The sequence below is a fragment of the Theobroma cacao genome, chromosome 2, assembly GCF_000208745.1.
Source record: "Theobroma cacao cultivar B97-61/B2 chromosome 2, Criollo_cocoa_genome_V2, whole genome shotgun sequence".
Taxonomy (NCBI): Eukaryota; Viridiplantae; Streptophyta; class Magnoliopsida; order Malvales; family Malvaceae; genus Theobroma; species Theobroma cacao.
The window spans coordinates 6,414,895-6,643,500 of NC_030851.1; the positions used below are offsets into that span (position 1 = coordinate 6,414,895).

General features: G+C 34.5%; 35 protein-coding genes, 1 long non-coding RNA gene and 1 pseudogene across 65 annotated transcripts; 23 read left to right on the forward strand and 14 right to left on the reverse strand.

Annotated features, from left to right (window-relative positions):
• Nucleotides 9,986-12,052, forward strand: LOC18608176 (L-type lectin-domain containing receptor kinase IX.1). Its single transcript, XM_018114789.1, has one exon. The coding sequence runs from the start codon at nt 10,040-10,042 to the stop codon at nt 11,909-11,911; it is 1,872 nt and encodes a 623-aa protein (XP_017970278.1). The 5' UTR covers nt 9,986-10,039; the 3' UTR covers nt 11,912-12,052.
• On the forward strand, nt 16,773-19,474 carry LOC18608178 (L-type lectin-domain containing receptor kinase IX.1). Its single transcript, XM_018114605.1, has one exon. The coding sequence runs from the start codon at nt 16,951-16,953 to the stop codon at nt 19,096-19,098; it is 2,148 nt and encodes a 715-aa protein (XP_017970094.1). The 5' UTR covers nt 16,773-16,950; the 3' UTR covers nt 19,099-19,474.
• Nucleotides 24,120-26,595, forward strand: LOC18608179 (L-type lectin-domain containing receptor kinase IX.1). The gene has a single exon (XM_007042734.2). The coding sequence runs from the start codon at nt 24,313-24,315 to the stop codon at nt 26,437-26,439; it is 2,127 nt and encodes a 708-aa protein (XP_007042796.2). The 5' UTR covers nt 24,120-24,312; the 3' UTR covers nt 26,440-26,595.
• On the forward strand, nt 29,214-31,676 carry LOC18608180 (L-type lectin-domain containing receptor kinase IX.1). The gene has a single exon (XM_007042735.2). The coding sequence runs from the start codon at nt 29,516-29,518 to the stop codon at nt 31,586-31,588; it is 2,073 nt and encodes a 690-aa protein (XP_007042797.2). The 5' UTR covers nt 29,214-29,515; the 3' UTR covers nt 31,589-31,676.
• On the forward strand, nt 37,744-40,883 carry LOC108660573. Of its 2 annotated transcripts, none has more exons than XR_001926337.1 (3): nt 37,744-37,943; nt 39,840-40,026; nt 40,474-40,883. It is a non-coding gene; the product is annotated as an uncharacterized LOC108660573 (long non-coding RNA). The 2 variants fall into 2 exon arrangements; XR_001926336.1 differs by having other exon boundaries at nt 39,885-40,026.
• Nucleotides 37,943-39,187, forward strand: LOC18608182. Its single transcript, XM_007042737.2, has one exon. The coding sequence runs from the start codon at nt 38,133-38,135 to the stop codon at nt 39,069-39,071; it is 939 nt and encodes a 312-aa protein (XP_007042799.1). The 5' UTR covers nt 37,943-38,132; the 3' UTR covers nt 39,072-39,187.
• Nucleotides 43,769-53,004, forward strand: LOC18608183 (methylmalonate-semialdehyde dehydrogenase [acylating], mitochondrial). The gene is made up of 20 exons (XM_007042738.2): nt 43,769-43,977; nt 44,461-45,167; nt 45,273-45,367; nt 45,561-45,632; nt 45,737-45,898; nt 45,981-46,059; nt 46,172-46,326; nt 46,670-46,733; nt 47,332-47,411; nt 47,706-47,771; nt 48,907-48,957; nt 49,103-49,254; nt 50,210-50,300; nt 50,524-50,604; nt 51,534-51,611; nt 51,734-51,769; nt 51,871-51,914; nt 52,002-52,080; nt 52,369-52,459; nt 52,592-53,004. The coding sequence occupies exons 2-20, from the start codon at nt 44,618-44,620 to the stop codon at nt 52,693-52,695; spliced, it is 2,130 nt and encodes a 709-aa protein (XP_007042800.2). The 5' UTR covers nt 43,769-43,977; nt 44,461-44,617; the 3' UTR covers nt 52,696-53,004.
• LOC18608184 (methylmalonate-semialdehyde dehydrogenase [acylating], mitochondrial) lies at nt 57,980-63,936 on the forward strand. Its single transcript, XM_018115573.1, has 19 exons — nt 57,980-58,354; nt 58,429-58,526; nt 58,707-58,778; nt 58,877-59,038; nt 59,134-59,212; nt 59,336-59,490; nt 59,872-59,935; nt 60,198-60,277; nt 60,406-60,471; nt 61,122-61,172; nt 61,408-61,559; nt 61,639-61,729; nt 62,139-62,219; nt 62,619-62,696; nt 62,830-62,865; nt 62,962-63,005; nt 63,097-63,175; nt 63,311-63,401; nt 63,506-63,936. Exons 1-19 carry the CDS (start codon nt 58,327-58,329, stop codon nt 63,616-63,618), a joined length of 1,620 nt encoding a protein of 539 aa, XP_017971062.1. The 5' UTR covers nt 57,980-58,326; the 3' UTR covers nt 63,619-63,936.
• LOC18608185 lies at nt 64,368-67,489 on the reverse strand. 3 transcript variants are annotated; one of them, XM_018115575.1, is made up of 7 exons: nt 67,283-67,489; nt 67,042-67,068; nt 66,731-66,853; nt 66,320-66,563; nt 65,899-65,985; nt 65,660-65,719; nt 64,368-65,418 (listed from the first exon to the last, which is right to left on the reverse strand). In XM_018115575.1, the coding sequence occupies exons 1-7, from the start codon at nt 67,336-67,338 to the stop codon at nt 64,663-64,665; spliced, it is 1,353 nt and encodes a 450-aa protein (XP_017971064.1). In that variant the 5' UTR covers nt 67,339-67,489; the 3' UTR covers nt 64,368-64,662. The 3 variants fall into 3 exon arrangements, with proteins under 3 accessions (XP_017971064.1, XP_017971063.1, XP_017971065.1); XM_018115574.1 differs by having other exon boundaries at nt 65,633-65,719; XM_018115576.1 differs by lacking the exon at nt 65,660-65,719.
• On the reverse strand, nt 69,817-71,254 carry LOC18608186 (anthocyanidin 3-O-glucosyltransferase 7). The gene has a single exon (XM_007042743.2). It carries the CDS (start codon nt 71,252-71,254, stop codon nt 69,857-69,859), a length of 1,398 nt encoding a protein of 465 aa, XP_007042805.2. The 3' UTR covers nt 69,817-69,856.
• LOC18608187 (phosphatidylinositol glycan anchor biosynthesis class U protein) lies at nt 71,640-77,553 on the forward strand. 2 transcript variants are annotated; one of them, XM_007042744.2, is made up of 14 exons: nt 71,640-71,935; nt 72,027-72,074; nt 72,188-72,248; nt 72,379-72,411; nt 72,609-72,745; nt 72,886-73,020; nt 73,992-74,068; nt 74,214-74,437; nt 74,885-74,941; nt 75,031-75,199; nt 76,042-76,099; nt 76,179-76,264; nt 76,347-76,403; nt 77,039-77,553. In XM_007042744.2, the coding sequence occupies exons 1-14, from the start codon at nt 71,773-71,775 to the stop codon at nt 77,132-77,134; spliced, it is 1,401 nt and encodes a 466-aa protein (XP_007042806.2). In that variant the 5' UTR covers nt 71,640-71,772; the 3' UTR covers nt 77,135-77,553. The 2 variants fall into 2 exon arrangements, with proteins under 2 accessions (XP_007042806.2, XP_007042808.2); XM_007042746.2 differs by having other exon boundaries at nt 72,609-72,733.
• On the forward strand, nt 77,727-80,566 carry LOC18608188 (probable glycosyltransferase At5g03795). The gene is made up of 6 exons (XM_007042748.2): nt 77,727-78,115; nt 78,210-78,485; nt 78,592-78,878; nt 79,114-79,334; nt 79,475-79,632; nt 79,746-80,566. Exons 1-6 carry the CDS (start codon nt 77,960-77,962, stop codon nt 79,842-79,844), a joined length of 1,197 nt encoding a protein of 398 aa, XP_007042810.2. The 5' UTR covers nt 77,727-77,959; the 3' UTR covers nt 79,845-80,566.
• Nucleotides 85,756-89,274, forward strand: LOC18608189 (gamma-glutamyl peptidase 5). 2 transcript variants are annotated; one of them, XM_018115425.1, is made up of 5 exons: nt 85,756-86,317; nt 86,620-86,682; nt 88,377-88,532; nt 88,629-88,796; nt 88,903-89,274. In XM_018115425.1, exons 1-5 carry the CDS (start codon nt 86,006-86,008, stop codon nt 89,002-89,004), a joined length of 801 nt encoding a protein of 266 aa, XP_017970914.1. In that variant the 5' UTR covers nt 85,756-86,005; the 3' UTR covers nt 89,005-89,274. The 2 variants fall into 2 exon arrangements, with proteins under 2 accessions (XP_017970914.1, XP_017970915.1); XM_018115426.1 differs by lacking the exon at nt 86,620-86,682.
• LOC18608190 (uncharacterized protein C6C3.02c) lies at nt 90,284-92,286 on the reverse strand. Its single transcript, XM_007042750.2, has 5 exons — nt 92,165-92,286; nt 91,653-91,715; nt 91,389-91,472; nt 91,088-91,269; nt 90,284-90,665 (listed from the first exon to the last, which is right to left on the reverse strand). Exons 1-5 carry the CDS (start codon nt 92,181-92,183, stop codon nt 90,567-90,569), a joined length of 447 nt encoding a protein of 148 aa, XP_007042812.1. The 5' UTR covers nt 92,184-92,286; the 3' UTR covers nt 90,284-90,566.
• LOC18608191 (dynamin-related protein 3A) lies at nt 93,623-101,683 on the forward strand. Its single transcript, XM_007042751.2, has 20 exons — nt 93,623-94,213; nt 94,759-95,041; nt 95,133-95,161; nt 95,266-95,367; nt 96,213-96,281; nt 96,368-96,427; nt 96,891-97,004; nt 97,087-97,135; nt 97,261-97,370; nt 97,898-97,990; nt 98,144-98,236; nt 98,325-98,462; nt 98,624-98,737; nt 98,842-98,937; nt 99,089-99,131; nt 99,383-99,531; nt 99,639-99,785; nt 100,417-100,469; nt 100,581-100,680; nt 100,921-101,683. The coding sequence occupies exons 1-20, from the start codon at nt 93,851-93,853 to the stop codon at nt 101,197-101,199; spliced, it is 2,484 nt and encodes an 827-aa protein (XP_007042813.1). The 5' UTR covers nt 93,623-93,850; the 3' UTR covers nt 101,200-101,683.
• Nucleotides 101,770-104,419, forward strand: LOC18608192 (probable glycosyltransferase At5g20260). The gene is made up of 6 exons (XM_007042753.2): nt 101,770-102,459; nt 102,554-102,820; nt 102,927-103,213; nt 103,450-103,667; nt 103,831-103,988; nt 104,102-104,419. The coding sequence occupies exons 1-6, from the start codon at nt 102,304-102,306 to the stop codon at nt 104,210-104,212; spliced, it is 1,197 nt and encodes a 398-aa protein (XP_007042815.2). The 5' UTR covers nt 101,770-102,303; the 3' UTR covers nt 104,213-104,419.
• On the reverse strand, nt 104,651-110,267 carry LOC18608193 (GATA transcription factor 19). 4 transcript variants are annotated; one of them, XM_018115488.1, is made up of 12 exons: nt 109,641-109,989; nt 108,959-109,054; nt 108,474-108,560; nt 108,252-108,385; nt 107,320-107,415; nt 107,108-107,222; nt 106,333-106,392; nt 106,103-106,171; nt 105,802-105,870; nt 105,361-105,429; nt 105,050-105,127; nt 104,651-104,931 (listed from the first exon to the last, which is right to left on the reverse strand). In XM_018115488.1, the coding sequence occupies exons 2-12, from the start codon at nt 108,983-108,985 to the stop codon at nt 104,884-104,886; spliced, it is 852 nt and encodes a 283-aa protein (XP_017970977.1). In that variant the 5' UTR covers nt 108,986-109,054; nt 109,641-109,989; the 3' UTR covers nt 104,651-104,883. The 4 variants fall into 4 exon arrangements, with proteins under 4 accessions (XP_017970977.1, XP_017970974.1, XP_007042819.1 ...); XM_018115485.1 differs by lacking the exon at nt 108,959-109,054 and having other exon boundaries at nt 109,641-110,265; XM_007042757.2 differs by lacking the exons at nt 106,333-106,392; nt 108,959-109,054 and having other exon boundaries at nt 109,641-110,266.
• On the reverse strand, nt 111,120-115,391 carry LOC18608194 (GATA transcription factor 28). Its single transcript, XM_007042758.2, has 7 exons — nt 114,640-115,391; nt 113,711-113,794; nt 113,482-113,615; nt 113,261-113,383; nt 112,974-113,079; nt 111,626-111,697; nt 111,120-111,502 (listed from the first exon to the last, which is right to left on the reverse strand). Exons 1-7 carry the CDS (start codon nt 114,961-114,963, stop codon nt 111,404-111,406), a joined length of 942 nt encoding a protein of 313 aa, XP_007042820.1. The 5' UTR covers nt 114,964-115,391; the 3' UTR covers nt 111,120-111,403.
• Nucleotides 115,699-118,161, forward strand: LOC18608195 (costars family protein). The gene is made up of 2 exons (XM_007042759.2): nt 115,699-115,955; nt 117,736-118,161. Exons 1-2 carry the CDS (start codon nt 115,875-115,877, stop codon nt 117,931-117,933), a joined length of 279 nt encoding a protein of 92 aa, XP_007042821.1. The 5' UTR covers nt 115,699-115,874; the 3' UTR covers nt 117,934-118,161.
• LOC18608196 (KH domain-containing protein HEN4) lies at nt 115,992-125,689 on the reverse strand. 4 transcript variants are annotated; one of them, XR_001926662.1, is made up of 8 exons: nt 124,836-125,689; nt 123,437-124,177; nt 123,075-123,350; nt 122,364-122,660; nt 122,142-122,224; nt 121,715-121,826; nt 116,199-116,483; nt 115,992-116,084 (listed from the first exon to the last, which is right to left on the reverse strand). XR_001926662.1 is itself a non-coding variant. In XM_018115415.1 (7 exons), exons 1-7 carry the CDS (start codon nt 125,439-125,441, stop codon nt 116,379-116,381), a joined length of 2,220 nt encoding a protein of 739 aa, XP_017970904.1. In that variant the 5' UTR covers nt 125,442-125,689; the 3' UTR covers nt 115,992-116,378. The 4 variants fall into 4 exon arrangements, 3 of the variants coding, with proteins under 3 accessions (XP_017970904.1, XP_017970903.1, XP_007042822.1); XM_018115415.1 differs by having other exon boundaries at nt 115,992-116,483; XM_018115414.1 differs by lacking the exons at nt 115,992-116,084; nt 116,199-116,483 and adding an exon at nt 120,518-120,917 and having other exon boundaries at nt 124,836-125,686.
• On the reverse strand, nt 126,216-128,710 carry LOC18608197 (fructose-1,6-bisphosphatase class 1). Its single transcript, XM_007042762.2, has 3 exons — nt 128,040-128,710; nt 127,200-127,596; nt 126,216-126,948 (listed from the first exon to the last, which is right to left on the reverse strand). The coding sequence occupies exons 1-3, from the start codon at nt 128,454-128,456 to the stop codon at nt 126,548-126,550; spliced, it is 1,215 nt and encodes a 404-aa protein (XP_007042824.2). The 5' UTR covers nt 128,457-128,710; the 3' UTR covers nt 126,216-126,547.
• On the forward strand, nt 129,617-131,266 carry LOC18608198 (nicotinamidase 1). The gene is made up of 5 exons (XM_007042763.2): nt 129,617-129,957; nt 130,030-130,213; nt 130,435-130,568; nt 130,708-130,893; nt 130,971-131,266. Exons 1-5 carry the CDS (start codon nt 129,817-129,819, stop codon nt 131,061-131,063), a joined length of 738 nt encoding a protein of 245 aa, XP_007042825.2. The 5' UTR covers nt 129,617-129,816; the 3' UTR covers nt 131,064-131,266.
• LOC18608199 (protein EXECUTER 1, chloroplastic) lies at nt 131,409-136,934 on the reverse strand. The gene is made up of 12 exons (XM_018115931.1): nt 136,258-136,934; nt 136,015-136,131; nt 135,857-135,922; nt 135,647-135,753; nt 135,295-135,376; nt 134,022-134,756; nt 133,796-133,919; nt 133,499-133,665; nt 133,172-133,246; nt 132,955-133,047; nt 132,714-132,858; nt 131,409-131,982 (listed from the first exon to the last, which is right to left on the reverse strand). The coding sequence occupies exons 1-11, from the start codon at nt 136,654-136,656 to the stop codon at nt 132,766-132,768; spliced, it is 2,058 nt and encodes a 685-aa protein (XP_017971420.1). The 5' UTR covers nt 136,657-136,934; the 3' UTR covers nt 131,409-131,982; nt 132,714-132,765.
• Nucleotides 141,121-142,149, forward strand: LOC18608201. Its single transcript, XM_018114859.1, has one exon. The coding sequence runs from the start codon at nt 141,316-141,318 to the stop codon at nt 142,147-142,149; it is 834 nt and encodes a 277-aa protein (XP_017970348.1). The 5' UTR covers nt 141,121-141,315.
• Nucleotides 145,679-146,434, forward strand: LOC18608203. Its single transcript, XM_007042772.2, has one exon. It carries the CDS (start codon nt 145,679-145,681, stop codon nt 146,432-146,434), a length of 756 nt encoding a protein of 251 aa, XP_007042834.2.
• Nucleotides 146,870-150,116, reverse strand: LOC18608204 (beta-ureidopropionase). The gene is made up of 6 exons (XM_007042773.2): nt 149,913-150,116; nt 149,347-149,454; nt 148,513-148,701; nt 148,207-148,434; nt 147,895-148,119; nt 146,870-147,544 (listed from the first exon to the last, which is right to left on the reverse strand). The coding sequence occupies exons 1-6, from the start codon at nt 150,045-150,047 to the stop codon at nt 147,179-147,181; spliced, it is 1,251 nt and encodes a 416-aa protein (XP_007042835.2). The 5' UTR covers nt 150,048-150,116; the 3' UTR covers nt 146,870-147,178.
• Nucleotides 151,432-153,840, forward strand: LOC18608205. The gene is made up of 6 exons (XM_007042774.2): nt 151,432-151,838; nt 151,939-152,034; nt 152,142-152,182; nt 152,392-152,509; nt 152,907-152,987; nt 153,458-153,840. Exons 1-6 carry the CDS (start codon nt 151,647-151,649, stop codon nt 153,512-153,514), a joined length of 585 nt encoding a protein of 194 aa, XP_007042836.1. The 5' UTR covers nt 151,432-151,646; the 3' UTR covers nt 153,515-153,840.
• On the reverse strand, nt 154,986-157,458 carry LOC18608206 (magnesium-dependent phosphatase 1). Of its 2 annotated transcripts, XM_007042775.2 has the most exons (5): nt 157,115-157,458; nt 156,363-156,534; nt 155,771-155,887; nt 155,351-155,546; nt 154,986-155,206 (listed from the first exon to the last, which is right to left on the reverse strand). In XM_007042775.2, the coding sequence occupies exons 1-4, from the start codon at nt 157,222-157,224 to the stop codon at nt 155,370-155,372; spliced, it is 576 nt and encodes a 191-aa protein (XP_007042837.1). In that variant the 5' UTR covers nt 157,225-157,458; the 3' UTR covers nt 154,986-155,206; nt 155,351-155,369. The 2 variants fall into 2 exon arrangements, with proteins under 2 accessions (XP_007042837.1, XP_017970938.1); XM_018115449.1 differs by having other exon boundaries at nt 154,988-155,546.
• Nucleotides 157,961-168,391, reverse strand: LOC18608207 (probable ubiquitin-like-specific protease 2A). Of its 3 annotated transcripts, XM_018115448.1 has the most exons (20): nt 168,123-168,391; nt 167,531-167,587; nt 167,351-167,425; nt 166,502-166,567; nt 166,259-166,431; nt 165,963-166,053; nt 165,816-165,865; nt 165,160-165,357; nt 164,986-165,061; nt 164,554-164,662; nt 164,167-164,205; nt 163,436-163,567; nt 162,678-162,878; nt 162,531-162,586; nt 162,352-162,445; nt 160,693-160,783; nt 160,262-160,381; nt 159,434-159,856; nt 158,668-158,742; nt 157,961-158,592 (listed from the first exon to the last, which is right to left on the reverse strand). In XM_018115448.1, the coding sequence occupies exons 1-20, from the start codon at nt 168,289-168,291 to the stop codon at nt 158,251-158,253; spliced, it is 2,637 nt and encodes an 878-aa protein (XP_017970937.1). In that variant the 5' UTR covers nt 168,292-168,391; the 3' UTR covers nt 157,961-158,250. The 3 variants fall into 3 exon arrangements, with proteins under 3 accessions (XP_017970937.1, XP_017970936.1, XP_017970935.1); XM_018115447.1 differs by having other exon boundaries at nt 157,961-158,742; nt 167,537-167,587; XM_018115446.1 differs by having other exon boundaries at nt 157,961-158,742.
• On the reverse strand, nt 169,250-174,275 carry LOC18608208 (guanosine nucleotide diphosphate dissociation inhibitor At5g09550). The gene is made up of 13 exons (XM_007042780.2): nt 174,087-174,275; nt 173,694-173,756; nt 173,485-173,568; nt 173,077-173,184; nt 172,813-172,985; nt 172,327-172,438; nt 172,022-172,102; nt 171,878-171,940; nt 170,849-170,950; nt 170,634-170,758; nt 169,977-170,187; nt 169,650-169,724; nt 169,250-169,527 (listed from the first exon to the last, which is right to left on the reverse strand). The coding sequence occupies exons 1-13, from the start codon at nt 174,171-174,173 to the stop codon at nt 169,477-169,479; spliced, it is 1,335 nt and encodes a 444-aa protein (XP_007042842.2). The 5' UTR covers nt 174,174-174,275; the 3' UTR covers nt 169,250-169,476.
• LOC18608209 (MADS-box protein SVP) lies at nt 174,910-191,060 on the reverse strand. Of its 2 annotated transcripts, none has more exons than XM_018114620.1 (10): nt 190,843-191,060; nt 190,518-190,603; nt 189,876-190,080; nt 177,667-177,748; nt 176,838-176,899; nt 176,658-176,757; nt 176,474-176,515; nt 175,981-176,022; nt 175,777-175,907; nt 174,910-175,522 (listed from the first exon to the last, which is right to left on the reverse strand). In XM_018114620.1, exons 3-10 carry the CDS (start codon nt 190,055-190,057, stop codon nt 175,504-175,506), a joined length of 660 nt encoding a protein of 219 aa, XP_017970109.1. In that variant the 5' UTR covers nt 190,058-190,080; nt 190,518-190,603; nt 190,843-191,060; the 3' UTR covers nt 174,910-175,503. The 2 variants fall into 2 exon arrangements, with proteins under 2 accessions (XP_017970109.1, XP_007042844.2); XM_007042782.2 differs by having other exon boundaries at nt 189,876-190,086.
• LOC18608210 lies at nt 201,595-206,601 on the forward strand. Of its 5 annotated transcripts, none has more exons than XR_001926771.1 (3): nt 201,596-203,708; nt 203,912-204,262; nt 205,345-206,601. XR_001926771.1 is itself a non-coding variant. In XM_007042787.2 (2 exons), the coding sequence occupies exon 1, from the start codon at nt 201,926-201,928 to the stop codon at nt 203,702-203,704; it is 1,779 nt and encodes a 592-aa protein (XP_007042849.2). In that variant the 5' UTR covers nt 201,595-201,925; the 3' UTR covers nt 203,705-203,708; nt 205,345-206,601. The 5 variants fall into 5 exon arrangements, 2 of the variants coding, with proteins under 2 accessions (XP_007042849.2, XP_017971656.1); XR_001926773.1 differs by having other exon boundaries at nt 203,912-204,001; XR_001926772.1 differs by lacking the exon at nt 205,345-206,601 and having other exon boundaries at nt 203,912-204,001; nt 204,186-205,338.
• On the forward strand, nt 207,680-210,709 carry LOC18608212 (beta carbonic anhydrase 5, chloroplastic). 5 transcript variants are annotated; one of them, XM_018115840.1, is made up of 10 exons: nt 207,682-207,961; nt 208,087-208,157; nt 208,695-208,754; nt 208,843-209,029; nt 209,113-209,161; nt 209,299-209,412; nt 209,506-209,559; nt 209,683-209,765; nt 209,884-209,989; nt 210,204-210,709. In XM_018115840.1, the coding sequence occupies exons 3-10, from the start codon at nt 208,727-208,729 to the stop codon at nt 210,402-210,404; spliced, it is 822 nt and encodes a 273-aa protein (XP_017971329.1). In that variant the 5' UTR covers nt 207,682-207,961; nt 208,087-208,157; nt 208,695-208,726; the 3' UTR covers nt 210,405-210,709. The 5 variants fall into 5 exon arrangements, with proteins under 5 accessions (XP_017971328.1, XP_017971329.1, XP_007042851.2 ...); XM_018115839.1 differs by lacking the exon at nt 208,695-208,754 and having other exon boundaries at nt 207,680-207,961; nt 208,868-209,029; nt 209,887-209,989; XM_007042789.2 differs by lacking the exon at nt 208,695-208,754 and having other exon boundaries at nt 208,868-209,029.
• LOC18608213 (phytolongin Phyl1.1) lies at nt 211,520-213,883 on the reverse strand. Of its 6 annotated transcripts, none has more exons than XM_018115845.1 (3): nt 213,812-213,883; nt 213,645-213,719; nt 211,520-213,014 (listed from the first exon to the last, which is right to left on the reverse strand). In XM_018115845.1, the coding sequence occupies exon 3, from the start codon at nt 212,828-212,830 to the stop codon at nt 211,994-211,996; it is 837 nt and encodes a 278-aa protein (XP_017971334.1). In that variant the 5' UTR covers nt 212,831-213,014; nt 213,645-213,719; nt 213,812-213,883; the 3' UTR covers nt 211,520-211,993. The 6 variants fall into 6 exon arrangements, with proteins under 6 accessions (XP_017971334.1, XP_017971333.1, XP_017971336.1 ...); XM_018115844.1 differs by having other exon boundaries at nt 211,520-213,121; XM_018115847.1 differs by having other exon boundaries at nt 211,520-212,862; nt 213,829-213,881.
• Nucleotides 214,025-216,066, forward strand: LOC18608214 (chromatin-remodeling complex subunit ies6). The gene is made up of 3 exons (XM_007042795.2): nt 214,025-214,403; nt 214,722-214,789; nt 215,588-216,066. The coding sequence occupies exons 1-3, from the start codon at nt 214,232-214,234 to the stop codon at nt 215,717-215,719; spliced, it is 372 nt and encodes a 123-aa protein (XP_007042857.1). The 5' UTR covers nt 214,025-214,231; the 3' UTR covers nt 215,720-216,066.
• Nucleotides 217,061-217,999, forward strand: LOC18608215 (periaxin). 2 transcript variants are annotated; one of them, XM_018114464.1, is made up of 2 exons: nt 217,061-217,589; nt 217,707-217,999. In XM_018114464.1, the coding sequence occupies exons 1-2, from the start codon at nt 217,128-217,130 to the stop codon at nt 217,854-217,856; spliced, it is 612 nt and encodes a 203-aa protein (XP_017969953.1). In that variant the 5' UTR covers nt 217,061-217,127; the 3' UTR covers nt 217,857-217,999. The 2 variants fall into 2 exon arrangements, with proteins under 2 accessions (XP_017969953.1, XP_017969951.1); XM_018114462.1 differs by having other exon boundaries at nt 217,061-217,999.
• LOC18608217 lies at nt 221,206-222,437 on the forward strand (annotated as a pseudogene).

The following is a 228,606-nucleotide window of genomic DNA, read 5'->3' on the forward strand; positions in this document are numbered from 1 at the left end:
TATCTATATATATTTATATATATATATATATATATATATATATTTATATATATTTTCTATAGCTCTCGGTCAGATTTGCATGAATACATAGATATAATAAAATGATATTTTTTAAGCACAAATATTAATAAGTTTATTATAAAACTTTAATCTTAATTTACATATATTAGCTAATTACAATTAAAACGTAAATAAAGTAATATATATTTTTTAATATGATTTTTATAACTTATCATGGTTTTTTATAAAATATAAATTTTACATAGTAATTTTTTTCAATTTTAGAATAATATAACATTACCCTAATTTGGTATTGTTAACCAATATTGTATGATTCATTAAAGTTAAAAAAATTATACAAAATTACTCAAAGAAAAACATATTTAAACAGAGCTCAAAATTTTACTTCAATAACTATGTATTTGCTTTTAGTAATATCTAATTCTTTTAAAATAATTCATAAAATTTTTAAAAAATTTAAATTTTATAATTTTTTAAAAATATGATTATTTCCAACGAAATTTTCCGTTTGAAAAAGTCATAAACACTTTGATGCACTAAAAAGTTACTTTTCAATGAAAAATTCCATTGGAAAGTTACATTTTTCAATATATCATTGACTCTTTATATGCTCCAAAGGAAAATTTCATTGGAAATTCCGTTGGAAACTGTAAAAGATTGAACATTTTTTTTAAAGTTTAATATTCCAACTAATTTTCAATGAAAATTTTTGTTAAAAATTCCGTTGGAAAAGATAAAGATAACATAGGAAAAGTTTAGGGTTCCAACGAAAATTTTCGTTGGAAATCTGTTGGAAATAATACAGTGTCTTGAAGATGAAATTTCCAACAGATTTCCAACGAAAATTTTCGTTGGAAATTTCGTTGAAAACTGTAAAGATTACACACGTTTTTTTTTAGTTTAAAGTTCCAACGGAGTTCCAACGAAATTTTTCGTTGAAAATTCCGTTGGAAAAAATAAAGGTAACATAGGAAAAGTTTAGGGTTCCAATGGAAATTTCTGTTGGAAATCCATTGGAAATAATATAGTGTCTTGAAGATAAAATTTCCAACGGATTTCCAACGAAAATTTTGGTTTGAAATTCCGTTGGAAACTGTAATGATTACACACGTTTTTTTTTAGTTTAAAGTTCCAACGGATTTTCAACGAAATTTTTCGCTGAAAATCCGTTGGAAATATTAAACAGTAATATGTGTGTGTTGTACAAGTCAAATTTCCAACGAAAAATTTCGTTGGAAAATTTTTAGTATAAATCCGTTGGAAATCCGTCGGAACAAGCATTTAAAAATTTTAATTAAACTCCGTTGGAAATCCATTGCAAATCCATTGGAAATTCAATGAATTTTTGTAGTGAGAAAAATACGAATTGCTACATATGTCCTTCATCAATCAATTATTCTCAATTCCAATGAGGCCTCCTCTAAATACAAGAGATCTTAAAACCTTTTAAGTTCTAAGTTCAAGTTTCATTATCATGTGTAGGTTTAATCTAATTTTATGTCGGATTTATCCATTTATATATACTAAGTTTGTTAATTGATTCATTAAATATTTAGTTTACATTATTTTAATTTCTTATATCAGATGTAATAGTTATATGTGTTTATGGTTTGATGCTGGCATGCAGTGCATGCTTTCTGTCTTGGTCTCGGCAGGAAGGTGTTACATGTCTTTCTGCCTATTAGCTTCATGGAGGATCCAAAGATTATGTGAAAGCACTAAATCACTAAGTAGAACTGAAAAAGCAATAAAAGGTTTGGGTGGTTGGGCTCGTGAGAAGGAAGGCGACTGGGAAAAAGAAATAAGCGTAAATGAGAAGTTAAGGACTGATGTGGCAATTTTATGCTTACATGGTAGAGAATTGAATATTCATCTCCAAAAATAAGAATAGAATTGAATTATTCTATTTTGAGAATAAAGATTTTTTAATGCCTATGAGAAAAATTTTCGTTTTATGTGGACGCAGCATATCTAGTTATTTTTTTAAAAGTAGTTTTTATTATCAAGTAACTGATCATAATCTAAAAGATAGTTTTATGACCTATTACATAATAAGAAGAAAGATGAACCTTAGAATACACTAGTGCTAGGGGATATCTAGAACTTAAAAATAGTACACTAATGCCCATCACTCGTCAAGACTTGGTTCTCCCCCCACAATCCAACATATATCATAATTTTCTTATTGCTGCGTTTGTTCGAATTGTTTGTTTGTGGATGTCTTTGTTCTATTTAGGTGAAGAATTTTGTTTTGCTTGGTATTTTATTCCCTGCTATGAGAATATAATTCTCATTTTAATTTGTGGTTCATTATTTTTTAAGACCATGGAGTTGTATTTTTATTAATGAATCTCTTGATGATTGAGAAAAGAAAAACTGATATCAATTAAAATTTCTCATATATTAAATCCCCTATCAACTTTTTTGTGGAAAAGAATGTCCTCGTCAAGCACGCTTTTGATTTTGAGGTTTAGGAGGAGCAATGGTCTACACACACCTCATTGGTAGCCTAAGATTTGTATGGAAAGGATAGGATTCTTGATGTAGCCAATAGGAAACTAAGGACTTTGATAGTAAACAGATGGCATGTTGTTAATGGTTAGATTGTCATGTGCCCATCCAAATCACAATTTAATAATAGGCAATTCATGCTTAAATGAGAAGTTAAGGACTGATGTGACAATTATATGCTTAGATGGAAGAGAATTGAATACCCATCTGCGGAAGAAGAATAGAATTGAATGACTTTATTTTGAGAATAAAGATTTTTTAGTGCCTTTAAGAAAAATTTTCGCTTTATATGGACGTAACATATTTAGTTATTTTTTAAAGGTCGTTTTTATTATCAAGTAACTGATCATAATCTAAAAGTAGTTTTATGACCTATTATATAATAAGAAGAATGATGAACCCAAAATACACTAGTGCTAAGACTGGGGGATATCTAGCACTTAAAAACAATACACTAACACCCTATCACTCGTCAAGACTTGGTTCTCCCCCCACAATCCTACGTATATCATGATTTTCTTATTATTGCGTCTGTTCGAATTGTTTGTTTGTGGATGTCTTTGTTTTATTTAGGTGGAAAATTTTGTTCTGTTGGGTGTTTTATTCCCTACTATGAGAATACAACTCTTATTTTAATCTGTGGTTCATTATTTTTTAAGACAACGGAGTTGCATTTCTATTAATGAATCTCTTGATGATTAAGAAAAGAAAAATTGACATTAATTAAAATTTCTCATATATGAAATTCCCTATCGACTTTTTTGTGAAAAAAATGTCCTCGTAACGCATGCTTTTGATTTTGAGGTTTAGGAGGAGCAATGGTCTACACGCACCTCATTGGTAGCCTAGGTGTGGGATTTGTATGGAAAGGATAGAATTCTTGATGTAGCCAATAAGAAACTTATTAAGGACTTTGATAGCAGATGGCATGTGGTTAATGGTTAGACTGTGGTGTGCCCATCCGAATCACAATTTAATAACATTTATAAGGAAAGCAATTCAAGCTTAAATGAGAAGTTAAGGACTGATGTGGCAATTATATACTGAGATGGAAGAGAATTGAATACCCATCTCCGGAATAAGAATAGAATAGAATGACCTTATTGGAGAATAAAGATTTTTTTTGCCCTTGAGAAAAATTTCCACTTTGGACGCAGCATATTTAGTTATTTTTTTAAAAGTAGTTTTTATTATCAAGTAACTGATCATAATCTAAAAGGTAGTTATATGACCTATTACATAATAAGAATGATGAACTCAAAATACACTAGTGCTAAGACTAGGGGATATCTAGCACTTAAAAACAATACACTAACACCCTATCACTCGTCAAGACTTGGTTCTCCCCCACAATCCAACGTATATCATGATTTTCTTATTACTGCGTCTGATCGGATTGTTTGTTTGTGGATGTCTTTCTTCTATTTAGGTGGGGAATTTTGTTCTGCTGGGTGTTTTATTCCCTACTATGAGAATACATTTCTTATTTTAATCCGTGGTTTATTATTTTTTAAGACCATGGAGTTGTATTTCTATTAATGAATCTATTGATGATTGAGAAAAGAAAAACTGACATCAATTAAAATGTCTCAAACATTAAATTCCCTACTGACTTTTTTGTGGAAAAAATATCCCCGTCATGTACACTTTTGATTTTGAGGTTTAGAAGGAGAAATGGTCTATACACACCTCATTGGTAGCCTGGGTATGAGATTTGTATGGAAAGGATAGAATTCTTGATGTAGCCAATAAGAAACTAAGTAACGACTTTGATAGTAAGTAGATGGCATCCAAATCACAATTTAATACCGTCAATAACGCAAGCAATTCATGCTTAAATGAGAAGTTAAGGATTGATGTGGCAATTATATACTTAGATGGAAGAGAATTGAATACCCATCTCCGAAATAAGAATAGAATTGAATGACCTTATTTGAGAATAAAGATTTTTAAGTGTCTTTGAGAAAAATTTCCACTTTATATGGACGCAGCATATCTAATTATTTTTTTAAAGGTAGTTTTTATTATCAAGTAACTGATTATAATCTAAAGACAATTTTATGACCTATTACATAATAAGAAGAAAGATGAACCCTAGAATATATTAGTGCTAAGACTGGGGGATATCTAACACTTGAAAACAATACACTAACGCCCCATCACTCGTCAAGACTTGGTTCTCCCCCCACAATCCAACGTATATCATGATTTTCTTATTGTTGCGTCTGTTCAAATTGTTTGTCTGTGGATGTCTTTGTTCTATTTAGGTGGAAATTTTGTTCTACTGAGTATTTTATTCCCTGCTATGTCCGTGGTTCATTATTTTTTAAGACAATGAAGTTGTATTTCTATTAATGAATCTCTTGATGATTGAGAAAAAAAAATTACATCTATTAAAATTTCTCATATATTAAATTCTCTACTGACATTTTAGTGGAAAAAATGTCCCCGTTACGCACGCTTTTGATTTTGAGGTTTAGGAAGAGCAATGGTCTACAAGCACATCATTGGTAGCCTGGGTGTGGGATTTGTATGGAAAGGATAGGATTCTTGATGTAGCCGATAAGAACAAAGTAAGGACTTTGATAGTAAGCAGATGGCATGTGGTTGATGGTTGGGTTGTGGTGTGCCCATCCAAATCACAATTTAATACCGTCAATAAGGTAGGTAATTTAGGCTTAAATGAGAAGTTAAGGACTAATGTGGCAATTATATGCTTATATGGAAGAGAATTGAATACCCATCTCTGGAATAAGAATAGAATTGAATGACCTTATTTTGAGAATAAAGATTTTTTAGTGCCCTTGAGAAAAATTTTTGCTTTATATGGACGCGGCATATCTAGTTATTTTTTTAAAGGTAGTTTTTATTATCAAGTAACTAATCATAATCTAAAAGATAGTTTTATGACCTATTACATAAAAGAAGAAAGATGAACCTCACAATACACTAGTGTTAAGATTGGGGATATCTAGCACTTAAAAACAATACACTAACGCCCTATCACTCGTCAAGACTTGGTTCTCCCCCACAATCCAACGTATATCATGATTTTCTTATTGTTGCGTCTGTGTCGTAATGTGTGGGTCCGGGAACCCAACCTCTAAACCCGAGTGAAAACTCTAAAACTAGGAATCACCACCAATCTTTTTTTTTTACTAGGTGCGATTGGTCATCTAATGACTCAATTCTAATAGACGAAGCCTTAAATTAATTTTAAGTCTGTCGAAGAGAACCTTAAACTGGTCTACGATTTTCTAGATCTAGGCTCGGGAGTACGGTTACACCCGGAGAATGATTAACACCCCTAGGACGCCCATTCCATGAACGGTAACATTCTTAGATTATCCTATTAGGCTTTAATTTTTAATTTCACTATATTTTCTTAGTTATTATTCTCTTATTTTATCTCCTATTTAACCTAAAATGGAATGCAAATGTGAGGTAAGATGAAATGCATGGTGTGGGATAAAAATGTGTCGGATGAATAACTTTTTATCGAGGATATTCTCCCGGATCCACCCATCATACTGGTGGGATCTGAGGTATTCTCTCACCTAGGGAATTATTCGAGAAATTCGCCTTCGCAAATTTGATGAATAAATCCCGTCATCGGGGTTATCGTACGTTTTTATTTAAAAATAATATTTTCATGAATATGAACCTATTACAAGCAAAAACCTTTTTATTAAAGATGTTTCCCGAGCCCTCCCATTATACTGGTGGGACTCAGGGACATCTTTTCACCTAGGAAACTTTTCGAGAAATACTCGTCTTTGCAAAATCTTGGAAAAATCCCATCATCGGGGCTTAAACTCGAAAACAAAAATATTTATATGCAATGATATGCATGATGCAACATATATATGTGCTATGCTAATGCAATTATCTATTTTATTATTTTTTTTGTCATTTTTTATTATTTAATTATTATTTTCATTTTATTTCATATTATCATATTTTTTATTTTTTTTATTCTCCTATATATATTTTTTATATTCTAAGTTTCTCCTATATATTCATTGATATTTCTTATCTTATTATTTTTACATAATATTTATTAATCTATACCTTATACCATTAGATATTTAATACTTGATTTTATTGTCTTGGATTTTCTTTATTAATAGTTTTTATTATTTGTCTATTTTATGTCATGGATATTACCTTTTCACAAATTTATTATATACATATTTGAATTATCATTATTATTATTTTTTCTTCTTTTTTTATTTATTATTTATTTATTATTTTTTTGAATGATTTTGTGTTGTTAAATTTTTACTTATAAAAATTTTGGAATCTCGAAATCGAAGCCCTCTCATCATGCTGGTGGAGCCTTAATTCGGATTCCGAACCTATGAAAAATTGGTCCGGGATTGCAACTTCTTGCGTCCCGACCAATCATCCCATCATCGGTATTAAATTAAACAATTTTGTTGATAATTCTTTATCTTATCCTAATTTCATTCTCTCTTCATCTATATCCCTCTCCATTTTATATAAAGCCCCCTTTTTTTAATATTTTCATATTTTTGTTTCATTACATTTTAATTCTAATTCTTCCTAATTTATTCTCATTCCTATGGTTTCTATATACATTGACATAACTATGTATCTTATGAATATATTCCACATTTCATCCTTTCCCACACTTATATTTTTTCTAAACAATATTCTAAATCCAAATATGTGCATATATTATTAATCTAAATAAATCTATTTCTACCATTCAATGTTTACTTTTCCTATACTTACTACTTAAATAAATCTATTAATCTTTTTAATAATTAAATGTTTATTTATTTCTCTATATATTTTATGCTTGGACCTATTTTTATAGTTAAATAACTATTTCACCAGATTTTATTATTATTTATTATATAATCAAATATATATACTCTTATATTTTTTTATCTACTCTCATTTTTTATCATCATTCATTCATTCATTTTTTTTGTATCATTAAACATCCTATTTTATCCTCATCTATTTTTTTAAAATTTTTATTTTCTAATATTTTTTTTTAATTTCCATTGCCAAGCACAACCACAAAATCAAAACATAAAAATAAGTGTATACCTTCAGTGGGTTAACAGTAGCCCAACACGATCGGCCTGGCCCAAGTGGTCTGCCTCTCAAAGCCCATTGTCCAACCCCTGGTCCAACAGCCCCCAAATGCCTAAAACGACATCATTTCACTCTAACCCTAACTATAAAATCCTTTTTTTCTTTCATCTCTCCCCATTTTCCCTTTTTTGTTTCTCTCTCTACCCGCCGGATTATCTCTTCTCTCTCTAAAAATCTCACCTTTCTCTCTCACACTAATCTTTCTTCACCGGCCACCGCCCAAGATCAGCATCACCGCCGACTACCCTGACTGGCCTTCCCTCCTTTCACCGATCAGCACTACGACCCAAGCTTCCTAACCCAAAATCCCTATATCTGTCCCCAAAACAACCACCGATCTGCTCTCCCTTCACTGTCGGCGGCTAACCCGAAGCAAACCTCCCTCCTTTCGCCGATCATCACTAAGACCCAAGCTTCCTAACCCAAAATCCCTATATCTTTCCCCAAAACAACCACTGATCTGCTTTCCCTTCACCGCCACCTTCCTTGCGCTGACGCCATTTCCTAATCGAACTCTTCTCTCTCATCCAACGAAGGCACAAAATCTGGGCTTCAAATCCCCCCACCGACAGCACAAAACCCCCAATATATATCCCCTCCAAATGTCCCTAAAACAAGCTAAAGAAAATCCCCCAAAAACAACTACTACTTACTCTCCTTGTGTATTTTTTTTATTTTTTTTGGTATTTCTTTAGTTGTGGATTGGTTGTTCTTGGTTGCTAGAAGGTCTAGGGTATTTTTTGATTGCGATTAGGTATTTTGGTTGTTGAAATCTTGGGTTTTTTTTTATTGCCTAGCTTGATTTTTGGTTTATTTTTCTCCCGGGTTGCTACAGTGCCCCCTTTATGCTGGGTTGAAGGGGGCACACTCCACTACTCTGCCAGACGTACTACTTTTTTTATAAAAAAATTTTATATTATAATTATTTTATGATTCTTAATTAATTAAAATTTTATTATTTATTATATATATTTTTCTTTGTTTTTTTTTTTCGATGTCTACAGTCTGTTCGGATTGTTTGTTTATGGATATCTTTATTCTATTTAGGTGAAGAATTTTATTCTATTGGGTGTTTTATTCCCTGCTATAAGAATACAATTCTCATTTTTATCTGTGGTTCATTAATTTTTAAGATAATGGAGTTGTATTTCTATTAATGAATCTCTTGATGATTGAGAAAAGAAAAACTGACATCAATTAAAATTTCTCATATATTAAATTCCTTCCTGATTGTAATATAGAAAAGAATGTCCCCTCAGACACGCTTTTGATTTTGAGGTTTAGGAGGAACCATGGTCCACACGCACTGGCAAATTACTAGTTGGCTCTTCAAACATGATGGGTCAGTGTGTCTATGTCTTTATGAGTTCTTTTTCGGTCTTTGACATGAAAATTTTCTTTTTACTTTTATAGGTTAAATTCGGTGGAGAAATTTAGGAAAGGTTCAAGGTTTGTGCAATTTTGTTAAAATCTAATAAATTAAAATTAAAATTAATACATAGATAAATTTATGAGAAGATCAATAATATATAAAATTTTAACTCCTCTAAGATTGGAGGGACGGGAACAGAGCAGTTCCTGATCGTAAAATTAAGAAATTAATGCTAACAAATCTGTTTATTTGTTTTTGGATAATAGGACGTGTAAACTTTTTTTTTTGCTCATTTACTATATTAACTATTAATTTCTCATATTTTTGTTTTTCATTGTTCCTTCAACCATGGATACATACTAAGACCATACGGAGCCATTTTTCCATTTTCTATATCTTAACTTGAGGAACTTCTATTTATTTCTTGACATTGGAAACTTCGTTTGGTTATTCTCTTCGAGGTTTGGTAGGTTTTACATTTATTCTCTTCATATTTTTTAACATGGGAAACTTCGAGTGTTTATTCTCTTCAGAGTTTGGTGGGTTTTACATTTATTCTCTTTCATATTTTTTTTTTTCTGATCAAGTTAATGGGAGAGATGAGCAAATATATTTTTTTTCAAAAAAATATTTATGTAATATCGGATCTCATTTTTGTTCTCATTCACCATATTAACTATTAATTTCTCATCATTTTTGTTTTCCATTGTTCCTTCAACAATCAATACATACTAAGGTCATATGGAGCTACTTTTCTATTTTTCATAACTTGACTTAAGAAACTTCTGTTGATTTCTTGACATGAGAAACTTTGTCGGATTACTCTCTTTGGGGTTTGGTGGGCTTTACATTTATTCTAGTCTTGAAATCGTGAGAACACCGTGACTTCCCCGCCAAGACCGATTAAGTTCAAACCGCGTAACATTGGAATTGGCGTAATTGCCACTCATATTACCAATAATTTAAGCAACCTTTGATGCTAGCTGCGAGCTAGTACACGATTAAATGGAAATGGAGTTAAGAAAGATTTCACTGACCTTTTGTTTGATCGGCTTAGCTCTATTCCCGCATACGGGTGCTAAAGATTCATTCCCAGAGAAAGTAAGTTATCATGAGAGGGTAGGTACTGTTATTGCAGTACTTGCACCAAGCCCCAATATTCAGTTATCTAGCAATGCAACTATCGTTGTTTTTCCAACTACAACAGCTGCGCATGCACCAAGTCCAACTCACTCGCAAGATTCACCACAAGCCTTCCTAAACGTTCACAACGCTGCTCGTGCGGCTGTTGGCGTTCAGCCCATGACTTGGGACAATAGCGTGGCAGTCTATGCGATAGACTATGCCAACCAGAGGAGTAATGACTGCAAGCTTTTGCATTCAGGAGGGCCTTATGGTGAGAATCTTGCAATGAGCACCGGTAACCTTTCTGCAACTGATGCTGTGGAAATGTGGATCGATGAGAAAACCGATTATGACTTGAAATCTAATACCTGTGCTTCAGGCCATACGTGTGGCCACTATACTCAAGTGATCTGGGCTACTTCAACTCGTCTTGGATGTGCAAAAGTAGGATGCGGTCATGGGGGTACTTTTGTTGTTTGTAACTATGATCCTCCGGGTAACTTTGTTGGCGAGCGTCCAACTGATTGGAATCAATCTATCATTGGAGTAGTCGCACCAAGCCCTGATTCTGCGCCACATTTCTTCCCTTCGAAAGAAAGAAAGGACATGAAAGGATTAGTGGTGGGGGTAGTCGTTGGAGCTTGGGCTTTGATTCTTGGCCTAGGTTTCATTTGGTTCATTTCGAGGAGAAAAAGACACAAGGACAACAAATTAGATGATCACATAAATGATGTCTTCTTTGCCGGTGGGTTTCAAACTGGAATTGGACCTAAGAAATTTTCCCTCGTAGAATTAGTTAAAGTGACAAGTAAGTTCAAAGATGAACTAAAACTAGGAGAGGGAGGGTTTGGTGCAGTTTATAGAGGGTATTTAAGGGAGTTGGATACCTATGTTGCTGTTAAGAGGGTTTCAAAGGCCTCTAAGCAAGGAATCAAGGAATATGCATCTGAAGTGACGATCATTAGCCGATTGAGGCACAAGAATCTGGTCAAGCTTATTGGTTGGTGTCATGAAAAAGGGGAACTGATACTGGTTTATGAGTTCATGGCCAATGGCAGCCTAGATGCTCATCTTTTCAAAGGCAAAAGCTTATTGACCTGGGAGGTGAGATTTAAAATTGTGCAGGGCTTAGCATCAGCTTTGTTCTATCTACATGAGGAAGGAGATCATTGTGTGCTACACAGGGATATAAAAACTAGCAACGTTATGTTAGATTCTAGTTTCAATGCTAAACTTGGGGATTTCGGGTTAGCTAGGTTAGTCGATCATGGAAAGGGGTCACGAACCACTCTGTTGGCCGGGACTATGGGCTATATGGCACCTGAATGTGTTTCTTCAGGAAAAGCTAGTAAGGAATCAGATATTTACAGCTTTGGAGTTGTCGCATTGGAAATTGCATGCGGTAGAAGATCAATAGAGCCCAAATATGAAGAGTCTCGGGCCGCATTGGTGGCCTGGGTGTGGGACTCTTATGGAAAGAAAAGGCTGCTTGATGTGGCAGACGAGAAATTGTGTCTGGACTTTGATACTAAACAGATGGAATGCCTGCTAATGATTGGACTGTGGTGTGTCCATCCAGACCACAATTTAAGACCTTCGATAAGGCAGGCAATTCAGGTCCTTAATTTTGAGGCTTCATTGCCAAATCTTCCAGGTACGAGGCCTACTCCCATGTATGATGTAGCTACGGCTACTGGACTTAGAGCAAGTGAACCATATTTTTCTACTTTGACTATAACAGTCCCGCGTTAAATTGATTAATTAGTTTGTGTAACCAAATTTACCTGTCACAAACTTTTCTCTTTTCTCTTTCTAAAATTAGATTTGGTGGTACAATTACGTGACAGCATTTTTCCATGGAAACTATGCCACATTATATTATTGGCGGATGAATTGATTGTTGCTTGAAATCTTTACATAGGAATTTCTTGTGCAGAAGAGATGAGGGACTTTTGTAAAGGAGAGTAAATTAACTTTCTTGTTGCTTGTCTAATTAATGCCCTCAACTTTAGAAAACTTTAAATCTAAAAATTTTAGTGCACATGCAAATGGAAAATATAAAACCATAAGCCATTGAGAATTTTTTTTGAAGATAGAATCTGAATATTGTTGAGAGTTTCTTGTGATAGCTAGGAAGAGTTAATCTTACTAATAAGTAAAAAGATTGTGTTGGAGGTGACTTGACAAAAAAACTAGAACAGTTCCTAAAATATTGAGTGATGTGATAAGTGATGATAAACAAAGAGTAGAGAATTAGTAGTAAAATGAGCCAAAGAAAATGTACAAAATAGATAAGGGTAGAGTAAGACAGGGAATAGGAAGGAAAAGAGTTAAGTAGAAGAAAGCTTAAATGTGAAAGTTTATTTACCTTTATCGAGGAAATCTTATTCCATCTTGAATAAATTAACAAAAATCTATATAGAGAGCAAGAAGAACTAATTACTCAATAATACGTTTTAATGCACATAATGAGTAATAGTTATTGAAAAGTGTTATATATATATTAAAATTTTTTTAAATTAATACTTTTGGGATCATAAAAATTTATTAATTAATTGAGATATTATTTAATCAATAAATTATTACTTTATTAATTTATACATTAATTATTAAAAAAATAATTTGTCAAAGTACCATAAAACTTCTATAAATTAGTATTCAATAAATTAATAACTTCGATTAAATAATTCATTTAGTATTAATTTATATAAGTCTTACTATATCTATTAAATAACACTTATAGGAAAGAGTTTTAATGTACATAATGAATAACAATTGAAACCCTATTATATAGCTATTGAAAATATTGAATTTTTTTAATAGATGGTCATGAAATATGTATCGAGTTTTGTTCTCGAGTAAAATGAAAGGGTAAAAAGCAAAAGACGAAAAATGTCCTTGAAGTTTAGGAAAATATTAAGAAAAACATTTTCTAATTACATTCATATTTGAATCATTAAATCAAACTCTCTAAATCATTCTAAAGTAAATTTAATCTATGAATTATACCACTTACTTCAAGTTATTTTTACCACTATTCACATGATATACGTTTCGTTGTTCCAATTACATTTTTGTATAGCATTATTGAAACCATTTATTTAAAACAAGATAAAGGGAATAAGTGTATAAGAATTAGATTGCATGGGCAATTAGTGATACCATATCCAACATGTATACATTAGTACTAAGACAATCAATCTCCAATGGCCGCCTTATGCTTTCCCTATTTTTTTTAACTATGCCAATTCTGATTAATTATAAGCAAAGTCTGACAACTTGGTCATAAACGATTTTACCAACAAATGCTACAAAGGAGAAAAACATAAAAACCTTTTAACGTGGGCCCGAAGATGCTCCCTATTTTTGACGGAGACCATTGGCTTGATAGAAAGTCTTTGCAAATTGCAACCACCCAGCACTCCTCCACATGTACTAGCGAGGATTGGCCGTTGGGCCAAAGACATTTGGCCTTGCCGTTTGCAAGTCAAGTTCGAAGACGAAGATCTTGTCTTCCCCGCGTCCATGTTCAACGCTTGCCAACATGATTAATTGTTATTATTAATATTCCGGTTTTCAATTAAATTTTTGTTTTAAAATATTTTGAAATAATGTTTATTTTTCCAAATTGGAGAACATCTTTTCAGTGTTATCTTTCCTTGGCTGATTTTAGTTGAAATCTTCTAACATATAATTTTAAAAGCGAAAATTACAAAATAAAGAACAAAATGTTACATTTTTAAAATTTCGTGTCATTTAAAAAAAGTATATTCAATTTAGAATGAAGAAAATATTTACTTTTTTTATAATTATTACTATTATTATTATGAAATAAAATGACGCTTTTCTTACACCTTGCTAGAAAACGTGTAATAAGTTGTGTCGAATGATGCTTTTATTGAATGGATCAACCAATGCTTTTAAGATTTTTACTAACAATCTTTTACTATTTTATTTTTCTTTAATCAAATTTATATATTAATAATAAAAATATATAATAGAAAATTAAATCAACCTTGATTAAAAATGAATAAATGCCTTTCTATAACCCTATATGACTTCAAATATTATATAATGTCCTACGTAAAAGTAACTTAAATCATGCTTATTGTTCTACAAAAAAGATTATATTTTTAAATTTTTTTACTTTTCAAAGATATTATTTATTTTTTATTTTAAAAAGAAAATAATAAATAGTGAGAATAACAATCAAATGATACTTTAAGTTTTTAATATTATAATAAATATCTATCTTGTAGACACTTAATTTTATGTGAATATAAAATAAATTTTACTTTAAAAAAAAAGGAGGCATGAAATAAGAGAGTGGGAAGATCGAGAAGAGTATTTAGTTAATTCAAGTTTCAAAATTTTTACATAAGGAAAATATTTAAATAACAAAATTTTAATCGGATGATGAATGGAGTAAACTTATTATTAGATGCTAAGGAAAGTGAGAAAATAAATAAGATAGGAACTCAATTAGTCAACCTCGCTTTTTATAAATCAGTATAAATGATATGTTTTTGTTTATATAATATAGCATTAGAATAAATAATATTAAGATTTTCAAAATTTCACTTACGTTCAAGGATGCCCATAAGAGTCGAAATAATATTAACAAGCAACGTTATGTTAGATTCTAGTTTCAATGCTAAACTTGGGGATTTCGGGTTAGCTAGGCTAGTCGATCATGGAACGGGGTCACAAACCACTCTGTTGGCCGGGACTATGGGCTATATGGCTCCTGAGTGTGTTTCTTCAGGAAAGCTAGTACGGGAATCAGATGTTTACAGCTTTGGAGTTTGTCGCATTGGAAATTGCATGCGGTAGAGAATCAACAGAGCCCAAATATGAAGGGTCTCGGGGCCGCAATGCTAGCCTGGGTGTGGGACTCATATGGGAAGAAAAGGCTGCTTGATGTAGCAGACGAGAAATTATGTATGGACTCTGCCACTACACAAATGGAATGCTTGCTGACCAAGTTATGTAGATCACCGCCAAGCAAATGCAGCTATGGCTTCTGGAGTTAGAGCAAGTGAGCCATATTTTTCTACTTTGACTATTACAGTCCCGCGTTAAATTGATTAATTAGTTTGCGTAACCAAATTTACCTCCCACAATCTTTGCTCTTTCTAAAAATAGATTTGGTGGTACAATTAAGTGACAGCATTTCTCTATGGAAATTATGCCACAATACATTAGTGGGCGCATAAATCGATTGTTGCTTGAAATCTTTACATAGGAATTAATTTCTTGTGCAGAAGAGACAAGGGACTTTTGTAGATGAGATTAAATCAACTTTCTTGTTGCTTGACTAATTAATGCCTTCAACTGTAGAAAACTTTAAAATTTTAAACTTGCTCATAAACGATTTTACCAAAATAAAAAAATGGTACATAGGAGAACAATAAAAAATACTTTCTAACGAGGGCCCAACTCTGCTCCCTAGTTTTGACGGGGACCCTTGACTTGATGCAAGACTAAAAAGGTCTTTGCAAATTGCGACCACTCTTTATAAAACACTTAGTTAAAGCAGCCATGATCGCTACTGGACCAAGACTTGGTCTTCACCGTGCAAGTCAAGTAGGAAGATCTATATTTTTAAATAATGTTTATTTTTTATTTAAAATGAAAAATAAAAATATTTAATTAAACATAATAAAAATTAAATTTTTTAAAAAATTTAATAATTAAAGAACTTTTTTGAATATTATACCAAATTAAATCAATCTTGATTAAAAATAAATAAATATTTATATATATATTTATATATATATATTATATATATATATAATTCACTTCAAATATAATCATTCTATGTAAAAGTATTATAATCATGCATTATTGTTCTCTAAAAGAGATTATATTTTTAAAATTTTTATATTTCAAAGATTTTATCTATTTTTATTCAAATAGATTTTTTTTTGCTTTCAAAAGCAAATAATAAATATTAACAATAGCAATCAAATGATAGTTAATTTAAGTTTTTAATATTCTAATATATATCCGTCTAGTAGACACTTAATCTTATGCAGATACAAAATAAATTTTACTTTAAAACAAATGAAGACCTGAAATAAGAGAGTGGGAAGATTGAGATGATTATTAATAAAGTTAATTAGAGTTTTAGAATTTCTACATCAGCAAAATTGAAATAATCAGATGATAAATAGAGTGAACTTAGTATTAGATGTTCAAGAATAGAGCAAAACAAAAAACAAAACAAACCAAAAGATGTTTAAGAAAGAGATAAAATAAATGAGATAGGAACACAATTACTCAACCTCCCTTTTTATATACGAGTATAAATGTTTTTTGTTTATGTAGTATAGTATTAGAATAGATAATTAATTAATGTACCTTCAAGGATGTTAATGAGAGTCGAAATCATGAACAGCTAAGTCTACTTCCATCATTCTGATTCCACGTTCAAATGCGTGGAAAAGATTACTTTTTTGTTGGTCTAGAGTCTTCCCATTTTTTTTTTTTTTGATTAAATGGGAATCTCATCGGAAAATGAATCAACAAGGTAATCCCATCATTCAAAACATATAGAGGTACATCCTTAAAGTTCAAGAAATAAAAGAAACCAGATTAAGTATTATTTGTCCGGTGCGTATGCTTTAGTCCATGACGTTACGTGTTTGAAATGTGAAACCACTCAAGTGGCCTTCCTCATTTCAAATGGAATAATACTATAGGAGTACTATATATTTATTGTTTTGAACAAGAAGACCCAACAATCACCACTTTGCAGCATCCTTCTTCAGTCCTCACCCTGGTAAATTATGGAAGCTCAAAATGCTGAGAGCTTTTATCTCAAATCTGGAAAACCTACATCTCTCTTCATATTCTGCATCCTTCTTTTCGGTTTACTTCCTCTCTCAAAGGCAACAACCTATGATAACACCAATTTCAATTTCACCGCCTTCGACCCAAATGTGCATGGAATAGTTTACGAAGGTGATGCATCCCCATCAGACAACGGAATCCAACTCACCTTTAACCTAAGGGACAAGGGTCTAAATGGAAGTTGTGGTCGGGCCACGTATTACAAACCAATGCACCTTTGGCACAATTCATCCGGGAAGGTCGTACTTGCAGACTTCACTACTCAATTTTCTTTTGTCATAGATTCCCTCAGGAATAGTTCAAAGGCTGATGGGTTTGCGTTTTTCCTTGCTCCTAATGGGTCAAAAATCCCACCTTATTCAGGAGGCGGCCTCTTCGGGCTCGAAAATATCGATCCGACCTACATTAACTATAGATTTGTTGCAGTGGAATTTGATACGTTTACCAATAATTGGGATAACGCGATGTCAGATCACGTGGCCATTGATCTCAACACTGTCCAGAAGTCTCTTACCTCTCGCCCATGGTGGTGGAGTGATACTGAAAATGGGGGAAAAGTTGATGCTTTCATCAGTTACAACTCGACGACAAAAAACCTGAGTGTTGTTTTGCTTGATACCGATGATTATACTCTTAAAAATTCAACTAGTCTTTCTACTATATTGGATTTTAGCATATATTTACCAGAATGGGTTACGTTTGGCTTCTCAGGAACCACTGGGGCTTTGTTTGAGATACATACTATTTATTCCTGGAATTTCAGCTCTAGCTTGCCAGTTGCTACAAATAAAAGCTATCAAACCAATCCTCCAACACCAGCACCTGCAGCAGCAACGAATTCAACAAGTCCTGCAGACAACCCCAGAAAAAAGAGCAGGACATGGCTATGGGTTATTTTGGGGGTTGCCGGTGGCATTTTTGCTTTGCTTTTAGTTTTGACTCTGGTTTGGTTTTTCTGCTGGAGGGAAAAGTACAGGGGCAAGGAAGTGGAAACGGAAATGGTGACAGCACCTAGGAAGTTTTCCTGCAAGGAATTGAGATTTGCAACCAGTAATTTTGCTGATGAAGGTCTGCTTGGGGAGGGAGGTTTTGGTAAGGTTTATTTAGGCTTTTTGAGGGACATGAATTGCAATATTGCTGTCAAAAAGACAACTCCACAATCTCAACAAGGGGTGAAAGAGTATGCATCAGAAGTGAAAACTATTAGCAGGTTGAGGCACAGGAATTTAGTCCAGCTCATCGGTTGGTGCCATGACAATCAGGAGTTCCTCATTGTCTATGAATTTCTTCCAAATAAGAGCCTTGACTACCACCTATTTAGAGAACCATGCTTGTTGACATGGGAGAAGAGATACAAAATTGCTATGGGCTTGGCCTCAGCATTGTTCTATCTACACGAAGAATGTGAACAATGTGTGCTACATCGAGACATCAAATCAAGTAATGTTCTCCTGGATTTAAGTTTCAATGCCAAGTTAGGTGACTTTGGCCTGGCTAGACTTGTTGAGCATGGACAAGGGTCACAAACAACGATTATGCTTGGGACTGATGGCTATGTAGCACCAGAATGTCTTGAGACATTCAAAGCCATTAAGGAATCAGATGTATACAGCTTCGGGGTTGTTGCGTTAGAAATAGCCACTGGAAAGCAGGCTATTGCTGTAATAGATAGAAATGGCAAGAGACTCAAAACTAAACTTGTGGAGTGGGTTTGGGAACTGTATGGGAGAGAGAGTATTTTTGATGCAGCAGACCCACGGTTGTCTGACAATTATGACAAGGAACAAATGGAACGCTTGATCTTAGTTGGGCTGGCTTGCGCTCATCCAAACTACTTTGCCCGCCCATCAATAACGCAGGTCGTTGATATCCTTGGTTTCAAAGCTCAAGTGCCCGTGCTGCCACTGGATATGCCAGTTCCAACTTACATTGCAGCACATCAAGCCACTATTGCTGGATCTTCTGCGTCGAGTTCATCCCAGATCAGTGCCTCCAACAGAAGCCAAGCCCAATTTTCAGGCACTAGTTCTACTAGTGATTCCTCGAAGGTTGGAACAGGTACTCCAGCTACAAATACAAAATGACCTTTGCATAAAATATTTAGGCTGAATGGCACATCAAGCCGCAAGGTAAAAGCCGGAAGTATTTGCTCTGTGAGTTCTTGGTAGTTAATTAAGTCTATGTATTTGTAGCGTTGATTCATATTTTCATTGATGCCTCGTTGCATCCAAGAATTCTCCGATTTGTGTATTGTTCTTTTCGTACTGATTCGTGCTGGATTAGGCATATGGTAAATGCTCTGTGCAGCTATTGACCAGCCCATTTAGAAAGGTAGTTGGTTCGTGTCCCAACCTTGAGGGAGAGAGTAGTGTTGTTCTTGTGTTTTGTAATGGTTTTCAGATTATAATGTTTACCTTGATGGTTAATAAAAGTTTAATCTACTTACTGATATGTCATAAATCGAACAGAGCAGCTGAGGGTCAACCGCCAAACTGTAACTAGTATTCAACCAGTTAGAACTTGGAAGAAGGACCAGGAGACAACAGCAAAAGCGGATTTAAGAATATTGGTTTTGCTTATTCATTAAAGACTGAATTGTTTTCAATTTTACAGTTAGAACAAGAATAAAAGCAGGGGCATTATTGAATTTCATGCAAACTAGAAATATAAAAGCGTATGGTAGCAATGAAAATGCATTTTAGAACAAAATTGTTTAAGCGGGTAAAAGTCAGATTTGGTGCTACATTATTTACAGTCTACGGAAACTATGCCGCAATACCTTATTGGCGCATGAATTGATTGTTGCTTGAAAATCTTTATATAGGAATTTCTTGTGCAGAAGAGACAAGGGACCTTTATAAAGGGGATTAAATTAACTTTCTTGTTGCTCAACGAATTAATGCCTTCAACTTTAGAAAACTTTTAAAATTTAATCCATTCGAAAAGACGTATCGAAAATTTAAAATCATAAGTAATTTAGGATTTTTCGAAGATAAATGTTAAATTTTGTCAAGGGGTTTTGTGATATGAAAAATGTAATATTGTAAATAAATAAAAAGATGTGTTCGAGATATAAGAGAAGAAAATTATAGCAGCTTTTGAAATATTAAGTATTGTAGCAGGTGATGATAAATATACTATAGAGAATAACTAAACAGGAAAGTAAGACAAAAAAATGTGAGGAAAATGTAAACAGCAGAGTAAGGCGGAAAATAGAGAGGAGTAAATTAAATAGAAGAAAATTTAAGAGGCAATATTTAGGAAGAATGAGAACTTAAATGTGAGTTTATTTGTCTCTATCAAAGAAATCTTATTCTATCTTTGAATGAATTGTAAAAAATTCTATGTGTAGAGTAGAACAAAACAATTATTGAAAAATAGACTTTAATACACATAGTAAATAACAATTATTGAGAAGAGTTTCAATATATAATAGGTCTATTGAAAGAAATTTTGAATGAAAACACCCTTAAACATTTTGTGAAATTATTATTTAAAATTATTAAAAATTATAAATATTTTAAATAAATTATAAAAATTATTAATATGTTAATTCTAAATTATAAAATATTATTAAATGATTAATGAATTATTATGAAAAATATTTTTAAATTAATAATAATTTATTACTAAAAATATAGTTAATTAATACACAAGATATACAATTTCTCACACTTTTGCATGCTTGCCACATTGAGCGATACAAGATGTTGAGCACAGTTGATACTCCAAAGGAATTATCAGATCTCGGCCAAAAAATGAAAAGAATCAAAGCTACTAATTCTTTGAAGAATTATATTGCATGGCCATGGCCCATGGGCAATTAGTGCTACCGACAGCGGCTTAGTGTCACTGTGAGAAATTAATGTCGAAGGCCAATCTTTGGCAGTGTCGTTACTATAATACGAAGATATGTTTTTCGTGACCCTGTTAATCTAAGTAGATCATACAATTCATATAAGTCCGAGATCTTGATTAAGCTCGTATTAAGTCAAAAAGACATGAAAAGATGCGAATCGATTACGACCTTATCATGATTATGTTTAATACTTTTGATATGAGTATTTGATTTTCTATATTTAGTGCTGTGGATTACGATTTCTTTGTGTGTGATTGATATGAGAGCCGTATCCAAGACAATCATTCGCCGATGGCTGCCTTATGCTTTCCCCCAATTCTGATTATCAAGCAACGTCTGACAACTTTGTCATTAACGATTCTACCAAAAATTGGTGGGGAAGGAAAACAAATAAAAAAACCTTTTAACGTCGGTCCAACTCAGCTCCCTATGTTTGGTGGAGACCATTGACCTGATACAAGACTGAAAAAGTCTTTGCAAATTGCAATTGGCCATTGGGACAAAGACTTGGTCTTGACCGTGTGCAAGACTCCAAGTCGAGTATGGGTTATTTTTTATAAGATATTAGAAATGTACTCGTACATTGCACACGAATATTAAATATAATAATAATTTTAATTGGTTATAATTTAATATGAATTTTATATATATTCAAATATGATAAAGTAATTGATGTATGATTTTTTTTATTTAAAAAGTAAAAATATTTAATTTTTTAAATAAAAAATAAATTTTGTATAAAATTAAAACTTCAAAAATGAAATTATGAATTTGGGTCATCCAAGTTTCAAATATCGAGATAAGCACCGATTGATCAGCAACAACAACAACCCCACAAGTAAACAAAAAACAACGCAAGTTGGCAGAAAGGAAAAAAGAACTAGAAAGCAAAAAGAGGTTGAAGAAAGAATGCAATATCAAAACACGAAAGCAATGATAGACAATGGTACAGAAGACAACATACCTCGAGCCAAATAAACAAAAGTCATTTGAAAGCACAGATTAGCAATGATGGAGAATGGTATAGAAGGCACCAAACCTCAAGCTAAATAAACAGATGTCAAAAGCCATTTCAAAGCATAGATTAGGTAAGCTGTACAGGGAGATGTGAGCTTATGACAGGCAATTCTTTGAGAGCAGTAAAATTTGTCTATGAACTTTAGCTTACGCCATTGAATTTCATTTTGTATGTTTTTAATTATTTTTTTATCTCAATTATTGTCTTTATTTTAATATTCGACTAAATGAATTTAATTGGTCATTTCAAAAAGGTCAAAGACCCACAACATTTTTTTTTATTATTTTAGTAACTCATCACGTGACAACCTAATAAAATCATAACGTGGCCAAATATGGATCTAGCTTTAGATTTTTTTTTATATATGTTATAGATATTAATGGATCAATTGATTTTTTTAAGATTTAGTTTGAGTTATACTAACAATTTTTTACTATTTTATTTTTCCTTAAAAAATATATATACTAATAATAGAAGTAAATAATAGAAAATTAAATCAACCTTGCGATTAAAAATGAATAAATGTCTATATTAACCCAATATCACTTAATGTTCTATGTAAAAGTAATTAAAATCATGCATATTGTTCTCCAAAAAAGATTAGACTTTTAATTTTTTTTTATTTTTCAAAGATATTATTAATTTTGATTCAATTGGGCTTTTTATTTTTTAAAAGAGGAAATAATAAATAACAAAAATAGAAATCAAATGATACTTTAGACTGTTAATATTATCATAAATATTCATCTTGTAGACACTTAAATTTATGCGAATATAAAATAATTTTTATTTTTAAAAAAAGGAAGGCATGAAATAAGAGAGGGGAAATTGAGATGAGTATTTAGTTAGTTAGAGTTGTAGAATTTCTATATCAAAAAAATATTTAAATATAAAAATTTGAATGGGATGATAAATAGAGTAAACTTAATATTATAAGCTTAAAAAGGAGGTAAAATAAATGAGATAGGAACTCAATTATACATCAGTATAAAATATATATTTGTGTTCATATAAGAGAGCATTAGAATAGATAATTAATATTAAGATATTCGAAATTTCACATAGTTCAAGGATGTTAATAAGAGTCGAAATCATGAATAACTAAGTCTACTTCAAATCCTTCCTATTCCACGCTGCAACGTGTGGAGAGGATTGTGTAGCTGTCTTCCAGCTCTTCCTGGGATTAAATGGGAATCCTAATGAAATTAATCTTCAACCACTCTAACGGAATAGTAATACTAGTAGTGTGATAATAGTATATATCTATTGTTTCGACTTAACAATCATCATTTTGCAGCCTCCTTCCTCATTCCTGGCCCCGAAAATTATGAAAGCTCAAAATGTCGAAAGCTTTGATCTCGAATCTGGAAAACCTACATCTCTCTTCATATTCTGCATCCTTCTTTTCCGTTGAGTTCCTCTTTCAAAGCAAAAATCAATCATAACAGCCATTTCCATTATGGGTTGATAATTTTCCATTTTGATACCAAATAACGTCAGCTTTGATAAAGTTATTAAATTGAAATTCTTAAATCTTGAAAAAGTGAAAATTTGAAATGCAACTGATATGTGATTTATGCTAATTTAATCAACTTATTAAAAAATTTTCATTTCACTATGGTGACAAGAATTTTGATGGGACAGACTCTATTTTTAAAAGTTACCACAAAATTTTGACATGATTTAATCACAATTATAAAATCTTAACTTTAATTAAATACATTTGAATTCAATTAAAAATTTGTGATTGTAATTACATTGCGTTAAGATTCTGTAAAAACTTCATGAAAAAAAGTCCATGGGATCAAATTGGATGTGAAAATATCTGCTTCAAAATTTCATACTTCTTTTTCAAATTTCCTTCCCAATCTTAATTAGATCTTTACCATTCACCAACCAACAACCATATAACATCCCTTTATCAAAATCCAAATTTATTGTTTCAAAGTCTACTAAATTTCGGATTATAGAACTCTACATTTTTGGGAAGTAATATGGGATACTGGATTTTATTTTGAAAATTTTGACCAATTAAACAGGAGAAAAACATTCAAACAATGATCATTCTACATATAATTGGACAAAAACACCAAGGTCGACGAATGGGAACACCCAATTTTTAAATCTTGCCTTCTAATTAATGGCAGCAAACCGTGATGGACCTTTGAACAATGAGGGTATCATCCACTTGCTGCAATGAAAATTAATCATATATTAAATAATTAAAATGACTTGTAATATATTGTAGACTAAATTAGACTTTCTAGAAGATGCACTAAACCTGAGAAGATATGAACTAAACTAGACATGGTATTCAAGAAATCACAATGTTGACAAATGAAAGAGACAAAGCACTCTGACCAATAACGACCTTTTTTAGGTGAAAATGAGAACTTAGTAACTACAACCTCCCTGCCAAGTATGGCCATCTGCAGCTTGAAAATGGTAAGTCCTCAGTTATTGATGAACTCTCTCCTCTGTAAGCTCTTGACAATCACCGTTCTCTTTTGCCTGATCACTCCATACACAAACACCTTATCCTTCAACTTCACAAGCTTCTATCCTAATGATAACAACATAACTTATGAGAGATCAGCTTACCCTGCAAACGAAGTCATTCAGCTTACAACAAACCAGAGGGACGTTCTAATGACCGCAAGCGTTGGTCGAGCCACATACTCCAAAACGTTGCACCTCTGGGACAAGGCTTCCGGAAATCTCACGGACTTCAGCACCAGTTTCACCTTTGTCATAGATTCGCAGAACAGATCTGCTTATGGAGATGGGATTGCATTCTTTCTTGCACCTGCAGGTTCAAAAATTCCTGATAATGTCACGAAAGGTGGTACTCTTGGCCTTGCAAGTGATGGGATGGAACTAAACACAACAGTCAACAGATTTGTCGCGGTGGAGTTCGATATTTATAAAAACCCTTGGGATCCAGAGCATGAACATGTAGGCATTAATATCAACTCTATGAAATCTATGACTAATATAACATGGTGGGGTGATATCATGGCAGGGAAAACGAATGAAGCTTGGATTAGTTACGATTCTAGTACGCAAAATTTAAGCGTTGCCTTCACCGGATCTAGAAATAATACTAAGGTGATGCAGCACCTGAACTCCATTATTGATTTGCGGCTTTACTTGCCTGAACGGGTTACTTTCGGATTCTCTGCAGCTACTGGAAATGCATCCTCTCTACATCAAATTCCTTCTTGGGCTTTCACTTCAAGCTTAGAAATTGATAATAATATAACTGATCCGGAACCCAATCTTAACCGCAATAGAAGAGGGAAAAACAGGACAGGTTTGGCAGTAGGGTTGGGAGTTACCGGTGCTTTGGTTGGTGGAATGGTTTTGGTTTGGCTCGCTAGTCTGTACAGAAAGAAACTTGGGAAGGATGAAGAAGAGGGTCATGTCATTGATGAGGATATAGAAGATGAATTTGAAAGGGGAACGGGACCGAGGAAGTTTTCATATAATGAATTAGCTCACGCTACTGACAATTTTAAGGATGTGGGGAAGCTAGGACAGGGAGGGTTTGGAGCGGTTTATAAAGGATTTTTGAGGGATTCAAGCTACTATGTTGCTATCAAGAGGGTCTCGAGCGGATCAAAACAGGGGATAAAGGAATACGCATCAGAGGTAAAGATCATCAGTCGATTGAGGCACAGGAATCTAGTGCAACTCATCGGCTGGTGCCATGACAAAAAGGAGCTCCTGCTTGTTTATGAGTTCATGCCCAATGGCAGCTTAGATTCTCACCTCTTTAATGAAAATAGCTTATTGACATGGGAGGTCAGGTACAAAATTGCTCAAGGATTGGCCTCCGGATTGCTATACTTGCACGAAGGGTGTGAACAATGTGTGGTTCATAGAGATATAAAATCAAGCAATGTTTTGCTGGATTCTGATTTCAATGCCAAGCTTGGAGATTTCGGGCTAGCAAGGCTTGTAGACCATGCCAAAGGATCACAAACTACTGTTTTGGCTGGGACAGTGGGCTATCTGGCTCCGGAATGCCACATAGCAGGTAAGGCCAGCAAACAATCAGATGTGTACAGTTTTGGTGTCGTAGCTTTGGAGATCGCCTGCGGAAGAAAACCGATCGACCCAAAGGCCGGAGAAGGTAAAGTAAATTTGGTGCAGAGGGTTTGGGAGCTGTATGGAACAGGAAACCTGCTTGAAGCATGTGACCCAAGGTTACGTGGGGAATTTGTTAAGCAGGAAATGGAGCAACTGCTGATTATCGGACTATGGTGCGCACACCCAGATGAAAATTCTAGGCCTTCGATACAGCAAGCCATTCACGTACTCAATTTCGAAGCTCCATTGCCTATTCTCCCATCCAAGATGCCTGTGCCTACATATTATGCTCCTCCATTGAACGTTCCTGCATTTCCATTGTCCTACAGTGGCACTGATTCTGGAGGACAGCAAAACCAATTTTCAAGCTATACTTGTAGTACCAATTCCTCACAATTTACCACATCTTCAAGTTCTTCTGCATCTACATCTCTTTTGTCAGCTCGCCAAGTTTAAATTCATTTTATTTATTTCTTGTTAATTTTTCAATTGCTTATGTTGTCTCTTCCTAAAATCAATCCCTTTGTACTCATGATTTCTGGGAAGCTGACAATGTCAATTGTACTGTATTTTTCACGATTAATCCTTGCAGCATTTATCGAATTTCCCAAATGCTCAAACTACAATATGGAAGCTGAACTTACCATCTACAAAAACTACACAGTTAAATGATTAGTGCAAAATCGAAACATTACATTAAAAAGAAAGTTCATTTTGAAACTCTTTTTTCCTTAATGTCATTAAACAAATATATTAGATCAAAACAATAAAGTATCTGACAGTTTAATACTAGTCATTTTTCTTTTTCCTTTCCTTTTTATGGAATTAAACCCACATCCTTCATAATTAAACACTTATCTTTCCTCATATAAAGCCTTGGGAACTTGTTTAAATTGCCGAGCTCCATGGCTTGGGCTTGTAATTCTGGGAATAAGAGGCTTATCCATTTGGACACCTTAAATCGGAACTAGAAGTAAAAAGGTTAGAGCTGGAGGGTTGGAAGCAATCCTAGAAACTAGTAAAAAGGCTCTTTAAGGGACTAGCTAAAGCCATTATTTCTGAGAATTGAGTAGGGTCATCTACTGGATCCGGCTTAAGAAGGGACTAGCTAGCTAAAAAGCTTCAACCCTTTGATTCTGAGAATTAAAGAGGCTCATCTACTGGATCGACTTAAGAAAAGGGAATAGCTAGCTAAGAAGCTTAGAGCCGGATAACTAGTAAAAAGGCCTAGAGCCGGAAGCGATCTTGAGAAACCACTAACACCCAGGTGACAATCTCAATTACCTATTACTGAACAAAAGTTACGGAGTATTTCGATTTGGTTCACAACATAAGCTGGCTTAACAGAGCAATGGCCGCTGAACACCCGGAAGTGTGGGTTGGAGTCGGTAGGCTTTGGTGAAACCAACCTTCACCCAGGCAAAGGGGTGGGGTAATAGTGAAAGTCGAGCTTCTGGTCAAAGTCGTACCTCGCAACTCAATGTCTACCGGGCTCACGACACGAGGAGGACTTTGTCCAAACGCTTAGACTTAGCAAACAAACCTCACTTCTGGGAAAAAAATGACCATCGTTTTTGCTTACAATATACGGAATTATTTAGCCAGGCATGAATCATAGTATACGCCAGGTTTGAACTTACTTGATCAATTTCGAGTTGAAGTTAGTCAATTCCGTTGTCCTTTGTTTCCAATTATTATCCACTTTTGGGAGGCAACCCGATGTATTAATTTGCCAATCACCAGAGACTAACAAGAATCATGGTGATACATACTGTGTATTATAGGTTATAATCATTATAATTGTTAAAGCTATGGTTAGATTATATATCTATAATATATACATAATTAAGATTAAAGATTCAACTCTTTTATTATAATTTTATTCGAATATATATACTACTTAATTATTACATTTTTGGAATTATGAAAATTGTAAAACAAATCGATCAGTATAATTTTTATTCCACACAAGAGGTTTGGGTTAACTTAACAACAAATTATATGTGAAGGAAGGTGTTCACTAATATTCAAGGTCCCTTTTATTGCTTTTGTTGCAAAAAGATAAAATTTAAGAGGAAGGTTTTCAATATTGAATATAAGGTTTCTATTGTTGATTATGGTTCTTTTACTAGATTTTATTACACATTAGAAAGAAAGGCAATGCAAATTAACAAGAAAATAATCGGCGTCCCACTACCTAAATTAATGGTGACAGTAGCCAATAGTTGTATATAGAGTACCAAGTTGGCTTGTAAGACCCCGCAGCCCCCACCCACCCCCAATAATTTTTTTTAGAGTCATTTTCGATAATTATCATAGTTCAATTCGTCTCATCCAACTAATAGGCCACGTTTACATGTTTCAAGTTGTATCTCATGATCATTTTTTCATACAATAACTTCTTTTGTCTACGAATTTGTTGGATGACATTCATTCAATAGCCAATAAAACTAAGTGTTTAATTTTTATAAAGCAAATATTCTTTATGAGATATTACTGTTACATCCTACTTTTAAGAAATCTTTTCTGATTTATTAGCACCATAATTTTGAACTTGAACCGGGAGGAGAAATTGGGAATTTTCTTATTTTGATTTTTAAATCCATATTTAGTACTAATAAAGAAAGAAAAATAAACGAAATAAAACTACAAGTGAAGTAATATGAAACCAAATTGTATAGGAAAATTAAAATGGAATTAGTAATGTAGGTTTGATGAGATACTCAATGTTAGTCATAATTAATAAACATGGCTAGTTAAACAGGACTTAGGAATATACTTAGCCCTTGACTTGAATAAATTAATTAGTATAAATATTTATATGCTACAAGTTAATTTACTATTGAATTGTCAGAATTAGATGCCCAAAGTTATGATCCATTCCCTTATACGATCATATTTTTTTTATATAAATGTTACTTTTTCTATCTTATTTAATTATTTTTTCAAGTGTGCATCTGACAGAAACCAAGTGAAAAATTAATTGTAAAATCGGAAAGTTAAATGTTTATTTACTCTCATGAATTAGTTTGTGAATAAAAGTTGTTTTATTTGGCTAAAAAAAAAGAGAGAATAGCAAGAGATAAATTCCAAATTAAGGAAGTGATAATTAAAACTTTAAAAATCAAACGGAGAAGAAATTTTTGTATAAAAATTAATACAAATTCAACCTAGATTTTGATTTCTAAAGGAAAATAAAAAAGGCAAACCAAATTTATCAGTAATAAAAAAATAATACAAATTGCTGCATCATCTAATGCACTGCAGTAGAATGGTATCTGTTTTTCAACTGCACGTGAGGAGTCTTCCAACCCTATCTGTATGTCGTCTAGCCTTCTAGCCATTTTGGCACAGTCAATTATCTTTTACAAAGTCATAACACCACTACGGAGTGGGAAAGGTCTCACACGCACAGAAACCCCATCCACAAATCAAAGCAAAATCGCCTTGTTTTAAGCTCTTCTGGACCAGTTCCTTTATTCATTTTGGTTCCCACCATGCTATTACCTTTTCTTTGATCTCCTTCGCCGTAATGGGTTATCAATCTTCCTGCTGCTTCTTTCTCTTCGTTTCTTCCATCTTTCTTTCCTTCTCCTTCACCAGTTGCCTGGAATTCTCTTATCCTCCTAGCAGCTTCGACCCAAACGACGCAAGCATTATTGTTAATGATGCGACTAGAGGTGACTCAGAATTTGGGGGCCGGGTGATTCGACTCATTGATCCCGATCCTGTTAAAGGGACAGCCCAAAATTCTGTTGGCCGAGTTCACTATGCCAAACCTTTTCAACTGTGGGATCCCAGAACAAATTTTGTCACGGATTTCACCACTAGTTTTGACTTCGCAATCTCGCTTCCAAAACAGCAGTATAATTCAAGTATCGGTTCCGGTGGTCTGGCCTTCTTTATAACTTCAGAGAAGTCGCTGGTTGCTCCAATAAATTCTTCTGGAGGATGGTTGGGGCTATTCAATGAGACGATTAATGGAAGTTCATCGAACCAGATGGTTGCAGTTGAATTTGATACGTTCAAAAACGAATGGGATCCTAGTAGCATCCATATTGGTTTAGATGTCAATTCTATAGTTTCCGTGAATAGCACAATTTGGAATGAGGGTATTTTCAGTAACAGTACCTACCACCACCGTGCCACTCTCTCTTACAATGGAACATCTAAGGCTTTTAGGGTCGCTGTCAAACTCGCGGATATTGTTGGTGAATCGGAAACGTTGAGTCTCACCTACAATGTGGATTTAAGTAAAGTGTTGCCACCCAAGGTGTATGTTGGCTTCTCAGCATCAAGCGGACAGGCAGCGCCAACTCAATTGATTATAAGTTGGAATTTTACTTCACCCGTGATTCCAAATGATGAAGGTTTGGAGATGTGGAAGGTGGGGTTAATCATAGCAGTGGTGGTCTTTTTTGTAGGGTTGGGGCTAATAGTTGGTACTTTTTGGAGAAATTCAAGAAGGAAAAAACCTGAAGAAGTTGATGATGACAGCATGGACATGGACTTCGAAAAGGGAACTGGACCGAAGAGATTCACCTTTAAGGCATTAGTTACTGCAACGGGAAACTTCTCGGAAGAGGGAAAACTTGGGCAGGGAGGTTTCGGAGGTGTCTATAAGGGTTACTTGGCAGACCAAAACATTGAAATTGCAGTCAAGAAAGTAGCTAGCAACTCTAATCAAGGGAAAAAGGAGTATGTTTCTGAGGTGAAGACCATAAGTCATTTGAGACACAGGAATTTAGTTCAACTTATTGGTTGGAGCCATGAAAATGGTAATTTCCTTCTAGTTTATGAGTACATGCCTAACGGTAGCCTAGACTCTCACCTTTACGGCAAGAGTAATCGTCTCACATGGCCAATAAGGTATAATGTTGTTAAAGGATTAGCTTCTGCCTTGCTCTATCTCCATGAGGAATGGGAGCAATGTGTGATTCACAGAGATGTCAAGCCTAGCAACGTAATGCTGGATAAGAACTTCAATGCCAAACTAGGTGATTTTGGTCTTGCTAAGTTTCTTGAACATGGCCTTGGCTCACAAACAACAGTTTTAGCTGGGACTATGGGCTATCTGGCCCCTGAGTACGTGATCAGATGCAAAGCTAGCAAGGAATCTGATGTGTTTAGCTTTGGAGTCGTGGCACTGGAGGTGGCTTGTGGGCGCAGAGCAGTGGAACATAAGGAACAGGAGGCCAAAGTGGTGTTGTCCACGTGGATTTGGCAGCTACATGTGAATGGAAAGCTTCTTGAAGCAGTAGATGAAACACTGAATGGAGAATTTGATGAAGACGAGATGAGATGTTTGCTGTCTGTTGGATTATGGTGCACTCATCCAGATTACAAGCTAAGGCCTTCTATAAGGCAGGCAATCCAACTTCTTAATTTCGAAATTCCTTTGCCCACTCTTCCATCCCAGATGCCAGAGGTTTTGTGTTTTCCTCCGGTTCCTTCCTATCGATTCAATTATACAAGCTCGAGTGAGGGCACATGCCAAACCACCACATCTGCAACAACCACTTCCTCAAATCAAAGCACCTCATTTGAATGTTTTCATCCAACTTCCTCAGGTGACGAGGTTTCAGCTTTGATTCACAGTTGTTAACATGTCAACATTTTTCGTTTCTTTCAATTATTTCACCACTGACTTCTTGTTTGATACTTGTCTGTAACATGTTCATTTTTAAAATTTTGTTAGATTTCTTCAATTTTATCTGTGATTCAATCTGGTTAGTTTTGATCATGATGAAGAAGAATGAAACAAAGAAAAATTCAATTTCTGGGAAATTAAAAGAAAATCAAAATTTAATTTCCCATAGAAAGGTCGTAAAACGTGTTTGGATCTTTTCCCTCACCCGGTCTCAAGGCTTACAATTCATTATGCGTCCATTTCTGTTTCAAAGAAAAAAAATTTTCCAGTCCAAAAAATTACAGCGCCCGCCATGATGGAATTCTTTTCAATAGGCAAATGGTGATGTATACTGGAGAGACCCGAAGCAAGAAAAATTCCCTGCCTTTGCGAGTGAAATGTTAAGCCACTTTCTAGGGGTGAGGGGAAAAGTCAAGCCAAAGTACCTGGTCGATCAAAACCATTGTCCGAGCATAATTAAGTTGTTGTTGGACTCAGTCCTAGGTATGGATGATTGAATTTTCCTAGAAGCAATTAAGTTTGGAATATGAAAAAATAAACATGAAACTTCTTTAATTAAAAAGAAAAGTGTTACTCATCTGTCATTACCAATCAAAAAACATATTGATAACTAGTAATTGGATTTAGAATTAGAGGAATATTTTTTCACCAAAAAAAGCAATTAATGGCTGCTCACCGTGACATAAAATTTCTCATTAAAGAAATTACACAACTGACGTAGCGTGTTGTAAGAAACACTGTCAGCGCAGTCATTCTTGCCTCCCTCGCTGGACTTTAGTTGTTATTGGCTTATCCAGACGGCACTGAGAGAAATTATCTCCAGATGACTACGCCATGGAGATTCCTACGCAATTGGTCACTAGTAATTTTGTACGTTACCAAAAGACGAAAGTTGAACAAAATTTCCATTTGAAGGTGGATGACCCAATCATCTTGATTCTCAGTTACTTCAGTTGCCTCAAGAGCTGGATTGGTTCTTTAAAAATTTTCAATTAATTCCATTTTTATCATAACATACCGTAAAGACCTTCTACTTTAACTTTACGTCCATTACAAAAAAATTAAATTGAAAAAATTTTGATTGCATGATGTATGATGGAACTACCTTGATTTTCAATTAATTTAGTTATTTTCAAGAGTTTGATCAATTAAATCCATTTTTAAAAATTTCAATTAATTTGATTTTCTATCATAACATGCTTAAAATATTGAACACACCATTTACTTTGACTTAATGTACAGTAGAAAAAGATAAAATTAAAAAAATTTCAATATTATGATATATGATCTCCATCTTTTATAAAATTTAAATTAATTTAATTTTTAATCATGATATGTCGAAGGGGTTATTCGCTCCCCGTCCAAGTTTTTTTTTATTTGATAAAAAAAACATTCAAACTCTACTCTAAGTAAAGAAATTATATATTAATTAATGAATCAAATGATTAAATACTTGACTTAAACCTTTTGAAAGCGGATAAATGTTTTTTTTTTCTCTTCCATCAAATAAATAACATGTAAGACGCGGTCATAGGAAAAAGGTCAAAGTCAAATCACAGGATAAAACATCTGTAACATATACATTTTCCATCCAAAGGTCGACAGTTTAATATATTGTTGGTGAATAAAATCATTCTTCTTGTATTGGTGCAGTCCAAACAGGAGACGTCGTGGCAGCATCACTCCAGCCTGGTGAAATGCAGCTCTTTTCCATGTCAAATACCCACCAACCATCAGCTGTGTGATAGGTAAAATAGACACAGTTGCTTCTACATCCTACTCTGCTTGCGGAGACTGACATACAACAATTAGTTCCCAAGAACAAGGCTCTATCCCCAAGGCTTGCCATCCTAACCCATGAGAGGTTTGCTGTATTAAGCTGGAAAACTTCTACATCATCCACAACTTTGATTGATCTTCTAGAGATGAGGAAAACCAATAAGATATTCCCCTCAGATTCGAGCAAATATTCTCTGAAATGCTTTGGCAACACAGAAGGAACAGCCCTTTCCGAACTTATAGTGGTGATTCTAGGATAAGAATCAGTGGCATCTATCACTGCAAGGGTTCCCTGCAAGCTCAGAACATAGAACCTTCCATTAAACCCAATCGCATTAGTAAATGTCATAAAATGCTTCCCTTCTGATTTCATCGAACAATGTGGTTCAGTCAGGGTGCAATCTTGCTTCACCCATTCCCTTCTTCCTTCTCCTCTTAGTTGATAAAATACAAACGCTGGATGACTGGTTCCTGTCAAGACCATCACAGTAGTACGATTCTTATTAGATAAATATCTGGCTGATGAGGATACCACCACACGGGTAAATGGAATCCTTTCATCCCATTCTGGGAGTCTAGAAAAGGAGTATCCATCAACTGGATACCAAAGATAAACAAGTTCTGAAGATTTGGGGTCTGAAAATGTGTTTCCTTTAGCCACTATAGCCTCATTTGAGAAACCAACATAATGTTTCCAATAGCTTCGGACCGGCGGCCTTGCCCACCTTGAAAAATACCAATACCAGAACCACCTTCGGTGAAACGAAACATTTAGATTAGGCTCGACGTAATTTTCGTCACTGTTGACATTTATCTCATCAAAGAGTTGAAGACATGGTGGTGTAAAATTATTAGGATTGCATTTGCTTGGCGGTGATCTACATAACTTGGTCAGCCCTCCATAACTTATGTCTTGCATCAGTGCCGGCTGCTTTGCGATTATGTCGACCAGTATTTGTGGAAGATCTGGCCATGTGACTGCCCCGTTCTTGGCTTTCTTGGGAGGAACTTGCTTCTTGTTCTTCTTGTTCTTCACTTTTTGAGCCATGGGTGTAGATTTGTGCGCTAGAGGGGTTTGAAGTTCAAGCTCAGAGAAAGAGCGTAAAATATACATGGATTGCGTGGCATCCAAGTTTTGAAACCTGTAATCATTCAAAATAGACACAATGAAACCAGAGAAAAAATTACTACCTCGAAAGAAGAAGGAAGAATCTCAACATAGGAGTCGACGTTTAGGCCTTGGGCAGCACGCTTCTTATTATTATTCTTTCTACTTTTTATGTCACCCATGTAATTTGAAACGTTAACCATATTAATATACATAAAAAATTATTTAAAAAATAAAAAATTCATTATAAATAAAACTATTATTAAAACCTTACAAAATATATAAATATCAATTATTAAATAAATAAATAACAAAATACCCTAAAATAACCCTTAAACTATTAAAAAATATAAATAAATTCTTATTCTTTTATCACGTTTAATCAAGTTCATATATTTTTATTTTAAACTAAATAAGTCTTTATAATTATTGAATAACTAATTATTATTAATCAAAATATCACTTATCATTTTATATCACGTAATATGATGACATGATTGTGTAACATTTTCACATTCTATGTTAACATCAAGTTAACACTATATAAATATAAAATAATAAGTGATATTTTAATTAATAATATTTAGTTAAAAATTAGTTATCAAGATTTATTTGACTTAAAATAAAAATATAAAAATTTGATTAAACTTAATAAATAAATAAATAAGAGCTTATTTAATCTTTTTTTAATAGTTTAAGAGTTTTTTCAAATATTATACCTCAATAAATTTATAAACTTTTGAGGAGATAGACTCTCCACTACAAATCTGTAAAGTACAAAAAATAACAATTTTAGATTTGAAGTAATAATCCACTTGCATAAGAAATTATTTTTATACTAATTGTTATTTATAATAGCAAAGTCATAAAATACTTAATAAAAACCTTTTAAGATTTTAACTTCTTAAAAAGAGTAAAATATGTGACTTACTTAAATAATTTAATTTGGTTAGAACTTTACTAACATAAATAGTACTTAATTTAAAGTCAGAATAGAATTAGACTTCTTATTTATAAATGGAATAAATCTTGAACAAAAAGGTTCATTTAGTCAATTAAAAAAATTTTCAATATCCATACTTTTATACATTTTTTTATGTATATATATATGAAGTCTGGATATTTTTCAATATCCATACTTTTATGTATAGTACATAGATTATTACACTCTCTAAGATAATAATTTGATTACAGTAAAATTGACTATGTAAATTTTTATAAAGTAAATACTTTTACTCATACAATCTTCATACAAATCATATAAAAGATTTTAACGTCATGTTATTTTAGAAACTTAATAATAATATTTATGAAACAAAAAAGAATAGGTATAAAAAGATATTATTTGAATTGAAAGTAATAGGAATAGGATTGAAAATTTAAAATTGTAATAACGTAAAAATACCCATTAATAAATTCCATAAAAAAAGAGAAAAATAAAATAGAAAGCAAAATGAGATAGAAGGGAGGTGGGGTGGTGCTTTTGGAATTTCTACTGTTCCCAGAACAGTGCTTCCATGAGAGGGGGCACTGTGTAAGGGACAGTCTGAGGATTTGGTTTTAGATAAAGATTAAATAATATAATGATAGTCCATCCTTTCAAGTTTCAAGGGCACAAATGAATCAGGTGGGAAGCCAACAAAATGTTTCCAGGGAAACAAACAAGTCCAACTGCCTTTTTGACTTCCTTTCAGCTTGAGGACAGCGCAACTGTGTTCAGTCCAATAAATTTTGTGGATACTAAATTCCATGGAGGATTAGTATAGGTTGGGATCTAGCCTGAAAAGAATTCCATTCTACAGCATTTCCATGGCACTGAATTTCTTGCTCTTAGACCGATTGCCATTACCATTTGTAAACAAAAAATGGATAAAATAGAGCAAAAATCGAGGTCTGGCTCGATTGGCATGTAAATTATGCATTATCACACTGCTTATTGTTGTTGGTAGAATACAAAGGGTGGGTATTTGATCCAATTCTTTTTTCCGGTTTCAACCAAGCTCTATATAAGAAAAACCAACATTGGTAATTGAAGGGCAAGTTGTCCTCGTTAAGGGCTTTCAGTTCTGATTTTGATCAAGGAAATGAATAGTTTGAAACGTGTGACACCTGACCAATCCCGACGATTAATATCTTTCATGTCGCACTCTATAAAATGAATTAAACACTTAGAATCAAACAATGAATAACATTGCCTACACCACCATGCATGCATGTGACCTGAAACTTTTGAGGTATATAAATGCTAAATAAGTCATTCCACTTGCATGTCTGATAATTAGTTGCATTACCTAAACATAGATCATGCTTTCGGGATGTCTAAGACCTTGATTTGATGCGTTTAGTGTGCTCAGCCATTAAAAGGTAAGAGCGGCGAAAGCTAAGTAGTAATTTCATTTAATATATAGTTTCTTAATACCATAGCATCATAGAAGAAAAAAACACTTTCTAAATTATATATGGGTATGATGTTTGAAAAAATTCTTAAATTTATTTAATTCATTCCTTTATTATATTTTATATTTTTATTTTGGATCAAATAGATTTTTATAATTAATGGTTGATTAATTATTATTAATTAAAATATCGTTTGTTATTTTATTATCACGTAACATTGACATAAATGGTAAAATGTCACATAATCATATCATTATATCATATCAACATGTCGCATTATCATCTATTATAATATATTAACATGTCATGTTAGCATCAAGTGATATAAAATAACAAATAATATTTTAATTAATAATAATTAATTAATTATTAATTATAAGAACTTATTTATTTTAAACTAAAAATATAAAGACTTGATTGATCTTAATAAAAAAATAATATTTTATTTGAATTTTTTTAAATAATTTATAAATTTTTTAAGTATTATGCTTATAAATGTCATTATTTCAAATATATCTAGTAAAAATGTTATATTCATCTTATATTTTGTCCATTTTATTTTTTTTAATAGGACAAGTTTTTATTGAATAATTTAAAAGTAAATTTTATCAATTTATGACCAATACACTTATATATAAATATAATATTTAAAATTAAACCAATAATGTAGTTAAAACTTAAAACAATTCAACTAATGAGTTTGTATGACTGGAAAGAAAACAAATAATAATACAATGAAAAAGTATAGAGTCAAAAAAATAATAATAAAGAATAGTTAGTAACAGTAAGATACTTATCCACACCGGATTCTCATTAAACATCAAAATTTGGCCGACTCTTCTGAATATGTGAATATCCTACTCGAAGGCCCCTTGTTTTCTTCGCTTCTTTCTTCTCGTGTCCCAATAAAACCCACGCTGTCAGGATACTCTACAACTGCCACCACTCTCTCTCCATGAATAAATCCCCATCTGCTGTTTTCTCTAACAATTAACAATGCTCGCGGGGTCTTCTCTGTTGTAGAAGGTCAGTGGTGAACAAAATTTCAGCACTCTGTTTTTCACTTTTATGAGTTCTAATCGAAGGAAAGAAAAAGAATATGAAAACTCAATGAAATCTTAATGCCTGTTTCTTGCTTATGTTACAAGTTTTTGAGCCTTTCAAGATTTTGTTAAAAGGATATAGATAAGAGTGGCACGAAGTCATAGTACCCACATGCAGATTCTGGGTCAGTTTATTTTGTTGGTGATTGTGTGCTCAGTTCTTGAGTTGCACAGGATTTTACAGGTTTTCTTGGGGGCTTTCATGATGGACTGTGCTTCATGCTTGAAGTTTTTGACTCAAGGAAATGAATTTTTTGGATGTGGGTTTTTTGTGTTTGGTCGCTTCTCACATGTTTTCAATGTCTTGGGGCTGTTTTTGGTGTTTGGTTTGGGGTTAAAATTTTTGCAATTTGGTTTGACTAATATAGGTATAATGCAATTCTTATGTGATGTTAGAGAGAAATCAAATTATTTGAGAGGTAGGATTTGTTTAAAACACGACCTGGATGAAGTTTATGATCCAAAGATTAGGTCTTGTCTCTCTGGTTCATTAAAACCATTAGAAAATTGCAAAGATTTTGTCAAGGAAGATACTGATGGTAAAGCAAAATATGTTGTAGAAGAGGATAGTGATGATAAAGAGAAAGAATGTTGTCCTGAAGATGAAGAATTTGATGTAATGGCTTTGAGGAAATTGGTTAAACTTGAAAGGAGAAGAGCAAAGGCTGCTTGTCAAGAGCTTGAAAAGGAGAGAATAGCAGCTGCTTCAGCGGCTGATGAGGCAATGGCCATGATTTTGCGCCTTCAAAATGAGAAGAGTTCAATGGAAATCGATGCTAATCAGTACAAGCGAATGGCAGGGCAGAAGCAGGAATATGATCAACAAGTTATTGAATCATTGCAATGGATTGTAATGAAACATGAGTCAGAGAGGAGTTTACTGGAAAATCAATTGCAGTTGTGCAAGCAGCAGTTGAAGCATTATGTGAAAGATGATGAATTAGGTCAATTTGAAGTTGATGTAGGCTTCAGCTTTTTGCATGCTACCCAGGAAGATGGCATGGAGAATGAGTCAGTTAGCTCTCATGAAACTGAAACTTTGGTATTGTAAGATGTTGATTGTATTTTACTTTAGGTTGAGTTGACTGGAATTAGGTGCTCATCTTTTAAAGTTTGGAAATTGATTATTAAACAATACAGTGCAGCTAATATCTGCTCTTTCATTTCTTTCTTCTCCAAAATTTGATTTCCTTAGTTGATTTGTTCTCATAAAAAATGTAGCTTTATGTCCACTTATGTAGCTCTGTAAATGAATTTTATCTAGGGAGCATTTAACCAAAGGATTTATGAAGGAAGTTCGATATTGCATTTTTTTTTCTCTCCTCCATTATCACTCTCTTGAGCTTTATAAGTAGTTTAGTACAGACTACATTATTGATGGTTGAAGCCTTTTCACTCCCATCATTTTAACGGCGATGGAAAGTTTAGATGTTAGTGATGTATCTTTGTTGGCATTCCAGAAGATATTCGCTGCTATAGTTCCATTTCTGAGCAACGTAGAATGACTTATTCACCAAGAAAGACTTATATTCTGTTACAAACACGATATTATGAGCAAATTTTTCTGGATTCCTCTTCTGTACTTACTCATGTTTGTAATTAAATTCTGACAGTTTTTGATGAAACGACATATTTAAAAAAGATATAAATACAATTATTTCTGCCATCTTTAAAGTTTGATTTTCTCTATTTATAGGCAATCATAGATCATACAGTTATGCAGACTATAAATAGTCACCTAATATTCCAGTTAGAAGAAATGGAAACTAGAATCTATTGTTTCTAATGTTGTGATTTTGTTGTTATTTTAAATGAAAAGGGCACATCAGAGTAGAAGTCCTATGAGAGATTTTTTGTTGGACAGATGAGTTCCAGCCGTACATGGCAACTCGAACAATCTTTCCTTCAACCTCTCCCAGTGGAACCATAGAGGAAGTTGAACTTTTGGGTTCATCATAAAGCATAGCATTTATTAATGAATGCTTTATGTCACATTGTTTCTGCAGGTGAGTATTGGCAAATGAGGACAAATTTACTGGTTCCATTTATTTACAAGGTTACAGTGTCTCTCAACACTTATTTCAACCTTAGTTTATTATTAGATTTATCATCTCCGTTTTATTTTCAATTCATTAAGCTATCTGACTATTTAGTGATTACAACATTTTCTTCAATTTTAGGAAGATTTGTGCTTTCTATTTAGATTGTTTATCATTTCATACTTTGATATGTCTGGAAAAGTTTTCGTTTCTGCTCAGTTCTTGAACTATCATCCTCATCAAACTGTTGTTTGGGAGAATGGGAGTTATACACTGTGTTTGAGTGGGTGTTAGAACATGTTCTTATCCAGATTAATTTCATTGTAGAAAGCAATCTATCTGCAACTAGTTTTTTTCTCATTCTTTTCATCAAATTGACTAATCGAGTTATCCTAATGCCATTTACATCTACAGATAATACTAATGCAGTCAATATCATGTTGTTTATTTCCTATGGGGCTTCACTTGAGTCTTAATAATATTTAAAGGAGGGATGAGGAAAAACCGAAACACTGGAGATGTCCCGGTGAGTGAAAAATATTTAGGCAAAAGCTTTTAAAGGAAAAGAATTGAGGACATTGAATAGATTGCACTAAGCAGATACATGAACAGATTACTGGTTTCACAGGTTTCTGTACATATTGTCATCTACATTTCTTTAAATCAAATGCCAAGCCATGGATTATTCTCTTTACTTAGCAAACAAGCAGTTCTCTATTTACCTTCCAGAGCAAGATTGATGAAGTTAGGCCTAGCCTCATTACTAAATATGCTGGTTGGTATCATCGTATGTAACATATATATCTATGATTTGTTGTGGATTCAAGCAGATGTTGCAAATAAGGATATATTTCATGGGCAAGTGCTGGAATTATTAGCTGTATAACATGTAAGCCTAATAATGAGTTGATGACTGTCTTGTTTTAAGAGGTAATGAGAACAGACCTTAAGAGTTAATGGCTGAGTGGTTTTCCTGCTGGAACATTTAAACTGTTTCCAATGTTTACCAACTTGTCCAAGATGGAAGACTTTCTCTGTTGGGAAAACCAAGTAACAACCTCAGAGCCAGGTAGGGTATCTGTTCTTAGAATCAGCTGGCTAATTAATAGGTGTGCTGTTATATTCCACTCTCATTAGTATTAGTGTTTCCATTTCTTTCCTTTTCCTTCTTTAACCAGATTGGGTTCATCTGTTTTTGACTATTTTATTTATTGCAGAGCAAAAATGAGCAATATAAGTGGTATATACTATACATGAGTAAACAAATGAAAGAAAAAAAGAAAATTTCTTTAGCATCCCCAGAAAAAGTCCAAATATTATTTGATCATGCCAACTTTATTGGAGCTTGGAATTTGATCCTGTGAAGTTTCTAATTAAATATTCATCAACTATTCTATTTGTGTCATTTTCACGCTTATAGTGTAATTAATAATTTCCATCGAGGTATTAAAATATTTTTAAAAAAAGATAATTACCATGAAAATTTGCTGAAAATTAGTATTATTATTAGATTTATAATCACAATTTATCATCTCTGTTTCTCTGACTTGTTTTCCCAATTTCTTTATAATGAAATTTACATCCACAACTCCACATTGAGGAATAACAAGCTAATTTCTACACACTTTTCAGAAAAAAAAAAAAGTCAACTCAAAACATATAAAACTAAATTCTATCTTTTCTTTGATAAAATTTGATTAATTACTAGTATATTTTTTTTCACTTGTAAATTTAGGGATATCAATGGATAACTTATAATCAAATGTCTTGCATTGCTTGACCTGATTAGGTAAGGTTTTGTACTCCATAATCCAATTCCGTTAGTAAAATTTCTACCCGTCACAAGTTTGGGTAATGATTGTAGATACCCACTACCCAATCTAATTATAAATAATCATTTTTAATATTTAATTTTAATTTTTAATATTTTTATTTATAAATTTTTATAATTAATATAATATTTATTAAAATTCATTAATTGTTTTAAATATGATTTAAAATTTTAATTTATTTTTTTGAACTAACTTAAATTTATTAATTTAATTTTTATTAATAATATACATAAAAAATTAATTTTAATTTATTTTAATCAAGTTTTAACAAGTATAGATATATAACATGTAGTGTCTAAAATGTTAACAGAATGTTTGGTTGGGGAATGGCTTTATCCCAAAAATTTTCTCCTTTTGTTTGGTTTGTTTATAGAGGAAGGAATAGCCATTCCTCTTCAAAATCTTGCAAAACTTTGGAATAACTAATACTACCTCTCTCATGGTATTAGCTATTTCACACCCATGAGAATAGAATCTAAAATATTTTGGATTGAAATGTTCCTACATTCTTTCAAAAATAAAAAATCTAAATTTATAAAATTAATATTTTAAATTAAAAATATTAATATTGTAATATTTTAATTATAATAATATTTTAATTATAAAATAAAAATATTAATATTTTAAAAAATATTAATTTTTAAATCATTAAGTGCAAAGATAAATTAAAAAATAAAAAAAAGAGAAAAAATAAAAAAATTTATACTAATACTTAATAATAAATTATTAAATTATTAAAATTTTAAACTTTTAATGAAAATAAAAATTAAAAGATTAAAATGAAAAATTTTATTTAAATTATAGTAAAAGGTAATTTTTTCTTTTGGTATAAATTTTAGTAAATTATATAAAAGGTAATTTTGTTTTTGATGAAAATAAATCTTATTATAATAAAGAATAATTTTATCATTTTATTATTTACTCCTTATTTATTCCAAAATTATTTTTACCAATTAAACTACATAATAACAATTCTTACCCTATTTTATTCNATATATTAATATTTTATAATGTTAATGATTAAATTATAAATAAAATATTAATGTTTAAAAAATAAAATAAAAATAAATTATATTTATAGTATAATATATTTTTATCTTCTATTCTTTTTTTTTTCTAAAATTATTTTTACCAACTAATAAGTAATAATACTATTTCTACTTTATTTCATTGTCATATCAAATTAAATAATAACTATCTTATTTTATTTTCACTATATTCTTTTTTCACAAAATTATTATTCTATTCCTTAAACCAAACGTGTAGTTAAAGTCTAAGATATAACTTGTTGACATCTTTAGTTGTAATAAAAAGGTATAATGCTCAAAAAAAGTCTCAAATTATTTAAAAAAATATAAATAAATTTCTATAATTAATAATTAATTAATTATCATTAATTGATTAATTATTTTTAATCAAAATATAATTTGTAATTTTATATGTAGACATTAACGTAGAAGGTGAAAAATGCTACAAAATTATATTATCATACTATATCAACATACCACATTATTATCCATTATGATATATTAACTTATTATTTTAACATCACATAATATAAAATGATAAATAATATTTTAATTAAATTAAATATTAATAATAAAAACTTATTTAGTTCAAAATAAAAATATAAAAATTTATTTAATTTAAAATAAATATAAAAATTAATTAAATAAAATAAAATAATAAAAATTTATTTATTTACTTTAATAATTTAAGATTTTTTTAGATGTTATATCTAATAAATTTTGCAGAATATAAAATCCGAATAAAAGGCCGAAAGAAAGAAATTACATTCACTTAGAGCCAAACATGCCGCAAAGTCGTGTTTGTTTGAAATGCATTATAACTGGTTTAAACAACGCGATCAACCCTCCGCCATTTTGGCTACGGCAAACACATACTACTTTTCTTGATTCGGACCCATCAAGAAACACCTTCGACTCTCCCTCAATTGAGCAAAATTCACCCAGCGAGAAAAAGCATATTAAAAAAAACCCCAAAAAAAAGAAAAATAAAAAAGGAGAATTCCTTTTTTATCCTTTGGACGTCCGGCGCCGTCGATTCGCGTCCGATTCTCGTGATGGTAAGCCTCCGCAACTGCTCTCCCTCTTGGGCTCTTTTTGTCTATCTCTAACTGAAATTGTATTTTCCGTTTGGTTCCCGAGAGAATGAAAGAAAATTGAAGTGCCGAGTCTAATTTACTAGTAGAGAATTCGTTGCAATAGGGTAGCTAATCACTAGAATTTGGTTAGGGTCATTTCATCATTATCAACAGAGGCCATAAAAGATTCCGGTGCATTAATTGAAGTATATGGATATCTTGGCATTTTGATCGTGTGACATTCCAATTCAATATTCATTTGAATCATATACGAAGTTTAATTTCCGAAACAAGAAAAAGTGCTTTTGAGCTATTTATATATAAGGTTATGAACTAAAAACATTTCGGATGAGACATATAATTTCATAAATGTCCATGTCTATGTTTCATGCAGAGCACAAGTACATGTGTTTTTATATAATTATTATAAAGTTTTTTGCACTTAATTGAGTTTTGTTTTTACAGCTTGGAGAATGTAGGTATTGTAATCCACTTTGTCTCAATGGAGAGTGAAGTCCTAGAGGAGGATGATCAAATAAATAACTGCTGATTGGTTGTGTTGAGGATCTTCCAAGTCTGACACTTATTATGCTTTATTCTAGGTGATCTCTTTCATTTACTTATGATGGATATAGGTAGCACAGAGTCGAATGAACAGCCACAGATGCTTCCTCCTCCACCTGGAACCTTTGTAGATCGTGAAGAACTTATCCAGCATGTTGGTGAATTTTCTGTATCACAAGGGTACGTGGTAACTATTAAGCAATCAAAGAGAGAAAAAGTGGTAGTCCTTGGCTGTGACAGAGGAGGTGTCTATCGTAACAGGAGGAAAACTGTTGATGAGTCCTCTGTTGAATGTATTCGCCGAAGAAAGACTGGTTCTCGGCTTACAAATTGTCCCTTTGAAGTTGTGGGTAAAAAGGATGATGGTTTGTGGGTACTTACTGTTAAAAATGGAACCCACAACCATGAGCCCTTGAAGGACATTGCAGAACATCCTTCTGCTCGTCGATTTTCAGAGAAAGAAGTCTTGTTAATTAAAGAAATGACAGAGGCTGGATTAAAACCTCGGCAAATACTAAAGAGACTGAGGCAAAGCAATCCTGATCTTTTATCGACACCAAAGCATGTCTATAATGTCAAAGCCAAGCTCCGGCAAGGAAATATGTCAGGTAGTTTTTTTTTGCATCACTGTCAATCACTCTCTGATTTGTTTGCTTTTCCTAGTTTCTTTACAGTATTTTGTTATGCTGAGTGATTTCATGTTTGTGTTCTAGTGAGAAACTACAAGTCATTGAGACCTCAGAAATCTGCTGTAAGAAACAATTATTTGTCAGTTATGGAACCACCCTGGAGGCAACGGAACCCTCCGGTAAGCTTTAGATGTTATCCAACATGATCAGCTCACAAAGTTGTAGCCCAACTACTTGGGATGAGGGAGATTTTTAGTGCTTAAGTGAATTATTCTTTGCTGTCTCACTCTTTTCTCTTTATCTCCCTCCCTCCTTGTTGGGTTTTTCTCTGAAGTTACATTGGAATTAAATTCTCTTGGTGCTACATGTCAGAGGGTTCCCAATCTCATTGGGGGCAGATTTGTTGATTCACAGTCATTTGCATCTATTGATGTTATAAACCCTGTAAGTATCACCTTAAAAATTTCTGTTTTGGTTACTCTTGACTATCAAGTCAGCAATCGATGATTGAATTTTCCTTTTTATAATAAATTTACAATATTTGATAGGCAACACAGGAAGTGGTTTCTCAAGTTCCTATGACTACAAATGAGGAGTTCAGAGCTGCAGTATTTGCAGCTAAACGGGCTTTTCCGTCATGGCGTAACACTCCCATTACCACCCGACAGCGTATAATGTTCAAGTTTCAAGAGCTCATTCGGAGAGACATTGTAAATCTCTAGAATTCTATTGTTCTATTCTTGATTAATATCAATCTTTTATTGATGGGAATAATCACTACTGGCGCCCTAGGATAAGCTTGCTATGAACATTACCAATGAACATGGGAAGGCATTGAAGGATGCATATGATGATGTCTTGTGTGGATTAGGTCAGCATCTTTTTTTTTCCTTTTGAGTTATATTTTTCTTTCTCATTTAGTGTTTTCTGTGCATCTTTTTGGTAATGGTTTGCTCTATAAAGTCTTTCATTTTCCCTCGTAGAGGTGGTTGAACATGCTTGTGGATTGGCCACTTTGCAAACTGGGGAATTTGTTTCCAATGTACCAAATGGAGTCGATACTTATGCCATTAGAGAGCCACTTGGTGTTTGTGCTGGTATTTGTCCCTTCGACTTTCCAGCTATGATTCCCTTATTGGTAAGTTTAGTTTGCTAATAGCCCAAGTTCACAGTGTGGCTATCTAATATCACTTTCCTTACTTATTATGGTGCTTAGTAATAGGATTACATGTATTAGTTATGGTCTGATGTTGCTTATCAAAAAAAAAAGAAGTTATGATCTCGTGTTAAAAGAGTGAAACTGAGATCAGAATTGGATATACCTGGATGATTGAATTGGCTGTCTGCTTTGTTCTTTAGTTTTGTTAATCTGTTACAAGAACAGTAGGATACTGGCCTCCCTTGGTTTTACATGCAAAACATTTTAGTCTAGTTGTTTTGGTATGATCCTCTCATTTTTCCCTCAATTTTTCTACATGCAGATGTTATCTATTGCAGTTACTTGTGGCAATACTTTTATAGTGAAGCCATCAGAGAAGGATCCAGGTGATAGTTATTTCATACCATTTACCACCATGAAATTGTAGCAACTTTAACTTCTTCCTAATATTACGAAAATCATATCTCAGACATCTGAAACATGCTTGCCAAGTAAGGAATGCTGTTAAACATGTATTTTTATGGATATACATGTCACACACATAGCAGGAGTGATTTGTTTTAAGCATGGGTAAAAGTCTTGAGTCACACATGGTGGATTGTTTTGAGAAAACTTCTATGCATGTTTGAATGCATTAAATGGTGAGTTGACTCATTAACATATGGCCATATTAAAAAAAAAAAAGAATTGACTTGTTGCTATGAACTTGGAAAAAGGTATTCCAGCCACCTCATATTTAGATGTTGAAAATGTTATGAGCTTTGAAATGCATTTGGAGTGTAGGAGTAAATTTGATGGAGCTTTAAATGAGCTATTCTTAATCTAAACTCAAGCAATTTGGACTATTCTACATCTTTTGTTAAAGGTTTATAAATGAGAATATAAAGCCTGTATATTAAGCAATTCTGACTTGATGGCTCTTGGTGCTTACATAAGGCAGTTATGCTCCGTGTATAACTGATATGTTATTTGGTGGTCTTTCAGGGGCTGCTGTGATGCTTGCTGAGCTAGCAGTGGAGGCTGGTTTGCCTAATGGTGTTTTGAATATTGTTCATGGCACCAATGTAAGTTTGGAGTTTGGACTTAACAGTTGTTCATTGGTTCTTGTCCATTCTCAGTATCCTTCCATTAAATGATTCAGAGGATAAACATGTGACCTTATTTTGTTACCTACAATTTTTTCGACTTAATATATTACAAAAGAAGCTGTTTTTCTGTTGGGTCTATGGAGTTAAATTTGCCATCATATTAATCACTGCCACAATCAAGTTTGTATTTTGATTATTACTATATGCAATATATCTGATTTCTGTTTCCTTTTTCCTGGTCGTGTTTTGTTTTTCTGTGGTTTTGGACAGGAAATCATTAATGATATGTGTGATGATGATGACATCAAAGCTATATCTTTTGTTGGCCCATATACAGTAAGTTATTTCTCAGTCCTGAGTTGCTTTTACAATCACTGTATGCTGGTCCACAACCTTTTTCTATTTACATTTATGATCATCGTTTCTTGACACTTCTGTACTTTTAAGACATTATTTTTACAGTGCATGGTAGGTTAAACATAATTGATTGAGGATTTACTTGTAAATTTGTGAAGCAGACAGAGCTCTGTATCATTTGTAGGTTGAAAGATTGTGTTAATTTGAAGAGGCAGCTTGCTGAGATTAGAGTTTTGCTTTTGGACAGTCTGAACAGTAGCAACATGAATTCTTTTGAATATGTTGGAATACCTAAGGATAAAAAAGGGTGTTAGATCATGAAAGAATGGTTTTAATGTTTAGAACAATGGAAAATTTCAGGTTTCATTTTATAGAGTTGGTGAACATGGCAAAAGTAATAGGCTCAATCCAGCCATATTTAATGTGGAAATCAAACTGCCAAGATATATTTGGAAATGATGCAATCAAAATTGGAACCAACCCTGGTTCATTGACTTTAAATTTGTTGGGAAGGAGATTGAAATGCTTCAGTTGTTGCAACTAATGTGAATGAGTTGCTTTGTCTAGGGAAGCTAACAGCTTTTCTCCACATTTACCCATGCGTAGCTTTTGTGAAATGATATTTAATTTTCCCAACAAGGTAGGGATCCTATCAAAGACCAGGCTAAGTACAGTAGTGCAAGCATAACTGAAATAGAAGGTAGAAAAACCATATTATCGGCTTGCCCTGCTCAGTTAAACACCTGAAAACAGTAAACAGCTGCAACTTTTATACCAATATAGAGTGGCCAAACAGTCATGCTTGAACTTGTGTTTAAAATCATGCAAGTATTTCTGCTGAAACATTGTTCTCTCACATCTCTCACATGAACGTGCTATTAAAATCTGTTCTGGTATTATGTTTGCTTTGTCATGCTTCAATTTTCATATTTTGAAAGGACGAGATGACTTTTAACTTGTAATGACAGGACCAAACATGGTTGTTTGTCTGTTGCTACCTTAGTTTCTGTTTACAATTATTGATCTCGAGCTTTTGGCTTTTTGTATTAGTGTGGGACTTCCTGGAGGATATTTTACTAATGTTACTTTTTTGCATGTTTTTAACTTTTACAAGGTGGGTGCTTATGTGTATTCTAGAGCTTCAGCCAAAGGAAAACGTGTTCAGGTATGTTTTGGAAACTTATCTTGTTTTTTTTTTTTTTTGGCTCAGTACAAATCTGCTGTTTGTACTATAAAAAATCTGGTTGCTGTCTTGTCCTAGCAATAATTTGAGTTCCATGTAAATTTTGCTGGTTGATTGTTGTCCTTAGTGCAACATTGGAGCCAAAAACCATGCAGTTGTAATGCCTGATGCAAGCATGGAGACTACGCTGAATGCTCTGGTTACAGCTGGCTTTGGTGGGGCAGGACAGAAGTGCATGGCACTCAGTACAGTTGTTTTTGTTGGAGGCATGACTCCATGGTAACACTGTTTCTCTTGCTTATATTTGTATCGTTTAGTCAGTTTTTGTTGAACTATTGTTGTTGATTTTAGTTTATGGGTCTTACACAGCATTTTCATACAGCTATTGATTTATGATCGAGTTAGTTCTTTCCCTGGAATGAGCCATATTGAGTTATATCTTGTAGTTGCTCTTAATATATGTCTCCCAATATGTTATCTGATTGTTATGGATTTGATTACTGCATCATCAGTGCCCTTATATTCTTTTACATTTGTAAGTTAACTCATATTCATAGCAAGTGGAGGTTTTCAATCTTTCATATTTCTGTTTATTTCATTTATTTGTCACATGGACCATTGCTCGTAAAACCAGTTTTTATTGATGAGTGAATAAATGGTCATGGATGTAAGGGTTTTTTCTTTTTCTTCCTATATAAATTAGTGCTTTTAATCTGAAAAGACCCAGTCCTTAACTCTGGTCTATACTGAGTATTAATGTGGACATGATCTTTTAATTTTTATAAGAGGCCTCATTCTAAAACTAATTTAGGCTGTTCTCTAAAAAAAAAAGGGAAAATAGCCTACACCATTCAGAGTTGTATTTTCTAGTATCCACAGCCAAGAATCCTACTTCTGACCGCCCTGAATAAAGTATGCTTGGAGTAAGCGATTCAAGTTCTGTAATTGGAAATGCTGAAATTACTTAATTGGCCCCTGTGTTTAAAGTTTAAATCTCATTCAGGCTAATGTGGTTTCATGGTTGGGTGAAAGCTATAGCAGGAGCTTTCCATTGGGCAAGACTTATGGATTTATCAAGAAAAGAAGCATCTAAACGTTCCTTTGACATGTCATTTTCATTTTTTTTAGAACTGTCAACCTATCTCCCTTCCCTTGTTGTTCTTTCTTCCTTGTTAAATTGATGTTACTTGGATTTGTGTGATTGACTTCAGATGTTTGCATGAACTTTTGCTAGGGAAGATAAACTGGTGGAGCGTTGCAAAGCACTTAAGGTACAACCTGGAACAAAACCTGATACAGACCTTGGTCCACTGATTAGCAAGCAGGTACAAGATGATTCAGAGTCTACTAAATTATTCATAATCTACATTAAATTGGGATGGTGAATTGGAAGTCAATTCCTTGGCATATTTTATGCTGTCTGAGGTGATACAATTTACAAATTTTTTGTTAGGATGCATGTAAGGCTTGCTTGTTAAACACCATGTTTTTTTGCCCATCCTTCTCAATTATGAAATCACATTCTTTAACAGTTGTTATGGTTGGCAGGCAAAGGAACTCCTATGTAGATTGATCCAATCAAGTGTTGAAAGTGGTGCGAAACTAGTAGTTGATGGGAGAAATATTGTGGTACTTTATTTGATTATGAGTTCTATCTATTAATTTATGATCTGCTTAAAGTAATTATTATTTATTTTTTTCTTGGCTCAGTAGCTTTCATTGAAAAAGGAAATATTCTGTCCTTGATATCAATGATCCTATTGGTTGAAGTTTTCTGGTGCTTTCTTGTATTTATAAGATGTTATTCATGACACAGAGTTCAAATACCTGAAGACAGATAGCCTGCTTGTTTTGGAGTTTGGACTATGGCTATTAGGGATATTATGAAAATGTCACTGGGATCATCAAGTTTTATTTTTTCTTTTTGGTAGGAGACCCATCAAGCCTTGGTACACAAGGGAAGGTAGCCTTCTTCTTTGCTACTGACCCCCCATCCGCTGCCCCTTTCCCCAAGTACTTAACGTAAGAAAGCGGCATTTAGTTACAGTTCAATGTAGTCACCCAGCTTAAGACCCTGGCCATGCCATTGGAAAAAATAAATTAGGGCATTCCTCCCTTCCATCTCATGTCTGCATGTGTGTCAAAATTAGTTCTGAATGATGGTTCTTGACATCACCATGGCTGAAGTTGGATGTCTTTGCACCTACAACCAGTCAAAGTTACAATCAAGTTGAAAAAACTGAACATCAGAGGATGAAGTGTTAACTCATTAAAATTGCCATCCTGGAGTCTCATATTTTTTCTTAGAATGTTTTACCTCTGAAGTGTGTGAAATTATGCTACAAAAGAATGGCCCCCGATACTGCCAATGTCAGTTGTCTCGGTAAATAACACACTGGAATCTGCTGAGAAACATGCCACATGGCACACCTTCAACGTAGTGTGTTTATGGTGATTTTGGTTTTGAGGAGCATATATTGAAATGCAGTTTTACTTTGAAGTTTGAGAAAGTGTTCAAACAACCCTCATTCATATGGTTACCTTTTGAGTGGCTGTAGGTTCCTGGGTATGAGCATGGGAACTTCATTGGCCCCACAATCTTATCTGATGTCAAGGCCAGCATGGAATGTTATAAGGTATATTGCATTCCTCACAAAAGATGGTCCTTTTGTAAGATATGGTTGCTCTCATGGAAGTAGGGCCTCGAACTCTAGAACCAATCAAAGTACTTAATGACACAATTTCTTGGTTTATACAGGATGAAATTTCTGGCCCAGTTCTCCTGTGTATGGAGGTTTGCTACTTTTTGGACTTTTTCTGTTTGTCTAATTCTCCAATTGGAAGTTTGTTGTGTACTTAAAAACATGCTAAAATGTGTGTTTTATTGTTTCTCAGGCTGATAGCATAGAAGAGGCTATAGATATTGTTAACAGGACTAAGTAATGCCAATTCCAACTTCCCTGGACTCCTTTGTCTTACTAACGTTTGCGGCTTAATATTTTGCCTTATACATGTTACTCTTGCAGGTATGGCAATGGAGCTTCTATATTCACTACATCAGGTATAGCAGCAAGGAAATTTCAAACAGAGGTTGATGTCGGGCAGGTAATGCAGCTCCTTGCAGTGTTTCCCTCTTATACATTTGACAGCACGAAGAAGGCCTAATTTATTTAATTGTGTTTGTTTATTATGTTGATCCTGTCAATTGTTCCCATTTGCCCATTGTTGAAACTGATATTCCTTTTTTTGCTTGAAAATTCTATTTCAGGTTAACATAATGTTTTATTCATTTCTGAAATTGCCTAGCCCTAGCCCCAGCCCCAGCCCCAGCCCCTATGATTTTGCTGCTTGATATGGAAATGTGTTGATTTTCTAATGGGTTTTTTGAATCAGGTTGGCATCAATGTTCCAATCTCAGTCCCACTGCCGTTTTCTTCATTTATCAGCTCCAAGCCGTACATTGCTGGTGATCTTAATTTTGATGGTATATATACGTAGATCCCTTTCAGAAGTTTATTACATTTCATTTGTCTTTCCCAACAAAAATAACTAGAATTGATCTGGTGATATAAATTATCGAAGTTTATAAACTAGTGCGTTATCATGTGAACTTCAGGCAAGGCAGGAATTCAGTTCTACACCCAGATTAAAACAGTTACTCAACAATGGAAGGATCTAGAAGGCAGTGATGTAGCAACTTTGCAAGTGCCAAGTTCGTAGAGTTGATAATAGACTAACACCATATTATTCTAACTTTTTCCCCTTATAATCCCTAGTTGTGTTAATAAAGAAATAAGATCGCAATTTGTATTTACTCCTAGTCCTGCCCCTTGGCTTAATTCCATTTTCTTTGTCATTAATTTTTTATTAATTTCTGCTGTCACGAAGATGATAAAATGGAAATTGAATTGCCCCATTTTGCTTTAATATTAATTATCATAATAGATAAGTGGCTGTGCAAACTGGAATTTGTCAAAAGGAAATAAGCATTGGGTAGATGAACCAAAAGCAATGTTTGGTTTAATTGAATTGTTTTGTTTCTACTAGTATTTGATTAGCTTGTATGTTCTTTGATCTATCTATAAACAATGAAACAGATAGTCTGATTAAGTTTGTGAAATAAAGATTAAGGAGAGACGTCTATTACTTAAAAAGTTGTTATGAATATGTGTGAATGTACATTATGTTACGATTGAATGGTTTAGATTAAATTAAGCAGTTGAGATAGTTCAAAAACTCTGCAGGTTTGACTCGTAAGTATAATTTGATGTGAATTTTTATATTTGATTATATATATAAATTTAAATGTAGATTAAATTGGATTAGATTAGGATTTACTCTATCCAAATTAAATCTCTTAAGTATTATTATCTTATAAATTTTATCTAAATAAGGAGTTATTAGTTTATAAATAGATCTCACATTTCATTTGTAAACACTCTCAAATAACATATTATTACTCCCTCTAAATACTCTTCATAGTTATTCTTTCGAATTATATTTCGTGATATGTTACTGGCACGATTTTTTAATTTTTGAAATTTTGATATTATTTAATTTTCATCATCTTTAGGTTTCAAAAAAAACTTTGTCCATTCATTAAAGTGAATGTGACATAATTTGATAATTATGGTCATGAACGTAAAAAAAATGGTCATGAAAATACGAATAATTTAATAATTATAGTCATGGATGTGGAAGAAGTCACAATCATGATTTCATAATTATACTAATTACGAAGTTGATGAATACTTTTATTGATCAAAAGTAGATTATCGAAAGATACTTTTAACCATTAGAAATTGATGGATACCTTTATTCATAAGAAGTAGATAGATACCTTTACTCACAAAAAGTGAATGGATATCTTTATTCACAAAAAGTGAATGGATATCTTTATTCACAAAAAGTGAATGGATACATTTACCCACTAGAAGTGGATAAGCATTAGAAGTAGATGAATAGTAAAAATATATAAGAAAAAGACATAAATGGATAAAATAAAAGGGATATAGAAAATATCTGTCATTGATATGGCATGAAAGATGTTGATTATACATTATTGAAAGCTTAAAAAAAAATATCGAAACAAATTTTGTTCAAAATGATTTTAACCATATAGTCAAGTGGATATAACACATTTAAATGTTGTTTTTCTTATGCAATGTGATTGGTGATTAAAATATATATGAATGAAATTTCTTAATAATTTATTAGTATATTTTAGTATAATTTTATCATGAATATATTTTTATATATTTTCATTATATTTAAATAATATGTTTTTATTATGTGTTTTAATAGTAAATTATATATCTAATGTTATCTTATATTAATTTGTAAGTTTCTTACTATATATGCATCTTATTTTATTAAAGAAAAAATATGAATATTCATTTAGATTGTACTACGCAAAGAATAGAATGATAGAAATTAATGCTACAATAAATCAGAAGCTTTTCTAATGATTTTAATGTTTGGCGTAATCACTTAGGTCATCCCGAATCAATAATGATAACAAAAATTATTAAAAATTCATGTGATCATCCATCGAAAACCTAAAAAAAATTTCAATCTAATGAATTCTCATGTGTTGCTTGCTCTCAAAGTAAATTATTATAAGACTATCATCAACTAAACTTGGGACTGATCTTTTACATTTTTTAAACGTATTCAGGGTGATATATGTGGACCCATACATCCACCATGTGGACTATCTAGATATTTTATGATTTTTATTGATACATCGACTAGATGTTTATATGTGTGCTTATTATTACCTTGCAATTTGTTATTTGCAAGATTACTCGTTTATATAATTTATTTGCGAGTGCATTTTCTTAGTTATACAATAAAGACTATTCGTTTGAACGATGTTGGTAAATTTGTATCTCAAGCCTTTAGTGAATATTGTATATCAGTTGAAATAACTATTGAATAACTTATTGCTCATGTTTATACACAACATGGTCCAGTAGAAACGTTTATTGAACATTTCCAACTAATTGCAAAGCCATTACTTATAAAAACTAAACTCCTCATTTTTGCTTAGAGGCATGCCATTTTACATGTAGCAGCAATTGTATGCGTCACGTCAATGAGTTATCATAAATTCTCTTTTATATAATTAGTTTATGGTTAAAAACCAAATATTTGCTATCTAAAAATTTTTAGATATGCAGTATATGTCCCAATTACTCCACCACAATATACAAAAATGGATCCTCAAAAGAGATTAGGAATATATGTTTGATACAAATATCCATCTATAATTAAACATCTAGAACCATTAAAAAAAGATTTATTCACGATATATTTGTCGATTATCATTTTGATGAAATAGATTTTTCAACATTAGAGGGAGAAAATAAGCAATTGGAAAAATAAATTTCTTTGAATGCATTATCATTATTTAGTTTTGATCCTCACACAAATTAATGTGAATTTAAAGTTCAAAAGATAATTCATTTGTAAAATATAGTTAATCAGTTGTCAGACGTATTTACTAACCTAAAAAGAATAACTAAATCTTATATACCAATTGCAAATACTCTTATTAGAATTGATGTTTCTGTAAGACAAGGTATGCCAAAAGCATGGAAAACCAATCAGTTCTAAAGATAAATCATTGAAAAAGAAAATGAACAAATATACAATATGGTTAAAAAGAGGAAACAAAAACTTTAAAAGAGACTTTTGACATAATTGATAAAATTTCAAAAGAAATTCAAGTATTTGAAATTATTGAAAATGAAGATATTTCAATAAATTAAGTCATGATGAGAAAAAATGAGACCAGAATAAAATAAACGTCAACAATATTTTACATATAATATAGCGCTCAATATTATGAAAAAAAATGAATGAAGATCTTAAATCTACATCTATTGAAAAATATAAACATAGAAATGATTAGTCAACGTGGAAAGATATAATCAAAGTGGAATTGACTTCACTTGCAAAATGTGAAATTTTTAGACCTGTAGTCCATACAACAAATGGTGTAATACCAATGAGATCTAAATGAGTATTTGTGTGCAAACGAAATAAAAAAATGAGATTGTGAAATATAAAGCATGGCTTGTCTCATAATATTTTACTTCAACACCCGATACTAATTATGAATAAACATATTCTCTTGTGATAGATGCTATTAAATTTCTATATTTAGTTAATCTAGGAATACATAAGAAGATTAAAATACGTTTAATGAATGTAATTGAGCTTATTTATATGGCTTATTTGATATCAATATCTATATGAAAATTGCTAAAGGATTTAAGTTGCCAGAAGTGCACAATTTGATCGAAAAATTTATTCAATCAAATTGAATAAATATGTATATAAATTAAAACAATTCGAACACATGTGGTATAATCGTTATAGTGAATATTTGTTAAAAAAAGGCTATAAAAATGATCTTATATGCCCAAGTGTTTTTATAAAAAATTTTAGATTTTAATTTGTGATAATTGCTATTTATATTAGTAACCTAAACATTATTAGAACTATTGAAGAATTCTAAAATAAAATTACTTAAAGAATAAAATTGTTGTTTATAAAAAGTCATAGATTATTTAAAGAAAGAATTTGAGATGAAAGACTTTAGAAAAATAAAGTTTTGTTTAGGTCTTCAAATTGAATACTTGATAAATAAAATTTTTATCTATCAATCAAATTATATAGTAAAAGTGTTAAAATGATTCTATATTGACAAACAAACCATTGAGTTTACTAATGATTGTAAGGTCAATAAATGCGAAAAATGACTTTTTTTGACATCATGAGGATAACAAAGAACTTCTTGATCCTGAAATATCATATCTTAGTGCAATCAGAACACTAGTGTATTTGGCTAGCAATACACGACTTAATGTATTATTTGTTGTAAATTTGTTAATAAGATATAGTTATTCTTCAACTCAATGACATTGGAATGGAAATAAACATTTACTTCAATATCTCCAAGGAACAATGGATATGGATGTATATTACTCAAATGTATCAAAATTAAATTTAATTAGTTATGCAGATGCAAGATATTTATATGATCTATACAAAGCTTGATCTACACAAAGCTCGATCTTAGACAAATTACTTATTCACATATAGGTACGACTATTTCATGACGTTTTGTAAAACAAATTATAGTTGCTATTTCTTTTAATCATGCAAAAATTTTAACAATTCATGAGGCTAGTCGTAAATGTATCTGATTAAGATCTATAACTCAATATATTTGAAAAACGTATGGGTTGTCAATCAAGAAAAAAATTTCAACGTTATATGAAGATAATACCGCTTGCATAGCATGTCTAAGAAAAATGTGATAATAATGTTTAGCAAATTCGTTTAAGTGATAATGTAACAGATTTATTCACCAAAGCTCTTTTTATTGCAACATTTGAAAAGTTGAAACAAAATATTAGAATGTGTTGTTTTAAAGATATTACATAATGCAGTCATAAGAAGAAGTAAAATACACACTATATTCTTTTCCTTCATCAAGATTTTTCTCATTAAATTTTTTTTTAGTGAGGTAGTATTTTAAAAATATATTTTTTAAAAAAATTATGTATTTTTTTCCTTCACTGAGTTTTTTTCTATGAGATTTTTTTCTAATAAAATTTTAACTAGACATATTCTTAATACAATGAACATTTAAAAGAAAGATTATTAGCCAATAAATAAGTCATTCACTTCAATTGTAAATACATTTTCTGAAATAAGATGTTGTTACTCTTTTTAAATATTTTCTTAATAATTATTTTTTTAATTTATATTTCAAAACAGCTGTTAGATAATTAATTTTTTAAAAAATTAAAAAAAAATCAGAAAAAGGATGAAAGGTAAGGTGAATGATGTGGTACCGCACATGATTTGATTATGGCAAGTAAGTGGAAGACGCGACATTCTGCGTTGGCAATTTCATTACTTTTACTTTATCATTTATCATAAACAATGAAACAAACAAGATTCCTTCTCATACGTTTCTTTCTAAAATATTAGTAAATAAATTTTATCGATTATTATCCTCTTACCAAAATATCACGTTTTGTTGTTTTTTTTTAATTAATTTTGTCAATATTTCCTTTAAATATTGAATGAGCTTTTCTTTTTTTAATTTTTTGGGCTGCCTTGAACTGATCTGATACTGAAGCAAGCAAGCAAACAAAGCAAGAAATTATTGCTTTCATATCGTGGCAATCGTTTCATATCATGGCAATCTTAACATACCCGACTACCGAAGGATGACATCAACTTTTGTCAGAGTGTATTGACTTTATATTATTACTTGCAGAAGAACGCCATCATCAAATTCAGTGAACTCATCTCACGAAGGAAAAGAAAATGTTGATGCGATTCTCCCTTCAAAGAGGTAAACAGAAAGTTAAAACAAAACCTATTTTTAAAAAATGGGTTTTCATTTCTTTCGCGGTTTCTTTGTTGCAGTGAAGAACTTAAGGGCTTTAAGGCCTCAGGTTTTGGCTTCTGCGACCTCTCGTTTCTCTACTGCGACTGAACCCACTTTCAATCACCGTAATCCTCCGGTAAGGTGTCGGTGCTTGTCGTTTTATGCAATTATATGCATATTCTCATGAACTTAAAAAAAAAAAACGAAATTAATCTTTTTGATGCAACTAAAAGAAGACTTTGGGATTGGTATTTATTGAATCTAAAAACTGACTTTTTATTCTTCTGATTTTTATTGATTGATTGTATTTGTACAGAGGGTTCCTAATCTTATTGGAGGTGCTTTTGTTGATTCAAAATCTACAGCAACTATTGATGTTTTAAACCCTGTGAGTGTCTCATCATCTTCATATGTGTGTGTGTGTGTGTATTCAAATCTGAATGTTTATGGGATTAATTGGAAATATTTGTTATTTTGAATAAAAAGGCAACACAACAAGTTGTTTCACAAGTTCCTTTAACTACAAATGAAGAGTTTAAAGCTGCACTGGCTGCAGCAAAGCAAGCTTTCCCGTCATGGCGCAATACCCCAGTTACAACTCGTCAGCGTATCATGTTCAAACTCCAAGAGCTTATTCGGAGGGACATGGTAAGCATGGGATTAATTCAGGTCTTTATGTGTATAGTAAATTTTTAAACTGAGGCTTGTAGCTAATGATTTTATTTAATCTTTGATTTCTAAAGGATAAACTTGCAAAGAATATTACAACTGAACAGGGCAAGACATTGAAGGATGCTCATGGAGATGTCTTCCGGGGCCTTGGTTGGTGTCTATATTCTTCAACATATTAAATTTGAGTTGATCGCAAAAATATCAGCCTTCTCAATTGCAACTATTAGTATATTTTTCCTTTTTCTTTTTTATTTTCTGGACTTTTTCATATAGAGGTGGTGGAACATTCTTGTGGAATGGCAACTCTGCAAATGGGAGAGTATGTCCCCAATGTATCTAGTGGAATTGATACGTACAGTGTTAGAGAGCCACTTGGCGTTTGTGCAGGGATTTGTGCCTTCAACTTTCCAGCAATGATTCCTTTATGGGTAAGTCCTCTTTTTAGCCCTTTCACAGTATACTAATTGTGTATTGGAATGCTTGCATATCACTAGCATCCTCTGCTAATTGTTGTAAGGGCTTGAGGGTTACGGTAAATTTGCTAGATTAACTTGTATCTATTTCTTAATGTTGTTTGTCCCCTTATCAAACTGCAGGCTAATGAACTTCAAATTGCTCATAATCAGCAGTGCAATCCAACTAAATTTCTAATTTCAGGAACTCATACAGTTTGGGTTTTAGATTTGTTAATATTGATTCTATAGTCAGTTAGCTATAGTTTTTGTTGTTACTACCGAGTTCTGGTAGTAAAACCCAATTTTTTTAAGCCCCCAAGAGCAAAAGTTACATATTTTTATGATTTACTGCAGATGTTCCCTATTGCAGTTACATGTGGTAATACCTTTATTTTAAAGCCATCGGAAAAGGATCCTGGTGAGTGCAACCTTCTAAATGTTATGATGTAGAATCTGGGAGCATTGTTTTCCTCATTGTGCCTTGATGTGTTAGTTTTTAGAGCATTGTTTTCCTTGTTGTAGGCTGAGTTTTCCTTGTAATTACTATTGTTTACTACCTTATTTTTTCAGTGAGCATGGAAGAGACAACTTGGTTTTCATTCCCTTGTTCTTACATGACGACTTCTTCTTTTCTCTATCTATCACTTATTTTTAAAAATTTTATTTTTATACTTTTCCAGGGGCATCCATAATACTGGCTGAATTAGCAATGGAAGCTGGTTTGCCTCATGGTGTCCTAAATATTGTTCATGGCACCAATGTATGTTCTTCAGCAACATGATTTTATGAATTCCACTGTCTTCTTTCACCTTTTTCTAATAAATACATCTATTTGCAGTGTCAGTGAATTAATACTATTAAATATATCCTGATATGTTGTTGTGGCAGGACATTGTTAATGCTATTTGCGATGATGATGATATCAAAGCTATATCATTTGTTGGTTCAAATACTGTAAGTATGCCTCTTGTATCCAAAGCACATAGATGGCTATTTATGTGTTCTCTCTTCTCGGCTTTCATAATCAATTGGGAATATAGTTTACCTGCTAATTATCTTGGTTTTTGCTGCTAATATCAGTGGTATTAACCTGATAATATAAATCTTTAAATTGGTAATCCACAATTTTGTCAAAGACCAAAGTTTCTTTGGCCAATGCAGCACATAATTTGAAAACCTTCTTCTTTTTTTTTCATTTTATCTGTTTACATTTCTTGGCTTCTCTCCTTTACCATTTTTGGATGTCTTCAATTAAGTTGTCTTGGGGTTCGGCCTCTCATCCTTTATTATTGTTTTCTTTTTTTCTAAGAAAGAACCTCAGAATATTGGGAGTTGCAGCCTGTCAATCTCTCTCTACTGATCTCCCTAGTTTTTGTTCCTTTAAGGTTTTTATTTTGTTCGGTACCATACATCTGCCCCTGCCTAATTTTTATGTTTGTGTTTTGTAGGAAAACTATTTCTGTTGTGATATGACTGTCTATGAAATATAGTTTCTGTCCTAAACTTCTTATTGTGATCCATTAAAGGTTCATCTATGTTTTGCAAAGAGGTCCAATATCTTTGGTTATATTCTAACTTGATGTTCTTATTTATATTTTTCAAAGGCTGGCACGCACATATATGGAAGAGCTTCTGCTAAAGGAAAACGTGTTCAGGTTAGTGCAGTTAATTTACATTTTTGGTAATCGATATGCAATTTATCTCTTAGTTATAAGGTCTCTTCTGTTAAGGGGTTCTATCTCACATCTTCAAGTTTAAAGTTTGCTATGTCCTTTTATTTTTGGTTGGTTCTCTCCAGCTTTTGCCAATTTCTTTTAAGTTGGATGCCTAACAACTCCTATGACTTCTGAAGTAGACTAAATTTTCTACCTGATTAACTATTCTGCTCAGTCCAACATGGGGGCCAAAAATCATGGCATTGTCATGCCTGATGCAAACAAGGATGCTACTTTAAATGCTCTAGTTGCTGCTGGTTTTGGTGCAGCTGGACAAAGGTGCATGGCACTTAGTACAATAGTGTTTGTTGGTGACTCAGAATCATGGTATTGTGTTTTTCCTCCTCTGTCTAATTGATATCTTGTGAACCTATGATTAAGAGGGATCAGTTTTGACCTTTTTCAGGGAGAATGAACTGATAGAACGTGCTAAAGCACTTAATGTGAATGCTGGAACAGAACCTGATGCAGACCTTGGTCCAGTAATTAGCAAACAGGTATACATACTTAAAATAATCTTCCACCTTTTCCATACTACTGCTAGCATGCTACCAATGCTCATGATAAAGATAGTAAAAACAATTCTGAGTTCCTTTTCTTGAATATTTGAAATGCCTGCCCATTGACCCATTCTCTGGTAGGACTGGGTAAAATCTATTATTTATCCTAGGCCTACCCTTATGAAGGTGTCAGGTCAATTGCAGGGCTGTGTAATGGGACTTGGAGCTAGGCCTCCAAGCAAAATGCTGGTAGCCTGAGCCAAATGGACCCATCCTGGGGGATGGAGGCTAACTACCTCATATTCTATAACTAATGATGCCCCTTTTAATGTTTCTGATTAATTCATCCCATCTGTTTGGATCCTCGATGTTTTTATTTTTAATTTGAATTCTTCTGAATTCACAGGCTAAGGAGCGAATATGCAGATTAATTCAATCTGGGGTTGAGAGTGGTGCCAAACTACTGCTTGATGGGCGAAATATAGTGGTATTTACTATATTTAAAGGTTCTACCATATTCATTTATTGGATTGTTTTATTGCATCATATAGTGAAGAGCATAAAATCATTGGAAATTTTGGAACCACTTAAAAATCTATTTTTCTTGGGCATATTGGCAGTTGAGATTGAAGTAAATTTTGCAGCATATAATATGATCTGGAAGGAATGAATTATTACTACAATCCAAATGATTTTGCTGGTCTACCTAAGCTCCCTCCTCCTCTGTAACCCCCCTTCTCCATCTTCTTTCCTGGTTGGTTTGATGATAGCCTTCTGAAGTGGATTAGTATGGTCCTTGATTGGGTCCTTGTTTCCCTGTTACCAACTAGATTTTCAAACTTTTCAACAGAAAACTGATATTAAATATTTATGCGTGACAAAATAGGTTCCAGGATATGAGCAAGGCAATTTTATTGGTCCTACAATTTTATCTGGTGTCACTGCTGACATGGAGTGCTATAAGGTATTAGTTTTTTGTTTATGACTCGTGATACATTATTTTAGACTGTAATCTGGAAAATACCAGGATCTAGTAGATGAAATGACTCTTGAACCTGGATAGAAAATACCTCACTACTCTATTTTGGCCTCTGCAGGAGGAAATCTTTGGCCCAGTTCTCATTTGCATGAAGGTGAGTTACTTGCCTTCATGTTTCTAAACTAATCAAATTTCTTATTGGTTGGAATTGCAAAGTTTTAACTGCTCTTCTTTCACACCAAACATTCAGGCTGACAGCTTGGAAGAGGCTATAAACATTGTTAATCGAAACAAGTACATCCTGAAATTCCAGCCTCCCTCTTTTTTGCTCCACCTAAGTTATATATTTATGTTTGTTTTACATGTGACTTGTGCGCTGTATCAGGTATGGCAATGGTGCTTCTGTATTCACTACATCTGGTGCGGCTGCGAGGAAATTCCAGACAGAGATTGAGGCTGGGCAGGTAAAACTGTGGATGATATATAGTAGGATATATTGAGAATTGCTCAGAGGTGCAATTGCAAAACCGTTATAAGTACCTTGGACATGATTAACTGCTAGGTAATTTTTTTATCAGTAACATGTTTTGCTTGTATAGGTTGGCATCAATGTTCCCATACCAGTTCCCTTGCCGTTTTTCTCATTTACTGGTTCTAAGGCATCTTTTGCAGGGGATCTCAATTTTAACGGTAATATGCATTATCACTTAACATGGTTCTTCATCTTGCCATCCACTAATATCCCCCATTTTCAAGTATGACTTTCTGAGTTGGAAGCTTTTCCTCAACTGCAGGCAAGGCTGGAGTAAATTTTTACACCCAGATCAAAACAGTGACACAACAATGGAAGGATTTACCAAGCGGCAGTGGAGTTTCCTTAGCAATGCCAACATCACAGAAGTTGTAATCCACTGTGACATTGTTGTTCATTCAGCAGTAGTATGTACTCTGCCATAAACTAATGTCAAGGCCTTTCCTACTTTGTATCTTTCAACTGGTTCCCTACCAATTGTCAAGTAAATAAGACGGGAAAAAGGCAGAAAAAACTAATAAAAATGTTTTTAATTTTAGGTGGAAAAAAAGATCATTTACATATGATTTTCTTCGTGTTGAAGTCAAAGAGTTTAGAACTTTCTACTGAGCAACAATAGTTTGCCGAGAAGTGAGGACTATTTTGGAAAACTCAACTGTGCTTGACACTCCCAAGCGGGGTTTAGTTGGTTCACCATGGATGTTCCACTGGAAGTCTCAGCGCTAGCTGGGCACCTAATCACTCCATAAGAAATGGCTTGCTTCATAGCATTGTAGCTGTGTGGCAAAACATGGTCCCACTGTATGTAACTGAAGCTTCAGATTCAAACCGCTCGTCCTTTATGCTTTACTTCCATTTCCAACTTCCCTGAAAGATGCATCTCTTTTCCGTAAGAGACATCATTTCGCAACTCTACATATTGTTGCAAACAGCAGCAGTCTTTCACATTGAACAATGGAGATTTATACCTCATGGTCTAACATCGTGGACGATTTAATGTCTTAAGACTAATTTGTTTATTATGTTATTAGCATGATTAATTAATTATTCGCAAAATGTGATGAAACAGATCAATTAGGTGGCAGAAGGATGATATGGGTGACAAGAAAACTTGAAACTATAGATTATCAAGCTAACCTTTAAACTTTCTTGACCCAGTAATTCTGGTCTTTCTCTGGCCTTTGCTCTTTGCTGCTTCAGTAAAATTTCTGAAGAACATCAAATCTTATGGAAATGTAAGAATATATATGGCAAGTGATCTTTTAGGTATGATAATTTTCCCCATTACATGCTGAAAAACTAAGAACCCCCTGGGATGAAGAAAAACTCTTTAGATAAAGAAATCATGTTCATTTTTCTTAGTTTTCTCAACCTATACATCTGCGAAGATTTCAGCATCAATTGCAGAAACTATCCAACTCAAGCAAGCTCGCTTTGTCCGAGTCTATTCAGTTCTTGAATCCGGGCCAAGTGCTTCCTTCCCCAGAGGTGACAGTTCAAGTCCTCTGAACGACCGCAGCTTATGTTACAGATGGTGCACCGAAATTGAGGATTATTAATCTTAGCATGTTTCTTCCCACTCTGTTGCTGTCCTTGTACCTTTTCTCTTGATTTTTGTTGATTTCCTGCCTTATTTTTTGGTAACGAGTTCTTTGGTTCCTCTTTGGGCAGATCAGGTTTGCTTCCATTGCTTATCCCTGTTTTAGGATTCACGGCTTTGCTGGATGTGGGTGTACCATTGCTGGTTGCACATTTCTCAGGTTCATTTTTGAGAAGATCAGAGTTCTTAGCCACTGAAGCAGCAGAGACTTGGCCGTTGGAAGGTTGCTGCATCTTTTGGCTGGCCTGAGTACTACTGCTGGAAGCACGTTTCTCAGGTTCCTTTTTGGAGTCCTTAACCGCTGAAGCAGGAGCAACTTTGCCTTTGGAAGGCTGGTTCTTTGCCTTCATTAGCCCCTCACAAGCAGCCCTGTGTCGTCTTCCTTGGAGATGCATATTCAAGTTTTTCTCACAGGAGGTTGTTACTTGACACATGGCACAGGTCCACTCCTTCTGAACTTGCTTATCTGAAGGTAACTCAGGAAGATCCCAACCTGTTGCTTCCTTTATCTCCGGACGGGCAACTGCCAACATCTTGACCTGTGTCTGAGCAGCACTGGGCTCTGTTTCAGGAATCTGAAAAACTGATGAATTAGCAATCAAAGATAACGACTATTCTTTTATCCTTTATGATCTATTAGGAGAGGCATAAAACTCAAACTCGAGTTTCCAAAAGGAAATGAGAAATCATACACATTCCTATTTTCATGTTATCAAAAATTTTGCTTTCCCTTCAGAAAAGTTGTACACCATGATTTAACTCAAACCGAAAATCAGTATAAAACTTTACCAGGTTCACTGCAGCAGTTTCCTTTACCTCTGCTACTCGTACAGGTTTTATTTCTTTCTGCAGCGTGCTAGGCTCTCTGTCCTTTGACTACATTGCGAAGCAGAAGGATTAGATCTTAGGAAGATTTATAAACTTGTAATTTTACACTATAACAACCTTTTCTTCATACGCATTCCTATTTTCATGTTATCAAAAATTTTGCTTTCCCTTCAGAAAAGTTGTACATCACGATTTAACTCAAACCGAAAATCAGTATAAAACTTTACCAGGTTCACTGCAGCAGTTTCCTTTTCCTGTGTTACTCGTACAGGTTTTATTTCTTTCTGCAGCATGCTAGGCTCTCTGTCCTTTGACTACATTGTGAAGCAGAAGGATTAGATCTTAGGAAGATTTATAAACTTGTAATTTTACACTACGACAACCTTTTCTTCGATAGTCATTAGATATTTATGTTGTTTTATCTAGAAAAATTTGTAAGGACCATCAAGCAATTCCAATAACTGCTCATTGCCTTTCGATAAGAAGCAAACCTGCCCTGAGAATGTCGGTATTTTGTCAGCTTCCTCAGAGAAACTGATATAAATTGCAATTAATTGATTGAGAAAACAAAACATCCATTTACAAAGAAGAAACCCCATCAGTGACAAGCCAAAATATCTAACATATACTATATTATATACAGCATACCTCGGTAGGAATAAGTTTCTCCAAAGCTTCAGGTCCATTTGCCTTCACATATTTATCTGCCTCAGCAAGAAAATTGTCGTTCAAAAAGAACTCCTGCTGCTTCCTGAACCAGTTAATGACAGTTTGCATGTCCACATAGAGACATGGGTGAACAAAGTTGTCATAGACATATAAAGCACCATCAAAGCGAGGTATCATCAACCAGCCGACGAGGGTTAGCTTCATGTATGGCCAGAATGGTAGCCTGGCAATTGGCATGTAGGGAATAGGGATAGAAAATAAGTCAATTAAATATATCCAAAAAGTTACTTTCAACATTTTTCCTTGATTTCTTTTTTCTTTTCTGTGTGCTAAGGAAACATTTTAGGAACACGAAACAGACTTATAAGCACTGCTGAGTAGCGAGATTACCATTGAAGCAGCCCCATGAAAGCATGCTCAAATAGGGAAATCAATGAAAAGATAACCCAATAGGTAACCAATTTCTTGGAGTCAGAGCTCGAATCAGCCTCAATTGCCTGAATGGAAGCTCTTCTGTTAAGAACAAAGAAACATCATCATCCATCTCAAAATAAAACCCCCCAGTTATGTTGTATAAATGATCATAAAGCTATAATATCACCAATATGAAGTGATGAAAGAGTAAAGTTTCCGGAATGAAAGTAGAAAAACAAAAAGCAAATTCCTAAATATTTTTATAAAATATGATAAGAGAGACTCACAGAGGATAACCCAAAGCAAAGAGAGGCCTGCCAACAACAGAAAATATATGAGAAAAAAGACACCATGTTCACCACATAAATGAAAAATGTTCATCAAAACAATCATCATAATAATAATAATAATGTACTTAAAAATAAAACATCTAGAACTGATCGACTTCCTAAGAGCAATAAAATGCAAAATAAAAAGAAAAGACAAAATCTTTTAGCATGTTAAAAAAGGAAAAAAAATTTAAAATACCATGCAAGAGCATCCAAGCGTATCAATGCAAACTTGACAAAAGCCAAGCAACCCATCTCGAAATTCAACCTCTTTCAGTTATCTTCTGAAACTGGCACAAAATTGTGGAGGTGAACCTGAGGAAACCTCCTGCTCTAAGCAAAGGCTGGGATAGAGGATGATAACGAAAGCCGAATGAAGTTCCACCAAAAAGTCAATCTACTAGCCACTTTAACGACTTTATGACGCTGGAATTTATAAAAACTTTCATAATCGCTTAATGTGGCGAGTACTCGTCACGCGTAGTACCCACTGTTCTATGTGTGTTTGACGTCAGCGAGTACAGAACCCAGATACGCGCTTAGGTACGCTATAGATTTCCTCGTACGGATAAAAAACATGTTGGTCGGCAAGTTGAAAGGTTTCCTAGAAACGGGGCAGATTTGCCCTAGGGTATCTTCTGGCTTTCCATTTCAATTCTTAATAGTGGAAACGTATTTCTTGTAAAATAATCCGGTAATTATATATGTTAAATATATATTCATACTATTGGTTTTTTTTTGAAGAAGGGGATTCCAATTTGCTTTTTAAAGAGAGAAATTATGTAACTATTAATAAGTTAAATATTCTATTGTCACTCTAGTAATTTTAATCTAATATAAAATAAATTTGATCAAAATACCCATCAAGTTTTTTATCGATTATTTTATTTAATTTAATCTCAATACTCAAAATTCAAATAATTTAGTCTCTTAATTTTAAAAATTATTTTAATTTAATCATTCTCACTAACGACATCTAATTTTATCGTCAAAAAAATGTCATCAACGTTAACATCAATACTGACATAGCATATTTTGATGATGTGGCACCTACACGATGACATGACATGTCACATAGCGTCAATTTGATGACGTGACAGTGTCACATGATCTTAATATGTTAGTGCCACGTGGAAATAAAAAATTTCAAAAATATTTTTTGTACCACATTACAAGAATTAAATTAAACAAAAATATATAATACATGGATTAAATTGAACAAAATTGAGATGTTGATGGACTAAATTGAAAAAATATTTAAAAAATATAAATTTTTAAGTAGATGATAAATATACTTATTAATATGCCAAATTTATAAGTGCAAAAGATTTATGGTATTAAAAACTATATATAAATATTTGATTATTTGATTCTAAAATATGTACATTAATTTATTTTCTCTGCAAAAGTTAAGTTTGAATTCTCTTGTTATTAAAAAAATTTTGAAAAAATTCATACATAAAATTAAATTTAAATAAATAACTTGTATTATGTTAGAATAAAATAATATAAAAATAGTAAATAAATTTTTCTTTTTATTTATAATAGTATAAAAATTTAAAATTTATTTGATTTAGTTTTTAACTTAAGCTGAACTCAAATAAGCAAAATAAGTTGATTTAGTTACAACTTTCACAATTTACAATCATCCATTCATTTTAAATTATTTAGCCCTTATCCAATTTATCTTTTATTTAAATTTACTTAAATTTTTTTATAAAATAATTTTATTTAAATTCAAATACCACAATCAAATTCTGTCAAATTTAAATTTACATTATTAATTTGGATATACAAAAAATTTGTGAATACAAAATAAAATTGTATAAGTATTTATAATTATATTTAACTCTATCAACCATAAATGCTGTCTTTAATCCAAAAAATTTCAACTTAAAGAATATAACGTGAAATATTAAACAAAATAAAAATATAAAAAATAAATAAATAATTGAAGGGGTAGAGTAACTCAGGTTCTATGGTTATAATAAGAGGTTTGTCATACTCAAATTAAACAAGTCAAAATGAAAAATTATTTTTATAATCATCACTAACTTCGTATCTCCTTTCTTCTTTTAATATAATATAAATTATTTATCTAAATTTGATTATAGGTATAAAAAATTTTTAATTTTTTTTATAGAAAGAGAATTCAAACTTAATTTTTACGAAGAAAATAAATTAATGTACATATTTTATAATCAAATAATTACGTATGAAAATATTTATCTATATTTTTTAACACCATAAATCTTTTACACTTAAATATTTAACTTATTAATAAATATATCCACTATCTACTTAAAAATTTATATTTTTAAATTTTTTTTCAATTTAATCCTTCAACATCTCAATTTTATTCAATTTAATCCTTATATTATATATTTTTGTTCAATTTAATCCCATAATGTGACATAAATTTTTTTAGAAATTTTTTTATCTGTCACATGGCACTAACATGTTACCATGTCAATGCCATGTCAGCATTGTCACGTCATCATATTAGTACCACATGATACTACCATATCATCAAGTTGGTGTCACGTAGTATGCCACGTCATCGTGTGACTGTTGACATCATCTTTTTAATGGCCAAATTAAATGTCATTAGTGAAAAAGATTAAATTGAAGTAATTTTTAAAATTAAAAAATTAAATTATTTTTATTTTAAGTATTGGGATTAAATTAAATAAAATGCATGAGTATAGAGACTTGACGAGTATTTTGATAAAATAAATTTAGCATAGTAATATAGTAGCGTGAGATTACAGCATTAAGAATTTAAAATTGTTTCAACTAAAGTTTTGAAGTCTTGCGAAGCACTTCCACTGGGTCCTGCGGCTTTCAGGACAAGCTCTCTAAGTCTTCTAATCCTTTCTCTCATTTTCCTCCCTTGTTCATGTCCCAAAATGATCTCTAAGCTCTTGAGTACTCCACTCTTTGTGAAGACAAGCCCCTCAACTCTGACACCAATTCCCCATACTTCCTCGACCATACGTCCGTTCATCCAATGATCCCCAAACATTGGTCTGCAGATCATTGGCACTTGATTTGCAACGCTTTCAAACACAGAATTTGCTCCACAATGTGTCACAAACACGCCTGTTGAAGCATGTCCTAAGACCTGAGTTTGGGGTGCCCACGAAACGATTTTCCCATACATGCTTGTCCTTTGAAGAAATCCAGTCGGTAAACGGTGCTTACAATTGTCGTTAAGAGACCAAAGAAATGGAATGTGACTTTCTTCAAGTGCCTCTGCCAATGCTACTAACTCATCACCTGGTGGGGTAGCCACAGTTCCAAAGCCAATATACACGACAGACTTGGATTTTTGCTTGTCTAACCATGATAAACACTCTGTCGAATCTGAATCTGATGGAGGTAATGGTGGCGGCGGTAGTTCTTGCGTTAGGAAACCAACGTTGAGCAAATTTGGGAACATGGACTTGAGATCATCTAGGAGTGGGGCAATATAAAGTTCTTGGCAAAAATTCATGACAATAGCAGTAGCTTGAGGCAAAACATATCCAATTCTACTCAGCATGTAAGAAAATAACGTTTCTTTCGAATCTCTAGGCAATATTTCATCAGATAAATCTGTAACGTACATTGCAGATAACCCTGGAATAACATCCAGATTTTGGTGTTGGAAATTTGCGCCATTCACTTCACCGCCATCTTGATTGTAAAGCCTGCGAATGAGATCAGTGTATACATGGGCTGACAGATTGTATGGGACCGCAACACAAAGAGGGATCCAAGAAGCTTGCATACCCTTAGCCATATCCGCAGCAAACGTCAAGAAGACATCCGTGACTAAGCAACTAACTTTCCTACCAGTTTCCAACACTGCAACATCTAAGCCCTTTATAAAGTTTCCAGGAGTTGCCTTAAGGAAGAGCTCCAATCTCTTCGCTGGGTTTCCACGTAAAACATGATTAATAGGTACACCGTCCTCCACATTATAGGTTCTCATATTTTCAGGGACATCAAGCTTAAAAGCTGAAAACATAGAGTCATTAGATTTTGCTGTACTTAGAAAAGAAAACTGCACATTTGGCGCTGCACGAGCCAACCTGCGCGTTAGGCTTAGGATGGTTAGATCGTGACTGCCAAATGGGAATGCCAAGACGGCAACATGTTGCTCTTTTAAGCTTTGGGTTGGTGGCATCTAGGAATTGGATGACCACTTTTATTGCTGGAGGAGATCAGCTAGGCAGGAGGTAAACGTTATGTATAACTAAGAATTGCTTGGTGATTGAATTGCAAAAATCTCAGAAAAATGATGAGGAAATGGCTTGTTTCTTTCATTTATACTCGTCCCTTTTCACTCTTTGGGGTCAATTTATTGAAACGGAGGATTTCAATGTCAATTACAGTTCATTCAAGGTCTGTGAGAGCGTTTACGAATAAATTAAATGAAGAATTAACGGTGGTTTTAATGAGTGCCAATTTCTTTTCTTGTGATTCAGGAAGAGTGGGCCACATGGGCCCCATGTTTTGGCCCAATATCATAACCCAAGATCAAGCTTAAAATAAAATTCGCTTGGGCGGCGGCGACGTCGTTTCAAAACCACGGATCACGAGATCGGGCGAATTCTCATCTCTGTTGTAACTTGTAACTTCCCTTCCAGCTTCGAGCCAGTTCTGTCTGCAAACTGAAAAGAAATCAATCCTCGAGAAAGAAAAATGCAGAAAATGGGGAAGCAGAAGAATAAAACGGCATCGTTTTCATTTTGGAATTGGGTGATAGCATCTATCATCTTCAGACTGATTCTAATTTACTTCCCCAAAAACCTGAACCTAGCTTCTCGCCCCGAAGTCTCCACTCCTCTAACCAGCTTCCGTCGCCGTACTCTCCCTTTCCCTCTCCATCTAATCTATTTGCCTCTTCCTTCATTTTTTTTTAACTTAAATTTTTTTTGGTAATTTTTTGGGTGCAGTCGCTGAAGGTTACTGGCTAAAGCAGTTATCCATGTCCCCTTACGCAGGTTTTTCCTTCTGTTTTTTTTTTTCCCTTTGCCCGACATTTTTGAATTTTTTTTCATATTAATTCGGCAAAAAAAAGAAATGTATTTGATTTTTCTGGTTTTTGGTTATTCAGGATCTATGTACCACGGTTCCCCTTTGTTATTGTCACTTCTCGGACCGCTTACCGTTAAGAGGTGCCACGTCAGCTTATTATTAACTTTTAAACATAATGATTAGGCTGTAATTTGTAATGATTTTTTCCTGATTAATTTACAGACTTTAATGACTTAGTAATTTGTATTTTTTATTTTTGGGCTGGTACAGAATTGAAGGACAGCCTAATCATCTCTTGTACAGGTAGGATCTTTTTCTTATATATATGAATACGTTTTAGCGATAATTTTAATGTGTTTGAAGATCTATTTAAGGCACAATATGTTGATCTTTTTTTTTTTGTGGATTTTTCTGTTTCTTCGAGTATGGCTAATTTTTTTTATATAAAAATGAGTATTTGTTTGCTCATGTAGTTAATATTAACACATTTTTGGATACAGTTTGGTTTCTGTGATTGCAGATGTTGTTAGTGCAATTCTTATTCGTGCTACTGGAAAGAATCTTCGGCTTGCTTATCTTCGTAGTTTGGAATCATTAGACATTGTTAAACAAACCAAAGCTTCAGGTGAATTCTTTAGTAAGCATTTCTATTTTATAATTTTTTGTTTAGGGAAAAAAACGCACACTCAAGTATGCATTCTTCTTGTAAGTGTAGTCAAATGCATGTCGTATTCCTTTCTTTCCCTGTCGATGAACTTAATTATTGATTGTAACCAGAGATCCTTTCTCCCGGAGATGCTGCTGCTCTTATCTACTTATGGAATCCTTTCACGATAGTTGCATGTGTGGGCTTGTCAACATCGCCAATTGAAAATATGGCTGTCATATTGTGCCTTTATGGAGCATGTTCACGTAAGAGATTGTTAAAAGCTGCAAGCTGCAATATCCCTTTCTGATATTAGATTCTTGCTTGTGTGTGTGTCTATTCTTTGAACACTATTATACTTCTTCTGATTCTTGGTGAAAATTTTCAATTTGTTATGGAGAAATGCATTCCTCTCTCAGAATCTCATGAATGCTTATAAACCAATGAATTCTGTATCACGCTTCTAATGCCTGAAACCTTTTAACTCTGTTCCTGATAATTATTTGTCAATGTTTTTGTCTCATATTCTGCAACAACATTTATGCACATTTCATTAAATTATGCTACTTATTGACGATGGGGCTTCAATTTAGAGTTAAAAAGGGCGTGGATATCAAGTATCTACATAGATGTGGAGTGTCAGATACAAGTATCCTTGAAATTTTAGCGTAAGGGATAGATACTCACACATCATGCAACTTCCAATTTTTTATGATAACCTGACTTTAACGAACAAGAGTTTCAAATACTCAGAGTTTTTTAGTGTAACTATTGAAGTAAATTAAGGTACCTAAGGCTTCCACCCAGGTCCCTAAAAATGCTCAAATTTGGCAGGGTTGACAGATATCTCATTTGTAATATGTTACTTGAGAGGCAGAGAACAGGATTTTTATTCTCTTATATCCGAAACCTGAGCAATATTTTGTTTTTAGAACTAAGGGGTGTTTTGGATATATTCCTAGCCTGTAGCTATTTGTTGAAAAAGTTTTTACACGTGCTGATACTAAATTTTACTTTTTTTATAGTTTCTACACAATTTGAAGAGTGTATAAATGGAAATTATACAGATTTGTTGTTATATACTATAACGTTTGGGTCATAATTTGATGAATTTTTTCTTAGAGTTGTTATCTGGGATTAGCAACAATCAACATGTATATTGATTAGTGTATATTTGGCACCATTCTTGCATATATAAGCATTTGCTATTGAATGATGATCTTTCTGTGGATTGTAGGACTAGTTCCCTTGGCCGCTTTTGGATGGGTCATCGCAACTCATTTGTCTCTTTACCCTGCTATTCTGATTATTCCGGTACACCTTTCTCTTGTGTTATCTTTTTGTTTCCATAGAGCAAGTGCTTATAATGCTCGCGAGATAATTTTCAAATTTCTTTGTTCAGTTTTCTCAACATAAGTCAATCTCCAAGAAGTATAATCATTGTTCAGTTTTCTCACAGGTGATCTTTTTATTAGGATGCGGTCCAGATGCCCCTCCTAGGAAATTGTTTTTGCAAAAGAATGATAAAGAGGAAGTGTTGAACAAGTCAAAGCTCCCTCTTGGCTTCTCATGGAGGCCAATCACTCATTTTGCATTTTGGGCTCTTCTGTGGTCAGCCTATGTGTTGGTTCTGTGTGGCATTTCTTTGAAACAGTTTGGTGGCCTATGGGAAATGTTTAAAAGGTAGCAATTGAATGCCATATCATTCTGCAGTTTTTTGCTTCTTTCCATTTTATCTGCATTGTGCTAGTGTAATACTTTGGGGAGGAACCCACAGATGTTTTTGCTTGAGTTGTATTTTTTTTTCTTTTTTTCAATATGTAAAATCTCTCAGGAATAGTTGACTCTTCATTTGCTAGGCCTAGTTCTGGTGGTTTACTTTGTATGAAATAGGGGGTGCAGCATACTATGAATTCTGGTAATAAGCTTTTAATACCAAATTAAGAAGTCTTGTTGAGGTTGATGATTTTATCTTTAATGATTTTCCTGAATTTAAGAGCAGGTATTGTTGTTGTTTAATTAAGTCATCGAGCATTATATTGCTTTTGAGAAAGTCCATACTTTACTTTGTCTTGTAAGATTGTTATATCAAAGATTTTGACTGTTCATTCTGTGTGGCTGGTTTTGTAGTACATATGGGTTCATCCTCACTGTGGAAGATTTGTCTCCTAATATAGGCGTTTTATGGTGAGTTTAAAATTATCTTTATTTCATGTGTGAAGCAGCTTAAGTTGATTATCACTCAAAAGTCTCATGTTACTAAAATGTTGACGCAGGTACTTCTTTGCTGAAGTTTTTGACTTCTTCAGGAACTTCTTTTTAATAGTTTTCCATGTGAATATTCTATTTATGATAATGCCATTAGCCATACGGCTTAACCACCGGCCCTGCTTCCTGGCTTTTGTATACATTGCCATATTTTCCATGCTGAAGTCTTACCCATCAGTAAGTTCTCACTATTTCATTTTTGCTGTTCTATTGTTACCTTTTTCTTTTTAGGAAGATTTCTGAAAAGTTGTGCAACACCCTTAGCTTGTGATTTTAGGTAAGTCTTATCTATGTATGTGATATGAGCTAGATAATCACATACATGCAGAGTACCATAATCTACTTGGCACAATTAATTAGGTCCTCAAAATAGGGTAGATGATGACAATCTCACAAAAATTTTTTTTTTTGCTAGATAATTGTAATGCACCTGGTTTAATGATGATGTTTACTGTATTAGATAACAGCCCTGGATAAAATCCCCACATGAAGTGGTGTATGTAACTTGTGCCAAGCTGATTGTGAATATTGGATATGAGAACATTGACTGCCTGTGCCTCTCTCCTTGAGCACTAAGATTCTCTGAATATCCCATAGTGTCTTTTAATGATGCTTAATGAATTATTTATCCAGTTGCCCAACTGGGTTCTATATAGGAGTCCATTGTGTTTTCCTGCCTATGCTTTCTTTTCTCATTGTGTGCTTACATTAGTGATATCATGAGTTTATTGTCATTATCTTCTGGTTTGAATACATTATTATGCACTAGCTTCAATGAACATATGTTGATGTAAGTTCTAAATTTTGCACGTCTTGGTGCGCATTGCTTCTCATAGGCATGTAACTAACTGTGGCTAGATCATGGCTCTTACGCTATCATTATTTTTGTTTCTGGACCCTTTTTTTCTATACTTGAGAAATTGTTAATCTGTCTTGCTGTTGCAGAGGTTTTTCTGGACTTATTTTAAATTAATCTGATTGGTTATTCCCCTCACCATTTGTTGCTTAATTTTGTTTAGGTTGGAGATTCAGCACTGTACTTGGGTTTATTGGGTTGGTTTGTCAACGAATTAGCAGGCAAGTTAATAGGTTTTCTTTTGATACTGAATGGAATTTATCATGGTTTCATATTTTAAGCCGCATCTCTTCCATGCAGATATACAATTCTCTTTCTTCCTCTTCTGTGGATATGTTGGAGTTTCTCTTCTTAGCCCTGTCATGCACACCCTATGGATATGGAGGGTATGCCTCTTGCTTTTTCATGGCCAAATGAGTAGAAGTACATAGTTCTTTAGTTCTGTGATTGACTGGCTGAAATTTACAGGGCACTGGCAATGCAAACTTCTACTTTGCAACTGCTATGGTTTATGCTTGCTTGCAGGTGAGTTATATCTTTTTTCTGATTCTTGGTTTTTTCATTTATAATTTGATATCAGGTTTGTCCGAAATGAAATTCAAGGAGGCAAATTAGCTTCTTGCCATTTGTGGTTGATATTGCGAATGTAATTCAAAGTAGCATAGAGTAGTAACAACAGAAAATAATACTATGAAAAGAGACTCGTCTTTTCTCTGGTTCCTGCCCAAATTTTCGTAGTTCGGTCTTTTTTTTTAAAAGGAATGTATGGTCATTTTTATTTTTCAACTAAATGTCTTTCATGGACTGCTTCAACTTATTCCATGTTTGAATTCCTCCTCACCTTGACATGAGTTTAGGGTTTAGATTTTATTCTATTTCAATTGTATATGATTAACTGATCATGGATTAATCTGTAGCCAAAGCAGTCGATGTTGGGAAAACAGCATAAATTGATATATTTCCTCGTTAATTAAAATCTGCTCAATCTAAATGGAAATTTGTGCTTGAAGTTATGGATTTGAGGAGCTTTCAATCTATTTAACAGAATATTCTTGTTTCAACTTATCATTTTGAATATATGAAGACTTGCTTAGTCAAAAGAAAATTGAACCTAATCTGATGATTGAATTTTTTCCCCCCACACTGGCCTTCTTTTGCAGATTATCTTGGTTGTCGAGGGTGTAAGTGCCATGCTAAACCATGACAGAAAGTTGAGAAACCTAACCACCAGCAAGCCCCAAGATGCCAAATCTTAGAGTTGTTTTAACCGTGCCACACATATTTCTGGTTCCTTAGCTTCTCTTGACATTATGGAGATCCTCAGCCGCGGACTGGTGCCATATCTTTGCCTGTCAGCATTTTTGTATCAAAATCATGCTTACCTCCAGTTGCAATGTCTTTTTTCCCAGCAATTGAGAGGTTACCACATGCATTGAGCTACATGATCTGTTGTTCCCAATTGCTTTTAATGCAACACCGAGGAGAATTGCTGCGATTACTTCACGGTTTATCAGGCTGTATACGAAATTGAAATTTGTTATATATATATATATATATATATATATTTAATTTTAACATGGAACCGTGTTCATCTTATCTTTTTATTCTTTATTAAAGTTTTTGTAGCTGCATTTTGATTTCTAATGTTGAAGAACCCAAAACTTTATGATAGTCATCATAAATTTGTTATAAATGCATGTTTGTTTGGTTGCATCAGTTAGACCAATGGTAGTTCCCTGCTGTCAGTATCATTTTTTATACCTAAGCATTGAATTTCCATCACCATTGAAGTATCGAAATCTTTCCAATTGTTCTTACCTTCAATTTTCCTAGTAGAAATAGGCGCATTTCAATTTTCAACTATAAGGCCGTATAGAAAGACTCGTACGAAGTTTGGTTTTTTGATTTGACGTGGCAAAAGTTGTAACTGCAATTAACGAACTCCACCAACCGTCAAAACTAAAAGCGCGAAGTAACTCACACTCTGTCTTTCTAAACCCTTTCCCTCCTCTGCTCTGCTAATCAACCAAGTCCCAAGAAAACACATCTTCTTCACAAAAGTTTCAACTTTTCTCAAGAAAATGACGAGAAATATCTGCCCTTCTCCTCAAATTTCAGTCTGCTGTGTGCTTCTTTGCTTTGTCTTCTTCGATATAATCTGTCTTGGATTCCTGATCTATTGCAGGGATTCTTTCTGCAGTTTCTTCCAACGCCCGTCTCCCCGGGCCTTTTTTCCGGTACTCATTACCGTTTCCCTTCGTCACTTTCTTCTACTTTGTTTGCATATTTTCTTTTAATTAATTTTTTGATCAACTTTACGCGGTTTTGAAGTTGGAGCCACTCCAAGAGACTTCAACTTCTTCGATCTTTCACTCTCCCGAGGTTTTCAAGCTGGATTATGCAGAGATGGAGAGACGTTTCAAGATCTTCCTGTACCCGGATGGAGACCCTAATATGTATTATCATACACCAAGGAGTCTTTCCGGCAAGTATACCAGTGAAGGGTATTTCTTTAAGAACATCAGAGAAAGTCGGTTTTTGACAAATGACCCTGAAAGTGCTCATCTCTTCTTCATTCCCATTTCCTGTCATAAAATGAGAGGCAAGGTAATTTTGATGTCTCTTTTGCGCTATTAGTTCCGATTCAAGAAAAGAATGCTTTCTTTTACATCTCTTTCTTTGGGCCTCACTCCTCACTGATGTCAATGTGCAGGGACTCTCGTATGAGAACATGACCAGAACCGTCCAGGAATATGTGGAAAGCTTGATGGTCAAGTACCCTTTCTGGAATAGAACTTTAGGTGCTGATCACTTTTTCGTGACTTGCCATGACATTGGCTTCAAGGCTACTGTAGGAGTTGCCCATCTTGTTAAGAATTCAATTCGAGTTGCGTGCACAAGTGGAGATGATGATGGATATATCCCACACAAGGACTTCCCTCTTCCTCAAATAGTGCAGCCATTTTCTCTTCCCGCTGCAAGATTTGACCCTGAGAATAGGTAACTCCAACTTTGCTATTACATATGCTCTTGAAATTTGATTCTTCTGGAACATTCATTGACAATTGAACCGAAATATTTAGTGCCTGGGGATTTCTTTTATTTAAGTGCTCTTGCATGGATAGAATCTGCTATAACTAACTTCTCCAGTAGAACAAGGCTGTGACTTGCACACCACCATATCAATTTACCTCTAAAATTACATGAATACACTGGCTTATGGCTTATGTTGCAGGTATGCATTAGGATTCTGGGCTGGCAGCCTCAAGTCTGAGCTAAGACGTGAACTGGTTAGTGCTTGGCAGAATGACACAGAGCTTGACATTCAGAGCAATTATATGATTAATGTCCCACACCTAGAGAAGTTCAACACAGCTAAATTTTGCATATGTCCTGGCTGGTCTCACGTCCACGGCTCACGTATAGCACTCTCCATTCACCATGGATGTGTCCCTGGTAAGATCCTTAATTTTCTAACATGTTTCTTTATAAATGCTTCTTTCTCATTTTTTGCCTCCTTTCCTTAGCTTTTCGATATATAAACCTTTCCTATTGTGATTGGCTTGGTAAGCTGTTTAATTCTCTTCTTCGTCCAGTTATCATGTCAGACCACCATGATTTGCCATTCAATGATATTCTTGATTGGAGCAAGTTTTCAATAATAATCAAGGAAGATGAGGTTCAACAGATTAAGCACATTCTTGAGAGAATATCCTATGACAGATTCAAATCTCTGCATTACAATACTGTGCAGGTAACAAATGCGAATATCATAGAAAACTCTAATTATTTATTTTTTAAAATTTCAATGTGCTTGAAATTATAAAACGATGATTTACTAATTATTTTGGTGTGGCTGCAACTCAGGTGCAGAGGCATCTACAGTGGAACTCACCTCCCATCAAATATGATGCATTTCATATGGTCATGTATCAGCTATGGCGGCGCCGTCATGTTACCAAGTAGTGAATGTATTGAATTACTAGACGATGTGCCTGGTATACTCACGCTAGTGCCTTCAAAGCCTTTTATTTTCGGATGATAATACAATCCAAATTTTGGTCTTCTCCTTGTAAGGAGTAATCCTCCTACGTTTGAAAATCATGACAAAGGTATAGCTGGATATGTCTCTCAAGTAATTGAGCCCGTGGGCCTGATTCAACAAGTTTGTCTTCCATTTTTCACTGCAATTAGATCAACCAAACCCTGCCCCTTATGCAACGATCCACCTCATATTTTTAGCCTTATATCAAGTACCTAACTGGTGTCTGGTATCTGTTTTTTGATAAGCTGTCTGGTGTCTGTGTCTGGTATAATGCATCAAAAGTGGAAATCAGATAAGCAAGACAATAATATTAGGTTCAAGCTCTTTATAATTTGTTGAGTGGTTGGAGGCAAAGCATGTGAAAGAGAATTGAAGGTTACAACTGGTTCACGGAACTGCGTTTGGTATGTGACCAAACCTATCTAGCCCATGGCTTTCTATAATAGCCTTTGATGACAAATAAAAAAAATTACATAGTCAATGGGATTTCGGTGTAGGGGCAAATTTCCTCTTTATGTAGTGCGCAAGGATGTTTCAGCAGAAATGGTACAAGAATTGATTACAATCCCATTGGCTTTTTCTTCTTCTTTTTTTGTTTCTTAATTTTTGAAAAATATTGAATCCTGTTTGTTTGGATTTTCCATTCGGGTGTCTCGCTTAGTCTCTTTCTTGCTTAGTCTTTGCTGTTTTCATGGATGAAGTCAGAATTCCTAGTGCATTATTTCTACTCATCATTGTTGGCCTGGTCATGACAGCACAACATTAGAGAATTTAGCATTTTTACGTGACACATAATGGACGGATTCAGACACCCCTTTCCCTTTCCCTCCACCCTTTCTATCGCCATATATTCCTTAACAGTAGTAATACAGATTGTTGATTGGTGCATGACAAGACTTTCGACTCAATGACAGTTTCCCAGAAATTTGGATGACATTTGGAAATCCTCATAACCCTGATTTCATTTGAATTTTTTAGAATATCCAAAACCATGGACTTGGCAGTGTTGAGAAAGTTGACAACGTTGCCAGTGCTCTTAGACTGAAATTAACTTTAACCAAAGCCTTCTTTTTTTGACCCTTGACGCCCAGCCAAAGAACTTTTAAAAAACAGAAAAATCCATCCTTTTTGACCATATTTCTTAGCTTCTCATCTTCCTGTGGCTTTTCAATTAACAACTTAAAATTCATTTACCAGGATGATATAGATTTTTAAATTTCCATTGACCTGGAGCTGGCCAATCTGGCATCTTACAAGTTTCTTGTGGCCGTACACCAAGACATTTTTACTATGACACCATTTTTTAATTAATCTTTTGATGGTTTTGTTTAGGTTATTTGATTATTTTCTTAAGACCAAAGTTATTACATTAGCTAGCCAACACGTCGACGCACGCATGCATGCATGCATGTAAAGTCAACAAACAACTGTCCATATATAAAATGACTTGCCCAATTAACAATACGTCAATAACTCTTTTTTCTCAATTTTTTTAAAATAGCTACCTGATATGTCGATGACAGCTTGATTCCACCTCTTTCCATTGATATATTTATAGTTAAATCTTATTGTTTTTTTCTCTTTGTCGAATGGAAATTAACAGTCCACTACCACTATCACGAGAAAATTTATTTGAAAAAATAAATAACATTTAGAGATCTCAACAGTTAAGGTTTTTCGTATTTTTTAGATATTTGATCTCAAGTTCTATTAACTAATAAGATACACTAATTTTATAGCTACTCAAATAAAATTTAAAAATACAATCAATATTCTGAACACTACTCGTTAAATACTTAAACTCGTTAATTACCTGATTAATCAAGTTAAAGTTTTTCTATACGTTCATAGGTATTCGATTAAGTAACCCGAATTTGAATCTAAAATATTCAATTTACTGATAATTTAATTATCAATTATATTTATGATATATAAAATTGAATTAAAGTATTGGATACTTGATGTTATCCAAATATTTATATAATCAAATTTAAATATTAAATATTCAAGAAGTGATACTTATATCTTATTTGAACTCAAAACAAGTATTAAAATTTTTATTCGAACTCATCTTAAATTTGAATAAAAAAATTAAAATTTTATTTACATAAATAAATAACTATAAATATTCGGCTAAAGCATAACCGCTAACATCCCTAATCCCTAACAATATTAAAGCATTGCGAAGAGGTAGTGACGCGAATTCTTCCAAAACCCAACAAGAAACTCATGGTGCAAACGAGAAGAAGAGGAAACCCCAAATAATTCTGCTTTTCCAAAGCTTGAGTGATAACAAAGATCAATCATTATTGAAAGTGTACTATTTGTTGAGCACTGTTAGCGATGTTAAAGCTTACGCATCATTCCTGATGCGGCCTTGAATACAATGGGGCATATAAAAGGTTCCCCACCCCCCCCCCCCCTACAGTACTGTTATTCAAAAAGCACTAAAGTCATGTCGGTCACGTAATTGTCATCCTACACATAACCACATTGTTTCTCTTAACTTTACTTGTAACTATTATTTATGGAAACATAAAGCAGCAAGTGCCCAGCGCACGCTAATAACGTGACTAGCAATACACCGTTTGTTGGTTCGCCCTTCCACTGATATATATCTCCATGCTTTTTTTTCAAACATATTAATTCTTGCTTGAACAAACATAAATTAATGGTTGACACATAATAAAGCTTGCATTAACTAAATTGGCATTGCGTGTGCTGCACTCGTATTAACTTGCTTAAAGATTGATTATGGAATTTCTTGTGAGCAAAATATACGTTAAGAATGTATAGTTTTCCATTTATATATATCATGCGAAATTGAATAATCATATATATTTATGCAACGCTAGGTAATATATATAGTTGCTTGTGGGTCATGTATGAGAGTTTGAGGGCATAAAAAATGTTGAAGTTGTCGGATGTAGAGTGCAATTTTGGCTCTTCACATTGGCCATAAGACTTGCCAAAAATGTATTAAATCAATATTAAGGAATGGAACAAGTAAAAGGAATATAATAATCACGTATATATATAAACTTCTTGCCTGGTGTGCTTGGGTTCATGCATTCCACGGTCATCTCAACAAACAAGTTTAGGTATGAAAATGCGTAGCCTAAAATTCCTGGCCGCCTGCTATAAGAGAAAACTAAAAATTTTTTCTTGCAAAAAAAAAAAAAAAAAAACTACTGTGTCTGTAGGTTCCCAATCCATACATAAATTTCATTTCCTAGTATGTTATACTTTGTTGGACAGTAAGCATTAATTAATGAGCTTCTTTGTTCAGATGGAGAAATGGTCATCACAATTAACACGTCACTTCCCCTCTCTCCATTTTTTTTCTTCAAAGCTTTAATCTCTTTAACTACAATTATATATGAATATGACTAAGCAATCAAATTTAAAAATATAAATAATAAATGCCAACTATGTCTATGACTCTACAGTTTAATATCCTAGATTTCATATATATATATATACTTTTGTGATTATTAATTAAGGAGGAGAGAGGACTTTGCATCTACAAATTTCTCAAAATGCATATTTTAATTTATTACAAACAAATCTCCGTCTTTCAAAAAAAAACTAACAAACAAAATTCTTATTAAATAAAAAAAGAAAAAAACATTGTTCTTTTATATATCGGAGAAACTGGACTTGACTCTTGACTCTAGAGAATGGAGTCGCAGGTCAGGTGTTGAAAAACCCTTTTGAATCCTTATTAATTACCCGGTGAGAGATGTCATCGGTACACGTGCAATGATCGCATTCGGTAAGTTGTACACGTGAGTCTTTGTCAGACGATAGAACATCACGTGATAGCCTCCCTATCCCACGTACGAATCCCGCAGGTAAATTAATCACAGGCGTAATCAGACTGACTGTCCAGTCAAAAGTAAATAAAAACAATAAAAAAAGGAGAGAATTACCAATATATTTCCCCAGATTAAGTTACACCACATTTTGTTTTTTTGATAATTACATAAATACCAAATTTTGTCACACAAGGGAAAAAGAAAAAAAAAATAATGAACCGAAACTTTAGATGGTTATTGGGTAAGTTGTTAACATGTCAAATCATTTGAAGCCAAAGCCTTAATTACGTATTGCTCACTTAAATTCCGAATGTTGTGAGCTGTCACAGAAGAAGATCCCCAGATATTTAAGATGGTATATCACCAAAGGCCATTCAAATCAAGTCACAGAATATTATTCTTTAAAAACTTTGGTGTAATTAAATATATAACCGAATCAAAATTAATCCGATAATTGAATGCAATTACTTTAAATATAGACTATATCTTTAATGGAGGTTTCAACTGACAATAAAGTTGGTGTGTGATGTATAAAACTTGCGTTTTAAGATTTGAAATGCGGTAAAGTAATTAATTCTCTGACCGAGTAAATAATGGAGATTAATTAGCCATCAAAGAATTTAGCTCATTTTTGCTGTCTCCAACCACTTGCAAATTATTGTTAGTATAAAAGACACATTAATTATGATTTATGAATTATCATGCTGAACGAGAATACATGATTTAATCTTCCAACTTATAAGGCAACATACCAAGCAGGACTACATACTGAAATTGGAAAAATCAAATCGATAAAATAAAAAACTTTGTTGCGCAAATAAAGGATAAAATAAAATATAAAACTTTTTAAATCATTTTAATATTTTTATTATAAATTTAAATAAAACTTTCATGGTTCAAAAAATATCAATTTTCTTTATTAATTTTTTTTACATAGTATAGATCTTTCATTAAACTCTATTAACCATTCCAATTTAATATAAAAATCTAAATTCTCTCCTCACTCTTTCGTTTATTATTGTTTTGTTTCTGAACGACCCACTACCTTTTTCTTAAAACATTTATTTGAGAAATGTCCAATTTGATTTGGAAGGTATTCGTATAAACACAAGGTATCTATCTTTTCCGAAAATTTTTTTTTTATCAAATCTTTCACCGTTAATCAATCTCCTTGTTTGTTTCTCGCTTGCAAGGACAAAAACGTGATAAATTAGGTCAGATCTTTATTATGGTTCATTTGTTTTGGACCACTATATATAGTGTCTTGATGGGAGCATATATAATTTGGTGAAATGAGTCAGATTTTGATTAAAATACATTATCTTTTCACTATAAAATAGAAAAGTAAGTTACCAAAAGCAATTTCAGTTATTCCATTTCAATATATACTTCCTTAATTTACAGCCCATCGTCGAAAGTAGTTCTATTCTTTTATGAAAAAACAATTAATGTGGGATTGTACCTTCCTTATCCAGATTTCTTACTTATAATCACGTGGAAGTATGAAGCTTAGCAAAATAAATTATAAGGTTGAAAAGGAAAAGAGAAAAATGAAGAAATAATTTTTTTGTTCCCATTTCTCACCCCATTTTTAAATGGAGCAGAAGGATTACATACTTTTCTCCTATGGGATGATATAGTATTATAAAAATTGAGAAAACAAGTAATTGGGTTGTTAAATTGTTGAACAAAATAGTGTTATTTAAAAATAAAAAGTAAAAATTTTAAAAGGAAAAAAAGAATAAAAAGGAAAGGAAATTAATGGAAAAGACTTAAATCGGAAGGAAAAGGAAACAGATGGACAGTTTGTTTGACACAAGAGTTGAAAAATGGTTTAAAAGTTGTGGGCAATTAAATTAAAGCTGGTAGATTCACAAAACGAACAAGTTAATGAATACAGCCAGGAAAAAGGGCAAATTCGGGAAGCCACCTCATTGAGGCTATATTTGTAATTTAGGTATGTCCGCCTCTTTAACCATGCCACTTTATATGCGCCTCGAAACAGGACTTGGAAACTCGCCTTTAACATCCCCACAGCAACTACAAGAGAAGACAGAAGAACAGTAAACCTCCAATCCCCCCATCTACTCTCTCTCTCCTCTCTCTCTCTCCCTCTCTAATAGCCCACACTCTGCAGAATAGAGGGAGAAAAGTTTGATCACTTTCTCTCTCTAAAGGGTCTAGGAGAGAGAGAGATTATTTATATATATATTATATATAAATATATAAGTTTTTGTTCGAAACAAACGGAAGATATTTTGATCATGGGTGGTGGGAAGAGATTTGCTGTTCTTCTGTGTGCTGAGGATTCTGATTATGTTAAAAAGAGGTACGGAGGGTATTATGGGGTTTTCGTGGAAATGCTGGCGGAGGAAGGGGAGACTTGGGATGTTTTCAGGGTGGCCAGCGGTCACTTTCCCGATGAAGATAAGATCGGTGACTACGATGGCTTTGTTATAACTGGGAGTTGCAATGATGCGCATGGGAATGACGTTTGGATCTGTAAGTTGATTGCTCTCTTGAAGAAGTTGGATTCCCTCAAGAAAAAAGTTCTCGGGATTTGCTTTGGTCACCAGGTAATTAAATTTAATGACTCGGTTTTCTACTACTACTGCTACAGGGTTCTTTCTCAGTAATTCGTTTTAAACGTTTCAGAAGGTGGAAAAGTCCTTTGCTTTTCTGAATGAGAGGGATGTATTTGGTTTCTGTTGTGGGAAAAAAATAAAAGTTTTTCTCCAGTTTTTTTAATATATGATTTAACCAGAAACTCCCAACTAAAATCTTTAAACGGCATTTGGTGAATGGTGAAAGTCAATAATGGAGGAAAAGATTACAATTAAAAAGCTGATGGGATTCTTTTAATACATTAAATTTGCAGTTGAGAAACTCTCAGCTGGAAATCAGTTATGTGATCAATCTGAACCTTTTCCTTGCTAATTCTGTAAGTCCACAATAGGGATAAAAGTTTCTTCTTCTATTTTTCCCTATTTTGATGGCAGAAATAGATGGAAAGCCTCCATGTTTTTGATGTAACATGATTATCTCATTTTATACTTAACTCAAAGTTTAGGGTATGTGGTCCCTCGGCTCGTATAGAAACTAAGATGTGAGTGGTCCATTATTAATTAACCGTGGTTCTGTGAACTGTGATGTGATTAAGTGAAGTACACTTATAGATGTTTTTTTTATGTTTATTATTGGAGGCAGTCACAGTTGCACGGCTTTAATTTGGATCTGAGATCAAAATCCAACCTCTGATTTTGGTCCGGCATGTTTCCCCTCCTGCTACTTCATTTCTGCATACGGCTTACTATTCTTTGACGATCAACGTTTTGGACCCTCTTCATCTTTTATAGTACATGCGATCTGCTGCTCTTGTTTTAAATAAGTTTTAAATTTCTTTTCTATCAAAAGGTGAATTCATGACTAGAGATGTATGTGTCTTTGAGTCTTGACTCATGGTGGTTTAAGGGTGAAATTGTATGGTGAGTTTGGGAAGTTATTACTTTTGTTGTTCACATGCAAAATGCCATTTTCAATATCGTCGGCTTCTAATTTTACAAGGGACCAAAGCTTAGCTGTGGAGGCAAATGTGTTAGCATGCATTTTACTGTGCTATGAGCCATTTATTGCACATGGGTTAAGTTTGTTTTCCCCTTTTGTGTTATTCTTTCCCTTTTTCTGGATGCAATTTGTGTTGTTCCTTATGACATATAGTTGAAAGTATTCTTGATAATGCTGACAACTCAGATGCTGGTTGGGCATTCTCAGCCTCTAGTTTTCATCTTTTTAATATCTACTGGCTATTATTTCTTTAATGATGAATTACTACTAGGCTGGCGGAATTGATGGTGTGGGGTTTTTGGATTTTCTGTTTGGATGAAATTGGATTTGCTTGCTTCGCACCAGTTGCACAGTTGCACACTCCTTGTATATTTTCTAGAATGTGGTGTCAATCAATAACTTGTATTTTATATGTTTGAGAACTTTGTAATAATATAATTGTATGATGTTCAATGTCCATGGTCGTGGACAAATAGACTCCCTGCTATATATGCGTGGCAGATGAAAATGTAAGCTGTCGGCAAAGTCAAGTTCCACCTTATGCAAAAGCACGTGGTTGCCACTTCACTTTGTTTTTTTTTTTTTTGGGTTGCCGGGTCATGGAATTGTGTATCCTGTGGTCCTTCATTCTTAATTCTTGTAGTACGATTCTGGTAAGGTCACAAAATTGCTTGCATTGCCATGTTTGTCCCATTTGTGCATTATGGTACCTAGTTCGATCCCGAAAAGTGAAATAAACGGCTCATATTGCCCCCCATTTTGGGCGTAGGATAAGGCTGGGAAACACCTTCCTCTTACGCTAAAGCAGCTTATTTGTTCATGCGAAGTGACTATAAGGGGTTGATCTCCATTGGATGTTCTGTTATGGGAAAAAGAAGAATTCAAATCCACAAAAATATTCAATGTTATGTTCATGTCACGTAATTTGATTGTGCTCATTGTCATCTAGCTTTAATGAAAAGAAGAAAACTTTATTTAAATTGCTGGGTTTTTTTTCTTTTTTCAAAGACGAAAAGCTAAAGTAAAGTGTTTGCTTGTTCCATAAAAAATAATTTGTTTTGGTTTGATCAGATACTTGGTCGTGCACTAGGCGGAAAGACGGGACGTGCCATCTCAGGTTGGGACATTGGAGTGACAACCATTCATTTGTCATCATCCTCGTCAAAGCTCTTCTCATCTCTGAAAATCCCAGCCACTCTTTCCGTGATCGAGTGCCACCGAGATGAGGTTGGCCTATATCAAAAATGGACTTGGTAAACAATTCATACAAAAGAAAGATATCGATAATTTTTTTTTCTTTTCATTTGGTTTTGAATATGCTAGGTTCGAGAACTTCCATTAAAAGCAGAAGTGATGGCATGGTCTGAGAAGACTGGGGTGGAGATGTTTAGGTATGGGGATCATATGATGGGCATCCAAGGCCACCCGGAGTACACCAAAGACATTTTGCTTCACCTGATCGACCGTCTTCTGCAGCGCAGTTTTATTGCGGTACGTCTATACCATCTGATCAGTTACAAGCTCTTTCTGTAATCATACTGATGATTTAATGGTTTAGATTGAGAATATTATTGACACGTTTCATATCAAATTGTAGGACTCTTATGCTGATGAGTTGAAGGCCAACCTGGGGAAAGTGGAGCCTGATAAGGATGCTTGGAAGAAACTGTGCACCAGCTTCCTCAAGGGTAGATTATGATGAAATCTTTTCTTTTTAAGAAGTTCAGGAAAATTTCAAAAAGAAAAAAAAAAACAGAAAAGAAATTGTAAATATGGACTCTTTTTTGAGAAGCAAGTTGAAGTTGAAGGAAGTTTAGGGAGGTTGTGGTAGCACAGAGAAATGCCAAGAAACACAGCTGCATTAAGCATGTAAAAGCTGTGCATAGGTTGGAATTTGATGCGGTCTTCTTCTCCGGGTTAATAAAATTTGCGGGGTTTAACAATTCCGTACTTCAGTTTCAACTTTAAATTTAATCCCACCAAAAGCGTCAAAAGGCAGGCACCAGCTGTGACCTGTCTCAAATTCTTGACCTTGAAAAAGCCTGCGAAATTAAAATACTACCAGTATTTTTATTATTTAAAGAAGTGCACACGGAACAAACAAGGATCCGTGTTGCAGCGGTTGCTCGCACCTTACTCAATGTAAAGCAAAAGCTCGAATTAAAAAAGTAAAAAGAAAATCCTCAAAGATGGAAAGTACACACGCAAGTAACAGCCAATTGCTAAAGTGGAGAGGATGGGTTACCCCAAGAAATGGAATTGAAGAATTCATGTGACCATTCTGGTAGACCTCTCATTCCTCCTTTGGATAGTAATGTACAGTGTTTTGACTTTTTATTGCTATTTTATTTTTCATTTATGCGATTAATAGATCTCCTAGTCGAAAGCCATTTACGCATTTGACCAAAATTGGGGCAAATACAGGCAAAACTTCCATCACTTTTCTTTCGGCATATGTTCACCCGGCCCAATTACGTACAGTTTGTTCCCATACATGAGCTAGGCAGTGCGACACCTTGGAACCTATAGAAACAGCGACAAACATTCGCTTCTACTTCTCCAGCAACATAATCTTTCTGCTCTGCTCAAATCACCTTGTGCTATGATTTTTACTAGTGAAATTCTAAGCATTTTCAGATTGCTCTAAGCCCTAAAACCACTTCTTCCCACTTTAACAACCATGATAATTTTACCAACCAAGCAGGAGAACGCAATATCCCACTCATCTGTCTCCTAAACCTATGAATCCAGATCGAATCGTAAGAATCAAATCAACTCTTTCTGAGCACAATGGTTAGTCATAACACATATCCGTGTCTATGGAAGATGCCGAATTCCACATGGACTAGGCAAACTCAATTTCCCAACTGTATAAAACAAACAAAAAAATTTGAAAAAGGGGCATCAAGGACTAAGGAGGGTAGGTAGTGTGTGGGAGAGTAGGATAGCATTTGAACTAGAAGGCATCCTCTCAAGAATTCCAACAGTAAACCATCATCAAATTTCAATTGCATTTAATTTGATCCAATACCACCTCTCATCAAAAGTATAAATGAAAGGATAGTAGTCGAGATTCAACAACAATATCAAGGTTCAAACATTGAGAACAATATCACTGAGTCTTTGAGGATTTTATAGAGATTATTGAACCAGGAACAGAGTTCAGCTTCATCATCATCATTACAAGAAGAGAAACAAAGATGAATAATAATGAAGTCAAAAGCTGACATTCCACTGCATGGCAACAAATAAAGAATGCGCCTAGGCACCCATCATGGATCCTGAGTTCTTCCTGCACTCAGACAACATATCCATGTAGAACTGACACTTGTTGATTTCGGTTCCATAGCTATTCAGGCACTACAAGAAACACAAGAATGGAATATCATTAGAGTAATGTTGCTACATATTCCACATGAGTTCTGCATCATACGTACCAACATGATGAATGGGTACTCAGGGAGAAACACCAGCAACTAACATACTAAGGTACTAAAGGCATCTACCTCAAGTGTAACAACTCAGGATAAATAAATTAAAAGAAAACCCAGATTTTAACTACTTAATGAAGAAACCAGGGCCATATGTGAAATTCATTCCAAATCAGGCAAAAGATATTAGGTAAACTGCAAATCCAGAATGGATGATTAAGCTGCTAGAATCTAGGAATCATGCTTTCCATACAAAGCTTCAGTCAGCCATAGCATGAAAAATATTATCAACATTTTCACAAACTACTACACCATCAAGTAATTGAATAACAGAAACTGAAGTCCACATACGTCTTGGAATGCCTTGTAGTGGATGCTGCATGCATCAGAGCCAGCAAGACTATTAGTGGTGGCTGCTGGTGCAGGGGCAGCTGCAGCCTCAGTAACCACAGTTTCATGTTGAATAGTACGAGGACCCAGCACAGCATCAACAGCCCTGTGAGCCACAGCACTTCCAGTGCCAAAAGCCATGCCTACAATAAGGAGATAAAGAAAAAAATTAGCTAAAATCAGAAAAATGCATCATGATAAAGCAACCAGTTACATATAACGTAAATAGTCCACCATCTCAGAAGGATATCCATTCACATACCCTGAGCTATGGTAGAGCCTATGCCTCCAAGCATGGATCCACCACTTCCGCTCTGAGCAGGAGGGGGAGGAGGAGCACGTTGAGCTGCAGCGAAAAATTAAATAAAATTAAAAATGACACTCAATCAAAGAAATATCTACTGACTAAATACAGTTTTAAACCAACAATCCTCTTATCAAAAAAGGCATATATCAAGGTTAATCAATCGTGAAACTCTCATCTATAAGCTACATAACCATATACAAAATAAAAAGGGTGAGTTACCTGGTGGAGGTGGTGGGCTGCGTGCAGAAGCAGCACGAGGGGCTGGGCGAGAAGCAGACCTTCCTGCAAAATAGTAAGAATAACAAAAGGGGAAACATAAGTGAACAGAACAGAAATTCCATAAACACCCAAATAATGGAAAATGGCACAGCTCTAGTTAAAACATAGACTAACATACAAAGATCCATACTTTGCACCGCCTTACAAGGTACTTACTGATATGACAATTGAATGTTCCAATAACAAGGTAAAATAATCACAGGAGATAATAAATACCATATCCAGCCCAATTTTTAAAAACCAAAGAGAATCATGCAAAGCACCAAAACTAAAAAAAAAAAATCCCCAATAAATCATACAGGCCAGATAAGCCTAAATCCAGGAATTAAGATTAACCCTAGAAAACAGGTGAAGCTGGGTGCGGGTAAATATATACAAATAAACATGGGCAAAGATGCAAATAAATAGTTTGGGAAAGATTAGATCTGAAAGAAATGAGATGAGAAACTAACCAGAGCTTCGGCGAGGCATGTTGATGTTTTGGAATAGAAGCGGCGTTAAGTTTCAGAGGTTTATGTAGAGAGAGGGTTTAGACTACGAAGGGAACTATAGATTTCCCCCAAATCCCTGGAAATGTTCATTTATATAGAGGGGTAAAGGCGGTACGTGGGTGAGAACAAGATTAGTTTATATCAAACACGTGGCAGAATTCGACTGGACTCGCATTTTTTTACTGTACATTAACTAATATTAAATCCTAAGGCAGGTGTCAACTTTGGACCTTATGCCAAAAGCCCAAAACAGAAACCCACAATCTGCTCGATTTGTTCATGGACTGAGAAGCCTAACTAGTTCGGGTCAACCCTACATTAACAATTTGAGTTCCATCCGGTTCGAAGTGACGCACATCTTGTAATTGTTTATTCCTTTTTATCTTATTATCACTAAAAATGTTAAAGCTTATCATATTTAAAATAAAAATGTACAACAAGGCACATGAATTGGTCCTTTTATTTTTAGGCTGAAATCCAATATTTTATTTCTTTATTTCTTTCGTTTTACTTTAATTTAAAAAATTAATTTTTATTTATACTTTTTTACGTTTTTTATTTTTTTCACATAATATTTTAACTTTTTTTTAATTAACACATTGTATATAAGTTTTATCTCTAGAAGAGTTGCATGATTTGCTCAATAAATTATGACAGAATTAATGATTTAATCTCTTGTGAGAATAAAATTTATTCATAAAGTATTGATTGAAATAAAAGAATCACAACAAAACATTGTGTGAAAAATTTTGTTAATTATATTAAAAAAATTAAAAATATTTTTGAAAAAGTTAAGTTCATGCATATTAAGTTGAGACATTTTATGGTAGGAAATTACAATCCATAAATTAAAGCCGAAAATTGAAAAATTGGAAGTAGTTAACATCAAGAATTGATGAATGTTTTAAAATATCAAATGGAAGATATCAGGTCATATGTTTTTTAGACAAAAATAGTGTGATATTTAGCTTTAAAAGTCCGATTAATTTTAGGTTCATAATTCATTATATGAAATGGGGTATCCATAATTAATTTTCATTTAGAGAGGGAACTAAGTTGAGCTAATTTGTTTAATTTGTTTTTTTATTAATTACTTTTTATATGGATATTTGAGTATTTGATTTATTGATTTATGTATGATTTTCTGTTTAAAAAGTAAGATTCGATTTTTTAATTTAAAAATTATTTTTATAAATTTATCTATTAAATACTTAGAAAGACATTTTCAAGTTTCAAAACTTATTATTTTTAACAAATAATCTTTCGTTAATTTTTTTTTTTGCAAAATAATGGTCTATTATTATCTCATTTTCAAAACTTGATCTAACCTTAGCCACATTCTGCTGATTAGAGATTAGTAGTAGTTTTAAATATGAACACTAACTCGCATAAAAATTGTATAAATAAAAGAATGCTACAGTAATAAAAAAAATCCCCAAAAAGAATTTCAAAATCCTTAATCACACAATCAAAGATTCAAGATCTCTCTTTTTCTTTCTAGTAACCACATAACACACCCACCAAAAACAAAAAAAAAAACCAAGGTTCTCTGCTTTGAAAAAAAAAATCCAAAACCCTAGGGTTTCTTCAGATTTTTCGTTTCTAAATCTCTGATCTTTTTCATCGATTGATTAACCAGTGAAGCCAATGGCTGAAGAAGCAGCAGCATCGACGCCTCCATCATCTGCGGCTCCATTGGGATCTTCCGTCATACCGATAGTAAACAAGCTACAGGACATCTTTGCTCAGCTTGGGAGCCAGTCCACGATAGAGTTGCCGCAGGTGGCGGTGGTTGGAAGCCAGAGCAGTGGCAAGTCCAGCGTGCTTGAGTCACTCGTTGGCCGAGACTTCTTGCCTCGCGGTTCCGATATCTGCACGCGCCGCCCTCTCGTCCTTCAGCTACTTCAGACCAAATGTAAACCTGATGGCTCTGAGGAGGAGTATGGCGAGTTTCTTCACTTGCCTGGAAAGCGCTTCTATGATTTCTCTGAGATTCGCAGGGAGATTCAGGTTCTTTATTGCTTGCTTTTTATGATTGAGAAGCTCAAAAGTTAGGCATTTTGATTATTCAATTTGAAAAGGTTTTTATTATGGGGTTTTTATGAAGTTAGGCATTTTTGAATTTTCTTTTGCTGACTGGTTGCTTAAGGACTATTAAAATTGTGAGATAAATTTTGAAGCAAGAAACAGATTAATTAGATGATACGTGAAAGAATTAAGATGCACAATAAGTTGTGATTAGGGAAATTGAAAGCTTGCCAAAAGGAATAATTAGGCTTTAGGTGATAATGACGCTGAAATTCACTACAGTGAAGCTTTTAGGGTTTAGGTAGATAGTTACTTAACTAGTAAAGAGAATCACTTAATTTAGATGTTATTGGCTAAGGATCTCAGATATATTTCTTCTCTCTCCCCCAAGCTCTTTGACAAACTCTAGCCTTTTATTGCTTGCAAGTTATAATAGTTTTTATGAGATCAAGAAAGCATGTTTGTAATTTGTGGAGTTAAAAGAAATGAAAATGTCCTTACATTAAGAAAATCTCAATTGACTGCAGGCTGAGACAGATAGGGAGGCTGGAGGAAACAAAGGTGTGTCAGACAAGCAGATTCGACTTAAGATTTTCTCACCAAATGTTCTAGATATCACTCTTGTGGATCTTCCTGGAATCACAAAGGTTCCTGTGGGTGACCAGCCCTCTGACATTGAAGCTCGAATTAGAACAATGATCATGTCTTACATTAAACAGCCAAGCTGTCTGATTCTAGCTGTAACTCCAGCAAATTCAGACTTAGCAAATTCTGATGCACTTCAAATTGCAGGAAATGCTGATCCTGATGGTAATTTTGACTATCAAAATGCCAATTTCTGTATTGAGTTGCTGTTTGATATTTATTTAATTGAATCATTTTGCTAATTTTATGCTGGCAGGTTATAGAACCATTGGCATAATCACAAAGGTGCAAATTTTAACTTGAAATTCTCTTTTTCAGATTATGATACAACTTCTATGTAAGCTGTTCTAAATTTCTGATTAGTTTTGGCTTATTTGTATGTGAACCAGTTGGATATAATGGATCGAGGTACTGATGCTCGTAACCTATTGCTTGGGAAAGTGATTCCCCTTCGACTTGGTTACATAGGTGTTGTGAATCGTAGTCAGGAGGTAACCATGTAACCTTTCAGGAATGGCAATATTAATTCATCAGTTTGTATTTTGTTACTCTTTTTAAATAAATTATTTCTGAATGCATTGTTGATGTGGATGATGGGTCATTTTTAGAGTTGTTTTTCTTAACAATTATGCTGTAGTCATTACTTTGAGATGCTCTAATGGCATTTTGGTCTTCTGTGATATTGCTCTATTGAATTAGAACATATATTAACTTTTTTCATGTCATTTTGCATGGTGAGATCTTCCTGTCCGTGTACATGTCCTGTCATTTTTTTATTGTGTGCCGTATGCTATTGTCGCTTCACTGTCAGTTTCAAAAATGGTGTGTCAGGTCCTCAAAACTTTTATGTTCTTAGGCAACCTGAAGTATATGCAGCACATGGTATAATGGAGCCTGAATTTGATAAGCCTAGATAATTAGTCAAAGGAATCAAAATAGAATTACTAAAACGAAGGGGTGTGAAAGTCAAGAACATGGCTGCTTTTTACAGCATAACATTTAAACATTTGAAAATTGCTGGTCATTAGAGCAGGAATGGAGTGTAAAAAACCATGTATGCAAGAGCTTTAATATGGGTAACTCTACTGCCCCAAAAACGTTTTATTTCTTTCCATCCACAAAAGCAAATAAAAGCTATTTTAATTGTTAGTAAATTATGATAGTTTTGCTTCTACTATGCTACTATACTTGTTTATTTAGGAAATTGTTTTGTAACTAGTGGCCTTGGGTGATTTCTTTTTTGCTCTTACTTCTATATAATATACTGCTTAACAGGAATCCTATTTTCCTAGTGGGCTGAGATTTTGATTGGACTTTTATGTTGTCCTCTAAACAGGATATTTTACTCAACCGGAGTATCAAGGATGCCCTTATAGCTGAGGAAAAGTTCTTCCGCAGTCGTCCGGTATGGCTGTACCAACCTTTAGCAATTGTACATGGTTTGATGCATTTTCCATCATCAATTTGCTAATATTTTTTGCTGGTACATAGGTATATAATGGTCTAGCTGATCGTTGTGGTGTACCTCAGTTGGCAAAGAAGCTGAACCAGGTAAAATATTTGCAAGATGAGGTTTCCAAAACTTTTATGGAGTATAATTTAAATTTTCGAATTTGGATGCTTCATTCTAATGCCTACACTTCCTAAAAAATTCAATCTGTTTCTCCCCCTGTTTATGCTACTCATTTGGAGCAGAAAAAAAAAAAAACCTCCCTTTTACTTCCAACCAGATTGAACATGGACTGCATTGTATGCTCTATCTGGGGAAATTTCCATAGGCTTAGCTATATCTTGAACATTCCTGCTTTTCTTTGTCCTTTTACCTGAATCAAGTCACCCTCGTGCTTATAGGATCTGTAGAAGGCTTTATGCTGGTTGAGAACTTATTGCAATCCTCTAAGTTCAGCCCTGTGACCCAGCTGTGCATGACAGAGACATGTACAGTTGGCATAGGGGGAATTTCTGTGTTTCTTTTATCTTGTTGTTGAGTCTTTCTATGCTGTTTCCATTGCAGATTTTAGTACAACATATCAAGGCAATACTTCCTGGGCTGAAATCACGCATTAGTTCTGCACTGGTTTCTGTAGCAAAGGAGCATGCAAGCTATGGAGAAATCACAGAATCAAAGGCATGTATATTTGTTTGTTTACCAGAACTTGGTTGAGAAATGATTGGTTCTTATGACAAGATTATGGTTTTGTAACCTATAGGCTGGTCAGGGAGCTCTTCTGCTGAATATTCTTTCAAAGTACTGTGAAGGTAAATATTTTGTTTCACTGTCTGTAAATTGTCCTTTTTCTCTTACTAATATTCTGAAGTACACCTTTATATACATTCTACTAAATTGGTAATGATACTGTTAATTAATGCTTTGTTGGAAACAGCATTCTCATCTATGGTAGAGGGTAAAAATGAAGAAATGTCTACATCTGAGCTGTCTGGTGGAGCACGGATTCATTATATTTTCCAATCAATCTTTGTTAAGAGCTTGGAGGTGGGTAGGCAGATATTTGTGTCTGGGATATTTGCATACCTTTCATTCTAAGGAATTTTTTGCTAGCTGGATTTCTTTTCCATTTTTCGTTAGAGTTTCATTATATTATACATCTCCTTATCTTTAGTTTCTTCACATCATTGTAAAAAAGTTGATCATTAATTACTATAAACATCATTACCACCTATCATCATTAACATTTCTGTTGATTCCAGTAATGTGTGAATTTCACTCCCTGTGGGTGATTTTGTGCTTGGTCTCTGCAAGGACAGGATAAAAAATAAATAAATATGACAACCTTATTGGTGGTTATCTGGTTTCATATTGTTAATTTTTGACCTCTCTTTTTTCTAAAATATAAAACTTTCTTATTTGTTCTCAGAGCTACTGCTTCATGTAAGACACAGGCATTACAAGTCTTACTTTGCAACTATTGAATTTATTGATGTACAGCCGTGCCACTGATGAGTGCCTTTATGTAATCTGGTCCTGATTTTGAGTTTGCTGTTTACTGGTTTGTTATACAGGAGGTTGATCCATGTGAAGACTTGACTGACGATGACATTCGAACTGCCATTCAGAATGCAACTGGTCCTCGATCTGCACTATTTGTACCAGAAGTAGGTTCTGGTGGCTTCTACTTTGAATGTTTTATTTAAGAAATTTTTTGTATATTTTTACAGATCTAAATTGCTGTATTCCAAATGGTTGCTTGGAATTATTTTATGTTAAACCCAGAGCATAGTGTTATAATTCAATTTTCTTATATATAGGTCCCATTTGAAGTACTTGTTCGAAGGCAAATAGCTCGTTTGCTAGATCCAAGCCTTCAATGCGCCCGGTTCATATATGATGAATTAATAAAGGTGATTTTATCTTCCAGATTTTCATTGTAGTTTCACAGCTCTGTTGCTTGAGAATCAAGATTTTCTAATAGAATTATTCTCTTTCCAGATTAGCCATCGCTGTATGGTGAATGAACTTCAGCGCTTTCCTGTTTTAAGAAAGCATATGGATCAAGTTATCGGGAATTTTCTGCGAGAAGGCCTTGAACCATCTGAAACAATGATAGGGCATATTATTGAAATGGAGGTATTCTTGTGTTTCTTCTATGTTATATTGTTTTATGTCCCTATTCCGAATCCTGTTGTAAATTATGAACTCGGTGCAGTTGACGTGCAATACATGTTATATTCTTATGTTCTTTTCAAAGATGTTTAGTTTTTTGTGATATAAGCCATTCAATCTTGCAGATGGATTACATAAATACTTCCCACCCAAATTTTGTGGGTGGGAGCAAGGCTGTAGAGCTTGCTAATCAGCAGATCAAGAATTCACGGGTTCCTTTGCCTATATCTAGATCAAAGGTAGGTCCTCTACTAGTAGTCATTTCTATGGTAGTATTGCTATTATTCAATCCTAATGACCCTTGATTTTCATTTTTTCTCCGTTTCTTTGTTGACTTAATCAGGATAGCTTAGAGCCTGATAAGGCACCTGCTTCTGAAAGGAGTATTAAATCTCGGGCTATTCTTGCAAGACAAGTTAATGGAATTGTGGCTGATCAGGCAAGAAATTTTGTGTTTCTGATTGGCCAAAATCTGCTCTCTTTCCCTTGCCTGTTCTCTTCTTGCTTTTCTAATCTTCTCTCCCTTGCCAGTTTTTTTTTTTTTTTTTTATGATAATTAACTTTTAATGTTATACTCCATTTGCTTGCAGGGTGTCCGTCCTGTTGCAGATGTTGAGAAAGTTCCATCTGCTGGTAACGTGTTTTTAGGATGACATTTTTTGAATTTGTGGAATATGTTGCTTTAATATCTGTGGTTCTCCTTTTATAATTGTTTTACAAGAAAGCCAAATATTGAGGGTTTTCTCTCCCTTTTTTTCCCCTGAAGGGGGTCTCAGAATTGCACAATATGAATTTTTGGGTTTTTGATATTTCTTGCCCTATTTTTTATATTATTATCAAGCAGCATAGGAGTAAATTGATGTTCTACACCTCGGTTTTATCAGGAAGCACAAGTGGTTCAACTTGGGGCATTTCTTCTATTTTTGGTGGTAGTGATAACCGTTCATTAGTTAAGGAGAGCTCAACCAACAAGCAATATAGTGAACCTGTTCATAACATGGAACAGGCCTTTTCCATGATCCATTTGAGAGAGGTATACACATCAGATTATCCATCAAGGTCCTAGTGCTAACTTAAATAATATGTTACTATTTAAATTATTAATTCAATCTTGACAAGCATGTTTTTTATTCTTTCCAGCCTCCACCTGTCTTGAGGCCTTCAGAAGACCGTTCAGAGAATGAAGCTATTGAAATTGCCATCACAAAATTACTCTTAAGATCATACTATGACATTGTTAGGAAGAATATTGACGACTCTGTACCTAAAGCAATTATGCATTTCTTGGTAAGTTTGAAACTGAGTAGATTTGCTAATTACATTTCCTTGTGCTTTTTTAATATTTAATCCATGTTCATGGCCAAGTTCCTGATAACTATAATATAATGGAAAGTGTTATTGTGTTCGAGTTAGGATTTTCTAGTTCTTACCAGCCAAATTAATTTCTATTTTTCACCTTACATTGGTTAAGCAATTATATGGCTTGACATAAACAAGATTGGTGCTAAGTATGTTGATTACCATCCTCCACTATTTTAATCTGGAGAGAAGCATATATTATTGTACAAGGCTACAGGTTATTTAAGTATGAGGTGTTTTAAGTTATAGTGGAATAGTGATGGATTACATGATTGTTTAAATGTTATATCTTGTTTACTTGTCCAATTATGATGTGGGGCATGCCAGTTGGTCTACAAGTTTTTGCTTGAGCTTGATGAGGTTATGTTTGCTATATATTTCTTATCTTGGAACCTGAAACTGTTGTAATTCTTGTATGCTAATTGCTGTTTTATCAATAATATATCTCTCCATAGGCTATAGTAAGAGCTGTGTTATCCTAACAATTGTGCAATATTGCATTGTTAAGCTGAAGCATCATACTAATAAATCTCTGTCTGTTGATGATATCTATATTCAGGTAAACCATACGAAACGTGAACTTCACAATGTCTTTATCAAAAAGCTCTACAGGTAGAGCTTTGTGACATTTGACTTGATTTCAATTTCTTTCAATTATTTATCCTTTTGATAATCTCCTTGTTGACTGTTGAGTACCCCTGTTTGTCTTATGATCCAAAACAGAGAAAACCTGTTTGAAGAAATGTTACAGGAACCTGATGAGATTGCTACAAAGAGAAAGCGTACTCGAGAAACACTCCGAGTTCTTCAACAGGCATTCAGGGTGGGTTTTCTTGACCTCATATCAAAATGTCAACATATCATAAGAATTTTTATCTGTTTGTTAAGAAGTAAAACGTCAAATGTTTTTTTCCATGTTTACATGCACAATTGTCATCATATCCCTGATGCTCTACATTCATTACTTTTTATTTTCTTGGGTAAATTGCAATAAGTACAAAGTTGCAGTCAGATTTATTGGTTTGTCTTCTTTTCGTTTTCCTTTTCAAATCCTTTTAAGTAGACTTTGGACGAATTGCCATTGGAAGCGGAAACAGTTGAGAGGGGATACAGTTTGGGTTCTGATCCAACAGGGCTGCCAAAGATCCATGGATTGCCAACATCATCGATGTATTCTACAAGTAGTGGGTCTAATGATTCCTATGCAGTGTCTCCTAAAAACACAAAATCTCGCAAGTCTTCTCACTCAGGGGAACTACAGTCACACTTATATGGTAATGCAGATTCGAATGGAAGTGGACGCAGTTTCATGCCAGGTCTTTATCCTACAGTTGATCTGTGAGCCGCTTGAATGTGCAATTGTGCATGTCGGTCCAAGTTTTTGTCAATGTGGAGGCATCCATCATATTCATTTGATTGCTTAGTCTAATTTCTCACTCAAGATCTTTGGAATTCCTCCAACCAAAGCTGGCGTGTTGTTTAACTGGTGTTATCTTCCAACTAGATATCTTCAAGTCAGCTATTGTGCATTTGCATTTTGCTCGATATATTTCCCCATGTTCTCCTAGCATGATATAGGGTTATAATTGCATTGGTTTATCACTCCAGGAAGAATAATGGGAGTGAAAACTTGCTATTTTGGTCGGGAACAATAGATTTTTCGTTCTATAATTATTCTTTCAACAATCTCCTTGCCCCCGTATTTGTTTGACATCAGGCAGTAAACATGGCCTAACTGTTTGGGTGATAATGTACTTAGATCAAGAATGTTAGCCATGGTGTTTGTATCCAATGCTTTTCCATATATTGATGTGAAATTTGAATTCCATCGTTTTTGGTTTTGGTGGAAAGAAACGTGTAATATCTGTTTGCATCTGCTATTTTGATAAGATCTTGCTCACCAAAAAAAAAACAACGATCAAAACTGTTCTTTCAGTTGTAAAATATGTAGGCACAGGTGCCATCCATCTCGTGCATAATTTAAGGCTCTGGAATTCCTACGCTTCTAATGGTTGTGGGAGGGTCTCTTATATGAATACGAATGGGTTTCCCCTTAGGTTTAAACGTCAGAGCACAAAATACGAATATGGTAGAAGCAGAACTTACCAAAGCTTATGCCTATTGGCCAAAAAAAAAAGAGAAGTTTCACTCCAGAGAAAATAAAGCATAATTAATTTAATTTCTCTAAGTTACAATATTTTTTTACCAGAGAAACCAAAAAAAAGAAAAGAGAAAGAAAAAGAAAAAGAAAGGTAAGCCTGCGTGAAAAGAAACACGTGGCAAAAGTAGAGACTATAACTAACGAACTCCGCCAACCGTCAAAACTAGAAGCACGAAATAGCTCACGCTGTGTCTTTCTAAACCCTTTCCCTCCTCTGCCCTGCTAATCAACCAAGTCCCAAGAAAACACATTTTCCTCACAAAAGTCCCATCTTTCCCCGGGAAAATGACGAGAAATATCAGCCTTCGTCCTTTACGTTCAGTCCGCAGTGCGTTTCTTTACGGTGTTTCCGCCCATATAATCTTTCTTGGCCTCCTCATCTGTTTCGGAAATTTTGTCTGCAGTTTCATCCAACGCCTGTCTCCCCAGCCCTTTCTGCCGGTACTCATTGCCTTCTCTTTTCGTCACTTTCTTCTACTTTATTTGCATATTTTCTTTCAACTAATTTTTTGATTAACTTTGCGCTGTTTTGAAGCTGGAGCCACTCCCAGAGACTGCAATCTTTCACTCTCCCGAGGTTTTCAAGCTGGATTATGCAGAGATGGAGAGACGTTTCAAGATCTTCCTGTACCCGGATGGAGACCCTAATATGTACTATCATACACCAAGGAGTCTTTCCGGCAAGTATACCAGTGAAGGGTATTTCTTTAAGAACATTAGAGAAAGTCGGTTTTTGACAAATGACCCTGAAAGTGCTCATCTCTTCTTCATTCCCATTTCCTGTCATAAAATGAGAGGCAAGGTAATTTTGATGTCTCTTTTGCGCTATTAGTTCCGATTCAAGAAAAGAATGCTTTCTTTTACATCTCTTTCTTTGGGCCTCACTCCTCACTGATGTCAATGTGCAGGGACTCTCTTATGAGAACATGACCAGAACCGTCCAGGAATATGTGGAAAGCTTGATGGTCAAGTACCCTTTCTGGAATAGAACTTTAGGTGCTGATCACTTTTTCGTGACTTGCCATGACATTGGCTTGAAGGCTACTGTAGGAGTTGCCCATCTTGTCAAGAATTCAATTCGAGTTGCGTGCACAAGTGGAGATGATGATGGATATATCCCACACAAGGACTTCCCTCTTCCTCAAATAGTGCAGCCATTTTCTCTTCCCGCTGCAAGATTTGACCCTGAGAATAGGTAACTCCAACTTTGCTATTACACGTGCTCTTGAAATTTGATTCTTCTGGAACATTCATTGACAATTGAAACCGAAATATTTAGTGCCTGGGGATTTCTTTTATTTAAGTGCTCTTGCATGGATAGAATCTGCTTTAACTAACTTCTCCAGTAGAACAAGGCTGTGACTTGCACACCACCATATCAATTTACCTCTAAAATTACATGAATACACTGGCTTATGGCTTATGTTGCAGGTATACATCAGGATTCTGGGCTGGCAGCAAGTCTGAGCTAAGACGTGAACTGGTTAGTGCTTGGCAGAATGACACAGAGCTTGACATTCAGAGCAATTATATGATTAATGTCTCACACCTAGAGAAGTTCAACACAGCTAAATTTTGCATGTGTCCTGGTTGGTCTGACGTCCATGGCTCACGTATAGCGCTCTCCATTCACCATGGATGTGTCCCTGGTAAGATCCTTAATTTTCTAACATGTTTCTTTATAAATGCTCCTTTCTCATTTTTTGCCTCCTTTCCTTAAATTTTCTATACATAGACCTTTCCTGGTTGATTTATTTTGCTTCATCTATTGTGATTGGCTTCCTAAGCTGTTTAATTCTCTTCTTCCTCCAGCTATTATGTCAGGTCACCATGATTTGCCATTCAATGATATTCTTGATTGGAGCAAGTTCTCAATAATAATCAAGGAAGATGAGGTTCAACAGATTAAGCACATTCTTGAGAGAATATCCTATGACAGATTCAAATCTCTGCATTACAATACTGTGCAGGTAACAAATGCGAATATCATAGAAAACTCTAATTATTTATTTTTTAAAATTTCAATGTGTTTGAAATTATAAAACGATGATTTACTAATTATTTTGGTATGGCTGCAAATCAGGTGCAGAGGCATCTACAGTGGAACTCACCTCCCATCAAATATGATGCATTTCATATGGTCATGTATCAGCTGTGGCAGCGCCGTCATGTTACCAAGTACCGAACGTATTGAATTACTAGACGATGTGCCTGGTACACTCACTCTAGTGCCTTCGAAGCCTTTTATTTTCGGATGATTGTACAATCCAAATTTTGGTCTTCTCCTTGTAAGGAGTAATCCTCCCATGTTCGAAAAATCATGACAAAGGCATAGCTGGATATGTCTGTCAAGTAATTGTGCCCCTGGGCCTGATTCAACAAGCTTGTCTTCCATTTTTCACCGCAACGATCCACCTCAAACTTTTAGCCTTACCATATCAAGTACCTAAATATCATAGGTTCCCTGCTGCCACTATGCACGTAACCATGAACTTCCGAAACAAGTAAAACTCCGGTGACATTGCCCTTGTACATCTCCGATTGAGTAATTGATGGCTCATCCTGCATTTTGTACCATTTACTTAATGCACATGAAATGCCTGTTGGATTTAAAACTTACAATTACATTCGCTTAACATGGAAGAGGCAGCAATGAGCAAGGCACAAAATATTATTCACATTATATGAAATAACAAAAAGCCCGCGTTAAGTCCAGCAGCTCACGTACAGGGGAATTCTATGTCTATAAACAAAACATCTCTGGAAATCTATTGTTAGTCAATACCAGTTCTGCTCGATCAAACATGTCATAAAAGAAACCTCCTCCACCTGGAAGATTGAACTTCACATACATATCGCAACATCTTAAGTCCCAGGCCACTCGGTCCCAATGTTGGTATCATCAATGTCCACCTGTAAGTTTTGTATTCATGAACTTGCAGAAGTAATAACATTTTTGGCTATTAAGCCCATCTGAAGTATATGGTTAGTCTCCTATATGGTTGATGCCAGGTTGCTAAAAAACCACTACCTGCTCATCAAAATGCGAAGGAATCTCAAAATCTGACCCAGAGGCATCGGCAAGCTCTTCCAGTGTTTCCTGCATGTCCTATTGCATGTAGACAAGCTTTCTTAGAGAGTAAAATATGCCTTTGAGAGCTACTCTTAAATGTTCTGCACCTAAGACTTTGAACCAAAAGAAGAAATAATAACTCTCCCTTACGCAATTACTTAAGAGAACACTATTATTAGTTAAACACCAGAGCTTCTTAAACAAATACTGGAATAAATTGTTTCTATCAAACCCAGTTCAATTTAATTGCTTGTGAACCAACAGAATACCTCATCATCAAGGTTGACTGAGGAATTCACCACTTGGATGGGAAAAGGATGTGAGTTTTCTGCAAATTCCTGCATATCAGTAGACAACATTTGGTAAATCAACAAAAGACAATCACTTGCAGACTGTAATTCTAGCTAATGAACTTGTGCAGCAAGAAGACAACATTACTATTGAGAAGTTCAATACACTAGGAGACACTTCTGTTATATTTGATAAAGGCTCATTATACAGAAGTGACTTCTTAAGCATCTCTATACAACAAGGTTCAAACAAGACCACATCTTTGCCAGCATGGCATATAATGAACTCAATTTGATTGTCACTACCCCAAAAATTCTTGGTACATCGACTTTGAAATATCATATGCCATTCAGAATCTGGCTTATAATTGGAAAATCACGAGATGAATCCCTCCCATCCATCCATTAATTGAATCTCACCTGCTCGTTTGATCTTATCAAATGATTTACAGAATCCAAATGCACTGGCTTGGTCTCTTCTGGGCTTCCCTGATGATAGAAAATGGAAAATTCCAAAAAGTCATGCCAGGATGAAGCATCAGTAGTCTGGGTTTCACAGTTAACATTGCTTCTATATATGAAAAAAGGTACATTAATGGCACAACAAAAATAAAACCTAACTAAAAAAAGTGCATAATGCTTAGTGTAAAAACAAACTCAGCACTTGCAAATTATCATGTTACATTCATGTTTGCCTAAACTGATCCAAGGAAATTGATACCTCCTCATCATCGTTGGCAAATGAATTTTCGGGTTCCATGGTTGAAGGCTTAGTATCAGTTGGAGTTTCCTGTGAGATAAAAAGACTTATTTCTGAAGTGAATAAAATGCTTTCCTGGTTCACAACTAGAGAAAAAAAAGCACTAATAACAACTGAGAATGAGATTGCTATAATTAAGTAAACACCCAATGGTAGTGAATAAAAACACATCAGCATCTCCATATACATACCGGCTCATTTGAATCAAAGTGAGCATTCCTCCCTCCTTTTCTAAGATCTTTAAGTGTTCCCTAGCAATCAAAAGACATAGTGAACAATATGGTATTATTATTATAGATACTAAAGCATCTACTGCCCTAGTAGGAATCTCAACATCAAGGAAGAACCAGGTTGATTACAAAATGAAGTTATCACGCCAAAGAGATTCAACAAGAAATTTGTCCAAATGCATATATTCCCCATTTTCTTCCATTATCAAAACTACCAATCAGCATCATGTAATTGCATATCAAGCGCACTCTCAGAGCCAAGATTAATCTCATAACCTTGGCCATACTTTTATCAGCCTGCTATTTCTATAAGACAATGTCATAATCCAATTAACCATGTTCAATCAATGGTAGGCATAGAGGTAGGCTAGCTTGTATTTAAAATAATCTAAATGAATGTTGTGTGCATTATAGATGTGAAGAAGGTAATAAAGCTGACTCCCAATAGAAAGGAAAACCAACCCCCAAATAATTCAAAATCTGATAATGACATTACCGTAGAAGGTTTTCAAGTAAGATTTGTCATAGAAGGTTGTCAAAGCTTGTAGCTACAAGTGTTACAACAGACTATAACCTAAACAACCAACAAAACTGGCAAAAGCCAGTAAACTTTAATAACAAAATTAAATTCAAGTTTGAATTTTCAACCATGCATAACTATGTCATCAAAAATTAATAATAAGCAACTGAAAAGTAAAGCTTCATACATAGCAATTTATGACTATTCTACACCTACCTTGTTTGCCCACATAAGGCCACAAGCATTGCAAAGTGTTCTAGGACCAGCTGGCCCCCTACGCATTGCTGGAGTTAGCTTCTCACTGATCCCACAATGATGACATCGACGCAAACTGAAAAGAAACGCAAAAACGCAGAACAAAAACCATACATGCCACCGTTAACACAATTCACATCAACAAGAAAGAAACAAGTAAGCTTCAAACTCACGCAGATTCAGGAGTGCCATCACTTTGATCCCAGCTTCCATCAGCTGAGTTGTAGCACTCCTTCAACGATGCAAACTGTCCATTCTTACGATGCATCCTAACAGACAAAAGCAAATTTGAAGTGCACTTACAAAACTGGGGAACAAACAATAAAAGTGCATTGGAGATGAGATAGTTCCTAATTTACCGGCTTAAGGAAAGCTTGCACACTTGTTGAATGCTACTGTAATCTTTATTTATTTATCTTCTTAGTACCTCATCTCCAGGGCATACAATTAACTATTTTAAGACAAAAGCAAATTTGAAGTGCGCTTACAAAACTGGGGAACAAACAATAGAAGTGCATTGGAGATGAGATAGTTCCTAATTTACCAGCTCAAGGAAAGCTTGCACACTTGTAGAATGCTACTATAATCTTTATTTATTTATCTTCTTAGTACCTCATCTCCAGAGCATACAATTAACTATTTAAGACCCTGAATCGAATTATTGGAAAAGCTTATCCCTACAGAATCCAACCTATCTGCTAAACCTATCAAAATAGAAGGTAACAAAACCTAAATGAATGTTCATGACAAATTCCCATTTTTAACTTATAAGTTTCCAAAGAGGCTTCAAAGAAAAAAATTCCAAAGAGGAAAAAAATATGGAAAATGTGTACCAATGATATCCTTAATAAAAATATATCAAGCATCAATGAGACCCGAAAGTTGAGATGTCAAGAGCAGCTTGATGAAGGATCATGAAGCTATTTTCTAACAGATAACAAGCATAACCAAGACTTGAAAGAAGAGACCTTGTCAATATGTCTTATAATTAAAGAGCAACAGCAGTAAGCTTTATCACATGAACAAGCTAAATTAGCTTATTTAATTTCTGATGACTAAAATCCCAGTTGAGTCTAAGAGCTACTTATCAACAAACACAACATACCTCTGAGCAACCTCTTTTCGGCAAGTATAACGAATTTTCTTTTCAAAGCATCTCTCATTCCTCTTTTCACGAAATCTTACTAGTGAGGCAATTCTTCGTGAAAGCTTTGAGTCTTGTGAAGAACCACCTACAACCTTGAACATATTGTAAGGAAATATTAACAACTGAAGGCATAGATTCAAATAAAAATTCACAGAGAGATGTTGTATGCATATAGGATACCTTGACCTTTTCTTGTAGTAGAAACTCAGAGCTGGGCACATTAGTTGATGCACCACGTCCTCCCAATAGTAACAAAACTGCTTGCACCTGGGAAAACAATGCCAGCAAATCAGTATATAAAGACCCAATTATTCAAGAGGGTTAAACTTATTTCCTTATGCTATTTCTAGTTGAAACAATGGTGGAAATCGTTTTGCATCATCTAATATATCCCCTTCCCCAACTAACAGGAAAAAAAAAAACAAAAGAAAATGGACAAAAGCTTAAAGCCTCATATAATATAACTAGCCAGTTGGGCTGAGGTGAGCTGAGAAGTGAACATAAAAGTTAAAACGAAAATTCCCTTTTTATATGTTCAAAGTCAGGATAACCTATGAGGCACACAACACTGCCCTTAACACCAGTAAGAATTTTAATTACTGCTTATCCACAATTGTCATCCCCACCTCAGTAAGAAACAGATGATGTCAATCTCATTTACCCACCCCATTGCCATTAGTGGAATAGCGCATTTATATGCCATAAGTCCACCCAATGGAATGAAACCTTTTCCCTTCAAAACTGCAAGAAGTCCTGAACGTCTGATGAAAAAACAAAAACATGTAAACAATGACCAATAAAAGGCATGTACAACTAACCCTATATATATTATGTACATTCCAAGACTTTTGAAAGCAATCCCAAATCATTGCAAAGTCAGATATAGGATCTCCGTAAAAATTATTTAGATTGTGAACAATTAATCTTAAGCCTATAACCTCAGAAAAGGGGGCAATGTACATCATTACTGATTGGCATCATCTTAAGTGTAGTATAAATCATCAAAGCGATCACCAAAGACAAATACAAAACAAGCTCTCATGGTAAAATACAAAATCTCATCAGTTAATATGTAAAATGGCAATACCTAAACAAAAAAAAAAAAAAAAAAAACTAATCTCAACAGCAAAATTCCTACAGTTTGGCTGTATTTTATAACTCATACTAATTCACAATTCTCAACAGCTATCCTCCTCTACTTATAGTCAGGCAAGAGTAACAACACAAAGGTACTTATCAGCCTACCGTTTAACACTCCACATTTCCAAATAAAACAGTTGAATAAAAAAAAAAGTCCACATGCAACCAAACGATCAAAAGCCAGAAAAAAAAAAAAAAACTCAAAACCTTTTCCGGAGTAACAGCAGGGAATACATAGACCTCGCCCTCGAATGCTATGGTTAGTTCACTGGTTCGAGTCGCTTGAACAAAGCCTCCAACTCCATTCCCATGGCTCACTGAACTCGCTACACCATTCATGACCAGCCTGTGAGGTCCGCTAAATTCTTCGCCCTCAAGTCCCCCATCATCATATTCATCTCCAAACGGTCTCGCTAGCAGTCCCCGCTGGTTCACCGTATCCATTGCTAGACCATCACACAACTAAAACCCCCACCCCCTCCTTCTCTTCTAGAACTTGCTAAAAAAAAAATCCTAAAACCCTAACCCTAAAAAATTGGATGAAAAAAATGGTAGGGAATTAAAAGAAGAAAGAGAGACGGAAGCAGCTTTGTTGAAGTGTAAATTTGGTTATTTGAATTAAACCCTAACAAATAATATAGAAAGAGAGTTTGTTTAAGTAGTAAGATACTGTAAGAAGCCAAAAACGGATAGAACAGCAAAGTATTAACAAATAAATAAGTATTTTAAATATCTGATCTGACGCTTGCACTACAGTTTTAATTACACGCATCAAAACTATGTGTTTCCTACAAGAGACTCCATTGAACTGCTTAATTAGGAAACTTGGAAAATTTCCACATTTCTCCTTTTCTTTTGTAATGTTGGTCCTGAGAGAAGAATAGATCGGGGCCGTTGGATGGTGGGGCTAGAAAGCGAAGAAATCTCACAGGAGCAGTGGGATTGGCGGGCGAGTCTTAGCCGTCGGAATGAGATCTGACGGTTGAAAGAGGTCGGTGATTTTGAAATATTGCACGTGAGGTTTCGTGGGGAATTGGGGATGGTTACTGTACCAAACCGTAAAGTGGAGTAACTGCACGAGAGTCGAGAGTGGAGAGAGAGCGGCCTTTTAATAAAATTATCCAAGAATTATGAGTGAAGGCATCAAATCCTTGGATTTTAACTTCCAACAAAGAAAGTTGTTTTCTTAGCAGCTGTACCATTTATGATAGCCGCCGAGACTATGATGCGAGGCAATGCAACCAATTTTTGGCCGGCCAAGGCAAGGTCGACACTAGATCCGTAGCCATTGTTATAATCATTTGCTAATGTCTTAAGGATTAATTATACGTGTTGTTGATTGTTAGTAGTACTAATTTATAACAATCAATGCTTCATAGTGTTCATTTAGGTTGTTAAAAAACACAATTAGAGAAGTGATTGTTAATAATCAAAGACCATGTTGAGTGAGAAAGTAACATTTCTCTTTCTTCAGTTAGGCAATTATGACACTCATAGCAACACCCACAATGCTCAGGTCCACCCAATTCTAATGTCAATTAATCAAACCCAAGTTGTTGCCCTGTGGGCTGAGCATCCATCATTGGGCAGAATTGAGAGGACACCAAAAAGGAAGAGCACCTAAAGCAGCCATTCTTTGGAATTGGGGCATTCAATGATGCAACTTTTGTATGAGAAGATAGGAAATTGTCAAAACATGCTGCTACTTTCAACTTTCAACATATATGGAAGGTAGGAACAACAATTGCTAATGTTAAAAGTGACACTTAAGTTTTGTTCTTCGTACTCCTAAGCTACACAAACTAATTAGGCTGCATCTAGCAATTTCACAATTATTTACATGATGATCCAAGGCAATGAGCCCATATATACACGTGTCAAACGAACTCAATTATTACAACAAAGTTTGACATCTGCCTTGAAACAGCAAGGAGCATAGCACTCACCAAAATGGAAGGAGCCTTTTTTACTCATCTTTCAGCAGAAACAGAGGAGTTATCTCCATTAGATGAAGATACAACATCTGTAGTCACAGTTACTGCCTCCGAGTCATTAGCTTCAGCATCGCTCTGATAAATAAACACCCATGAAGTATCAATGTAATCAGATACACACAAAACTCAGCAAATAACTCAAGGAAAACAATTAGTAAACCCACTATAATCAAAATTGTTTTATGAAGTCTGCAATACCTGCTCAGTAGGCTTTGCAGATGCATCCTGGATTGGTATAGTGGAAACCTTTGAAAGGTCTCTCAAAACACCCTGCAAACCAAAACTTCCCAAGTGAATGACCAAAAGATCACATGTGATTATTGAAGATTATAATTTTCTAAGAGCTAAGAATTATCCTCTGCAAGTTAATAAACTTCAGAAGACATGGTTTATTGCTATATCCTCTTCTGAATCTCATTAATCAAATTAAGATATGGTGGTGCCAGAAACATATTGACTGCAAGCAGAAAACTGATCTCAAGGTTATATCTTGTAAATTTTGATTTTATGCTTGTCCATTCCCATATGGAGCTTATGGAATCATTTTATTAGACTTCTATATTAAAGCATCAAACAAGATAAGGCTAAGGGTTAGTCTTGGGCTTTTGAAGAACTTTAAAGTTTGCTTGATTATGCACCCAAAAAGAGGATTTTTCATAAACTCCCATCTAAGAAACTGAAGACATGATGGCAAATCAAAATGTTGCATCTGTTGCTATAAGGGCAGGGATGGTCCATGGCTTTCCATCACAATAAGTTGTCAAGGAAGCAGCAACTCAATTATTCTCACCAACTCGATTATCTATAAGACTGTAAAAGGAAGTCTTTGATCTTTAGAAACATCAAAAGGTGATCATGGACAAAGGTAACTCAAACAAGATAGCACCTTATTTTGGTACTCAAGCTTATTTATGATGTTGTTTCCATATTTTGAATTCACCATCAATTCAAAGCCTAAGAATGAAGAAACTACTATTTTCACATCTGATCAAGTAACTGATTCATGAAGTAACAAATACCCACCATGTCTTTATTGAATGTCCATGAAATAACAAGTATAATTCTGGCTGATTTCCTGACCAATAAGTTTTCTTATATTTCTTACATACAAAGAATAAGTAATCCAAGACTTTAGTTTGCAGCACACAAGTAATTAATTTTGATAAAACTTAAAAGACTTGGAAAGAGCTAATTTGTCAAAATTTTAAAATTTGAAGGGTGAAACTACATTTGCTTGTAGCAGAAGGTTTCATCCACCTCAACTTTCAATTTTAAAATTTTTATAATCATAATTTCACATGTGGATTAAATATCTTCTGGACTAATTGAAAATAAGCTTCACATGATGATTATGGGTCATACTCATTGGGATATGCCTTAGCACTCAATCATAATCTTGTGTGATTAAATATCATTTTAATACAAAGAACACATATTTAACAAAAAGTAAGAGGACTGTCAATCATCTCACAGTATGCTCTCTTGAGTCTGCATGCAATTAAACGAGGAACAGACTTATGAACAACTCTTTCCTAGTTTCACGAACCTTATTTGCCCACTTGAGTCCGCATGCATTGCAGAGCGTCCTTGGACCGGTGGGTCCACGACGCATCATGGGAGTGGACTTAGAACTGATTCCACAGTGTGTACATCTACACAGAAAATTTATGTGAAATAATGACAAAAAAAGTAATGAAGAAAATAAACAGAAGGCCCTTTCAACGGTGAATGACAAACAAAATTATAGTAAAAACTTGAAACTAACATCTTAAAGTAAGGTGTAATGCCAATACAATGATAAATGAAAAGAAAGTTATTTGAAAAGCTACTCACGAAGTCTCTTCCATGCTCTCATCTTGTCCAGAACCTGGTGTCACACTCCAGCCTGAAGAGGCTGAGGCAACTTCATCAGAAATTGCCTTGGATGATGTGAACTGGCCCTTCTTACGCTGCATCCTGACAAACCACACCTAGCATGTTAAAAAGTGGCTAGAAGAACAAGCTCCAATTAAAGAATAATGAGGAAAAAGTGGAGGAACTGATCATTGGAATACCTGAGAGCCACTTCTTTCCGCACGGTATAGCGGATTTTCTTATCAAAGCACCGCTCTTTTCTCTTCTCTCGGAACCGGTTTAAAGAAGCAGCTCTCTGTGGTTGAATTGCCCTCCCAGGAAAGTCACCCAGACCCTAGGGAAATGCAATAAAAGAAGTTAAAATACAAAACAGAAGCTCCTTAGAAAATGTAGTAACAAGATAACTTGCATGTTTGATCTAACGCATACCCTTTGAGTAACAGGAACTGTCCCCAATGCAGGAATACCTGACGGAATTTCATATCCACCTAGAAGTAATAACACAGCCTGTACCTGTAAAAATCAAGCACAAAAAAACTCTGAAGTTCCTCTTGTTACTTCTTCATATCTGAAATTGCAAGTTCTAATAGCACTCACTTCAATTCTTCTATTACAGTTTAACATTCAAATACATCATTATTTTTACACAACGAATTAAAAGTCCAGGACAGTCTTACATCATAATCACCTAACATTGAACTGTACACTTGAATTTACATAACCAACCCATGACAAGTGAGAAAATGAGAGAGGTCCATGACTGGTGTAACTCTAATTAAGAATGTTACAATAAAACAGCCACAAGGCAACATCAAAATAAATGTAACTACCTGATCAACAAAACAAACAAAGCCAGATTCAATAACGATGATGACTAATACCGTAACACAGCCGTCTTCAATAAGCAGAACCCTTTTTGCACAAACCGGGGGCAAATTAAAAGCAATTGAAAAAAATTAATGGGAGCCCAGATAGTAAGTCTATTCTCTTCAACACGAAACATCTTTAATAAACAAATGCACAGCATACCAACCAGTTATGACTAAACCTGACTAGGAAAAAGAAACTTTATGTAAATTGGGGGGGAAAGAGGAAGACTTTTCTTCATTTGAGTGAAAAGAAATAATGCATAACCCACCACATTACTCTAAAGAAAATTGAGCAATTCACCATATAAACCAGGCATAGATGCAAAAACCAATCCTTTTCAGCTAAATTAGCATTTAAACACAAAAGGCCGCTACATAATTCGCCAAATTAACAAATAAACTCAGTAATTCACCAAATCAACCTATACCCAGATGCAAAAAGTAAAAACTTCAAAGAAAATTTAGCATTAAAAAAAAAAAAACCCGAACCTTATCAGGAGAAACAGAATCAAACACATAAACCTCTCCTTGAAACGAGAGGGTGAGCTGATCAGAGCCGCCATTACCGGGAACGACGGTCAAATCGGATCCTTGACCATAAATATTGGCATGAGAAGCTTCTTCCATGCCATTATTCATAACCGTAACAACGCCGCCTGTCTCTTGGTATCCAATCTGGGGGTTATCAACAGACTCTTCCCCTCCTCCACCGGTTCCGCCTGGAACGTCGTCGTCTTCTTCTTCAAGGTTTTGTTGCATGTTCATGGCACCTGAACCGTACATTGATGTTGGCTGGTGATTCGAATTTGCCATTTCTTTTGCATCGAATTTACCACAAATTACAACCAGAATATCTCCAAAAAGAAACGCAAGGGAACAAATTCTCAGAAAGGGAACAAAACTGTAGTTAAGAAAATTAATAATAACTTACTAATTAAAATTTTATAATGAAAAGAAATGTCTTAAAGTATTATTATTCTGGGTTAAGGAAATTATTATTTTATGTGAAGAATTCGGAGAAGGGATGGAATCAATGGAAGAAAGATTGGAGGAAGGAGGAGATGAGAGGGTCAAGAAAAGGCCCCTAGCAAATGAAGATATTTACGGTTGATGCCACTGCGAGTGGAAAGGCCACTCGCTAGATAAACGTTGGGGATTTTTAATTTTCCCAAAAAAAAAAAAAAGGTTGGGGATAGTGGGCTGACTGGGCTAAGGACACATTGACGTGAAATGCATACCCATTTTACGGTTTGGGACAAAATAGAAGGAAGCTTGAAAGGGTTTTGATAGAACAACCGACCGGTGTATGAAGGCTTTAAAAAGCGACACATGGCTCTATCATGACTTTTTTTTATAATAATTTCTTAAAAGCAATTGGGACCTTTTCAGCACAACTGGTCGTTAACGATGGGTCTAAATTGGGCTGAGATGAGAAAGAATCATTTGATCTGGTGGGATGTCTTTAGTTGTAGCGTAAGAGAGACTCCAGTCCACTTTCGACACGTGCAGTGTCGGGCACACGGGATGGACCCTCTGTGCACTAACCAAATCCTATCCAAAAGGAAACAAACCAAAATCAAATACAACAAAATTCATACCCTTGGTTATTGTATACAAAATTGACTTACAAAAGCATGGATACCTGAAAGACGTAAGCTCGTATAAGAGAACCACACACCAGACAGATAGCTGCTACTATTGTTTGGAAGAAACAAGTGAAGACAATGAACGTAGAAGAAGAGGTCGGGCGACTCAAGGAAGAAATCACAAGACTTGGCAAGATCCAACCTGATGGTTCCTACAAGGTTTCCTATCTGACTTTCTCCTTTTTCATTTCTGGGTTTTTTTTTTTTTTTTGCTATTTCGACATCACATTCTTCTTTGATCTGGATCTTCAATGCTTTCCACCTCTTAGTTTGATTGATCCGTCTTTCCTGTATAGCTACGAAAATGAGATCTGTTTTTCGTTTTTCCATTCTAAGCTCTACGGTAGAGGGTATGACAGACTTATATAGAAAGTTCAAATTTAGATCAAAGATAGTATGTACCGGGGTGAATGTTACTGTTCATTTCCGGATGAACCATGGGAAGGAAAAGAAGGAGAAGCGTCTATTTACGTGATTAATACTGCAAAAGTTTTTGGGGGCCGAAAAACTGCTAAAGCATTTATTTGCCATATATGATGATGAAAATTCCAAGTAACAACTCTGTCTAGCTTATTACAAATTTCACTGTCCAGTCGTATCCTCCAAAGAATCACTACTCGGATCTTGAAACGCTTCTCCCTTGGCTGTTGTAGAATCAGTAGCAATCTTTGTTCTATTCAATCCCTTCTGCAAAGCCAATTAAATATAAATTTTTGTAGTTCATCTGGCTAAAAGGAATCTATACAACAACACATTGAAGAGAGCAAACCTGATTTCAATCAGCACTGGGGATCAATCTTCAGACAGCCTGTGCTAATGCATGAGTCGAATTTCTAACCCACTAAAATTTACATTCCCCACTTACCAGTTTCTTCTAAATTCAAGCAGATGTGCTTTGAAAATCGTATAGTAGGTAGTTTAACTTTATAAATATATAATATTCTTCTATTTACCTCCTGCTGAACATGATAAATGGCTGCTGCAAGACACCTCCATAGATTCACGGGCCCAGTCATATCAAATTTGCATTCTGAGTTTTCTTCGAAATTAGCAAATTTGGAGAAATCTTTGGGTTGGGTAGAGATTAGGTTACGGTAAATTCTTATGAATATCTTTGTGGTGACATTAACACAAGTTTCGTTTTCCTCCATTTTGCCTGGCAAATGCTAGTATTGTCTATTTTGTTCTTAACTGGCTATTTTAAAGCACGTTGTATAAGAAAAATTGTGCCTTGCGATTTTGGGATTATCTTTTTCATGAATAAGAGTGGATGCTTTTATGTGAATTATGTGAAAGCTAGAAGGCATTAGCTTTAACACCAATGCCTTAATTCAATGATAATTTAAGCTTTTTTTAATTATTGTTTTTGCTAATTGAATCTTATGATTTGCTTTTTGATTCTTACAACTGTTAAAGAATAAAACAATTGTGAATGTAAAAAAACCAAAATTATATTTGAGAAGTAAATGACTAAAAAAGTAACACACATTCAAAATCATATAGAATATCAAGAGTTTTCTTGTCCTTGAAATTTCCAATTACCACTTTGCAGTTTGTACTTTCTCCTTTTTAAGCATCTCATAGATCCGCATGGTTTTCCAGAATTACATACTAGATTATAGGGTAGGTTTTTTTTTTCCCTTTTTGAGTAATAGAACCAATATTATATCATCGTACTTGAAATTAATTATCAAATGCAAGTGAATAGAAGTTATAGCTAATATGAAACATGCTAATACAAAAAGTGGTAGAAGGTACCCTTTCAATTTGTATACTCAGTATGGAGCAAATGCATATTGTAAATCATATGAAACTGCACTTACAATATTGGATTGTCCTTGATAGTACTTTGTCATTCCATATTTTGTGCACCCACGTTGCTATAATCTACTTTTGCAGTATAACCATATCAAAACTTTTGTTGTTTCATGTGTTAAAGGTCACGTTTGGAGTGCTATTTAATGATGATAGGTGTGCAAACATCTTTGAAGCATTAGTTGGGACACTAAGAGCAGCAAAGAAACGTAAAGTTCTTACATATGATGGTGAACTACTGCTCCAAGGAGTTCATGACAATGTGGAAATCACACTCAAAGCAATACCACCACCAGCAACTGCAGCCAGCAGCGGCAACTGATGCAGTTCTAAAGAAATAAATGAACTTATAATTCCAGCAAAGTTGCTATTCAATATACTATTTCAATGTTAATTGAGCTTTAAATCTTGGTTAAGTATAACACTACTTTTGGAAACTCTTTGCATGATAAATTTTCCCAGAGTGAGCCAACGGGTATACTACACCCAGAGATGTATATGTTCTCTTACAATATATTGAAACCGGATACAGGGTTGTCTTCATATATTAGCTTTCATTGGCATACACTACATGCATTTATTGGATAATTATAAACTATAAAGAAAGAAGAAAAAGAACAAGATGAGACAAAAAAAAAAAAAAAAGAGCAAAGAAATGAAATTGCTTTGAGTAAATATTCTAGAAGGGTTAAATGTCAAAACTTAGACTTCTAATTCAGGAATATCATATTCAAACCTTAGGAAAAAGTGTGAGGGTTGACATGAAAATAAACAACCTCTGAAGAACCTCTGAATTAGGTAATCAACTCTTTTTTTTCTGGGCCAAGTAGCTCAAGACTCGGTGAAGTTGCATATATAACAAAAAGAAAAGTTAAAAAGCATTATAAAATAGACAAAAGACAATTGTGATATGTATGATAAAAAGATGAAAGGAGTTGACGGCCGCTTAACATACAATTGAATTATTTTAAGACAAAGAACACATTGGAGTGAGGTTACTTAGAAGACCAACATAATTTGTTGGTACAGTCGACTAAAGCCACAGAGAGGGGAGTTTGAATCTTGAATTTCAATCCTCTACTAGAGAGAAGTGCCATTCTATAAAGTATAGATGCTCCTTTTTTTAGCATGGCATTTCAAATTCAGCCTGGAAGCATATCTTCCCAACTAAAGTTGTACAAGCAAATCTTCATACATCTGAACAGAGCTCTCAACTTAGAGATGAAATTTAACTTACCAAAAACTTGGAAATATCAGCCATAAAGCATGCTCAAAGACTGCACCCGAACACTTGGCTCATTGGTTGGTGCATAATCCCCCTGCCTAAAATGCAAGGTTCGAATCCCCCCTTCCCCAATTATAAAAGAAAAAAAAAAAAAAACATGCTCAAAGAGTAGAAAATCTCTACTCTGAATATTTTCTGCTTGAGTCTTTTTTAAAATTTAAATAAAGAAAAAACATTCCGGCTGATACTATATTAATGTAGGATTAATATGTGCATCTATTTTCGACTATACAGTTTTATGACAAACTTACATGAGGAAAATCTAAGAACGTGTATGAGTTCTCTTCCTTTAGTCTTGTTTTTTGATTATCCCCATCCCCACACCCAAACTGCAAGAGCCATATGTTCATTTGAATTGTTTTAGTGACGCCTACCTTTAGGCTGACTAGATGCTATAGGGTGGCAAGAGCCATGCCCAAGATAAGGAAAGTCACTGAAAGTGACACAGAGCTGTCCCATATCCCTCAACACCAGCCCAACTAACCATAAAACCCATAGCTTCTTATGAAGGGCTAGATGAATAGAACTAGTCTACACTGTCTGGAATACAAATAACCAATGAAGAAATAGGCAATGGTTTCAAGTTTTCTTCTCCTTTTGTGGAAAATATTAGGTTTAAATGGAAGATATCATCGTGATTGGCAAGTGAGGATGAATTGCTCAGGGGAATATCATAACTGTCAAAACTAGTAACTTTCAATTTGATGGTTCTGGGTTCAAATCTTGGAAAAGAAGAGTGGGTTTGTGGGAGAGAGTTACCACTAATTGTGTAAATACAAAGCTTAGTGAACCTCCACAGCTACCGAAATGAACATTAAAAAGTGTTATAAGAGAGACAGATAATTCTAATTGTAATATATTTTAAAAAAGTAAATAGGCAAAGAGAAGAAAAATAGGAGTTACAACTTTCAGCAAAAATTTGAATTACTTGAAAACAGAGAGAGGGGGCGAGAGAGAGAAGGAATAATAGATATTAAATTACCTGAGCACCAACTTATTGTTTTAGTACAATTGGACAACTTCATCGGGTATGGGGAATTTGAACCTCCACTAGAAAGGATGTGCCATTCTATGATATATGAACATAGATGTTCACTTACACATACATTCTGAATTCTGCCTCATCTTCTAGACTAAAATTGTACTAATGATGGATAAATTTTCCATATATATCTTCGCCAATCTCTAAACTTAGAGCAGAATATTATTTTATCAAAAACTTGAAAGAATTAATTGTAGAACAAATTGTTCAAAAACATTTACTCTGAATATTCTCTGCTAAAGTTATATATATTCCAGCTGGTTCTTTATTGAGAATTGGTGAAAGAATTTATTTTCAACTAAAAAATTTCATATCAAACTTACAAGAGTACAATCTAAGAATGTGCCAGTTCTCTCCTTCAGAGGGGTTATATCATACATATCCATCTTGCACCAAATTGTTAGTGAAGATCCATTTGGAGTGTACTTGTGATGCTGAATTTAGGCTCACTAAGATGCCATAAGGTAGCAAGAACCAGGCAATAAGGACTAAGAGAATGAAAATAACAACAGAGGCCCATGACCTCATCACTAGCCCAACTAACCATAATAAAATAATTTATTATCAATGGTTAAAAAATAAACCCAAAACCAGGCAAGAAAATAAGTAAAAAACTCAAAACATTGACGTCCATAAGGCATTTACTACAAAACATTTGGTAAATGATTAGAGCCTAAATTATTGTTGCCAAAGAACAGGGCTTGCATAGATGGCTAGACTAGTGTACACTGTTTGAAAAAGAATAAAAAAAAAAAAGACGAAGAAAAGCAACTAAATAGGCAACAGCTTCAAGTTTTACTTCTCCTTTTGTGAAAACATTAGGTTTAAATGAAAGATTTCAACGTGATGGACCAGTGAGGATGAAAGCTTGAAGGAGGCTCTGAGCCGCCTGGGTTTGATCAGGTGTCCCAGATATGACAACAATCCTGTCACTTGTTCCTATTTGAGGTTCATGCACTATGACCTTGGCACCAGAGATCTGATTGAAGAACACCAGAGGAAAAGTTGATGTTGATTTAAGATCAGATATCTCATAAATATTATATGTTGACAGCAATATGGTATCATAGTTTTTGTTACGAAATATTTATTCATTCTCTCTTATTAATTTTTAGGTGTGAACAAACTGCTAACTCAAGAAGGTGTAAGAAATTCAGTGAAAGCTTTCAAACAAATTGAGATCAGATATTCCAAAATATTTAGTTGTAAAATTTCAAGGCAAAAGGCTTGTTGCCAACTGTTATACAAGAGGCTTTTGAACAGATTATTTTCAGTAATGATGTCAGAGTATGTTCTTCAATAGTGGCATGGTTGCAACATCAGTAATGATATTCAAAAAGGGTTTTAACTTTTTCAATTGTTAAAGCAGGATGGATTTGTGAAAAACACACTTTAAGGAATGACTTTTAGGACTTTCATTACTTTCTTTAAGCAATGACTTTTAGGACTTTCTTTACAGTTGACTTGAAGATATATGTCCACCTAGGAATTTTATCAAATGGATGTGGTGATGTCATTTTAATTTCGATTGCCTTTTCAGTCTCAGATTCTTGTGGTTTGATTTATGGTTTTTAGGTAGTGTTATCTAGGTTCTTCATTAAGTTCTATTGAGAATTGAGTTGTCTAAATGGTGCTTGTATAATGCTCTGTAAAATAGGAGCAGCCACACACTCCCAGAACTGCTCTAACCTACTAAATATAATTCCAAACATTTTTTTTAAAGCAACGCCAATAAAAGAATACACCAAGAATATAATAAAAAAATTTGCATGTTACCTCTCTCAACCGAGACAGATTGCGACCATTCTCCCCATAAACAGAGTCAATAACATTCTCAGGAACTCTAATCTCTACAGTTGTATTTGTCACAATAGCAGATCTGTTTCCACTGCAAAAATGAGATGAAAGGGTCATTAACTATGATAATATCATTTAAAATGTTTTCCTGCTACACATTCCCCTCTCCCAATTTTATTTGGCCCATATAACACCATTAAGTAAAGCATTAAAAAACTACACCAATCATCAAAATCAATCACTTTTAAGTTCAAACTTCTAAGTAAAAAAAAAAAGGGGGGGACGGGGAAGATTACTTAGCAGTTAACATGTTAAATCATGATTTCAATAAATTATGCTTTATGAACACTCATTGCAGGGTGCATTTGTATATGTTAAAACACAAATTTTGTAGTATGCTACCAACCTGCCAAGTTCAAATCCACCTCTAAGAGAAGTCAATCCTCTGCCGATATCTGTGGTGCTCCTTGGATTCAGTACATTACCTGTCTGCAATTAAACCCAGCCACAGGTAAGTAAAAAGGTGCAACAATTTGATTCCAGTGTGTATTTTTTCTGTTCCTGAGTGAGACTAAGGTGCATGCATGTACATGTCCTATCTGAGAGAAAAAGAGAGTAAAGAAGGTACCTCTGATGTCCATAACCCTGGTGAATGAGGGCAATCTAAACTACGGGAAAGTCCAAAGGAATCCGTACTATTCGGTGCCAATGTCGTATGCCGACTAAGATTATAAGAAACACCACTTGATACTTGCAGCCCAAGAGGGGCAGTGTCCATCAATCTTTCATAAGGACTGGTCTCAGTTAAAACAGCAGAACTACTTTTTGCTCCAGCATTCTTCAGTGTGCTAGAAAATAGGTTATCTCGTAGTCTACCAGTAACATGATATATAGCATCTTTCACATTCAAATACCCTCCTGAAATCTGTGAAACAAAAACTAACAATAAGCAAATCATGCCTTACGAAAAACCAGGCTGATATAACTTTTGGAAAATCACTCATAATCAAGCATGATAATAGATTAAGCTACAATGTATCTGCAGAAAGAAATATACGCAGATCTTTCCTCAGCCAGAATCAGCATATGATGGAACAGCTGGGAATTATATTAGCTGAACTCAAAACAGTCATATCATGGAACAGTAATGGTGGGGCAACCTAAGGTATAAAAAGATCATAATGTCATAATTTTGTTTGAACTTTAACCTCTGAAATATTAGAATCATTTGTCCATATTTCTAGGAGATAACTCTTTGATTGAAAATCAGGGATGTTTACTACTTCTCCACAACACTGTAAGATTTTTACAAACATAATCAAAGAAAGTTCCAGCGCACCTGCACCACTTGGTCATTTTCAGTGACACACTTAGGGACCTGGTCAGATCCCAAAATTCGAATGCCGGTACCAGTCACTTTACGCATTTCAGAAATTATTGCACCTCCTTTTCCCAACAGACAGCCAACTTGGCCTGATGGAACTACAAGCCGAGCTGTGACATTTGAACCCTTACCTGAGCCTGAATCTAGCCCTTTTTCAATTGACGCCTCCAAAGCTCTTACAAAAACAAGCACAACAGCCTTTTGTGCTGGAGAATACTGTGATTCTGGGTTCTACAGGACATCAAGTCAATAAATGTCTATCAAGAACACAAACACCACAATCTAAATACAAGAAAAATGTCATAAAAGATAACAACCTGACTGACCTCTGATGCAGTAACAGTTACCAACCGTTCATCACAATCAGTGAGTGTAGGTCCAATGGTAATAGTAGTTCCTGTATCACTTTGAAGAGCCTTAATGATTGCACCTCCCTTTCCAATAACACCCCCAACCCTATCACTGGAGCAAAGAATTTTAAAAACCACTTCATGCTGCAATGTTTTTGTATCCAATGGAGAAGCATTCTCGGACTCTAGAGACAAAGGATGAACTCTGGTGGCATAACTGATGGAGCTACTGGATATAGTAGGCATCAGGGAACTACGCTGTGAAAGATGATCTATATTCAGATCAGGTAAAGCCTCCTGAGAAACAACATCAATAGGTCTACGCAAGGAGCCCTGTGGAACAACATCAATATGTCTACGCAAGGAGCCCTGTGGAACAACATCAATAGGTCTGTGCAATGGCTCCTGTGGAACAACCTCAATAGGTCTGTGCAAAGTCTCCTGGGGAAGTACCTCAATAGCTCTGCGCAAAGTCTCCTGAGGAAGTAAGTCAATAGGCCTGTACAAAGTGTCCTGGGGAAATAAGTCAATAGGCCTTCGCAAAGTCTCCTGAGGAAGTAACTCAATAGGTTTATGCCAAGCCTCTGAAGGAACTGATTCAATGATCCTGTTTTCAGTTATCCTTGTTTTATTGACAGGAGGGCAATCTTGGAGGCGATGTGAGACAGCAACAAGCGCTTTCTTTACAGCTAAAACACCTCCTTCAATCTGCAGAATACTCACAAGGGAAGAAGAAATAATGTTTCCACTTAAGTATAACAAAAAGAATAAACTTTCAAAAACAAAAAAGTATAACAAAAAGGAAAAAGGAAAGCTTTACGAAAATGAGAAGGTTTGGCGACACTAGTTACACTATATAGAAACTTTCAACCAAAATTCCAATTTCAACAATAATTCTATGTCCCATTTACATGAGGAAAATCAATTTCCCCTACAGAATTTGCACCAAATTTTCTTCCCTTATTGTTTGCTAACAACCACCCTTACTGGGCACTTATTAAGGTGCTGTTTATGGAAATATTTTGATATTAAATGCCACTGGTTGATCGTTAACTAGTGGCAGGAGCTACTTATGGAAATACATTATTATTAACGCTGGGTGATTGTTAATGCAATGATTTTCCATACATTGACGGAAGAGAATTCCTTAAAAAATAACCATAACCAAATAAACTAAAACCGCCTAAAAGCAGTTAACAACTATACATTCCAAGTTTGCCAAGTTAGAAATTTGTTCATTAGCCACTTAATCAAGAATCTAATTGCCACAATGGACAAAAAAAAAAGCAACTTTTCAAACATAAAATGTAAAAAATTCCTAAGACCAGAAACCCTAATTTAAGAACTCCCAACACAAACCTCTTACCTCCACAATCTCCTCCGTGGGGCTGGCACAAGCCGGTAGCTTATCCGTCAAAACCCTAATTTTGGTCCCAGTATCTTCCCTTATCTTCTCCACTACCTTACCTCCTTTCCCTATCACGCTCCCAACGTGCTTAACCTCCGCCAATAACCGACAAGAAACCATCACCAAGGCCACTCCATCGCTCTCCGCCGCCACCTCCAGAATCCTCTCGAACACTCTCACTAACGCCTCCTGCGCCTTGGACACATCGATTTCCTCAACGCTACTACCGTAACCATTGCCAAGGCTACCATAATTCAGTACAATCTTGGTATTAACAGCATTCGGGCCTATGACGGTAATAACCCGGTCCGGGCTTTCAGCCGGGGCATCCTCAATTCGGATCTTGGAACCGGTAGCCTGTTGCAGTTGCTTGATGACACTGCCTGACTTGCCGATGACGCCACCGACACGGGACACGTGGCAGAGGAGACGGAAGGCAACGTGACCAGGGGGGACAGGGAGAGGAGTAGCCGGAGGCTTGGAACGCTTGGAGGGGCCGTTCGAAGAAGGGGTCGCGTCGGGCATGGCTCGCTTTGTTGGTATAGAGAGGAAGGTGCTGCCCATAGCAAATTCAGTTGAAGCGATTAAAACTCAAGAAAGTCAAAAACGCTCTCTCCCTTTATACATATAATGGGTTAATTAATTAATCAATTGTTTGATTGATTTGTGAACAAATCAATACTAGCATCCGCGTTTTGCCTCTCTGAGAAGAAGTTGAAGAGAAAAAAAGGAGAGAGAGAGGGTTTTGGAGCTTGTTCCTATAGTACACTGAAAATTGAGATTTTTGAAAGCAAGGAGGCAGCCTTGGCCCAGGGGCCAGCTGAGAAAACTCAGTTATACGCTGTCGTTTTAAGGTGACATGTTTGGTTTCATGGGAATGGATCCAACGGTGAATATGAGCTGAAGAGGTTTTCCAATTCCAACGCGTTTTTCTTTTCCATTTTTCCTCGTCGTGCTTTTGTGGTACTAGCAGATTTTTACCATGTATTTGCGTGCTCCTACCTGTACAGTATTTTATACCCTTGTTGAAGGATTTATACCTTTCCTATCTGTGCGTCACACGTGAGAATAAATAAATACATTATTATTATTATTATTATAAACATATAGGAATTATGCAAATAGTACTTTTTTTACCGAAAAATAAAAAAAAATAATTTTATTATTTTAATTAAGAATAATATCATCTATAAAAACTCCAGAGCCAATATAAATTTCAATATAAAAATGAAAATATCAACATAAAATTTATTCATATAAAAACTAAGGCCCAACTGGTCCACAACAATTAAAGCCCAAGAAACCTACTAAAACAATAATTTTTTAATTAAACCTATATAGAATAATGTACCAGTTGATAAGAGTTTAAAAAATCAGAATACAACTAAGATTACAAGATAAATACAATAAGTATGTCTTTTTTCCTTGTACTGCTGGATTGGTTCTTACAACAACCAAACTCAAAACTTGTAAAAAGTGTGATGCTTTCACATTCGACTTTGTAATAATAGCATTACATTTTGGTCTTCGTGACTCACATACAACTCTTGATTATTGAAAAAACAGAGAAAAAAGTATGAACAGTGGAGAGGAAGAGCTGTCATGTGAACTTATAGAAAAGCAGAGCAACAGAGCAGTATACATCACATCTGCTGGAAAGAACAAAGTCATTAGACTGCATACCCAGGGTTTACTTTCTGTTGAACATCTTCATAGCTTTCCAACTCATCTATATCCTCCAAACTCCCCAAAAAGAGAGGCAGTCTTTGATGCAGTTTGACTGGTTGGATGGAAAGAATCCTACTTTTACCATCCGACCCCTTGCCTCCAGCTTGCTCTGCAAGAAAACTGAGAGGGTTTGCCTCGTACACCAGGCGTAGATGGTCCCTTGGATTCATTGCCAGTCCACCATACAAGAGAGTCCTATGGAAATCAGCAACCAAAGAGCATATATAACGTGCTGAATATTTCTTAGGGTATTTGCCTTTGCCTTGTCTCACTGTGTTGATATATTGCCTTAGACCTTCAGGCCAGTCAAAATACCGTGCATCATTAACAGAATATATTTGACCTGAAATCATTGGGTAGCCAGCCCATCATTAATTGAATTGAAAGATATCAACGTCAGTTTCATACCTTCTCTTGTTTACAAACAATAAAGGGTTACCATTTGATCAAACTGGTAACACGGAGACCATCATCAGTAATAAAATCCAAATAGAATTCCCTTGAATTTGTGAAATCAAGAAGTAAAAATCAGATTAATCTAGTTTAAATGAATTCATGAGCATAACATTTCACCATCAAGATTCTGCATGTTACCTCGAGCAGGAATTCTGATGCTTGGATGTGTGAGAATAAAGTCTCCCGTTGAATGATCTAGTGTAAATGCATGCGTTCCAGAGCCGAAGCTAGCACAGAGAATTGTGGCGGATGAATAGAGAACATAGCCAGCAGCTAGGAGCCTGGTTCCACTCTGTAGCGAATTCAGTGATGCCTTCTCCTCTGTAGGTAGATGATCTAGCTCCACAAGTCGCTTATATATCCCAAAAATTGTTCCAGTGGGAATGGAAGCATCTATATTTCGAGAACCATCAAGAGGATCCAATACCACCACAAAAGGGCCATCGTCATTGATCCAAATAGGAGCGTCATCTTCTTCTGAAGCCATGACTGAAACCTTTCCTGAATTTCTAAGAGAGGACAATATGACTTCATTCTACAGAACAAGAAATATTGGCAGGTCAGAAATGTCTGTTAACTTTCTGATACTTTTCACTATTTCATGAACAAGTCCTAGTTACTCTAGAATACATTTTGACAGGGAACATCCCAAACCAAAAATTCATTCAATTACATATTTACATCTTTAATATCAATCAGTTTCTGGATCAACTCAACTTCTCAACCTGAAATTTCCTGCTGTAGACAATTCATCAAATCATTTACAATGATATCATCACTCATCAGAAGACTAGGAATTCATGTCAACTATTATCATATATGAGCCACATTTGATACAAATACCTAGAATCAGAATAACAGACAAACTATTTAAGAAAATATACCCAATACTAGCACTACCAAAATACTACTAAAAGGGGCAAAAAGAAGCAATGCTCCTAAAATTCAATCATGAAAAATTAGCATAGCAAAACATACTGCCACAATATCAAGCGGCTTTGGTTTATCCCTGTCTAAACCACCAGACCCGGATGTGCCAGCAGAAAGACCTGAATGTTTCCCGAGAGCAGAATTAAAAGGAGAAGCCACGAGAGCAGCAATTCTCTTGCAAGCATATTGCATATGATAAAGCAAAACCACTAACTCATCTCCCACGTCTAGTCCTCCTTTGCCAACATACTCCATCAGCGTAGAAAACCCATTTGCATCACCACCATCAGCAGTCGTTTGCATCTGGGACTTAGCTACAAACCCAGAAAAGGAAGCCATTTTTGGTGGGGCGTACAAGCTCAAGCCGTCTCTTAGACAAAATTGCTGCTTTCGAGGGAAAGGATGAGACTTCAGAGGGAAAAGTGGAGGCGGGAACGAGGTGGTGGGTAACAATAACTGTTGCATATTAGTAAATGGAAATTATAGAGGTTGTTTCACATGTTAGAAGAGTGAAGTGGAGATGGCAAATGTAAACATGGGATCAGAGACTGGAGACTGAATTCTTCAAAGGAATTTAACGTGGATTTTGGTTTTGGATTTTTTGTATCAGTGTCGAAACGAGGTTGGGAAAATAGGTAGAAGGAAGGGATAACGGATAGAAATACCTCAGTTGAGGAGCTCAGGTCTGTTGTCTTAGCTGCGTTATATTAAGGCCAAATATCTTTGTCTTTTTCTTTTTCTATTTTTACCAAAATTATTCTAAGAAAAAAAAAGGGCTCAGGGAAGGCTTGTTTATGTTTTTGTAATTTTATGGAATTTAGAACCTGAGCTAGATAGGTAAAATGAAGCATTTAGAACAGTTTTTGTTATGATTGAGGCAGAATGAAGAATATTACTTTGGCACCATGGTCCTTACCCTTCATGAGTATTTAGGAAGTTTTTGGATACTGTTCAAGAATTCTTAGTAAGAAAACAATTTTAATGGTTCCTTAGGAAGGATTGTCAAACATCAATCATATTTTTTTGTTTTTTCTTAAGCAACGAGGAAAGAAAAAAGAAGAAGAATAGTTAACATATTGCTGTCTCAGTATATCTCTCTTTTCAATCTTCTTTGTTGGGGCATCTTTTTTACTAATTTTTTTCCCTCTCTGTTTACCAGAAAAGAACAATAAAGCTCATTTCAGGTTTTACCTTTGCCTTTTGCCTTACAAGTTCCCCATCCAAAGCCATCAAAAGGTTTTTTTCTTTTCTTTTTTGATAGTCAAATCAGAAACTCTTAATGAGCATTCTTAACATTTAGATGTCAATCATGTGTGATTTATGTTGAATCCACTCTATGAACACTACTCAAGATCTTCAAAATATTTGTTGGAAAAGGAAAACTGAAATATGTAGAACATATCCTTTTGGAAATCCCAGAAGGCAAGATCTGTAGCCCTTATCATCGACAGGAAAATGTGTCACATCCAAAACTTCTGATGTACCCTGCCTCATAGCTGATATTTAGACTGATATAATCGAGGAAAGTTGAAAATGAAGCTCTTTACATAAAAAATGAAAGAAAATTATGTTGGATGGATCCGCACGTTCTTATCCTCTTATGGAATCTTTTTGACTTGTCCACGAGACAACAATAATTGATTCATTCAAGCCTTTGGAGTTTAGCATGGAGGCTGTTCCATGAAAGTCTATGATTTTGTTCTCTGAAAACTCAGTATATCTACCTGTGCACATAACACTATACTTCATTAATTGGGAATATATACAGCCCCTCATTTAGGATTGTGTTTTCAAGCGAAGTGCTGAAGTGCTAGCAATTGGAAAAATGGTGTCTCAAACAATTGATCTTTTGAAGAACGAGCTGCCTCTTGAGCAGGAGTCTGTGGTTTTGCCAGAAGAAGTTGTGACTGGTCTTGTTCTTGTGGATATCATCAATGGCTTCTGCACTGTCGGTGCTGGAAATCTGGTAACATGATTCGTAACTGGAAATATTTTTTGCATTCAATCAGGAACTTTATATTACTTTTTATGGTCGTAGGCCCCAAGAGAACCCAACAGACAGATTTCGGGGATGATCAATGAATCGGCAAGGCTGGCAAGACTTTTCTGCGAAAAGAAACTGCCTGTTATGGCGTTTCTTGATTCTCATCATGCTGACAAGCCCGAGGATCCCTATCCTCCTCATTGTATTGCTGGCACCGATGAATCAAATTTGGTTCCTGGTATATATTTACTTCTCCTAGTCAATTTCTACATCAAATTCAAATGCTGTGTTTTGATTTCTGTATATCATTGTCTTAAGGTTCAGTATTGAATGAACTTTTTTTGCCTCTCAAGTGCTGTTAAATTAGAGATGACAGAACAATTAAACGCACCATATGGTCAACTATATGCTCTCTCTCTCTCTCTCTCTCTCACCTTTGGTTAATTCTACAAAATGTAGCTTTGCAATGGATAGAAAAGGAAACGAACGTGACAATCAGGCGCAAAGATTGCTACGATGGATATTTGGGTTCGATTGAAGCTGATGGTTCGAATGTTTTTGTGGACTGGGTGAAGAACAATCAGATCAGTACTGTAAGTAATCAATACAAAAATTTCAGAAGCAGATATCGAGTTAAGCTTGTTTATGTTTTTCTTATTTTCCCAAATAGTTGGACTGGAGTTACTTACACCATGATTTTAGTTACTTAAACCATGATTTTGGTGGTCACAGTTACTAGTAATAGGGGTATGCACAGATATCTGTGTGCTGGATTTTGTGTGTTCAACGTTATCAGCAAGGAATCGTGGTTTTTTGAGTCCTCTCCAAGATGTTATGGTGTATTCACGTGCCTGTGCAACTTTTGATGTTCCTCTTCACGTTGCCAAAAACATCAAAGGAGCTTTACCTCATCCACAGGTTTGTGTTCGAAGGGTAAGATTAACTCAATGTAAACTGAAAAATCGTTTTGACTTGCACTTATCTTATCTGTGCAGGAGTTGATGCATCACGTAGGCCTTTACATGGCAAAAGAAAGAGGAGCCATAATAACAAATGAAGTCTCATTCGGTGCTCCAAATAAGCCATAAGCCGGTAGGTGTGAGATGTGTCCCATCTGAAGCTTGGCTATCTTGACTGTAGCAGCCTCAGGTTTCTTCTGAATAAAGATTTTAAGTCATGTAAACTATTAAGTTGAACAATTACTAGGCCTTTATGCGAATGGAAAACAAATATAAAAGCATGTACTAAAACCCATAGTATATGCCAAGTTTGGACCTTATGCGTTTCTACACTTCTTGACCAATGCCAAAATAAAAGCATATAATATACCCAAACATTTAGCACAATGATTTATATATCTCCCAATCAAAATTAAAGATTAAAAACACATATCGAGTAATACCTTCACTCTTCCGACTAATGTTTCCAAGGCCTACACAGGAAACAATACAGCAAGCTTAACAATACGATGAAATAAATTCAAATAACATTGCTAAATATCTGGTAAAATCTGCCCTAATATTGATTATCATTGCGCAAAGAAAATTAAAATGAATATAATTACAGACAAATTAACTTTGAAGCTTATTCCGCTTGCCGTTATCACAAAATAAGGTCACCCAAAAACCTTCCATATTCTGATTTAAGTTCAGCTATTTCACTAATCCTAAGTCCAAACTCCATCTACAGCCTGGATTTAGTTAGAATTGTAAAATTTACAGTAATTCAAGCTATAAAGATTATGGCTATGATGATTCAGGTAAGCCTGTCGTTTGGGAATTGAATGGAAGCACAATAAAATTACTAATTCATTTAAGGAAAGCACATGCCAAGAATCCAGGCAGCAGAAATACTGAACTTTTTTGGTCAATCTTGAAGTTCCATGGTCACTTCCAGAGTCAATATGTTCACTGCACAACCAACAAGTCAAGTGGGCTTTCAACTTGTGAGCTAAAACCTCTTCCCTTCTTTGCTGCTCTGCTATTCAGTGACAAGTATCATGTGTAACTGCAAAACAAACACAATAAAGGATGTTTCCATTATTGAATATTTACTTTAAATAGAGAAGAAATCTAACAAACACTACTGTTACATTTTATGTTTCGGCAACATATTTTAATGAAAAGATCCCATAGTGATGACTTTTAATTGCACAAACCAATACCACTACCAACCTTAATGAATAACAGTTATTCTAAAAAAGCATACAAATCCAGTTTCCTCTGGGGATTGGATTACCTAGTTACATAGACAATGTCATTTATGTGGTCACACACTCACACGCACACATATACATACATGTATGTATGTATGTATGTATGTATATGTTTGTATATATAATGATGCAAAGTTTGAAACCACTTGTCAAGACTCAAGGCAACATTAATGAAAACTTCAATGATCTCAAACTTTCAGAAATAGTGAATAGCAAGCATGACTGGACCCGTGCACATGAGAGAGAGAGCAAAACCAAGATAATCAATCAATCACCATGATCTGTACACGGTAAATAGTTCAAACAATGTGCCACCTGATCACTTTTGCAGACTATAATTGATGCCACACGCTAATGTAGTATACACCCAACAAGGTATTAGAGCATTAAGAAAAATTTTTCCTAATGAAAGCATCATTGATAGGCTTACTTGTCACAGAGAATAAACCCAAAACAATCACAAGCCAATGAAATTAATTTACACACACTTCCTACATCTACTTTATGGTGAGGAAGTACATACCCCATGTCATCTGAACAAATAATAAACATGCTCAACCATTATGTACAACAGACTATGGTTGAAGCCTTAGTCGGTTGAAGAACACCAAGAAGTGATATTCAGGGGCCCAATATACAAATCCAACAACAGGCCCTCCTTTGATGTACTGCATGAATTAGCAAGTTAGAACATCAAATAATCAGTATCCATTTGACAAATAAAGACACCAAATCAAATACACTATCAGACAAAGGAGATAAACCTTTCCATCGAGAATAACAAGCTCGCCATCAACCCATCGAGGATTTCGAAAGCCTGGCTCAGCAAGCCTCCCTTGTCCTTTATATCGAGCAACCTGAGTTGGAAACAAGACCACAAAAACTCATTAACTTTTGAGGAGGTGATCAAAGAGAAAATTTCAAACAAAGGCCAACAACAAATTCAAATTTTTACAGCTAACAATGTACACTAAAATGTACCACTCCAAATTCTTCAGGAATTATCCCTTTATGTGGGAGCTGATAACTTTTTCCAACTCTGGCTCGAAATGCCACCTGCAGAAATTCCAAGGTATTAGGAGACAAAACAAATAAAAGTAGATAATCATTTCAACAAATAACATACAAGCACTAGGAGTGGGGAAAGCAGGGAGTAGGAACTACTAATTAAAAGACAATAATGAGATATTCAGCTACATTTGACATGCATAACTAATTGGGCAATTCAAAATTAAATGATCCTCTTTTATAACTCCATCAAAGCTACCTCCAATCATAACAAATAGTCAAATTAAATAATGAAATCACCTGGCCTGCTGGTACATAAGGATCTCCAGTTAATTTTACAGCTTCCACATATTCATAAAATTCAAGATCTGAAGGCTCCTTAGTCCCACTATCTTGCCACTGACCAAATTTGCGTCTAAGATGAATGACTTCTGAAGTGTAAAGCCCATGTGCACCAATATATAAACCTGATCAAACAAACATGTCGTAAATACAACATGAAGAACTATCATGACAAAACTGGCAGAGAGAGAGAGAGAGAGAGAGATCATTTCATGAAAACATTAACGAACATGAACAGATGGTGTTACAAATCACCGTTTAGAGGATCTGGTGATGCTGCGATCTCTATGCGGTGGAAAGTTGTTGATCCAGATAGTGGTTGGTGATTTTGAGCCTGACTGAGAGTGAGATTTATTAATTCACCAACATCTTTGAGCACCTGCTTGGTTGAAATTAGTTAGCAAACCAAGCATTCTACTTAAATAGAAAATGGTTCTACAAAAACCATTCATCAAATATTTATTTAATATATTGAACCTACCTTCAAAGGTATCTTCTCTTTGCCAACGAATTTAGCAAGATCAAACATTATGTTATCGATGCTGCGCTGATTTTGAATCTTTTCTTTTCTATCCATAGAACCCCTCGTCCCGGGACTAGAATCTTGTAGGTTTATGTCATTTTCTATAGAAAAGGAAAATGTTAGGCGCCCCTTTTTCACAAGCTTAGCAGGCACTCTAAGTGACTCTGTTGCAGGCACACTGCCAGAGAGTTTTTGGGCAAGACCACCAACAACAACTTTAACCGCAATTTCACCTCGCATGTCATTATCAATAACTCCACTATCGGCATTTATCTCAATCTGATCTCTCTCTTGGTCACTTTCACTCTTAATTTCATCATCCAATTCTACACTTTCTATCTCGGCATCTTTTTCTTCATCTTCGTCCTCTATTATCTGCTCAATCACCTTAGATATAAAATCTCGGTCTACTTTCCCAGGCATAGTGACTTTCATGACCTTGACCTTTACACCAGGAATCATATCCCGCAAAATATTCTGAAAACCCGTTAGTCCCTCGCCCACATCAGATCCATCATCTGCATCATCATCATCTTCATCATCACCATCTTCATCATCTTCAGTACTCACGACAAAAATATCATTGTTATCTTCACTGGAGCCTGATGGACCTGAGCGGCTGGTGGCTCCTGATGTTTTGGAAGACACCATTGAAGAATCTTGGAAAACACTCCTCCTTTTCAAGTACACAGCCTAAAAAACACCAAATATAATTGCAATCATAAAACATTAAAATGCTACTACAAAAAAATATGACTGCTGCAGTGTCCCTCAGCTGGATTCTTGGAACACAAAGGTATTATTAAATGCATTTGCTAGAACACAAACATTTTTTATTCTTTCTAAGCTTTCTACAAACATGTAGACATATGCTTACAGCTCACCGAACCAGGCACACACAAAGATATTCTCGTATGATGTAAAAATCATTGGCAATTCAATTGATGACAAACTGTCATCAAGCTAAATACAACAGTTGATAAATTTTCATTGCTCCAACAAAAATCAAGACACAGAAAAACAAAGGAATTGTCAGCTCAAGAATTATAGTCATCAGATCCCTGCATACAAATATAAGCACCCAGGTGGCTTCCTAAAGCAACACTTAGTAGTGCTGTAAGCCAGGTTTTCTGTCAACTTATCAGAAAATATTTCTATCTAACTAAAATAGTTTCAATTAAAACAACAAAAAACTATGCAGCAACCCAGAAAGGACTGAAACAAAAGATACCTGCTGTTTGTATTCACCTTTCTTATTTACAGTAAGAAAGATCTCAAACAGGGGTACGCCAACTGATGCAGAAGCAAGCTGCCTGAAAGAAATGAATCAGTCTAACAAGAACTCAGAAATAATATTTGAAACTACAAATAAATAAGTACAAGCAAGAAGCATAAGAATTGGGAGCCAATTCAAAATATCTACACAATAAATGCTCCACGCGTTAACTATATTCTTACCATTACTAGAGCTTATATACGTGAACAGAAACAAACAAATCCATTTATATATACTGTCTTAAAAAATAAAACACACACACACACACATATATATATATATATATATGAAACAGGGGAGTGATTACCTTGGACTAAAACTCCTAGCCACATATCTGCCATGCTCAGCAGTTACACGTATAATTAGACCATAAGGATCTTTGGTATCATCCGAGAGACCAGCCCACCATCCAACCTGGAACCCAAAACCATGAAACCAAACGAATATTTACTTAACCACTATAAAAAGATTCTTCTTTTTTTTTTTTCATTTTGAAAGTACAAAAAGGTTAACTTACCAGTCCAGCACCGGCATTGTCTCGTAAAAATGCTGCATCGTGGAAACGTTCTTCCACTACTGCTCTCTGCAGTGACAAGAAATCAGGTCAGCGACATGAATAGAAATTTCTCCTCTTTCTAACAATAAATAACTAAACAAAAGAAATAGATTTCGTACATTTAAATGGGATATGACTCTGCCAACAGTGTCATTCGTAGCTGCAGCTGCAATTGCAACCTTTAACCTAGCAGCATCCTCGTAATCTTCTCTACTTACAGCTTCATTTAACTGCGACTGTTAAAAGATAAAAAAAGAAACGAATGCTACATTAAAGCTTGTAATTAAAGGTATTCCATTCAATTTCTCCCTTTCAGCGAAAAAAAAAAAAGAACCAATTAAGAAGCATAGATTTGGAAATACCTTTAAAAGGGAGAGGAGGCGTTCTTGTTCATCAACTTGTTCGAAATGCTTTTTCCAGCGATCCCAATCCCAATCGTCCTCTTGGCCTCTTTGACGGCGTCTTTCATCAGAGACGCCGTCGTTTAGCGCACCTTTGGTGCTGCTAGAGTCTTTCCGGAAAGGATTCATGTAGGATTCGAATCGCTTGATGGCATTCTTGATAACGTCTTGAATGGCGGAGTCCCATCGCCAGTTAATGGAAGAGGAAGAATTGCTATCGGAGGGATTATTGGAGCAGCGACAGAGAGTGGAGTCGGGGAACCTCGATGGAGGGTAAAAGGGTCTTTTGAGGGAAGGAAATCGGGGGCTTGGGAAAGTAAGATTATGACGAGGCGTCGGGGTTGGAATTGAAGCCATCATTCAGAAACGAAGTAAGTCTGTTTTCCTTTCTAGCACAGTGGTTGAGAAAATTTGCTAGAAATTTCTAAAGAGAGAAATTTGTGTGGGTAATATGTGAGGAGAAGAGAGTGAGACGAGAGAGTGGCAAAGGACGAGACCTGTGTGTTGCAAGAGAGAGAAAGGGCGTGGGTGTTGGTGGTGAGCGTGGAAGGCGGAGGCAATTTGGAGATAAAGCAATGTTTTCAGCTTTCAGGTTTCAATCGCGTTAGCCGCTTTGACACTTCACGCCCATCCTCTTCCATAAAATACAGTATTTATCATTTTACGGGTCAACAAAAATAGCCTTAAAAAATAGAACAGTGGGCGAAGTGAAAACAGAAGACATATTGGAGGTTACTTCCAATAAAAAATAAATGGATAACTGCGATATTAAATATGTAAAAGAATAAACATTAATCAAAATTGTCGTTATCTTCGCAACATTCGTCAGCAATGATTTAGAACATTGGGGAAAAAAACCAAACATTTGTGCGGCTAAAAATGTTGTCATCAATTCTATAATATGTGTCCCGACTCCCTTCCCTTGTGCCCTGTTTTCTCCTCTTGCCTTTGGATCCGGTTACAAACTTACAATTCGCAACACGTGCGGTGCAGTAGAGGAAAACTTATTTGTTGTGGCAAAAAGCCTCTTAATTTAACACAACTCACAGTTAGTTACAAATGCTACATTTGATGTTTGGAAATCCTAACCAACAAAAAGTTAGAACAGCATTAAACTGGTTTTTCAGATTGAAAAACCAACAGTTCAGAGATGTCAAATTATATATACATCCATGAATTTCATTCACCAACATTGAAGATTTTCATAAATTTCTCCTTGGCTTCAGGGCATATGCCTTCTCAAGCTATGACTTTAGCAAAAGCTGCATGTGATGAAAACCCATGTGCATATTCACCCCTGCCCCAGGATGCCTCTCAGGTCCCCTTTGAGACTCTACTCCTCGGAAGGAGATCATGAATCTGAAAGCCTTGGGACTGTGTTTGCTTATTTCATGTTCATCACGTTTATCTCCATAATGGCCATTATACCAATATTATTTATGATGATGGATTCTAATTTTTGCTGTACAAGGACCTGAACTACAACCTGATTCATTTTCTGTATCGAAATTCAATGTCTCAAACTCGAAGTTGGCAGCCACCTGGGATATGGACTTGGCCTTTGTGAGCCAAGATGATGCCTATGAAATTCTCTTTAATGGCATTGAAGGTACCATTTTCAACAAGGAGGATATCGCGTTGGCAATGCATGGCAGCCCTTTTGTCTGGGAAGAAAGGAGCACAAAAACGTGCATTCGAAGTTTGTGACCTCAGGAGGGGAAGGTGATCAACCTATAGTAGAACATAATGTCTTAAAGGAGATAAAAGAAGAACAAGAAAAGGGAATGCTTCATTTCCACATGAGAATCAATACAAAGGTTACATACCAAAGATGGGGCTTGTTATGGAGAGGTTCACAACCTGGAGTAAATTCATATTGTTGGGACTTGATGGTAGAGTTTGCACATGAAACTGGGGCTGGGAGGTTGTTAGATGAGGGGCAAAAGGAACGCCGGGCCCAGGGTCAGTGATGACCCGCTGCTTTTTGTTTTCTTTTCTTTGATCATGAATGGAGATTTGGTTTAAATCAGGGGTGCTGTAGATGCATTTTCTGCCTAGTTATATTGGTAAAAGAAACTACCTTGTTGCTTGTATGCATATTTTTTGTTTCCTCTTGAATGCTTTTGTTTAAAAGGTTCCCTAATATGTGAAAAACTGACGAATGAAATTGTGGAGCCTGCAATAAGTATACGTAGATTAGATAGGCTCTGATGATTAAGGGTATTCAGGCCTATATCTTGACGCTTTCTGTATAAAATGAATGTATGGAATGACTTAAAGAGTCTCTATACGAGCAAGTTTTGGTGGAAAACAGCTAGAATTTGCGCATATCACCTTGTTGAAGTACAATGCAGCTGAATCAACTGAAAGTGTTAGGATAATCTTAAATTGTGATTTAATTAGGATTGTTTAATTTTAATTAAATTAATATACCTTATAAAATAATATTTAAATCTAGTTAGACTAGGATAAGATTCCTAATTATATTAGGATAAGATTCCTAATTATATTAGGATAAGGTTATTGTATTTGACACTATAAAAGGACCCTATGGGTTAAAGAATAATAATCACCTAGATTTAGAGAGAGTGATTTAGGTGTACGTGATATAAGGGTTATGAGTTTGAAACTGTTTTTGTAATCTCCTGATTTTTCTCTTAGTGGATTTTTCTCTGTTGCTGTGCCCGTGGACGTAGGTCATCAAAAGACCAAACCACGTAAATTCTTGTGTTCTTGTGAGTGTGTTTGATTTTTTTCTTTCTTTATTTTATTGATTGGGTTAGATCTTGGGCAATTCTTTAGAGATAATTTCGTAATTTCCCAACAGAAAGGCTGAAACGTATAGGCTCTAAATTTATAATCGGAACAACAGTTTGTGAAAATGTATAAAGGGAGCTTAAAAGATTGAAAAGACAAAGAGGAAAAAGAAAACGAAGTTGCAAGTTCCTTTAGCATATTCCACCAATTGGTCCTACAATTTGAAAGAGAACGCTTTTACCACTTATAAGGGTGGAATCACTATATCAGCACTAGGCCAGCTTCGCAAATAACTTTGGTTCCCACTTTCCTTTAACCAAATCACAGAAAGATGGGTCTATATGTATGTAACCTTGTATGGGTCTATATTTCCTTTAATCAAAATAATTTTTACAAAAATCGTAAATTAATAACCCAAATCAAATATCTACTACATATATACCCACATGAATGCTTCCATACTTATATATGGGTCTATATGTATGTGACCTTGTATGGAATCCCAAGCAGAGAACTATATATACTTCCAAATTTCTCACCTACAGATTTTTTTTTATCCTTTTCTATTTTACAAATATTAAAAAAGAAAAAACACACTGAATCACTTGAATGTAGATGCAATGGAGTCAACATATCAAAAAGAAATCATGACAGTCCTTTGGTGAACAAGAAAAACGGCAGAACTACTCAAATATCTACATGCATTTGAAAGGACACTGCTCCTACATGATATGCTGACCACCTTATCTGAAGCAACATTAGCTACATGCTCTCCAAAAAAAAAAAAAAAAAAGAACTACAAAAAGGGGAAGAAAATTAAGTTATTTTCCAGTAAAGGAGTTTGTAACGCTATATTATAAGAAGATTGTTAGGTTATTGCATATGCATTTTCCCTAAATTTCAGTGACTGGATGACTTGTGTAACCATGAACGGTTATACTTACCCTTTTGTTGGGTATGATAAAGCATGCTTTTCGTAAAACTAACAGTTCAAACAACTTCTGTTCATTGCAACAACAATAGTAGTGTTTGGAGTTGGGACATCCCCGAGGATAAACATCTAATTACCAAGTGCCATAGAATCCTGTGCATACCATCAGAATATGGCAGTGCATGCCATCATATCCAGCACAGTTTCAATTAAATTTGAAAAAGATCATCTCCCCTATGGCTTTATGATGTGTATAATGAGAATCATACAATTAGTTTGTTAATTAAGCAGAAGTTTGATGTTAATCCGATACATCCATAGGCACTGTTCTTCAATCAATGAAAACCAGTTTCATTAGCTAATGAAATCTGCACCTTGTGTTCTGAATTTATGATTCTAACAGCATGGTGTATCATCAAATTCAGAATGTCTGCAACTCATTAACAGAAGTTTGCAACCATTGCATTTAACATTTCTCAATTTATTAAAATGAAGAAGAGGAAGATATGAAGATTGCTTTTCATATGATAACAATGCAACAGTCCTGTTCTTCTCTCTTTTGCTTTCTAAATGAAAATCATTGATACAGCAGAAAATTGATCACTAAAGAACAAAGAAAGTTTGATTAAAGCCCCATTTTTTACATATTCACCAGTTTGAGATGAATACTTATCTAATCATTACATTATTTTGCTATGATTTCTTCATGAAGTTGCAAAAGGGTTGTTAATTTGTTCTCTCAGTTTCCCATTTTGATCCACTGTTTTTTCTTGTTTTCCATTTTCTTGTTGCTAGATTGTATGCATTATAAGCTGATTTTAAAATAATTTTCAAAAAAAAAATTCATATTGATGGTATAGACTCCCTCAAGCCATTTTATAAAATTACACTGTTCTCCTATGCAAATTTGTTGATTGATCATAAAGCTTTCCATGTTTCATGTTTAGCTTAGCACTGTTTGTATTGGTAAATCTTTGTCGTTTGGAACATACACATCTTTATCTTACACAGTTAAGTTGAGACATATCATCCACCAAACATATTGAACTAAATTGTGAGTGCTAAAATCACTTGGTTCGGGTGTAGGACGGACACTTTTCTGTTTGAACGTTGAGACAGTTGTGGGATAAGAAGAATTTATGGGTTTAACATTAATCAGTTCAAACACTATTTCTGTTACCAAACAACGTTTGGCAGAAGAGAAATGGTTAGAAGTTGAAAATAAATGAAACAAACGTCATTAGACTCATTACTATATATTAGAATCAAGAACAAGTTTTGTCATCTAAAATTTTCTCTCTTAAGGAAGAAGTAGAGAGTAAAAGCAACAAATGCCTTCTCCAGCCGACGTTCAATCAAAAACTGCAAAGGATGACCACCTTTATGCCTTTTCACCCCTGCCCCAGGAAGATTCTGAGTCCTCCCTTCCAATAAACATGCCTCCTACAGAAGGTGGCTACCCTTATTCTTTCTCTCCTCCAGGGCTCCACCTTGCCGATGAAATCTCCTCCGAGTTTTATCCTTCACCAGCCAATGAACCCGAGAACATCTACGCTAAATACGCGAAACTCGCATTCCTTACATTAGTCATTTCGTACATAATCTTAACGTTTAGCCTTCCTCCACCTGCTGTAGTGCTCCATCCAAACTCATTTTCCATATCAAACTTCACCATCTTCAACTCAAGACTGGCGGCCAATTGGGAAGCAGATTTCACATTCGGATGCCAAAACTGCGTCTCCAACTTGACATCCGGGAACGATCGAGAATGTAACACAAGGATTTACTATGATTACATTAAGGGTTACATCTTTTATAATGAGAAAGAGGATGTGCTTTCGACAGTTTCCATTGAGCCTTTTAGCTTGGGAGCCATGGAACACAAAAGGGTGCATGTGAAATTTGGGAATACCGGCTGGGAAGGCAACCAACCAATTGTAAGAAAGGAAGTTGTTGATGCGATTGGTAAGAAGGTCGAACGTGGAATGTTGCATTTAAGTATGAGGTTAGATGTATGGGTTACATACAAGAAATGGGGATCATTCTGGAAAAATAATCTTTTGGGAATGCCGGATTCATATTGTTGGAATTTACTGGTTGGGGTGATTCCTGAGACAGGAATGGGGAAATTGATTCTTAGTAGGCCTATGAAATGCTATCAATGAAATTAACTATGAATGAATGGTTCGATTGCTTTTTCCCAGTCAATAATACTTTGATTGCTTAAGGTGAAAACCACATGTTTCCCAAAATTTGGATAATTCCGTGGATGTCCCAATCTAGTCAGCTAGAAATTGCCACTGCCAATAAGTAATATTCCAGCAAAGAAACCAAAACCCCAAGTTCATATTTGAATTTCTAAATTTTAATATAAGAGTTAACTAACAATTAAAATGATTTATTTATGAGAAAATTGAGGACAAACATTGGACTTTATTTGCGTGATGGAAACAGAATAAAAGACTTGAGAATTTTACATTAATTAAACTCTCTATAAATTAAAAGATGTTTTCTTTTTATTGAAGTCTTCCAAATCATTTCTGATTTGGTTTATCGTAATCAATGCTTGAAAGAAAACACATTTTGAATGAATATTTGGTCGACTTTGTAGAAAATTGCCAATGATATTAAGATTATCATTAATAATAGACTTCTGTTTTTTTTTTTTTTGTTGGTTTTCTCGAGTTTCAATTTATTTCTTGAACAAACTTAATTGGAATTTTTTTGATAGATCGAAGAATTCTTTTTAAGAAGAAAAAGAAAGATTGATAGCGTTAATTCTTCTAAACTTTGAAAATCAATAAAGGAAGAAAATTTCAAATATTAATCATTTAAAACTTAATCAAAACTAAAATCACATAAGCATTTCAAGTTTTGTCTAGACTTAATCTCTTTACAAAAGCTTTTTTTAATAATACGGTTTTAAGTATTTCTAATTTTGTTTGGATTTAATCTCCTTTTTGAATGATTTTAATGGCGGACATCCCCACATTGCTATGGTACATTCAAAACTTTCCTTGTGAAAAGCTCTTCACAATGACTGAATCCTAGATGACAAGGAAATGAACTCTTACATTTATTACTTGAACAAACCCGTTTAAATATTTATAACCAAAATCCAAAACCCTAATAAATTGCAAAATACCTGATATAAACTTCATTAAAAGTAAACCTAATAAAATAAAACGCCTAAACGATTCTCCTTCAAGTCCTTTTGATTTCTTGTAATGCTGAATATAGTTAGAAGATTCTAACCAAAAGGGAATTCATTGAAAGAGAAAGATAAGTGCATGCGCTATTTGGTGCGAAAATGTAACAATTTGGGTAGAACAGAGGAGAGATTAAGAAATAAAGTTGTTAGAAATCTGTGACAAAGGCAGCATAAATTAAAAGTTCAGAAGAGGGTGAAATCTTATTCATATATTTTCAAAACTTTTTCTACAGTATATAATAATCCATTTGATGAAGGTTTTATACAGTTACAAGGTTGAAAAGCTGGTATAACACATCAATGCATTTAAAAAAGGGAAAATGACATTGTTTATAGCATAATTAGTTTCCAAACTAGTTTTAGTTTGAACTGATTTGAACAGTTTACTGTTTTGGCTTCTAAATGGTTAATGCTGTGCAAAGATTAGATAATTTTGTTTCAGTATGGTTACCTTTTCGGGTCCATTATATACATGGTTTTGTGCTGTTCTACATTTCTTAATCCCTCTTCTCTGTTCTGTTTCTGGCTCAGCTGCTCTGGGAAATTCTTGTTTGCTTGAAAGGAAAATGTTTTCATCAGCTGAGAAGCAGTTCAATCTAGCAAAAGGTGACCTCCCTTATGCTTTTTCACTGTTACCCCAGGAATCTTGTGCAGTTAGTATACAAGGCGAACCCATTTCTTCACAAGCTGAAGAAAATTCCCCCCAGCCCAATCCTCCACACGTGAATGGATCATCAGCAACCAGGTTATTCAAGGAGATCATCCGTTATGCGGGACTGCTAGCCTGTATGGGAATTCTTTTTTACGGGGGATACCGGCGAGCCGTTGACATTAGTTTTACATATCCATCTCCTGTTCTGGATACCAACTCATTAACTATATCTAACCTTAATATCCTGAACTCCAAGTTGGTAGGTGTTTGGGATGTTAACATCACGTTTGGGCATTCCTTCGGGGATGATGCAGAGGTTACTTTCTACGATCTCTTCGCGGGTTCCATCTATTATAAGCAAGTCAATGATACGTGTGCAGGCAATTTGCTTGCAAATGTTAATGCGATGACAATTTACGTGCAGCAGAAGGAACGCACAAGGGTGCACTTGAAGTTTGCAAATACAGGATGGGAAGCTGACCAACCGGTTATGGAAGAGCAAGTCATTCAGGAAATAGGTAAGGAACTAGAAAACGGAGTACTGCATTTCTCCTTGGAGATAGACTTTCAGGCTACATTTCAGAAATGGGGAGAATTGTGGTCAGGTGCGGATCATAATAGAATTAATAGGTACTGTTGGGATTTAATGGCCGGGATTGACAGGCCCACAGGGAAAGGGAGGTTAATTGATGCCAAGGCTGTAAATTGCGATTGAATGTACTATATATTTTTCATTTGCTTTTTAGTGGATGTTTTTGTTATTATAATTATTAATGGAATGTCGATGGTAATTGTCAAATACATCATTGAACATTCTCATGTAAAAATTTTTAAAATGTGACAAATGATCAAGCAAATAGCATTTTCGTTTACATTCGGACCAAATGCAGCAGCAAATACATTTGCTTCTCCATTTCTAAAGCACCCAACCCAACATATATCTTACTTCAAGCGGACACTTAAATCTTAATGCACCAAAAAAGAAAAAGATGAAGAAAGAAAGAAAGAAATAAGACAGGACTCTTGGTTCGGTTCCACAAGCAGCACCTCCCCTGCCATAAGTTCAGCAGTTTGTGATTCATAACAATCAGTAAAGCCTATAATTAAGTCAGCTATGCTATATTCAAAAACTCATTAAAAAATTTGGCTTCCCAAAGAGAAGAAAAAATTGCACATGATTATTTTTTAGCAGCTTTGCTGCTTCTTTGGACGATAAAATCCTACTTATCCCAATAAACAAAGGACGTGATCAAGCCCTAAAAAAGCTTCATTCGATAGTTGATTGAACTACTTCAGGTAGTTCTGAAAGAACCTTTGCATTCCTCATTTCATGGGCTGTAAACTACTACCATTAAGGAGTTGAATATTTGCTCAACTAACTTCCTAGCATAAAACTACACAAAGCCTTACTCCATCACATAAACAATTGGGTTTATACAGAGCGTCGAAAAAAGACAAGGCGCATTCTATTGCCTTTTGGCCATTCGGGAAAAGGGGGTATGGTGGTACTTGCGGTTTGCTTTATTTCCTGTTTTAGCACATTAACAAGTTTTTTAAGAACATGGAAAATTGTCATTTGGTTAATTGGTTAATTAGGTTTTTTTTTGTTAAAAACATTTGTGATGTTAATTAAGAAACAGATTATGACAAGTCGTTGAGACTGCTTCTTAATATATATATTATTAGCCTAAAGCTTGTGAAGAACAACACATTATGGTTATTTGAGCTTAATTTTCTGTCACATCCTGTATTTATTATGTTAATGTGTTGTCTATAGCCCTTAGGTTCATTATCATCACCAAATCACTCTTTCTCCTTTCTTTCTCTGAGAATGTCTTCTCTAAGTTGGGTTCAATCAGACGCTGAAAAGGGTTTTGGCTCCTCGAAGAACTACCCTTGCGAATTTTCTCCCCTGCCCCAGGATGCCTCCGAACCAGACTCCGATTCCAATCCCCTAGAGGCTGATGAACCTAAAAGGCTTGGCCCCAAAGACTTTTTCTTTGGCTTCCTGTTAGTAATGCTCACGCTGCCGAATCTGCTTATCATTACCCATATGCTTAGCACTCCTCCAGGGGGACCCATGCTAAATCCTGACACATTCTCGGTGTCAAACTTCAGCATCTCCGACTCAAAACTGGCAGCCACATGGAATGCTGACTTTGCATTTCGGAGCTCCCTACATCACCATGAATACGATTACTCTAGTGTTACAGGTACCATCTACTTCAAGGATATTAAGGCGCTTAATGTGCTTTCTGTGGCTTCTGCGAAGCCTTTCGTCTTAGGATTTAAGGAGAGGAAGACTGTGCACATGAAGTTTGCAACCATAGGAGAGGAAATTGAGCAGCAAAAGATTGAATATTCTGCTCTTGATGAGCTGAGCAAGGATCGGGAAACTGGAACGGCTCGTTTCAGTTTGAAGGTTGATGTGAGGTATAAATCCAAAGTTTGGGGAACATATTTTCCAAATGTTTTACCCTATACGGATCATTATTGCTGGAATCTAGTTGTCCGATTTGAGGCTGATACAGGAAATGGTAGGTTGATCGATGGGGGACATAAATATTGTCCTTTTTCTCCTTGGTAAAAATTTTGGCTATGGATCCTATTACAGTCCTTCATATAGCTTGAGCTAGAGCCACCGTTGGAGTTTAGGACTTCTTGCGTCGTCTATATCGGGTGTTCTTTCCGCTTTCTCCTTCTGAGGCACAAGGACTAGTCTCTGCCCCTCATTTGATGTAAATTTTTCAAGTTAATTTTACCAAAAAAAAAAAATCATGTTAAACTGTAAAATTGATTCTTTGACTGTGTGCACTGTGTCCTAGCTAAGATAGTTGAATCAAAGTTGCTGTGCATTATTCGTACCACATGCACGCCAAGATTATTTCTCAGAATCATCTCCTCAGAAGCCATACAAAGCAAGAACAAGAATAATGGTGGTGAGAAGGAAATGGGAACAAGACACTGGAAAGAAAAGAACAACCCTTAAAATGAATGCCAAGGTCTATCACTCACTTAATCATAGCATGGTCTTGCCAATAGCAATTGGAATGCACTCCTCTTCTGATTAGTGTTGTTTCCACTTCATCCTTATATTTCTCACCAAATGTGGAGACCCAGATTCCTTTTTCTTCATCTTAACAAAAAGGAAGCTAATCGAGTGGTCATAAATTGCTAAATCCACTGAAGACACAAAATAGCACAAGTAATTACAAACACAAACACGAAGAACTTATTCTGCACTGATGATTACATATGTTGTTTGAATACAGTTTCCATTTTCACCTCCATTTATTCCCTTCAGATCGGAGCTGAAACTAGTACCTAGAACTTAAGAAGACTTCTTATGTAATAAGGGATCAGGGATGACTTGCGGTTCAAAGTCTGGTTTCAGATAACGGGCAAGTATGTCTGCATATAACTCATATCGCGCAGTCATTCTGAACCCCCATTTGTCTTTCAATTGCCTACAGAGGTTAAGATCCATGTCTGAGATCAGCAGCCCGTCCTTATAACGGGAGAGTGATGGTGTGCAGGAAGCATCTGGTGCTGAAAAATGACTAGATCCATAGAAATGCCCAAAATCTGGATGTTCTGGCTTCCCATCCCCTGAAGTGAAGGGGTTAGGGAATATCTCAGTCCCTACACGATTGATTGACCCAACAAAGTAACTATTTGCTATTGCCGCATTACGTGCCTGTCCAAAATGAATAACACGTCAAATGACTTGTAGAAGACAGTGTAGTGGTAGGTATTAACTAAAATAAGGCTAACATCTAGGTTAATACGTCACATGCAATTAACAATATTATATAAATGATCGTCTACTAGATCAGTATCACATGAAATCTTTTGATAACTTAGCATTCTATAAATTATGGCTCTTATTTATAAAAAATTCATAATTAAATAAACAGTCTCATGGTGGATTTTAATCTCAATGGAAGACTAATCTAAATCTGTAAAAGAACCAGAACGCATATCCAAGAATTTGATAAGAGAGACACATTGCGTGGGAATGAAATATGAAATGGGGTAACGAATAACCTCTATGGGCCACATCGGTTCACTAAGTTCACCAACTGTGGCTGATGGGTTGAAAACAATCTCTGCACCATTCAAACCAAAAGCTAGCCAATTTAAAGGATGGTGCCTTCCATAACATATATTAACAGCAATCTTCCCATAAGCAGTCTCAAACACAGGATGCCCGGTATTTCCTTCCATATAATACGTGCTCTCATTAAAGTCCCCAACTCTAGGAATATGGTTCTGCATGAAGCCACAGTCATTTATGCAAAATCAACAAAAACTCAACAATAATGTAAAACTTAAACACAGATAAACAACTACATTTACCTTACGATGTTTGCCTATTATGTTGCCATGATTTCCAATTATAATAGCAGTATTCCAGAGAGTCTCCCCATGATTTACATCCCTCTCAAGAATTGGGTTTATAATGACCATGTTGTACTTGCATGCAAATTCCTGAAGAAATTGTGTAGATTCCCCATTGTCAGGCTCTGCAAATTCACACCACCTCTTTTCCCGAGTACAGAAGGCAAATGGCATCATCCATGCTTCCTGAACTTATATCATATGAGAAGTTGACCGGGACTTTCAGAATAATTAAGCATCAATCAAATTTTTTTTTTACCATACCTGCAAGCATAGTATGTTGACACCTGAAGCACCTGCAGCATCAATTATTGGTCTCAATTTCTTGAAGATAGCTTTTTTCTGGTCCAAAAAGGGAGCACTAGTTGGAAGAGCTATAGAGTTCTGAATAAGACCAACCCTTACTACCCGAGGTTCTCTCAACAACTCTTTATCAGCAGAAAAGCTGAAAGCCTGAAATGATTTGAAATGGTATAATTGAAAACAATTCACAAGAAAAAGCAACTAGCTAATGATTAAGTCATATAAGAAAAGGAAGCACATATAACTGTCTTCTTAGAATAAATTCTCTTCTACAATATACTTTTATTGAATGATAAAAGACAACAATCATAACAACTACAAGTCTGCTCAGATCAGGTCTGTATAAGATTAACTTCGCAATGAGAAAAAGAATGATTTTTAAAATTTGAATGAAAATCAACATATTTTCAAGGAAATCAATAGGCTGTCTACAAGACAGTCCTGGTAGTAGTAAGGTTAGATGTTGAAACTATTCTAATCACATTTTCAAAATGTATTAATTAGAAATTGAAAAGAAAAAGAAAAGGAGGAAATAAATTTAATATAAAATTCAGCATAATCTACGACATAGAACAAATAACCCTGTTAAAGACTGATTAACACATTCTTCACTTCCCTTCAAAATGTGTGGTAGTGCCTTGTATATCTGAAGTGTTTAAAACATAAATTGTTCCTTCACTTTGGTTTTAGTCAGGCCAACCTTATGGTTATTAATTTCTGGTACTGATGACCTAGATGATGAATCTCTGTACTGACCAATCCATTATGACACAGTAACACCGTATAAATATGCACCTGGAGGTCAAAATCATGTTTTGAAGAGAGAGCTATAGCTGATTCGGGGGGAACAATAGTTTCGAGGGGTCTTCCACAATTCAGGCCCAGAAGCAACCGGCTGACTTCCTGCAAATAAATCATATAAACACAAAATTCCAATGATTGTTACTTTTATCAGCATTAATATCAGTATATTTTAACTTTTGATTGGCAAAAGACATGTTATTTGTTAATCAGGTAAAAAGTCTACAACTTCAGAGCATCAATTCGGATTGATCGTTTCAGCAGCAGAGTGATCAATCAAAATTACAATAATCAATCTAATCAAAGTTGACAATTTGCATCGGATTTCCTAATACTCAACAAATATTGATCCAATCAAAACCACAATTCATCCTCTTTGTTAACCAACTTTACAATAATTAAATTATAAAAGGTATAAGCTACTAAAATAACTGGCAAGATTGGATTTTGTCCTCTGTAAGTCAGAAAACTGTATTGTCAAACCAGATTGAAACACCCCCATTGAATTCAACAAAATCATTTACAGCCCAGAAACGAAAAAGAGTTGAAAAAGGAAAGACCTGAAAGATTTGAGGTTTGAGATTTGCGCTCAAGAGGCGTTGAAGGGAGTCATACCCACAAATTGATCCATCTTTAAAGCTTTGCTTCTCTTCTACAGTTCCATTTTCTTTCTCAATTCCTTCACTTTTCTCCATGCCTGAATTATTACTACTCTGATTGTTTCTTTCTCTTCCTTAATCCTTATTTATCTGCTTTGGACAAATGAGAATTTATTGAGTGTATAACTCCAAAACATAACATAAAAAGAAGGGTATTTTAAAAAGTAGTCTTTAAAAATAAAATATTTTAAAAAATTGACCCTCTTTATAGTTTTAATTAATTTTAATTAAGTTGGATAAAATTATCTTTAATGAAATTACACGCTATGATGTTACACGTAATGTACAAAAATCTGTAACAAGTTATGGTTAGCGTGTTATATTCTATGTATAAAAATCTGTGACACACCATATATAAAAACCTGTGATAAATCATAATTAGCGTGTGACATGTCATGTATAAAAATATGTGACACGTCATCTACAAAAATCTGTGACAAGTCATGGTTAGTGTGTAATATGTCATGTACAAAAACATATGACATACCATGTACAAAAACCTGTGACAAGTCATGGTTAGGGTGTGACACGGCATGTACAAAAGCTTGTGACAAGTCATGGTTAGCGTGTTATACGTCATGTACAAAAGCCTATGACAAGTCATGGTTAACGTGTGACACGCCATATACAAAAGGCTGTGACAAACTATGTATAAAAACTTGTGAAACTTTAAATCCTCTCAACTTTTTTCTTTTTTAACCCACTTTGACTAAAAATAAAATTTTTTTTTTGAAAACCTAGATTTATAAATTTTAGAATTGATTCAATTAAAAGCTATTTCATACATTTGTGATTATTTCTACAATTTTAGTTTTATTCAAAATACCTAAAAATCGAATTTTCTAAACAACCACTCATCCAGATATATCAAAACTATTGTTTGGTGTCTTGAAAACGTAAGAAATAGAAATTTGAAAACGTGAAAGAGAGAAATCACAAGTATAGCAGACAAATATCGAATAGAAAAATCGATAAAATTTGAGAAATTCGGATGATGAGAGAGAAATCCGAAGTACAAATGAAGAGAAATAAGAAAAAATTGTGATGAATAATTTAATTTATTTAAAATAATTTAAAAAATATTTTTATCAAGTCATAATTAAATATAATTAAAATAATTAAATTTATTTTGATAATTATTTTTAAAATATTTTTATCAATAAAAGTCCTTTCTCATAATTTTCCTTAAAAAGAAAGTTGATCTTCATCCTCAACAAAAAAATTGCTAGCTTAACGTATGACTCTTGACTCACTCACTGATAATGGACAGCAAGGTAAGGTTTCAGTTTAACTATGAACCGTCAAATTACTGACCGTTGATCAGAATAAATCTGGCGGCTAGAGAACTGTTTTTAGTATGTGGGCCCCTTTTTAAACGAGAAAACAATAATATGACGGTATAACCGACACATGTCGGTCCACTCCAATTCGACAACGGACACGTCGCGATGGAAGCTGATTGCCTTTTGCTTTGAATAGCAGGTGAAAGAATCCCGCTTTCGCCAACGAACAAGAAAAAGAAAAAGGAAAAAGGAAAAAGAGTTCCCCGTAGTCGTATTAGTTAGAGATGCCAAATGTTTCAGTGGCTTCTTAGGGTTTTCTCTGATCAAAGAGAAAGATAAACTGAAAACAAAAATGGCGAGAAATGGAGATCCAGAGGGCGAGGGAGTACTGCCGAGAGCGTCTTCGAGCACGAGAGTGAGAGCGAGGCCCGACCCGTTCCTGCTGGTTTGCCGGTGCTTTAGCCTTATAACCTCTCTTACTGCGATTCTTTGCATTGCCGTCAACGTTCTCTCTGCTGTTCGCTCTTTCAAGAATGGATCTGATGTATGTATATCTATCTCATCTCCCTCTTTTCCTTTGTCATTTCTTTCTATTTAATAAATTTTGACCTCTTTATTTTCTTTCTTATAATGAAAAAAAAAAGGTTTTTGATGGGATATTCCGGTGTTACGCGGTTGTAATTGCCTTCTTTGTGGTTGTCGCGGAGACAGAATGGGCCTTTATAATCAAGTTTTGGAAGGTTCGTTTTTCCTTTTTGGTAATTTATATCCTCAAAGATGTAATGTAACGATAATTCCACATAAATCATCAAGCGTTGAACTTGTTTTAAATCTAAAAATTATGCAGGTTTTGGAGTACTGGGCTGGTAGGGGTATGCTGCAAATCTTGTATGTCTTATATTGCAGTAAGATTTTTCTTTTTTTTTTTTTCTATATTTTCCAAAATATTACTAAGACAGAAAACAGGATTGCACTTAGAGTAGAGAATAACTGTTGTTATGCCCAAAATTTGAGTGTGTAATATATAGTGTTACTATCTTTTGTTGAATAATCTCTCTCTGTTTCTTCTTTCTAAAATCGTTATTGTTTCTCCTCAGTGTTGCAGTAATGACAAGAGCTTTTCCTGATTATTCGGAAAGCCAAAAGGACCTTGTTCTTCTTCAGAACATAGCAAGCTACATGCTCCTTGCCTGTGGTTTAGTCTATGTTATTTCGGTGAGATAATGGACTTAACGTTTATGTTGCTCTGAGAATTTCTATGCTAAATCAATTAAGTGCTTGTGATTCTGTGAGGCTAGTATAACTTAAAAGGATTGTTCTAGGAAGGTCGAAGGAGATACTGACCAAGACTCTGATTCATAATTCGAACAATTCTTGATTCAATTCATTACTGAATTGCAAATTTATCATTTCCTTGTTTCTTTGATCTTGTGCTCTAGTGAGAGTTGACTTTCATGATGCTTATCTATGGGCTGACTGATTTAACATTGTATTATAGATTAGGTTTGGTTTTCCCTTTCACCTGTTGATGACTATAGTTGTGTTGAAATTGTGGCAGAGCTGTGACTAGAGTTGAGTTTCTGTTTAATCCTTATTGTATCAACAATTTCAGGGACTCTTATGCATTGGCTTTCTCAAACGTTCACGCCAGCAAAAGGAAATTACAAGGGAACAAGCAGTTAAGGATCTGGAGGTAAGCTATGAGAGTTTAAATCAGGCCTTTGGTCTACATCTTGCCTTCATGATTGGTTTTATTTATTGTTTTATCCAATGCTAAGCCTTATTATCAATGTACAGAGGTCTAGTCATACAGTGAATGCATCTTTTGAGATTCAAATCTTCTTGAGTTGACATATGAACAGTAAGAGCATGTGGTACATTGCAAGTGATTGTCAATATGAAATTTATCAGTAAACACCTTTGCATAATGAGTAAGGGAGGATCATATCAATCCATTTATTCTGTGATTAGGTGAGGTCTGTAGCTCCGTCAGGTCAACTTGGTTAGTTGGAGATTAGTAATTTAGTATTGAATTTGTATGCATCACAGGTCCATAGTATGAAAGTATCATGGTTGTCAATTAATTTTATCATCAAATATGTTGTTTTTCAAAATAAAGAAAAGAAAAAGAAAATACCATAATCTCATCGACTTTATTCGCAGGAATTGGAGAGGCGTAGAGAGGAACTTGAACAATTGCTCTTGGCAGAAAGGGTTTGAGACGATTTGTTTCATTAGTTCAAGGGGCATATTGTTACGTGAGTTGCCAGAGGCCAGGGCCCCAATTCCTAGAACGGCTCTACTTTATGATGTTTGTACTCTTCTCTTTTTTTATGCTTTCTCTCTGTTTTGCTTTCTTGACGTTGGATACTAAGCAACAGCATATATTGTGTAAAGTTGTATAGTTCATGTCAAAAAGCAATTCTTAATTCTTTCGGAGTGCTATATTAAGTGATTTACAAACATTGCGGATTTAGAGCCTCCATTTGTCTGGCTTATGTACTTGTTCTTTGTTTGCTGACTATGACCTTGCATGTTAAACATAATATCTGATGCTCCCATATGCATTTTGGCTGATGGGTGAGAATAGCAGTTACCATACTGGCTTTGGCTTGCGCTCTGGTTCCTACTTTCTCTTCCTGCACGTTTCCAACTCCACCCATCTGAAAAAAGAATTGTCACGTGAAACTCATTGGTTGACGAGTTGCATGCATGCGCAAAGTGGACAAGTATGTAATGCGTTTCTGTGTTCTCAGGTGAGTATGCTAAATACTCCTTGAAGAAAGGGTCGTTTTTAGGTGCAACCTAAATTGAAGTAGTTTGTTAAGGATCAACGTTGGAAGCTGGTAAATCGGTTAGAACAATAAATTGCAGAATGTGAATGAAAATGTGTTTCCAATTTGCTGCTGCTATCCAGTTACTAAAAGATGTTGCTGAAAATGGTGGGTCAATCACTGTCCTGGAATCTATGGCTCCTGAGGGAATGGGAATCTGAATCTACTGGAATGATTTATCGATGTTTCTCGACATAGCATTCAAGCGCAGAATCGAAGTTCAAGTGTAAAAACCTCCAACTCCACGCTTTGAATTTCATCTTCAATCTTTTTGAAAGGAAAACCATGCTTTGCTGGCGGATAATGTTGAAGCTGAACAGCTTCTACAAGATCTTATGGAAACTATGCTTTTGGAAGTTTCCATGGTAAATCTTTCCTCCGTGGGTGAACGTTAATCAATGACTGCAATTTAATCTTATAGGTCAGATGGTCTTTATTAATTGACCTTACAACAAGGTCAAAAATGATGACCTTACTGCATAATTTGCCTTCCTCCAAGCTTTTCAAAATCTTAAAAATTATTACAATGTTTATAAATTTTGACAAATATCACAAAATTGCACTCCAAAAGAAATGAAACTGATAAAACAGATCACCTCATAAGGTAATACGCATATATTAGATTTTAGAATTTGCTCACAAAGCGCAATGTTCCATGTAGGTGCAAAATCATTGGAATCCGTATACAAACATTTCTTTCTGACAAAGCTCATCATTTCGTAATATCTTCACATACAGAGACATATCTGGCACTGAATTTCATATGAATTTCAAATGCATTCATTATATAGTTGCATGCTCATTTTTCACTGTCAAGCCCCTTCAAGTTTAATGCTTGAATATGGGAAAACACTCCAAATAGAAAATATCCTCATTTATTTGGTAATACTAGCAAAGTAGCACGCTCAACACGCACACGAAAAAAAAAAAAACAAACAGAAGCATTAACTTTCATCCCCTGACTATAACAATGGCAGAAAGGCTCCACAAATGGTTACTGAGTTCAAAACTGCTTCCACACAACATCTGTGTGGGGTATTCTCTGAAATTTCTGATAAAATTGATACATTCCTGATTCCTGAATCATACGATACAAGTGCTCCAGAAGGCAACACAAGTACACAACATATCTTAATTTATAAACTGGATGTGGTTTCAAATAATATCCAGATAATTTTTTAAAATAATCTTGATTTTCTGATACTGTAGTCCAAGGACTAACATATAAGAATTAAGAACACTCATTTCTGGTTGTTCTTATCTGATGAATTTGAATTTTGAGAGTATTTTTTGAGCCATTTCTGCTTGTTCTTCTCAGATGCATTCTGATTTTCAGTGAATTCTGTTAGCCCTTGTCGCAATGCTCCGAGATTAACTCCATTGCTGACATATATGCTTGTCACACCCATCTTAGAGACCTGCCATTGTCATTAAAAATTCTGTTAAGTACGTGAAATAAGCACAATCCTAATCTAGCCCTTTCCAATAACCGTAAAAAAGAAAGGGTAGTTAAGGTTTTTACAACCACACAGCACAAAGTACAAGATCCAAATATCCAACTCAATGAAAGACCATTGACAGGCAAGCAACCATGTAATAAAAGACTTAAGGTAAAGGAGGAGGTATGAAAGGCCATACTTACAGCTTGTATGTTCCTGTTCTCATCATCAAAAAAGAGCATCGAGTTGAAGGGAATCCCCGTCCGTGAATGAATTCTCTGGAAATGATCCGTCTTGTGTGTCCAGCTAGAAAAAATCTCCTGAATCATCCAAAGAAGAATAATTGAATGTGGTAGCAACAGAAAGGATGATTTACTGTTCATTATTACAGGTCTTTGCTATAAAAAATGTGTTCACAAAACCCCAAACCAAGTTATTAATAGGCAAGAAAAACTCAACTTGAGTATGACCAACTGATTCTAAATAAGCTCCATTCTAGACCCATTAATATCACAGAGAAAGTACATTATAAGAAAGGACACCATGAATATTGAGTAGGTTAGCTTATGAGGTGTAATGACCACTACTAAAGGAAAAATCTGCTGAAAGAAATAATTCTTATATTATTATTAAATAGAAGTAGACAAATAGAATAATCTTTTAGCTACATCACGTCATTCTACATGCTTGTAAATACTGCTGCTCAAAACCCTAGCTGTTTCTAAAGAATTAAACCTGCAAGATTCTTCAAGAAAGAAAATATACTAGCAGTAAAAGGGATTCTAACTGGCTCACCTTGGTAACAAACATAGGCTTGATGCTCAATTTGTCAAGAAATGTGTTTGCGATATCTGCAGTAGGAGACCTTGAGGCAATAGCTAGATCAATCCCCTTTTCCTTGAGTGCAGATAATATGCCTTTAGCATGGGGGTACAAAGATGGCATTTCACGTTTGGAGCGACATTCACTGAAAATTAACCACATGAACTAAGCATTAGCAGGAAAATATGATGAGCCAAACTACTACACAAAAAAACAAAATGGCATTTCATGCCTGGGTAAGAAAGATACAAAGCCAGGCACAGATACTAAGGTCACTGCTCCAGGCAGTCATACTAGTTATAGAAATACTACGTAAAAGATGAAATCTCAAGATTATTCTATGTTCTAAGAATTGGTAAATAGTGATAAAGTGTGGTATATATTTTGCAACATGACAATGTCAACTATTTGTCGATTTCAACCAAAAGAAATGTGAAAAAAGACTTTTTTTTAACAACCAGTAAATGCAGGAAGATACAAATATAGAATTCCTTTGTCAGCTCAACATGTATAACCATTATCAACCCTGATCAAGTGATTATAATACATAACAATTAAAATTAAAGTCAAAGAAAGCATAATTACTAGTAAAATGGAAAAAATTTCATTTGAATATTTGTGGATATTCATTTGAACACGTTAATTCTTACAAATTGCTCACAAATTTATAACAAAAAGAAGAAAGAAAGAAATTCCAGAGTGTAAAAAAGTAGAAAGAAAGAAACCAGTAGAAAGGCCAAAGAGTGTAATCAAGATCGAAAACGACCAAACGAGGAAGGACTTGGAACATCCCAATAATCCGCATGGCCTCCTCTTTCACTTTCTCTTCTCCCATCCTTTGGCTTCTCTCTGTCTCTCCGTGTTCTGAAATTATGGCAAACGAAGACAAGAGAGAGAGACCTTGGAGAGTCGAGAGCGGCTGGCTGGCTGGGGGTTGAATTGATAAATGTTCCTTTTTACTCGTCTGTCCGATGAGGAATGAAAGGCCGCCCTTTTGTAAAATTTGGCGCTGGAGATTTTTGGCCACTTTTTTGGATAATTGGACTTTTTTCCCCTCTTTTAAGAAAAAAAAAAAACTCACAATGCAGGTGGCTTCTGTTCCTTTTCTTTCGATTAGTGACCATTGCAATTTCTGATGTAGTAACTTTGTGGGGGTAATTTTGCATTTGTGACTATTGTTTTCATATCCTAAAGTAATTTCTTAAAAGTCATTACACATAAAAATCATGTTTCAGATGATTATTACGAAAAGAGTTAAAAGATTTTATGTTTATTTTATTTTATAAATTTTAAGTTTATATTTTTATAATTAAAAAAAATATATTTGAATTTTACTTTTTAAACAAAAAAATCATACATTAGTCAATAAATTAAATACTCGACTGTAATTTTAAATTTACAAGTCATGGTTTTTACTTTTTAATTGTTCACCCCTAAACCAAACCTAAATGGCATATAACCGTAGAACAACTGATTTTGCAACTTGCCGGAAAATCTAGAATTTTCAACATACGGAAACAAGTAGCCTGCCTTTGAAGTTGGAACCTGCGGTCTGAAACTTACGTCGCAAGTTGCAGCCATAACAAAGGTAATCGGATAACAATTTCTCAAGGGTTTCCACTTGCCAAAAACTAGTATACCTTTTTACAATTTCCAATAAGTTGGCACTGGAAACATTCTAAAGTTTAAAACCCTCCCCTTTCCTTTTTTACATCTGGACAGAAAGTTTAATTGCCCTTCCAACCACATTTATGCTTCTAATAACACTATTCACAATGCAACTCTTTCGACAGGCTTCATGTCAGTGCCTTCCTAGGCCGAGAAGTACATACCTACCTTCAAAACTTTTGTGATTGGCGGCTCATCCCCTTCCTGTACATGATCTCTTTCGCATGTTACTTGCTTTAAGATCAGCTTTTCCAGTCAAATCTGCTTCTTGATGGGATAGAGCAGAAATGTCCCTCTGAAAGGATGAAGGGGAACATGTACTCTCAATGTCATCGTGCATACCACTTGACCCTAGTGAATCTTCAACAATACAATCAGAGTAACCTTCATTTGGGGTTGAGGGAGATTCAGGTTCATCAGTTTTCCTATGTTGGGAAGATACCTCAAACTCTGGAAGATGTTGATCATCTTCTAGCCTTATCTCTGATGAATCACTATGCTTGTCAAAAGCGGAATCCTCGATATGCAATGGCATCTGTTGGTTCCATGATGTCCTCAATACTCTAATATCTTTGCAAGGATATCGCATGAATAAGCGAGGTTCACTTACCAGTCCAGCAACTTGCTGACCATCTAGATCTGAGGGTGAATCAGCAACAATTTCTTCACTCGTCTCCTCTATTTCCTGTTTCAAGCAGAAAAAGTGAAACTATTTCAGACCAAAATTCTCAATAAACAAGAAAATTATACTACTTTCTTTATACATGTCACGACTCATGTGCGCCAACCAAAATTCAACCTCCCTCCCACTCACTCTCCTTGCTAATAGAATCTCGTTGGCAATGTCGATGTAAACTCACATAATCTTATTTAGTAAAATTTAACGATGTGAAACCAACAGAAGTAAATAGAATGAAGTGAGGGAAAGTCAAGACCTCTATTTCCAGCACAAGCAGCCCCACCAGAAAGGAGCTGCAGGACTTGACACAATTCAAATGAACCCAAAGGAATGAGAGGATACCTCACATATACCTAATCTTTGTTTAGGTAAGTACACATTGAGGTTTACAAAGGCAACATTGTTATTTATTTGGCCAGAAATATAATAGCATTAGAATGACCACTAACTTAATGGATATTGGATAAGTCCGAGAATGCTCAATCTCGTTGGAAACATTCCTTTCATTTGGTGGAAGAAAACATGGTTACATAACAATGACAAACAGTTAGAGAATCAACTTATATTTTCTACTGTAAAATTTCCACAGATGCATCAAAGAGAGAGACAAGGTGATTCACACCTTACCTATATTTCATTAGCAAATTGATCTTATATCATGCTTTAAGCTTATTGGCATAAAGAAACAAAAGATTACCTCTATAGCTGACATGGCATTTCTTTGACTAAGTGTATTGATCTGTTGATAATTTCCATGGGAGAGCAATCCCCCAGAAATTCCAACCTCATAACACTCAAGAATTTCCAATCCTGAATCTTTACAGCCTTGTATTGGAAGAGATGCAGCAGAGAATGAAAAATTCTCAGACCCTTGCTTAATATCGGAATTTAAGGAATGGCCATGGCCATGACATGTTTTTCTTGAACTGCCAATCTGCTCAAAAAATTGTACTCCAGTTTCTTGCTTCCTTCCACTGGGTAAGAGGGAGGAAGCACACTTAAAAATGCTATCAGCTGACGTGGAACTACAAGATTGCTCATCCAGGATTTCATAAATTAATTTCTGGATATGAGAGCGTTTCGAAGAAGCATCGGCAGGTGGAAACCATTTCATATTAAGCTGAATAAAGGTCAGAGATAATATCAGAAAAGGTGAAAAATACATTTGTAAATCTGATCTACATTTTTCATATTAAAAAGAAAAATGTTCCTTTTTTTTGGAAGTTTAAGTTCCACATGATAAACAGGTGACCTACAAGTAAGATAGGACAGAAAATAGGCTAAGTAAGAGGATCATATTCTCAAGTTCATACTAGAAACCAAGTTACCAGTCGATCAATAACCAACAACCATTAATTATTTTCCAAGTCATTCGCAATAGAAGTACTAGATGACCAGCAAGTTGAGACTACCAAGCAGTAATAACAAGTAAAATGGTAACATCACAAACAACACTATACTTCTTGCCACAAGAATAACCTTATACAAATTTTGAGTCTTTTAGAAAGCAATAACAGTTACTTACAAAGTTGGAGAATCTCGTTATCTTAAAAGGGTTAAAGTTACTTGGTGCTTGCAGAAGAAAGAGTTCCACATAATGCAGCAAGAAAAGGCCACAGTCAAATGAATTTTCCTGTTGTGGCAGCTGAATTGTACAAAAGAAGAGTTAAAAAATACCCATCAATCAGTTTTGTGAATATGAACGGATGCTTCCTAATAATACCAGCTGACACAACATACCAATTGACACTACAGAATAAACAAGGCTATGCTCCAACAAATTCTTTATGTGCTTTTCCTCAGCCTCAATTCCCCAATAAAACTAAGCCATGTGCTGAAATTTTTTAAAATTGGCCCCGAAACAACTTTCTATCGATGAGTCAGCAATTCAAACACATGGATTCCTTTTTTTTTTGGTGGGGAACTTAATGAAAGGGAGATAAAGAGGAGCAATACCTCTAGGGGAACAAACTGTATATGTAAAAATTTTGAAGGAACATCATCTGTTGCCTCTCTATGCCTCTCCTTCCACTCTTCAGATAAGTAACTGTCATCTCATAACAATGAAGTGAGGGAAACAATAAACAAGAGTAGGATCTTTTAAAAGCTGAGAAATGACTATTTCAAACAGAGCAGAGAATTTTAAGATAGACAGCTCCTTCTTAAAATAACATATGCCAAATCATTTATCAACAATTTCAGCTCTTTCTGTATTTCTTTATTCTAATACTTTAACTGATAGACAAACAGTTATTGGGTAATGTATAACAGTTAAGGGTATCCCCATTAGGCCAAATCTGCAGAAGGCCAGAATTCGAAGCTATATGGTTCCTGTCTTTATAGGTTTAAAACCCAGCATAATCCTCACACCTTCAGCTCTACCATAATTAGCAACAATCTTTTGCAAATTTAATACTAAAATCATAAATTTCATAAAATGTTATGCAAGGATTTTTTCTTTTCTCATTTCTTTTTTCTTCTACTTATAACTTATGTCAGGACCTCAAAACCAAGACCAATTCTCATCCTACTTTCCGCAAGAGATTGTGGGAAAAAGGCCATTGGTGTAAGAGGTGGCATCTGAAAAACTAGATTAAAGGACATGAGGATAAACATTCCAATGGTCATCTGAGGTATAAAGAAAATGGGCTTCGACTCTTTGAAGACAAAGGAATGGTATAGTAAGGAATTTTGGGAACATACATCATGGCTAGGTAAGTTTAATGGTGCCTAGAGAAACTTGTCCACTAGAGCAGCCTTGCAACAAACTGGGGAGAAAGGTAGTAAAAAAAATAACACCTAAGTAACTATAACTTTGAGTATCGTGTTTAGTCAGGCTTCACTAAAGGATTGTTCCTAATGCCACTAACATTGCTTCCTCTACCCAACTTAGAAGGAGCAGCAAACTTAAAGCAGCTATAGTGTGCCTTTAATGACAACACCAATTATTTGCTGACCATCACAAACTTATCCTTTGGTTAATTCAGAGCATCTAATTTTCCAATATTTGTGCAGTAAATAATTAAAGCCATCATGAGGAGAATACATGGTAATTTGTATATCAGACCAACTTCCAGTGTATTTAGAATACAACAGAATAAAATATAATTTCCTCACGAACTCCTTTTCATAGTCACAAGGTAATTAAAAATTAAAAGTCAATGGGGTAATTCTGGATTGGAGCAATAGTTGTCATTCATCAATCATATGTTTTAGACCTTAACAACTGTCTAATAAGTTAATGACAGAATGATAGGTGTGCTATTCTTTTCCTTTCAGACAATTAGAGAAAGAGAGGAGGAAAAAGGTATTTAAATTGCACATTGGAAGAATGCACGCTCAAAGAAATTCAAAGAGGTTGACCAGGTATGGACGTAGTTGTAAAAGTTCATAATTATTTTCCAATATTGTAATTCATGATGTTTCACTTACAATCCTGTGAACATATTTAGCTCAAATAAGCAAGAAAGATCAGAAAATAAGCATAAAACTCGGATGAACATACAGAAAAGACAAGAAAGCCCCCAAAAGGTTTTCTCTGTCTTAAATTGCAAAAAGGAAAAAAATAATAATAATAGCATAGTAACTACTTATGAGTGTAATCACAAAAATTACCTCTGAAAAAGATTTTTGAGGCCTCTATGACTTCCTCTAATTGAATCCATGTGCAATATGCAAGGGACTTTAAGTAATTTTTCAGTTTCATCATCTGCAAGACAACTGAAAGAAAAAGGTAAATGTGGAGATAATCATGGTTGCCACAATAAGCTTAAACCACTCCATTAAGATCTTGCCTTTGAAATTGGCCACTTCACCAGGATGACAGATGACAATCAAACTCCAATGAAAACTGTCATGAAGATATGTTCATAACTCATATCAGAGAGCTATACAAAAGATTGCTCTCTGCTGCCACAGGAAAAACAGACAGAGTTTATCACCTGTAGTTTACAGGAATGAAAATGTAATCCTTCTCAAAGATATCCACCTTCCTTGTCCATTTACGAACACGTTGAAATGCTGCCTTGGCTTGACAAGCACGAGATAAACATTTATCCAGATCAGCAAGCTTGCGAATGAAGAAACTATTAAAAAAGTGAAACCTCTGTTGTTCCTCAGGTTGAATTTTATTCTTCAAATAGCTGTCAATGAATCAGAACCGCACATCAGCTCTTTTAAATCAGGAAATAGGACCACCCCAGAAAATAATGCAACAGTTTGGGATTATAAACTGAACCTAGGGAAAGTTTGTCAACAACTCCCACAAGGCACTTAGATATTTATCATGATTATGGTGCTTTATCAGAGACTAAAATTTCCATCCTTAATTTAATCTATTGTATAAGCCCAGATCACCATTTTGAAATGCCAAAGTTCTTGAGATGAAAGACATATGAATGCTGCTCCAAAAATGTCAAAGAACTACATAGGGTGCATCAAGAAGACATGATGATCATTACAACAAGAGATTCCTAGATATATACACTACATATGACAATGCAACTTTTAGAATAGCTATAAAGATGTTTCTAATCCCATCACTGTATTTCCTATAAGTATTATCATATATTAATTCTTAAGGTTAAACTAAAACTAGAATGAACAAGATCTAAAAAAAAATGAAAAAAAAAAAAGGCTAACATTCAGGGAATGAAGAAGAAAACAAAGAACAAGGAATATATATTTCAAGCTCACTTACTTAATATAGAAGTCAATGATGGTATCATTGATGAAAGTCTCTGGCTGTAGAAGTTCAACATCTCTCTTGCTAATTGAAACAGCATCAGGATCACCTTTTGGATAGATAACTTCTTTAAAACATTCATGAAAACTGAACAAAAAATCAGTTAGATGTATCAATTGTAGATTGACAAAAAAAAAGTGATTAATAAAAAAAATCACAATGAAAGGTTTAAGATACTAAAACTAAATTCGAGCCATGTGTGTGCGTGTGTGCAAGAAGAAGAAGGTCTTATAAAAGAATGACCTGCATCACATGCAATTACCAATAATGATACTAGAAGGTTACCTCCCACTACATTCTACGCTCAAACCATATTAAAATTTTGGAAATAGCACTTTCAAATGGGAATATATCTTGATGCTTCTTGAAATTGCATAAAAATAAGCAGGGCTGCAACATACCATAGCCATAGTCTAGCGAAAAGAAAAACAATGGTAAAGGCATTTACTGAGGTATTGTGCTTCTGATATAAAGCTTCTATCTTTATATTTTTTTGGTTTCAGGAAGGAGGGGAGGTTCAAAAACCCAAATCTATTCAACAAAAAATTAAATGGAGCTTGTACCCCAAAAAGGCAAATGATAAAGGGCATTCATTAATCATCAAACAATAATGAAACAATTAGTATCAGAGATTCTGTATTAACTGGCAACAAATATGAAAATAACATAAGGCTTTGAAAAAGAACCTGCTATGCTGTCCCATGAAGACATTTTCTGCATTGTCACTGCAGGGAATGGTTAAATCTACTCAATTAAACCAAAAAAAAAAAAATTCCCTTATCTATTCAAACATTAATAGGAAGTCACACTAGGACAAAGGACTAATACACAAAGCCAAAAGACACTGACAAGAGCAACAATCCAACAAAAAAGTATATGCAAACCAAATAATATATACAAGGTCACCATTTTCCTCATTAAAAGGGAAGAGAAAGAGAAAGAGAGAGAAAATACATATGTAATTGGAAAAAGTTCCTTTATATCCCAACACAAGATAACCCCATCTCTTTGTACATCTACATTGAAAAAACTGATAATAACTTGATAAGAAACTAAGTCAGTAGAAAACTTACTCTGAAATAGTGTTCCACATATCCTTGTATTTCAGACTCAATGATTTGATTGCTTCCTGCCTTTCAGACCAACATGGATCATAAACTACAAACTCCAACAACTCAATGGCTGCAGCAATTAAGAATATCTTAGTTCAAAAGTATTATTTGATGCGAAAGAACAATCAATAAATGAGATCAGAGCTTCCCCTAAAACAATTCCTATTGGAAACAAAGAAACTGATGGCAAACAATTTCTTAGAGATGGCACGCAAAAAGATTAGTGCAGGTACAAGGTTATAAGGCAAGCAGACACAGGGTGATACTTTGAAAGTGGTCATATTTCTGCCCATATATTTTGATCAGAGTTCATATACTCTCTCTAAGAACATGAAACTTCATGCTACACCAAACACATAGCTCAATGCAAGTAATTTTTAAAAATTCACAAACCTGAAGTTTCATTTGCATTTGCAACCCTTTTAGAACTCTTTGATTGTAGAACAAGATTAATAATGGCTGTTTGAACCTAGATCCAGCAGTATAAGAAGCTCAAAGATTATCTCTTCAGAGTATATCTTCAAAAAGTTTAAAGGAAAAATAAAAAGAACAGCTCACACAACTCACCGTCTCATACCATTTTGCATCAATACTGATGATATCACCAACAGTCCGTTCAAAACTAAATTTTTTCCTGGTCCCATTTACAGTCAAGCCCTCAAACTTGAGGGAGGTTTCTGAAAAAGTTAACTGACACCCTGTGCAATTTGTACCTCTATACAGCATTAAATCAGGGGAAATGACAACTTTCACATTTTCTGTTTCCTGCAAGTTAAAAATAAATAAAAGGGCCTATTAGCATAAAAAATAAGCACAATGTGTGAATAAGACTTTTAAAAAAAAAAACAACTGAATCTAGTAAACAAATATAAACTAATACAATCTTAATCCAAAACATAAAAAAGAAGAAAATAATAGCCATATTAACGATTGAGTTAACTACATGCATCCATGTATCGAATAAATTTCTGAGGCATTCTGAAGCCCAAAAATTAAAAAAATTTCAATGCAGGAGATACCATAGTAGCCTAAAAAATGCTATCTGTATGTGTACATATACGTACATAATTGCTACATATTTTCCAAATATTTTTACTAAACAACTAACCTTATGCACATGAACCAATCAACAATTGGTTAGATTAGTTTCATAACATCCCTCTAAACAGCCATCAAAAGCAAAATTCCTTAGTTAATGATACAAAGGAGGGTACTATACGTACAATTGCATGTCCATCAGAACCATGAACTGAAAGTTGCTCCTCTGGAGAATCTGAGAAAAGCAGAATGCTGTATATATCACAAGCCCATACTTCACACTTGAGGCATCATAACTTACGAAGCAAAATTTAAAAGGATAAGGAAAAAACCTTCACACTCTACATGAGAAGAAGCAAAAGCTGATGAAGAACTCATTTCTATCCTGCCATCATCATCCGAAATTATAGCAACTTGCCCATTCTGCAGTCATTTTTATTGAACAATTACTGGGAGGGTTCAAAACCTAAATATGGTTTTCTTGCAAGCATATCAGTATGAGAAAAATAGCTTCATAAATCACATAGAGAATAAACCAGAGTGCTGTTTAAATATCTGCTGCAGTCTGAAGCATATTACACAATTGATTTTTTTGTTCTCAAGATTTTAGGGATAGACACCAGTATACCTCATAGTTTGTAGAAAAAGACTGCAAAGAAGTATCCAAGTCAAAAATCTCCTCGTGCCTCATGTTCACAGGATAGTACGCAGGAATTATGCATTGCTGACCTGTAACAATAGCACTAGTGTCTCCAAATTTATATCTACTGCCCTTTTGTGCAGTCTTGCTCACTTGCACTTCTACAAAGTTACATGAAGGACATTAAAAACTTTAAAACTGATAACGAAGATGTACAGTGATGCCATATACCTTTAACATCAACGTCAATTGGTCCATCGATATTTTTCATTTCCTGAGTCTTGCGACATTGCAAAACTATAAATGGAGACGAAAGAAAGATAATGTTACAAATACAGTATTGCACGAGTAATTCAACGATGAATAATAACTCTATTTTTTTTCATTCACACCTTTCTAAATATACCATATATTTCTCTTACTCTCATATATTTGAATTCCATGTACCTTATCACTTATAATTCACCTATGCCTAAACAGCATCAATAAGGACTAAATGTATAAAAGCTAACAAAAGAAAAAATTATGAAAACCTAAAGTAATTACTAAATATGTCATGATAATGCACATAAGCATTGTCATGGCAGTCACAGTGAAAACAGCGAATGGAAGAACAACAACAAAATATGGCCATAGCATAAGTCTCTAAAGATCCACAATTCAACCCTCAATAACCGGGAAATAGATGCCCAATGCAAACAAGCAAGAAAAGCATCAAAAGTGATGGAAGTTGCCATTAATAAAATATAAAATGCAAAATAGGGAAACTACAAATGTGCAGATATCAACAAGAGGTCATAATAATTAGAGAAAAATAGCTTCTGCATTCGAAGAACCATGATTGAACATTTACATATCATAAAATAAGCCATGGATACATGTAAAAAAAACTCTAAGCCATAAAACAAGGATCTAAGAAGGAAAGAAACACTGAGAAAAAGGAATGTCACCAAAATGTTGTGTGATAATACGTGTGCCCAAAAACCAACTCAACATCAAATATAGGGCAAAAAAATGATGCAAAGGCATAAAGAAACAAAGGAAATGAAAAAAAAAATAGCACTAACAATAACAACCCACATTGATGTTCTGTAACTTCAGCGTCGAGTTCAATTGGTCCAGTGTTGATTTCCTTTTGCTTAGTCCTGCTGCCATCTGCAAGTAGAGAACAAGAAGATAGAAAATGATTCACCAGCAGTATATTACACAAGAAAGCATGGATAAAAGTGCAAAATGACGCTTGAGCCTAATTAAACCTACTCATACATTCCACGTCAAGATCAATTGCTCTGTTGCTAATTTCATTTTGCTGGGGAACTGCAAAGGAAAGAAAAAATTTATTAAATAAACATACACGTAAAGATTACATAGAACAGCATAAATACACAATTTAAAGGCAGTTAACAAAGAAGTGAACAGGAGACCCATACAAATGAAATGGATCCGTAGAGTATAAGCTAAATGAATGCATTAGTTTATAGTGTGTTTGTTAACCAGGAAATGTAAAAGGAAAAATTATGGGTCAAATGTTTCTTTTCCCCTTTCATATGCCACAGTTTCTTTTCCACCTATTTTCATCAAACAATAAGAATCACATTAAACAACATAGAAACAAAATAACTAAAAAAAAAGAAACCAAAGAAGTTAAGACATTCAATAGGGGAAAAAGAGATCAAAGTAGAATAAAGCAAACGACCACATTTTTTTCACTTCTTCTAACTTCCCTAGCACGTAGATATATCAGAATTCATATACATTACATTTTCGCGCCCTTTCTCGGCCACCAAACAGGGTAATCACCAATGATTGAAATCGACGGATAAAAGAGAGAGGAAGAGAGATAGAGAGTTACAGCACTGAAGAAATGTGTATACGTTGACAGGAGAAGGTGCGTTGCGGCATTTTTTAGGGTTCTTAAACCTGCCGAGAATCTCCGCGGACTCCCTCTCAAGTCTCTCGTCCTCGTCGGCGAAGTCAAACACATCAAACCGGCTGCTCCTTTTACTCGCCCCTCGACTCATCGTCACTCCGCTCTTCAACTTAAAAAATCAAATCACTTGGAAACGGAAAATGATGTTTTTGGGAAAATGATACTTCGTATTACACTACTACGACTCTTACTATTCCTGTATGGGGTGTAATAACTCCCTTCCACGAGAAGGAACAAACCAAAGGGTCGAAACGAGAAGAATTTCGAAAAGACCGGTTTAGTGGGACCCATTCGTCGGACGTAGACGCTAACGTTCTCTTTCGCACGTGTACTCTGCTTGCGTCCAGGGCCCTTTTAAATCATCCCGGGCTTGGCTCCTGAGTCTTTAATTCTTAGCCCAGTGGAATCCACAACTTCTTCTTCCTTTGGCCCAGATAAGTTTATGATCATGGGACTGGTTTTGTTATTAGTAGAATTTGATTTGACAAGTTTTACTAATTACGGCTTAGCACCTATACATGTTATCAGTAATGTCTGTTCAAAATTAAATCTCGTAACTGTTTTTTTGTTTATAATTTTATGTTAAAAATTTGACCATTTCATTTGACTTGTAATACTTTTTTATTGATATGTTTACATGATACTGTCTGAAAAGTTTATTGAAATTTTTTTTATATAAAGTTATAAATTATTATTATTTTAAAAATTATGGGAAAAAATATACTCTCCATTTCTATGGGTGTTTCTAAGCCTTAATTTTCTTCCATGTGCCCCCATTGGTCTGTAGCAAATGATTCTATACTTTAGCATTAGGTTTCTCAAGGATTCTACTAATATCAGTGGAGGGCTTCTCTCCCCCAGCTTCCACCAAATTGAATGTATAAGATCAACTCATGGCAAGAATTCTCAATATGCAAGATACATCAAGGCGTATCCTTACTCCTGTCAAGAAAGTCTTTTATCTTCATGCAATTCCATGCAACATTATAGAGGCAAAAACAATATTCAGAGACTAGGATGCCTGCCCGACAAAAGTTAGAATTCAGATGTGGAGAAGAAGCATGCGAAATTTCATGATTTGCAATAAGAAAAATGTTATAGACATATCTTGCGGACCTATCATTATTCAGGTCAATAACGAAAATGTTAAAGCAGCTAGAACAAAGAAAATTATATGGAAATGTAGTTCAAGTTCTTCATCTAAAACATCTGATCAGACATAAAGAAAGGAAAGTTAAGTCCTCTGCTGATGAGAGCAACAGGTTTGAAACAAAATTTATTCTTCAGCCGCACTGGCAGCGCTGAGGTCCACAGATAAATCAAGAGCCTGTTACAACATGGAAAAATGACAAGTGAATCAACCATTTTGCAAAAGAGATTGAAGAGGAGATATGGTGCTACAAAATGCAATAAGATGAAAGTCAAAAACATTGCATAATGAACTGCTACCTTCCCAGTAATCTTGCTGTACATCTCGATCACATCAGTCACGGTGGTTTCAAAGTGCGTTGTTGGATCATAACTCTGCAAGAAATTCAAAACTTTAATCGGGAGCATTGAGTTCTGAGGATAAAGGTATGAATCCAACGTAGTGAAAGCAATGATTCATTTGATAAAGATGCTACGATCGGAGAAAGAAATTGATGTCTGAGCTGGTTAACTCGGAAGTCTGATTCATTCCTACAATATCAGTAGGAAAAGTTGCCTTGGATACTTTCAATTCAATTTTTTCTCCAAAGAATATGTAGAGTATTAGAGATGCAGAAGTGTCCTTACAGCAGATATGAAGCAGTTGTCGGCTCCATGGTTGTTAGTGGGGACATATCTGTCGTAAGTGTCATAGAATATTTCATCTACTGGTCCCAGTAGGTCAATGCCAGGCTTCAACTCTACCTCAGGGTTGTCTGTCTCTGCTTCTGTTGAAACAAAAGCAATGAATTTTCCCTTGGGAGCTACATTATGAGCATATGAACAACAAAAGAGGTACCTGCAGTTCCAACAATAAACCCTAGAAGTTATCAGAGATCCAGGAATTATAACACTTGTTTGTTTGTTGAACTTCTATTTTTCCATACAGTCTTATGAACCTAAAAGTGAATGATTAACTTAAAAAAATTAAATTATTCTTGATCACTCAGTACTGAGTTTTTCTTGCCGTAAGTATCATTCTCTCATTACCACTAGAAGTCATTGAAGAGCATTACTTCCCACTGAAGCACAAAAAACATCTCGCCAACATTCCCATAATGCTTTGCCTTTTACTTTGGCTATCAAGATTCCAAGAAGGCTTCAATAAAATTTCTTAGAAGAAACTGAAGCTAAGGAATATCTTTACAATGAACAAAAAGACGCAATGGGTAAAGGTAAAACTGTGACAACAGCATATGTTCAAAGGAAAACATAATAATGTAGCAAAGAAAGTTAGCAGCATACATGTCTGATTTACGACCAAGTTGCTTCTGAGGCAGAATAACCTGGGCTGAGTGGGAATCATTGGTATCAGGAATAGGATGGCTCATTATGCATATAGCACGGGCAACTTTTCCAACCTTCTGAACCTGTTCCATTGAAAAAGAGTCAATATAATTAGTATTATGAGGATGCATATTTGTCCATAGAAGGAGAGGCATGGTTTCTTCGGAGGTTACCTTATCAGGCAAATAAGATGGATCACAAACAACTTTCTTGCACTTAGCAGTCTCTCCTTCAGAAGTCACACCAATAGCTTTCCCATCACCATCAAACTCTACCTGCAATCCAAATACAAAACCTTTATAAAAAATTCACAAGAGAAACACAAAGACACCCCCTTATTCAGTTCCCTTTGTACGTGCCAATTTATGACCTAGTAAAAGGCATTAAGCACTTTGATGTCCCCAAAAATTCGGATCCCAACGTGTCCAGATGGAAGCAGAGAAACAAAATAATTCAATTTATGCTGTACAGAAGCTCATTTGTTTACTTTGATTCTTTATATACATATATAAGTAATCGAAATGGCAAGAATTAGTGTTGATAATTAATCCCTGTAAGTCCCTTTCTTAGATATTTGCTACCACTGCCAATTTGGTATTACCACTAATTTGCTGGAAAAATGCTACTAGGTATAACAAGTTTTACAAATGTGATGTGGTAACCAAAGTGAAAATTAAACAAAATACAAATGCAAAAGGCACATGTCACATTCGAGTTTAATTTGCATTTGTGTGCTTCAGGCACGGAGCAAAGCACTAACAAGTTCTAAGGTTTACAGTTAAGCAAGCAAAAGAACATAAACCCAACCCAAAACAAAGCAGAATTAGTTCTAAAACCAGTTTGAAGAACCAATCATCAGATATTACACTACAAGCTAGCTATCTTTGAAGTATGTTCAAAATGACAAAGGGATGCACGAGGGGGAAATGAAGGATTAAATTTCAAAAAGCATCAAGTATAATGGAGAATATGATGTCAAGCCTCAAATTATAAGGATAATCACCATATAGGGTTATAGGGTTATCAATTAAGGTTGATACCTGATATATGAGCATCTGAACACTAAAAGACTCAATGGCAAGCTTCAATACATTATTCTCAAGCATTCACCAAGTTGAGGACTAAGCATGAATTGTTTACTCATACTTTTCAGGAAACAAAGCAAATACATTCTGGCTCTCAAAATGTTCTGAGAGATTTACCTTACATTCTGGCTTGTTGAGCATGTACGTACCACCATAAACTGCACTTAATCGAGCAAATGCCTGCCAATAGAGACAAAATAAGATTTCAAACCAACAAAGGTTTCTATTCAATTAGAAACAAAAGTTCAGATAAAGACAAACCTGTGGCAATTCTCCTAGACCATACAATGGATATATATAAGGAGATCCTCCTTGAAACCGTGCCAAAGATTCTGCATAGAGCTTTACAAAACAAAAGCAGAAATACTATGAAAAAAAATTATAAAAAAGGTATGTGAGGCCACTGAAGAGAAAGATCAAGGAGAATATATTTAAAAAAGAGAAAAAAAAAATGCCCAAGCAAAAACTTTAATTGTTTCTTCCAACCAGTGTCACCCAACGTGCAGCTTAAGAATCAACCATTGCCTGTATAACAACGAAGAATATGATAGAAAACAAGATGGTACCTTCATTCTCTTAACAAAATCCAAAGCTGGCTGATCCAAGTAACTATCATCAATGTGGAGTGCCAAGGCATGACCAATAAAGTCAATTGTATCATCTTCCAGCCCATACTTTCTATATTGCAAAAACTAGCAAGCATTAACACCAGTAAACAGTAACTAATACAAGCTAAGGGATAGGAAAATCAGAGTAATTAATGATCATGAGCTTCTAGAAAGTAAACACCCTTTCTCAAAAGGGAAAAGAAAATCCTAATCACAAACTTCCTTGCAAAAAACAGTGAAAAGAAACCAAAGGTCACAAAAAAATCAAAACTAAAATATTTTCCCTTTTCGTGTAAGAGACAAGCTGGTGAATCCGGTAAATGTTCTTAGCATTTATGAAGAAAGTTTAATCTACAAGTCTAAATGCATATATTTTTATTCATTTTATAGTCAATGTAAGTGCTAGAGCAAGCTTTAGAGAGATAAAAGGGATGAGATACAGACGAGATAAGTTCTCTCGCTGTTACTTTATTCAGGTCAAGTCCTTCATGAGATTTTGGATCATTGTCTTCATAGTCTTGGACATAAATGAAGAACTTTCTAGCACGGCGCTTCTCAAACAGTCCCATCAATGGTGATTTCAGTGCTTCAACATCAGTTGCTGGAACTTTGTAGATCTAAAGGTAATGATAATTGCTTTAAGTTGTTGTAGGTGATCATAGAACAATGTTTAGAAACAAATTATAAGAAAAACCACAACATTCTTACTTTTCCCTTGTTGTACACAAAACTACCATCCACAGCCTTGAAGTTAAGATACTTGGTAACATCTGTATGGATGAGAATACGGACCAGACCACCATTGGCCATCATGAACTGTGAAAACAAATTATGTAAGCATTCATCATAAAAATGACTAGCACAAAGATGGCATGTTCATTGGTAAATAGTTTGTCACTGCACATTTTAAACACAACATGTCCAAAACAAAGAAAAAGAAATTGCTGAATTTGTAACTAATCCATATATATAACATAGTCGTAACCTTAGAAACCTAAGTGCAACCTAAAACCAAGCATCCAACAGATAATTAAGTACTGAAAACTAGAAAATAACATAGCTCAATTCGGTTACTCGTTAGTAATAAAGAGTTCAGAAGAAAAGGTTGTTGCATGCCTTGGGAATCATGTCAACATTAAATTCCCTGCTTGCGCCCAGCTGTTCTGGAGGCTTATCATCTCCCCTGAAACGTTTCCAAAGCTAAACAGCAGAAAGACAAAATTTAGAAAATGGCCAAGGAAAATGTCAGATATATTGCAAATAGGAATGTTTCTATAGAAAGATTGAAAAGCAAAAAGTCCATCATTTTATCAAAGAAGACTAACCTGCATAAGATTAAGTGAAGTCGACTCTCCACCGTAGTAGTCGTTTCTGTCCATGTGCAACACCTGTTTTAGATGCAGATTTACAGAATAGGTAATTAATACAGAATTGATAAGATTTTAACCTAACATCGAAAGCCACTTCCTCTACCACCTTAACCAACAGTCAAAAACTAATCCCCCTCAATCAATATTATTTCCCATATATCTAAATATTGAAGTACTGCTTCCAAAAGAGAAAAAGAAAAAATAAAAGCAAAAAATGCTGAGTCCTACGATGCCGATAAAGAAAACCCAGAAATGAAAAAACTCCCAAAGCCCACATTTCACGTTGGTTTGAAACATCAAAACATGGAAATTAAACAAAGAAACAACAGGGATGAACAAGGGACGTACTTTGAGTCCATCAACGGAGAGAAGACCGCTGAGAATGCATTCCTTAAGGCCGGTCCCTAGGACTATCACATCGTACTCTTCATCCATGGCTGATCCTCACGAGTCTTTTCTAAGATTTCAATCTTACTTTTTTATGTTTTTCTTTCTTTTTCCCGTGAGAGAAAGAGAGAACGAATGGGAAGTGAACTGAAAAGAAGAGAGAGAGAGCTTGGGTTTTTGTGTGCTTTCAGTTTGGAACCGGTCCTTAGCGGGAAGTAACGAGACTAACGCTTTCGGAAAGTACTAAATTCACGCTATTTCATGCGCGTGGGATCCATGGAGCAGTTCTAGAATGACACGTGGATGGGCATCCCCAGGTTTTGTGTAGGCGTTCAAAGTTGGAGAGAGTGGACCTCGCTCCGAGCTTTTCCCCCCGTATGACCAGTGAGTGAGTAGTGACCCTTTCGATCTGGAATCTCTCTTTCCCTATTTTCCCAGTTTAGACTTTGTTTTCTTTTCCTTTTTATTTTCACGTTTTATTCTTTCACTTTTAAATTAACAACACAGTGCAGGGAAAAGGAAGAGAAAGGAGTAAGCAATGTGATCCACCTTCAAGCAATGGAGTAACCTTTCTTGTAGTGATTTCTATGAAAAGAAAAGTACATAATTACATTGAAACATAAAATGTTGCAAAGAACAAAAAATTTAATTATATGAACTCATAATTATTTTTTTATTTAATAAAAAAATTTACATAAATTTCGTGCAAGTTCAAACACTTAACCATAAAATAATATTTATAAATTATTCTATCCACAGAAAATGGATTATCAGAATCGAAAACTAAGATATAAATAATTTGATCATAAAGAAAAATATGATGTTCCATGCATTCCAGATGAATGTCGAGATCTAACTCTACTAACCTTTGCTAGGTAGTCAAATATGTCCCTCAAAGGCCGTTGACTAAATTACAGAATAATTTGCACTTTCCTACTACTACAGACATGGTAAGAGATTTGGAATACTTTACAACCAAATCCTTTGCGGTGACTGGGAAGGGTACGTAATTCCATTCTCCTGCAGGAATAAGGCTCAGAGAGTTCCATTCAGCTACAGAGTGCTAGTTTTGCCGATATGCAAAACAAACTCAACGGATGTACGTGTTCCAAACCCTAGCTTTAATTTATGTGTACACTTTTGACTCTGTTTACATCTATTTATAAACTTAACTAAGCATTCAAAACTCAGTTTATGGTAATCGACTTTGTCCAGGAACAAATTACTTTTGACTCAATAAACTTGGCCTCTACAAATATATTAATACGTTGTGCAAACACGAGGCAGGTCGTGTATATCTATATTTACTGGGACACGCTTTTAATGATAAGATTATCCAAGACCACTTCTTCTCAAGATCCTCTCTAACCTTCAACGGTCAGTTAGGGAAAGGTAACCTGCAAGCAAGGCATTCCAATAGATACAGTCAGGCAAGGTGGCAGAAACTGAAGCAAGTCTTTGCAGTAGAAGCAAACAATGTTGTAAAGCAACTCAAATCCTTCAACTTTATGCAAAATTGGATAGCATAGTGCTAAGTGCAGGGAACTGACTAGAGTGATAAATGGATTTTCCATTGATTGTTCTATTGCTAGTGATAGCATGCACTAGGTAACAATATGCCATTTGTGTTTATGAGTATTACATGACTTACCCCAATCTGAGAGAAATGTCAGAGTTATTATAGCCTTGAGGAGGATCTGCGGAAATCCAGACACGGGCAGCTGACTCTGATGGTTGGCCTTGCTGAGGTACAATTGCTTGGTCCATTGATGAGTTCCCGATCTACCAAAATCAACTTTGCTGTCAATTGAAAGCAGGAAACAAGGAATTAAGTTATGGAAATGGGTACACTCACTTGCTGTTTCAATTGCTGGTTTGCTTCCATCAGTTCTGCTCCCTTCAATTCAACAAGGATAAAGAATTAAGCACCAGATCATATGTCCAGCAGAAAGAGAGAAATAGAGAGAATAATTAAGATACAGTAAATCTTTTTGCTGTTAAAATCTTCGCATACAGAACCAGTTTCTGGGCACTTTAAAGTTTCATACCACTTCCATTGAAACTTTCCACCATTGCCCAAGCTATCAACAGTACTTAGTTTAAATCTTGCTTCACATGTAGATTTTCTAAACATTTCTTTTTCTATACAGATGCGAATCAAGTTATATTATAGATCAAGCAAGCTAGAAATGAAAACAAACAAGATAACAAAAGAAATCTTCAATTGGGAAATTAAGCAGCAAAATTGTCATGTTTTATATTTGATATCATTCAATACTAACTCATTCCTTTTAACTATGGAAATTATACAAATCCTATCAACTGTTGCAAGTTAGTTAGTATGTCACCTTCCTCTTGAGGTTGCTGATTTCTTTCAAAAATCGCTCATCCTGAAACACAGAAGTTTCATCACTAGTTAGACAATGAACAAAATCTACAACATGACAATATAACATCCACAAACTGAGGGCGAAAATAAAACTTTGTAAGGGAGGATGAGGGATGAGTTGGGGGAGATGGGACTTCAAAAACCTTTGTTTCTGTAACTCGACTCAGGCCTGCCTCTAGTAATTTCTCTAGGTGTTTTAGTTCTTCTAAGTTTAACCCTTGGAGCTCCTCTCCCCTCAGATGTCTATCAATGAAAGGATCACACAACATCATTATAATAAGCTCATATCTTGCAATAACAAAATGGCAAATATTCAGATTTACCTCAGTTCCCGGTTCTTTTCTGCTATTTCCTTCCCCAACATGGCATGCGTGCTACTCTCAATCTAAAATGAAACAGAAGAGCAGCTTCTTCAGCATAAGATGGTTTTCACTTTCGAAGCAAATGTGGATCAAAGAATGTGGTTTTATTGCAGGCATTTCGAAGGAACATAAATTTAAAATTGGAATGTGCTGCAGGAAGTTATATTTTCAAGGACTAAAGTTCTTAGTCACTCTAATTGTTCAGAGAGTACAGTACTATTTAATCAAGAAGTTCAAAGCCAAAACGTTAGCATGCTAGTTTCACACAATATTGAATACTCTCATCAAGATTCAAAGACAGCAATTTCTCGTGATAATTGTTCATTTGGATCGTATACATGGTTGAAACTTGCAACAAGGTCAATTTCCCCAGGTACCCCAACTGAGTATCATGGTAAAATGGCTTAATACCAATGTGTATGTCTAGATGGACCACTCACTGGCATGCAAAATCAAAAATCAAAGTTCTTGGACAAAGAAAGTTATCGTTACTGAACAGACTTATGTTGTTTACTGCATTTGATTAATATCAATAATAATATAGAATTGCGGCAATGACAGATGAGGTTCTGAAGAGAAAGGGGCTTCTTACATGAGCTTAATATAATAGTGAATCCACCTAAGTGATCATTGAAATACATTTACCATCTAATATTATTTTATTTTATATAATTAATGATAAACAAGATAGCATTGTTGTCAATCTTCCATAATTTACCATGCTACAATCTTCAATTCATTTCATGTGTAATACAAACAACAAGAAAAGAATAGAAGTTCTTGTAATTACCTGCATCTCAAGAGATGGAACGCGGTCCAATCCGTTAGTCCTTTCTGACTGCAGGTTGCGCCTTTCAATCACCTGCCCCGTACTTGGGATAAAAACAGAATGGCACAGAGAGTCACTACTAGAACTACCTTAACTTAAGACAAACTAAAAGCAGATGATATTTGGTTTACAATAAAGTTGAAGGATCATAACTAGATTCATGCTTGTACACGCCCACCCTTTGGGACTTTGGGATGAGCCCTTAAAATAATTGCAATCAAAATAAAGTCTCTAAGACACCTGAACATTTGGTTCATCGATTAATGTATGACTTGTTTGTTTAAAGAGCTGGTTTCAAATTCTTTTTCCCAATTCAAAAAAAAAAAAAATTAAGTATCTAAGGAGCAACTTCACAGTATTCTTCTATCCATAGCCCAGCCCAGTCTGAATGTTTGTAATCTCTTGCTCTAGTTCTAGGGTTCCTTGCCCTTTAACAAATATAAGTGTAATAGTAGTCATCTTAAACAAGTGGGGACTTTTGAAATAGAATCTAAATGATCCAATTCAACCGTTACACAACTTACAGGTGCTATGTAGAATCTAGTGTAATTTTAATATTTGGAACACAATAAATACTTGTATCTTTTACTTTATAAACCTTTAATTTCTCTCATTCTTTAAATAACATAATTTTATTTTAACTAAATATAGAAATGTGTCAACAGGAATTCAATCTGTAGACTGCAATTTTGTATCCAAATAGGTGTTTCCAAAATGATACCAAATCTACATAGTTCAATTTATCTTAATATGCTTCTCTTTTCATTTGTCTTTTGTGGTAGAATTAATTCATTATGGAGCTCAGAAGCTTCCTCCTGAACTCAATTCTTTTATCAAATACATTAGAATATACAGTGGAGTCAAAAGAAATTAAAATGTTAAAAAGTTAAACCTTTGTTTCAAACTAGTTTGCAATTGCACCTCCTTCTAAGATTCGGCTGCATATCCTTATCATTGCTAGAAAAAAGCTCCCTCTTCAGGTCATCTTGATTAATTCTTATCTATATACTTATCAACTCACTCCCCAATCATCTAAATAATCCACCCAACTTGAACCTGCCCAAATATTTATCCTTAAATTTGTAGAAAACTATGTGATTGGTGAAAAATGAAGGACCTTTAATGTATGAACTTTAAATTGCCAATCTGTAGGCCAACAATAAACCTAGGTCAATGGTGAATATTAAACAATGAATTACTCAATTTAGCTAGATCTACCTTTCACTCAAAACCCAAGTGTCCTACAACTTGTTTCATTTTCCACTTTACCTCTTATAAATTGAAAATCTTATGTCCCCATCTTTAATCCTTGAGCTGTTGAATCTATTGTACAATCTTCTAAAATGACATTATTCTTATTGCTCATTAAGTATATGGACAGTGTAGACGTCATAAGTCGTAAGTGTACTCATGAAGATTGTTAAGCTAAAGAATGAAAAAAAAAATGTATTGGTATTGCAATTAGCAAATAAATAGTTTCTAAAATATTCCTAATTAAGCATAAATTGTTAGATCATCTTGAATAATTTTAATTTCAACTTACATTATTTAATTTATTTTTTACGTTGTATCAAAATCAAGTTGAGCTAATTTAGTATTGATAAAAAGATAATATTATAGTCCATAATATGATCCAATAAAGTGGGCGAAACTTCAATATTATATGTGAACTTAAAAGGGTGTGTCTATGTATGAAATCTTATATTCTATGTAGACCAGGCAATTCGTGTGAACGTGTCATAATCGTGTCGACATGATTAGACACGAAACACGTTAAGGCTAAACATGAACACGACACGTTTAATATTCATGTCTTAAATTTAAAACATGTACACGTACACGTTTAATACACGTGTAACACGACACAACACGATTAACATGTTTATTAAACGTGTCAATATATGACACGACATGATTAATAACATGTTTAACACGATTAACACATTTAACACAATTAAACAAAAATATTTACAATTAAATATAATTTTATTATCTAAATTTAAAATCTATAATTATAAAAATAATTATAATAAAACAAAATTAATAATAACATCAAATAATCATCAAAAGTTAAAAATTAGGACTGAGCATATATAATTACATTATATCTTTTATAAAATAAAAAAAAACTTATTAAAATAATTATTTAAAATTATTTATATAAAGTTAAAATAGTTTTTAACTATTAATTTTTAATAGGTTAATAAATGTGTCACATATACACGTTTAAATACGATAACACGATTAAGTAAACGTGTTTAAACATGTTTTAAACGTGTTTGTCGTGTCAGAAACGTTAAGACACGAAAATTTTTGTGTCTTAACGTGTCAGACACGATTAGACATGAAACACGTTAAGACTAAACCCAAAACCTATTTAACCCGTGTCTTCTCGTGTCATGTTCAAATTGCCAAGTCTAATCCTATGATGAGTGAGACTAAGGATTCATTGTATCAAGGTAAGGCTAAGTCTCCTCTCTTATTTATAGAAAACATTAAGACCCATTGGAAAGTTGTAAATTGAGGAGGAAGAAGATGTTAGTGCACCGAATCAGATGATTTCAAAAAAAAAAAAGATAGTGTTGTTTCCATTGTCAAATTATAGATCAAGAATAAAGTATGTTTTTATGTTCTAAATTCCTGTTATGGTAAAATTTAAGTTAAATATAATGTATTATACCTAAAGTACAATTCATATCAGAGTAATCATGGTTAGGATTTAAAATCCTAGAAAATTATGTATTAGTTACATAAATCATGATTGCATGTTAAGATCTTTCGTGGTTTTAGAATTTGTGCAAATACACCATTAAAATTCATGATATGATAAATTTATTATCGATAAGCATAAGCATAACAACTAAACCATAAGCATGCTCAATTGATGATTTATTATTGATGATATGATAAATTTTTCAAAATTAAATCAGTTTAATTGATTGAAATCATGTTTGAAAAATTAAATTTCTTTAAGGGTTGCAGGTTTAAACAATTTTAAGCCAAGAACAATTTGATTTTATGTAATTTTTGCTAAATTAAATTAGATTCATGTCTAATTTAACTAATGCTCCATCTAATTCTTGGTGGCTAGAGAATGATGCAACTAATCATGTTGTTTTTACCTTACAAGGATTTATAAGCAAAAAGAAGTCAAATAAGGAAGAGTCTAAGCTTATAGTTGGTGACAATTAGGAGGCCAAAGTAGAGCTAGTAGGAACAGTTTTCTTGCATTTAAGCACTAACCATAAACTTTTATTGGAAACACTTTCTATGTATTGTTATTTAACCATAATTTAATTTTTATTCCTGCGTTAGACAAATTTAACTATGCTTTTGAAACAAACAAGTAACGTATTAAGATAATTACTAATTGGAAATATATTGGTCAATGTTCTTTGTCTCACAGATTATAAAGATTGTGTTTTGCTTCTATTAAGATTTATGCCACCTTATATAATGCTGAAAGAGTTTCCAAAAGACATTGCATAAAAGAAACGTCTTTCATGTTATGGCATAAAGACTTTACCATATCTCTAAGGGTAAAAAGGTTGATAAAGCATAATATTCTACCTACTCTTTATCTTTGATGACCTAGAGACATGTATTGACTATTGTAGAGATAAGTTGACTAAGATAAATAGAAAAGGATCAAAACTAAGTTCTAATTTATTAGAACTCATTCCCACCAGCATAAATGGACCTTGTACCCTTACTATCTACAACCATAAATATTTTGTGACAACTATTTATAATTTTTCCTACTACGTTTATCTATTATTAATTAAAGAAAAGTTTGAAATTCTTGATAAATTCAAGATCTTCAAGATTGAAGTTAAAAAATAATTGAGAAAAACCATTACGATTGTCAGGTCTAATACAAGTGATGAGCATTATGGTAGACACAACACAGCAACGCAATAAAAGAGTTTGTTTGCCAAATACACTATGCTGGGTAATCCTAAAAAGATGGTGCCTCAATGCAAATAAGAAGGTTGCGGAATAATGCCTCAATACACTATGTTGGGTGATCCTAAAAAGATGGTGTGGCTGCAAAATGAAATCGCATCTAAAAGATATTCAAAGTGTGATAAAAGGAGCTAATTAACTAGAATTTCTAAGAAAAGTAATCGAAACAAATTGTATATCTTAAACAGAATCCTTAGCAAATTTATACCTAAAACCCTTTTTAAGTTGTGGACATGATGAAAATCTAGTCTTAATCATTTATATGTTTAGAGACATCTTTCAAAAACATGCCTTTATGATCTCACTAAATTAAGATACAATATTGTTTCACTTGTTTTACTTTATTGGATACCCAAATTATTCCACAAGCTATAAATTTAATTACTCAATCATAAATGGTATAATTATTGAGACAAAAAATAGCTAAGTTTTTTGTTAAATATGGTTAATACTATTTGCACACAAGATAGAGATGGAGGAGAGCATATTGAGATCGTAAATATTCCAATACCCGTACAAAAGTATATTGTGCTACATACACCTCTGGAGAACATAAACCAGACTTAATAAGATCTCTCAACACTAGAATGTCGTTAAAAAAGTGCCAAAAAATCAACAAGAAAGCTTATTCTTTCCTTAGACATCTTTGAATTCTCTCTTGAAAAGGATGATTATGATATTAGTCATCTAGTTGATCTAATAACCTTTTTAGAAATTGTCTATTGCTTCAATCAAATTTGTGGTGGGATGCAAAGAGAGATGAGATGTAATTTATGTCACACTTTGGTGTGTGGGAGCTTGTTGAATCAATTAAGGGTTGCAAACCCTTTTTTTGGTGCTTAGCAGGTTGCAAACTTATTGGAAACAAATGAGTGTAGAAGACCTAGAAAGATTCCAAAAGGACTATTAAGAGGTTTAAACTCAGACTTGTTTGCCAGAATTTTACATAGAGAGATTACATTGATTACAATGAAATGTTTTCTCTTGTATCCTCTAAGGATGCTTTTAGAGTAATTATCTCAGTAGTAGCTCATTATGACTTAGAGTTACACCATATTGATGTTAAAACTGTCTTCTTAAATGGGATTATTGAAGAGGTCTTGCAACCTGAAAGATTTACAGAGAATGGTAAAAATTATTTTGTGTGTACACTCAAAAAGTCTATTTATGGCTCAATCAAGCTTCTGGTCAAGGGTATTTTAAATTTGATGAATTGACTAGTTCTTTTAGTTTTGTTGAGAATGAGGTAAATTAATACATATATCAAGATTGATAGAAGCAATTTTATCGTTCTTATTATGTATGTTAATGATATCTTACTTGTTAGTGGTGATTTGGGCATGCTGTAAGAGATTAAGAAATTATTGTCTAGGCAGTTTGACATAAAAGAATTTCAGGAAACATCTTATGCCTTAGATACTAAATCCATAAAGATAAATATCATCACTTGTTGGGACTCTTAGTATGCATACATTGATCGAGTGTTGAATACATATTTTTTTATTTGATTACAAAGGTAAAACTGTACTGATTGTTAAAGGTGATAAATTAAACTTGATATATTGTCCTAAAACTGATATTGAAAGGAACTTTATGAAAGTGAAGCTATATGGAAACGCAACAGGGAGCCTGATGTATGTTCAAGTGTGTATGAGACTTGACATAGCTTTTTGCAAAAAGTCTTTTGAGAAGATATTTATCTAATCACGATAAAGAGGCTATCTGGTTGAGAAATCTCATTAAAAATTGTCTATAGTTAACTCTAATGCTAGACCAAATATAGTTGTACTATGATAACGTTGCAACATTTTTGTTCACTAACAATAGGGGTATCACAAGGGGCTAAGCCTATAGAGATAAAATATTTGACACTTAAAAAACTTGTGAAAAAAGATTACGTTAAAGCAAAGCATATCAGAACTGATGAAATAATAGTTGATCCTCTAATTAAGAGACGCCTTGTCAATTTCAAGAAATACATTTTGACATAGATATTGTAGAGTCTTTTGATGTACTTGGTTAGTGAGAGGATTTGACATTATTTTATACTTTATGCTTAATTTTTTTGGCATACATTGATGATGATGTATATGAATTTAATATTAAGAGTAATTATTCAATGATATAAGTCATAAAGTGTTTATGTATGTATGCATTTTTGCATATGTGCAGAATTAATAAATATGTTAGTCTCAAGTATAGGCTAGGACATATTTGATAGCTCTAACGAAATATCTTTCTCATATAAAGCATATCTTGAGATATGTAAGACATCTATGAAAGTGAAGCTATACGCTAATGCAACAGGGAGCCAAAAATGTATGTTCAAGTGTGTATGAAACGTGACATTGCTTCTGCAATAAGTCTTTTAAGAAGATATTTATCTAATCCTGATAAAGAGGCTATCTGGTTGAGAAATCTCATTAAAAATTGTCAATAGTTGACTATATTGCTAGACCAAATATAGTTGTTGTATGATAATGTTGCAACATTTTTGTTCACTAATAATAGAGGTATCACACAGGGCTAAGCCTATAGAGATAAAATATTTGACACTTAAAACACCTGTGAAAAAAGATTAAATTTCAGTAAAGCATATTAGAACTGATGAAATAATAGTTGATCCTCTAACTAGATGCCTTGCCAATTTCAAGAAATACATTTTGACATAGATATTGTAGAGTCTTTTGATGTGCTTGGTTAGTGGGAGGATTTAACATTATTTTACACTTTACACTTAATTTTTTTGGCCTACATCGATGATGATGTATTTGAATTTAATATTAAGAGTAATTACTCAATGATATAACTCATAAAGTGTTTATGTATGTATACATTTTTGCATATGTGAAGACTTAATAAATATGTCAGTCTTAAGTATAGGCTAGGACATATTTGATAGCCCTAACAAAATATCATTCTCATATAGAGTTTATCTTGAGATATGTAAGACAAACATACAAAAAGAAAATTTTCTAAGAAATACAAGAATGAAAAGGCATCAACTTTGAAAGGTATGAAGCCTACTGGAGGAGTGAAGAAGGACAAGGACAATGACAAATGCCATTTCTATGGCAAACTAGGGCATTGGAGGCACAATTGCAAGGTTATTGAATAAACCATAAAGTGTATTTCTTGCTCTTCAGTTGCATAAAGTAGAGAATAAAATGACTGAAAAATGAATACATTACATGAAATAGGTAATCTAGAAAGTGTTGTATTCATTGTTACACTACCACATTGAGTTCATATGGATAAAATTGAGTGATATATGTGATTATTGTTGGTGCTATATCTTTGTAGATGTAATTACAGCTATTTTTTTATATCACAAAATTTTATGAGACAAAATGAGGTTTGGACTAGCTTCAAGATCAATTTGTTTTTAAATTGGATCTATAAAGTTTTCAACTGTCTTGACCTATGATTGTTTGCGAGAAAATTTATTTTTTCAATTTTTGAATTTAAAATGTAATAAACGTGGGAGATTGTTATATTTTCTTGAATAATTAGAGTGTGCATTTATATTATTTTATTTAATTTTTTCTTTTATTATTATCAGGTTAATTTAATTTGGTCTCTACAAAGAGATAATATTATAATTCATAACGTAATCTTGATAAAGTGGGTTAGGCTCTAATATTTTATTTTTGAAAGGCAGAAATTATATTTCATCAAGTTGGGCTACATAGTGCTGCCATAAGGCTTTGTCTTTAACATAATCAAAGACTTATCACAGCAGAATACAACCCTTAAGTATCAACTCAAAATTGACCAAAACGGGTACTTACAACCTGGATTGGATCATGCTAAGCAAACAGAAACGATACCCAACCCACTATATGTTACTATACAGAAAAATACAAAACCCCATTGCAGAAGACTGAAGGGATAGGCTAATAATACAAGTCCATGTAAAAAATTCTAAACCTTATGGTGGTTGGGATTAGAAATGCACTATATAAAGATAAGATCAGGTATTTTCTCGTCTACAAAAAAAAAATTTAATAATCTCACCTATCGCAGAGTTGTAGCTGAAGGAGAAAGAAGATGATAGTGCACTTAATTAATCTTCGTAACTAAATTGACTAGTTATGTTTCCATTGTCAAATCATGGATTAAGAATGAAATATGTTTTTGTGTGTTAAATTTCTACTATGATGAATCTTGGTCAAGTATAATTTATTACACGTAAAGTTAACCTATATAATAACTAAAGTTTTTGGAGCTTATAGATCTTGGCCTATACAGGCACCCTAGAAAGTTGATATCAATCTCCTACAACATGAAGCTATTGATCAACCTTAAAGGGAACAATCCTAAAATCTTTAATTTTCCCAACATAATTGAATAAAAAGAAAACTAAGATGATTATAGCTAAGTATGAATAGTAGGCTGTGTGCAGGAGCAAATAAAACTAAATTCCAGTGGTAAAAGAAGATTGCCCTTATGAGTAAGAGACAAGTGGATGGTTGCACTTATTGGCAAGGCATGAGGGATACTTTGGAAGTGAATTTATTAATGTTTTTGATTGGAAGATAGCTAAAGCTTTTGTTGATCATGCTTATACAGAAATTTGCTTTCTGTATATTTGTTTAGCATTAAGTAACCTTAAAAAAGGCTGAGGATCACCTATCTACTTCTAATTTGAATAGTCTCAATTTCATTCCAATACTGTGCAGCCAAATCCCTATTCTTTTCTTTCCACTTTCTTTGGAGGAAGGTTGGCTCAAGCTAGACATTTTAAACATTACTTTATTCTGTTTTAATCAGTACAAGAAATTCCAAAAAGTAATTACCCTTGTTGATTTTATAACTATATCAATTCTTAACTTAGGGTTCTAGCTAACATAAAAGTCTCTGCTATGCATGGCCCCATTATGTTTCATAGTTTGAATGTTTAACAGTTGTTTCATGAGATTGAATTATGTTTTATCCATGTCCCATTTTATAGTTTTATGTTGGCTGGCCATTTAATTTGTAATGTCTTGCTGTTTGGGATTCACACATGAGACATAAATTTCACTTAAAATCTGTAAAGAGTTGTTTTAGTTTGTCCAGTGTGCATTACTTCACCAATGTTCTAAGAACCTACGCATATGGAGCAATTTAATTTGGTTTCCAAAATGTTTTCAGAACATGACTACATGCTTGGTGATTTCTTCAAATTATTTATTTATGATTATAAACAAGTTGGTGCTCTATATATCATGTGACTCAAATTTAGGATCTTAACCTCTAAGTAAAGCTCATCTAGTTTTTTTTGGTAATTCTTCACTTTTGTTCTTGTATCTATGTTTTTCTTTTATTTGTTTTCTCTTTGCATTTTGTTTTTAAAGCAAAAAACAATGATTAAATTGATAACTGAATTGAATTCATACAACTTGAATATATATATATATATATATATATATATATGCTTAATATGTAAGCCTTTTGTATATGCCACTAAAAAATTTCATACAAAGTAGTGTAAATGAAAATTTTCTCCTTAATAAAGTTTGTTTAAGTTAATTATCTTTATATTTTTATAAAATTTAGCATAATTGCTCTTTAATAAGTATACTTTCACTGAACCAATTTACTAAATTCACCCTTGACCTTAGTTCAAAGATAAATATGAAAAATGATTCACTAATGTGATTTTAGTTTATGTGGATAGTTCATTCTCGAGCTCCATTAGTGTTGATGCAAAATCACTGAAAGAAAATACTCAGTGTCATTTTCTTGAGACATTTTCTCATCTCATGTCTAGGATTCAATGTAATTATAATTACAATATTCACACATTTAAAAAAAATATCATAGACTCTTAGAACCTTCAAGTTATCTTTCAAGATTTAATTTAATTGCAGCAGAGCTTTTGTCCTATGCTTTTGCTAGTATCCTCTTGGTTCTTTACTAAATTAAGGCACGATTCAATATAAATATATATATATAATTATCTTACAAGATGCTTATAATTGGCAGCCACTTTAGCTACAAAGGAGATTTTATCCTAATAAAAGTTTCCTTCTTGTTCAAGAAAAGATGATCAGAATAACATCTCCTTAATTTCTTTTCCATGACAATTATTCTACAATACTTACATATTTTTTCTTTTCGATGAATGAAGAAGAAATTAAGTTAAGGAGGTATAAAAGGGATAGCATCAGATAATCCTTAGAGCTTGAGTAACCATATCCTAGAGAAACTCAGATGGAGTAATTAACATGGACCCACATTTGTAAATTAACAAGAATTTATAACAATAGACAATTTTTTAATAGATTTATTTTTGGAATTATAAGATTGTACAATTACTTGGGGTGATATACATCCTAATATTTCCTACGTTCGATTTTTGTGACATCCATTTGCCTTGATTATATATGTTCTAAGTTAACTTCATATATCTTTACTAATCCTCCCATTAAGGTGTCATGTTCCTATTATTCCATTTGTAAATTCAGACCATATTGACCAAAGGGTCAAAGGCAGTGTAATTTATCATAAGATGCAAAATATCAAGTCTTTATATTCATGCTACATTCAAATTCTTGTCCAATATGGGTGAGGATAGCAATATACTTTTTGATTGATTGATCTAGCATCTGACTGCACTACTGTAGTCTGTAAATAACTCACCTTCTAGAAAAAGGCAAGAATAAATAACAACATCATTAAAACAAAAGAAGAGATACAAATAGATTAGTCTTCTGCACCTAAAATAAAGAAGAGAATACTAACATGATGAATTTGAGTTCAAGATTGTTCTTTCTTATTATGTGTTTTTAGATTCATTTGTCTTCTCTTCTTAAGTTAAGGATTGTAGTTTATTTGAAAACTTAGTTTAGCTGATGTTCATTTTCAAGGGGCACTTTCTTTGCAGAAATATCAAAAGAAAGCACAAACACCAGTCATACAGTCTCTCTAGAAAGCTAAGCTAGTAGTTTGCTGCATCCATATGCGTTTTAGGATTATTTCCATGTAACCTAAAGTTTTACTCTAAAGACCACATCAATCGTTGCACCTCAACAGAAATCTTTGCTACTGGCGAGTACCTCTCTTGAGAGGTAAAAGGGGAGATGATAGGGAGCAAAAAAATAGTGCTTATGTACACAGGCTAATTTGCATGTATTTGTTGTGGTGATATATATGATCTAGTTATTTAACATTGTAGATTACATAAAATAGAAAAGATTTGGACATTTTCCAATTAGATAGTACAATATCAAAATCAAGAACATAGACTAGATAATTACAATTCAAAATACTTTTAGAGTACTCCAACTTCTCTACTGTTTAAACTACTATATATATGTGTATATATATACCTACTATATATTCCTATTAACATGATAAGTGATTGAAATACAACCGTTCCTAATAAATACATTAATTAGATAAGATTTATCTCTTAATAGTAATTAGCAATCTTAATTGGTAATTGCACTTAGCACACTAGTTAACAAGATACTTTGATAAATGCATATATATGTGTGTGTGTGTATTTACTGTTTCCAAGACTGCAAGCTCACATTTCCCATTTGTTATCTATAAGATCAAACCTCATTGTCTTTGTATACATGTGCCTTTGAACTTATGTTTTCTTCTAATAATGTTGCGGATTTTCATATAGAGTTGGTCATTAGGAAGGATTTATCGGAGCCCTATATTTTATGAGCATATCTTAAGAAATTAAGGTGTTAATGAACATTGCTAGGAAGATTTGAATCATGGGATTTCATAGTGAAGGTAAAGTACAATTAGCTTGCAGCTTAAAAAAGTATTAGTATATTCTAGTTGCATCAGCAAAGATAAAAAAAACATAATCTAACTAGATACCTGATCAGTCATAAAATATGGGTCAACAAGATTCAGCAAAGTACGAAACTAATAGCATCAATAAATATCAGACTTTCATGTGAAACCATGTCGCCTCCCACCCTAAGACCCCCAAGCTTCTGACATGAATCAAAAGAAGAAGTTATTTTGAATAGAAATATAAGATTCTAGTACATGCAGTCAATATGAATTGATACTTTATACAGTTCTCTTGATTCGAAAGATCTTCTTTAAAGCAACTTCTCTCTTCCTCTCACACTCACCCAGACTCATTAATTTACGAGCAGGCAGAAATTCCTATATGAAACCAGCATCACAGATAGAGCAAGATTCAAGGCAAAGCATAAACATGAGAGCAGGGAGAAAAGGAGAGCAACCTTGTGCTGGAGTATTCAAAGAGCTTTCCAGTCGCTGAGAAGACTACCAGAGCTATCTCAGCATCACAAAGGGTGGAAAGCTCATGAGCTTTCTTGAAGAGTCCTCTCCTCCTTTTCGAGAAAGTCACCTGCCTCGCCGCGGTGTTGTCAATCTTCTTGATCTGAATTTTCTGTCTCGTCATTTCCTTCCAGGAAAAATTTATATCTGACCCTTCAAAGAAAATCAAACCAAAGTATCAAGGAAACAAGGACAACGGTACTTTAGGGGAAGAATCAAATTAGAAACAGTTCTCTGGAAAGAGAGGGATCAGGAGGGTTTTCAAAGGGACATATAAAGGGGAAAGGAAGATGGGATTGGTGGCAAGGAAGACTAAAAACTTGATCAAAACATCAGAATCCGATTGAACATCTAGCTGATAAAAATGGAATGCCAGCTCCTGGGTAAGCAATACACAGACAAGTATATGTATATCGAGAGAAAGAGAAGGAGAGGCAAGACACATTGAGAAATCAAGCGTTGTCAGCCAAAGGAAAGAAGCAAAACTCCTACAATCTTCCAGGAGCAGCAACAAAAGAAAAAGGGGCGTTTAGTCACAAGAAATCAAACCGTACAAAGCAAGAACAAAAAAAAGTAGTTCTTACCTCAAATCAAGCAAAATACAACAGAGAAGCAAGTGTAAGCACTGAGAAAATGTCTCTGCACATATATAGCAAATGTGGAAGAGAATCTGGGACATAAATAACAAAAGTAACAGATAAGAAAGAGGAGGAAAAAGAGGTTAGCTGCAGTGTTTTTTTCCAAATTAAGCCACCATAATCAGAGGCTTTATACATAAATAACACAAAAGAAAAAGGACATCAGGAACCATTAAAACCAACCCTAGATGGGAAAAGAGAAAGCATACGGTTGCAAAAGAGAAAAAGAAAGGAATGAAGAATATAACCCCAAAACAAAAAAAAACCCTACCAATCCAAGCTCATATAGTATGGAAAATGGAACAAAGTGGGGGGGGATGGGTGAGGGCTCATGGTTTACTCATGTTCAGCTGCTTTTGTTTTTTATTTTTTGAATTTCTCTTTTTGTTGTCGTCTGAGTGCTGGTGACACTTCACAAAGAACCAGATACAAAGCCACCAATTGTTTTCAGAGAGAGAAAAAATGGAAAGAAAGAGAAGAAGGGAAGATATAGAAAGATTCCTTTTTATGTCCCAAACAAGGAGGGGGGTTTTTGCAAAATTTGGTCACTTAGGTTGGGCGAAAAAAAGTAAAAAAACAAGAAGAGAGAATTATTTTATTAAGTGGATAAAATATGAGGCAACGTTGGTGGAAAAGGAATGTAGATTTTTACTTCTTTTATTAATTATCATTTTTTTTTATATGGTCGAGTTTCGCTTTTCCGTACAGATGACCATGCTGGTACTGGTCAGAAATTATGACTCGTTTGCACTCTCGTACCACTCGTGTCTTTACACTCTTCAAGGCTTCGCCTTGTTTCGGCTTCTTAATTTATGTACCGTAGCCTATGGCTCTGGGAATTTTTATTGCTCAGACCCTGCTCCTTTATCCTTCCGCGGTCCCCTCTTACTATCTCTAACCTTCGCTTCACACACATGGTATTTGCCACAATTTAATCCTCCGATGACAAATCAAACCGTGACAATGACATGCAACAACACAAACCGACCGATTATCTCCTCAAAATAATTATATATATATATATATAGATTTTTTTTAGTCTATATGTGATATTTGTTTAGACAATTTGACAATAAAATATCTAATTTATTTCATAAAAAATGCACATGATTTTATGGTTGTGATTAAATTTATAAGATAAAGCCTATAATAGATCTTTTTCTTTTTTTAGAAAAAGAAAAAAATGTCTTTTTCAATATAATTAATATGGTTTAATCAAGAAATTAATTGATTGTTGACCATTTTATGTATAGTATATTTTTAGATACTATAACAAAATACAATTTCAAAGGTAAAAAACACATCTTAATCCCATAACAGTAGAAATACGTCTCTCTTTCTCTTTTCCAATTTTTTTCTTTTTGGTATTTGGAACAATCATTGCTTTCATCTCATGTCCAAGGTGGGGTTAAAAAGTGGGTATACCCATTTCACACTTACACTAAATTTCTACTTTAGGTATACAAAATCATATATTGACCAGATTCGCCTGCAAAAGAAAAACGCCAATTAACATATTTTATAATTAATAAGTAAGATTAATCAAATTTAACAATCTAATCCCAACCCAATTTTATACATTTATGTCAATAACCAAATAAAAAAACACATAAAAAATAGATGTGCGTGACCTTTTCAAACATTGAATAATGGTGATGCTCGTAATCATCAACATTCTTTTCTTTGTTATTTTTGAATTTTAATTTATATTTTTTAAATCAAATGATATCTATACACACGTTCATTACCTTACACATACATATATATCTTTTGTACTCAATCAAAAAAAATTTTATCTACTACCCAAAAAGTCGTTCAAATGCCAGCATTAGCATAATCTCTACCAACAAGCATAGAACATATTAGTCCTCTCAAATCCATACTGCGTACAAATGTTATAATGGGACTCTTTTGGCCAAATGGTCTAAATCGGACTTGAGTGTCCAAAGTCCAACCAGCATTAGTAAAATCTCTACCAAAAAGCAAAGAACATATTACTTCTCTCAACATCAAACTTTGCTAAAGGGTGGTAAAGGTATTCACCTCCCTCAAGTTATGCACAAACCCGTAGTACAATTGCTTTGAGGTTGTTTTCAATCTCACTGAAAATTTTCCAATAGATCCATGACCTTTGACATATCTCATGTACTTATGATAATGTCACAATTGAGTCGGATTCAATAATCAACTTCTTAGAACCCATACGAGAGGATAGCATAAAGACTTGAAGTGCATCTTTAATAGCCATCAACTCTATATAGTTTGAATCATGCACCCTAAGCAAACAAAATAACAATCCTAAAACAGTGCCCTCATGGTTTCTTAATACCCCTCCACACCTTGTTGGACCTGACTTTTCTCTTGCAAATTCATCTAAGTTAAATTTTAGTTCATTTTGTTTTGGTGGAATCTAATTCAACCAATATGTATATCATTAATTTGATAGTCTATGCCACCCCTCCATGGTTCCACCCACCATCTGATAACATCAATCGCCTCATTTCCTTCACAAGCTTTCACCCAAAATAACAATCTCATCTTGGTAAGGAAAAGAATTTCCCCCCCATCCCAAGCTTTTCCATTAAAGACTGTATCATTCCAACCTAATCAGAACGACCAAAAAGCAATTTCACAAACCACATTGCGTTTTCTTTTAGGTCATATTTGGTTGGGGGAATGGCTAAACCATTCCCCCTCTATTCTTTACAAAATTTTATCCCCTTATTTGGTTTGCTCTTGGGGAAGGAATAGTCATTCCAAAAGGAATGACTATTCTTTAAAATTAGGCAAAAGCTTAGATAGCTAATACCACCTTCTCCCATGGTATTAGCTATTCCACACCTATGGTAATAAAATTTAAACATTTTGGACTAAAATGTATTTATTTATTTTTAAAAATTATAAATTAAAACTTATAAAATTAATTTTTTAAATTAAAATTAAAAATATTAATATTTCAATATTTTTAAATTATAAATAAAAAATTAATATTTTAAAATATTAATTTTTAAATTATTAAGTGAAATTTAAATTAAAAAATGAAAAATGAAAATAGAGAAAAATAAATCTTATAATAATAAAAAGGTTCAAGTTTTAATTATAAATTATAAAAAAATAATATTTAAAATTTAAAAATAAATTGAAAATATCAATATTTTAATCATAATAATATTAAAATTATACATAAAGTATTAATATATAAATTATCAATTATTGTTATTTAAAAATTAAAATAATAATAAAAATTTAATTTATATTATAAAAATAATATTTTAAAATTACAAAATTAATTAAACAATTATCAATATTTTAATCATAATAATATTTAAATTATAAATAAAATATTTAATATTTAATATTTAAATGATCAACTATTAATATATTAAATTAATTCTAAATTATTAATATTTAAAAATAAATTAAAATTTTAATTATGTTATAAAATANTTTTAATATTAATGATTAAAGTATAAAGAAAATATTAATATTTAAACTATTAATTTTTAATATTTTAAATAAATTATACATTATTAATGTTTAAAATAAAATTAAAAGTAAATAATCATAATAACATATTTTTATTTATAATTTAAATATTAATATTTTAAATTATTAATATTTTAAATTATAAATAAAATATTTATATTTAAAAATAAAATAAAATTAAATAATCATATATATAATAAAGGGTATTTTTGTTTTTTTATTTTTATTTCTTTCTTATTCCAAAATTATTGTTACCAACCAAACACTGTAATAAGTCATAATAATCATTATTGCTCTATTTCATTCGTCATACCAAACTACGTAATGCCTATTATATTCTATTTTCATCTCATTCTATTCCCTCGTAATAGTTAGTTTATTTCATTCTTATCTATTTCGCGAACCAAACGTTCTATTAGAGATTTCCCATCAATTACAATCATCCTAGAACTTAATAAAAGATTGAATAAAACTAGGGCTTATCCATTGTACCCCCCACCACCTTAAGATTGAACACCATACATTTCAAGAGAAATGATAAGAAACTAGTACATGTGCACAATCCTCTTCCTTCATGTGACACCAAGAACATAAGCACCGATCATCATCATCAAAATACACACCCCAAAGTTTCAAAAAGCATTTTGTTAAAATACAATGTAATATGGCCATAAAAAAAACCATGCACTTTAAGAGGAATAGAAAGTTTCCATAAAGATGAAAACCATACCTTGCGTCATCTTGCTCATCAAAAGAATCCAAAGTTGATATGACACATTTGGTAGAGAAAATACCCTTGGATCATTAATCCATACCAACTTGTCGCTCATCTTTTTTAGTAGAGTGACCTTTGCTAGATTGAGCATCTTTAACAAGTTGTCTTTACAAACAAATAATTGGTGCTTGAATATAATATTTCATTGGCCATGGCATCAAATTTTTTCGACTTTGACATTTTTATCATCAACAACTGAAAAAAACCACGAAAAAGCCAACTTCAAAAGACACTCAATTGCATATCGATATAATAAAAAAAAATACATCATCACCATTCCTTACCACCCACTTGCAATTATCAAAGCCCACCAATTTCTCCACAATAGTATCGCATTAAAGGTTGACAATATTATGCTACATCGTTAACGGTTTTTTCTTTATGAAATGTCGTAGGAAGTTATTGAAATTTCCCTTCCTCATATTTCTCAACTAAAAGCTTTTTCAAAGCGCTTTCTTGAAACGCCATCATAATTTTCCTTAAAAGACTATAGTTTTTATGATTAAAATTGGAGATACCTAACCCTGTTAATGTTTTGGGTGTACACACCACACCTCACCAAACTTTGGTAATCTTTTTCATTTCCTCCCAATCACCCTTTATAAAGTTTTTTCTTAATTGCTCAAGCTTTCTCAACACACCCGTAGGAGCTTGAAAGATGGAAAGGTAGAAAATTGATAATGAGTTAAGAATAGAGTTGATCGATGCTACTCTTCCTCCAAAAGAGAAATACTTCTATTGCCATAAGGTTAATTGACTCTTGAATTCATGCACAATGGGCTCTCATATATGTGCAAACTTTGGACTTGCACCAATTGGAATCCGAAGGTATGTAAATAGTTAGTGCCTGCCATTTCATTGAAGGGTGAATGCCATAGAATTTCCACATTCCTCATCCACCTTTATCGAATATAAACATGATTTTCCAAAATTTATCTTTAATCCTTATATTAGTTCAAAACACTTTAAAATTCTTCTAATGTTTAACACATTTTTTATCTCCACCTCTATGAATAGAATTGTATCAACCGTAAAATTGCAAATGTTATATTCTCATGCCACTTGTTGTAATAAAAATACCGTGAAATATAGACATTTGCTTTGCTCGGGAGAAGAGAAGATGAAGAGCTTCCGTAACCATGAGGAATAGAAACAGTGAAAAAGGATCACCTTGTCGCAAGCCTCTCATCATGGGAAATTTTGAAGTTAAGGATTCATTCATCAACAACGTTACCTTGAAGATACATTTATAGATTCAACTTTGCCACTTTTCACCAAAACCCATCTTTCTCATTACAAACATTAAGAAACCACTGTCGATACAATCATAAGGTTTCTCAAAGTCGAGCTTAATGACCATTCCGCCATTGTTACATGATCTTTCTTTCATACCATGGATTACCTAATTGGCCAATAAAAGACCATCCAACATTTGACAACCATTGATAAATACAATTCGGTTATCAATGATAACAAGATTAATTACAATTAACGATTAGCCAAAGTTTCGCAACATTTTGTAAAGAAAGTTGACCAAATTAATTAGTCTAAAATCCTTCAAAGCTGTGGTGTTATCAACCTTAGGAATGAGAGCAATGAATGAGACTTTTCTCAAGCTTACTTGTTTCCATAAAGTCTAACACAAATTCGAAGATCTTCGTTCCCACAAAATGCCATGACTTGTTGAAGAAGTTAAAATTGAATCTATCGAGTTTGGGTGCTTTAGACCCCTCACACTCACACACACTATATTTCTCACATCTTTTATGGAAATTGTATTATTTAGACCTACCATTACACATCGATCAAGTCTTCTAAATTCAATCCCCTCAAGGATCGATCATAATTAATAATCACCGTGAAACAAACTACTGAAGTATTTCATTGTTATTCTCTTAATCTCTTTAGATTTCGAAATCTATGTCCCATTCTTCATAAGGCCATCAGTATGATTACATTGCACTTATGCTTTGGCTTTGGAATGAAAGAATTTGGTGTTTGTATACCCTTCCATCAATCATCAAACTCTTAATTTCTATCTCCATATAATTTCTCGATGAAGGGTTTCCTTGTATAGAGCGATTGTGCGAGATTTTTTAATCGTATCTCCTCCTTATTAAACGTCTTACTATTACCGATCATATCAAGCTTCTCTATATGGTCTTCAAGTCAAATAATAGAAGTATCCACATGTCTAAACGCCTCTTTGTTCCACTATTTTAAAGAGCTTTTCAACCGATTTAGTTTGACTTTTAATTTGAAACTCGATTTGCCTTGCACATCTACCGCACTCTATTTAGCCTTCACCTCATTAACAAAATCCTTATCTTCTAACCTGTAAGCAAGAAATTTAAATGGTCTTGGTCCCCAATCCACATTTTCAAATTCCAACAAAATCGAATAATGGTTAGACAATGATCATTTTATACCTTTTTAACATAGATTCCAAAACTTCTTAAACCACCTCAAAGCTAGTTAAAAATGATTACTGCACATTGAACTCATCCATATTTGCTCCATCTGTAATGCACCACTTTCTTTTGGTTGATCTATTTATTATGTTAAAATCTCCCACACAACACTAGCTCCTAACAAAAAAATTCCTTAAGATTTTTTTATTCTCGAAATTACATGGTGTGTATGTCACAGGCTTATGTTTTCAACCTAAAGGACATATTTGATAGATGGATGAAAGCCTTTATTTATGAATCCAAAACCCACCTCATCTTTTACTAATATGGGATCTGTGACATTCTATCCCATCCTATTGTATAACGTCCTTATTGCATTGGCTTTTTTTACCCATAAAGGAAAGGAATTACACCTTAGTCCAAGTCTACCTCGACTTTGGTATCTTTCATGGGAATCTCACATTAGTGAAGATTTATGTCTGCTTTAATACTACTTGTTTCGGACTCACTTTTTCAATCCAAAAGACATGTATGATAAGTAATAAAAGCCTTTATTTATAAACCCAAGGTTGTGCAATTACAACCGATCAGTGCACAGTTCTACTCAAGACCCATCCCATCTCTTACTGGTATGGGATATGTGACACATACACATTGATGCATTCAAAATTCAAGTCAATCCCTTTATCCATTGCAAGAATGAATCTATCTCTTATTAAAATTTGTGTTTGGTGAAAGACATTATGCAAACCCTCAAACCTTCCAATTGCCAGTTTGGTTGCCCATTCTACATTATCAAGTGGCCAAATTCTGTCCATATCGCTATTCTCGCACACCTCTAATTTAGACTCTTGAATTAGTACCATCTCGATTTTATTCCGTGCAACAATCTTCCTAACCATATGAGTTTTCACCCTGTTGCCCATTCTTTTCACATTCCATTCCATGAAGCTATCTTCATTTTGTAGCCAAAATCAGTACATTACGAATACATTACCACTAAAAACTCAGTGCATTGTCAAATAGCTAACAACCCATTTGTATATCACCAAAAAATGACCCTAAATAGAATTGAAAACCGCCACTCAAATCAAAAACCAAAATCAAATGTTGCACTAAACTCAGCAGATAAACAACTCACAAACAAAAATAAAATGGAGTATGTTGAGGAGAATCCACTCAGTGTCCAAATCCCCCCATATCAAAAAAAAAAAAAAAAAAACCACCCAAATCACGCCATAGTAGAGATACAAAGGAAAATCAACAAATAAAATAAAAATGGTACCATAAAGCCATAAAAATTAAAATTGAAACTCTAACTTACAGCTCATCGATGGCTTCCATTTGCATCAACTTCTTCACCAATATTTGGTCTTATCGTGCTTACATACATACATAATATATAATGCAAAAGAGGGTGGTAATATTTTTCTTAAAAAAAAAAAATTAAAAGAGGGTGACAATGTAAAGTAACCAACCTTCATTATGGTCTTTTTTATTTGGATTTTCCATGATTAATTCTACAATATTTTTGGTTTTATATTTGGCATAACCAATTATGAAGTTTGATGTTATGATTGATTTTACATTGTATATATCCAGCCGACTCCAGCACACCCATTTGTACAATTATGTCAATGACTTTTTTATTTTTTGTGTTTTTGAGAGTACTATAATAGCATGTTAATGATTGATCATGATCCTTTGGTTACCTGTTGCAGCACTGTGTTATGTTTGTTCTTTTGCTTCTGGATGGATAATGAATATATTTTTACTGCTAAAAGAAAAGATCCGACACCAAAAAAACCTATATGTTGTCTTTAATCTATCCTTTTTTGACAGAAGGAAATTGGATTAGAAAACCAGAGATTAATAATTATAAGCAAATGAGCATTATAGGCTAACTGTCTTTTAGTAGTTTGATCAATTGTAAGAAGTGGTGGTGGAACTCCATAGATTAGGAATAAAATGCAGCCCCAAAGCGATATATATACATATATATTTATTTATTTATTTAAAAGGCTAGATAGGTTTGGAATCGGTCTCCAGCACTGTCATTTGTGAATGAGCATAGTATATCTTCTATGTTTCTTACATTTTATTATCAAGATAGGCATGGAATGTTTCTGCATCCAACGTAAAGGACAACGAAGAACATTACAAATATATACACATGGCTCAACTCAAAACAGAAAAAAAAAAGAAAAAGGATGGCATATTGGAACTGGGACAGAAATCAGACTAACCAATCGCTTTACAGTGTTGGACATTAATTTTTTTTTTTCCTTTCTTTTTGTTGCTGATAGTGATACTGGAAAGAACTGTGGGAAAGGCCAGCTTATACCGTAAAATACAGCCTTACCTCCGGGCTGAATTAACCTACAAGGCAGCTACTTGGTTGACTTGAGCTTTTACAGGGTGATACCGACTTGGCATACAGCTTGTCACGTGCATAAGTGTTAGTGTCAAAATAAAGGGGCAGCTTACTTTTTTAGGTAACCAAGACTATATGAACCATGGGTTTTAGTCTGATAGTGATTTTGTTTTTTATTTGGTTTGGGTTAAAATAAAAGCCTAACCGTACCGATTCATTCTTACTTTTTAGAAAGTAAGACTCTTGCAAGATATATTCTTCAAGATTTTATCCAACCAAAGGAGTTACTGTTCATTAGCTAGTTTGAGAGGTATGTGCACATGCTAGCATTTTTAGATTGAACGGTACTGCACCCATATGTGGAAAGTAATATATTCGCTTTCATCTTCTTTTCTTTTTATTTTATTTTTATTTTAGGCTTTACAGTAATGAAATTAAGATGGTGAATTCAAACTCTTCTCGGATGTATTTTCTAAAAATTTAGTAATAATGTTCTGAATTATAATTTGTAAACGTGGTCTTTAATTTGACCTTTGAAAATCAATGAAGGAAAAGTCAACATCCGTGCTATTGGGTGGCTTCATTAGAAAGTATGTCGATTATAACCATTATCAACCGTTCTTTATCTATGAAAGCAAAAACAAAAGAAAGAATATAACACCAAGATGCACTCAAAGGAAAAAGTAAATCAGTACTAATCAAAACTGTCCTCCCAAGCATATCGTTTCCCCTTGCATGTATCAATATAAATATAAATATTTATTAATATAATTATAATATTTGAATCCAGCGTCAATACTTTTTAATATAAGACAAGGTAAAAAAGTTTATTAAAAAGTACTAGTATTAAATATCTAAATAAAAAGCCAACAAAAATAAATAAATAAATATTCAACGACCCACCATAAATGGGATGATATATGGATCCAAGCCTAGACGTTGGCTTCCAACTATCTTAATACCCAAATTTAGTGTCGAGGTGATATATGCTTCAAGGCATTACGGCACTGTTGTCATAGTTAATTTGAGGTACAATTCTTGGTGGGCATTCGGATTTGGTATTTGTTTTGTCTCAATTCTTTAATTCAGCCCAGGCCCTCTTTTAAAGCAGGAACGGTGGGGATTGACCATTGAATGGACCTCTCGATTCGACAATGATTAAGGCCTTTGTCGGCTTCAACTGTGAATAGTGGGCTGCTTGGCTTCTGCCCTTTGTGTCGTACTAAGAATCGCAATTTCGGATTCCCACGTTTTTCATAACATGTACGGATAAATATTTTTGTAAAATTAAAAAAAAATATTTAAAAAATTATATTTCAATTAATGAGTTAAATATTTAAATATTAAAAACAAACATCTTCATAAGTTAATTAATTTGCTTTTAATTAAAGAAAAAACAAGTGACTATTGATAATTAAAATTTTTTTATTACATGACAAAAATGAACAAGTTGTTAGCTTTTAAGAATCGAATGAATAAAACATTAATTTTTAAAAATATGAATGATTAAAATGTAATTTTTCAAAATTAAAAATAAAGAGATCAAATACTTTTTATTTTATTTAAAAATCAACTTACATACTTTTCTCAAATCATTATACGCTCAAAAAGTGACATGTAAAATTGTGTGGATATAAATAAAAAAAAAAGGACAATGAGGTGGCTAGTTTCATCTGAATTTGTTTTTTATATTAGGAATAAAATAAAAAATAACTTACACCATTTAGACAAAGTTATGCTTAGATAGTTTGTTAATAAACATGTAATAAGGGAAAATAGGGATTGTAAACCCAATTTAGTTTTATAGTTCTCGTTTATAGTTGCCAGACGATGAAACTGAACAAAGCCAACCAGATGACCAAAAATGACACCCCCTTCCCCTTCCCCTTCCCCTTCCCTTTCAATTGTTTGGAGCACTTTCCAATTAAAATTGGACCAGAACTCAATCAGGCCACCTCATTTTTCACATGTTGAGAAGCTGTCTATATCCCAAATATTCATGGAATGACCAAAACACCCTTATCCAGCAAAGCTTGCCATCTTTTTGTTTTTGCCTCTCTCTTGCACGCTTCAAAACAGTGAAGCTCAATTGACAGTAATACCCACTCAGAGTCATTATTATCCCATCCGAACCAACGGAAACCTCCCTGTCGTTTGTCCAAAGCACCTGTCCTCCCTCGTCCACTCCTGAAAACAAGACACGAGTGCCACTTTTGTCTGGTCTTCCCGTCACCAAACATGTAGTTCCCGCAAAACAAAAAAGCAAGAGAGAGAAACGAAATCCTAGAGAGAGAAACGTTTGGAGAAAATGGACGGTAGCACGGCCGAGGCCGAGAGGTGGCTAAGCATAGCGGAGAAACTACTGGCGTCGCGTGATTTGCAGGGGACCAGAACCTTCGCGATCCGAGCTCGAGAATCGGCCCCTGTCCTGGCGGACCAAATCCTCGCCGTAACCGACACTCTCTTAACCGCCCAAGCCAACCCTCAAGACTGGTACGGGATTCTCCAACTCGTTCCCTTAACTCAGTCCATGGAAGTCGTGGCGAGTCAGTACAGGAAACTCGCTCTCCTATTAAATCCTGGGAAGAACAGGCTCTCTTTCGCGGATCAGGCGTTTCGAGTCGTTTCTGAAGCTTGGAATGTGTTGTCGAATCCTTCTAAGAAGACCCTTTATGATAACGAGTTGAGGTTCCTTCAGTTTGGTCATGTGAGTCAAATCAGTCAACAACAACCGCAAACGCAGGCGCTGTTTATGCAACCACCACCGCCGAAAGGGACGCAAACGCTATTTATGCAAACACCACAGAGAGATACGCCAGCGCAAATTACGCAACCGCTATTTGTGAGGAGAAGCCCTAGAAAAAATAATAGTAAAGATGAAAATGCTGCATTAGAAGGAGGAGGGCAGTTGGGTTTAAATAATAATCACAAGGATTCCACTCGGCAGACTGAATCAGCTTGGACGGGGCAGATTAATCAGATAGGTTTAACTGGACCAGGGCAGATTAATCAGACAGGATCAGTTGGTTCGAGCCAGATTAGTCGGCCCGAGCCTACACGGACGAGCCAGATTAACCAGACAGGAACAGCTAGCTCGAGTCAGTTTAATGGGACTGAGCCGACTCGGACGGGTAAGATTAATCGGACAGCAACTCCTTCGACGGAGCATAGTCGGACAGAGTCAACTGGTGTGGCTCGGAAGACTGATTCGACTCGGCCTAGTGAAGCTTCTGAGAACGAGGGACCGACTTTCTGGACGGCTTGTCCGTACTGTTACGTTCTCTATGAGTACCCGAAGGCATACGAGGATTGTACTTTGAGGTGTCAGACTAAGAGTTGCAGGAGAGCTTTCCATGCAGTTGTGATACCATCACCGCCTGTGAACGGAAAGGACACGTATTTCTGCTGTTGGGGGTTTTTCCCATTAGGATTTTCGGGGAATGGAAAGAATATGGGTGGTAATTTTCCCAGTTGGTCACCTATTTCGACCATGTTTGCATGCCCTAACAACAAGAATGTTGAAAAACAAAAGACTGCCAAAAAGTCTGCTCCGAGAGTGTTTTATGATGAACATGATGTATATGTAGAGATATCTGATTCGAGTGTGAGTTCTGAGGAGGAGGAGGATGATGATGATGATGATGAATGGCAGAATGAGAGGAGGAAGAAGAAGGCGAAGAATGCCAAAGGGAAAGGATCCGTGGGGAAAAATGCTAAGAAACCACAGAGTGAGAGAGTGAAAAAGGGGAGTAATGAGCAAGTTAATGTCAGTCACGGTGGGAATTTGAGTGGTGCGTCCATGGTGCGAGATGGTATGCCAACTGCTGAGTCGAGCAGAAGGGGAGTGGGAAGTAGTGGAAGGAAGCAGATGGGAAGAGGGGCAAAGGATTTGGGGAAGTTGGATTTGAATGTGGAGTTTAGTAATGAAGTGGATGAGCCGGCACCAGGGAGGAATGAGGGGAATCATGCTGGATATGGGGAGGAGGATAACAGTGAAGGGAATGCGTTTTTTGAGGGTCTTGATGAGTTTTTGAGTAGCTTGCCTATACTCTCAGTTGTTGGGGATGATAAAGTTAAGGCTACTTAGTGAAGTAAGATCCTTGTTTTTTGGTTTTTTTTTTTGCAGCAGTTGTAGTTGTTGTAACTGTATGCTTGTAGTATTTAATTATGTGGAGGTACTTGGGATCTCCTTCCGTGAATTTCTCAGAGTTGAATTCGATCTTTTCGTCTCATTATTTTTATTGTTTTCTGCTGCCTGTTTATTCTGAATGAATTTTCCTGTTTGGGAGGATAGGTTAGAAAGTTTGGTACATAAGCATGAGACATGTTGGTTGAAGATTGAATATTCTGTCTACCATGATACTAGCAGTCACAGGAATAGATGGTAAGTTTTCTGACTGGTTCTCTTTCTCTTTTGATTTGGGAATTTAACTATAGGGTATTCCCCCTCATGATATTGCTGCCTTCAAATTTTTTTCTCCTCCTAGAGTGCTTTTTTCCCTGCCACTTTTCCCTCTTATAAAAAAAGAAAAAGGACTGACACTGAGATATTAATGTGCTTTGAAAAGGCAGATTGAGCTATTTAGATTTGTCACTCTTGCTTTTGAGAGGATTTCATTGGACAGAGGATTCATAGCAGAAGAAGGTTCAATCTTTATGGACCCTTTATTGATTTTGTTACCAATGCTTGCGTTTTCACAAATCCTCTTCCTTTGTTCTATATATGACTTTCCAGAGGTTGTTTCCATTACCACTTAACTCTTCCATTCTTAAAAAAAGTGTGAATATCAGCTTTAATATCCTTTTTGTTGATTGTGTCCTTGCTTTTTCTTGTATGTACTTGTAATTCATGCATCTTTCTTTATCATGAAAGCTTTGGCTCGAATTCAGTTACCCACCATAACTGTTAGTCTTGCTCTGCAGCTTCAAAATTCTCTCCTGCCCTCTCATTAAACTGACTATTAGTTTTTACCTTTGCTGGATAACTTGGTAGTATGACTTGCCCAGAATTAGTTTTGCTGCAATGCTGGCGGCCGCTGATTATTTCTTCTTCATTGTGGGCCTGAATTTGAGAAGTGGCCTTTCCTTAAGCTCTTTCTGGCTCTTTTTGTAATTCCAGAACTGAAGCATCTAAAGTTTATGGTAATTTGTGGCATGTAGTCCTTATGACCAAGGAGTTTGGAAATTTCCAGTCTGAAAGATTTATTCTTACTACTCTTTATATGGTTGCTCCATAAATAAGACCTTAAAACATGATTCCTTCTGATATGCTGAAACACCCTTGTATCAATGTTGTGCTAATTCTTTAGACGTCTATTCTTCCAAATATCTTTGAAACTTAGCTTTATAAACTCCTTGCCCTTATTTAGAGATTTGAAATCTGATGTTTCCCTTTCCTTTCTTTTTATATCTTGATCAAGGTATTTGGTAACTACTTTGGTACAATATTTTAGTTCAATATCAACATTCTCCAAGTACTGCTCTTTGATAATTGAGTTGCTGTGCTTTATGTTTGATTTCCTTGCTTATAACAGGCGTCATCTTCGTATTGCAACATTCAAGGAGATAGCTAACTTTCTGATTAGATGTTGAAGATTCCAACATCTTATTCTTATTATTTGTTCTAGTTATATGCAACAGTGGCTGCACATTTTAAATGTTTCTATTCTGTGTCATGTGATTTATGCTTTCTTTTCTTTGTGCTTGGTACTGATAATGCTTCAACAGATTTCTTTTTCGTATCATGCATCTCTTACTGAAGGAAAGAAATGTGGGAATGAGAAGTGCTTAGCTGGTTGGATATCTTTGCTTGAATCTGTGTTTGTACTTCTTATGGGGTTTGGGTTTTTGTAACTGACTCTTAAGTGCTTTGTGTGGCGCTGGCGTGGGAAGACATGTGGCATATAGTCTGATTGTTAACTACACTTACTTCCCTGTAAAATATTGGAGGCTGCTTATGATTCTTCTTCCTAGCGGTGAAGTGTTGCTGACGGTTTTAGGTGCTGAGAAGATGTCCAAAAGCAGTACTGTGGGAAGCAGATTACTTGGAATGGAAGTGAACAGCTTTCTTATCTGTCGACCATACTAAGGAATTACAGTGTAGCAATTGATAACTTTCTCTTTCACTGGGGCAAAGGTATGGTATCCGTGTGAAAGTGATAAAGATAGCATCTCCTGTCCATTTAGAAGTGTCACGAATATTTGATTAATGTTGGGCATGGGACCATGGGTAACAGAGAATCTTTTGTCTGAAAGTAGCAATGGGCACAGATTTGAGATGGTAATTGTGGACTTGCTGCTAGACAAGAATGCTAGCATTGCCAAAACTGTGGTGGTGTTTGAGATGCAATTAGTGCAGATGGCCTCTTCAGCTTTGCAGCTATGATGGGTTTGAAATGTTTTGCCATTGGTTTCCGTTTGAAGAGCGTTTTTGTTGTTGGTAGCCCCTATTCCTTGTCTATAGAAATTAAGTTCTCCAATCTGGGAAAGCATGTTATTACTATGAATATAACAGCATCATTGGTGTGACCCATTTGGGGGCTATTGAACTGGACGCCTCATGTTCAAGAAGAGCTATCTTGTTTGTCTCAACATTGTCTCTCTGTAAATGCTGAAAATGACTAATGAGCTAGGAAATTCAAGTGCCGGTGACATCTGGCTGGAAGCATGTAATATATGCGTGGTAGGAAGATTTCTGCCTTTCAAGACCGTGCTAATGCTTTGCCTAAACGTGGATGCAGCACTCAGCAATCAGTGGTCTACCCTGGCATGCCCCTGGATGGAATAAGGGTGTGTCGTGTTGAGTGTCGACCTTGTTTTCTTGTTTGTTAGGCTCGTTATTTGCTGTCCAATGTTTTTGTCATTTCTCATACTTCTGCCAGCGCCCTGCCCTCTTCTTTTCATTATTGTTTTATTTTTCTAATTGAGTATTATGTGTAGTCCAATCACATTAGATATGAATAAATTCTCATGTTTTATTCATCAGTTTGTGGTGGTAGGTATACAAATGCGATGGGTTCTATCAATGTAGGCTTTTGCTAAGTTTTGCCATCTCGCGTATCCAAAAATGGCCTATTCTTCTCTATGACCGTTATTTGTGAATTTTCCTTGACAGATTCCCGCGTTGTCATTATCGGGTGTGTCTCCCTTGCATTGCGTCTATAACCAAGCTTACCTGCAAAGTTTTCTTTTCTTTTTATATTATCACACGAACAAGGCTTTATATATTTTGTGCAAAGACCAGTAAGGCATATGGATTATGGCCTAGGTGTTGCCCATCGTCTTTCTTTCATCGGGCCAATCAACGGAACCCCAAATCCTGTGCTTTATAATATACGATTATGTAATCGATCAGTCATTTTGTAGGACATAGTAAATGATTATTTCGATTAATTTAATTATATATATTTAATAATCAAATTAATTAGATTTATATTTAAAAATAATTAAAATCGAATCAAATTTTACAAATTATCGAATTAACCACAATTAAATTTATTCGATTAGTTCGGTTTGGTTTTCGAAAATTGAATTTTAATTTTTTTTTTGTTTGTATATATTTATTTATGTTACATTTTTTTTATAAATTAATACTATAAAAATATTAAAAATGATGATATATAATTAAAATAAATACGATGGATATTCATACAAACAAAAAATAATTAAAAACATGAATAAAAATAATAACAAATAGTTTATGATTTATTTCTTATACAAAAACTCTACTCTACTTTTATTGAAATTCGATTAATTTAGTTAAAAAAATTTTTAATCCAAACTGAATCGAATTAACACTAATAATCAAACTACTTTAATCAAATTATTTAAAAAATTAAACTAACCAAATTAAAAGAATTGAACTTATTTCGATTCAGTTTGATTTTTCCATTACACATCGCAATTGAAGAGAATTCTTTATTTATTGATCGATCATTCAAAGTTTCGAAGGGGCCAAAATACACAATGGCAGGCAGGCAGGCAGGTTCCAAATGGGGAAAGGCCCAATAGCATCTGTCGGCCCTTTAATAAATTTATTACATTTGACATAGGTTTCTCCGCCCTTCTTGGAGGACGGAAGCAACTGAACAAGTGTAGTTTGATCGATCCAACCGACGCACAACCACTTTTTAAAAACTTTCCCTTTCCTTTGTTAATATCTACTTTGAATGCCTGTCCTAATTCTTCACCACTCCTTTCCTCCTGCATTTCTATCAACACACCAGAAACAGCTCTGCTCCTTTAATCCGGAGAGTCTCTGACCTATTATTTTTAGATCCATCCAATGGCAGCTCTTGCACCTACCTCTCTTTCGAAGGACCCTTTATCAAATGGAGCATTAACGGTAAACTCCTTCCACTCCCCCCCCCCCCCCCCCCCTCTCTCTCTCCCTCTCTTTCCTTTTTCATTTATTACTCTATGTGTATGATTTTATGCTTTATTTTGAATGTGGGTTTGCTGGTTTTGTAGCGGATCTTTGGTTCCAGGGTCAAAAGTCTGGAAATTCAGCATACCCAGTTGAGACTGCGGACTTGTTTCAGGTAAGGGACTGTTTAATCAGTTTTACAACTGTTAAAAATCTCAGATTTGTTTCTTTTATCTTTTCTTTAGGTGGTTTCTTGGAGAGCTATATCTCCAAATGTTTAAACTTTTTCTATGTTCATAACTTCATACCGTTGCAGGTAAGATATTGATATTAAGTAACTAGTCTAGCAAAAAGGGAAAACACGATTCGAAGAAAGAAAAGAAAGTAGTTTATTAACTCTTTCTAGATTGAAAATACATGCAGGGATGTCTGTATAAGGAAAAACTTTTATTCTTTTTCTTTTCTGGGAAAAGAATCAGGAGTACTTTTGAATGACTTAATCTGTTACTGCAGAAACCTTTTGCATTTTTACTATTGCTCTATGATGTTAATAAGGCTTCAACTGATCTAAAATTTTGGATCTGATATGTTGTCCCTTTAGCCACAACCATTTGTTTATTCTTCATGTAAGGAAATTAAAATAGTGGGAATTTGCTAAAGATCTTTTGTGAGTTTCAAGCTCTGATTAATCTTGTTTGATGGTTTGTTATAGGAGAAGTTATACAATTTAAGATTACGACTACAATGCAAGTTTCTGGGTTGACCCTAAGAGATAAGCTTATTTTCAATTCGGTTTTAACTCACCCGCAATGTAGTTTCTTGGATTCAGTTTGACTGATAAATCTATTTTATGCTGCCACAAATGTCTTTCTCTGACGTTTGTAGGAGCAACTCAGGTGTGAAATTGAAGGCTTCAGCAGAGCCTCCAGCACTGACACGGGAGCCTAAAAGTGACAAGCAGGAAAGCATAATGGAAATGGGAAACGGATGTGATTTGTTTAATGAAATGAAAAATAATTTCCTGAGTTTCAAAAAGCATAAATACATGTAAGCTACAAAATCTTGGCCAAGGTGTTTTAGCTTGAATTAGAAATGGTCTGTCCTTTGATCCGATATTCATGTTTGAGCAGGGAAAACTTGGAACTCTTTCAAGCACTTTCCAAGGGTCAAGCTCCTAAAGTAATGATGTATTTCCAGTGATTCATTATAGTTCTTTCTATGACTCATGTATTCATGTAGTCTTTTGGATTTTCCTTCAAATTTAGTTCTTGAAATGTGGGGTAGGATGATGATTGTACTAACAATATCGAGAACAGTTTATGGTGATTGCATGTGCAGACTCTAGGGTATGTCCCTCAAACATCTTGGGATTTAAACCAGGAGAAGCCTTCATGGTTCGCAATGTTGCGAATATGGTGCCCACATATGAGGTATATATTACTATGCTTTTATTTAACTAAGGTTTTTGTTTGCTTTTTCAATGCTACAAAGCCTGCACTTAGGAAATGATACTGTTTGTGCAGAGTGGGCCGTCGGAGACTAATGCTGCATTGGAATTTGCTGTAAATTCGCTTGAAGTAAGTCACTCCTACCTCTCTCTCTCTTTCCCCATTTTTTTTGAGGCATCATAATCTTATATTGCCCTGTTATGCCACCTCTTCTGGAAGTATGCATGACTTTTAATGCAATTCCTTTTTCAGGTTGAAAACATTTTAATCATTGGCCATAGCTGCTGTGGTGGCATTCGTGCACTCATGAGTATGCAAGATGAAGTAGATTCAAGGTTTAGCTAAAAAAGCAGTTTTTTTTTTTTTGCATTTTAATCTATCATCGACATCTTCACATGAGAAAATGAGTAATTGTGTATGCATTGCTTACTTGGATAAACTGTCATATTTCAGTAGCTTTATCAGAAGTTGGGTCATTGTTGGAAAGAACGCCAAGCTAAGTACAAAGGCTGCAGCTTCCAACCTCAGTTTTGACCAGCAATGCACGCATTGTGAGAAGGTACTCTCGCTCTCTTTTGGAGTTTAGTCTTTTCGAGTCCCATGAGACTGCTTCGTCCAACATATATATTCTGCTTTGGGGTTTCATGCCTGTTACAAATGTTGCCCTTTTTGCTGTAAATGGGGTAAAATTGTTGCTGGAGAAGGGAAAAATTTAGGAGAAGTAGCTTAAAATGTAAAATCAAATGATAACTTGATGATATTCTTTTTTTCAGGAATCAATTAACTGTTCGCTGTTAAACCTGCTTACATATCCATGGATAGAAGAAAAAGTGAAGAAAGGGGAGCTTTCTCTGCATGGTGGCTACTATGACTTTGTTGACTGTACTTTTGAGAAATGGACACTAGATTACAAGGGAAGCGTTATGGAGGGGAAAAACAGAGTTGTAGTGAAGAACCAATCATTTTGGTGCTAACTTTCTCCTTACGTCTTCTCTTTATCATTTGCCTCTGCGTTCTCCTTACTCTTTAAGAATGTGCTTGATTTTTAAATGACAACACAATTGACAATAATGTTATTCCTTGTAATTTCAAGGAATAACTGCCATGTAGAATCTGTTGTAATAATATGTTGCTTCTGTATCCATGTTTAAGGGGGGATCTTGCAAAGGATGTAGGGGGCTTGGGTTTGGGAGATTGATATTTTATGCTATAATTTTGAATTCTTTGATGTTATCGTAAACTTTTTCGTCAATAATACTTTCCACATTAGTATTTTTTATTTTTTACTCCTCTTGTTCGCCATAATAATTGTGGCTGAAAATAGAAACAAGCTTTGGTCTAACCCTTGTCTATATTCTATACTTCAATATTAAGATGAAAAGTTACTGCTTTCGAAAATCAAGATGGAATAAAGAGGAAATGGAAGTGCCCTTGGTTTAGACAGGTTCAGCTCAGGGAACAGCATAGCATCAACATTACTGCAGGTTCAGCATTCAACAGGGTTCTAACTTCTAAATTCTATAACGTGCTGTGTAGACTCTCAAACACTTGATCAAGGTTTCTTTGGACACAAAGCTTAGAAAGGGACAGTCCTCTATTTAAAACAAGCAATGTTTAAATAATAAGTCATCTCCTCATTAGATTAATTCTCAATTCACTGAAATGGACTAACCTTGATTAACAAAATATGCTTTGGATGTGTCAGATGCCTGCATCGAATTCCTACAATTTCTGTACATCTCAGTGTCCTCCCCAGTGAGCATGCTTTTGACTATAAGATATTCTCTTTCCAAGCTCATTATCTGAGTTTTCTGAATCCAATCCTTATAATCAAGTATCAACTTAAATGAAAAGTAGATTCATTCATTGAGAACAATAATTCCTGCATTCGGCGGATTACTCCATAAAGTTTGTTTAGGGGTAGAATAAAAGATCATTTGGTGGGTTAACAAGCTACATGGAGATGCATGTTATAGAACAAGAAAATATATGTTATGTAGAACCACAGTTATCTTGTGATCACTCAAGAAAAGCAAATAAAAACACTGGCATAAAATTAGTCAAGAGAAAGGTAAACAAACTTCAATGCTTCAGTTAACAATTTTCAATCATAGAGTGGAACTAGAGGAACAAGAATTTAAGATAGCATCTCAATTATACTAAGCAAAAGGTGGCAATGGCACCTTTGCATATCTTTGAAACATAAAATGGCAAAAAAAAAAAAAAAAGGAATTAAGATTTAAGATGTCATGAGAACATCTTATTTGCATCGGCAACTATAAATATTACATTGATGCAGAAAATGGTGTAAAAACACTCAGATAAACAATATGATTTTGATGTACATATGCATTAAAACTATGAAACTATACAGAGGACTCTCTACATCTAATGCCACTGCATAAGTAATTTGAAACACAAACCTTCAAAGAGACTTTTTAACCCACTGACAAGATTGATATATTGCTTTCAACCATTCTCTCTCTGCTGAAACCTACTCTTACAGAATTTTTATGTCCAGTGCTTAACATGAAACTTCAATTGTGGCATTGATTTGGAATCACTAACGGGTGCAGTGAATGCCCTTACAGATTGACAACCAAATCACGAACAATACTAAACAAACAGCTGCATCAATAGCAAGAACAATCCTGACTTGTCGCCACCACTTCTTTCGAATGTTCTGAGAGCCAGATCTGATCCTCATTGAACCTAAGTCCTTCTGCAATGAGATTGAAGAACTGGCTCCATTTTGGTTATTAGAATCCAATGCTGTTGAATTAACTTTCACTCCTCTATCTGTAGATTTCCGATGCTCCTCCAACTCAATATCTCTGACTGCAACCACATGATCCTTCAACTTCTTCTTCTCTTGCCTGCTAGATTTGCCCAACAAAGGGGCTTTAGTAGAACTAGCAGCTTCAAGTTGTGCATTTGCATTACTTGGAGATGGGGAGAGACCTGCATGGTCTGATGAGGGAGTCTCAGCCTTCCAATCATTGCCACTATGTGAAACGTGTTCTAATGAAGTTATCAAGCGCCGGATAACAGGAACTAGTTGCTCTTGGATGCCAATTGAACTCATACCTGAAAAGCTACCTCTTGAACCCTTCCTAGCAACATTTTCAAATTCATCTCTCATGTGCTCTAGAAACTGAAGCAAACCATGGCTTTCAAGACCCTCATCAACAATTGTGAAATAAACATACCCATCTTCTATCAAAAACCCAAAAATCTTTTTACCTCTTGACTCAAAGTACCACTTGTGGAATGGGGGAGTCCTTTCCAAGCACAAAGCAGCCAAATTTTCTATCTCATGGTCTCCCCCACTGTATTCATATAGAGTCCTGTTACCTTTTGACAGACAACAATAGTGAACAGTGTTCTGAATCGATCCCATTGGAGCCAGTCTCAGTATGCAAAGAATCTAAGCTGCAAGCTTTAAAACGATATAATAAACTAAAATCTTCAACTCCCAAAAGGAATAAGCTTTCAATATCAAATTCAGAGTTGTCAAGAATCTAAGCAATCAAGATCAGGCAAGACAGGAAATGACCACACTCCTCAAGGAAGGACACTAACACCTGGAAAAACAAGATTAATTCCTCAGCAGCAATGTCCAAAGCATCCAAAAAATACCAACACAGACCTTCTGCGAAGTACTCAAAGTCAAGAATGAAGTCCCTCATGTCTGTAACAAAAGGGTTTTTTATTTTTTTTCACAAAAACCCACATGAACAAAAACACAACTCAGCCCAACATATAAAAATCTGTTAATAAAAGCGAGAATCAATCATAATATCACAATATTCAACAGAAACTCAATAGAATTCATTCATGTTAGATAAATTAAAGTTAAAATACTAGATTTGGGCAATACCCCAACACCTCCTATATCCCATAGTGGTTAAAAATCCAATTATTTTAAACAAAACAAATAATAATAATAATAAAAGCACAAAGTATAAGGAATCAGTATCATTCAGCAAAAAGCATACAACTTTTAAGGGAACCCAGTAATAATTCTCAACCGCAATCAAAAGATCCGCTTAAACAAACAAAAACACAACAGAAAAATCAAGCTAAAAAGAAGAAAAGATCAAGCTAAAATAATGTTTGACCTTTTTCAGTCAAAAAATTTTCTCAGCAGCATCAAAGGAGATCATCAAAAGGGCTATTTTTTTAATATAATAATCACGATCATCAATCATTACCTGTGAACAAGGTCTCCGATAACGATCTTCAAAATCTGGGATAAAAATTAAAGCTTTGCATGGAGAAAAAAGAAACTGAAAAACAGAACAAAGGCCTTCTGAGTTGAAACTTGAAATCGAAAGAAGTTATTGCAAAAAAAAAAAAAAACAAAGGCAAAGAAACTGACTCTTATAAACGTTGTACCAAGTAAAGTTATGGATTATGATTTTTGGTTTTACTGCTTCAAACTGTGTCGTGTTGTTGTTGTTGACGTTCTTTTATTGTACCTTTTTTTGACTCCAGAAAGAAGGAAGAGAAATCCGACGTCGTTCACAACTGATAAAGATAAGCTGAGCGTTTAAGAAGGGGGATAATGGAAAAACCTACACATCAGATTACATGGGCCCTCTATATTACTGACCGGCCCGAAAACTTTCTTATCCGACGTGGACATCAACACGAGGTCGGTTCTCATCGTCTTCCTCAAAAACCTCTACTTTTAGGGTTTTCATTCGGGAGTCAAGATCAAGATCAAGATCTCTTTTTTTTCCCCCATTTTTGTGTGGGGAGCTCTTATTTTGTTGGGGTTTGAGATTATTGAGAAGCAATGGAGCCAGAGGTGATAAAAGTAGAGTTGGTACTGCCAACACATATGAGTTTCAAGAGGATACAAATATATGAGAAATACCCAAAAGGCCAATCAAAAGTCAGGTGGAAACAGCTCAAGCAAATCCTTCAAGCTGAAAATTACCATAATTATCCTCCTGATGAAGCCAATTGTAAGGTTTTTTTTTTCTTTCGTTTTTATATAAAATATTGTTTGGTCAATTTGGGTTGATAATTATCTTGAAGAGTTCAGAGTTAGATGAAGCTGAGGTTTTCCATTAGTTTCAATGAAACTCTTACAAAACTATACATTAAAAGCTTGTTTGATCTCTTTGTATGTTGTTGTTTTTATCAATTTGGACTAACAGTTTGGCATTTTAAGAGGAATTTACATGTTTAGAAGCTTCTGTTGTAAAAATATTTTCTTGTAAATAAATCAAGATCAAGATCAACCTGATGGGATTATCCCTCTTTTTAATGTGATTTTGCAGATGTTAATATTGAGTCACCACCTTCAATGCATCCGTGCAAAAAAATTTGTGATATAACAGGATTTGAGGTATGTGGTTCTGTTAATCACTTGAAACTTTGAGGGTAACTTTGAGGGTTTTAAGATTATTTTTTAGGACATATGATACTTGCTTCAAACTTCATCTATGCTCAGTTGATAGTTGATACCTTAGATTGCCCGATTCCTATTGTTGAAAGAGAAATAATACTGCTGTTTGGGTCGCTGTCCGTCTGCTTTAAGCTTCCAACTGTTCATATGTGTCTTGCCACTTCTTTTTTTTTTTTTTTTGTTTTCAGTAGAAAAGAAAAATATGCTTGTAGTGTGTCAGTTGAGCGTGTTGGTTTTAGCTGTTTGAACTAGGTTTAGCTGGATATACTTAGCTAAATTCAACTACACTGTCAATGGATCTCCTATTCTTAGTTACATAAATGACTATTGCTCAAACTCCTTGATTCAAAAGAGGGCGAAATATATAGGCTGCCTTGTGTTACAACCTGCACCAAAGTAGTGGCTGTGGTAGATACTGATTCTATGAATAGAATAACTAAATGTGGCTGTTGCAAACTTTATATTGACATATTGCGTTAAACTCCTCATGCGACTCAACTATTTTGGAGTCTATTGAACCATGTTTGCTTATGCTTAAATTGTTTGCATTGAATGTTTAATATGAACCTGAACTTCACTGTTCTGCAGAGTCAGACTCTAGCTAGTTGTAACACAAATAGATCAGTTAAATTTCTAGAATACAGTGAAGAACAATATACTTCTTATTAGTTCTTGCATCCTCCACTCATTTTGGATACTTGTTTTCTTTCCAAAGGGTAATCTGTTATTGTTGTGCAGGCACCTTACCATGATCCAAGGACCAATCTCCGCTATGCAAATGCTGATGTCTTCAAGCTTGTGAGATCTCTTCCCAATGAGCATGTGCAAAGGTACCTGGCTCTGAGGAAGGCGGCAGTGGTTTTGAAGTGAAGGTTTTTCATTCAAGAGATGTGGAAGACGGGGTTTGGTCTTGAATCAATTATTTACTTGACAATTAGATGAGGGTTTACTTGAATGTATCATCCCCAAGATATCATGGTGTACAATCTACAATTTGTTTGATTCATGGATGGGAGAATACAGTATCACATGCCCCTAGAAACCTCTCCAAAACTGAAGTAATTTTCTTGGATAGTTATGGGTTAATTGTAGTACCAGATAAACTGGACTCCCCTAAAACAGTACGTTTTCTATGGGATGAGGCTGTCTGCTCCAGTGCTCACCAAAGCAGGATCATTCTATTTAGGATTTAATGTGCTAGTTGGTTCATATGTTCAGCCTTGAGAATTTGGACCAAGTTCAGTGCAGTGCAATTGTTTCTTGCCTGGCATAGAAAGTTAGTAACAACTGATATACCAATATACGGCGATTTAGTACCCATCTTTAAATGAAAAGAAGAAAACTATCATGTGCTTGACAAAGAAAATGTATTCTTCTTTTCAGCAAATCAAATTGACACACGACATTGGGGTTTGAAACTTAATTCGTGAAATACTATAAATAAAATTTATTTTAAAGTTTAATTACAATAAAATATTATTGTTATCACAGTAATATTTCAACTGACTAATCTAATGGATGGCCATTAGCTGTTTATTGGTACATCATAACTCGTAAGTTATCGAACTTTCATAATTTTACTTTCTTTTATGTCCCTACTGAACTTTTTTGTTTTTTTTTTTTTTAAAGAAAAAAGAGGAATAGACACAAAGAAACATGAACACATTGTCGAGATGCAAAAGCAGGTCGTAGATAGCAGAACTACCCAAAAAGCAGACAAAGCTCCTATATGGTGACGTGGTGTGGTCAGTGGTGGGCATGTTTTGTTCAACGGCCCATTGAGATAGAAATTCCTGCTGACGTTTAAAACAGTTCAGCTTCATTTAACCTGTTAGCTTGGCCACTGTTGTTCGCTATCGATCAACAAGAAAAAAACAACCGTTAGCCGTACAAAGGAGTTCAACTTGTTGCTTTACGATGCGTAACTCAATTGCTTGTTCAAGCCAAAAAGATCACAATGCTTTGAACGGAACAGTGAGAACTGAATAAATTACTTCAACAACTAATTATGGAGAAGTCAAATGGATGTGTCATCATATCAGAGTTCGAATTGTTCCATGGCATGACTATGAGCAGATTTAGTTTGAAAGCCTTACGTTTCAGTCATGAACAGGTGAGAAGTTGAGCTAACAAAATGTAGAATTTCTCACCAACCAGCCCTAGAAATCCCCTGTTTTCCACTCCCCACACCTATAAAAGGCTTATCAGCGCATGCAATTGCATTAACAAGCTCACAGCTAGCACTCATTTTGAGGCACTTGTCATCTATTTTTTAACCATGGCTTGCTACCGTTTCCCTTTCTTTATACTACCATTTTTGCTGATCACTTTGTCACTTAGGAGCAGCAACACAATCCTGGTTGGTGCCCGACGTTTTTTAGAGACATCGGTGCCAGAGAAACCTGAGCTTCCTAAGCCAGAATTGCCTGAGATACCTCCCTTTCCTAAGGTTGAACTCCCAAAGCCTGAGCTGCCAGATTTTCCGAAGCCAGAAATACCAAAAGTGCCTGAGTTGCCAAAGCCTGAATTGCCCAAAACTCCTGAGTTGCCAAAAGTGCCAGAGCTGCCAAAGCCTGAATTGCCCAAAGTTCCTGAGTTGCCAAAGCCTGAGTTACCCAAGTTGCCTGAATTGCAAAAACCTGAAGAAGTGAAAGTTCCAGAGTTGCCCAAAGCTCCTGAATTGCCAAAAGTTCCGGAGTTGCCAAAGCCTGAATCGCCCAAAGTTCCAGAGTTGCCCAAAGCTCCTGAATTGCCAAAAGTTCCGGAGTTGCCAAAGCCTGAATCGCCCAAAGTTCCAGAGTTGCCAAAACCTGAATTGCCTAAAGTTCCAGAGTTACCAAAGCCTAAGTTGCCCAAGCCAGAACTACCAAAGTTGCCTGACTTGCCAAAGCCTGAAGCGCCAAAGGAAGAAGTGCCCAAGTTGCCTGAATTGCCTACCATGCCAAGTCTTCCTAAAGACTTTCCCATCCCTTCCTTCACTCCACCTTACACAACCACCAGCCCTTGAATCATGACACTGTCTTCGTCCCCTACATTATACATATTGTTGCTACGTATCCCTCTTATAGTAGTCTCTTGATTAGCGGATGAGTGTATTCATTGTTGCTAGACCAGATGATTCATAAATGTGTTGCTTGAGTTGTTGTTTTAGAGCAGTTCTGTTATAGTCGTCTCGACTGTTTTATCATATGTAATTTCTTAATAAATTTATAATAATATACAAAGTTTGATTTTCTTATTCAGTATATTCAATTTTTTTTCAGCCTAGCATATTTATTAGTTACAACAATTATGCAACATGGTCTCCTACAGCACTAAACGCTTCCGTAAGCTGTGTAAATGGATAAATCTCAATTAGTACCTATTGTCTAATGACAGCACTCAAACTAACAATTCTTTCTAAACAAAATAAAGTTCTTGAAATTATGGCTAAAAAGAGAAAAAGAAGGAGAAGGCACCCATTGTAGATATTATTTTGCACAAGCTTGATGTCAGTAAAAATCTTTAATAAGCCATTAAAGACTGTAAATGACATGATGACTTAATGCGAACAAAATCACATTTTTTTAAAAAAAAAACCAAAATAACAATCGTCTTCATATGCTCATAATTCTTCTGTTTTTGAAGTTTTTAACAATGATAAGCAAAATTTGGAGATGTAAACAAAAAAAAAAAATGCGTCAGTATTGGATAATTGAGGGTGTCACGGTTTTGCACATAACCCACAGGTCTAGTTGGGACAACAGCACAAATAAGTGCCGGATACCCCCCAAGGCCAAAAATTGACCATGGGCCAATATTGATTACGGGCCGCATACACGCTGCGTTACCCAATCTTGCAGGACTGTGGATCGAAAGTAGGTAGAATTTGCACAAGAAGCTCGGCTTTAAAAGGACTCTCGGATAAGAGTAATTTGATAGAGATAGAATTCTTATATATAACTATTATTTATTTTACTTAAATTAGGATTTTAGGTTAGTCGGAGAACATTTATTTACTTAAATCTCTTATTACCTATCTTAGTTGTAGTAAACAATTAGAAGTATAAGAAAGTTATATTATAAATAGTATCCTAAGCTTTTAGGGAAAAAAAAGGGTAAGAGAGTCAATTACCCCAGTAATCATTCATTCAAATAATTCAAGCATTTAGGCATTAAGTTATTTGTTTAAAATCTTAGCTATTTGTTTTTCTCTTGACAATAATACAATTGTTGTTTACAATTTCAAGTATTTGTTCTTTTTTGAGAATAATATAATTATTTTTTTAAAATTTTTTTTCAAATTTATTAAGTTTTCGCTTTCGTATTTTTGTACAAAATTATGAGTTAGACATAGTCCTTTTATTCCAAACTTGAAGCACAATGCAGATCTTGGTTAAAAATTTAAGAATTAAACTTGTTTAGACTTTTTATCCCAAGCCTAAACGGTGTACCCTAAGCTCTAAGATCCGTATAAATTCTTGACTAAAATTCCAAGCTTGTGATAGAGGGTTTCTGGTCGTTTAGCACATTGCATAATTCCCACAATCAATTTAACGTTTTTGGTTGGAAGAAGCACATTATCACAGGCATTACTAAACATTCACTTAAAGTTATCCATATTGGCAACGAGGATGGAATTTAAAGAGAAAGAATGTGTAATCAAGGACAGAAAGACAAACAAAATGGAATTGGGGGTGGGTGTGTATTACTGCTCTCAACTGTACTTTCAGTTAAACCAACCGTTCATTTGATAAGCCATTTCAAATTTCCATCTATACCAGGAAAGCATCTGAAATAGTTAAGTTCAAAACTTGTTCAGAATCATCAATTGATTTAATTAGTACAAACTTAAAACTGTTTTTAGCTTAAAATCTTATATTTATAAACCTTTTAATTTCTTTTTGATGGTAGATATGCTGGTGGATAGAGATTTTTTGTATTATTTTGTAAAGATAGAAAATCAAATCTTACTTTTCCTAAAAAGTACTAGATTTAAAACAGCATGATGAATAATAATTTTAATTTGCTATATTATTATATACATAAATGTTTATATAAATTAATTAAAGAACACAAAATTATAATTTGTGAAAATGAGCATTATATATAATATTTTATTATCTATGGCCACTTGCAAGATCAATTAAATCTTATATTAATAGAAAAACAAAACCAGCATGTACAGTAATTGGATCAAAAATTTACAAACAAAAAACAACATTTCTAATGGATGACTGATCATTCTCATGGGTACGTGGGAACAAACAAATGAGTGGAAATGATATGAATTTCGGGAAGGAATTATAGGTTTGGTGGAGACTAGAGAGGTGTGTTCAGCTTAGAAGGAAGAAACAAGGACTAAGAAAGACACAGTGGGAGATGGCGTTAACGTAGCAAAGACGAGGCACGAGCAAACATGATAGAGGCAGCCTCAAGGCATAAATATTGATAATATTTTTCGTTGCAATGCAAACTTTATATTGACATATTGCGTGGAACTCTTCAGGCAACCAAAAATCACCTACGCCTCATCAGATATGCCGTTTTGGAGTCTATTGAACCATGTTTGCTTATGCTTAAATTGTTTACCATTGAACTTTTAATAACAACCTCAACTTCACTCTTCTGCAGAGTTAGTCTCTGGCTGGCTAGTTGTAACACAAATAGATCATTTCAATTTCTAATAGACTGCCCTTAGCTGTTTATTGTGTACTTGATAACACATAAGTAATCCAACTTTCATAATTTCACTTTCTTTATATCTCTCACTTAAAATTTTTGTTCCTTTTTTTTTCTTCTAGAAAAAGAGAAATACACACCAAGAAACATGAGCAAATTGTCAAGATGCAAAAACAGGTCGTGGATAGCAGAACCACCAAAAGAGCAGATAAAGCTTCTAGGTGGTGACGTGGTGCGGTGTGCATGTTTTGTTCAACGGCCTAATAAGAGAGAAAATTAAATTCCTGTTGATGTTTAAAAATTTCAACTTAATTTAACCTGTTAGCTTTGCCACTGTTGTTTGCTATCAATCAAAAACAAAACAACAACCGTTAGCCTCACAAAGGAGTTCAACTTGTTACTTTAACATGCGTCACAATGCTTTGAACGAAACGGTGAGAGCTGAAAAAAGCTAATTCAACAACTAGATATGGATAAGTCAAATGGATGTGTCATCATATCAGGGCTCGAATAGTTCCATGGCATCGCTTTTAGCAGATTTAGTTTGAAAGCTTTACGTTTCAGTCATGAGCAGGTAGGTGAGAAGTTGAGCTAACAAAATGTAGAATTTCTCACCAACCAGCCCTAGGAATCCCGTGTTCTCCACTTCCCACACCTATAAAAGGCTCATCAGAACATGCAATTGCATTAACAAGCGCCCAGCTATTACTCATTTTGAAGCACTCGTCATCTATTTTTTAACCATGGCTTGCTACCGTTTCCCTTTCTTTATACTACCATTTTTGCTGATCACTTTGTCACTTAGGAGCAGCAACACTATCTTGGTTGGTGCCCGACGTCTTTTAGAGACATCGATGCCAGAGAAACCTGAGCTTCCTAAGCCAGAATTGCCTGAGATACCTCCCTTTCCTAAGGTTGAACTCCCAAGGCCTGAGCTGCCAGATGTTCCGAAGCCAGAAATACCGAAAGTGCCTGAGTTGCCAAAGCCTGAATTGCCCAAAACTCCTGAGTTGCCAAAGCCTGAATTCCCCAAAGTTCCTGAGTTGCCTAAGCCTGAATTGCCCAAAACTTCTGAGTTGCCAAAGTCTGAATTGCCCATAGTTCCTGAGTCGCCAAAGCCTGAGTTACCCAAGTTGTCTGAATTGCAAAAACCTGAAGAAGTAAAAGCTCCAGAGTTTCCAACTCCTGAATTGCCTACAGTTCCAGAGTTGCCCAAAGCTCCTGAGTTGCCAGAGCCTGAATTGCCAAAAGTTCCTGAGTTGCCAAAGCCTGAATTGCCTAAGTTGCCTGACATGCCAAAACCTGAAGAACCCAAGGTTCCTGAGTTACCAAAGCCTGAGTTGCCTAAGCTGCCTGACATGCCAAAACCTGAAGAACCCAAGGTTCCTGAGTTACCAAAGCCTGAGTTGCCTACGCTGCCTGACCTGCCAAAACCCGAAGAACCCAAGGTTCCTGAGTTACCAAAGCCTGAGTTGCCTAAGCTGCCTGACCTGCCAAAACCCGAAGAACCCAAAGTACCGGAGTTGCCCAAGCCAGAACTACCCAAGTTGCCTGACTTGCCAAACCCTGAAGCGCCAAAGGAAGAAGTGCCCAAGTGGCCTTAATTCCCTACCATGCCAAGTCTTCCTAAAGACTTCCCCATCCCTCCCTTAACTCCACCTTACACAACCACGAGCCCTTGAATCATGACACTGCCTTTGTCCCCTGCAGTACACATATTGTTGCTAGGATTCCTCTTATAGTAGTCTGTTGATTAGTGGTTGAGTGTATTCATTGTTGCTTAGACCAGATGATTCATAGATGTGTTGTTTGAAATGTTGTTCCAGAGTGGTTCTGTTATAGTCGTCTCGTCTGTTTTATCATAGGTAATTTCTTAATAAATTTATAATAATATACAAAGTTTGAATTTCCTATTCAGTATGTTCAATTTTGTTTCACCCGAGCATATGTTTTAGCTACTACATTTATGCAAAATGGTCTCCCACGGTACTATACGCTTTCATAAGCTGCGTAAATGGTATAAATCTCATTTAGCATCTATTGTCTAATGACAACACTCAAAGTAACAGTTCTTTCTAAACAAAATAAAGTCATTGAAATTAATTCAGGACGATGATTTATGGCTAAAAAGAGAAAAAGAAGGACAAGGCATGCATTGTAGAAATTCTTTGCAAACAAGCATTGACATGACCCGGATAAAAATGGTCTTTCCTATTCATACAATCCCTCTGTTTTGAAGCCTCTAACAGCGATAAGCAAAATTTGGAGAAAAAAATAAATAAACAAATAACAATATCTCATACTCATCACTAGATAATTGAGGGTTTCTTGTCATTTAGTACATTGTATAATTACCACAATCAATTTAAGGTGTTTGGTTGGAAGAACCTCATCATCATATGCATCACTAAACATTCACTTAAATTTATCCATATGAAATCAATTGGAATCAGAAAAAAGAAAGAAGAAAAGAAAAAAGGACTTAAAAAATGTTGAGATTCCCCTTCAAGAAGCATAAATTTATACATATAGTCAAGAAACATAGTACTGAAACAGAAAAAAAATATTTGAAATTAATTTGTTCTCCAAAGGTGATTGGTGTTAAGACGGAGTTTGGCTGACTGATAGATGATCGGATGAAAGAGGTAGTGGTGGTACCCATTTTGAGGAAATGGATGAAGCAGGGTGATTTTTTTGTGCGTTTATGATTCTTATGCTGTAAAGGAATTCAGGGTTCCCTTGGGGTTTTTGTAGGTCCAGTATCTTCTTGCTTGATTACTGGACCGCCCTCAGGTGTTTTTGTTTGGTTGCTGGGAGTTCTAAGTCTCTTCTGTTATTTCTGGGCTCTTCTCCTGCATGTATATTTTTGTTTGTTCGCAGGATCGAGGCCTCTTGGAAGGATTTGTCTTAGTTCTGGGGTTTCTGGTGTTGGTCTTTTCCTTAGGATGCCGTGATGATGGATGTTATGGGTCAGTTCAGCTGGAAGGTGGGAGGAGGGTCAAAAGCCCGAACTCTAATGGCTCCTTTTTGTCTGAGAAGGTGTGGTGATGATCTCAAAGAGGACTCACCCTAGGTTTGCTCTTACTCTTCAGAGATTGGTTGGCTTAAGAGTGCTGTGCAGATAAAAGATGCAGAGAGTGATGGTGCTGGTCCTGATTACTGACTGAGTTTCAAGCGATCTCGTTTTTGGCTAACGCTTTTGATGGATGGCTCTGATTGTTGAGGTGCTTCCTGCTTTATCTGAAACTCATGTCTCATCGAGGTTTGTGACAGGTTTGACTCATGTTACTCAGTTTATGAAACAAATGACAACCGATGGGCAATTGTTGTGTGATGATGCTATGGTGGTCTCTGGATCTTTTTGATTTTAACTGGGAGCTTGTACATACTCATGAGGGTGGTCTCGTCCACTTGACTACCTGATTTTTGTTTTTCATGTTTTCACGATGGTTCATGTGGCCTTGACCTGAACAAAAAGCTTGAGGTCCTGTATATCTTGGCTTCCTCTATCACATAAGGATAGATTTTTGTAAAATTTCTGTAAGTAATGAAATTAGTTTATTTGTTTTAAAAAAAAAAACAATTTATTTTTCAAATAGAACTTAGAATGGAAAAAAATGTCTTATTTCTGTAACTGAGCCATTGAACTGAAGGAAAACAAAATCGAGATAATTAGAATGCGAGAAACATAAAATTAACTTGTTATTACTTTGCGGTGCTTACTATGCTTTATTATTTTTATTACTGTTATGCAAAAGGTTAGCTATCACCTCATTGATAAATCACTTTTGTCTTGATTAGTAATCATTTTCCATACAAGCAAAACCTGGGTGGTCAAGTACTGAGGGAGATATGAATGCAATGCATTCACCAATTTCTACAATAATAATGTAGCAGGGACATGTTCGTTCACTAAAGAATGACATTTTATCGAACCATGCTAGTCATGGATGTGATTGTGAGGAGATACGTGAAGTCTAAAATAACCGAAAATTTGTCAAAAGATTCAAGAACAAAGGGAATGAAACTAAAAACATGCAAGCTGTAGGCCACCAAGAGTAGATCAAAGCCTGGGTTGCCTTCGATTTTTCCCTTTTGGGCCAGTTTCAGTTTATGCCTCCCAATTAAAAAAGACACATGCTGACAAGAATTATGTTAAAACGAAGAAAAGAAGAAGCTAATTGGCAGGCTGAAACAAAGAACAAGAAAACAGGCTGACAAACTGCATAAATGACTTTGATGAAACGATTAATGATTCTGGGTACATAAGATTTGTCTAATAATCAAAATACATTCCAATGAGCATTTTTTGATGACTTGACCAAAAGAACTCAACTTGACAATGTATAAATTTGTATATTTAATCTGTTGTTATCCCCTTGTTTAATTAATTTGTAGGAATTGTTGATAAGGTATTTGGAGGCAGTGCACGTTTTAATCATGATACGGAAATAGTCAAGTAATGTAGGTGAGACGTTGTACTAACTACGTAGAGGAAATCCTACCAAACCGGCTTTCAGACCTCCTATTCTCCGCTTCTCACATCTATAAAAGCCTTATGAGACACGAACAACAATGCACAGACAAATAAACTTAATCTAAAGCTCACTGGTTGGGAAGATTCGTTATCCTTCTTGTCATCTGCTTCAACCATGGCAAAAAATGTTCGCCTTCCTTTCTTCATTTACAGCTTTTGCTCATTAGTTTGGCAGTAATGAGTGTCTTGGCAGGGCTCGACGCCTTTTAGAGACTCAGACATCCTTGCCAGAGAAGCCGGAACTTCCTTATAAGCCTCAGATGCCCGAATGGCCCAAAATGCCAGAGTTGCAAAAGCCTGAAGAGCCCAAGTATCCTGAGTTGCCAAAATCAGAAGTGCCTGAGAAGAAAAAACCCGCACTGCCCAAAAAGCCAGGAAAGCCCAAGTACCCTGAGTTGCCAAAACATGAAACGCCTAAATTACATGAGTTGCCAAAGCCAGAGGTGCCTAAAGCAACTGAATCGCCAAAGCCAGAGGTGCCTAAATGGACTAAATGGCCAAAGCCAGAAGAACCTAAGTGGCCCGAGTTTCCAAAGCCGGAAATGCCCAAGGTGCCAGAGTTTCCAAAGGCAGATATGCCCAGGGCCGGCCCTTGGGTGAAGTCACCCAAGCAAGGGCTTTAGGCCTCCAATTTAGAGAGGCCCAAATTTTAAGAAAGATTTATAACAATCATAATATAATTAATTATATTAAAAATATATAAAAATAAAAAATAATTCATAAAATTATTTATTTTTTATTTTTTTAATTATGTGCTTAATAAATCTCAATTTTCTATTACTTCTTTATTTATAAAATACTATTAATTCTTAACTACATTCTTTTATTTTGAATAAGCCAACAATCATATGTATTTAATCATCTCTAATAATTATTTTTTTTTCACTTATTTTTCTTATTTTCAATCAACGTATTTAATAATTTCTAATAGGTATTTTTTTCCTATATATAAAACTAATTATTTTTTTCAATGTATAATATCTACTTTTGAAATCTTTCTTTTTTATTTGCTCTTTCTTTCTTTAATTTCAATTTTTTTTCAAAGAATACACAAGAAGTCTGTTCTTTTATTATCTTTATAAAGCTATGAGCCTCATTTGCGGTTTACAATAAGCATTCAACAATTAGGTACTATTGTTTTAATCTTTACAGATTTTTTTACTTTAATTTAGATTTATATTATATTATTATATTATTTTTATTTTATATGATAGTTGATTTATTTGAATTAAAAATTTTAATTGTTGATTTTATATTAGTCATTTAAAAATTATAAGATAATTATAATAGTTAAATATTTTTAGAATAATGTTAACAATTCTAGTAAGTGTTGCTTCAAGAAAAAGAAGTTTTTCAAAATTAAAATTAATAAAATCTTATTTAAGATCAACAATATTTCAAGAAAGATTAAATGGATTGGCTATTTTATCAATTGAAAAAAAAATATTAAAAGAACTTGATTATAAAAAATTAATTAAAAATTTTACATCTTAAAAAGCTAGAAGAATAAAATTTTAATATTTTTTTTAATTTTAATAAAAAAAACTTCATTTGAATATTTTGTTTTAGATATTTGAACTTATTGTACTACCCTGAAAATGCCTAAGGTGCCGCAGTGGCCAAAACTAGAAGTGCCCAAATTTCCTGAATGGCCAATGGCCAATCCTTGAATCACTACACTGCACCCCCTGTCCTCTACAGAAGTTTCCGCAGACTGTTGGGTGTTCTAGTATAACTTAGCGTGTCAATAATTGGTGAATGTATGCATTCCTCTAACGTGTCTCTCTTTGCGGAGAGGAGATTCATATACTGATTCTTATGTCCACACGCCCATGGTGCATGATTCTCCAGTACTGTTGGTTGTATTGTATGTTTATATTTTATTAAAAGTTAATAACTATTACATAATTAGCTACATTTTAGTCGTAGTGTCGCATGCAATAGTAATTCTATACATTGTTAGTAAAATATAAAAATTTTCTATATACGTAGGGATATGATTTTAATTTTATTAAGTCAAATATTTGAACTTCATAATCATAATTAACTTATAATCTAATTGGTACCTCGATACAGTTTTAGCCAACTATTAATTAATTAAATATTGATTTAATCAATTTTTTTTTCTTTTTTAAGAAAATTCTATACAACTTAACACTTCCAATAATTAATTTCCTACTGCATAAACAAAAAGTAACCCTTTAAAAGAAATAGTGAATTAATCAAATTTCATTTTAGATCCTTGTTATAGCCATTAAAAGATTTGATCATTTAAAGCTAGTTAACATCTTTTTATAATTGCAAGAAAAATTCAGTTTTTAATAATAAATTCAATATAATTTGATCAATCCTTCTTGTTTTCCTTAAGGTAGAGAATTTTTTCTTATTTATAACCATTCTTGTGGTGGAAAAACCAAACCGAATATTGTTATCTCTTTCTTTCATCACTAATCCAATCTTTGCTGGTGACTTGAGGATTCTAATTAATGTCAATTAACTATAAAAATGAACATATTTTATCTCAAGGAATTAAAAGGGCATTATCAATAATCTCTTCAAAGTGAATAATACCTAGAAAAGTAGACCGAAGGACTTATACAATCTGTTCTTTGGCCGATTTATGCCCGCTAGATCGATGATTGAGATTGCATTCATGCAACTGCCTACAATACCATATATTCCATGAATAGTCGGTAAATGTTGTGAGCAGCAAGCAATTAGGTTGGCTAATGGTAACTACAAAGGAGCAGTTAGCAGAGGGGCAGAGTGCAAGCTAGCAGTATTTTTAATTTGCTATTTAACTCAAAACAGCAGTAAATCATAAAATAGAGCTTAATTTTTGATAGATAGATAGATGTGTTTGAGTAATTCATTATTGTGATATTAGCAAAGGAAGTAATGCAGGTAAGCAGTTGGAACTAACTACACACACTTTCCCACCAACATTTCTCAAAACCCTCTTATTTTCAGCTTTCTGCATCTATAAAAGCGTAATAGACATGAATATTCATGCACAAATACAGAGAGCAGTAGAGCTGGTCAAGCACTCTTTCCACTTGAAGCTTTATTTGTTGCACCAGCCATGGCTTCTCACTACCTCTCAACCCTTACATTACCGCTGCTTCTAATCACTTTTTGGTCCATGAGCGGCGACAGTGCCATCCTTGTCCAGGCACGCAATCTTCTTGAAGTAACTTTGCCAGAGATACCCGAACATCCTAAGCCTGAATTGCCTCACCTACTGCCATTTCCTAAGGTCGAATTGCCACCATTACCTGAATTTCCAGAATTGCCAAAGCCAGAACTGCCCAAATTGCCAGAATTGTTTAAGCACTTTTTGCCTACCGCACCAACTCCTGCCGAGGACATGTCCGATCCTAAGCTTATTCCATCTCATTCAACCACTACTCCTTGAATCCTTACACTACCTTAAGTTTCATTATTGGTAGCATTGATACTGTACCAAAATGCTGATGCTCTAAATTACATATATATATATATATATATATATATATATATATGTGTGTGTGTGTGTGTGTGTAGTAGTAAATTAATTAAC

Excerpts from the sequence above, each read along its gene's own strand:
- LOC18608182 (XM_007042737.2), top strand. The coding sequence starts at position 38,133 with ATGCAGATTCTGGGTCAGTTTATTTTGTTGGTGATTGTGTGCTCAGTT.
- LOC18608199 (XM_018115931.1), bottom strand. The coding sequence starts at position 136,656 with ATGATGGCTTCAATTCCAACCCCGACGCCTCGTCATAATCTTACTTTC. Across the intron at positions 135,754-135,856 it reads ACAATGCCGGTGCTGGACTG|GTTGGATGGTGGGCTGGTCT; the intron begins GTAAGTTAACCT and ends TTTGGGTTCCAG. Across the intron at positions 133,048-133,171 it reads TTCCTGAAGAATTTGGAGTG|GTTGCTCGATATAAAGGACA; the intron begins GTACATTTTAGT and ends TTTCCAACTCAG.
- LOC18608179 (XM_007042734.2), top strand. The coding sequence starts at position 24,313 with ATGGCCATCTGCAGCTTGAAAATGGTAAGTCCTCAGTTATTGATGAAC.
- LOC18608191 (XM_007042751.2), top strand. The coding sequence starts at position 93,851 with ATGGCTGAAGAAGCAGCAGCATCGACGCCTCCATCATCTGCGGCTCCA. Across the intron at positions 96,282-96,367 it reads AGTTCTTCCGCAGTCGTCCG|GTATATAATGGTCTAGCTGA; the intron begins GTATGGCTGTAC and ends GCTGGTACATAG. Across the intron at positions 98,738-98,841 it reads TGCCTATATCTAGATCAAAG|GATAGCTTAGAGCCTGATAA; the intron begins GTAGGTCCTCTA and ends TGACTTAATCAG.
- LOC18608186 (XM_007042743.2), bottom strand. The coding sequence starts at position 71,254 with ATGCCACCAACCCAAAGCTTAAAAGAGCAACATGTTGCCGTCTTGGCA.
- LOC18608192 (XM_007042753.2), top strand. The coding sequence starts at position 102,304 with ATGACGAGAAATATCAGCCTTCGTCCTTTACGTTCAGTCCGCAGTGCG. Across the intron at positions 103,214-103,449 it reads AGATTTGACCCTGAGAATAG|GTATACATCAGGATTCTGGG; the intron begins GTAACTCCAACT and ends CTTATGTTGCAG. Across the intron at positions 103,989-104,101 it reads TGCATTACAATACTGTGCAG|GTGCAGAGGCATCTACAGTG; the intron begins GTAACAAATGCG and ends GCTGCAAATCAG.
- LOC18608213 (XM_018115845.1), bottom strand. The coding sequence starts at position 212,830 with ATGGGATCGATTCAGAACACTGTTCACTATTGTTGTCTGTCAAAAGGT.
- LOC18608178 (XM_018114605.1), top strand. The coding sequence starts at position 16,951 with ATGGAAGCTCAAAATGCTGAGAGCTTTTATCTCAAATCTGGAAAACCT.
- LOC18608201 (XM_018114859.1), top strand. The coding sequence starts at position 141,316 with ATGCCTTCTCCAGCCGACGTTCAATCAAAAACTGCAAAGGATGACCAC.
- LOC18608195 (XM_007042759.2), top strand. The coding sequence starts at position 115,875 with ATGAACGTAGAAGAAGAGGTCGGGCGACTCAAGGAAGAAATCACAAGA. Across the intron at positions 115,956-117,735 it reads AACCTGATGGTTCCTACAAG|GTCACGTTTGGAGTGCTATT; the intron begins GTTTCCTATCTG and ends CATGTGTTAAAG.
- LOC18608203 (XM_007042772.2), top strand. The coding sequence starts at position 145,679 with ATGTCTTCTCTAAGTTGGGTTCAATCAGACGCTGAAAAGGGTTTTGGC.
- LOC18608180 (XM_007042735.2), top strand. The coding sequence starts at position 29,516 with ATGGGTTATCAATCTTCCTGCTGCTTCTTTCTCTTCGTTTCTTCCATC.
- LOC18608197 (XM_007042762.2), bottom strand. The coding sequence starts at position 128,456 with ATGCAACAGTTATTGTTACCCACCACCTCGTTCCCGCCTCCACTTTTC. Across the intron at positions 127,597-128,039 it reads AGCCGCTTGATATTGTGGCA|AATGAAGTCATATTGTCCTC; the intron begins GTATGTTTTGCT and ends CTTGTTCTGTAG. Across the intron at positions 126,949-127,199 it reads CATCAGAATTCCTGCTCGAG|GTCAAATATATTCTGTTAAT; the intron begins GTAACATGCAGA and ends CAATGATTTCAG.
- LOC18608193 (XM_018115485.1), bottom strand. The coding sequence starts at position 109,877 with ATGGATACGGTGAACCAGCGGGGACTGCTAGCGAGACCGTTTGGAGAT. Across the intron at positions 106,393-107,107 it reads GCCTTATGTGGGCAAACAAG|GGAACACTTAAAGATCTTAG; the intron begins GTAGGTGTAGAA and ends TTTGATTGCTAG. Across the intron at positions 105,871-106,102 it reads TTGCCAACGATGATGAGGAG|GGAAGCCCAGAAGAGACCAA; the intron begins GTATCAATTTCC and ends TTCTATCATCAG.
- LOC18608198 (XM_007042763.2), top strand. The coding sequence starts at position 129,817 with ATGGTGTCTCAAACAATTGATCTTTTGAAGAACGAGCTGCCTCTTGAG. Across the intron at positions 130,214-130,434 it reads TGAATCAAATTTGGTTCCTG|CTTTGCAATGGATAGAAAAG; the intron begins GTATATATTTAC and ends TACAAAATGTAG. Across the intron at positions 130,569-130,707 it reads AGAACAATCAGATCAGTACT|TTACTAGTAATAGGGGTATG; the intron begins GTAAGTAATCAA and ends TGGTGGTCACAG.
- LOC18608188 (XM_007042748.2), top strand. The coding sequence starts at position 77,960 with ATGACGAGAAATATCTGCCCTTCTCCTCAAATTTCAGTCTGCTGTGTG. Across the intron at positions 78,486-78,591 it reads GTCATAAAATGAGAGGCAAG|GGACTCTCGTATGAGAACAT; the intron begins GTAATTTTGATG and ends GTCAATGTGCAG. Across the intron at positions 79,335-79,474 it reads TCACCATGGATGTGTCCCTG|TTATCATGTCAGACCACCAT; the intron begins GTAAGATCCTTA and ends TTCTTCGTCCAG.
- LOC18608190 (XM_007042750.2), bottom strand. Across the intron at positions 91,473-91,652 it reads CAGCCCACCACCTCCACCAG|CTCAACGTGCTCCTCCTCCC; the intron begins GTAACTCACCCT and ends TTTTCGCTGCAG. Across the intron at positions 90,666-91,087 it reads ACTACAAGGCATTCCAAGAC|TGCCTGAATAGCTATGGAAC; the intron begins GTATGTGGACTT and ends TGTTTCTTGTAG.
- LOC18608215 (XM_018114462.1), top strand. The coding sequence starts at position 217,128 with ATGGCTTGCTACCGTTTCCCTTTCTTTATACTACCATTTTTGCTGATC.
- LOC18608194 (XM_007042758.2), bottom strand. The coding sequence starts at position 114,963 with ATGGCAAATTCGAATCACCAGCCAACATCAATGTACGGTTCAGGTGCC. Across the intron at positions 113,795-114,639 it reads ATTCTGTTTCTCCTGATAAG|GTACAGGCTGTGTTATTACT; the intron begins GTTCGGGTTTTT and ends TGATTTTTACAG. Across the intron at positions 111,698-112,973 it reads GACTCAAGTGGGCAAATAAG|GGTGTTTTGAGAGACCTTTC; the intron begins GTTCGTGAAACT and ends TTTGGTTTGCAG.
- LOC18608206 (XM_007042775.2), bottom strand. The coding sequence starts at position 157,224 with ATGGGAGAAGAGAAAGTGAAAGAGGAGGCCATGCGGATTATTGGGATG. Across the intron at positions 156,535-157,114 it reads ACTCTTTGGCCTTTCTACTG|TGAATGTCGCTCCAAACGTG; the intron begins GTTTCTTTCTTT and ends GTTAATTTTCAG. Across the intron at positions 155,888-156,362 it reads AGCCTATGTTTGTTACCAAG|GAGATTTTTTCTAGCTGGAC; the intron begins GTGAGCCAGTTA and ends TGGATGATTCAG.
- LOC18608204 (XM_007042773.2), bottom strand. The coding sequence starts at position 150,047 with ATGGAGAAAAGTGAAGGAATTGAGAAAGAAAATGGAACTGTAGAAGAG. Across the intron at positions 148,435-148,512 it reads TCAACATACTATGCTTGCAG|GAAGCATGGATGATGCCATT; the intron begins GTATGGTAAAAA and ends ATATAAGTTCAG. Across the intron at positions 148,120-148,206 it reads TAATAGGCAAACATCGTAAG|AACCATATTCCTAGAGTTGG; the intron begins GTAAATGTAGTT and ends GGCTTCATGCAG.
- LOC18608187 (XM_007042744.2), top strand. The coding sequence starts at position 71,773 with ATGCAGAAAATGGGGAAGCAGAAGAATAAAACGGCATCGTTTTCATTT. Across the intron at positions 71,936-72,026 it reads TCTAACCAGCTTCCGTCGCC|TCGCTGAAGGTTACTGGCTA; the intron begins GTACTCTCCCTT and ends TTTTGGGTGCAG. Across the intron at positions 73,021-73,991 it reads CCTTTATGGAGCATGTTCAC|GACTAGTTCCCTTGGCCGCT; the intron begins GTAAGAGATTGT and ends TGTGGATTGTAG.
- LOC18608208 (XM_007042780.2), bottom strand. The coding sequence starts at position 174,173 with ATGGATGAAGAGTACGATGTGATAGTCCTAGGGACCGGCCTTAAGGAA. Across the intron at positions 173,569-173,693 it reads CTTCACTTAATCTTATGCAG|CTTTGGAAACGTTTCAGGGG; the intron begins GTTAGTCTTCTT and ends TCTGCTGTTTAG. Across the intron at positions 172,439-172,812 it reads ACAGCGAGAGAACTTATCTC|AAAGTATGGGCTGGAAGATG; the intron begins GTCTGTATCTCA and ends TTTGCAATATAG.
- LOC18608209 (XM_018114620.1), bottom strand. The coding sequence starts at position 190,057 with ATGACGAGACAGAAAATTCAGATCAAGAAGATTGACAACACCGCGGCG. Across the intron at positions 176,900-177,666 it reads TTCCATCTCTTGAGATGCAG|ATTGAGAGTAGCACGCATGC; the intron begins GTAATTACAAGA and ends GTTTCATTTTAG. Across the intron at positions 176,023-176,473 it reads TCAGCAACCTCAAGAGGAAG|GGAGCAGAACTGATGGAAGC; the intron begins GTGACATACTAA and ends GTTGAATTGAAG.
- LOC18608212 (XM_007042789.2), top strand. The coding sequence starts at position 207,902 with ATGGCAGCTCTTGCACCTACCTCTCTTTCGAAGGACCCTTTATCAAAT. Across the intron at positions 209,030-209,112 it reads TTCAAAAAGCATAAATACAT|GGAAAACTTGGAACTCTTTC; the intron begins GTAAGCTACAAA and ends ATGTTTGAGCAG. Across the intron at positions 209,413-209,505 it reads ATATGGTGCCCACATATGAG|AGTGGGCCGTCGGAGACTAA; the intron begins GTATATATTACT and ends CTGTTTGTGCAG.
- LOC18608176 (XM_018114789.1), top strand. The coding sequence starts at position 10,040 with ATGGAAATGGAGTTAAGAAAGATTTCACTGACCTTTTGTTTGATCGGC.
- LOC18608210 (XM_007042787.2), top strand. The coding sequence starts at position 201,926 with ATGGACGGTAGCACGGCCGAGGCCGAGAGGTGGCTAAGCATAGCGGAG.
- LOC18608184 (XM_018115573.1), top strand. The coding sequence starts at position 58,327 with ATGTTGATGCGATTCTCCCTTCAAAGAG. Across the intron at positions 62,697-62,829 it reads CTGACATGGAGTGCTATAAG|GAGGAAATCTTTGGCCCAGT; the intron begins GTATTAGTTTTT and ends TGGCCTCTGCAG. Across the intron at positions 63,402-63,505 it reads AGGGGATCTCAATTTTAACG|GCAAGGCTGGAGTAAATTTT; the intron begins GTAATATGCATT and ends CCTCAACTGCAG.
- LOC18608207 (XM_018115446.1), bottom strand. The coding sequence starts at position 168,291 with ATGAGTCGAGGGGCGAGTAAAAGGAGCAGCCGGTTTGATGTGTTTGAC. Across the intron at positions 167,426-167,530 it reads TCTTGACGTGGAATGTATGA|ATGGCAGCAGGACTAAGCAA; the intron begins GTAGGTTTAATT and ends CTCTACTTGCAG. Across the intron at positions 160,382-160,692 it reads TACAGTTTGTTCCCCTAGAG|CTGCCACAACAGGAAAATTC; the intron begins GTATTGCTCCTC and ends TGTACAATTCAG.
- LOC18608189 (XM_018115425.1), top strand. The coding sequence starts at position 86,006 with ATGGGTGGTGGGAAGAGATTTGCTGTTCTTCTGTGTGCTGAGGATTCT. Across the intron at positions 86,683-88,376 it reads ACCTTTTCCTTGCTAATTCT|ATACTTGGTCGTGCACTAGG; the intron begins GTAAGTCCACAA and ends TGGTTTGATCAG. Across the intron at positions 88,797-88,902 it reads TGCAGCGCAGTTTTATTGCG|GACTCTTATGCTGATGAGTT; the intron begins GTACGTCTATAC and ends ATCAAATTGTAG.
- LOC18608214 (XM_007042795.2), top strand. The coding sequence starts at position 214,232 with ATGGAGCCAGAGGTGATAAAAGTAGAGTTGGTACTGCCAACACATATG. Across the intron at positions 214,404-214,721 it reads TCCTCCTGATGAAGCCAATT|ATGTTAATATTGAGTCACCA; the intron begins GTAAGGTTTTTT and ends GTGATTTTGCAG. Across the intron at positions 214,790-215,587 it reads GTGATATAACAGGATTTGAG|GCACCTTACCATGATCCAAG; the intron begins GTATGTGGTTCT and ends ATTGTTGTGCAG.
- LOC18608185 (XM_018115574.1), bottom strand. The coding sequence starts at position 67,338 with ATGGGTTGCTTGGCTTTTGTCAAGTTTGCATTGATACGCTTGGATGCT. Across the intron at positions 67,069-67,282 it reads CGCTTGGATGCTCTTGCATG|GCCTCTCTTTGCTTTGGGTT; the intron begins GTATTTTAAATT and ends TGTTGTTGGCAG. Across the intron at positions 66,854-67,041 it reads TTTGCTTTGGGTTATCCTCT|AAGAGCTTCCATTCAGGCAA; the intron begins GTGAGTCTCTCT and ends TGTTCTTAACAG.
- LOC18608205 (XM_007042774.2), top strand. The coding sequence starts at position 151,647 with ATGGCGAGAAATGGAGATCCAGAGGGCGAGGGAGTACTGCCGAGAGCG. Across the intron at positions 152,035-152,141 it reads TTATAATCAAGTTTTGGAAG|GTTTTGGAGTACTGGGCTGG; the intron begins GTTCGTTTTTCC and ends AAAATTATGCAG. Across the intron at positions 152,183-152,391 it reads AGGGGTATGCTGCAAATCTT|TGTTGCAGTAATGACAAGAG; the intron begins GTATGTCTTATA and ends GTTTCTCCTCAG.
- LOC18608196 (XM_018115414.1), bottom strand. The coding sequence starts at position 125,441 with ATGGGCAGCACCTTCCTCTCTATACCAACAAAGCGAGCCATGCCCGAC. Across the intron at positions 123,351-123,436 it reads CTGCATCAGAGGTCAGTCAG|AACCCAGAATCACAGTATTC; the intron begins GTTGTTATCTTT and ends GATGTCCTGTAG. Across the intron at positions 122,661-123,074 it reads AAAATGACCAAGTGGTGCAG|ATTTCAGGAGGGTATTTGAA; the intron begins GTGCGCTGGAAC and ends TTTGTTTCACAG.
- LOC18608183 (XM_007042738.2), top strand. The coding sequence starts at position 44,618 with ATGATGGATATAGGTAGCACAGAGTCGAATGAACAGCCACAGATGCTT. Across the intron at positions 48,958-49,102 it reads CCAAAGGAAAACGTGTTCAG|TGCAACATTGGAGCCAAAAA; the intron begins GTATGTTTTGGA and ends TGTTGTCCTTAG. Across the intron at positions 49,255-50,209 it reads GTTGGAGGCATGACTCCATG|GGAAGATAAACTGGTGGAGC; the intron begins GTAACACTGTTT and ends AACTTTTGCTAG.